This window comes from Canis lupus, chromosome 37 (genome assembly GCF_048164855.1).
Source record: "Canis lupus baileyi chromosome 37, mCanLup2.hap1, whole genome shotgun sequence".
Taxonomy (NCBI): Eukaryota; Metazoa; Chordata; class Mammalia; order Carnivora; family Canidae; genus Canis; species Canis lupus.
Window position 1 is genome coordinate 9,676,436 of NC_132874.1, and position 243,793 is coordinate 9,920,228.

Sequence of the window (243,793 nt, forward strand, 5' to 3'; positions counted from 1 at the left end):
AGAACAAAATCCAAAAAATAGCTCTCAAAAATAAAAAATAAGTAGACTAACAAAAGGGGGAAAAATCTGTAGAAATGATGGATAGCAATGTTGACAGAAAGCAACCAGGATGTAGAACAAGATGGAAAATAGAAGTAAAAAGAATAAAAAATTTGAGAATCATTCCAAGAGCCCCAAACCCCGGCTCACAGGTTTTACTAAAAGAAAGAATGGAGAAGGGACACCTGGGTGGCTCAGCTGTTGAGCATCTGCCTTTGGCTCAGAGCATGAATCCCGAGGTCCTGGGATCAAGTCCCGCATCAGGCTCCCCACAGGGAGCCTCCTTCTCCCTCTGCCTATGTCTCTGCCTCCCTCTCTGTCTCTCATGAATCAATCAATAAAATATTTTTAAAAAGTAATAGATAATAAAGCACTAAAGCACATCATCATAAATATTCCAAAAACTGTCAACGTCAGTTAAGGGTGGATTAATTTTAGACAATTATCTTCAAGGACGTTCCTTGCTGAGGATTGAGATGATGGTGTGCATGTTTTATGCAAACGCTTCCCTCTCTTATCAAAAGCTGTTAGGTTTTTCTTTCCCTTTTGACCTTTGAATTCTCCCCATATATAATAAGCCAATTTATTTATTTATTTATTTAGATAGATGATAGATAGATAGATAGATGATAGATAGATAGATAGATAGATAGATAGATAGATAGCAAGAAATTGCCAAAGATTCAGAGGATTCATTCACAGAGCAGACTTCTCAAAGCAAAGGTTTGGAGTCCTGCTGCATTTTCACATTGACTAAAGCAGAAATGAACCTCACCCAGCGATGCTTTTTAAATTCAGAACTCACTTGGAATATGAAGGTGTCTTTCTTTTTGAAAGGCTATTTTTCAAACCCTCTAATGAAAAGGCCAGGGAATATTGCTATCAATTCTTCCTTTCCTCCCCAAGCAAATAGCATTCGTCCGCCTTGAACAGATGGGGCTCTGTGTGATAAATAGCCCAGTGTTTCAGTCTGGTAGGAGATGGTACTGACATCTTGTCCCCAGTGCTTATACGCTGGGCTGGCCTGTCCCTCCACTTTCACTTCCTTCCACTAGACCAGAGCAGTGTTTAAGACTCGGGCAATAAAACGTTGTGGGGGCGAGCTCCAGGCACCCTCACATTCCAGCCATTCTTCAAGATAACGATGAGAAGGGTGAACGCCTTCTAGGAAGATTCTGGAGAAGGTGGGAGGTATTGAGGAGGGAGAGCAGAGCCCTTCCTGCCTGGTGCTGCCTTAGTGCTCTCAATATTAATAGCTCAGGCACTGACTGCCCCAGTTAATCACTATTCCCAGAGGATTCAGCTGGGTTTTCATTTACAGAGGCAGCTATAACAAAAGTGCACATGCACACACACAGGCACACACACACACACACACACACAAACACACACACAACTACTCCTACTCCTCCAATGGCTTCTGATTGGCTTCCTCAGAAACCCATGCCCTTCCCATCATCACTCTAAAGAAAGTCGATCATCTCTGAATGAGAAAAATCACCCATCTCTTAAGGAACATCAGACACAGTGTTTGCTGTTCTAATGACTTCATCTGCACTGTATGGAGCTTAGAATATGATTAACTTTGCATCAAAGTCCCCTTTGTCACGCTTCTGCAGATAAGGGCAGGCTGCCACAGCTGCCTTCCTAACCAGGAGGGATAGACTATACGACAGCAACATTCAGAAAGAGCAAATTCGTTTTGGAGCAGAGGGACAAGTTTACATTCCTAAAGCTGCAGCTCGTTCTTATGATGTTGAATATTCTTCATGGGTACTGTGGGGTGGTTCAAAATCAAGGACATTTGCATATTTCTGCATATAAACACCTTTGGGTGCACTTTCCCTTTCTGCTTCTGACTGCTCATTCATTAAAAACCCCACGTAATGAGGACTAGTTGCCAAGTGCTTAATACACATGATCTCTAAGCAGTCAATCCTCAACAAGTCTTTGCCCTCTTTCTGTCAGGCTCTGAATGCGGGGTGCTGGGGTACTTGCCTTCGGGGAACTTTCCGTCTGCTCACATAACAGGCTTCGTGAGTGTGGGATCAGAATTGCACGGGGTCTGAAGTGCATCCATTCAGGGGTGTAGGGCTCTTTAAGAAAAAGAATATGTATTTACTATGCCAAATATTTATTTTAAATGAAAATAGAAATTGCAAAAAATTGCATAGTTGTCCTCTGACACAGAAATACATGATTCAGCTTTCCCCAAACTTATTCCATGTGTTTTGCAATTATTTATTGAGTGCCTACTATGTGCCAGGCACTGTCCCAGATGCTGGGGACACAGCAGTGAATGAATGACTTGCCTACAGAGTCCTCTTTCCCCCAGAATCCCAGACAAGCCCAGTGTTTCATGACTCCACCTTGGGAAAGACTCAGCCAAATATTTCCAAGTGCCTTCCATTTCTAGCATTCTGTGAACAACAAGCAGCCATGGTCATCCTAACCTTGGACAGAGTGTCTTCGCCTATGATCTCAGCCCTGCCCAGTTCTGGAGCCTTCATGCACGAGGCACCTATTTCTACAAAATAAAGTCCCCACGTCCCATTCATTTTTGGTCTCCACCCACATTTCCAGTCTCAGCTCCTGCTGCTTCCTGGTGTGTTCAAGCCATACTAAAGTACTGCGAGTTTCCAAATGACCCAGGCTTGTGCCTCTGGGCCTTGGTGTAGTATGTGAACTCTGTAGAATGTCTTCCTTCACCTTGTATGCCTGGCAACTCTCCATTCATTTTCCACAGCAGTAAAATTCACATAACTGTTTAAAATTATACAATTAACTCTTTGAAATTATACAATTCTGGAATACTACTCAGTCATCAAAAAACGAAACCTTGTCATTTGCAATTATGTGGATGGAGCTAGAGGGTATTATGCTGAGCAAAATAACTCGATCAGAGAAAAACAATTATCATATGATTTCACTCCTGTGGAATTTAAGAAACAAAACAGAGAATCATAGGGGAAGAGAGGAAAAAATAAAACAAGACAAAATCAGAGAGGGAAACAAACTATAAGAGACCCTTAATCATAGGAAACAAACTGAGGGTCGCTGGAGGGAATGGGAGTGGGGGATGGGGTGGCTGGGTGATGGGCATTAAGGAGGGCACATGATGGAATGAGCACTGGGTGTTACATGCAACTGATGAATCACTGAACTCTACCTCTGAAACTAATAATACATTATATGTTAATTAATTTAAAAATTAAAATTAAAGTTAGACTGTATAATTCAGTGACATTTAATACACTCGCAATGTTTCACAACCATTACAGGTCACTCTCACTCCCCCACCTCTCAGCCCCTTGTAACCACTCATCATTTTCTGTCTCTATTCTGATTATTGCATATAAATGGAATCATATAACATGTGACCTTTTGTGATTGGCTTCTTTCATGTAGCATAATTTTAAGTCATCCATGCTGTCACATGTGTTAGTACTTTATTCCTTTTTGTGGCTGAATAATATTCCATTGTAATGATATACTACATTTTGTTTAGGCATTCATTAGCTTATAGAAGCTTGGGTTGTTTTCACCTTTTGACTATTAGGAATAATGCTGCTCTGTTCATTCACTTAGAGGTTTTGTAGGAAATATGTTTTCAGTTCTGTTGGGTGTATACCTAGGTGTGGAATTCCTGCAGTATATGGTAATTCTGTTTAACTTTTTTTGAGGAGTTGCCAAACTGTTTTCCATAGCTGCTACACCATTTTGTATTCTTGCCAGCAGCAAAAAGTGTTCTAATTTCTCTCTATTCTTTGTTTCTTGGCTCCAACTTCATCTTCACTGTAGAGCTCATCAAAGCATCTTTTGATTCCTCACACTGATCACTTTGTATTTATATTTCTATCTCCCACAGCTTTCCTTAGGTTAGGACAATGACTTCCTCACCTTTATATTTCCAGAATCAAGCGTGGAGTTTGGCCTTCAGTCAAAACTTGTATAAGAAATAAATGCGTGGGGCACCTGAGTGGCTCAGTCAGTAGAGCATGTGGCTCTTGATCTCGGGGTCATGAGTTCGAGTTCCATAGTGGGGATCAAGTATACTTAAAAAATAAAATAAAGGGACTCCTGGATGGCTCAGCGGTTGAGTGTCTGCCTTCGGCTCAGGGCATGATCCTGGAGTCCCGGGATCAAGTCCTATATCGGGGTCCCTGTATGGAGCCTGCTTTTCCCTCTACCTGTGTCTCTGCCTCTCTCTCTCTCTGTGTCTCTCATGAATAAATAAATAAAATCTTTTTAAAAATATATTTCTTTATGGTACCTTTTTATTTTATTTATTTTTTTAAATTTTTATTTATTTATGATAGTCACAGAGAGAGAGAGAGAGAGAGGCGCAGAGACACAGGCAGAGGGAGAAGCAGGCTCCATGCACCGGGAGCCCGATGTGGGATTCGATCCCGGGTCTCCAGGATCGCGCCCTGGGCCAGAGGCAGGCGCCAAACCGCTGTTCCACCCAGGGATCCCGTGGTACCTTTTTTAAAAGAAGATTTTATTCATTTATTCATGACAGACACACAGAGAGAGGCAGAGACATAGGCAGAGGGAGAAGCAGGCTCCTCGCAGGAAACCCGATGCAGGACTCCATCCCAAGACCCTGGGATCACAACCTGAGTTGAAGGCAAATGCTCAATCACTGAGCCACCCAGGTGCCCCTATGATTTTATCTAAGAAAGAAAGAAAGAAAGAAAGAAAGAAAGAAAGAAAGAAAGAAAGAAAGAAAGAAAGAAAGAAAGAAAGGAAGGAAGAAAGGAAGAAATGAATGAAGTGGCAGATGAAGCCTGGAATTAGTTTTTCAATGCTTGACCATTGCCTTGTATCTTCTTACTTGGGACCTGACACCTCTCCCTCATCCCTATCTTTGTTACCCAGTCTGAAAACCCAAGGGGGTTTTTGCCCTAGCCTCCTAATTAATCCTACAGTTTCCTTTTGAGACTGAAGTCTGCCTGAATTCCAGTTCCCTTGTCTGATTCCTGAAACTTTCACAGATTTATCCAGCCACCATCATCCCTCTAGACAGTGAGCCCTACATCCAAGCTTCTGGTCACTGTCTGGGATCCTACTCCAAACCACTTAGGCCACCAGGCAAGCAGACCTGTCACTTATTTAAAATCCCCATTGCAGTGGTCACACTGGCTGAAGCTTATTCTCCCAACCTCGGGTTCAGCCATCACACTGCGCTGAGCTCAAATGCCCACGACTTTTAGAACACCCTCCACGGAGCCACTAGTGCAAGGTTATCACAAAGCGCAAACCTTAGAAACTACTTAGCTGCCTTGTCTTCCATCCCATCCCATATCATGATCCCTTCTCTTCCTTCATTCCTTCTCCTCCTCCATGTCTTCCTCCTCTTCTGTCTCTTCTATCTGTTCTTCCTCTACTTCCTTTTCTCTTCTTTCTTGCTTCTATATCCCTGCATCTCTTTTTCCTCTTCACCTCCACACCCTCCACAACACTTCGTATATTTTATGATCTTGTTACAGAAGTTGTAACAATCTCTAGATCATGCCACCTTCTCTAGATCTTGACCACTAATCAGGTGAAGTCTTAATGATGATGAAAAATATCACCTGTTTCCTCTCTGTGTGTACCATTTCTAATTCTTACAGCCGCTCTCTCAGGGGCCGAGAAAGGACAGGCAACTTGCCAAAGGCTGCTTGGTTAAATCAGTGAATCTGAGATTTCAACCCATGTCTGTCTGGATACAAAAATCCAACCCTGTTACACTCAACTGCCCTGATTCCCCTGATATGGGTTCCTTTGCTATTAATACCGTAACCTTCTCAATTCCAAAGTAAAGCCAATCTTTCTCAAAGAGAATCTGCGAACAAGACTAATATCTCCCATGTGACTTTCTCATCCTCAGAACCCCCTGAATTAAGACAGAGCAGCCCTTTGCCTGTCCTGTGTGCTCTTCCTTCTTAAGTCTTACTAGCATGAATTTAAGTATTGCTGATTTGCTCATTGGCACTTTATTATAATCTTCTTTACATGTGATAGCAACATAATGAATTTTTTATTGTATGTCTTATATGTTATTTATACTGCTACTCTTGTAAATCTGGATTGTATTTTGGGGATGGATTACTTGGCTACCTACCAAAAGTCATTAAGGTATTTACATTCCTTGCTTCATTGGTACCATTACTGGGGATTGATCACAAGGAAAAAAAGCTACATATAGTGATGTTTAGAGTGGCATTAAGAGGACAATTTAAAATCAAAGACCCAAAGGTATTCTAAAACCTAGGAATTTAACAGTTGAGGATGGTCAAGTAAATTGTATATGAATGATGGGAATATTATGTAGCCATTAAAATAATAAATATGATGGTTATGTCATAACACTGAAATAAATGAAAAAACTAGAGCACAGTTCTATATCAGACTATATTAAAGCTATATGCATGTATCAATACAGATTGGAATGGATTTCACACTCATAGATGTGATATCACGACGAGTGAGATTTCCTATTTTTAAAATTAGAATTTCTTTTTTTTTAAAGATTTTATTTATTCATGAGAGACACACACACACACACACAGAGAGAGAGAGAGAGAGAGAGAGAGAGAGAGGCAGAGACACAGGCAGAGGGAGAAGCAGGGAGCCTGATCTTGGACTCGATCCCAGGTCTCCAGGATTATGCCCTGGGCCGAATGTGGTGCTAAACCACCGAGCCACCCCCGGCTGCCCTAAAGTTAGAATTTCTTTGCAACATTTAAAAACTGATGAAATGTGGATTGTCAAAGTTCTGAGGCAGTTTAAGAGGACTGGTCTTTTCATTAATACTGGAGTTCATCTATAGGTGACAATGGCTCTTCACAGTCTACTCCAGGTGAGGGCATGTCAGCCTCAGGCATCAAGCCTCGAGTGCTGGCTTGCTCAACAAACCTTATATCAAGAGTAACCTACTAGACAATTTAGTTTGGGATGAGTAAATCCCATCGACATTGGAGCATGAATGGCCAGGAAGAAAGGAATTGGGGTTGAGTTGCACATCATTTCAGCTGGAGTACTAAACCGAGATGGTCTCTATATAGGCAGGAACCTTCAAGGCAAGCCTGGTAAAAATTCAATCTCTCCCCAAACAAATTGGAGATTGTATAATTTTCTCCTCCCTAAATTCTTTCTAAGATCAACTCCACCCATGTGTTGCTAATATACATCCTCCTTTGCACAGTGAACAAGGTAGGAATTTTTAACGATGAGAGATTTAATGTCTATAACCAACACAAGGATCCAAATATTAAATGTCAATCAGAGCTGGTAAGTAGACCATTTGAAAATTCTTTTTCACGCAAATACCTCTTCAGCAATGAAATGGACATGACCAATCTAGTCCCAAAGACATTCAGAAGGAAGAGTCACCTGCAGAAGTCATCTCAGAGACATTCCACAATGATTGTGCATCCTACACGCCACAACGTGAAAGGATTTGGTCAGGCTGGAAGTCCACAGTTCTCTTGTGAAGCATTTCATGCTTGAAAACTAATAACATTATCTTGGAACTCTGAAAATGATTAATAATTGAGCTTTACCCTTCAGATAACACTTGGTTTCTCCAGGATATTAGAATCTCTGAAGATGGAAAGAGGGAGTTTTGCAGTTATATCATAGCATTAGAAATACTGAACCTTAGAAAAGGCAGAAGCGATGGATATTTGACTAACCTGAAGGGTGTGTCTATTTGTCACTGGGTGGATCGAGATGATGCATTAGTACTACTTCACCTACGGACAAAAGGGTGATCTCAGCCCCCAGGAGCAGCTCTGTACTTGGGTACACCTCTCATGAAGCTCAAGTTGAAATTATGTCTTTGCTTTATTAGTCAGGTACCAATTCTTCTTCTTTTTTTTTTTTTAAGTAGGCTCCACACCCAGTGTGGGGCTCGAATTCATGACCTTGAGTTCAAGAGTTGCATGCTCTACCGACTGAGTCAGCCAGGCATCCCTATCAGGCACTAATTATTCTTAAGACAAATATTCCATTCATCTTTGCCATGTGAGCTCTGAAGTTTGCAAGTCTCAACTTACTGACACACAGATTGATGATCTTGGACTGCATCTCAGTGGTTAAGAGGCAGGATGCTGTGCTCAACTGAGAAAAAGTGCTATTCCTAATGCACAGAAAGTGAAGCAGATGGCCAAGAGCCAAGGACCTGACATACAAGTGCAGTTACAATGTGTATGTAGGGAAAGCACCAATAAATAATTTAATGGCTGTGAGAACAAGAAGCTGTGTCAGTGCAGGTCTTCCAACAATGAGATGTCAAACTGGGATTCAATGTGCAAGGATTTGGGTGGAGAAAATGCCTGAGTAAGAGAAAATCGGGAGAAAACCAAGTAGGGCTGGGAGAACCGTCAGACCACCAAGTACATGGAAGGTGAGATGTGTCCTCGACTACCGTGCAGTCAAAGGAAGGCTTAGCAAGGCCACCTGGTAGTCTGGAAGCTAAAGTCAGCTTTGGAGAGTCTTCCCTGTGTACAGAACAGCCCGTCTAGCATCTTTGCTTCCCTCAGGCACCTACCGGGAGCAGCCCTTGGGAGTCATCACTCAGCTCACACACTTTAGTAGATTTCAGAGCACAGTAGCAGGGTCCTTGGTGAGTTACACCCCCAAAGTTGGAGGTCTGTGAAGCATAGAATAAGGGCTGTCTCAAAGCTGCCTACAAACCCAAACCCATTAATACGGAGAAAAGGGTGATTTGTGATACATATATAAATAAAGTGTATGTGGGCCACCGATGAAAGAAAACAAAATAAAAACCAAATCCATGCTTTGGAAGAAAAAAGATGAGCAGAGAAATGGTAGGAAATTTCTTATCTAACTACTACGAGAAGAGTCTACTAACATGCTAACTTGACCCACACACACATACACACACACACACACACACACACACACACACACAAAAGACACCTGAAACTGATACTATTTTGCAATAACAAAGTGAAGATCTGTTAACTAGTACAGACAAGGGCACCTGGGTGGCTCAGTGGTTGAGTGTCTGCCTTCAGCTCAGGTCATGATCCCCAGGTCCTGGGATTGAGTCCCACATCGGGCTCCTTGCAGGGATCTAGCTTCTCTCTCTACCTCTTTCCTCTGCCTCGCTCTTGTGTCTCTCATGAATAAATAAATAAAATCTTTAAGAAAAAAACGAATACAGACAATAGTTATGGTTTGGACTTTAGCCTCAACAGATGACTGGATTTTAGCAGATGTAGGGCTTTAGAATATTTTCCCCAAAGAGCAATTCATATGTTGAATATATTGCTCTGGATAGAGTTCGAATAAATTTATGCTAGAGTCTTGGATATCTGCCTGTTTATTTTTTATAAAACTTGACTAATATAATATGGACCAAAGCATCTAAGACAGATTAATAGAATCACATGAAACACACAAAAAGACCCACGTGCAAATAGAAGTTTACTACATTGTAAGAGTGGCATTTCTAACTAGTAGAATAATAAATTGATAAATTGGGTTGGAACAACTGGAAGCCATCTGGAAAAAAATAAATTTGGATTCTTACCTCATGTGTTATCCCATAATAAATTCAGGAAGGATTACAGATTTAAATATCAAAAATAAAATAAAAATAGGGGCGCCTGCAGGTTCTGTCGGTAGAGCATGCAACTCTTGATCTTGGGGTTGTGAGTTGGAGCCCCACACTGCGTGTAGAGATTACTAACAAAATCTTTTAACTTTTTAAAAAAGATTTTATTTATTTATAAATAAATATGTCTCTACCTCTCTGTGTGTGTCTTTCATGAACAAATAGATAAAATCTTTAAAAAATTAATATATAAGAGATGAATTGGGGGACATTCCTATGAAGGAAAAAAGGGAAGGGAAGCCAGAGGAGGGAGAGAGAGGCTTAGGACCAGGATCTCTGTGAAGGGGAGAAGGAAGGAAGGAGGGAGGGCTGGAAAGGGTGAGTCTCAGGCTGCAGCACGGTTATAAGGGGGTTTGGCTAGGTGATGGAGAATCCCTGAGCTAAAGAATCCCAAATTCTGCAGGAATGGGCCTTCTCTTGTACCCAAGCTGCACTCAGTCCCTGGCTCAGAGCAGGGAAGTCCACCCTGAGTGCTTGCACGGTGGCGGATTACAGAGCACAGCAATAACTACCTCTTTTGTAGCAAGAAGTCTGAGTGGTGCACTTTCAAGACCCTCACACAGGCTTTGTTAGCAAAGGTAGAGGGAAGCAGGCCTTCTCCTACATAGCTGATGGGACTGTAACTTGGGATAACCTCAATGGAAGCTAGCACCTCTCAACATTTTACATGCACAAGCCATTTGAGCCAGCAATCCCACTTCTACAAATTTTTCCTAGAGACACATCTATATTTGAGAATAGTCACTTTGGCATTGTTGGTAATAGTAAAAGATTGATAACAACCTAAATGCACACTCAATAAGGAACTAGTTAAATAAATTTTAAGATATCATATAGCAACAAAGGAGGAAGGTCTTTGGGTACAGACATGGAATAATCTTTAAGATGCCTTATTAAGTGATGGGGCAAAGTGAAGAGCAGAGCAAGTGACATGCTACAATTGAGGTTAAAAATTTTAAAGGAGGGGGAAGATGTCTGGATGGCTCAGTCAGTTGAACGACGAACTCTTGGTTTCAGCTCAGGTAGTGATTTTAGGGTTATGGGATCAAGCTCCATGTTGGCTCAGAGCAGAGTCTGCACCTGCATCCTGGCAGTGGCCAGAATAAGACTGTGACTGATGCTGATATCCCACTATTGTTAAGTCTACATGAAGTCCTGCTGACAACCTGAACTCAGTCATGGGGAAGCATTCCCCATTAGCTGCAGCCCCAAGGACAACACATCCTAAGACACGTGGGAATCCCCATGATAACACACAGCGTTGTAGGAGATCCTCCTATTACTGTGTCACATGCCAAGAAACCACCTCACTTCCAATTGGTGGGGCTTAGGAAATTTGCTTTTACTTTTCCACTAATGTAAAGACTGTAATTTGGCTCACATGTTATAAAAAATCTACCAACACTAATGATATTCCTATTACAGTTCATTGACATGGATAGGAACTACTTTAGTTACAAATTATCAAAGATACACTTTAAAAAATCCCTCTGATTGTTTTAATCTAAAAGATAATTTTGGGATTAATGTAAATAAAGTGTATCTTATATTATTTTAAACTTCTGATTATTTTGGTGAGGCTTCTGTGTTCAATACCATCATTGTGTCTGCTCGACAAAGTTCATTGAAAAACTAAATTTGATTTGCACTATGACGAATGACCTATTTCAGGTTCATTATTATTTCCATTTGCAAAAATGCTTCATTTCTTTTCTGAGAAATAAAGCATTTATAGTTTTAGAGGCTTTTTGAATTTTTATTTGTATCTATTTTTATTTTTAAACATTATAAATCAAGAGAATATTATAATAAATCCCAACATAACACTCACCTGTTTAATAATTGACATTTATTCATTTTTGCATCATCTGTTATACAGATTTCATAAAACATTTAAAAGCAAACCCCAGACATCATAATATTTACCTTCACTTATTTCAGTATGCATCTTCTTAATAGTGACATTTAGGGGTGCCTGAGTGGCTCAGTCGGTTGAGTGACCGACTCTTGATTTTGGCTCAGGTTGTGATCTCAGGGTCATGGGATCTGGCCATGTGTCAGGATCTTCTCTCTTTCCTTCCCTCTGCCCCTCCCCCCATAAGTAAATAAATCTTTTTATTATTATTTTATTATTTAAAAAAAGTGACATTTAATTACATAACCAGAATCCTATTATTGCTTCACAAAAGTAACCGTAATTCTTTAGTTATCAAATACCCAATCCATATTGAAGTTTTTCTAATTGACCCCCAAATATCTGCCTATAGTCAATCAGTTCGTTTGAATCAAGATACCGCATGCCCACATGCTATGTTTGGTCAAGTTTTGCATTAAAAGCTCTTTAAGGGAAATTTTATTGTCACTCTCCTCCTTGTCCAATATGTGAGGATATTTGACCTTTTATAATAATGATTTCATAGAGTGCGGAGGCAATACATATACATGTAGCTAGAGCCTTCTTAAGGTCAATGGATGCTTGAACTTAACTATCTCATTTGGAGAAAGTATTCCCATAGCCAGAGTGGTTCTCAATGGCCTTAACAAGTGTAGCCTTGCAATCTATTTTTGGAAACACATCTGTCCACTGCAGTATCTAACTTCCTCCACAAAAATGTGGGATTTTCTTGTTCGAAAAGGAACATTTTCAGAGCTGTATTTCTTCCACTTGTGTCAAAATTTTGTCAGTCTTTAGGAAATGCTTTCTAAGCTTACAAAGCTACATCTGCAGCAATACCTGGAAAGCAAGCCCACGAGTGGGAAACAAACCATTACTCAGTAGTGCTTCCTATGGAAACCCGAACACCCCCTAGCTCTCCCACCAAGGCACTTTCTCCCAAGAAAGATTTTGCATGTTACTGTTTTCCTTCCACCTTACCGACATTCTGGGAGACCACTACAATCAGTGGAGGCAAAGATCTATATATGTGTTTAATGAGGCCCCAGGAGGTTAGGAGTCATAACCTACCCTCGAAGATATTCGAAGGAGTAGATGGGTATTCTGAGTCTTCCAGCGAAGCAAAAGGGTCTTTTACTTCCATGAAGAAGGAAATATTTTTAAATTTACAGCTGCTTTGGGACACCTGGGTGGCTCAGTGGTTGAGCATCTGCCTTCGGCTCAGGGCGTGATCCCAGTGTCCTGGGATTGAGTCCCACAAGGGGCTCCCTGCAGGGAGCCTGCTTCCCCCTCTGCCTATGTCTCTGCCTCTCTCTCTGTGTTCTCATGCTATGTTTGGTCAAGTTTTGCATTAAAAGCTTTTTAAGGGAAATTTTATTGTCACTCTCCTCCTTGTCCAATATGTGAGGATATATAAGTAAAATCTTAAAAAAAAAAAAAAAGAAAAAAGAAAAAGAAAAAGAAAAGAAAAGAAAGGAAAACAGACCTGTGACCTAGCCAGGGGTTAACATCCAGAGAGCTGCCAACTCACACATGCCAGTGATACATCTTGGCACTTTGAGGACTCTTCTCTTGGAATTGCCTTCACTCCCATAGGAGCAAGGCGACCAGCCCTAGTTTATTTTCACTCAAACCTCCATTTTGAACCAATCAGGACGTCCCAGCTGATTCATCCATTTTATCTCTAGACTTAACCACAAGTGACTTTAAGCTCTTGATGAAAATCAAGCCCATCTTGCTGGTTTTGTTATTGCCCAGCTGTGTGACATTCGGCACGCCACCTGATGTCTCAGGTACCAATTTATGTGTCTAAGCAAAGCAATTGGATTAAATGATTCCCAAGATCTCTTTCAGCTTGAAAATCCCGGGACCAGGTGATGAATGAACGATGACCAGCCAATGTCGAAAATGCTCACAAGAATGTGCCACAGCCTCTGAAGGGAAAAAATTTAGAAACATCACAATAATCAGTGCATTTCCTTCCATGCTGATTATTTTGAAAAAAACAAAAAACAAAAAACAGAGGCCCAACTATTCAATTCATTCATCCAATGGATCTCCAAGTGAGAAGATACTAGATGTTGGGTTCTATGCCCCAGGCTCACGATATTCAGATGAGCAAGGCAAGTTTTCTACCATATTCGACAACAACAATAATAAAAATAACTTCCTTTTACAGAGTTTCTTTGATGTGCCCATCACTTTACGACTCTAATTCCCACAGTCTAGGAGAGAGACAGACTCTAATTCCAGCCCAGGAGGGAAACAATCAAACCAATGGATTATGATGCGCCATGATAATGGTAGCTAACATTTACTGAATTCTTACTATGTGAATGCATAATGCCAGTCACTTTACGTGAATGACCTTGTTTAATTCTGACAGTAAACCTATGAAGTAGTTCATTCTTGGCCACATTTTGTAGATGATGAGGCATTTGAGATTTGGGAAGTTATGTAATTTGCCCTAGGTCATAGATAGTAGATATGTAAGGTTAAATGGGGCTGCTTCTGAGGAGTAGGATAAGAGGGAAAAAAGGCTGAGGATTTATAAATTCTCTACCTATCCAATATTTGAAATATGTGAGAGTGTGTCATCATATATGCAGGCCATGAGCCAAGAAACAGACAAGTATCCTTGCAGAAGGAAGCAGGCTAGGACAGTGGGATACTCAAAGTGGCCTGGGGAAAGTAGAAATGAGCACAGCACCAAAGACAGGCATTCGGGACCCAGACTTCTCGAGACATTCATCATCTCCTTCTGTCTCATTGAGTGAATGCTCTGGGAACTTCTACCTCTGGGACAGGATGTATTATTTATGATCCATAAGTGACAAGACAGTTTAAGAGAAACTCCACCCACCAGTCCATGATTTCCAGACCATTTCTTTTTTTTTTTTTAAGATTTTATTTTAATTTATTCATTAGAGACACAGAGAGGCAGAAACATAGGCAGAGGGAGAAGCAGGCTCCCTGTGGGGATCCTGATGCAGGACTCGATCCAAGGACCCCGGGATCATGACCTGAGCCAAAGGCAGATCCTCAACCATTGAGCCACCCAGGCGTCCCTCCAGACCATTTATGTGTCATAGATTATACTTCCTTCACATACTCCCTCCGTGGCATCCCCACCTCCACCCCAACAACCAACACTTGCAGAGTATGCAGAAGTATAGAACAGCCCAGACTGGATCCCCTCTTGTTCCAGGAGCTCCTCCTTCTTACTTAGGCTGCTTTCTGTGGTTGATTAGATGTGGATCACATCTAGAAGAGGAATGGCAGGCAGGATCATAGGGACAGGAATCTGACTGAATGCTTTCACACTTGGGCACCTGGCTGGCTCAATTGGAAGAGCATGCAGTTCTTGACATTGTAGTTGTGGGTTCGAGTCCCACGTAGGGTGTAGAGATTACTTAAACACATAAACTTTTAAAAAAGTGATATAGAGAGAATTGTCATCTGTTTTTTTGTGAAATGAAAGCAAACACCTCTTCTGGAGGAACCACAGCAGCAGAATAAGCATGGTGGGAATGGGGATGTTACTACCAATCCCACCACACATGGGACCAGAAAATTTAAAGCTCCATCCAGGGGGCACCTGGATGGCTCAGCCAGTTACTCTTGGTTTCTTCGGCTCAGGTCACGATCTCAGGGTCCTGGGATCAAGTCCTGTGTCAGGCTCCCTGCTCTACAGGGAGTCTGCTTCTCCCTCATCCTCTGCCTCTTGCCCTTCCCCAGCTTGTGCGTGCATGCACATTCTCTCAAATAAATTCTCTCAAATAAAAAAATAAAGTCCCATCCACAGCTCCCCTCCCTTCTTCCCTCCCTCCTTTGTGCCCTGGACTCTCTAACCCCCACTTCATGATCTCTCTCTGTCTCTCTGTCTCTCTCTCTCTCTCTCTCTCACACACACACACACACACACACACACACTCTGTCTTTAACTGAACCTAAATTTACTTAGAAGACAAGCTATCACTTGCTGCTCAGTACTGTTGGTTAGGTGTTATCAGGAAGTAGAACAAGAAAGCCATACACAAAGTTGTCAAAGGGGGCCACTTTGCATGATGTGTTCAAAGTTCATCTAGAAAGAGAGAAGATTAAATTAAACATGCAGAGAGAGATGAAAGATCACAGGGTTAAAAGGAAATGAGACTGTAATTTGAATTCTTGACTTTCTAGACTCTGGCGACAGCCCTTCATGAGACCCGGGGTACTTAGCTCCCCAAAGAGACATGTTCTTCCAATACGCTTCTCTTTTTGTGGCAGCCAGTTTGAGTTTCTTGCAACCCAATGACTTCTGATTAAGATATTCACTTTCCCTGCTTGGCAAACTACCCCTGAGCCATTAGGATCCAGCTCAAATGTCCTCTCGAGTGTGAAGCATCCCCCAGGATGGAAATTGCTGCCTCCCACCTAACTGGTTCACACGACCATGGGAGTGTGGCCCACTTTCTAAGGCATCTGGCACTTCTTCCCTTACCCTGGAACCCCTTGTTTCTGAATCCCTAGCAATTCCCATAAGCACTTCATGTGCCAGCTGCTCAGTAAACACTTAATAAATGAGTAGATTCATTAGCAAATGGGGTGTGGGTTGCGGGGGGAGAGCTTTTCCATTTTCTATCAGTGATCTCTATAGAATTAAAACCAGATTGCTCTGGTTCCCCTATACTTACCCATACAAGTTCCAATATGAAGCCTTTGCAAAGGGTTATATTCCCTCGGAAAGGCCTATGGTTTATTGTGGGCCTCTTCTCACCTTGTTTTGTCTTGTTTTCCGCTAGTTCCATATCATTCCTGAGCCCAGGTTCAAGAACTAAGGCTATTCAACATCTGGGGATAATCTCTTTGCCCTCTCACTGTGGGTTGCAGCCAGTGTGACTTGCCAAGCTATTTCTAAGCCATTTCTAAATGCCGGTCCAGGCATGTGCTATTCCAGAATCAGCCCAGCCCTGGCCTCCTAAATGTCTGTAGGAGAGAAGAGTCAGGAATCGCTGTTTCAAAGAATGGTCAGCTGAGTTGAGACACTTGGCGAGGTCATTGTGCTTATGAGGGTGAGTTATGGGTCTATGCACCAAGAGAGACCTCAGGGGCGCCAGGATAAGTCAGTCAGTTAAGTGTCTGTTGATTTCGGCTCAGGATGGCTTCCAATCCCACCTGAAGTATAAACGTAAAGACTCCCACCCAGCCATGTCTCCCAACCTCTCTCTTCCTCACTATGGTTCCTGCTCATCCTCTACTTCAAGGGCTCCTCCATGCAGCTCGCACAGTCCATTCCCAGATCATTTTCACCTTTGGATTTCCCCCAGGGCTGACTCTCCAGCACATATCACCCCAGCAACTTTTATTGTTTTCCTGCTCCAATGTCCCTGTGGTCCTGGCGCTCCACCTAAGACTGTACTTCCACATATACTCATATCACACCTCTAGCCTTCCCTAAATAACAGCAGCAGGACGAGTAACAATCAGTTACCACTGGCTGAATGTTTCATTTGAAGATATTAATTAATTAATTAATTAAAAGAGCAGACAGAGGGACAGAGGGAGAAGGAGAGAGAGAGTAATTCCAACCAGACTCCCCGCTGATCATGGAGCTAGACATGGGGCTCCATCCCATGACCCTGAGATCGTTACCTGGGCCGCAATCAAGAGTCAGATGCTTAACCTACTGGGCCACCAGGTGTCCCTGAATGTTTCTTTTGTATGTGGGGGTCACCAAGCCAGGCATTCTACACATATTATCTCATTTCATCCTCACAACAACCTTGTGAAACAGATACTATTGTAACCACTTTACATGTAAGCCTGTGGGCTTGGATAGCCAACGTAAATACAGCAAGCAAGTTCCAGAAGTAGAAAACAGACCACACTCAGTCCCACACCAAAGTCTGCTTTTCTTACTATGCCACAGTATGGTAAGAGCCCAATATTCTCGGCAAATCCCACCTGCTACATCCTAGATCAGTTCCACAGAAAAAAACGGTTTTCTCTTGTATCTAGGATTCACCCTAGGATTCGGTGACTCTTTTGTGAAAGCTGCTTTATGCCTTAAACGGAGAAGCATAATTCCAGCAGACTGTTATTTATATTGCTTATTTTTTGTGCCAAAAAATATAGATGAATCAGGGCAAATCCATTATCACCCTTAGGAAAACGATTCACACGCATGTTCCAATTTGTATGGCTTTCACATCCCAAGGCCACCACACCCCAGGTATGTGAGCTTGAACAAGTCACTCTAAACTTTCTCTCCTAAACTTTCTCTTTATTTTTTATTGATCATTATAATGAAGGATAATGATAATTGTATAAAAATATTATTTTTAATAATAAATAGGGTTATTATGAGGATTAAATCATAGAACTTTGCTTGGTAAGTAGTCAGTATCGAATAAATGGTACTATTAACTATGGCAAAATATCAATGCTTTTTTAAAAAAATATTTTATTTATTTATTCATGAAAAACAGAGAGAGAGGCAGAGACATAGGTAGAGGGAGAAGCAGGCTTCCTGCGGGGATCCCAATGTGGGACTTGATCCCAGGACCCCAGGATCACTGCCTGAGCTGAAGGCAGATGCTCAATCACTGAGCCAACCAGACATCCCGAAATATCAATGCTTTTGTGGCAGATGGCTTGGAGCCCTTCTGTAGATGAAAGGTTTTTCTTGTCTACTGACTATTCACTAAAAACTTTTGTACTCTAAATGTGTGGAGGGTTTTCTTCTCACCAAGTAATTCTTCTATTATCAAGGGATCCCAATTGCATGTCTTACAGTTTAACTCAATTTTGACACTACCCATACATCAGATGATACAGGTAAGGGCTCAATCCTACAAGACTGTCCTTCTGGGGGTCTGGGGTGGCTCAGTCAGTTAAGCATCTGCCTTTGGCTCAGGTCATGATCCTGGAGTCTTGGGATCAAGCCCTGCATTGGGCTCCCCACTCAGCAGGGAGTCTGCTTCTTCCTCTCCCTCTGTCTCTGCTTGTGCTGCTCTTTCTCTCAAATAAATAAATAAAATCTTAAAAAAAAAAAAAGACTGCTCTCCACTACCTTAGAAACCAGTCTAGGTTGTCACCATGTTCCTATGACCCACTCCTCCATTTGATCATTTGCTTGAACAGTTCACAGAACTCAGAAAAAACAGTTTATACTTGACCTTCAGCAACACAGGTGTGAATTGCATGGGTCCATTTATATGTGGATTTTTTTGGATATGGTACAGGACTATAAATGTGTTTTCCTTATGATTTTTCTCAACAATGATTTCTTTAGCTTACTTTATTGTAAGAATATAATATATAATACATATACAAAATATGTATTAATTGACTATATGAATTATCAGTAAGGCTTCGGGTTAGCAGTGGCTATTAGCAGTTAAGTGTTTTGGGGAGTCAAAAGTTATATATGAAATTTTGACTGTGTAAGGGGTCAGCAGCCCTAATTGACCCCATTGTTCAAGGGTCAGCTGGACTTACCAGATGACTGATTGATTATAAAAGAATACACCTTAGGAACAGCCAGATGGAAGAGATGAATAGGGCAAGGTATGTGGGAAAAGATGTGGAGCTTCCATATTCTCTATGGGTGTACCACCCTACCAGCACCTCCATGTGTTCACCAATCTGGAAGCTTCCCAAACCCCATCCTTTTTTTTTTTTTTTAAAGATTTATTTACTTATTCATGAGAGACACAGACTGAGAGAGAGAGGCAGAGACATAGGCAGAGGGAGAAGCAGGCTCCTCACAGGGAGACCAATGCGAGACTCGATCCTGGATCCCGGGATCATGACCTGAACCGAAGATAGGTGCCCAACTGCTGAGCCACCCAGGTGTCCCTTTTTTTTTTTTTTTTAATGGAGGCTTCACTGTGTAGGCCTGATTGAATAAATCATTGGCCATTGGTGATTTATTCAACCTCCAGCCCCTCTCCCTTCCCCCAAGTCAGGGGTAAGAGGAAGTAGAGCTGAAAGTTCCAATCCAATCACATGGTTGGTTCCCCTGGCAACCAGTCCCATCCTGTGGCTTTTCAAAAATCACCCTAACTCACTGTTGATGCTCTGGAGCTATTCCAGGAATGAAGGACAAAACCCCTAATATTGTAAGGAAAGATGATCCTATACTCTAATCACTTTAGGTAATTACATGTTTTAGGACTTGTGAGCCACCAACCACGGATGGACACCAAAATACGTATTTATTGTATGACAACACAACACCCTTCCAGGGAGAGAATTATACCTTCCTGCCACAGTGATGTGAGGCTAGACCATGTGACTTGCTTTGTCTAGTGAAGATCAAGAAGTGATATATGCCATTTTGGAGTCAAAGCTTAAAGAGCTTTTGTGTGGTTTGCCACCTTTTCCTTTCCCTATGTCACAAATCTGGCATTATCCTGGCCAGGGGCTGTTTCATCAGCCTAGAACTCAGAATGCAAATAATAGCAGCCAAGTCACCACCAGGCTGTGATGGACGGGTCACATGAGTGAAACATAAAGCTCTGTTCTTATAACTAAGATTTGAAGGTTATTGATCATCATGATGTCACTTAGCCTCGGCTGACAGATACAGTTGTTAAACAGGATTTATAGAAAACCTCTTATTTGACAGTATTTGTCTGTTCTATCATTGCTCTTTGACCCTCTGTAGACTTGAGCCATTAGCAGTTCTTCCATCAGCCCAGTACCCACTTCTAACCAGAATACATCAGCTATTTCCAGGGTCCCCGGTATATTTATCATCAACTGCCAGTTCTTCAGAACCCATGGCGTTTCCAGTTTCTAAGGTAAAGCACGATTAACAAGCTTCTTCTAACAAAGAGCATATGCATGTAGGGGCGCCTGGGTGGCTCAGATGGTTAAGTGTCTGCCTTCAGCTCAGGTCATGATCCCAGGGTCCTCGGATGGAGCCCCGAACCTGGCTTCCAGTTCAGTGGGGAGTCTGCTTCTCCCTCTACCCTTCCCCCCACTCATGTTTTCTCTCTCCTTCTCTAAAATAAAAGTCTTTAAAAAAACCCAGCATATATATATTAAAAAAAAACAGCATATGCATACAGTGCATATACTGGCGCACACAGCAGCTGTATTAGTTAACTAAGATAGTCTTTGGGGATTGTAGAGATGGTTGAAAAGAACATCTGGGCAAGGCTGTGCCTTTGGAGAAAGGCACCCACCAGTCTTTCCATAGCTCAGCCCCAATCCAGGGTTCTTCTCAGGCTAAGCCAGCTCCCCAAAGAGCCTTTACTTCTACCAGCAGGGTCATGACCTCAACAAGCTGCCTTCCAAACCCTAAGCTTCTTTTTCCTCTGACTTTCGAGTGGGACACTGTCTGCTCGACTCTCAGAATTTTCCTTGATGTTGCTCAAGAAAAGCACTTGCATGCTTATTATCCTATTTTTATATAGGCAGGAATAAGGAAAACACCAAGCATAGGTATCTTAGAAAGTTCCAGATTCTTCTTAAGAAGATGTTATTGGTACTTTTGAGGGACTCTTAGGAGGGCTGATCAGCACTGACATACTGAGGGTTTACCCTGTTGGGGATTGTTCTAAGGACTGCTTTTCATTTCATACTGTGAAATACCCCAGACACCTAGGGAATGTGGGAGGGTCCCATGTACTGAGTCATGTTGAGTAACCTAGGCTCACTGAAGAGAGTCCTGATCCATAAATAATAGTGATTGTAGGGGATCCCTGGGTGGCTCAGCGGTTTAGCACCTGCCTTTGGCCCAGGGTGCGATCCTGGAGTCCCGGGATCGAGTGCCGCATTGGGCTTCCGGCATGGAGCCCGCTTCTCCCTCTGCCTGTGTCTCTGCCTCTCTCTCTCTCTCTGTCTATCATGAATAAGTGAATAAATAAATAAATCTTAAAAAAATAGTGATTGTGGTGGTAATATAACAACGACACTTGATGCTTATTTTACCCTTACCCTGGTCAGACCCTGGTCTAAGTGTGCCTGGCATGGCGAGGTAAGCGCCATCCTCATCACCATTTAGAGATCAGGCAATGGAAGCAAAGAGAGTATAAATGACTGGAATAAGGTCACACAGCCTGCAAGTGACAGAGCTGGAATTTGAACCTGAGTTGCAGGACCCAAAAGTGAGTGTTTTCATTTCCTTTTTCGACATGCTTATCATCTGTGCGTATCCAACCGTAAATATTACCCTTCTAAAGGGACTTATGGAAGGAAGGTGATGTTAGTAATATTTTGTGTAATTTATTGGCACTCTCCATGCTGACAGAATGGATGGATTAGTTACTGTTCATTGAGCATCTTGTCTTCTCAGTCACATTGGTGCTCTTCCCAGGCTAATTCTATCCTCACTGTAGAATCTAGGAGCAGGAATGTAGCTCAGCCTTGATAGAGCCTAGAAGGCTTTCGAAACCCCAACAGGTCTCTGGGCCCTAAGTGTCCTACACAATGGCTTCATGATTATTCTTCTTCAGAGCAGCATTCTGATCCTTCTGTAACTATGAAAAGAACAGCCAGTCTGCAGCCCTCAGGTTGACTGCTGGGAGGTGCCAGGCCCCATTCACAATGCTGTGATGAGAACTTCACAGGTATTAACTCATGTTTTCCTCATAACAACCCTGTGAAGTCAGGGCTTTTCCTATCATCAATCACCATCATCCTATTTTATGAATAAGGAAACTGAGGCCCCAAAGAGTTAGTATAGATTTTCTTGCTCAGAATGGGAAGGTTCAGAATTCCAACCAGACAGTCCAATTCCAAGGGTCACACCCTCTGTTACAACCCTTAGAGTTCAAAGCCCAGATTTCCAGGGGGAAGAACCTGATAGACTCAGCATGTGGCAGGAATAGCCAGGAATACTGGCAGGTGGGGTTATACAGTACAAATATGGCAGCTGAAGCCTAGGAGCCAAGGGGTGAGGGGAGGGGAGAAGGAACTAGGAAGGTAGAACATTGTACATCAGGCATTTACTCCAACAGGCATCTCCCATGTCCTGTGTGGTAGGAGTTCAGATTCCCCATATATGCATGAACCTATTGAAGATTAGTGGGGGTTAAACAATTAGTTCCAAGCTATGCGTTAAGTGAGACAAGATTTGAACACAGCCCATCTTATTCCTAGGCCTTACTTTATTACAACACACTTCCAGAGGAGGATGGCCAGAATAGAGGACGAGAGGTGTTACATGGCAGATTGCATTTTCCATACAGGACTGCAAATATCACCCACCCCACACGATCTTCTGAATATACTACACTTTGACATTTCCCCCATTGAGATAACAAACAGAATGATAGTCCTCACCTTGGATTTGGAAGGGCCGTGATACCAGAGGACTTCTAAGGTATGTGCTGGTGGTACTCTTGAAATGCTCACACTTGGAACCTCACCACCATGCTGTGAGCAAGCTCAAGCCTACCCAGGCAGAAAGGCCATATGGAGACAGAACCTTGAGACCACTTAGAGACAGAGTAAACGCTGGCCTGCTCAGCTGTTCCAACCCCCTCATGGTTCCTGTAGTTACCATCTGACTACAACCTTGTGATAGAATAAGAGCCAGAACTGCCCAGGTGAACCCTTCTCAAATTGTTTTGAGTTGCTAGATTTGGGGAGGATGTATTATATTATACACAACAGCAAAACCCAGAACAGCATACTCAGAGGAAGAGAAGTTTTCACACGGACACGAGAGCCATCTTCAAGTATCTGAGGGGCTGTCACATATAAGAAGACACTGACTCGGAGAGTGAAACTCTAGGAGACAGCACTCATGTCAACACTTGGGGTTTACAAAGAGGCAGATTTGATTCTTCATGGAGATCCGCTACAACTATATAATGTTGGAATAGTCACCCAGCAGTGAGCACTGTACCACCGAACATACTCAAGCACAGGGAGGACCATTTTGGGGGATGTTATAGAAGGGTCTAGAAGACCCCCAAAAGGCACTTTGTCACTCTAAAAAGATATGATTCCAAGTGAGTTAAGCCTAGACTGTCTTGAAGAATAAAACAGTTTAGTAAACCCTTCTTAGAAGAGGTGAGGACTAATCTAGACCTTTAAAGTTGGAGAAGTTTGGGAAAGGAAAGCAGAAGGAAGGACCACTCAGCAAAGAGCCACTGGGAACTGTTTAACTAGCAGCACCTTGTTAACCATTCCCCCTCTTCCCTTAAGACTTCTCATCCATTTGTGATGGGTTATGGGCCATGATTTTTCTAGATCTTTCCCTAGCCACCAGCACCCCTTTTCCTCCCCAGTCCTCACATCTCATCGATTGCTGTCATTCATTCCACTCCTTACAATATGCCCCACATCTGTTATTCCTGTTCCCCCTGCACTGTTGCTGGCTTTGTTCTGGCCATTGCCACCTGCCATTGAGATGACACAACAGCCCTGAGTCATTCCCCAGGATGCTCTGAACCTGTCAGTCTCCCGCTTCCAAACCAGAACCTTCCTTCAATTCCCATTGCCTTTAGAAGTGAAACTTAAAAAAAAAAAAAAAATTATTTGAGAGAGAACAAGTGAGCAGGAGCAGGGGGAGGCACAGAGGCAGCTCCCCGCTGAGCAGGAAACCAGACTCAGGGCTCAATCCCAGGACCCTGGGATCATGACCTGAGCAGAAGGCAGATGCTTAACTGACTGAGCCACCCAGGTGCCCCTAGAGCTGAAACTTTTTAGTCAGAAATTCCAGGCTTTCATGATGTAGCAGAGGGGAGGAGGAACACAAAATAAAAAGTACTGGGGTTGGGGGAAGAAACACTAATCTCTCTATTTGTTTCTTAGGGTCACTGTAACAGATCACCACAAACTGTATGGCATAATACAACAGATATTTATTCTCTCACGGTTTTGGAAGCTGCAAGTCCAAAATCGAGGTTAACACCTCCAAAGGCTCTAGGAAAGAATCTTTTCTTGCCTCTTTCTAGCTTCTCAGAGCTTCTGGAAATTCTTGGCAGTCCTTGGCCTATGGCTCCCATTACTTTGATCTCCACCTCCATCTTCACATGGCCATCTTCTCTGTGTGTGGGGTTCCAAAACTCCTGATTCTTTCTCTTATAAAGATACCAACCACTGGATTCAAGGCTCATCCCAGTTTGACCTTACCTTAACTTGGTTATGCCTGCAAAGGCCCTGTTTCCAACAAAGGTCACAATCACAGATTCTAGGAGTTCAGGCTTGAACAAATCTTTGGGAGGCACAATTCAACCCTCTATAATTCACACTGATGGAAACTACAGAACAATGGCTTCGCATGGGGATGGAATCCTGCTTGTGAAAAGGTTCTGGATGACTTTAGGAACAGGTGACATAATATTAAATAGGGTACTAGATCACCAGAAGGGTTTTTTTTGAGCAATGGAATAGTATGCATGATGAAAGGATTATCAGGAAAAAAATCAGTCGGGAAGCTGGATTTAGGGGAAATTATAGGAGGTAAAACTAGGAAGTTAAGAGGATGTCTGAGTAGCTGGAAGGTGAGGAGAGACGCACAGAACTAGCTGGTTGACCTCAGGAGGTTCTTAATCTTGCCTTCTTAAATTCAGCATTATATTGGAAGAGCGTAGAACAGGGTCACATAGTAGGTCCTCGGGTCACATTTGTTGGGGAGGCGAATGGGTGGACAAAGTAGGCTTTTGCTAGTAGGAATGGAAAAGAAAGAAGATGCCGCAGGCCTTTCGGAGGTGAGCTGAATTCGTGGACCCTAGAACAAGACAGAAGTGAGGTGGGGCATTATTTAAAGGCAAGCCCACGCCTGAATTGAACCTCTCACGCCACCTGCGCACACAGTGGCCTTACACCTGACTCCCGCTCTAGTTTTCCCCGCCACAGAGCGTGTCTGGAGCACGGGACGCCTCACTTTACTCCTGTCTGTGCATCTTCTCCCGCACTCTGCACACAGTGGGCCCGCAGCTCACCTTTCGGCGAACGGATGAACAACTGAATTCCCACATCTAAGCAAACTCTCAAGTATTTCCCCCAGATTCAGACTCTTGAATTTTAAACTGTCCTACACTTCAAAATGCCTGGCGCACTCTAAGCTCCCGATAAGCACTTGTTGAACCAAACCGAAGAAGTCAGATTCACCCAGTTCGGCCCCGGCAGCCAGCGAGGTCTGCATTTGGCAGGACCACCGAGCCCAGGGCTCGTACCTGAAGGACCGTCCTGGGCTCCCGGGCGCGTGGAGGGGGAGGGAGGCGAAGGGGGGAAGCGGGGCGAGGAGCACGGGCTGTTGGTGGCGGACGCCCAGGCGCCCCTCGCTTCGGGCGCCCGCTGGGACCCGAGAGCACCGCGGCGCGCGGGTGCGGGGCGCGCGGGGTGCGGGTGCGGCGCGTGGGGGATGCGGGGCGGCGCGCGTGTGCGGGTGTGCGGGGTGCGGAGGTGAGGGGCGCGGCGCACGGGGTGCGGGGGTGCGGGGCGCAGAGCACCGGGTGCGGGGCGCGCGGGGTGCGGGTGCGGCGCGTGGGGGATGCGGGGCGGCGCGGGTCCGGGTGTGCAGGGCACGCGGTGCGGAGGTGAGGGGCGCGGCGCACGGGGTGCGGGGCGCGCGGGGGGGGCGGCGCACAGGGTGCGGAGGTGCGGGGGGCGCGGGGGGGTGCGGCGCACGGGGTTCAGGGCGCGCGGGGTGTGGAGGTGCGGAGCGAGAGGGAGGCGGAGCACAGGGTGCGGGGCACGCGGGTGCGGGGCGAGCGGGGAGCGGAACATGGGGTGCGGAGGTGTGGGTCGCGCGGGGTGCGGGTGCGGATCGTGTGGGGGGCGCGGGTGCGGGGCACGCGGAGGACGGCGCAGGGGGTGCGGGGCACCGAGGTGAGGGGCGCGGCGCACGGGGTACGGGGTGTGGGGCGCAGAGCACCAGTGCGGGGCGCGCGAGGGGGCGGCGCACGGGGTACGGGGCGCGCGGGGAGCGGAGCGTGGGGTGCAGAGGTGCGGGGCGCGCGGGTGCGGGGGTGCGGAGCGCGCAGGGGGCGGCGCACGGGGTGCGGAGGTGCGGGGCACGCGGGTGCGGGGCAAGGGGGTGCGGGCGTGCAGGGGGCGGCGCACGGGGTGCGGGGTGCGGTGCGGGGCACGAGGTGCGGAGGTGAGGGGCGCGGGGTGCGGGGCGCGCGGGGTGCGGAGGTGCGGGTGCGGGGCGCGCGGGGTCCGCGATCCGGGCGCGCTCCGTGCCGCGGGTGAGGCCTGCCCGGCCGGCCCGCCCCGGAGCTCCGGGGTGCGGGAGACGGCGGCCCCGCGGGGGGCTCGGGTCCCGGCCGCCCGCCCGCCCTCCGCGCCCTCCGCGCCCTCCGCGCCCTCCGCGCCGTCCGCACCCGCGCCGCGCTCCGGGGACACCGGCCCTTCCCGGCGCTCGGGGCCCGCGGGCGGGGCGCGGAAGATGGCGGCGCGGCGGGGCCCGGGGCGGGCGCGAGCGGAGGCGGGCGGCGCGCGCGGCTGGGCCGGAGCGGCCAGAGCGGCTAGAGCGGCGCCTGGGCCCGGCGCGCGGCCGCCGCCTCCGCCTCCGCCTCCGCCTCCGCCTCCCCGCCCCGCCCCGCCCCGCCCCGCGCGCCCGCCCGCCCGCCCGCCCGCGCGCCCGCCCCTCCCCGGCCGGGCCGAGCCCCGCGTCGCGCTCCCCCGGGATGGCCCGCGCGCCTCGGCGCTGCCTGGCGGAGCTCACGGCGGAGCGGCGGCCGTGCTCGGGGGGCGCGCGGCGGCGGCGGCGGCGGCGGCGGGGCGCGTGAGGGGCGGCCCGGGGCCGCGCGGGCGCCGCCAACATGTCGGACACCAAGGTAAAAGTTGCCGTCCGGGTCCGGCCCATGAACCGGCGAGGTGAGGAGCTTTCCGCTCGTTTTTATCCGTGGTCGGGCGGAGGGCGGGGGCAACTTTGCAAAGTGCGGGGGCGGCGGGGGGCGCGGGGGCGGCGGGGGCGCGGGGGCGGCGGGGGCCGGGGGGCGCGGGGGCGCGGGGGCGCACGGCTGCCGCCTGGGTCCGGCCCCGCGCCCCCGCCCCCGCCCCCACCCCCCCTCCCCGGGGACAGCCGGGCGCCCGGGGCTGCGGGCGGGATGCTCGGCGCGCAACGGGCCTCTGCCCTCCGCTTTCAGAACTGGAGCTGAACACCAAGTGCGTGGTGGAGATGGAAGGCAACCAGACGGTCCTGCACCCGCCTCCTTCCAACACCAAACAGGGAGAAAGGTAAAGCGGGCGCGGCGAGGGCGCGGAGGAGGAGCCCACCCGCCGGCTCCTGCGAGTTGGATCCCGGAACACGGGGGGCTCCTGCCCATTGTTAGGAGGCCGCCTCCAAGTTTGTCGCACGCTCCCGGCCGAAGCTGCTGCAAGTCCAAGTTCCTCCCCTCCCGCTGCCCCCGCGCCCGCCCCCTCCCACCGCGAGCGCGGCAGCCGGGGCGCCGGGGCCGGCCGGGTGCACGCGGGGGGCGGGGGGCGGGGGGCGGTGCAGCCCTCGACGGCCAGTTCCACACTTTACAGATGAGAAAACTGAGGCCCGAGGCCGGCAAGTGACCATCCCAAGGCCTTGGTTTCGTGGAACCCAGTGCCACCCCCCCCCCCCCCCCCCAGCCACTGCACAGTTTGCTTTATTTGGCAGAATTGTTTTGGGACTTTGTACGTAAGATGGGGGGGAGCCCCCCCCATCCATCATAAAGCAGAACAGTATTGTAGGATGCGAGCTCAGGCGTGGACCATTTAAAATTATTATTTTGTTGGTGCTGGGTCGAGATAATGCCTGCATGTAATGCGCGAATTTTGATTTTCAAGGAAACAAAAGTAGTGCCCTGAGCTGTGTAGACACTGGGGGGGATGTTTAAAGGGGCTGCATTTACTAGATGGCAACATATTTGCATTTGAAAAGTGGTAACTCTTGGATCCTTATTAATTCCGCTCTCTTCCACGCAGCAGTATGGGAAAATGCCTTAAAATAATCTGAATATTTGGCATTTTTCTGGTAAGCCCCTGAGAAGAAAACGGTTGGAATTCATTCAGTATAGCAATGCAGTAGCTTGTAAAAATAGAAAAGGAGGAAAAAAAAAAAAAACAAAAAACCCGGGAGATTTGACAGAATTAATTCCTCTGGGACGTGAGGATGCGTGTGTTTCTAAAAGTCACCTGTTGATTGATGTGCTGCATTTTAGTGGTTTTTGCTCTTGGGAGATTTTTCACTGAGTATAGACTGAAGTAGGGTTTGTATATTTTACCGCTAAAGGGAGCAGCTGCGTCTGTTTTGTAATCATGCCATGTTCAGGCACGGTTTTGCTAAATTTTGGGGAAGAAGTTGTCGGGAGATAAGCCGAGGAGGTCTTGGCTTTTTGTGTTGAGGCTGGAAATTTTTATTCAGTTTGCAAACATTCTGCTACCTATAACAGATCGTCATGGTGATAGGAAATAGCTAAAGTTATATTGAAAATGATGTGTGACTAAATGCTTTTCGGTGATAGATGTATCCTTGGATAATACTTTTAGATCCATTTTAAAGATTTATAGTATTTTGGGTACGTTTGTAGTGGTGTAGTATATTTTGCGGTGCTAGTGAACTGAGTAAATTAAAAAATTTACAGATTTAATCAGATGCCCACATCAACATTTTTTCCCCCCCTAAACCTGGATATTTTTCTATTGTTTCCTCCCCAAATTCTGCTGGGTCAGATTCTTCAAGGCAGCCTGGGAAACAGGTAGAATGTTAGCTCCTGTTAATGTAGCCACTGCTTCTGTGCTCCTTGCTGGCTTGGCACCTGCTCCTTGTCACTCTTAACCGTAGGGAGTATTACTGTTAGCTACTGTTTAATGAAATGAAGCTTTGTGATTTGTGGAGGGAAACATTTAATTTTGTGGTACTTGGATGGGAACGATTTAACTGTAGAGGATTGGTTAGGAATGCTAAATAATGAGTTGATCATTTTTAGGGCCACCACTGCAGTTATGAATCAGGACATTTTAAATAAAGATTTGTAGGGTGATTTGGGGATTCATCCATCTGCTGGCTTATTGGAATAGCCCCTTATCTGAAATTGTTAAGAGCAGCATTGAAACCTAGGCGTTCTGTTGTTTCGTCCTCCTGACAGATAGGATTCTTTGGTGGATGGACCCTCTCTGTGGGATTCTGCCTGGGGACTGGTCACTCAGTTTATAGAAAACTGGAGTGGAGTCTATCCAGCAGTGCTGCTTGTAGGTTAGGATTACTGTCTTTGCAAGGATGGAGACACCAAATGCATTTTGATTTTCATTATGCAGCTTGGTTTCATATTTCTCCACCAGGTTTTCCCTTAAAGCAACAGTGCATTTAAAAATAGAAAGGAAAAAAAAAAAAATAGAAAGGATTCCTCCCTTGGGCTCTGGGTTGATTAATTACAACAGTGCTTCGTGTTTGCATTTCATTTCTATCATTTGTTTTGAGATAGAGCTCAGGGAAAGGTGGGAATATTATTTTTCTTACCTAGAAGTTCAAGGCTTGAAGTATAAGAAGTCTTTAAATAATATTGGCAAACCCGTGTCAAAGTTAGAATTATTATTTTCCTGAAAATTGCCAGAAATTGTTAATGTATTAACCACAAATAGAATTTTTTTTAAAGATTTTATTTATTCATGAGAGACACAGAATGAAAGAGAGGCAGAGACACAGGCAGAGGGCGAAGCAGGCTCCATGCAGGGAGCCTGACGTAGGACTCGATCTCGGGTCTCTAGGTCAGGCCCTGGGCCGAAGGCGGTACTAAACCGCTGAGCTACCCAGGCTGCCCACGAATAGAAATTTTAAATTAGTAAGTGAGAGTTTTCAGTTCTCCCAGTAAAAACAAGCAGGGATGTTTTGATTTCCAGGGAAAGAAACAAATAGGCTTAGCTTTCATAATGTCCCTTCCCCCACCCCCATGGAATCAAAGCCAAGACTACACGTTAAAGGCTAAAAGACCATAGAGCTTCTGAGGTTAAAGATATTTGTTTTGAAATTCTAAAATTATAATACAACACAGAGGTCCTGGTTAATACTTGAGATATATATTGATCACCATTTTGAAACATTAAGATATATATGAACATGTTTTTAAAAGTAATACTGCATTTATATCCAGGAGATATTTATGAAGTTTATATCACATGGCTCCCAGCACAGAGGATCCAAAGATCACTGTGGGCCTAGTGCCTATATCAGAGGTTCGCACCTTTGAGAGATGTGAGAAGGAAGAGGGAAAAATAGAATACAGTGAGGTAGATTATGTAGACTATACTTTTGTCATCATATGCACTATATTATTTGGAGATTACCTGTTTCCTCTTCTGTCTCCTCCTGAGGATGCACGCTCCCTGAAGGCAGGTACCTTATCCTGCTTACCTTTGTGTCCCGTGCCCTAAATAGCACATCGCAGGTGCTCAGCAAGTGTCAGCACTGAGTAGGCTCCCTAGTGTGATGAGGGTACTGAGGAGGGGCTATGGAAGTGACCCAGCCTGCAAGGAAGGTGGCATTTGTGCTAGTCATGTGGGTGCTAAGAATGTAGGTTCACTTTTTCAAGATTAGGAGAAAGTCTTCTGTCAAAGAAAGCGAAAGCATGCCTGCTGCAGATTACTTCTGGCTGGTTGTGTGTATGTGTGTGCACGCACACGCGGTGCATGGAATAGAATGCAGAATCAAGGCAAGTCAGCAGGGGGGAAGAGAATGAGAACCCCAGTTTGCCCAAATTAATGGCTTAACAACCAAAGTATGAACAGATACATAGGGTAAAGTCTTCTTTTGCACTATTACCTCCCGTTCTTCTCATCCCCTCATCTCTCCAAAAAAAATAATAATAATAATAATAATATTTTCAGACACACACAAACACACATACATGAATATATTGTTTATGTATGTTTCAACAAATGTCTTTTCTAACTTTACCCATATTTTAATACTCATTCTTTTTGTTTTTTTTACATCTAGTTTGGATGAGAGTGGTGTTTTAAAAACATGGATGGGATCCCTGGGTGGCTCAGTGGTTTGGTGCCTGCCTTCGGCCCAGGGCCTGATCCTGGGGTCCCAGGATCGAGTCCCATGTCCGGCTCCCTGCGTGGAGCCTGCTTCTCCCTCTGCCTGTGTCTCTGCCTCTCTCTCTCTCTCTCTCTCTCTGTGTCTCTCATGAATAAGTAAATAAAATCTTTAAAAAAATATATATAGATGGATGGCTTATGCATCTGATTTTTATAACTTTTAGGAAGTAAAGCTTTATCATGAAGAGAGTATAATGGAACTTGTTTCTATAGAAGTTTTTGTTCTTGTTTTATATAAGTGAATCTTTGGGTAAGCATTCAAAGCAATGTGCATGTATAACTTGGCTGGGCTAAAAGAAGAATGGGATAAATTTAGGCTCTTAGTAAAAGAGCATCAAAGTTTTAGCTACTTGCCCAATTTTTCCATACTGCAAAATGTGCCGTGTAGTGTGTAAAGTGTATCTCCGAAGGTCAGTGGTAGAAAGCTACGTTTCTTGGTTGACTGGTTGACTGTATATATATTTTTTAGTTCATGTATCGTATGTTGCAATTTTTTTTCCAAGCTGGCTTCCCCTGCTATTCCAGTGGCTTCTAGGATGGCTCCTTCTGCTTGAGTATATTTGCAGACCAGAAATTTAGAAATTAGTGAAAGTCATGTGAAATTTAAAAAATAGATCATCTAAGAATCAGTAATAATTCCACCTTATAAAATTATTTGATTTGAATTCTCTTTTGTTTCCTTGTGGTTGTTATGTTTCTTTCTAGCTCAAATATTATAGTTGGCTGTAAAAAAGCAGAGCATTTAGGTTTCATTAATATAAGAGTGATTATTCTTCATGCATGACATTAGTGGTATTTTATTTATATATATATATATATACATATTTTAAAGATTTATTTATTTATTCATGAGAGAGAGAGACCCAGGCACCCCCCATTAGTGGTATTTTAAAGAGCATTATAATGGAATATTGTCATTAGCTGTCAGTGTTTGCCATGCCTTTGTTTTAAAATAAAGGTAGAGGGACACCTGGGTGGCTCAGAGGTTGAGCATCTGTTTTCGGCTCAGGTGGTGATCCTGGGGTCCTGGGATCGAGTCCCACATAGTCTCCTCTCGAGGAGCCTGCTTCTCCCTCTGCCTGTGTCTTTGCCTCTCTCTCTGTCTCTCTTGAATAAATAAATAGAACCTTTAAAAAGTGAAAGATTTCAATCTACCTTTATATATTTTTTTAAGATTTATCTATTTATTCAAGAGAGACACACAGAGAGGCAGAGACACAGGCTCCTTGAGAGGAGCCTGATGTGGGACTCGATCCCAGGACTCCAGGATCACCACCTGAGCCGAAAACAGACCCTCAATCGCTGAGCCACCCAGGTGTCCCTGGAATCTCTTATTTTTAAAAACAAAAGTAAAACTAATTATAATGCAGTGTAGATTAGAGTAGTGATTTAAAAATCATTTTGTTCACAGTCCACAGTTAAAAATACATTTAATATCACGGACAGTGTGTGTGTGTGTGTGTGTGTGTGTGCGTGCGCACTTGAGTGAAGGTTCATGAAAATATTACTGTGTGCAGCGTATTTGTTACTTCCTATCTCTCTCTGTTCTAATTCATTTTAGAAATGATGATTGACTTACTGAATTAATTTCATAGTCCATTAATGATTTATAAATTTATAATTTGAAAAACAAGGTTAGTGGTTAAGAGGTTGGGTTCTGAATGTGTGTTTGTGGTTGCACACGTACATGTATATGTGTGTGTATGTAAAATCAGTGTATTTTAGTGGTGCCTGGGTGGCTCAGTGGGTTAAGCCCTTGCCTTTGGCTCAGGTCATGACCTCAGGGTCCTGGGATTGAGCCCCGCATGGGGCTCTCTGCTCAGCAGAAAGCCTGCTTCTCCCTCTCCCTCTGCCTGTCGCTCCCACTCCTTGTGCTCTCCCTCTGTCAAATAAATTCTTAAAAAAAATGTAAATTCAGTGTACTTCATTTTTTAAGTAATCTCTTTTGATTAATTAATATAAGGGGGCTTGAACTCATGACCCTCATGATCAAGTCTCATATTCTTCTGACTGAACCAGCCAGGTGCCCCTAGTGTACATAATTTAAAGTGTAAAGTAGATTTTATAATTTGTAAAATCTATGATAAAAAGAAGGAATCCTCTTTTTTCATTTCTTTCCTCAGAAGCAACCACATATAGCAATTTTAGCTCATCCTTTTGGAATTTTCCTCCATATTTCTAACAGGCTGGTAGTGCTAGTTTTTTTTTTTTTTAAATTTTTTTATTTGCTCTGTGTTTTCATTCTATGTCCCATCCTCCCCACCCCCAAATTCTTCCCATCCCCCATTTTCCCAAAATACTTATATGGTAATTTTGGTTGTGTCAATATTTAGTGTTTATATTACTTATGGTTATATAATATAGTCAGCTACTTACAGTTGAGCCATGTGCTCTTCTATGATTTCTTTTACAGTCATACAAAATTGTTTGTTTTCCCTGGAGTTAACTATTGTTTTTCTTTTTTCTTTTTTCCTTAATTTGCTTCGTTTTCTATGTACTTCTCCTTAATTCAACATTTAAATTTTCTGCCCCTTGCATAAATCTCCTTTCAAGACATTTAAACACATCAGGTACTCTCTTGATTTCATCTCCTTAGAGACATTTCTTCTTAAGCCTTCCAACATGCTCCTTTATGAACTGGCAGTCTTCTCTGCCTGATATAGCTGTCATCTTGGGGTTGCCTGTCACATCATTTTGAGGATTTTACCTCTCTTCTATGTGGAATCTGTTGTTTTTTTGTTTCTGTTTTCTTTCTTGGTTTACTGCCTTAATTTTGTAGAGCATATTATTTAGTAGCTTCCTTTGAAAGGGTGTTTGGAAGGTAAAGTTTTTGAAGCCAAGAAAATATCTATTCTACTACTCATCTCATTGGTAGTTTCCATGGGTATCAAATTCCATTTTTATAGACATTTGGTTGCTCTGTTGTCTTTTACTTACCTGTGTTTCTGTTGAAAAGTCCAAAGCGATTTGGGTTTTTTTCTTTCTTTTTTTTTTTTTGAATTAAAAAATTCTTTTAAATTAAAAAACATTTTCTTTAAAGACTTTATTTATTTACTTGACAGAGAGAGAGTGAATGCCTGTGTGCCCACAAGCTGGGGATAATGACAGAGGAAGAAGAAAAAGCAAGCTCCCCACTTGCTCTCTGCTTAGCAGAGAGCCTAATGTGGGGTTTGATCTCAGGACCCTGGCTGGGATCATGACCCAAGCCGAAGGGAGATAATTGACCAACTGAGTCAACCAGGTGCCCTGCTCTTTGGGTTTCTAATCTTTTAGATGTGACATGGATTTTTACTCTCTGGAATCTTGTAGAATATTCTTTTCTTCCCCATTTTTGAGAAATCACAGTAGGTCTTTCTAACCTGGAAATGTATATGCTTCTTGTCTTTTTGTTCTGCCTTCTGGGAGATTTCCTCTTATCATCCATCTTTTATGTTTAATTTTTCTTTTACTTTATCATTTTTAATTTCCAAGAGCTCTTTTTTTTTTTGGTCTCTGGCTTTTTTTTTTTTAAAGATTTTATTTATTTATTCATAGAGACACAGAGAGAGGGGGGGGGCAGAGACACAGGCAGAGGGAGAAGGAGGCTCCATGCAGAGAGCCTGACATGGGACTCGATCCAGGGTCTCCAGGATCACGGCCTGGGCTGCAGGCAGCGCTAAATCGCTGTGCCACCCGGGCTGCCCATCTGGCCTTTTTTTTTAAATTAAAAACTTTATTTATTATTTTTAAAAAATTTTATTTATTTATTCATGAGAGACACACACAGAGAGGCAGAGACACAGGCAGAGGGAGAAGCAGGCTCCATGCAGGGAGCCTGATGTGGGACTCGATCCTGGGTCTCTGGTATCACACCCTGGGCTGAAGGCGGTGCCAAACCGCTGAGCCACCTGGGCTGCCAGTAAATCCTATAATTGAAGGTAGTAGCTGCCCTAGTCAATGCTTAATTAACAGCATTCATGAAGATAATTAGCTATAGTCAGTACAAGAAACCATGTAAGTAGGAATATCCTGTTTCTGTATCACTAAAATTTTAGTTGATTTTTTTTTTGAGTTATCTTTAATTTAAAAATATCTATGTTTGTTTGGCTGGGAAATTTTTTCTACCTGATACCAAACTGGCCAGTTTATCACTGTACCCGTTAAATTGGCTGTTTTTGAAAAAATCTAGTTAGAGATAAGCAGATAACTTGGATTGTTTCTGATGTTTAACAAAATTACACAGGCCATGCACTCATATTTTTCAGGAATGAATTATATTTTTCAGAAATTTTTCAGGAATGAGTTTCCCCAAATAGGCCTTTTGAAGACATCAAGGTTTCTCAGAATTATTCAGCCACCCCCTTCTCAAATCTTCCCTCGAGCTATACTAGAGAAGGTGTTTATGCATTTAGAATTTATTTATTTACTTATTTTCTTAAAGATTTTATTTATTGATTCATGAGAGACATAGAAAGAGAGGCAGAGACACAGGCAGAGGGAGGAGAAGCAGGCGCCATGTAAGGAGCCTGATGTGGGACTCCATCCCAAGAATTCAGGATCACACCCTGAGCCAGAGGCCGCTCAATGGCTGAGCCATCCAGGTGCCCCTGCATTTAGAATTTAAAGGAGTTTGGAGAACATTACCAGCATAGGAAACAGAATAGCAGAGAAACCAACACAGAAACACCCAGAAAGATTACATTGTGCCTTGACAACGTAAGAAGTTCAGTTTATTAGCAACAGAGCTGTCAATAAAGGAAGTAAGGCTAAAATTTATATGAAAACATCTATTAGGGGCACTTGGGTGGCTCAGTTAGTTAAGCATCTCCCTTCAGCTCAGGTGATGATCCCAGGGTCCTGGGATTGAGCCCCGCATTGGGTTACTTGCTCCGGGGAGCCTGTTTCTCTCTTTACCGCTGCCTGCTGCTCCCCTGCTGTACTTTCTTTCTCTGTCAAGTAGATAAATAAAACTTAAAAAAACCAAAAAACATGTATTAAAACAATCAAGAATTGTTTTTTTTTAAAAAAATTATTCATTTATTCATGAGAGAGACACACACAGAGAGAGAGAGAGAGAGAGAGGCAGAGACACAGGCAGAGGGAGACGCAGGTTCCATTCAGGGAGCCCCATATGAGACTCTATCCCGGTTTTCCAGTATTATGCCCTGGACTGAAGGCCGCGCTAAACCACTGAGCCACCTGGGCTGCCCAAGAATTGATTTATGTGGGATTCAGGAGTTTTTTTGTTTTTATTTTTGTTTTTTGTTTTTGTTTTTTGTAAGATTTATTTATTTATTTTAGAGAGCACATATGTGTGAGCAAGGGGAAGGGCAGAGGGAGAGGGAGAATCTTCAAGCAGACTCCCTGCTGATCATGGATCCTGACAAGGGGCTCAATTACAGGATCCTGAGATCATGACCTGAGCCAAAATCAATATTTGGTCACCCAACCAACAGAGCCATCCAGGTGCCCCGGGAGCTATCTTTTCAGAGAAAATCACTCTACAAAATATTTCTGGGGTTTTAGACTTGCAAATGTAAGAAGAAAATGTGAGAAATTCCTCCTTCAGAATTAGTTTATTTGGAATTTTATCACCCAACAATTCTGTGAAAACTAAATAAACAAGTTAAGTATTCACATCTCTAAAATTTTACTTGTAAAAATGCATAATTCTTCCATTTGATTGTTGGATCTAAGGTTAAGAGGGAAAGTAGAGGGAAGATATCCTTGCAGACTCTTGGGAATTGGACAACCCATCTATGCCTCATTATTTGCTTGAGTCCTGTCTGGATTTCATGTTTCTATGAAATGAACAATTCAGTAAATCATGATAAAAGTAGTAGAACTGTTTTACCAGATTATTCTTGCAGTGGATTTTTCACATCAAAGCACAATTATATCTTTTAAAACAATTGCTTCCTCAGATACTCTAAAATTTTTTTTTCATAGGTAACTTTATGAGATGTATGGCAGAAAGACAAAGGGGTGGGGGTCATTGTCTGTCCAGACCTAACCAGTTCTTTTCCCTCTACCTTCATTTTGTCTGTGTCTAAGTAATACACAAATTTGCAGTCACAGTTTTGTGTTTTGCTTTTCTCCCATTTCTATTCTGTTATGCTGTATAATTTTCATAATTATAATTTTAATAGTTCAGTAGTCTGTTTAGTTTCATAATTTTTAACCATTTAAATGATTTTTAGACCTTAAGGTTTCTCTTAGGATTATAAATAACAGCATCTTTATGACGTTTTTTAGAATCCTTTGCTAACTGAAAGGTGTTTCTTGTCAAGCACACATGCTAACAAAGAAATTTACCTTTGAAATGGTTATGACCAGCATGAACTATTCTCTTACATTATAATGGAATTAAAAGTTGATAATTTGCAGATTTAAGTATGCTCTATAGGTCATGAGAAAAATGATTTTGTTTGGGCAGTAACAGAACCAGGAGTTCTCACTCTTGAGTGTGCATCAGAGTTTTGGAGAACTCCACCTCAATCAAAAGGTTCTGATCCAGTAGGTCTCAGATGTGGCTTGAGAATTTACATTTCTAACAAATTCCTAATGATGCTGATGCTGTTAGCTTAGGATCAGACTAGTGGTTTAGACTAGTACAGACTAGTGCTTTAGGTTGAGACAACTACTGGTTTAGACTAGTACTGTCCAATAGAATTTTCTGGGATGATGGACATGTTCTATATATCTACATCCAGTATGGTAACCACCAGCTGTATATGATAACTGAGCTCTTGGTATGTGGCTGGTGCAACCAAATAACTGAATTTTAAATTTTGCTTAATTTTCATTAATTTAAATTTAAACAGCTGCATGCTTGTGGCAGGTGGCTACCGTATTGGACAGCAGCGGTCTGGCCATGATTGCTCATTAGAATCAGCTGGGGTGCCTTAAACAGATGCCTGGGTCCTACCCTTGGAGCTTCTGGCTGAATTGGGCTGTAATACACCTTAGGTATTGAGATTTTTAAGTGCCTTTCAGATGTCCCAGTAACGATCATTGTTCAACTCATTGCCCCCAAACTTAGTGGTTTCTAAAATAACCATTTTCTTATGTTCATGGATTCTGTGGGTCAGGAATTCAGGCAGAGCAAAGCAGGTATGACGTATCTGTTCCACAAGTCTGGGACCTCATCTTTGAAGACTAGAAGTCTGAGGGTTTAGACATCTGAAGGTTTGCCTGGGTTGAGTGTCCAAGGTGGTTAACTCACATGGTTGGCAGTTGATTCTCGTGTGTAGCCAAGATTGAGAATGACTGGTCCAGTTTAATAAATCAGATTTGATAGCCCAAGTGTCACACCTTGTCCCTTGGTTGGTTTATTTTGCCACTTTGATTGTGATCATGTACTCACAACTATTAACTCTCTGAAAATTAATGTAGGAAAGCTCATAAAATTGGCCTACGTATTTACCTTATTAAGGTAATTTATGGAACTTTCATAGGACTTTCCTGTGCCAAGGGTATATATTACTGTGAACATAAAGTCTCATAAAGCTAAATAAATTCTCTCCCATTAAGAAGAAAAGAAAGAAAAAAAAATGCCTCCTACTCCCTAGCCAGGTGTGTTTAATAAAAATGCCTCTCCTGATTTGTTTTTTCTTGAATTCCGGCAGCAGGGGAAGGAATTACCTAAGTTATCTAGATGCAGAGTACTTGCCTCCTGCCTATCCTTTGCCTAGATGCTGACTTCTTGGGAAGCACGGGCTCCTCAGCTTTCGAGTGGCCTGTGGGCCACAGTTTCTGCTTATAGGGCCGGTCACGGTGCAGCCCTTCAGCTTCAGCTCCTGTACAGTCGCGGGGCCTGGGGGCCCCGTGTATATGGAGGGTCAGCATGGCGGGATGAACTGGCAGTCGAAATGCTGTCTGGTTCTGCCGCTAACTTGGCATATATCCCTGAGCTAGCCATCAGGCCTTTTCCATCTGAATTCCTACATCTGTATAATGGAGGGCTAGACAAGGTAATCTTAAAATTTTTTGAGGCCTAAGATTCAGATTTATCCCACCTGTACTTAATATGTAGCGTTGAGTCAAACAGGGTAAGTAGGTAAGATTAATAGGAGCTTTGTAACTTGCTTCTCGGAGCGTCAGGAAAACCGGGGTGGGCAGGGCTGGTGTTCTCGACAGGCTCTGTTTGCCTGCAGTAGCTGATGCAAGAATTGAAGGTGTCGAGTGAAATAAGACAGCCACTTGCTCTTGCGCTCTGAAGTCGTTACCAGCTAGCAGAGGAGCCTGGGTCCCTTACAGACATTCTCCATGCCTCCTGCCTCAGCTGGGGCAGCAGCACATATAGAGCAGTATGCGTGGGCCGGGATGGTCGATCATCTGATTTGGACTTTTCGATTAGTTTTCATCTTGTACAGTTGGGGTTTCTTGGGGAAGCAGTGTTTTTTTTTAAGCTGTTCCTTGCAGTCATGCAGCTGTTTTATGCAATAAGCGTCTATATACCGGGGTGTAGAAATGACATTACCAGAAATGTTTGCTTCAAATGTCCTTGGGCAGCTTATTTTTGTTTCTTAGGGTTCTATTAGAACCCTACCAAACTGTGATTGATCCTCATTATTTCCTGTCTTCCACTGTGGGACCAGCTCTGGTTAGTGTGTGTGTGTACGTATTTGCCCTCTGGTTTGTGCTTTCCTAACATTTCTTTTATTTTTTTTGATTATTTTTAAAATAATTTATTTATTCATGAGAGACACAGAGAGAGGCAGAGACAGAGGCGGAGGGAGAAGCAGGCTCCCTGTGGAGAACCTGATGTGGGACTCGATCCCAGGATCTGGGATCATGCCCTGAGCCAAAGGCAGACGCTCAATCACTGAGCCACCCAGGTGTCCCTCCTGGCGTTTCTTTTAAAAGCAAAGTGGAGGTATCGATTCTGGGCGGCCCTTCGGTGTCTGGTCTGTAGGTGTGATGAGCTTTGCTGCTGTAAGAAGCAGTGTGAGGAAAGCATCTGTGTGCCATTCCCTTGGCGGAAGAAGTTTGGAGTCTTTTTTTTTTTTTTTTTTTTTTTTAAGACAGGGAACAGGAAGGAAGCCTTTGAGGAAAGGGAAGCTTTACTTTTTGCTGTTAGCTCTTTGTGTTGTCTTGAAGAGACACTCCCTAGATTGTACTTCCACCACCAAGAACCACAGATATTCCTGTATCTCAAGCTGGGAGCCTCAGAGGAAAAGGGACATACAGAAGGGACACAATGGTGACACTCACAGACATTGCAGTACTAGTACCAAGTAGTTTTATCCCAAATTTTGGAAGGGCACAGTGAACACACATATAGTTTGTTGAACAGATTAATGAACCTTTTAACAGACTTACATTCTGTGGTTTAATAAAGCAAGTCTTCAGAATTGATGCTTTGTGTGCCTACCTATGTATTATCCCAGCTAAACAGAGAATGTGTAAAGATTTACAGGCTGAACCTCCAGTTGAAACTGCCCTTTTTAAATTGGATAACAAACTGTTAGGATTTTTTGTTTTGTTTTGTCATTTTGTTCTCTATCTTGAACTTCTATTTATATAGTTAATTAAAGTTTAGAATTCACTATACAAATTGTAACGGAATAGTTCCGTTACTACATTGAGAAAGATCCTTAAAATTACTTGTTTCAAGGGTAATGTTTTGAGTAAGTAGGGAGGAGCATGGTCGGGCAAGCTATCAAGATAATGGTGTTAAATTTGAGCAACCCTATCCAATTTGAAACATCTGCTTTTTTGATCTAGAGTTACAGTACAAATAGGTAGTATTAGCATGGCAACATCACTAAGTATTTTTGAAGCCTTGAAGTATTGCTGGCTTTGATAGTTAGAATAATATTCCTCTCTTGAGGATGACAGCTTAGTCTGTGCTTTTATGATGAATTATGCAGTGGAAATAATTTTCCAAAATTGCTGGTCCTGCACTGTACTCCTAAGGGACTTTTTTTTTTTTTGGTTTTGTTTTATTTTTAAGTTCTCTAGCCAGGTTATTATTTAACTAGCTTTTTCAAAGAGTGACTTCTAGCTCTCCTTGCTCATTGGTTCCCAGACTTGAGAGCCAATTTTAAAAAGAAACCGTAGAAATAAGGGCACCTGGCTGGCTGAGTTGGTAGAGCACAGGGCTCTTGATCCTCGGGGTCATGAGTTCAAACCCCATGTTGGGCAGAGAGCTTACTTAAAAAAAAAAAAAAAAACAAAACAAAAATTAGGGGCAGCCCCGGGGTGGCTCAGCGGTTTAGCACCTGCCTTTGGCCCAGAGTGGGATCCTGGAGACCCGGGATCAAGTCCCACATCAGGCTCCCTGCATGGAGCCTGCTTCTCCTCTGCCTGTGTCTCTGCCTCTCTCTCTCTCTCTCTCTCAAGAATAAATAAATAAAATCTTAAAAAAAAAGTAAATTAAAAAAATTGTGATAAAGAGCTTCTAACTTCTTTTAAATGTGCCAAGCAAGCACGCTAAAACAAAAACACTGCGTCTTGATATTTCATTTAATAAAATAAACCTCTTAACAACAGAAGGAAGGACATAATTAGCATTTAAACATGGGCTAAATTTAGTTTTGTAAAATACTCAGCACATTGTTAACTTTCTCCTTTCCTGGGAATTGATGGAAACATTACCACATGTCACCTGTAGACTGTGACATGCATTTCAATGACCCTGGTGTCTGTGATGTCTAGTAGGACATCACCTATTATATTATGATTGTGAGCATCTTTGCCACCTTTAATCCTAAAAGCCAAAGCACATACTATGAATGTTAAAGGAGTTTTGTCTTTTAAAAATTGAACAAAGTGGGGCGCTGGGGTGGCTCAGTCTTTTAAGTGTACAACTCTTGATTTTTTGGCTCAGTTAATGACCTCAGGGTGGTGGGATCAACCCCATGTAGGGCTCTGCACTCCGTGCAGAGCCTGCTTGAAATCCTCTTTCCCTGTGCCCCTTCCCCCCCCCGCTCTCTTTCTCTCAAATAAATAAATCTTTAAAAAAATTGAACAAAGCATCCTCTTTATTTGTATATATCATTGCATTTTTGGAATGGTACAGGAAACATCTTTGCTTTTGTAGTTTGGTGGGTTGAAATAAATTTATCAATCTAGGTAAAAGTTAGTTTAAACAGAGTTTAAAATTTCATAAGTATGGTAAATTACCTCATATCTGAGCCAGAGCCTTTATGCTCAAGGAAGGGAAATCTTTTATTTGCCGTCTGCAGTGTTTCTGTGGCCATTAGTTGGGTATAAACAACGAAGCATCGTGACAGAATGGTGTAGTGGCCAAGAGCCCCTTTGGGGGACTTTGGAGGCTAGTTGCTTGCATGTGAGTCACTTACTGGCCATGAAATGTTGGGCGAGTCCCTTAACCCTCATGCCTTGGTTTCCTCATTCATAAAATGGAAATAGTGAGAGTGCAGACATTGTAGGGCTTTGGGGATTAGCACCATGCTTGGCACATAGCACATGCTAACTGTAGATAATTTTATTATTTTTATTACTGTGGGACACTCAATGCTCATTGACCTGGGTTTTATTTATTTTTTTTAAAGATAGATTTATTTATTTATTTGTTTGTTTGTTTGTTTTAGGGAGGGTCAGAGGGAGAGAGTCTCAAGTGAGCTCTGTACTCAGTGGGGCTCGATCCCATGGCCTTGAGATCATGAGCTGAGCCGAAACCAAGCAGTTGGATGCTCAACCTACTAGCCACCCAGGCACTCCCAATATGGGTTTTGTTTCTAATCTTCTTACTCATTCCAAGTTTAATAAATGTTTTTTTTTTAACATTCATAAAACAGCAATTAAAGTAGGAAACTTTACCATTCCCATTCTTCTTTTAAAAAAATATTTAATTTATTTATTTAGAGTTGGAAGGAGAGGCAGAGAAGAGAGAGAACCTTAAGCAGGCTCCATGTCCAACTTGGAGCCCTGTAAGGGCTTGATCTCATGATCTGATGAGATCATGACCTGAGCTGGAATCAAGTGTCTCGGACACTTAACTGACTGAGCCACCCAGATGCCATGAAAACCTTACAGTTCTTTTAAGTATTATAACGTTTCTTGTTACTTTTGATTGAAATCTCTATACTTTTGTCTTTGCAATGATTATGGGCCTATATGTCTGTGTTCTAGTTATTGGATGCTGGTCGTTATTACCTTAGACACAGCATGATCTCAGAAAGTGTCTATTGTGCTAGACTATATTTCTATTAATTGGATGTAATGAATGGTTAGTAGATAGACTTTATTTAGTGTAGGGGATTTATAGACGGCTAGTACTCCCTAGACATAAACTGACTTCTGAGGAAATCACTCTGAAGGTACTGAAACATCGTGTTCACTAATGTTGGGTTTCTGTGCTTCCATTTTTCTTCCTTGAGGCAACCACCTGTATTATTCCAGTCCCAGGCTGGTCACGTTTGTTCCAATGGTTTATTGGAGACACGGACTCATGGCCTCTCTATTAAAAATTCAAAATAAAGAAGTGTTTTTACTTATCTGTCTGGCTCTCAGGCACCTGTTAAGTGAGTGTATTTTATCCTTGGACTTATTTATTATAATCTTCTTGGTTTGGCTTTTTTTTTTGTTTTTTTGACACTCTAAAATTTGGAAAATATATTTGAGCTGTTTCCTAGAAATACCATACAGTAGTTTACTTTGAATTTACTGGTTGTTTTCTTAAATATATATATTTTAAAGATTTATGTATTTATTTGAGAGCGAGAGCACACAAGTGGGAGGGGCAGATGGAGACAGAGGGAGAGAATCCTCAAGCAGAATCCATGCTGAGCCCTGATTCCAACCCAGGTCTCGATCTCATGACCCTGAGATCACCACCTGAGCTGAAACCAAGATTTGGATGCTTAAATGACTGAGGCACCGAGGCACCCTGTTTCTTAAAATATTTTTCCAAAAAAATGTACCATGCAAATGTGTACCATGCATATATGGTGGCCCTTTTAACAAGGGAGCAATGCACGCCCTCAGAAATTTTGATCAGGTTATCCAGTTGTTTGCAGAAATACCCCAAAACTGAAGAGGAACAAAATGAAAAGTATTGATATTCTAAATACTTTGTATGTTTACTTGAAGGAACGTGGTGTGTGCGCTTGCTTTTCTCTTTGCTCTTGGTAGGCGTAGAACATCTGAGCCATTGTCTGGGCTTGGGAAGTGGGGAGGAGTGCGGGCTGTGTTTCTCCCATTGGCCTCTCCCTCCCCTCAGGGTGCTCTCTGAGTTCCCTGCTACCACCCCTTTGCTCCACCCCTGGAAGCAAAGAACTGGATGGGGCAGAGGAAGCAGGAGGAGTGCCAGCTTCGTGATGGCGTGGACTTCTCAGCCTTTCCCCCTAAAGCCATCTCAGTGATCTGGAGCCGCAGTGGGCCAAGTGGGAAAGCACAAAGCCAGGCTCCATGTGTCTCACTCTGGAGCTGGAATGTTTTAAAGTATCTGAGGGATGTATTAGATAAGCTGCAGTTTTAAATTGGAACAAAGCCTTTTACTTGATTAGTCAGCTTGGGTGATTAAACAGCTATTAAGCAGCATGTATCAGATCCTGTCAGAAAGTATCATTCCTGGTGTGACGCTGACCACAGAGGAACGTTTTTTGTTTCAGGATTCGGAGAGAGGAGATCTAATGACAGGGTGAAAGTAAATAGATTTCAGATCAGTTACATGCTTGCAGACCTTTGCCTGATTCCATTACCAGGTTGTTTGTTTGTTTGTTTTAATTAACTTGAATGCAGTCTTTGACTTAAATGTCTGTGGATCCTGGAAAGGCTTGGCTGTGGGTGGTGGCGACCAGCATCTCCTCCCTAAACCTTTCTCTTATTTGGTGAATTCTTTCTAGGGATGTTGGTGACTGGCTTTTATGATTGTTGAACCGAAATAGGTTATACTCATTTAAAAGCATTGAATCCATTCTCCTTATCATTCTGATGCCCTTCCTCCATCCATGTGGCCACAACCTGTTGCCCTGAATAATGGGAAAAAGAAATGTTGCAGAGGGCCAGCTTGTTCACATGTGTTAGCGAAGAGGGGCTGCTGGAAATGCAAGCCAACTGGTTCTTGATCTGAGAGCCTCTGGGAGCAGTGTGGTGTAGGGTAGGGAGGGGGAGAGGGGCCTGAAAACTCTTGTAAGAATCTGAAGTAGAAATTTGTTTGTTTGTTTGTTTATTTATTTATTTATTTAAGATTTATTTATTTATTTATTTATGATAGACACAGAGAGAGAGAGAGAGAGGCAGAGACACAGGCAGAGGGAGAAGCAGGCTTCATGCCGGGGGCCTGATGCGGGACTTGATCCCTGGACTCCAGGATCGCCCCCTGGGCCAAAGGCAGGCGCCAAACCACTGAGCCACCCAGGGATTCCCCTGAAGTAGAAATTTAATCAAACCAAAGCTACCTCCCCTGGCACCTCCTTTATTGCACCAAGCCCCTGTGTAGAATGGGGCTGTTGGAGAGTACTTTTGTTTCTCGCAGGGTTTGTAGTACAGAACGCTTGCTGGCTGGAGCCTCGAAGTGTTGAGCATGATGCTTTCCTCACTGCTCGTCCCACTGGTGTCCTGGTGCCCTGGTGCCCTGGGCTTGTCCCACTGAGCCCTGGGCTCAGGCTGCCCTTCTGGGAGTGACATGAAGTTGAGAGAGGCTATAGTTTAGGCTGAATTTCAGGGCCTGTAAATTGGGGAAAAATAATAACACATTTCTAGTTTTCTAAAGAGGTCTTTTTCATGAAAGCTCTTCAGTTGCTTGTGGCTTCTCTCCTGCAGAATGTGGCCCTGTAATACAGACTTCTAATTTTACAGCGGGGTATTACATCAGCACACAGAGCCACATGGCCCTGGAGTCATAATTGTGAATGTCCCTGCATGAGCATCGTTAGCGGGGGCAGAAGGCCTGGCTGGTGTGTGGCGCTGTCTGCTCTGGGGGCTGCTTTGGGGAGGCAAGTGGAGCTCTGGGGGCTGCTGTGGAGTCCCCAAGTGGAGACTGCCTAGCATCTCATATGCTCTGACTGGGGTTGGCAGACATATGCAAGCAGGGCCCCATGCCACTTTGCACCATGTTAGCAAATGATCATTGGGGTTTGTTATCTTCAGAACTTGGAGCACTTCTCATTTTGGCCAGGCTTCAGCCACAGCACTCTTCTGGAGTTTTGGGAGGGAACATGGCATTTTATTTTTTAATTAATTGTCCAGCCTTCCTTTTCTCCATTGGCAATTGAGGAGCTCCGTGGAAGGTGGACAGGAGATCGAGCCCATATAGGAATCATATGGGTAAGCCGCCTCCGCCCTAAAGGTCAGCTGATCCCCTTAGGAGGTGGGCAGAGCTGGACAGGCATTGAAGTCTGGGAAGAGCTGTTCCAAGGCTTTTGATCCTTCTCTAGTAGTTTCTGTAGTATTTTACAGGTTTGAGGCACAGCTTACTGTGAATGTTTTGTTGTGTGCATACATGTTTAATGTGTTTACTTGTTTACTTGCTTATCTTACTACAAGCGAAATGATAGTGGTAAACTGCCCTGTATTCTTTTACTATCAGTTCATTATGGTTCTGTGAGTTCAGTCACCGAGTGCTGGGTAAATTTTCTAAACACTTGAGCAGAGGATAATAGATAATAACCAACTCCATTCCTGAAGAGTGTGTGCTTTTGGCTTATTGCCCCTTCTAGACTGAACTTGAGGTAGAGGCCTGTGTCTTCGTTATTGATTCTCCCCTCTTCATTCCCCCCCCCCCCCCCGCAGCAAGCACATGCCCTGTACGCAGTCCGTGTCCCTCTAGATGCTTTACGACTGGGTGCCATGAAAGATGTGGATATGCATTTTAGGGGAAGAGTTGTGCTTCGGTACATGAATGAATCTGTGGGTGGAATGTTTTTATTTCATCCTCAGGCTGTCACATCACTTGTGGTTCTACTGCTTCTGGTCTGGGACCTAGGAGACCTTTAATTTCTGTATTGGATTATTACATAATGATAGGCTCTGCACTGTTGTGTGGCTTTTTTGGATAATGGCAGTATGAATGTGGTTCCAGACCCTTACAACTTCAGCTCCTGTTGCCTTGGGCTGACAAGCAGAGGCTAGAGCTCTTAGTACTACTTCAGCAAAGACTGATCAGCCAAGGAGTCATGCAGACTTTGACAAAGTTCATTTTTATTTTAATTAATAAATTGGTTAATTATTAATTTTTAGATTTTATTTATTTGGCAGAGAGGGAGAGAGAGAGCACAAGCAGGGTAGTGGCTGAGGGAGAGGGAGAAGTAGACTCTGGTGAGCAGGGAGCCCAATGTGGGACTCAATCCTAGGATCCCAGGGGATCATGACCTGAGCTGAAGGCAGATGCACAACCGACTGAGCCACCCAGGTGCCCTGAAAGTTCACATTTTGAATGTCCTCTGGCTTCAACAGCGAGCTCTGTGCAGGTAACTAGTGAAAGAGAATACTGTCCTGGGCAAAATGATGACTTCTTATAGTGCCATAGCTGCTGTCTGCACGGGGCTGGTATGTGGTCCTAGACTTGGGTGGACACCTATACCACCCTGACTTAGTGAATCAGATTCTTGAGAAGTGTTGTGGAGTTTCCTACATTTGTCATGGAGAGAGGAGGGGAAGATACTGGAAAGTTGGCCACATACCTCTCTCCAGCCTCACCGGGAGTTGGGTACCTCTTAACCTGGGGACAGCTCCGTGAGTGGCAAGGGCTGCTGGCCTGCTTACTCTTCTTTCTTCTGGTGGGTAGGGGAACTTCTTATTCTACGGTTGCTGAATGGTGCTTAGATTGATGCTGCATCTTCTCACCCTCATGGCAGTTGTCATTTTTTTTTTTTTTTTTTAAATTTTGAAGCATTTATATCAAATGAATGCTCCTAGGTAAGTCTGAACCCCAGGGATTCTGAGGATTGTGGGCAACTTGCAGCATGCACACAATGTCTAGAAATGCACGTTGGAGTGGAAGTCACATGAGAATGGTGTTCTACAGGGATGGCTTTGAATCTGTTTATATTTTTAAGTAAGCCATTACAGACTTTATTAAGTCTTTATGAAGACTATACAGACTTTATTAAATAAGCCATTACAGACTTTATTTAATAAGCACCTCATTAACACGTTACTTTTGATATATCTCCCAACAGTTATGAAACATTCATGAGTCATAGCTTCATGGCTGGGTCTGGTTGGTTCAGAAATCAGAGCAGGAAGACAGAAGAAGCTCAGTGGCTAACCATTTGAGAGCAGGAGCAAACCCCCTGCATTTTTACCTGCAGGGATTGAAAGAGGAGGGGCAGCTCAAATTGTTACCAGTAGCAACAGCTGGCTGGTGGATTAGTTCCTGACTGGAGGTTACCTGGCACCTCAGCTCCTGCAACCAGCAGTCTTCCAGAAAGGCTTCGGTTAGTTTCTCTGCCTCATACAAGTTTGGTTTTCCTGTCTTTGTGCAATTAAGTATGAGATGGACTCCTGTTAGCTTTCCTTATTCAAAGCACTTGTAAATTGACAACATAGCAGACACAACAGTTCAACTTTTATTATTATTATTTATAATCCAAGTGTCTGTGTGGCTGACTTTTTAGGGACTCAGAGCTGACTTTTGCATGGCACAGGCTTTCTTCCTGCAAGGCCAGTGAGAGGCATGTATCCTTCCTTCATTTCTTTTGGAAATCTCAAGTAACCTTTTAATATAGATTTTTTTTTTCTAATTAGAAAAAGTGGTGCTCAATCATTGTTAAATAACTTAGAAAATATGGGATATTAAAGTAAAATTTTGCTCATCATTCTATGAATATCTTGATGCATTTCCCTTTTTCTGTGCATATTTCATACCCCTGGAGATGAAGAACTTATTTCTTTTTTTTTTTCTTTTTTTTTTTTTCTTTTTTTTAAGAACTTATTTCTTAAGTGAAATCACAGCAGTTGCACGCTGCCTCTTGGCTGTACCACCATCTAAAAATTGAGAGCACTCAGCCCAGCAAAGCATCAGTCCAAGTCAGAGTTCTGGCTTTTGTTTTGTTTTATGTTTCGTTATCTTCCTTCATTGCAGTTTTTCTCTCCTTAGACTACTATTCCCCTGAGAAACTGTGCTCAGTATCAAAAAGAAATAGAATGCCAAGCCAAGTTACGTGCCATTGGAATATTTGGAATTTTCATTCCCTAATTGATGAAGCAGCATCAGGAGAACTAGGTCTGCTGTGTAGGCTCCTCAGGAGTCAATCTTGGCACCTGCACTTGGTAGCGGAGTGATCCTGAGCACACTGCTTAACCTCGCTGTGCCTCAATTTCCAGCTTGTATACAATAGATAAAGCACTTAGAATAACTTGTAGCGCTTGGTAAATAATAACTGTTAACTCTTTTGATTAGTGGATTATTATTATTATTAATGCAGTAGTCAGAACCACGAGGCAGAGGGAGAATGCTGAAGTATTGTGATGCCTAATAGTGATGAAATCAACCAGACCAACGATTTTTCGAAATGATCTGATGGAAAGGATGCATGTAGTCAAGCGCATCCTCGCCTGATCTGTGTTGAAATAATCAGGCTTTGTGGTGTATTTGGATGAGCTCTGTAGCTACTTTCTATCCACACTCCTTTCTAGTGCATGCTCAAATTGTCACATCGTGACCAGTGCTCATCTTAATTGTGTTTTCTCAGCCACTCTTCAGAACTTTGAAGTGGACTTGCTCACTAGCAAAAAATGTTTCAGAATAAGGAATACTTACTGTTTCAGGATATAACTCCATTCAGTGGAAAAGAACATTAGCGACAAATTAAATGCTAATAGGTGCACTGAGGCATTTCTGATGAGTACTAAAGTTAAGTCACTTTGAAGGTGGAATTAAAGATACAGACACATTTTTTTATGAGTTGACATTGATCATTTTCCTTTTAACCGTATCTTTCTCCTACTACCTACCTATTGGAAAATTTATAGCCCCAATCTAATACTACTTCTACATGCTCCTCAAAATGTAATTATTCCTTAATTTAAAATTATGACTAAAGTTAGTGTGTTATCTGTCACCACGAAGATCAATCTCAAGTAAAACAACAAGGGTAATACCGACCGTGGTAATAAAGGTGCTGGATTAAGTCACAGGATTTAACATCACAGATGTCTTCAGTGGCTGTGCTTTGAAAGCCTCTCACTAATGAAGCACAGTTAAATTACTTTGTTTTGAGTCACTTGTAATCATTTTGTTTTCCTTCCTGCTTCTAAAAAGAGAATGGAACTTTTGACTCAGTAAAAGCAATGTGAAATTCTGTAAGAACCCGAGAACCAGCTTCTATGTCTGAACTCCGAGTTTCTCTCCAAAATTGTTGGAATAGGGGCTTAAGGAGATTTGAATCAAATAGAACAAAAGTCTTACTCTTCCCCATCTATGATTTTAAATATTTAGATACTCTTCTCAGATTGTTAAGGTTTAGATGGTTTGCATGGCTAGCCTTTCTGGAAACATTTTTTAATCACCTAATGAAATTTGCAGACGCACCATATCTAGAGATGAAATGTGACTGAAAGTAAGAACTATTAGGAAGAATTAATCAGTGGAGACATGTGAGCCACCTTTGATTTTTTTCATGCCTTTCAGAATTCTAAAAACAGTTATCTGGGATAAAATCAAGCCAACTTTGAAGCTTCACAGATGGCAGTAACCTAAGCCCATGAAGAACTTGCCAGACTAGTATCATTTTTGTCTAATTTTGCATGTTATTAACACACACAAAAAAAATCCAACCCCATAAACTTCTGGGTTTCTTTTCAAGAAAACAGCATTGGTATATAATTTGACAGAATTACACTTATATTTTCTTTTGTTCTTTTCCACTTATATTTTCACTTTTTGGTATAACTGAAATTTTCCACTATTTTTATGAATTTGATTTGCTTGTCTTTAATGATTGCATTCAGTACTTTTTATTTTTCTTTCTTTCTTTCTTTCTTTCTTTCTTTCTTTCTTTCTTTCTTTCTTTCTCTTTCTTTTCTTTTTTCTTTTCTTTTCTTTTTTTTTCTTTTTCTATGTTTGAGGTAATAGGGAATAAGGTTTCCTGGTGTCAACTTCTAAGAACCAAAGACCAGATTTATTAAAACATCTTTTTAGGCCAATGAATGATCATAGCTTCTAAAAAGGAGACACATTTTCATTTTGTGTACAATTTGAAAGTATGGGTTTTAAGTGCAGTGGCTTCACAATATGAATATCTAAAGAGACAGAAGAGTGTTACTGGAGCTGATTTTACCCCAAACTGAATAATTGGTTCCTAGATGATATTCTTTAAAATCAGCTTTAGTGAGGTATTATTTACCTACAACAAAATGCACCCAAGGCAGCAATAGTCAAAGTTGTTCATTTTGGAGTTAATGTGGAAGTTTAATAAATGTGATTGAAAATGATCCATCCTGCCTAAAGTTGCTGTTTTATGTCCTCTCTTTTTCAGGCAGGATAGATCTCTACTTGCTGGGGAGAAAGCAATCAGTATAGAAGGTGTTGAGATCCATCTTATTTTGGGGTTGTTTGCAGTGACTGCCTGTTTCTAGCCAACTTATTTTTCTTAAGAGTTTCTTTCCTGTGGGGCACCTGGGTGGCTCTATCAGTTAAGCGTCCAGCTCTTGATTTTGGCTCAGGTCGTGGTCTCAGGGTCATGAGGTCGGGCTCTGCGCTCAGAGGAGATTCTGCTTGAGATTCTCTTTCTCTCCTTCTCCCCACTATGCTCTCTTTCTCTCAAATAAGTAATAAATAAATCTTTAAGAAAAAAAAATTTCTCTCCTGCTTTCCAACTTTTAATTCCTATGTGTTCATTTGGAGAAACACATGGTATTCCAAGACTTTTCTTTTTGGTGGCAATTGAATATTTTATACTCTTTTTGCATTGCAGCCCCCAAACCTGATGTAGCTCAATTACTAAAGAGCCATTTGCAAATGTACATACAGTATATGGGTGTTTTGTATGGGTATGGCTGAGTTTTCCATGTAGGCCCTATAAACATAAATTAGAATGTCTCTAGAAGATACAGAAGTTCTCATGAAGCTTCAGGTCTCATGTCAGTTTTGCTTGTTATTGTATACCTAGCATGAAGGCTTATAGAAAACACTGAAAATGTGGTCAGACTTGTGACTTGTATATAAGTTAAACAACATAGCAATTTTTTATTTAGAAATAAATGAGAGAGACAGATCATCAGAGACTTAACTATAGGAAACAAACTGAGGGTTGCTGGAAGGGAGGGGGTGGGGGGTGAGGTAACTGGATGATGGGCATTAAGGAGAGCGTGTGATGTTATGCAATGGATGAATTACTGAACTCTACATCTGATACTAATGATATACTATATGTTAACTAATTGAATTTAAATAAAATAAGTTAAAAAAAGAAATAAATGACAAATATTAGCATTGCCCAAATAATTTTATAATTTGGTTTTTGTACATTCATGAAAATGGTGGATGAAAGTCAATTTAGTGTTCGGATGAATTGAAGAGTAGATTAGATGGAATAAATGAAATTAAAGTACAAGAATAAATTATATGCCAGGCTTGGGGCACCTGGGTGGCTCAGTTGTTTGAGCATCCATCCGACTCTTTATTTTGGCTCAGGTCAAGATCCTAGGGTCATGCAGTTGAACTCTGCATTGGGCTTTGTGCTGGGCATGGAACCTGCTTAAGATTCTCTGCCTCTGCCCCTTCCCCCTGTGCATACACACTCCCTCAAATAAATAAGTAAATAAATCTAAAAAAAAAAAAAAAGAATGAATTATATACTAGGCTTAATCAAGACTATCACATTATACATTCAAGGTGAAGAAGAAGAAATTGAGCAACATTGTCCAATTTGAAATCTAAGGATAATTGGTGGGAAAAAGTAAATTACCGTTAGAATCACCGAATTGTAGTCTTTGCATCTTAAAATTCAAATAACAGCTGTACTACATTTATAGAGAATAGTTTTTACTATTTATAGCTTGAGAACTGATGTTATAAGCAACAAACTATGTATTGAGATATTTATAGATATTTTACTTAACAATTTCAGATACTCAGAAGTCTGTTGCATCTGGTTTTCACCAGATACAGCATTAGATGCATGCTATACAGAACACCCCATGCACATGTAGGTATTATTCAAGAGCAAATTGCAAGAAACATTCCTGCTGAAAGGAATGGTGGGCCAGAGATACAAGTTTTCAGGGAGGAGTTTTTGCAAGCCACTTTAGTATCTTTTGAGGAATTTAAGTTAATTTGATGATCATCTGGAGATAGTAGAAGAAATTAATGTCGCCAAAGACAAATTACAGTTGATTAGAATAGCTGGTGATTTTTCTTTGGTAAAATCCCTCATTCTGCATAAGGTATGTTTGTAACAAGATTAATGGCTTGTAGAGGCAGGTGTCTATTCCCGTGTCAGGTTATCAGACAGAAGGCTGCTTCAGTAGGATAGTTGGTGATAGTTTTTATAGACAATTCACTACTGAAAATGTTCTCTGGATGGTTCTTGGAGGAAGACTGGCCCAGGACTCCAGAATAGCCTTTGAAAGTTTTTTGAAAAAGTGTATGAAGCCATTGAAATGGTGAGCTTCAGGAGAGTGTGAACTGGAGAAGACATCTGTCTAGCTGTTAGATACTCCTTACACATCGTGTCTTCGGATGTTGTGATAGCCCTAACATTACCTTCATTAACTGTTTCATTTAGGTAACTTGCCTCCCTCATTAGATGGTAGATTTTTTGCATATAAGATTGTGTCTTAAATTTCATGTTTCCAACTTGGCTGTTCTTAGAGTGCTAGGCACAAAGTAGGTGATGGATAAGACTTTACTAGTTAATTTAGAAAGTGAGGACCACAAGTAGGTGGTATTGACAGCTGCGTGGGTGATAGTCTCTGAAAGAGTGTGCACATGCTGGGTTTTCTGGGCTTTATTCACAACCGACCTGTTCTGAAGGGTAGTCTAGAGCAGTGGTTAAAGTCACAGACTCCAGAGCCAGTCCCAGCTTTTTCACATATTGCTGTGTGACCCTGGACAAGTTACCTGTCTTCTTCATGTCCACTTTTCTCATTTGTAAATGAAGGTAATAGTATCCATTTCAGAAGGATGTAAGGATTATATGAGTTCATATGTGAAGAGTGCGCAAGACAGTGCCTGGCACCAAACCTAATACAGCTTGCCTTGCTTGCCATCCATCCTCAAACTGCTAGACTATAAGATTTAAAGTAGTGCCTGCTTTTGAAAAAATATTGTGTTTATGATCTGGAAAATATGGCAGTCTTTTCAGGCAAACCTGTAGATGAGGATAGTAATCACTCTTAGTGGCATCATCTTTAAATATACATGACAGTGGTTGATGTGATGAATTAATTTGCATGTGCTTAAGCAATAATGTAGATATTTGAATACCAAGTTGGCATAAATTAGCTTGTACAGGTTATTGTACGGAAACAACCTGCATTGAGTTGGTATAACTCAATCCTCGGACTTTTTTTTTTTTAAGATTTTATTTATTTATTCATGAGAGACACAGAAAGAGAGGCAGAGACACAGGCAGAGGGAGAAGTAGGCTCCTTGCAGGGAGCCCATTGTGGGACTCGATCCCATCTCCAGGGCCACGCCCTGGGCTGAAGGCTGCGCTAAACCATTGAGCCACCTGGGCTCCCCTAATCTTCGGACTTTTTAAGGAGTCACAATAAATAGAGAATTGCTAGCTTACAAACCTAACACACATTTTTTTTTAAAACTAATTTGAGTAGGGTGTGGAGCCCAACGTAGGACTCAGACTCATGACCCTGAGATCAAGACCTGAGCTGATATCAAAGTCAAGACATTTAACTGACCGAGGCACCGCTAATACACATCTTCTTTGATTTAATAGACCATGACTTGTTTTTCTTAGCTCTTATCACATCCAAATAGACCAATCATTAAGAGTAGTTCCATTGGTGTACAGGAGTTAAGATACATTTCAATCTAGAAATGGCTACTTCTTGTGTTACAGGTAGGGTAGTGAATGCATGTTGCTATGTAGTGCCCAAGAAAAGCACTTTTTCAAGTATATTTGTGAAAATTATACGGTAGATTTTATTTATTGTATATATAATTTTTTTTTTTTAAGTTTTTACTTATTTATTCATGAGAACCAGAGAGAGAGAGAGGCACAGACACAGGCAGTGGAAAAAGCAGGCTCCATGCGGGGAGTCCGATGTGGGACTCGATCCCAGGACTCCAGGATCACGCCCTGGGCCGAAGGCAGGCACTCAACCGCTAAGCCACCCAGGTGTCCCTGTATATATAATTTGTTAAGTGAGGTCCAGTTTGGTGTGAGAGGGAGGAAATCCCCATGAAACTTTGCCCTGTCATTTACTCAGCCGAGTACTTCAGAAATGAAAGAAAGCAAAGTAGCTGTTCATTGAATCGATAGAATAGATTCATTGTTGTTGTGTTTAAGGAAACACAGGTGGAACCGTGGTTCTGGGTGCTAGTCCTGGCTCTGCTACTAATTGAAAGACCCTGGGCAAGTAACTTAACATCTGCAGAAACAGTCCTTGTTTGTAAATTGAAGAGGTTGGACTAGATCCTACCTAAGGCTTCTTGTAGCTCTCATGTTCAATGAGTATGAATTTAAAGAATTATGTGGAAGGCCTTGTAAAAATGTATGTAATAGGCAGGTGAGCTTTGGTCATGAACCAATATAATTCTCCTGTTGTAAAAATGTATCAAGTATAATATAAGATATAATATTGAAAAGAATGCAAAATCAGGTAATTAGAATGAAAGCTAAGGAAAATTTTCCTGTGGACATGTAAAACTATATTTTAAATTATGCTGACTCGTACTTAAAGTGGAATACTGGTAGCAGACTTAGTATAAGCTGCATTTGTTGGACAACTGTCTTTAAGGAATGAAGGGATCTCTGAATAGCTTAGGACCTCTTCCATCCCCCACAGAAGGACAGAGATGTAGTCCTTGAACCATAGGAGTTTATTACCTGTTCAAAAATGCTGATATGACTAATTGTTTAGTTTTCTAGGAATTTTTGCAATTTTAATTAAGTGATGGCTCTCACAGAGTGGCTTTTAAGATTTTTAAAAAAGATTTTACTTACTTGTTTATTTGACAGAGAGCGTGTGCAAGCAGGGGGAGAAGCAGAAGGAGAAGCAGGTTCCCCACCTAGCAGGGAGCCCGATGTGGGGCTCCATCCCAGGACCCTGGGATCATGACCTGAGCCAAAGGCAGATACTCAACTAACTGGGCCACCCAGGTGCCCTGCTTTAATTTAAAAACTTTTATTGTTACTATTTTTCCTCTTGGTTATTCAGAGAATAAATTATAAAAAACAAGTAACACCTTCCTTCCTTTTAATTTCTGAAGGGCCAGGCACTTTTGAAAGTTGGGGTGTATCCTTTGAGAAAGAAAGAGAATATGGGTGTATATTCAGGCACCTGTGTCTATGTGTATATGCATGTAATTGTATAAATATAAAATCTATGAACTGTTCTTTAGGCTGTCTTTGTTTTTTAGAAAGAGCAGAAGAGGAGGAAGAGGAGAGAGAGAGAGAGAATGAGAGAGAATCTCAAGCAGACTCTCCACTGAGCGCAGAGCCTAACATGGGGCTTGATCTCATGACCTGAGCCAAACCAAGTCAGTCACTTAACCACCTGAGCCACCCAGGCACCTTGGGCTGCTTTGTAATTTAGGATAGTGCTTTCCTTTCCCTGCACATGTGGCTACCTCATTCTTTTAAACTGTATTTCATTATACTGATTAATGGTTATTCACTCAATCCTCTAGTGAAGGATATACATGGATAATTTTTTGCTTTAACATTATTCCAGTGAGCATCATCGTATATTCATCTTTGCTTTTTTTTTTCTTTTTTTTTTCATCTTTGCTTTATAAATGTTTAATATTAAGTTTTTGAAGTAGAAGCCTACCTAGGAAGGGGACATTTAAATTTCTATTTTAATTAGATTTCTAAAATTTTATTTTTAAGTCATCTCTACACTCAACATGGGGCTTGAACTTAGAACCCTGAGATCAAGAGTTTTATGCTCTACCAACTGAGCCAGCATGGCGCTCCTAAACTTTTAAATACAAACTACCAAATTGCTTCTAGAAAAGTTGTACATAAAAATATTTTTGGAAGTCTAAAAAAAATTTTTTTTTGAGAGAAGATTTGATGAAAATGAGGCTCTATATATTTAAACAACCACTGATGAATGGATAAATAAACTGTGGCATATCCGCACAATGGAATGTCATTTGGCAATAAAAAGGAATGAAGTGCTGACGCATGCTACCACATGGATGAACCTTGAAAACATGGTACTGAGGGAGAGAAGCCAGTTATCAAGAATCATATATTGTATGATTCGGTTATATAAGATGTTCAGAACAGACACGTCCACAGAGAAAAAGAAAGCAGGTGGTTGCCTTGGCTCAGAGGTGGAGTGGGGCGGGGGGGCACGATTTGTGGAAAAATGGAAAGTGACTTGGGAATGGTTTCCTTTTGGGGTGTTGAGAACGTTCTGCAATAAATTGCGGTGATAATGGTACAATTCTATGAATATACTAAAAACCATTGAATTGTACCCTTTGAATGGGGGAGATTATCTGGTATAGGGATTATATTTTCATATAACCATTCTAAGAAAAAAAATGAAGTGGGGTAAATCACATCAGATAGACAGCTCCTTAAGAGTGGGTTCATGTGGGATCCCTGGGTGGCGCAGCGGTTTAGCGCCTGCCTTTGGCTCAGGGCGCGATCCTGGAGACCCAGGATCGAATCCCACATCAGGCTCCCGGTGCATGGAGCCTGCTTCTCCCTCTGCCTGTGTCTCTGCCTCTCTCTCTCTCTCTCTCTCTCTCTGTGTAACTATCATAAATAAATAAAAATTAAAAAAAAAAAGAGTGGGTTCATGAGATCCCAAATGTTTTATTCACAGATGATAGTATTGTATTCTTTTAAGGAATTCTTTCAAAAAATTTAAAATTAAGAAAACTTTTAAAGAGTCCTTCAGGAATTAGAGGTTTTTCCTCGTGAGTTGGTTAAGGGATATTTCTGATCCTTCAAGTATTTTTTAAAGTTTTTATTTACATTTGCTTAGGCATGATTAAAAGTATATTTAAGGATTATTAGATAAATAAAGGTAAAATCCTAAGATTGTTGCTTTGTAATTTTGTCAGATGCTCAACTGTTGAATAAATGATGCTTTTGTTAAAATTCCAATGGGGCACTCATCCAGAAACCAGTGTATAAGAAAGGAATGTGTGTTTGCGTACTTAGGTTCCATTATCTGCTGGTTCTGAAGAGTGTAAGATGGTAAATTTGACCAGTGAAATCCATAATTACAGTGCTTTATTGGGTAATCCATTAATAAGTTATTCTATAATAGCACATGTATTTGGGTAATTATATTTTAATCTTCTGTATCAGAGATAAAATTTGCACTCAGATTTGCTCAAATCCCCTCTGGTTTGTTAGAATTGAATCAGATTGCTCTCAACTCTACTTTTCCTTACATTTTAGCAGGCAGAGATTTGTAATTTTGTATTTACAGAGATCAACAGAAAAAATCAGATTCCCCCCCACACTCTGAGATTCTGCCAGATGTAATTTACATTTGAACAAGGATTTACAAAAGAACAAGGATTACGTTAAACAATTAGAGCAGTATGCTACAGACTATATCCTAGAAAAACTATTTAGGTCAATAGTTTTTGTTTTCAACAGACTCTTGCATTGTGACTGCCCAGCAAATTGGTTGTAATTAATAATTGTCTGAGTGCAAGTCTTTGTTTAGGAAGAAGGGAGCTACTAAAATAAGTTCATGACTGCATTTTGCAGGAATGTGTGATGTTAGGTAATCAGTGAATTTTATTAATATAACACCCATTTAATTATTATTTTTAAAGTCCACCAGTAGTGTGTTTATCATCTCTTAACTGTGTTTAGCTTTGGACTCTTAGTTTATCATTCTTTAGGCATAAAACCTTGTGACCCTTTTTTTTCTACCTTAAACGAAGTATTATGATGATCTCTGTAGTGCAGAGCATTTTAAACTTCGGTCAGTGAACCCCTTGAAATTAAACCTAAGATAATGTGTTTGTGGATTGCATGTGTAGTTTCCAAGGGTGAGAGTTCGTATCTTTGATCAAAATTTCAGACCTATCCACAACTCTACAAAATGAAGAACACTGACGTATATTTTATGGTTGTATTTAGAAGCATGTTTTTCTTTCTGTAACTGCTTTCCCTCCTTAGGAGACCTGCACTGACAACAAAGTACTTTTAGGGACCTGCATACAGCCAGGGTCTCCAGTTGTCGATACAGGGTCTCACATTTGTCTATACTGAAGTGCAGAAATACCTCAGCAGCTGCCCATTATTTCTCTAATCACTCAGTCATCAGAATTAAAATGTTGTGGGTGGCTTTACTTCATAGCAGGAAGGCTTTTGTGGTTATTATAATAAACATTAAGCAGAACCTTCCCCAAAGCCATTGGTCACATGCTTTGTCTCACCAGTAATTAACTTATCAATGAGCTATGGGACACTGCGTGACTTTTTTGTAAAAGATTTCTACAATGGCAAATGAGGGCATGATAAATTTTTCTGTGGAAACTGCCATTTTGACCCAGCAGAGGCTAATGTAAATTTCTAATGAGCTATGATGTATGGCAGTAGGTGGGTTTCAGCATCTCCTTTGAGATGGCATACACTCTCCTGTCATTTGTTCTTGTGTTTCCTTAAATCATGTTGTATATTGTACATTTGACTTCCGTGCTCATGTTGAATACAATATTGTAAAGCAAGGGGCTGTTCATCTATTATCTATTATAGATCATCTAGGGATCTATTAGAATGTGGATTTTGCTTTGTTTTTTAAAGAATTATTTATTTTAGAGAGAATGGGGGATCAAACGTAGGGGCAAAGGGAGAGCGGGAAAGAGACAGAATCTCAAGCAGACTCCTTGCTGAGCGTAGAGCCTGATACATGGTTTGATCCCACGGCCCTGAGATCATGACCTGAGCTGAAACCAAGAATTGGACGCTCAACTGAGTCACTCAGGTGCTGCATGGATTTTGCTTTATTTATTTTTTATTATTTTTTATTTTTTAAAGATTTTATTTATTTATTCATTAGAGACAGAGAGAGAGGCAGAGACACAGGCAGAGAGAGAAGCAGGCTCCATGCAGGGAGGGGGACTCGATCTCGGGTCTCCAGGACTATGCCCTGGGCTGAAGGTGGGCGCTAAACTGCTGAGCCATCCAGGGATCCCCTGGATTTTGGTTTAAATGAGCTAAATTCACTCTCTTGGGCAGCCCTTCTATTCTATAAAATATATTCTCAAATATGTGTCAGGTTTGGGAACAAAAACATTTCTCTTCAGTGTTCATGCAGCATAACTTACTTTGCTTTAGAAGACCTACAATGCTGAGGGAATGAATCTATTTGTGTCATTGTTTTCTGAAGTCGGGAGACATTTGGCTCTTTGTATTTCTTCTCCAACAGAAACAATATTCTTTTTAGACAGAAATGTGTAAATCTACAGCGTCCTCTCTCAAAGTGCCAGCACATTTGGTACCATAGGAAACCACTTTACTACTCAGTGACAGTTCATTTTAGCCATAACACTTTAATAATGAAGTCAAGCTTGCTCTGGTGCCTTCAGTGTTCTAGCACCTCTTGGTCTGAGGCCAGTGGTAGGGAGCAGGTAACTCAGGTATGTGATTCATTACAATTAAAAAAAATGATTTGAATAGGAAAAGGCATAAAAAGTATGTTCTCCATATCACATGGTATTTCCTATGCTGAGATTTTAGTTTCTCCTTGGGCAACTATTTTAATTTTGAAAAAAATGTGAAATTGCAAGAATAGCAGACTTCCAGATTTTAAATCTTTGCTGCATTTGCTTTACCATTATTATTAGTATGATATACTAATGCACAGTTTATTTTTTGAACAGCTTGAGAGCAGGTTGCATGTGTCACAGCCCTTTAGTCCTTAATACTTTTTAAAAATTCAATTAATTAACATATAGTGTACTGTTAGTTTCAGAGGTAGAGTGCAATGATTGACCAGTTGTGTATAATACCCAGTGCTCATTACATCATGTGCCCTCCTTAATGCCCATCAATCACCCAGTTTAGAGCTTAATACTCAAGGGCACATTTTTGACAAAAATAACAGAATTTAGGAAACTTAGCAAAATTTTGTAATTTTGAAGTTAAGGAAGAACCTGAAGCAAAACAAAGTAGTTAGGCCTAATTACTAATTGTTTAAAATTTTGCTAACATAAATTTGTTCTCTTTAGTTGATCCCTCTAAAACAGAACTATTTAAACTTCCTTTATTTACGATTTTTTGGAAACATTATAGGTGTAATAAGAGAGTCTATCATTTCTGTTTGGTTTTAGTGGTTATGAAGAACTTAGGTACCCTGTATCACCACCCACTTTGTACTTTTGAAGCTCCTTGTATAACTTTTTTTTTTTTAAGATTTTATTCATTTATTTATTTTTGAGAGAGAGAAAGTGTGAGGGGAGGAGGAACAGAGGGTGAGGGACAAGCAGCCTCTCTGCTGAGCATGGGGCTGGACATGGGGCTGGATCCCATGACCCCAAGATCACAGTCTGACCCAAAATCAAGAGTTGGAGGCTCAACTGACTAAGCCACCCAGATGCCCTTCCTTGTATGACTTTCTTAATTACATTCCTTTTCATTGGCCCAAAAGGTAATTACAGTTTTGAATTTTGTATATTTCTTTCCCTTAATTTTCTTTATAACTTAACTACATTTAATTTTATGTTTGTCTGATTTTGGTCTCTTTTGTAAATGGGATGATCCTCTTTGCACTTTTTCCTCCACTTTATTTGCCCAGCTTTTGAGGGAATAGCTTTATTAAGGTGCAATTTACATATAATACAGCTACCTATTTTAAGTGTACAGTATGATGGGATTTGGTAAATGTATACCATTGTGCAACCAGTGCTGCAGTTGACTGTTTTGACTCATTCGTCCATGTTGATCCGTGGAGCTGTGAGTTTATTCACTTTTGCTGTTGTATGGCATTCCACTGTATGGCTCTACTACAGTTTATCTTTCTGTTGATGGACATTTGGGTAGTTTCCAGGTTTGAGCTTTCATGAGCAATGCTGTTGTGCAAACTGGGATTGCTGGATGGTAGGATAGGTGCTTTTTTTTTTTTTTTTTTTTAAGATTTTATTTATTTATTTGATAGAGCACAAGTAGGGGCAGCGGGAGAGGGAGAGGGAGAAGCAGCAGGATTCCCACTGAGCAGGGAGCTGGATTGCAGGACCTGAGCTGAAGGCAGATGCTTAACTGACTGAGCCATCTAGGCACCCAAGGATAGGTGTATATTAAACTTTACTATATATATGTAAAATTGTTTTCCAAGATGGTTATATCATCATCAGTGGTATATGATAATGGTACTACTTATAGTAATAATACTACTTAATATTATCAGATTTTAGAATTTTTATCAATTTTGAGCCTGTGAAATGCTATCTCAATTGTGATTTTAATTTGCATCTCATTCATAATAAAAATTTAACATATTTTCATTTATTTATTGGTTATTAATTTGCTTTTTTTTAATTAATTTGCTTTCTTTTAAAAAGTACCTGCTCATTTTTTGCCCATTTTGCTCATCTTTTTTTGCCTTTTTCTCATTGATTCCTAGGAGTTATTTACATACTATTGACTTACTCTTTTGTCATATGCAAATATCTTTTCCCAGTTGTGATTTCTCTTCTCAATTTTTATTTCTTTTGATTATAACAAGTTCTAGTTTTAAGAATATTCAAATCTAGGAGTGCCTGGCTGGCTCAGTTAGAAGAGTATGCAACTCTTGATCTCAAGGTCATGAGTTCAAGCCCCATGTTGGGTATAGAAATTACTAAAAAAAAATGAACTTAAAAAAAATACTATAATCTCCCCTTTACCTTTATATAAGGTTAATGTTTTCTTTCTTGTTTTAAAAAGATTTTTACTATCCAAAGGTCCTAAAAGTGCTGTCTTGTGTGCTTTCATTTTAAAGTTTTGCATTTCACATTTAAATCCTGGAAATTGATTTTTTAAAATATGGTATGAGGTAGGGATTCATTTTCCCTCTATGTAGATAATCTATTGCCCCAGCACTGTTTATTGATAGCATGGCCTTTCCCGCTGATCTGTGATACTAAGTCTGTCAAATCAGTTTTTCAGATAACTGAGAGTCATTTTCTGAGCTCTTGACTCTGTGTCAGTGTTCAGCTTGTCTAGTTGAGGCAGTATCACATCCTCCACATTACTCATCACTACAGGACTAGCTTCCCTGCTGGCTTCTGCTTCACGGGTAGCTCGGTTCTTCCTATAGATTTCTGTGTAGAACTGTCTAATGATTGCATTGCATATATATAGCTCAATGTGGAAAGAACTGATTTCATAGTGCTGAATTTTCTAACCCAAGAATATGGTATAACCTTTATTTTTTTCTTTAGTAGTAGAAATTTTAAATTTAGGAAGTCTTTATAAAGTTTTTACTCAGCTTTGATTAGATTTGTAATTTGTACTTAGTTTTTTTTCATTATCATAAGTGGTCTCTTTTAAAAAGCTTTTTATTGAAGTATATAATATGTGCATTTGTATGTATAAATGTGTGCTTGGTGAATTTTGAAACCAAACACCAGAACCCAGGTCAAAAACCAGAACTTAGGGGATCCCAGGGTGGCTCAGAGGTTTAGCGCCTGCCTTTGGCCCAGGGCACGGTCCTGGGGTCCCGGGATCGAGTGAGTCCCGTGTCAGGCTCCTGGCGTGGAGCCTGCTTCTCCCTTTGCCTGTGTCTCTGCCTCTCTCTCTCTATGTCTATCATGAATAAATAAATAAAATCTTAAAAACACAACAAAACAGAACTTAGCAGCTTCCTAGAAATCCTCCTCATGTTCCCTCTGCATTACTGCCTTTCTCAGGGGCTGGCATTGTCCTAACTTCCAAAGGCGGGGGTCAGTGAGCTGTAGCATATGCTTGCTTCTGTACCTGGCTTTGTTGGCTTACTGTTGCTTTTGTTATGTCTAATTTGTTGTAGAGTGTTCATTCTTATTGACCTCGAGATGACTAGAGGGAGTCATTTTATTTACTTATTTATTTTTATTTTTTAAAGATTTTATTTACTCATGAGAGTCACAGAGAAAGGCAAAGACATAGGCAGAGGGAGAGGGAGAAGCAGGCTCCCCCTGGGGAGCCTGATGTGGGACTTGATCCCAGGACCCCAGAATCAGGACCTGAGCCAAAGGCAGATGCTCAACCCCTGAGCCACCGAGGTGCCCCTAAAGGGAGTCATTTTAAATTGCATTTTCTGAGTCTTTTTTGTGGTAGCTTCAAAATTCTGTTGGCTTTCATATATCCTGATTTTTATTGGCAGTTAACTGTGCTAAATTCTCATTAATTTTAGTATTTGTTTGCAGATTGTTTAGGACTTTGATGGTCTTATTGTTCGTAGATATTGATATTCTGGTTTTATTTTTTCCTGGCCTTTTTATTTTCATTTTTTAAAAAAGGATTTTATTTATTTATTTGTTTATTTGAAAAAGAGTGAGAGAGCAGAGGGAGAAGGATAAGCGGATTCCTTGCTGAGTGCAGAGCCTCAGTCAGGGACTGATCCTACAATCCTGAGATCGTGACCTGAGCTGCAACCAAGAGTCAGAAGTTCAACCGACTGTGCCACCCAGGTGCCCCATGCTTTCATTTCTTTTGATTGAAATAAGAAGCATAAAACAAGTCAGATGCAAAAATCATGGGATTATATATTTCATGGCTAAGTTAGGCTGGTTTTGTTTACTTTTTGGAAGTGGAATTGAACTAGAATTTCTAGTGTACTTTTTATGGCTCTGGAGTTTTGCTGCCTTCCAGTACCTGTGAAGTTTGGTAGGAATTAGACCTGGGGTACAGGTTACTTTGTCCTTTGTTCATGAGTGTGAATCTCTTTTGTGTGGTCTTGACAAGCTGTCACAATTGGTTAATCTCTGCTTGGCCTGTCTGTTCATCTTGGATATCCAAAAGATGTAGGGTAGTAATTTTTGTTCTGGTGTATATATTTGTTGTTTAATTGAATGAAATTAGGTTTGTGGGCAGCCCGGGTGGCTCAGCGGTTTAGCACCGCCTTCGGCCCAGGGCATGATCCTGGAGACCCGGGGTTGAGTCCCGCGTCGGGCTCCCTGCATGGAGCCTGCTTCTCCCTCTCTCTCTCTCTCTCTCTCTTTCTCTCATGGATAAATAAATAAAATCTTGAAAAAAAAAAAAAGAAATTAGGTTTGAGGCATATTGAACCCTGAAGGCAGTCATTCCACTCTTTTGGGTCTACATCTGAAGGACTTTAGTGTATATGCATCGGTTTGAAACTTCTCCCAAAAAGTGAGATTTTAAGAGAAAGTCAAAGTCCTAAAAAGTCTTGAATCACAAATCACCATGTGATTTCTCAGAAGATGACAGTAATAAAGACAGTGAAGCTTACTTGGGAAGTCAGGGAGTTTTTTTTTTTTAATACCCACAAATTAAAGCTGGATCAATCACCCTGTGTACTAATGTAATTATAGCCTGGGATGCCAAGTAGTGAGAAAAATCTTTAATAAGTATGTGATGATTGAGAAAGCATGTATTTCCAGCTAATGATTCTTTTGTCCGTCTATGCTGAGGATGATGCAGTAAAGTGATAAACATCAAGTTAATGTAGTTGAAGTTTTCAGAACTGTTGTCTGTTTTACCAAACTCATGGTTTTAACCAGTGCTCCCTGCCTTTCTATAACACAGTGGCTACAGTGAGTTGAGTGTCCAAGGACATCCCACTTGGATGCCCAAGAACTTCTACCTCTCCCTGCGGAGTTGTAAGCCACTAGGCATCAGTAATACTTGTTTTTAAGCTATGGAATTCAATGAATTATTATGTAAATTGATGAAGTATGAATGTAGAAAGAAACACTTTTTAAGAAAGAATCAGTGAAGGTCACTTCTCAAAGTGTGATTTCCAGATCAGCAACATCAGTACCTTCTGGGACCTTGTTAAAAATGCAGATTTCTGGGTCCCACTTTCTGAATCAGAAACTCTGGGGGAAGGGCCCAGAAATCTGTGTTTTATCATGCCCTCCAGGTGATCGTGAAGCATGTTAACATTTGAGAGCCCCTCTGCTAACAAATACTGCGGTTAAATTAAGTACAGGAAGGAGAGGATTAGAAAAGTATGGAAGGCTTCTGCACCCAATTTGTTAAAGATCTTTTAGTTCTTGATGCTCTTTAAAGAAACAGAAACCAAAAACTGATGCTGTGCCATGGTGTGGTTTACATAGAACTCCACTCAGCAGACTATTCTCAAAGATACGATCTTTGCCTAAGATCTAGATTGGTGAATGAATGAACTTTTGTATGATTTAAATGAACATAAACATGTTTAAACATACAGGTGTCAGTTTTTATGATTCCCTGATTTACTCTGCTTCCACTTACTGCCTATCTGCCACAGCTAGTCCTGTAACAGAGAAGGGCTTTGATTATCTTGATTAATCTAAGAACTGGGACTGTTAGGCCAATATGTGCTGGAAGATCCCGTCAGCCAGTGTCTGATCTGAAATACCTCATTTAATTCTTAAAACAACTTTTATGAGATGAGTACCCATTTTAGATGTGGGACAGAACTCAGATTTGAAGATTGTACAGATAATTAAACAGCACCAAAATTTAAACTAGGTGCACTGCAAGTCATTCTGCTGGCAGCATAGTCTAAGTGTCAGTGAATGGAAATATGTATGTTGATAGAGAATACCTTGCATCATTGAGTATAAAGAGAATAAGTAATTTGGTAAATACCAAATGGCTGGGGGGGGGGGGTTCTGATTCTGACCATGGGTATCCCCATGCCCTCGTTTCCAATAACGTATATAATGAATAGTGCATACACCCCTTTTTCTAAATCACGTAGAGTGAGTTTCTGCTGTTTTTCACTCTGTATTGAGAATCAAAGCAAGAAACTAAAGTATTTGTTTGCCATAATAAAGTACCACAGACTGTGTGATTTCAATAACAGAATAGAACTTTATTTCTTATAGTCCTGGAGGCTAGATGTCTGAAATTCAGGTGTGGGTAGGGTGGGTTTCCTCTGAGGCTTCTCTCTGGTTTATAGATGCCTGTTGTGTCTCTGTGTCTTCACATGGACATCCTTCTGTGCGTGTCTATGTTAAAATCTCTTCTTGTTATAAGGACACCAGTCATGTTGGGTTAGGGTCCATCCTAATGACTTCATTTTAATGTAACTGCCTCTTTAAAGACCCCATCTCCAAATCTAGTCATGTTCTGAGGTACATGGGTTGGGGACTTCAACATAGGAATTTTTTGGTGGTGGTGGGGCATAGTTAAGCCTTTAATAAGCAACTAAGGTGTTTTTAGGTAATTAGTTTCACCAGAAGGTCAAGCTGTTTGATTTGAGATTTGAATGACCTTGACTTCTCTTTCTTTAATATAATTAGACCAGAGTTCATGGAATCAGGCTATTTGAATCCAAGTGAGAGCAAATCAGCTTCTTAATGGGTTTTAGGAGAGTAATATATTGGGTAGCAGTATAGATTCCATCCTTCACAGACCAATTAAAGCTTCTTTGATGATTTAGAATCACATATGTTAATCCTAGCCAATTAAAAAGTTTGTCATAAAAAACTGCTAACTTAAGGAATTCTTGTTATAGGGGAAAAACTTGTAGGACTTGAAATGCAAATAATCTTGTTTTTACATCAAGTTAATTACGCAGCCATTACTCCCCAGCCCTGCCTTCAGCTGTATTTTCCATACGCCCCTCCTAGGAGAGCTGCTCCTGAAAAACCCATCAGTTGTGTCTGGTAAGGGGCTTTGGAAGTTCTTGCTTAATTCTGCTGGTGCGTCTTGAAAGAGGAAACCGTGATTGCAAAGACAAAGCATGTATTTCCTAGGGTGGATTTTTGATCCCTAGCTAGGTTGAGTCAGTTAAATAACTCTTTATCCTTAATGAATAATTTGCATGCCAATTCCCTGTTACTTAGTGTGGCTTCTGGACCACCAGCATAAGCATCTCCTGGAAGCTTGTTAGAAATGCAGGATCCAGGGCACCTGGGTGGCTCAGTCAGTTAGGCGTCTGCCTTCTGCTTAGGTCATGATCCTGGGGTCCTAATATTGGACCTTATATCAGGCTTCCTACTCAGGGTGGAGTCTGCTTCTCCCTCTCCTTCTGCTGCTCCCCCTGCTTATGTTCTCTCTCTCTCTCAAGTAAATAAATAAAATCTAAAACAAAACAAAAGAATCCTAGTCCCCTTCCAAGATTTAGTAGATTGAAATCTATATATGTATATGTGTGTGTGTGTGTATATATATATATTTTAAAGGCTTTATTTATTCATGAGAGACACAGAGCATGAGAGAGAGAGGCAGAGACACAGGCAGAGGGAGAAGCAGGCTCCATGCAGGGAGCCTGACGTGGGACTCGATCCCGGGTCTCCAGGATCACAACCTGGGCTGAAGGCGGCACTAAACCGCTGAGCCATTCGGGCTGCCCGAAATCTATATTTTAACAAGGTAATCAGCATATATATTCAGGTGTTTAGGAGCACTGCTCCGGATGGTGCTAGTAGCAGGACTTTAAATTTTTATTAAAAAATATTCAACAGTGCATTTCCTCTCTGTTTTTTGTTCCAGTGTTCACCCTGGTTGGTCTAGGCAGACCACTGATGACCTCTGTCTGGTTCATCCCTTACCAATTACATTTCCTCATTTACAAATGAGGATATAAGACCTTAGAGCTGAAAGACTAAAGGAATAAACCATGCAGTGTTTTGAGAAGTGTTGGGCACACTAAGTTCAGTCATGTGGGCTTTTGTTGTTATTATTATCTTTATTAATTATTACCACTACTGTCACTGCTACTATACTACAGCCAAGCCAAACAGCAGCTGCTTAGTCTAGGAGGATGCCTACTGCAGAAGTGAATAATGAATGTTACTATTACTTCATGATGAGCAGTTCTCATCAGGAATACAAATGTCACACCAACCCACCAGATAATTTTCCTGAACTTAATTTTTTTTTTTTTTTATTTTAAGTAGGTTCCACGCCCAATGTGGAGCTTGTACGCAGGACCTTGAGGTCAAGAGCTCTCTACCGACTGAGGTGCCCCAATTTTAAACCTCTTTTATTTATTTTTATTTTATTTTTTTAAGGGGTTAGTGGAAGAGAGGGAGAAGGAGGCAGAGAATCTTAAGCAAGTTCCACTCCCAATACGGAACCTGATGTGGGGTTCAATCTCACGACCCTGAGATGACCTGGGCCCAAACCAAGAGTCAGATGCTTATGCAACTGAGCTACTCAGCAACCCTTTTAAACCCCTTTTAAGCCCTCTTTGAAACAAACACAAAAATGTAACAAAATATTTGAAAGCTTAAAGGAGAAAAAATGCCCATGAGCCATCTATATATTTATTTTTTTCTTGCCTGTCCTCCATGAAGAAAGTAAAGAAGAAACTCAGGCTTTGTGTTTTAGTTTAGGAGTTCTTTGTTTAACAGAAATCACTGTGTCCCCAGCAGGAAAGCTCTTGGTTGGGAATAGTTGGGGTGTGTGTGTGTGTATTACGACTGGCAGTCTGGCAGCCTGGGCTCTGGTACTGTTTGCCATGGACGAGCCATGCTGACCTGGGCCAGGTACATATATGTGAAGTGAGATTGCAGTGGGTCATTGCTAGTGTTCTGTGATCCCACAAGTGTGTGTAGTATTCCAGGACAGCCCCTGTGAGATTTCATTTCCATTTCAAATGGTTAGACTCAGTCTCTCAAGAAGATTGTGTTCAATGATAGAGGGTTGAAAAAATAAGCTTGAGCTGGAATGGCTTTAAGGAGCTATTATAAATAAAAACAAATCAGATATAACTTAACATTTTTTTTGTTATGTTACAATGAAGTATATCATCACTGCTTTGCTGCATGTTGGATTTCAGATCTACTAAAACATCTGTTACAAAGTATGCACCAGAATGTTTTCTGTCTTCTTTGCAGGAAATATTGTTTATAGATGTCTTCTGTTGTTTTACTGTTGTTAATATGTAGCAGATGCATGGGAAGGAGGGCAGGGGAGAGGATGGTGAAAGCATCCTGGAGCACCTTAGAGTTTTTCCAAGATTTAAATTGGCTTCCCTTTGAATTTTTATTCTATTGGCACAAATAATGGAGGTCTTAAAGAAGAAGGAATTTGTGCCAACTTGCTCACATAGCAGTTGCATATATAATAGAGTTAAATGGCTCTTGTCTTTATCATCATGGGGTTTTTGACATGCAGGGCTATAAAAATTTCATGAGAGTGATTGACTACATTGAACTGGTTTTTTACAGAATGGGTAAATAAAAATTAACCGAGTATATCCCATGTGTAAAAACACTACCCTTTGTTTGCTGGGTAAGATGTAGCCTCCAAAGGAGTTAAAGAAACTTAACTTTAAGTTTCAAGATAATGATTCAAGGAAAACCTACATATGGCAAGAGGATGGAGGAAAGAGATTTTTTTCTTAAAGTATCATATTGAATCCATTACAGCTCAGAAAACTAAGATACTAGTTTCTGACATTTCAGTGATATTTAGTTGCCAAATTTCTAGGGGGGAAGATTAGTTAAAAGTTAATATTTCTTTATTCTTTGCATGAAGTTTATTTTATTTATTTATTTATTTATAAAAATTTTATTTATTCATGAGAGACACGCGCACACACACACACACACACAGAGAGAGAGAGAGAGAGAGAGGCAGAGACACAGGCAGAGGGAGAAGGAAGCTCCATGCAGGGAGCCTGATGTGAGACTCGATCCCAGGTCTCCAGGATCAGACCCTGGGCTGAAGGCAGGCGCTAAACCGCTGAGCCACCTGGGCTGCCTGCATGGTTTATTTTAGATCAAGTCACCAGCATTATGTTTCAAGGCTGTCATAATAAGCTTTATTCTTCATTAGGGGTAGACTGACAAATTTCCTCATCTTATAGGACCAGTATATATATATATACCCTCTTCATGAAGACCTCTGTGATTTCTCTTCTTCTGGGGGCCGTCTAGACTTCAGGAGCACTTCTTACCTTTCTTACTGCATTTATTGCATTTTATGTTATTTTACCATGTTTGTATGCTGGTTTCATTATCATTCTTCCTTCCACCATCATTCCTTAAACAGATTTTTGTTGAACACCTATGTGTCAACTATGTGTCAGGTGTTTTCTAATTTTTTTTTTTTTTTTAGATTTTATTTATTCATAGAGAGAGAGAGAGAGAGAGAGAGAGGCAGAGACACAGGCAGAGGGAGAACCAGGCTCCATGCAGGGAGCCTGATGTGGGACCTGATCCCCGGTCTCCAGGATCACACCCTGGGCTGAAGGCGGCACTAAACCTCTGGGCCACCCGGGCTGCCCTGTTTTCTAATTTCTAATTGGATTGTAATCTGTGTGAAAGCAGATTGTCAGTTTTTACACTGCATAACTAATAGATGAATATCGATGCTTGAGATGCTGATGACCATCTCTAGAATTCTGTAATTTCACTTATCAGAAGCCTGAGCAAGTCACAAAGTTCTTTCTACATTTTAAAGGCACCTTTGCTTCCCATAACTATGTGAAGAGACCTTTTGTCATTTTTTTCAAACAACGCAATTAGACATACTGTGTCTTCAGGGCTGTGGCATAAGCTCTTCCAAGTGATATGCGACAGTTATAAGAAGAAACATCTATAGGGGATGAAGGAGTAAAATAGAGGTCACTGCTAACATCACTAAAGTCACAATGTAATCCATATTGAGAGTATGCTTTGTTGGATTTAGGACCAGCCAGTAATAATAGCCTTGGAATTACCAGAGACTTCCAGTTGCTGTTCTCCACTATGAGTTGTTGGTGGCCAATGTTGAATTCAGACTCTATTTTCCTTTCCTCTAGAAAGTTAGAAGTTTCTAGTTGCTGGTACCCATTTTTTTTTTTTCCTGAGGGGATGCAAACCCATACATAAATCTGCTTCCTAGAAATCCCATTATGCTGGTCAAAATGGATGATATGCTTTTTAAAATGATGTGTTAATATTATTAATTTTACTTGTGATACAGGCAGTTGAGATTGTTGCATTGCTGACTTTTGGGATGTTGGTTCACTTCCCTGAGACTCATCTCTATGAACTAGGGTAATAATAGCCACATTATAGGATTACTGTGAGTAAATGAAACAATATGTGTAAAATACTCAACACTGGGTGTGGCACAGAGTGCCTGCAACGCCTTCTATTTCCTTTTTCTTACAACATTGCTTGGGACGATGGCACATCAGATGGTGTATACATTTAAGCCTCTCAAAGATAGGAGACTTGTGGAGCATGGAGGTGGGGGAGTTGAGGGGAGAGAGACAGAGACACGCCTTACTGCATTATTGCAAGTTTAGGGCAATGTTAGAAATGAATTTATCTTGTGACATCTGGGTGGCTCAGTCAGTTAAGTAACTCTTGGTTTCTACTCAGGTCATAATCTCAAGGTTGTGGGATCAGACCCTGCATCAGGCTCTGTGCTCAGCGTGGAGTCTGCTTGAGATTCTCTTTCCCTCTCTCCTACTCCTCCCTCTGCTCATGCATGTGTACACTTTCTCACTCTCCAAAATAAATAAACCTTTCTTATTTATTTATTTATTTATTTATTTATTCATTCATTCATTCATTCATTCATTTTTTAAAGATTTTATTTATTTATTCATGAGAGACACACACATAGAGAGAGAGGCAGAGACACAGGCAGAGGGAGAAGCAGGCTCCATTCAGGGAGCCCGATGTGGAACTTGATCCCGGGTCTCCAGGATCACGCCCTGGGCTGCAGGCGGCGCTAAACCGCTGTGCCACCAGGGCTGCCCAATAAATCTTTTTTTTAAAAATAAATGAGTAATTTATCTTTTTAAAAGCCTCATGTGGGCATGAGGCTTAATTTTAATTTGAGATAATTCAAATTCACTTTCCTTTGGGAGTTGCTGTGTAGTAATTCTCAACATCAGCTACATGTTAAAAATCATGTGGGTGCTTTATCTACCTATTTATTTTAATTTTATTTTATTTTCATGTGGGTGCTTTAAAAGAAATACTGTGTGCAGGCCTGAGCCCAGAGTTCTCAGCTTCTGATCACTTGGTGAGGACAATACTAGATGCAGTTCTTTCCTCAGGGCTCCAGTGAGGACCCAGCTCAGCTGCCTGTAGGATTGTCTACCCAGGTTTCTCTGTATCCCCCTCCCCCAGAGAGTTGGAGCTGCGCCAAGGGTCAGTGGTACTGAATTTCCCTCACTGAGCCCTTGGGCACTCGAGGCTTTTCTGCATCCTACTGCCTTGGGCCTCAAGCTGGCTATCCTTAGCAGGAATTTATCTGCCAAGGACAGAAGGAGGTTATGCAGGGACCATTATTTTCTCAAAAAGAATAAATGTTTCTTTAGTATCTGTGATGTGTGTTCAGGAGAGGGACCAATTTAAAAGAAAAGATTACTAAGGCATTAAAATGTTCATTGTAGAAAATTTGAGAAATATAGAAAAGCATAGACAAGAAAAAAATGTTTTTTTTTAAAGATTTTTTTTTTTTTAATTTGGGAGAGAGAGTGAGCAAGAGAGAAAGGCATAGGGAGAGGGAGAAGCAGGCTCCCCACTGAGCAAGGAGTCCTACATGGGACTCAGTCTCAGGACCCCGAGATCATGACCTGAGCTGAAGGCAGCTGCCCAACCGACTGAGCCTCCTAGCTGTCTCTATGTATATTTCAATAATACACAATCCCACCATGTTGGTCTCTTAATGCCCTTCCATCTCCTGCCAGGTAAATGGTGAAAGTAATATCCAAGTTGCTGTTACTCTTAGAGTCACAAGAAGTCTGGAGTTCCAGGTATAAAGAAACTTGCTTCAGGTATTGCAGCTAATAAGCCAGTGGAGGATCCACCTGACTGCAAGGTGGGGGGCTTCTCATCCCCGTGAGACCAATATATTTATATTTGTGTATTTCTTAAATAAAATTGGTCACATTCTATGTTACAGTGGCCATATTTATGACATGCAGTTAGCACAGGAGTATTATTTTTAGGGGTATCTGGCTGGCTCAGTTGGTAGAGCATGCTGTTCTTGATCTTGGGGTTGTGAGTTCAAGCCCCACGTTGGGAGTAGTTAACTTTAAAAAAAAGTATTATTTTTAGATGCTGCCTTTTTTTTTTTTTTTTTTATAATGACGTTACTGGGGAGTCTGTGTTTATGATATTAGAATACACTTGCCAGAATGTTTCATTTGACTTTCTGGCTGTGGAAGCGTGTGGTAAATTCAAAGTTTCTGACTTAGGAATGAGGCAGTATTGGTCGTCTCCAGTCCCTGGCAAGCAACTAGTTTAGGTTTCTCCCATAACCACCTGCAAGTGAGTGGGTGCTGCAAGTATGGGTCCTCCACTCCCACCCCCCCAGGGGCGGCGCTTTAGGATTTGGCTAAGTCCAGCACCCCTGGCCATCAGGCAGGAGTGACCAAAATATGACATCCTTTACAATTACAAAGAAAATCTGCCCTGGATTTTATAGAACTGTTTCCTCTTTTTATTCTTTTCCTCTCAAATGCTAAAAATAAATAAATAAAAATCAACCCTCAATGACACAATTTAAATGGACCTGAGTTATAAAAAGCAGCCCTCTTTGTTTATAAGAGAAAATATAACTCTCAATCTTATGTTTCCATAGTTACATTGCATTGTAATAAGATAAAAGTCCAAGTAAAGGATAGATCTGAAAGGCACCCCAGGAGCTGACGGAGATAAATGGTTATAAAGCTGCTGTGCCAGGTCTTTAGTCAGGAGCTGGGCAGGCAGGTAGAACTGGTTGAAAATTCCCATTGGATAGAAGAAAGGCATTTTTAATGCTTTGTGTTGAAGGTAAAAATGGATCAAGGAAACTCTGACTGCGGCTTCTGTGTTGGAAGTTTATATTTCACCGATACCTACAAAGACAGTGTGCTAGAGTAATTCCTTCTGGAAATATATGCAATATCCACCCCCCTCAACCCCTCCCCATGAAGGAAATCAAGTGAAATTTGTTTATTTATTTTTAAACTTTCTATTTATTTATTCATGAGAGACACAGAGAGAGGCAGACACACAGGCAGAGGGAGAAGCAGGCTCCATGCCGGGAGCCCGACGCAGGACTTGATCCTAGGACTCCAGGATCATGACCTGAGCCAAAGGCAGATGTTCAACCACTGAGCCACCCAGGTACCCTGGAGATCAGTAGACTTTGAAACCTAAATTGCTGGTTTGATCTTTTTTTTTTTTTTTTAAAGATTTTATTTATTCATGAGAGACAGAGAGAGAGAGAGGCAGAGACATAGGCAGAAGAAGAAGCAGGCTCCATGTAGGGAGCCTGACATGGGACTCCATCCCAGGCCTCCAGGATCGCGTCCTGGGCCAAAGGTAGATGCTTAACTTGCTGAGCCACCCAGAGATCCCTGGTTTGATCATTCTGATTTCTACTACTTTTTTGCTCCCATTCATTTCATTATTTTCTTTATTCCAAGTATCTTGGAGACTTCAGGCTGAGTGTGTATTTTGCTTGCCTCCAACTTTTAATTCATTTTGCTTATTTAAACTACATTAATTAAAAAAAAAAAAAAAAGAACATCGGTTACTTTGTGGGTGTTTGTAGTTGGATTACTTGAGAGGACCCAGAGTTGGGGAGGGGTGCTGAACTGGTACCTGGTAACAGAGAAGCCAGCAATGATACTTTTTATTTTATTTTATTTTATTTTTAAAAGATTTTATTTATTCATTCATGATAGAGAGGAGGGAGAGAGGGGCAGAGACACAGGCAGAGAGAGAAGCAGGCTCTATGCCGGGAGCCTGATGCGGGATTTGATCCCGGGACTCCAGGATCATGCCCTGGGCCAAAGGCAGGTGCTAAACCACTGAGCTACCCAGGGATCCCTGATACTTTTTATTTTAAAGGTTTGTTGTTGTAGTTTTTCCACAGTGAAACCAGGCAGCTGAAGCATCCAGATTGCTTTATTTTTGTTTTGTTTTCTAAACTTGATGTGATCTGGAGAAAGGGTGAAATGAAGATTTGGTATAAAAATTTCTTTTTTTTTTTTAAAGATTTATTTATTTTTATTTATTCATAAGAGAGAGAGAGAGAGAGAGAGAGAGAGAGAGAGAGGCAGAGACAGAGACACAGGCAGAGGGAGAAGCAGGCTCCATGCCGGGAACCTGATGTGGGACTCGATCCTGGGATCCCAGGACCCACCCTGGGCCAAAAGCAGACGCTAAACCGCTGAACCACACAGGGATCCCCCGGTATAAAAATTTCAAATAGTCAGGGCACCTGGGTGGCTCAGTTGGTGAAGCATCTGCCTTCGGCTCAGATCATGGTCTCAGAGTCCTGGGATCAAGTCCACATGGAGCTCCCTGCTCAGTGGGGAGTCTGCTCCTGCCCCAGCTCATGCTCTCTCTCTCTCTCTCTCAAATAAATAAAATCTTACAAAAATAATTTCAAGTAGCAATTCATAATCTCCATATAGAGAGTTGTTATGGATTGGAGACCAGCCTCTCATGTATTACCTTTAACTAGCTCCTCCTTGGTGGATCAGTGTAAATGTACCAACCGCTCTGAGTATAGTCATTGGTGTGCATTTGCACGGCTCTCAATAAACCTTAGGGATGAGCTTATGCTCGTTTCTGGAGACGGACCTAAAGTTTCATGGACTCTCTCCTGTTTGACCATATCACGGTTCGCCCTGCTGTGTTCTGTGTGATGTGCGAGAACTTCAACACCACTGAAGATGTTTTTAGAACTTGAAGCAGGATTTCGGGCAGGCCATTGTTAAGGTTCTACCATTTGTGGAGCTGTTGATCTCATTGATCGTCATTTCCTTAGAAGTCTCCTTTGTAGAAGAAGACTTGTCTAGATCACGAGAAACCCAAAGGTATTTTCTGTGTGATTAAAAAAACCACCAGTTTCCCTCTAATCAGGGGGAGGATATAATTCATTATCTGTATCATCAAGTTAAAGAGACATATTAATAAAAATAAACTAAAATAGGGGCCCCTTGGTGGCTCGTTGGTTAAGCATCTGCCTTTGGCTCAGGTCATGATCCTGGAATCCTGGGATTGAGCCCCACATCGGGCTCCCTTCTCCTCCTCCTGTGTCTCATATTAAAAAAAAAAAATCTTTAAAATATAAAATAAAATAAAATAAAATATCCAAAAGTAAAACCCCAGGTTGGAAAACCTGGTTACTGACTGAATTACTGTCTTAAGAAGAAGCATATACAGTTTCTTCTCTTCTTTTTTTTCCCTGTGATTAGTTCCAGGAAGTATCTGCTCTGAGTCAAAAGCAGGATTCTTCATCTTTTTCACATAAAATGTATTATAAGCCTGGTTTTATTTTCAGAGCCAGGTCCTGGTGGTTATAGTTCCATTCCTTCCTTCAGCTTTCTGTTCTTTGAAAACAGTCCTCCCCAGGGCCCATCCTCATTATTTTCCCACCCAGGTATTGATTGCACCTGTGTTAGCAGGGACTGCTACTGGAGATAGTTTTCCAGAGTCCTCCTTTCTTGAATTGTGTATGACATTAGGCCACAGCAGGAACAACAGCCACAGAAAAATAAGATTTTATTGAAGAGTCAAATCAAAGAGCTTTCTCTAAATGAAACTCTTAATTATGTCGCATCATCTCATGGTAGGGAGAACAGTCAAATTATGGATGGGGAAAATGTTCATGAGGAAAGGTATGTCCTGTGGTGTTTTCCTAGTTACCTGTCAGGGGAAATAATGGTGTCATCAATTTTGGTCCTGGCACGTGGATTCTCATAGTATTAAATTGCTGTTACTATTACTACAGGTGGAGTGGTTGCTTTCTAAAGAAACAAAGTCTGCCATTAAAGCAAAACAAAACAAAAACTTGAAGAAACAGCTGTTTTCATAACCCACATACACAGAATACTTCACCACACAGTTTTTGTTTTCAAGGAGGATAGCCTCTGAGTAAAGCTGTGAATTCTGTGGTGCGGCCTGGGTCTGGTGAGCCCCTCTGTCCATCCCCTGGGTCATCTCTCCTCATCCAGTCTGCTTTCCCCCTCCTGGTGTCCACTGACCGTCCACACTCCCCGCTTCCTGTGTTGAAACACAAAAATGTTGGATGATCTGATGGTCTTCCTTCAGCAGATTTCGTGCCTTACCCAGAGCTTTTATTTAAAGTGTTCCTTCTGTTTAAGACTTAACCATTAGGACTTTTACTGGTCACTTATTATGTGGCTGTTTCCTGTGCTAGGTTTCTAATGGTCTCGTAGGGTAGATGAAGTGTATCATTTTATGACAGGAGGGCCGTAAATCTCAGCCTAAGTGATTTGTTGGAAGCCATGTAGCTCAGAAATGGAGGTGCTCCCTCTTGAATCCAGATCCTCTCCTGACCTGTAGCATTGAGTCTTTCCTTGGAGCACCTTTGCCTTTGATTTCAAGTCATGGGTTGCAGAGTTGCCCTTTGAAAGGTGTTGGTGTTGTAAGCAGGATGGTGAGTAGCCTCTGCTAGGATTTAGGACTAGCATGCCCACTTAACTGATTCAGTCTGTTGTCTGCCTCTTGGTGACCCCAGGTCAGGCAGGTACATATTTCATGTTTCCTAACACATATGTTACATTTTAATGAGGTCTCCAGACCACAGCCGCCTCTTATGCTCTACTTCTTGAGTAGAGCATTCATTCCATATTACTCTTCATATTATTATTCATAGCTAGTACATATAGATAAAAATTGTTCTATGTGCTTTACGTAATCATCGTAAAGCCCTATTAATCCCATTTTCTAAATGAGGCAACCAAGGCTCAGTAGAGTTAGGTAGTTGGCTTGAGCCCCCCAGCTGGTTGGTGGTAAGACGGGCGGCAGGACGTGCAGGCTCTCGTCCACATGTAACCCCTTTCCCCACGGTGCCTTTCATCCTCTCCCTGCTCTTCCGTGTCTAGCTCTACTGGTGCAGTTTCTAACAAAGAAGAATGCAGCTGGAATGTACTCTTTTTGTCATTGAGAGGAGAGATCGCTGTTCAATAAATCCTTTACAGATGCTATAAAGTCTTATACCTGTCTGTTCTGGGGTTTCCTTGGCTGTCATCAGGGGACAGCTTTTAAAGCCATCTTCTCTAATCATGTCACTTGTAGAAGAGGAAACCGAGACCCACAAATGTTCACCAGTGTGCCCGAGGTCACCAAGCTTTTCACTTGTATAAAGGAATAATGGTATATTTGAGATACTACTATTTTACCGTGAAGTGATTTTATTTTCCCCCAGTTGAGCTTTTTGGATAACCTTGAACAAATAAAAAGCTTGACTTTTACCTCTGATTCATGTATGCTGTTGTGGTTTCCATGGGGCTGGCAATGATTTTCAAAAGGTATGGATTCCAGAGCTCGAAAAATAATTTGTCAAAGTTAAACACACCCTCCAGGGGACTTTGGTGCTACCGACTCCAGTTTTCTTCTCTCTTGGACCTCACGGATGTCCTCCTTGCTTTGATCCTCACTCTGTTATCAGAGTCACAGCCCCTGGGCCTGTATGCAGGCTTCCAGAGCTTGCATTGCTTGTCTCAAATTTGTGCAGAAGTGGTCTGCTGTGGCGGGGCAGGGGTGACACGTGCAAGATGGTTTGGGTGATTGTCCCAGTCTGTGCAGCTCAGTGGGTCAGGAAGCTCTTCGCTGGCGCCAGCATGTTGGATAGCAAAGGCAAGTGTCTAAGGAACAATTTCCTTCCCCCCCGCCCCCAAGTAGATTCATGGACAGGATGGAGAAGCTAATACAGATGTTCCCTGTGTTTTTTCCAAAGGACATCTAAAAACCTTATATAACCACTCAGAGATTTCTAGAAATGGATTTTGTTAGGTACCCACATTGCAAAGTGACTTATGTAGGCAACCGTCCATGTTTTAGTTTGGGTGACTCTGTTGTTTAATTGCATCTGTTATATGAACCATTTTGTGATACTCTTCACTGTGCCGAAGATATTCAGGCATACTATAGAGCATGTATGCAGTATTTAGGTAGTTTCCAAAATGTAAGCTTGATGCCAAATATGAATTAAATTTTTTTTTAAAAGATTGTATTTATGCATTTGAGACAGGAGAGAGAAGAGCACACACGCACAGGAGTAGAGGGGAGGAGCAGAGGGAGAGGGAGAAGCAGACTGCTAAGCAGGGAGCCCCTAGTGGGGCCCCATCCCAGGACCTGGAGATCATGACTTGAGCTGAAGGCAATCACTTAACCATCTGAGCCACTTCGGGTGCCCCTAATTTAAAATTTTATACAGTATGTACACCACGACCCCACTTTTGAATGGGGGGAAGGTATATAGGTGTGTATATAGCATATGCTAGTGGTTCTCAAACTTTGGCACATATGAGAAACATCTGGAGGGCTTGTTAAAATACAGATAGCTGGTCCCACCCATAGAATTTCTTATTCAGTAGGTCTGGGTTGGTGTCTGAGAATTTGCTTTTCTAACAGGTTATCAGATACTGATGATACTATTCTAGGGAAGAGAAGCATAGGAAAAAAGTCTGTGAGGGTAATTCAACATAATGTTAATAGCAGTTATCTCATATCTGAGTAATGGGATTATAGGGGCTCTTAATTTTTTTTTATACTTTTCTGTTGTTTTTTTTTAACTAGTGAGTATTACTATTATCAGAAAAAACAGCATTTAAAAATTCTTTTAGTTTCTAGTACTTCTATTCTCATGAACACATGTAGGTTTGTTTGTTTGTTTGTTTTTGAAGTAGGCTCTGTGTCCAAGATGAGGGCTTGAACTCATGACCCCAAGATCAAGAGCTGCATGTTTTACTGAGTGAGCCAGCCAGGCACCCCCACGCATAGTTTCTATTGTCTAATCTTATACTACTGCCATTATAAAAACAAATCTTCAAGAAATCAGTGTTTTGTGTTCCTTGTTTTTATTTTGTCCTCCCATGATGTGAGCTTTTAGAAGGGCATATTTGTCACATGGAGTTATTTCTGTCATAAATACATGGTAGGTGTTCAGTAGGTTCTCAACAATGTAATTTGTTAGAATATGAGATACTTTTATGCCACATGACTTAAGGCCCCAAGAGATCCTATATCATTAATACTAGTTGTATTTGCTATCCCTTTGGAAGAGGAAAGTCTCCTCAGAATCTCAAAGATGAGTAAAGAATTTGTCTAAGGCAACAAAATAAGTCAGGAACTAAATGGGAATCCAGCTCTCATGGCTTCAGAATTAATCAGCCAACCACCGATCCAAAAAAAACAAAAAACAAAAAACAAAAAACCACACACTTGGCACTGAACTAGCACTTTATCACATAATAGGCCCCCCTTAGCCTGGCCCTTCTAGTTTTAGGAATAATATGTACGTAACAGCAGACATGAAAATCAAAGCCTTAAGAATGTAGTGTTTTCCCATAAAAGAGTGTTGTGCATATATGCGTGTTTCATTGACATTTTAGGAAGACCTTCTTCTCATTGGAAATAAATTCAGCTGTTGGCTAGTTGAGAAAACAGGACTTAGAATCCAGAGAACTAGTTTCTAGGTCTGATTCTATAGGCAAGTTACTTAGCCCCTTGGATTAAGCTCTGGTGTGTGAAGGGGAACATCAGCCCTGTGGAGCTCTTGACAGTCACAGTGATCAAGGAGCCAGTGCTCCAAAAAGCAAGTTGGAAACATACAAAAATAAGCCCTATTAAAACTCTTAAGGCAGGGACTCCTGGGTGGCTCGGCCAGTTAAGCTTTTGACTCTTTGTTTTGGCTCAGGTTGTAATCTCAGGGTCCTGGGATTGAGCCCCACGTCAGTCTCCTTGCTCAGTGGAGAGAGTCTGCTTTTCTCTCTCTCTGCCTCTGCTCAGGCTCCCTCTTCCTTTCTTTCTCTTTTCAAATAAAATCTTTTTTAAAAAGCCTCTAAGGCAGTGTTGTGATCTGAACAGTGGAATCACTGCAATCCCTTTCTTTCCCACAACCCTGTGTGGCATCTTATGGACATTTACGTAACTCTGGTCCTTCTGCTTTGGAGAAGGTTATGGCCAAGTTTGGCGGACTCAGGTTCGTGTCTGCCCTCCATCCTACACTCTCCCACCCCCACCCCCCCCCCCCCCCCCCGCAAATTTGGCAGTAACACCTCTCTATGAACTCTGAGGTCAGACAACTTCAGGAAAAGCAGGATAGTTTCTTACCAGTGTTTTTCCTGATGACACCATACCTCCTTTCAAAGGACGGTGTCTCCAGGAAATTAAAGTAGTTACAGTCTCTATGGAAATTCATGAGTCTGTTGGATAAAAGAATGATCTCTTACCTGAGGAATTTGTCACTTCATTGTTCACTGCCTCTGTTAGGAAGGGCAGGAGGTCTCCCTTGTAAGCTCTTAAGAACTTCACAGTTCCAACTAAACTGACGCTTAATTCACCAGCTTCCAGAGTCCATACTCTGTGTGATTGATGTATATGGATGGCAGTTTCAATATAAAGTGTGGTTTTTTCCAGGGAAGGGATAACTTTGCTCTGCTTTCTAGTTCCCATGACACCTGTCCAAGGTTTGGCTCCCTGTTCATTCATTTTATCTGTCATAGGGCCAAAGATTAGTATGTTTCACAAATGGCATCATCTTTTTGAATATCACAGGGAGACTGTAATCTCATTTTTAGTTCTTTTTCTGTGACTTAAGGTTTCATGAGTCTCATGGAACAGTCCTCTTACTTGTCAGCTGTCCTTCAGCTGAGCACTGTCTTGAACCTTGATTGAGACACACCTGCAGTGCTTCCTGCCAGAGAGGAGCTCAGAAAGGTCAAACCAGCCTCCTGGAATACAGTTTTTAGCCTAAAAGGTACTTTATTGTAGTCTTTGCGAAGCAGTTAATGATTCAGAAAATTAATCTTGAGAGTCTTGTACCTTATTCTTGAAGGGCCCCTTTGTTTGTTGGAGAAATTCTTTTCTTTTGAGTTACTGCTTGTGTCATGAGCTCGTTCTGGAATGCTCACACGATCAAATTGTTTGTAATCTTGTGTTTCGCTTTTATGTTATTTAGAGTGTCTGTGATTTTTACATTGAATTCTACCTTAATGATTCCATTGTAATTTGGTCTTTCTAAACTTACCTTTAAAATATTAGTGTGACCCAAATTAGTCTGCAGTTGAAGTTTAGGGTTTGGTGTGCCCTCTTTTTTTTTTTTTTTTTTTGATAATGTCATTTTTAACATATCTTTTTGGATGGGTATCTTAGGATAATATACAACATTGAGAGGGAGGAAAAATAATTTTCTCTCTATCCTTTTGAGTTCTTGGCTGAGACCCCAGTAATAAAAGACAGATTAACAAGAGAAAAACTAACAAGCTCATTAACATGTAAACATGGAAATATACATAGAGAATGCGTAGGTGTTTCAGGTGGCCTAAGCTACTACCTTAAGTGCTGTCTTCATCTAAAAACAAAAGAAAGAGGGAGGTGCCTGGGTGGCTCAGTCAGTTAAGCATCTCACTCTTGATTTCAACTCAGGTCATGATTTCAGGGTTGTGGGATTGAGCCCCACCCATGTCCCCATGGTGGGCTCCATGCTCAGCAGGAGTCTACTTGAGATTCCCTCTGCCCCATGCCCCCCCACCAAATCTGCGCATTCACACACTGTCTCTCAAATAAATAAATAAACGTTAAAAAAAAAAAAAAGGCAATGTGTGCTTGTGTGTACATGTGTATGTCCGTTGGGCTGTTGTGGGAAGTTACCAGGAAAAGCACAGGTGTAAATGGGAGTAGGTTTATTATGCAGAATTTAAGTCCCTGCCATCCCCATTAAGAGTTTCTTGTGATTTTCTTTTTACTTTTTTTTTTTTAATGATTATTTATTTATTTGACAGAGGGAGAGAGAGAGAGAGAGAGAGTAAGCAAGCACAAGCAAGGGGAGTGAAAGAGGGAGAAGCAGGCTCCTCTCTGAGCAGGGAGCCCTAGGTGGGGCTTGATCCCAGGACCCTGAGACCATGACCTGAGCTGAAGGCAGACACTTAACTGAATGAGCCACCCAGGTGCCCCAAGTTTCTTGTGATTTTAGAGTCATCCTTCTCTTCCTGGTTCTTAAAAGTGGATATTTTCTTTACAAATGTAAATGTCCCTTAAAAGGGGATAACATGTCTGGGTTTTTTTTTTTTTAATTTTGTTTTAATATTTTATTTACATTCAATTTGCCAACATACAGTATAGCATTTGATGCTCATCTCATCACATGCCCCCCTTAGTGCCCATCACCCTGTTACCCCATCCCCTGCCCTCCCTCCTCCCCTTCTGCAGCCCTTTTTTTTTTTTCCCAGAGTTAGGAGTCTCTCATGGTTTGTCTTCCTCTCTAATTTTCCCTCAGTTTCCCTCCTTTCCCTTATAGACATGTCTGTTTTTGAGCTTCTCCTGTATCTGCTGTTTCTCAAAGTAACCCTAATGCCAAAGGGGGCATGTTTTGGGTGGTATAATCTGCTACCCTTGAACACTTATGACCTTGCTCTGAGCAGGGAAATAGAATTTCTTGTTTTGTGTTGTTCTAACATTAAGATGTCTTGGACAGCTTGATACAGAGCAGCAAAGGAAAGGTATTTATAGTGAGGCTTTTCACTACTTTGTATTCTCCTTGTAGGATAATATATATAGCAGAATAAAATGACCTCTGAATTTCCTTTTCCCTTGCTCCCTAAGTATCACTTTGGTCAGTGAAGTAGAACCAATTTGTGGCTTCTGTTCCTAAAGCACCCCTTTGGTGGCATCCTCTGATGCAGCGAGCAAGCTGGTCTTGCCAGGTGCTCATCCCTTTTTACCAAATCCCCAGGTTTTTAGTGGCCTGGACCTGCCCTCACCCCCACCTCAGTCCTCCTAAGAGTGTCCTGATTCTCTCCAGTTATCTAGTCTGACTGGTGTGAAAATGTTTCTTTGAACTTCATCTGAGACTGCTTTGGAGTACTTCAAACATTTTGGGGAATAAGAAACTCCAAGAATATGTTCACACAAAGAGCTGTAGAGAAGCACATACACACCAGAGGGTTCACTTTGGTCTATCCAGCCCGACTGTCCAAAGCCTGTTGGAGCTGAGCTGAGCTGACTTGCTTATTAGCTCACCTACCTTGGTTTCAAGCAGCCTGGGAAGTATAGACCTGGACTTTCATAGGTGATTTACAGCTTGTATACAATGCATCTCCTCACTGCACTTTTGCACGTTATCCCTGGTAGGCTGATTCTCAACTGCCTTGCTCCCAAGGCTGTCTTTCACGAATCACCTGGCTGATGATTATGTGTTGTCAAAATGTTGTCACCGCTTGCCAGCGTCTGCCTCTGGGGCGTTTGGGGCTGCGGCTCTGGAGCTGCAGGGGCTCCCACTGCGTGTTTATACTAAGACTCATCTTGCCTGGGCCAGCCTCCCCTGTGTCTTCACCATCGTGTTCCCTCTTGGAGAGAGGAGGAATCTTGCTCCCTTACTGTGTCTCAGTACCCAGTGATTATGGAAGTAGGGATTGTTTGTAATCTGATCAGATTGTTTATTGTGATGAAATATACATAACATTAAATTGACCATTTTAACCATTTTTTAAGTGTAGAGTTCAGTGGTGTTACATTCATAGCGTCATGCACCATCACTGTTTTCCATGCTCAGAACATTTTCTATCATCCCAAGCAGAAGCTCTGTACCCATTAAATAATATCTTCCTTCCATTCCCACTCCTCAGCCCTGTATTCTATTCTAGCTTCTCCTCTATTTCTTGTCTCTGTGAATTTTTTTTTTAAAAGATTGATTGATTTATTTGAGAGACAGAGAGAGAGAGCAAGCTGCCTCTTGAGAGGCAGAAGAGCGATAGTCTTAAGCAGACCTTGTGCCAAGCACAGAACCTGACTTGGGGCTCGATCCCACGACCCTGAGATCATGACCTAAGCCAAAATCAAGAGTAGGACACTTAACCAACTGCTCCTGTCTCTAGAATTTGGTGCTCTACCTCATATACATGGAATCACACAATATTTGTTCTTTTGTGTCTGGCTTATTTCATGTAGCATGATGGCTCAAGGTTTATCCATTTTATAGCATGTGTCAGAATTTTCTCTTTAAGCCTGAATCATATTCCATTGTGTGGATAGACCACATTTTGTTTACCCACTCATCTATCAGTGGACACTTAGATTACTTCCATGTTTTGGCTATGGTCAGTAATGCACATGGATGTACAAATACCTGTGTGAGTCTGATTCAATAAATGTCACTATTTGTACTGCTGTCAGTTCTTTTGTGTATACCTAGAAGTGGGATTGCTGGATTCTGATTACATTTTAAGGCACCACTTTCAGATCTGATTGTAAGGTGTCCTCCATCTGAATATATCCTGGTTTGCTTAACCATTCTCTCAATCATTACACACTTAAATTATAAGTCGTTTTTGCATCAAAGAAAGTTTATCTTCTTATTGGTCCTTTGCTTTCCCAGCAAGTGTGTAACTGGTGGTGATGTCTTCTAGCCAAGAAGCAGCTAGTGAAACTTTGTTTTAAACACCGAAAAAACCATCTAACTGTGTCTTAAGAAATGCACCAGGAAATAGATAAACAGTGGAACTCCTGGAACTTTACAAGAACTGAATTTCTTGGCAACCTCCTATTTTACCAAAAGATAAAGAATGTATTTCTTTTCACAATTAATAGAAACTTGGACATAATGACCACTTCAGTTACATGTTTGATTCTGACATTTTCATTATAAGATGAATGGTTTACACAAGGGTGCCATAAGTAGGGCTGCCTCTTCTGGTGCCTCTTCCAATCACAGTGGATTGTCCTAAGAGTTGGGTGAGGGGCAAGGTAGAAATAATTGACAACTTTAATAAAGGTAACTATTTGTATACTAAGTGGATCTTTCTTCTGATTTGCCTCTCTCCCCTTTCTTAGCCAGGTATCCTCTCCATTTATAAGTAATTTCCAGAGCAAAATGACACCAGAGTGTCTTTTACTCATATATTATAAGCCCTTCAAAGAGATAACACTGTTTGCCTTTGTCATTGTTCTTGTGGCTGGCCTATTCTTAATGATTGCAGTTAATCAGACATATTCCTTAATTAAGCATCAGGGTGACCACCTTTGTTTAAATACACTGTACACGTATGCACACACTGTTGATCACCTGCCCCTACCCATAGGAATGTGTTGTTTATGCTCTGCTAAGTACGCAGGGAATATTCTGCTTTCTCTTGTGAAACTCCCAATAGACTGTGTCTTCAACATGATGGAGAAATGGGTTATTTACTCCCTGCAGTCTTGGGATGGGTCTGCTCTGCAGAAGACACAATATAATCTCATCTGGGCACATAGCTTTCAGCATCGTCTTTATTCTGGCCTCTTGTGTATGCATCTAGACTGTCCAAGTAGGTGTCTGGTGGACATCTCAAAGTTAGCATGTATAAAAACAAAGTCCTCATTTCCCCCACCAAGCTTGCTCTTCCTTCAGCCTTCCCATTTTCACAGAAGACAGCCCAGGTTTTCCTTTTGCTCAGGTGTAAGATGTCAGTCTTCTCATTGGTTGCTCTTTTATCCCTACACCTTTCCATCAGTTAATTCGTCAGCACATCCCTCAGCTCCCACTGTCGGGTAGCTTGTTTGCCTTTCCATCCCCAAGCACACACTTTGCCTTGGTGTATACGCCCCTCCACCCTGAATATCTCTCTCTCAGTTAAATGCTGGATAGATTTGAAGCATTTGCTGTTTTTTTTTTTTTTTTTCTTTTGGAAAGTATGTTTGGAGGGCCGAGTGGTTCTCGGCCATGCTTTGATTCTAATATAGAAACCATGCGTGAAAATAATGTATTTTCTCAATGGTATATCTGTCTGTTGCCTGCTTCCTTAGATATTGTACATCAGAAGGTATAGAAGAAATCAGGCAACCAGATCTTGTAGGAACTTGCTGCTATTACTTCTGAACCAGCCAAGTGTTCACTTCATACCCACCTACAACCAGTAATAAGAGAAAAAATTGTGTGTGGAATATAATCATAATTATGCTGTGTATACTTCCATCCACACATGGGAGACTTTGCTTCTTAATAGCCTTTTTATAAGTTTCTTCTTTGTCTTGTCTTGCCCTTTCAGACCTGTCTTGCCCTTTCAGACCCCCCTCCCTTCTTCTCAGAGCATAATGCTCTCCTTCCTATAACTCTTTGCTCTGGTTCTCTGGTGTTTATAAGAGAGACAAATTTTTTCTTTGGGCAAAGAAAGATATTTAGTCCAGTATAAGCACAAGCTTTATTTAAGAGGAGCTGCCCTTGGTAGGAGGTTTGTTTATTGCTTATAGACTTTTCATTTTACCTGCCAACTCCTATTACTTGAGACTGAAAAAATCTGCAGTTTATTTATAAAAGAACTTTTATTGATTAATCCAAGGAGAAACATAAACTTTTAAATCAGACAAAAGGAGAAGAAAGCACACTGGTACATACAACTTTAAATTAACAGCATTGAGAGCATCATATGGGCCTGTAGCATAATTTATTTCACATCCAAGATTAGAAGTTATACAGAAATTTTTAAAAAGTCTGTTTTAAGCAGCTGTAACAGGTATTGTAATTAGTGGCAGGAAAACATTCCAAATCAAGTATGGGTCTTGCTGGAACCTGTGTGTGTGACTTTTCTATGCATGTCAATAAATGGCATTTCAAAAATGTAATTAGAAGTATAATCTCTGCTTATGATCTCTTTTCTTCAGTTGTCCTGCGTTGTTTTTTTTTTTCTTTTTCCAAAAGTTTCAAATAAAAATAATTTTAAAATTGTGGAATCATTCATATATATGCTTTTATATATATTTACATATATATATAAAAGATTTTATCTATTTGAGAGACAGCATGAGAGTACAAATTGGGGAGGGGGGGAGAAGGAGAAGCAGGGAGTCCAATGATGCGGAGCTCAATCCCAGGCCCCTGGGATCATAACCTGAGCCAAAGGCAGATGCTTCACCGACTGAGCCACCCAGGCACTCCTATAGAATCACAACTTAAAAGATTTTTGAGTACTTCTACATATTATTTACTGAGTCCAGGTGCAGAAGATGCTACGAGATTGAGATGTGGCCAAACCCCAGAGAGCTTGCTGGGTAAATACTGGTTGTTACAGTGCAGAGGCTTCCACTGCTTGTTTATGCCAAGACTCTTGGTCTTAAGGCTGAAGCTCCTACACTGGATGAATTTTAGGGCCAGAGTTTTGAGAGTTGTGCCTGCATTGACATCTGAGATCAGAATTGAAGACTGCTAGCAGAGCCCCAGCTCAGACGTTGGTAAAAGGGTGATTGGAGAATTGGAGGGAGATGGGACAGGGTTAAAGGCCTCTTGTATGACTCCAAGTTCAGCTTGCAGAGAGTTTGGCAGGCTGCCTTTTCTCTGTCCCTTGTTATTTATCTGAGTGGCTCTTTGCAACTTGGGTTCCTTCATTCAGCATCTATGAGAAAGGGTCACTCGTAAGTACTGTACATTGTCTTTTCACAAACACGAAGAACTCTAGAATACCAGCTGCCAAAAAAACCCACCAGAGACTCATGTCTGGCAGCCTCCAGGTCTCTGGAACAGGGAAGATGTCACGAATTTCCTGTTTTAATTGCAAAGATGTATTGAATTCCAGGGGCATTCTTGACCTGACCGTGGTTGAGGAATCTCTCCTTGTTGAAGTCGCCTGACTCATCTAGACCGTTTTCTAAATGTGATTTTTTTTTTTTTAAGGACCTGAGGAGAATCACTGATACTGTTTTATAACCAGTATATAAAACATATGTGTAACGTGTGTATAATCAATAATAAAAATGAACCTCTGCATGCCTTCCATGCAGCTAAAGAACCAAATAACCTGTATTTAAGAAGAGCAGACAGAAAAAGGAGCATTACCTTAAACCAATCTCACTTTCTTGATTTCTCATTTTCTTGATTCCTTGGCTTTTTTTTTTTTAAGTTTTACATTTAAAAATGTATGTGTCCCCAATCAATACATTGTTTAGTTTTGCCCTTATTGGGGAACTTTATATAAATGGAATCAAACTGAATATATTATCCAGGGCTTCTTTATTAATCTTTTTTTAAGATTTTAGTTATTTGTCAGAATACAGGCTGGGGTGGGGGAGCTGCAAGCAGCGGGAGAAGGAGAAGCAGGCTCCCCGCTGAGCAGGCAGTCTGATATGAAGCTGGATCCCAAGACCCAAGGATCATGACCTGAGCTGAAGGCAGCCCTGTAAGTGACTGAGCCACCCAGGCGCCCCAGGGCTTCTTTCTTTTAACATCTTGTTGCTGAGCTTCAGCTGCATTGTTGTGTATAACTGTAGTTCATGTTCTTGCACTGCTGTGAAGTATTGCATTGTGTGGATCACCACACTATCTTTCTGTTCTCCAGGGTTGTTGCTTCATTGGCATTTGGAAAACATTGTGAACCCCAAATTTAGCAAATCCACTTGCCATTTAAAGCTTCAAGGACTGACCCCTTCCTGGGCAGATCTCCTGAGTCAGGATTGGGAATTTCCTTTTTTTAAATTTTTTTTTTAAAGATTTTATTTATTTATTCATGAGAGACACACAGAGGCGGAGACACAGGCAGAGGGAGAAGCAAGCTCCTCACAGGGAACCCGATGTAGGACTTGATCCCAGAACCTGGGATCACACCCTGAGCCACTCAGGTGTCCTGGGGTTGGGAATTTCCAAGCGATTTGGTTTCACGAGTGGGAATACTGGATGTCCTCATTTTCGGAGTCCTTCTAGAGAATAGGCTGGTTTTGAGTTCTCTGGGGATTGTTAACTCTTGACCCAATTCTCCTGTGTCTGGAATGGAAGACCTGTTTCTACAGAATCTTGTGGATGAGCCCTTTCTGTGATCACCACACTCCTTTTAGGGCTCATCAGGTTTTTGGTTTTATTTTTGGGGTGTTTCTGTTTGTTCAGTTTGTTGTTTTGAGCTCTAGGTCGATTGGGGCTAGTTGGGAACTCAAATGCTTTAACTAAACCCATGCTAGTCTTTAGAACACAGGAAGACACTAAGAATATTTCTCTTTCCTGCACTTGGCTGTCCAAGGGCATTCTTCTGTCTTCCTCTCCATCCCCGCCTTGTTTCTCCTCAGTTACTGGCAGATGTCCTGTTCTATTGTCCTCCTACAGAGGAGTCATAGGAGGGGCACTCCCATTGTGGAGTTTGTAAGTACCCCTGTGGAAATGACCAAAGCTCTAAGAAAAAGCTCAGCTGGTTACGTTTATTTTCAAATTTAGAAAATTTTTCTGGAGACGTTGTTCTAAAGGGTTACTGGTGCCATTGTTGTAGTCGTATGACACTTCAAAAGTAGGTCTCTGAGTGGGTTTTTCCTCCTTCATAAAGTGTAGAGCATGACTGGGTTTCTCTATATTAGCTGGTTATTGTTACTTGAGTTCGGTACAGCTTTCCTTGGAATGTGTTCCCTTGAGCTGATGTTAATGGTTGCCACGTAGGGAGAAATGGTTCTGCACAGAGATAAAGTTAAATCACTTGCTTTGCTGCAGGACATCTTAGAGCCTTTGACACTTTGTCCTGCTTCGTGAATATTTAAATGGAGAGCAAGTAGAGGCACGAGTTCAAAAACACATTTGATTATAGAATTCCTCTCTTCCCCCGTGGATCTTGCAGTCATAATCCTTCTCTGCACACATAGGGAAAGGCATCTTTAATATATTCTCCACTGTTTGCCCTGGTCCCATCTACCTAGATGATCTCAGGATTGCTCTGGAATTTTCTGGTAGCGTAAGATATGTCTGTTAATCTTGAGTGAGGTTGGGGTACCTTTAAGGGCAGACTTATTTTTGGTTCACTTTCGATTCAGAACATGTAGGCCAAATAGTTGTGTGTGTGTATGTGTGTGTGTGAGAGAATGAGAGTAGAATGAAGTAGTTTTGTAGATTGACAGGGAGAGTAAGATCTCATGTTTTAAAAGATATTCATTTCCCTTGATACCATATTCTACAAACGTAGGAGAATAACAAAAAGGGCCCAGACCAAAATAATCTTTTTGTGAATGCCTCTGGCAGAGAAAGATTTTGTGTATAAAAATACTAATAATGAAATGGTTATTCTGGGGCACCGGGGTGGCTCAGTGGGTTAAGCATCTGCCTTCGGTTCAAGTCATGATCTCAGGGTCCTGGGATTGAGTCCAGCATCCCTGCTCCATGGGGGCCCTGCTTCTCCTTCTCCCTCTGCTTGCTGCCTCCTCTGCCTCCTGCTTGTGTTCTCTCTCTCTCTCTCTCTCTCTCAAGTAAATAAAATCTTAAAAAAAAAAAAAAAGGGTTGTTCTTCCCAATGATTGTAGAACAAGCAAGTATCTTTCCTCCCTTCTCTATCCCTCCCCTCCTTTTTTTGGTAAGTGGGGAGAAGTAAAGAGGAATGTGTGAAGGATGCTGATTCATCTTTTTTGTTTTGTTTTGTTTTGTTTTGTTTTGTTTTGTTTTAAGGTGTGTTTTATGACAGGTGTAAGGCCTGCTGTTGTGAGCATTTTGGATAGATTTCAGGTTTTGCCTTGTTGGGAGTATGTTTTCTTCTGTTGGTCACTGGTCTGTGATCCCTGGGCCTTGAACATAGAGACAGAGACTAAATGAAACTATGTGTAATTATACCTTTTCTACCAAAATACAGAAACAGAAACTGGGTAAACACAGTCCTAAACGGTTGAAAATTGGCTAGAATCTTAACCCAGCAATTTTTTTTTTCTACTGGTGGTGTTTTCCCATCCATGAGTTACAATTTTAACCTAAGTTAATTTTTCAGATAGTTGGAACTTATTCTTTCAAACGCCAGAGCTTAGCTCCTTTACCTCATCTTCCCCTCCATCTGAAGCAGAGGCCAGACGCTGCTGGGTGTGATCGTGAACATCCATTATCTTCCATGTGGTGAAAGGAGCTTGGGCTGCTTCCAGCTTCTTGTCTCTTGTCACAGTGTTGGGCTGTCAGGACGCCCTGTCGCTCCCCTCACAGCCTTGCATGTTGGCTGTCCTGTCTGCTCTGTGCTGGAAAACTAGCTAATGGAGGTGACATCGGAGGGAGTAAAGCAGCCACAGAATGATGCATCAGGAGTGGAGATGTGACTGACTCGTTGGGGCTGTCGAACATTTATTTCTAGTGCTCATAGGATTTCTTCTGGATACAGGAGGGTCGAGGACCTTGGGAAAGGGAGAGGTTCCTATTCCCACTACCGTGTAAAATGTAGTGAGCCCTCTGAAAATTTCTAATCTGTTGATTGCTTGTCCAAACTGAACATGAATCTACCTTGGCTTGGATGTTAATATAACTTTTGAAATTCTCTAATAGCCATATCTCAGGACTGGCCAAGTACTGGTAATTGTTGAAGATGGGCCTGTTCTGTTATGTTGTTATATAATGGGAAGAGGTGTGAGGTGTGTTGCTGTGTGATGTTGTTGTATTCTGTTTCCTGTCCCTTTGTGTGTGTGTTTGAAATTTTCTCCAATAAGCATTTGTGGAAACACTGCAATGTGTATAAATCCAGTTGGTTTTTTTTTTTTTTTTTGGAAGATTTTATTTGAGAGAGCGCACAAGCAGGAGGAAGGGCAGAGGGAGAAGCGGACTCCCCACTGAGCAGGGAACCCGACTGACTCAGGGCTCCATCCCAGGACCCTGAGATCATGACTTGAGTCAATTGAACCACCCGAGAGCCCCTATCTGGTTGGTATTTAAATGCCAAAGAGTAGAGTCTTTCAGGGAAATACCACCATTGTCCCAAATGTTTCTAGTAACCTGGTGATGTGAGCAAGGACTTCATATATTCATCATTTATTCACTTAACACATACTCATTCAGGCACTGGGAACATTTCAAGAAACATGATAGACAAAGCCACTATTACCAGGGATCTCGTAACTGGTAGATGTAGGGAGACAGAATTCATGAGATGGTTTAAAATGGGCAACGGAGATGTCTGAGTGACTCGGTCGGTTAAGCATCTGCCTTTGACTCGGGTCATGATTCCAGGGTCCTGGGATTGAGCCCCATATGGGCTCCCTGCTCAGTGGGAAGTTGCTTCTCTCCCTCTGCCCTTCCCCTTACTCATGCTTGTTCTTTCTTTCTCTCTCAAATAACCGATGAACACAAGCTTCCATAAGAACCTACCATACAGGGGCGCCTGGGTGGCTCAGTCGGTTGAGTCTCTGCCTTTGGCTCAGGTCGTGTCTCAGGGTCTTGGGACTGAGCACCACATCTGGCTCTCTGCTCAATGGGAGCCTGCTTCTCCCTTTGCCTCTCCCCTCTGCTCATGCACACTGTCCTCCCTCTGCTTCTGCCTGCTGCTCCACCTGCTTGTGCTTCCTCTCTTTCTCTTATTTGTCAAAGAAATAAAATCTTAAAAAAAATAAAAAATAAAATAGTTAGCATTGCTGTGAAGGCAGTAGAGCAGAGTGCTGTGGACTGAGTAACAGAGCCAAGTAAGTGGAGGTAATGCGGGGGTGCAACCACCCTGACGTGGAGGGTCAAGTGGGGAGGTGGCTGTGGGGAGGCCAAGCCAGGAGAGGTTGCTGCTTGTGCAGATGCCCTGCGATGTGAATGTACTCTTCTCTGAGTGATGCCTCTCTGCTTTAGGAAAGCAGCTCCGGAGAACACATAGTGCAGCTGGTTCATGTGACACGCGTGCTCACTGAGGCCCAGAATTGGGTATTCGCTTTTCTACTCGATACCTGCTATTTTCAGAGCTATTGAGTAACCCAATAAATAAGCCAATCAACACATCCTTATAGAGAGGACTTTGAAATTAGTGGCTAGCAAAATTAGTATACTTTTCTGGAGTAGTAAAAGTTCACAGTTTTTCATATAAAACTAGGCCATGCATTAAGCGTGGCGTAAGTGGCCTGTGGGCATCTATGCTCTTTTTTGGTAGATGGATCTGAGGTTATTTTTTATGCATGTGTGTGTTTCTTCTGTGAACATTTATTCTCTCCTGCACATTGAGCAGACTAGACAGGAGAGTGTGACCCAGCTTCTGCCCCAGGGGCACTCTTAGTGGGCCAGAGATGGGGTCTCTAGCTAGACTGGATGCTCACCTTTTGGCAGGCATGGGGGGTAGATGGTTGGGAGACCCAGGTGCAGCCCCGTTGTCAAGCTGGATGTAGACCGACACCCACAAAGTCCAAAGGTGTCCTGAGGAGAACTGATAGTGAGTAACAGGGGAGTTTGAGATTGTGGGGGGCAGGGGAGGGACAGCCTCTCTAGGGAGGTGATATTTGTGTCATGTGTGAGAAAGAACACAAAAGAACATTCCTGGCATAGAGAACAGCTTGTGTGATGGCTCCGAAGCAGGAGGGAGTTTTATGAGTACTCAATGGGCAGAAAGAGGGAAGTGACAGAGGCCATATCCTACAGACAACATTAAGGAACTTTCTATTTCTTCCAAGTACAAAGGGGGCGTCATTGTAGGATATTAAACCAGATGAATGGTAGGATATTTTATTTTATTTTATTTTATTTTATTTTATTTTATTTTTTAAATTATTTCATTTCATTTCATTTCATTTCATTTCATTTCATTTCATTTCATTTCATTTCATAGATTTATTTGAGAGAGAGAGAGAGAGAATGAATGAGCAGGAGGGGCAGAGGGGGAGAGAGAGAATCTGAAGCAGACTCTGGTGCTGAGCTCAGACCCGATGTGGGGCTTGATCCCATGACTGCGAGATCGTGACCTGAGCTGAAATCAAAGAGTTGGCTGCTTATCCGACTGAGCCACCCTGGTGCCTCAGGAAATTTATCATTCTGGTTGAAGGATAGATGTGGGGTTAAAGGAGGATACCAAAATATCAGAACTAGGTCTTAAGCCTAACTTTGCCATTTACTTGCAGTTTACTCCTCTGGGTATGGGGCTAATCAATTCTCCCTCGTGTTGTGGTGAGGATTGAGTGAATACAAGAAGGTGTTGAGAACCATGTGTAATGGACAGATGCACAGTAACATTAGTTACCTTCTCCCTGTCCCTCCTCCTCATAAAATATATGAATAAAGTATTCTGGAATCAGTGTCTGGTGGCCTTAGGGACATCACAACCAAACCCAGTGGCAGCCCCATGAAGTGATGGGTACAGTGTCCAGCTGTAGAACCTTTTGTTTTTCTGTTTGAGGTTGATCTGGCCCATTCCAGGATTGGATTAGTAATGCTGGTTTTACCATAACTCATTGCAACTGAGATGATGAGTTTAGTCTATGTAACAGATGAACAGATTTCCCCCTTTTTTTCTTCATGCCTTTTGAAGGAGAGAACTGTTGCTAATGCAGTACTGTTGTTGCTCTTTTACTCATAACTCTCAGCATTATATTAGGGAGGTGAATCTGCTAGACTTTAATCCTTTTGTTCATATCCTGGAAATCTCATTTAGACTAAAGGCATTTTCTTCACTGGTCAATTTATTTGAACTTTCCGTTGTTTTGTGTATGTGCTGCTGAAGCGAGCATTTTCCTGTTGTTTTGAATCTCCAAGTGTCACAAATAATCAATTTCCTTTATAATTTTGAGAGCATTTAGTTCTCAATAATTCCACCATAATGATGGCGATGCATTCATTAGGCCCATGGTGTGACTTTACCTAATGTGTAAAAGATATGTTTGTTTTCAACCATGTAAATAGTACCTGCAAAGAAAATGCTATTAAGTGGTATGGGAGTAATAAAAATAATCCAGAAAAAAAAATCCAGAGATGGCAGCTGTCCTGGAGGACTTTGTAGCTTGATCACAACCTTATTTTAGCAATCTGAAACTGTGAATCAGTCTCAGACTTGCCTGTAGCCAATTCTGCTCTGGGATGGTGACAGGCATTGTATACAGGGAGGTTACACATGCTATGTGGATAGGTGTTTGTTTTGGCTTAGATAAAAATAATTGTTTTTAAATAAAAAAAAAATTAAGAGCTATTTTAGGTTCATGGCAAAACTGAGAGGAAGGTAGAGATTTCCCATATACCCCTTGCCTCTGCCCCTGCATAGCCTCCCCCCAGCATCAAGGTCCTGCCCCAGGTTACAATTGATGAACCTACACTGACATGTCATAATCACCCAAAGTTTATAGTTAATATTAGGTAAGGCTCACCATTGGTGTTGTACATTATGGCTTTGGACTAATGTAGGATGATATATATCCATCAGCATATCATTCAGAATAGTGTCACTGCCCTAGAAATCCTTGCTGTGTTCATTCCTTCTCTCCCCACCCCAGCAACCCATGGCAACTACTGATCTTTTCACTGTCTCTGCAGCTTTGCCTTTTCTAGAATGTCATAGATTTGAAATCATTCACTATGTAGCCTTTTCGGATTGGATTGTTTCCCTTAGTAGTATGCATTTAAGTTTCCTCCATGACTTTTTGTGGCTTGATAGCTCATTTCTTTGTAGTGCTGGGGTTGAATATAATTTAAAATCAATGCATGGATCCTGCCTTAAATGCTTTTAGATATATATGGGCTTTAGCTTACTGTCCATGATGAAGGGTATGAAAAAAAACCCTTCATGCTTCCTAATGTAAAGAATCACATTGCCATGAATGCTCACCACTGCTATGACTTTTGTCACAAACACATTATTGCCAGGGGCTCATAAGCAGCTCCCTTGTCTGCAGTGTAGACAGGGATGAGGGATGCCATCCTGCCAGTTAGCATGCCATCCTGCCTCCTAAAACCTCTCTCGTATCAGAGATGGGAGTTACTGGAATTGCAATTTCCCTGCCTTTGTGCTTTGACCGATCCGGTGACTTTGAAATTAAGTGGTCCTGCACAGCTGTCTTACAGCGTATGTGGGCTGCTGAGACAGGAGTGCCTCGGTACCACAGCACTCAAGGTGGTGGCTCATGTAGACTCTCCAAGTCCACCAGCATCTGTTGTCAGCAATGGCAGCTATTTCTGTGGCAGATGGGAAAGATGGAGATTATAGGTACAACAAGTGGCTGAAGGTGGGAGGTTTGGGAATCTCTTGTGTAACCGTATTATCTTTAAGGGCATCATGTATATTAATTCATTTAGCCCCTGCATCCAAGGTCACATCAGTAGAAAGTGGTGGGGAAAAGAATGGGACCCCTGCTTCTGAATTCCTGCTGTTCAGGACCACCCTGGACTGGATTCATAAGGTGTCATTGTCTGTCCCACTAGGACTCTTCAGCTAATATCCCTCCTTTTATGACACTGTTGCATTAGGCATGATGTTTGGTTCTGACTCCCTAATGGTGGCAATTGAAATGATCATAAGCACTCTATCATAAGTGTATGCTCTCAAGGTGCAAGCTCACATCCATGGAGACCTAGTCTTGGAAATAAGAGATAACCAGATAGTTAAATGTATGTTTCTTCCAAGCAGAGTATTAATTGGGGTCAAATCTATTAGTAGCAGATAGACTGAGAATTAGCCTCAGGGTGACCTCACAGAGGTGCTTACTTCTTGATTTTAAGTCAAAAATTGGTGCTTTGTGCTGCCTTTTTTTTTTTTTGAAAGACTCACTGCATGATACTTTTGAAGATGCAGCAAGAAAATTGCCCAAGAGCCATGTTTTTTCTCTGCTTGGTTTTGTTTTGGCTAAGCTGGTGTGCATTCTTGCCAGCTTTTACCCGGCTGGGAATTGCAGCTATGGCGATGAGGGGCAGGAGTTGCTTCAAGTGGCCCCAAGAAGGCTCCACAGAGACGCCCCTGCACATGGGTTTCCCAGAGGCCTTGGTTCACAGCTGTAGTTGGCCGCATTTGGTTAGGAAGAACAAGTCAGGTGGGCCTTTCTTTGACCATATTAGGCAAAAGACAGGGGAGCTGTTAGTGATGATAGCGATCACATGAAATAGTGTTGTATAACTTGAACAACTTTCCATTGCTTTGTGCACCTGTTTTAATTTTGGGGATGTGTATAGACCATATGAGAGCATCATTATATTGGGTTGATAACCACTGTGGATATACTTGTGTATTCATTTCAAAGTTTGCATTTGATTGTAATCCTTTTATTTTTTCTTAAAAGATTTTTCTATTTATTTATTCATGAGAGAGACAGAGAGAGGCAGAGACATAGGCAGAGGGAGAAGCAGGTTCCCTGTGGGGAGCCTGATGTGGGACTGGATCCCAGGACCCCGGGATTACTACCTGAGCCAAAGACAGACACTGTCACTGAGCCACCTGCTGCCCCATGTAATCCTTTTTTTTTTTTTTTTTTTTTTTTTTTACCAATTGATTATATAGAAATTAAACTTTTCTCTGAAACTTCTACTTGGCTTCTGGGCAGCAATTAAAAAAAAACTTTCAAAGGACCATTTCTTTTTCCTTTTTAATTTCTAATCCATCAGGGACAGATACTTTTGTAAGTGTTGGATGAGGGATGGCATCATGGCATTTTACCTCTAAAGGAGGATGAGAATGGCCAGGAACTTGGAAAAGCTTCTTAACTCCTCCAGGACTGGCATCGTTCGTGGACTGACACCTGCCCTCAGGAGCACAGAGCTGGAGATATTTCCAGATTTGTTCAAGTAGTAATGACTAGAAAGGGAAAAACTGTGTTTTGTCACTCTGTTCTCCATACTTCTGGCCACCAAATGAGCAGGGCTTGTCCCCATGCCAACCAGTTGCCTAGTTCTCTGTGGGCACCAGCGGGATGTCCTACAATTCAATTCAGTTCTGACACCTATCTACCTGGAGTCAGTGTCAGATGTCAGGGGTCAAGGACTCAGTCCCAGGAGACTCCTCCTCCTCCATCCCCACTTCAGGTGCCAGTGTAAGTCCTGGGTTGTCCCCTGCGTTTCTGACTGACCTAAGTTCCCACAACCCCCTCCTCAGGTTTGGTAATTGGCTACAGTGGCTCAGAGAACTCAGGAAAACAGTCTATTTGCTAGGTTATCAGTTTATTATTATTATTATTATTATTATTATTATTATTATTATTATTATTTATTCAGATCTATCTCAAACAGCCAGATGCAAGAGATGACATAGGGCAAGGTGTATCTGGGAAGGGGCACACAGTCCTCGTGTCTGCTCTGGGTATGCCCCCCTCCCAGTACCTCCGTCACCTGGATGCTCTCTGAACCCCATCTGTTAGGATTTTATGAAGGTTCATTATGATTGAAGAAGGCAGGATTGATTAATCCCTGGCCATTGGCGATTGGTTTAATCTCTCACCCTCACCTCTCCTCTGGGGTTGGGGTTTTTAGAGAAGTTAGACTCCACTCGAATGACTTTAATTATGTTTATTAAAAAAGTATTTTTAGCCAACAGAGTTTTTTTTTTTTGTTTTTTTTGTTTTTTGTTTTTTAGAAGCATAGTTATAGTTACCAGTGTTATAGAGAGGTGAACCTGGTATTAGGAGAGGTTGGTGGTAACCCATTGGTTGATTGGGTCCTTTAACCAGACTTCACTGAATACAAATTATTTGTAAGCCATTTGATGCATACCAAAGGGGCTTAAGTCAGTTCCAAGTAGAGAGTCTTCACTGCAGGTCTTCCCTAAGTGAGTGCAAATGGTATGGCCTAGGTCATCTACATTACGTCTTGCTGGGTGGCAGACAATTGTAGACAACTGTGCAGAAGGAAAACAATGATTTTAAAAGTTAGAATTTTATTGTGTTATGTTTGCGCACTCTTAAGGCCTAAAATGCTTTTTGGAATCATCAGAATTTTAAAATAATACCATTAATTTATAAGACCTGAGTGGATTAGGAAACCTCCCATGGTAATTGTAAAGGCTTTGCTATTACTTTATCTCAGAAGTTTATTGCTTCTGTTATAAAGTTGATACATCTTTATTGCAGAAGCTATTTTTGACAACAACTAACAGAATGGCAGTTTTTTGGGTTTTGGTTTTTTTTGTTTCATTTTTTTACATCGCCTTGTCTTGCTCTTATTTCAGTGGACTTCGGTAGTAAACCGTAAATATTCATCCTGGCCTCTAGGGCACATCTTACATTGGTAATGCAATTCTGTTCCTTGGTACTCACTTGAAAATTTAAGTTGCCATTTTAGGAAAAGGAACCGAATCCATTTGCTCCCTGGGTTCTGTTTCTGCTGCTGACCCCTGCCAGCTTTAACAGTACTTCCATTCCAGGTCCATTAGCAAGTGGTTTGGTGAATAACCATTACTTATTAGACTGAGAACATAAGTGACAAGTTTTTAAATACGAGGTCATTTATTAATAAAGACTTTCTTAGAAATCTACCTCATTATTCCTGCGGCCACTTTGCAAGCTGTCATGGGGGTTTTACTCACCCTGTAGTTCAGGGCAGTGGTATGAGAACAGACGTCAGGTGTGATCAGCTTGATGGAGTGTGCTCCAGTGTTTGTACTAATACACCTGCTCTTGACTCTTTTCTAGAAAAAGTAATATAGTTTAGTTCTTATAAAAGTGTTCAACTTTATACATGTTTATCTAATTATTTCCAAGGGATTTTTTTTCTATTCTTTTCCTTCCTTTATGATACATGTTTTTTTAAAAAAAACAAAAAACAACTTTTTTTCCAGAAGGGATAAAATCCTGTTTTGGAAGCACCCTCACAGACACAAATCACTGTGGCTTTGGTAGGATGCATCCTTTGGGGTACACCATCACTGGAGTAAACAGAACGACAGGGCACCTTGCAGAGCCTGGGGTCCCCTCCCACCTGGAGCTGGCAACTCTGTTGCTGCCAGGTGGTCCTCAGTGCTGCCGATCCTCCCAGTCATTCTCTCCCCAGCAAGGAAGTATAAGACTCAGTACATGTTGTATTCAATTTAATGTTTAAGTTTTTTTTCTCTAAACCTCATTTCTGAGCATTGAAAATATTTTGAATATCTTGAACTTTTTTTAAAAGACCATAATGACCATCTGTGTATCTGTTAGTTATGCTCTAATAGTTATCAACATTCTTTCCTTGTTTGAAGAGTATGTTTTTAACATCATGAATTTTCTCTATCACCAAAAAAAGTGTTCTCATTCTTCACCTCTCTGTAACATTTTCCTAGATGAAATGGAGTTTGAGCTATGTTGACATTTTGCAAGTGTCATCCTGAAGGGCTAATGGTGTGTAATGTTCGCTTTGCTACCACATGTCATCCCTTCTTGGTCCTGCAGGAGTGCTCTTCTATCCCCATTTTATAGACACAGAAACTGAGGCTCAGAGGAGTTGAATAAATTTGCCCAACCTAAGATGGTCAGATGGTGGCAGAGCTATAGTTGTTTGGCTCCAAATTCTGACCCTTCACTACTATCCTATTTTACTTCCAGAAATTCCAGGGTCTCTTGGCTGGCTCAGTCGGTGGAGTGTGTGACTCTTGATCTCTGGGTTATAAATTCTAGCCCTGTATTGGTTGTAGGGATTACTTAAAAATAAAATCTTTTTTTTTTTTTTTTTTAAGATTTTATTTATTCGAGAGAGAGAGAGAGAAGAGAGAGGCAGAGACAGGCTGAGGGAGAAGTAGGCTCCCTGCAAGGAGCCCGATGTGGGACTTGATCTTGGATCCTGGGATCATGCCCTGGGCCAAAGGTAGGCTCTCAACTGCTGAGCCACCCAGGTGTCCCCCAAAAATAGAATCTTAAAAACAAAAACAAAAACAAAAACAAAACAAAGAAATTCCATGTAGTCATGCTAGAAGGATATAGTGCAAATATACCAAAAAGAAAAATTCAAACCATAAGTTTTTCCATTCCAATACAATATTAATTGTTTTTCTTTTTGAGTTTTATTGCAAATAAAAGCAGGTTAAGTGGACTGATAATTTTTAAAATGATGCAGTTCACTTGGTGATGGGCACTAAGGAGGGCACTTGATTGTATGAGCACTGGGTGTTGTACTATATGTTGGCAAATTGAATTTAAATTAAAAAAAAATAAATAAATAAAGCAGTTCTTTGTAAAGGAATATTTGGATTATTGGGATTTTATTACAAATGCATTTGGAATTAAAATTTTAAACTCACAACATACTAAACACTAAGATAATTAAAGCTGTCTTAGCCTCCATGCTTCTCATCAGATCTGCCTTAAGATCTGAGATGGAAGGACCGTGTGCACTCACTCTACAGTCCCCAGCAGTGTCTCCATCCTTGCCGTCATGGTGGGGAGGCTGGTCATGGTCGGGAGGCTGGGCGGGTGGGCCATGCCAGTCAGCAGGTCTTTTTTTTTTTTTTTTCTCTTTTAAGATTTTATTTATTTATTCATGACAGACACACAGAGAGAGAGAGAGAGAAAGAGAAAGAGAGAGAGGCAGAGACACAGGCAGAGGGAGAAGCAGGCTCCATGCAGGGAGCCCGACGTGGGACTCGATCCCCGGTCTCCAGGATCACACCCTGGGCTGCAGGCAGCACCAAACCGCTGGGCCACCAGGGCTGCCCCAGTCAGCAGGTCTAACAGATTCCTCCTTCAAAATAAATGTCTTTTGTCCTCTCCATTCTCTTGTCTTTGCAGTGGTGCCAACTTTGTGGTGATTGGTGCCCCTTCGAGTTCGTATCTCTCTGCTGACCCTGTAGATCATGTGGCCGGCCTCCCTCCCTCCCCCTTCCTAAAACACATCTGACTGTGTTATTCTCATTGCACAAACCGTCTATGGCAGTTGCTTCTGGAAAAAGTCAAAGTCAGCATGGTGTCCAGTGCTCCATGCACTTGAGTTGTTATGTATTATTTCTCTTTTTTTGCTTTCAAATACCTCTGTCCACCTGCTACTTCCTGAACATATCGTGTGCTCTCCAATTTTGTTTTGGCTGTTCCCTGCCTAAGATTTGCTCCCAGTGCATCTACATGCACTTTTTGTGGCTTTATTGATAGCCTAATCCAGAAGTGCTCAATTTTCTGCCGTCCTGAGGGAAGTGGTAGTTTGCAGCCTTCTACTGCCACTCCTTTCTTGTACACTAAAGCCATTTCTCCTTTGAGATTCTCCTATATTTTTATGAAAGGCCTTGGCACAGTCGGAGCAGTAATTGATGCCATTAACCACATGGATCATCTCTTTGAGATGGACATTTCACATTACCAGCACCTACATGGATTGCCAGCCAGTGCCCTAAGCTTACAGAGCTTTCACTGAATTCTTCCAGACTCAAGAGACGCAATACTCTAGCTGTTTGGAATGTGTGTGTTGGGGAGTAGACTTGGGGTATACAGCTAGAAACTGCCCAGATTTGAATCTAATGGCACTGCTGCCAGTTGTGTGACTTTGAGCAAGTCATGCCATTGTTGTACTTGTACCTTGGTATTTTTTTATCTGAAAAATGATAAAGAGAGCCTTACAGGGTTATCAGGTATGTTAAATGAGTTAAATTAAGTGGAAATAATAGAAACATATCTGGTACATAGTTAGAATTCAGTAAAGGGTAGCTTGTTTGTTTGTTTGTTTTTTTTTTTAAGTAAACTCTTCACCCAAGATGGGGCTTGAACGCACGACCCCAAGATCGAGTCGCATGGTGTATCAGTTAATCCCGCCAGACACCCTTGTAAGGGCCATTCCATTTCACAGGTGTGTGAAACTATGACCAAGTCAGAGTTTAGAACACCCTGAAACATTCTACTTCTGAAATACTGTATCTTGCGCATTGACTGTCACATCTTCTCTTTCCACCACACCAGCATCGTTGCCCTTTAATTTTATCCAGGCCATGAGTTTCTCATCTTTCCATTTTCTCCTAGTCTATTGTCTGCCTCCTGACTTTTCACATCCTTCTCTACTCAACCTGGGCCCTATTGGGTCATCCCGCTGAACCATATCAGCCTTTCACCCACCGCTAGGATTTGTGTTCTTGAAAAGCACCACAGTTAGCAAAGTCCATAGGTGGCAAGATCAAAGTCTTATAGGGGTAGGGGATTAAGAGAAACACAACTGAAAAATGACATTAATTATGTATCTTAAACCCAATAGATTCTAGAAGACCTGCTCTTTCATAGCAAACTAGAATACTGCTCTGATAGATAATGCTTCCCTTGAATGAATCGACTTCTTTGTGTGTTCTAAAAATTTTTCTGTAGCTTGCTGTGAGCTTTATAATCTCCTAACTTGTTTTTAAAGTTTTCAAACCAGCCTTTGTCATGGAATTTAATGTTTTTGACATTTACATTCTTCTTGTAATAGTTTGTAATAAGCCTTCTTGTAATAGGCTCTTCAAAGTGCATACGTAGCCCTTTCTGCTTTTATAATTTGTAGATGTCCTTGTTATATGTTTTAAATTTTTGGATATATTAACTTGTTCGTACGCAGGCATAAAAACTTCAAGCTGTAGTCAATAAATCCTGGTTGAAGAGGAGCCTTTCTACCCACCTATTTGACAAAACCCCAATCCTGTATCATCCTATGACCCAGCATCTCTGTTTCTGTGGCCAAATTGCTAAACTTGACAACAGAATAATCTTATAATCCTCTGGTCTTCACTTGGGATGTATGCTCTGATACTTTTTTTGCACAGACAGTTGCCCCTATTGGGATGCCATTGCTTTGCCATGTCAGACTGGTGACTCTTTTTGCCTTCTAAATTCTCCTTAGGGGTTTTCTCTTCTGAGACCCTTCCCCTCTTTTTCAACTGATCTCACCTTTTGGGGCTGTTCCTGTGCATATCACATCATATTGTAATATGTGTATATAAATTCTGTTTACTGTTTGAAAGACAACATATCTAATTTATTTTTATACTACAACAAAGTAGCACACAGTGGATGTTAAATATTTGTTGACAGAATAGAGCTTTGTTTCTATCTGTGCTGTGACACTTAATTACAGTCCACTCAGAGTCACTTATACGCATGTGTATCTGTCTCTCTCACAAAGTATTAGCCTCTTGGGATTAGAGAGCATCCCTCATTCCCCTGGATATCCCTCAAAGCACCTATATTTTGCAGCATAGGAATTGGTACTCAATAAATATTTGTTGGTTAACAGAGTACTTGGACAATTTAGGCAGCTCAGTGCTTTCTTCCCTATGTGAAAGTGGAAATGGTGATCAGGGACTTCATGAAATACATGTCCTTGGACTAATCTCCAGGAGTCCGATGTCATATATCTGTACATCTTTCAGATATAAGTTGTGGCAATCTCCAACATTAAATCAATAAAGTAGTTAACACATGGAAGAGAAATTCCTGTTTCAGAAGAAGACACTGAAAAAGAAAAAAAAAGACACTGATCCATCATGTCTCTTGTAGCATTGACTCGTGTTAGGATTCATGCACATTGAGGTCTTTGGCCATCTAACTTCTGAGTAGCTAACGATAATTGATAAGGTGCAAGAAATGGACAGAAGACTCCTTGTCCCATAAATCTTCCAATATGAGGTATGGGGAAATATCTACAGCTCTCTAGGGTTATTGTGGTGATATGCTGTTTATACTGCTTTATTTCACTTGTTTGTTAAACTTCCCATGTCTGGAGTAGCTACTAAATTAAGTACCAATTCCTCATTTCAAGACCTGGCCCAGTATAGGTCCACCTTATTTTTACAGTCCTATTTCCCTGTGTGTGTATCTCTTGTAGTCTTACCAAAATACCGTTCTGAACTTAGTTGACCTCTGAAACCTTTGAGGGTTTAACCCTTGTTAACATCCATTTGAACTTCTCAATATGAAATGCTGGTCTAGAGAAATAGCTATTTTTAAATAAGTCATTGAAAAGTCTCCATTTGCTAACAATCTCTAAAGTCCTCATTACTATTAAATGCAAGCAGTCTTGCGCCCAAATTTTGGGATTGTGGTGGTAATTGAAGAAAATCTTCACATCTGGATTATGTTTAACTCACTAATGTAAAAAATTAGTTCTGAGTTCTTGTAATGCTTTCAGTTCTGCATGACTGTGGGATTGTGGGTGGAGGTCACAGAAGTAGCATGTATGGCATGACCTCTCCTTTCAGGGAGTTTAAATTTTAAGGATACATGAGATTCAAAGATAGAATTACTGAAGGCTACAGGACTTTGTGTGTGCTTGTAAGTGCTAAGTTGTTTTGTCAACCATAGAGATCCTGGCTGTGTGTGTGTGGGGGGGGTCCTACCAGTGATGGTAAAGGCAAGGTGTTCTCAAAACAACACTCGAGAAATTGAAGTAGTTGACCTGAGCTTTGATCTATGTCTTGGAGAGTAGGAAAATTTGGTCTGGCAGACCGGGGAGACAGAAATGGCATAAAGGCATGGAAATGACAGGGGTTGTGTGTTGAATATACCTGATATCGGTGACCTTAAAGGGATCCACAGACTTGCTTATCCTGAGAGAGAAAGGCAGCTTTAGTGTTTTGTAGAATAGAGCTACCATCCATGTACAACTACTACTCTTTCTTTTTTCTTTCTTTCTTTCTTTCTTTCTTTCTTTCTTTCTTTCTTTCTTTCTTTCTTTCTTTCTTTCTTTCTTTCTCCTTTCTTCTTTCTTTCTTTCTTTCTTTTGGAAAATGGGCAGAAGTCAAAATTTCTTTTCACATGTAATAAATGTTAGGGAAAATTTTGAAATGATACACTTACTGAAAATTGTACATTTGATTTAAAAATAACTTCCTTCTTCATGGACTGTACAAAATTACAAAATGGCTCAAATAATTCCTACCAGCGTTTCTAACATCATATATTACTGTGAAACAGTTCCTGAGTAGGAAGAGATTGGAGACGTTCTAGTCCAACCCCCTCATTCTATTTTGTTTTAGTGTTTAAGTTTTGGATGTGATCCTCGGGTGACCTAGCATGCACAGGACCATAAACATCATGGCTAACATTTATTGAGGGCACTTGAGCGCCAGCGCAACGTGTACGTCCTTATTTTCTCTCCAAATCCTAGGATCTAGAAACACAACCTTGTTGGCTTCTAAAATGCCAAATTGTGTTTGCTTTATTTCTTTGGAAGACATACACACACACACACACACACACACCCCATCATAACTTATAGAGGATTACAGGATTTTTTATTTTTTTTTATTTATGATAGTCACAGAGAGAGAGAGAGAGAGAGGTAGAGACATAGGCAGAGGGAGAAGCAGGCTCCATGCACTGGGAGCCCGACGTGGGATTCGATCCCGGGTCTCCAGGATCGCGCCCTGGGCCAAAGGCAGGCGCCAAACCACTGTGCCACCCAGGGATCCTGGATTACAGGGTTTTTAAAACAGGGACTTATTTTGAAGCTGAATGAGATGGGAAGTGGAGAGTAGTGGTTGGTACACATACCTTCCTTTCTCTGAGTGTCCACAGAATGCTCCACTCTCTGATAAGTCAGCAGCCAAGTCTCTCTGTGGGTCAGTGGGGTCTGTTTGCAGGGGGATGTTCTTTATAGTTAATTGAATGTTTGCTTGGCCAAGGATGTTTCCTCTTTCTGAGCCATGCCGGGATCTGCCATAGGCTGGACCTTACTGAGAGTTAGATGAAACTCTTTGTTGAGATGACTTTACTGATAAAATCAATGAGGCCTTAATTTAAAAATATTAATATTGAGTATATTTGTGATACATGATTGATATTATTCATCCTTTTTCATATACATGTATGAAAGCTTTTATCTTTACAGTGTCATTTCATACTAATTTTTTTCAAGGGATAACATACTATAGTTAGTTATAGTATAAGTATTACTCATATTGGAAACATTTTTCTTCACGACTACCAGAGAATGTCATGTAGCCTCTGGGGGCTGGGATAGTAAATCATGGTTCTGAATTAGGATGACTTCATTGCTGGACTCTTAATTTAAATTTTAAGAAAGATTTACCAATTATGAAGTACAGTTGTAGCACATGGAGTGACTTACTTTTCCTTCTTTAGTAAGGATCTTTGTTCTAAACTAAATGATGAGTAAATTTGGATAGCATCAGGTCCATTTAGTGACTTCCCTTTTACCCATGCTTCCTAGTTTCCATTTATTCTTTTTTTTTTTTTTTTTTTTTTTAAAGAGCGGGAGAAGAGGGGAGGAGGGGCAGAGGGAAGGGGAGAGAGAGAGTCCTACACAGGCTCCTCGCCCAGCGTGGAGCCTGACATGGGGCTCAATCTCACAACCCTGAGATCATGACCTGCGCTGAAAAAAGAGTCAGATGCTTAACTGATTGAGCCATCCAGGCTCAATCAACCCCTCTATTTATTCTTCAGCAGTCCTGAGAAACAGAGAAAAAGGTAGCAGAAGCATGTTGCCATTCCCATATTATGTGCTGTCTCTCTAAGTGAAAGGTGTATATTTTTAATAATATTTATAACGCTGAAATAAGATTGGTTGCTTAAGACAAATAAAGAAAGCCACACTGGAACATCACTGAAGATAGAATAGCTTTATTGTTAGACAACTCAGGAGATAAATATACTACTGGTTACAAACCAGCATTTGTTCTTTGCTGGTGCTGCTGATCATTTATACAGTTGCGGCATAAAGGGAGCACACGAAAACTCTGGAGAGATCCCTGTGATTCCTGTTAGCACGTTCTACCCCCATTAGGTTGCTTGGCTCATTGTAGCCTTAATGTGAAATGTTTATTTTATTAACTTGGTCCATGCTGTCTCATCTGATTGCCTTATGATCTCCCAAGTCGCTTCTCTGTCCTTTGTTAAATAAAGCAGTGATTTAAATGGCTTTTAAAAAGTAAAGCAACTAAAATAAGAGAAAGTTTAGTCAAAAGTACTGTGCACAGTGTTTTTATTATTGTTGTACCTGCTCGGAACTGATGCCCTCCAGAGCAGTGTTCCACTTAAGGAAAGTTTCTTGGCAGAAATCTCCAAAGTTTATGCACAAAGCTCTGTTGCTTTGTTAGAATTAAAAGCAGTCATGCATTTTTATTCTAACATTCATAAATGTTTATCCTGTTTGAAAGGGTAGACAGAATGTTGAGACTTATTTGATGGCAGCCAGAGATACCAGTTTTTCTAGAGAGGCTTTCCCTCTAAAACCTGAAGATCGGGGCACCTGGGTGGCTCAGTGAAGCATCTGCCTTTGGCTCAGGTTATGGTCTCAGGGTCCTGGGATGGAGTCCCATGTCAGGCTCCCTGCTGAGCCTTCTCCCTCTCCCTCTGCCTGCCTCTCCCCCTGCTTGTGCTCTCACTTCTTTCTCTGTCTATGTCAAATAAATAAATAAAATCTTTTAAATAAATAAATAAAACCTGAAGATTAACAAAAATCACATTCTCATTGTGCCTGTCTGAGGTAATGACCTAAGGGATCCTTTTAGCTCAGTCATACAATTTCAAGAAGATGGTATTTCAGCATGATCATTATAGGAATGTCATAGTTTTCTTCCCCTACATTTAAAACATTCAAGTTGTCTACCTGCTTTTGGAATCAAAAAATCAATGGACATTCTTCTCTTGCTACTGAGCTCTGGGTTTTATCTAGGGCCCTCAGAGCTCCTTGCCAAGTGTTGGGCGCAAAGCTGGAGAAAGGTCACTGTGCTATTTTTGCCTCTACCTTTTGATTTTCATGCCCTCTGCCCTGGAAAATCCATTTTGTTTTTCTCCAGATTTTATTCCTCATGAAGAAGGAATAAAGCCACAGGAAAAATTCCCTCATTTCTATTTAACAGTAATTTCACGATTTATGAATGGATGATACTGGAGGTTGGTTAAAAACAACCACATCAAGAAGGTGCCGAACCACCATAGGATCGCATTATATAAAAATCATAGTTCAGCTCTTTAATTTTATATACATGGAAAACATATGCAGAGCCAGCCGGTCAGCCTACTGGCTTGTTACTCTGAAAACTGTTTGCTTTTTAGAGTTTTCCTCCAGGTGGCAATTTCAGTCATTTTTGAGATATCAACATGCAAAAGTGAAAGTTTAAAAAAGTGCGTGTGTGGCTGGTGATTGGGGGGGAAGGCATAAATTTCTTAAATTTCTCTTCAGTGTTGAAATATGTGAAAATTGTTGAGAACCATGGCTTTTATTTATTTATTTTAAAGATTTATTTAATCATTTGGTGGGGGGTGGCGGGGGAGAGGGAGAGAGAGAGAATCTCCAGCAGACTCTCCGCTGAGTGTGGAGCCAATCTCATGTCTTGATCCCGTGACCCTGAGATCATGACCTGAGCTGAAACCAAGAGTCAGACGCCTAACCAACTGTACCACCCAGGCACCCCATTGAACAAATGTAATACTTTTTCACACTCACACAAAATATAATAGGTTATCACTTCAGGCAGTGAAGTGAATTTGGCTTCTCATCTTTGTAGAGTATCTTTCAGATCATGTTATCAAGATGCTGAGTTTCCCTTATGTTTTTTCTCTTTCATTGCTTCCCTCTGATGTGGCTGCTGTGTTGACAACCCTTTCTACTTCTGCTGCTGAATTTTTGTTTCCATCATTAAGGAAACCTCCCAAGGTAAGCAGTGATGCAGAATTTGGCATGCATACTAAGTGCACAAATGTCCAGGACTTCATCCATCACAGTAACCCATGTGGAACACCTCTCCTATTGGAAGAAAAATCAGCATTCTAATTAAAACTTAAACCATGAAAAAAACTATGTGTGTAATGACATAAAATTAGAATGCTCCTCTACATTCACAAAGCACTTACATACATTATCTCATTCTTGGAATTAATGCTCTGGTCCTCAGAGCAAATCTGTCAGCTTACTGTTTCTGTTTTATTGATGATGAAATGAGGCTCAGAGAGTGAAATAGTGTGTTATTTTGCACATTGGGTAAGTGGAGAAGCTGGGACTATAGAGTATCACTACCTAGAAAATAGACCAAACTGGTGACATCATAGAATGATGATTGACTGGATGATAATCTTTTCTGTATCCTACCAAGAATAGTTAATAGGATTGGGAAAATTCTCCACTTTCAGATAGTGTTTTAGCCACCCACCAACTCTGTGTGCTCCATTGGAGTTTCTTGCCCCTTCCAGACTCCACTGACTAGAGTTGTTCTTGCTCTGGCCAGTCTTCAATGGCATGTTCACCAGTGAGTAACCCGTAAGTTAGAGGCTAGGTGGGGGAAAAAGAATATGAGAAGGAAGGGATCTGAATGACCAACTCCTGAATAATTGAAGGCTGATTTTGTTACCAGTGAGTATTTTATTGTGTACCAAAGGGACACCTAGTGCCAAAAGGAAGGAGAAGTTCAACCACTCCCTGACCAATAATGCTGGTTATAGCTTTGAGATGGAATCAAGACAGGATAACCACTCCCCCCCTCACCCCCCAACCTCCACCATTATATGGTTAGAATATAAGACATGCTGGGGAGGGTAAGGAATCTATAATAAATTTGGCTTATGTGCCTCTGGGGGTATGAAGGAAACTCTAACTTAGCTTTTAGAAATGGAAACCCACCCAAACGCTGAATGTCATCCTTTATGTTTATTGGGGGCGATAAAGGAATTGTCCTTGGCATGAAGAGTTTCAACTCCAGCAAGGAAGGTACATATGGAGCACATACTATGAGCTCTTTTAAGAAAGAGGAAATAAAAGATGTTATAGAAATGTAAGCACTGGCATCTGGCCAACTCTGAGGAATCAGACGTTCTCCTTGAGTACTTACTGATGTGGACATATAGTCCCCCAAGAGCTACAACCAAAAAAGTGTCTCTGTTACTCAGAAAAATGTGAGTTCCCCTAAGTAGTTCTTCCTTCTCTTACTGTAAGTCCTGGAGGTTTCAGAACAAACTGTCCACCTTGTGATACATTTAATTCTTGCCCCACAGAAAAAGGCAATGAGATCCTAATCAATTCCACATATGGTTCCTTAGTGAAGGAGGAGCACTAAAATTACAAAAAGGCACAAAAATACAGTTTTAAAGAATCACTAATTCTTCATACACAAAAATTTCCTTTCTACTCAGTATATAGAGCTTAGTGGTTTCCCTAAGTGTTCTATTGATAGTTCCTAAGAAGTATCATGAGATTTTCAAAATAAAATCCTTGTGAAATTACCGCTTTTATATATATACATATATACTTATATATATACACACACACACACATACATGTCGTAAGGCACCTTACGACACCTGAGAAGTATAAAGATCATCTTGAAATTAAATAAGTGACCCAATAGAGTCGTATTTTGAAAAAAGACATTAAAATAAATAAGGTCTTTTCTTGCAGAAATTGTAACATTGATAGCAAACAGGAAAGGAAAAAGTGTTTTTGATGATTACATAAAATTTTATTGATTTAGAACAATTCGATTTTTTTTGCAAATGACATATCTGATAAATCTACAAAGAACTTCTCAAACTCAATACCCAAAAAACAAATAGTCCAGGTAAGAAATGGGCAGAGGAAATGAATAGGCGTTTTTCAAAGAAGATACCCAGAAAGACATCCAGATGGCTAACAGATGCATGAAAAGATGCTCAACATCACTGATCATCAGAGAAGTACAAATCAAAACCATAATGAGATACCACCTCACACCTGTCAGAATGGCTAAATTAACAATACAAGAATAATAGATGTTGGTGAGGATGTGGAAAAAGGGGAACCCTCTTGCACTGTTGGTGGGAATGCAACTTGGTGCAGTCACTCTCGAAAACAATATGGAGGTTCCTCAAAAAGTTAAAAATAGACTACCCTATGACCCAGCAATTGCACCATTATATATTTAGCCAAATGGTAAAAAATACATATTCAGTGGGTATATGGACCCTGCTGTTTATAGCAGCATTATCAACAATAACTGAACTATGGAAAGAACCCAAGTGTCCATCAACTGATGAAAGGATAAAGAAGATGTGGTGTACATATACAACAGAATATTACCCATCATAAAGAATGAAATCTTGCCATTTGCAACAGCGTGGATGGAGCTAGAGAGTATTGCGTGAAGCAAAATAAGTCATAGAAAGATAAATACCATTTGATTTCACTCATGTGGAATTTAGGAAACAAAACAGATGAACATATGGTAAGGGGAAAAAAAGAGAGGGAAGCAAACCATAAGATACTCAGTGATAGAGAACAGAGGGTTGATGGAGGGATGTGGGTGGGGGATGGGCTAAATGGGGGATGGGCATTGAGGGCACTTGTTATAATGAGCACTGTTTTTTTTTTTTTTTTTTTTTTTTTTTATTAGAGACACACAGAGACAGACAGACAAGCAGGCAGGCAGAGGGAGAAGCAGGCTCCGTGCAGGGAGCCTTACATGGGACTTGATCCTGGGTCTCCAGGATCATGCCCTGGGCTGAAGGTGGCGCTAAACTGCTAAACCACCGGGGCTGCCCAGCACTGGGTTTTATATGTAAGAGATGAATCACTCGGGATCCCTGGGTGGCGCAGCGGTTTAGCGCCTGCCTTTGGCCCAGGGCGCGATCCTGGAGATCCGGGATCGAATCCCACGTCGGGCTCCCAGTGCATGGAGCCTGCTTCTCCCTCTGCCTATGTCTCTGCCTCTCTCTCTCTGTGTATCATAAATAAATAAAAATTTTAAAAAAACCCAAGAGATGAATCCGCCAATTCTACTCCTGAAACCAATACTATGTTATATGTTAATTACCTAGAATTTAAATAAAAATTTGGAAAGAAAAACAAAAAAAAATAAAACAATGAAATTTTGACATGAATAATTAGCAAAATACTCAAAGACTGATTGGTTCATTTTAACAAATAATTGTTCTGGGCAGGGGACAGAATGTTGTATGAATGAGACCTGATCCTAGCATTCTAATGGGGGTGGGGTAGGGAATAATTTAATATAAAATCAAGTATGTTAAAGGCCATAACAGGCAAAATTCTTGTAGAAGTCATAGGATGAAGGGTCCTATTCTGATTTCTGCAGATCTGAGGACAGCTAGGACCTAAAATTAAAAAAATATACTTGAAAGCACTGGAGAAAGACAAAATTAGTGAAGAATTACCAAATCAAGATCCAAGAGATGGTGGCAACTTAGAGAAGTGAGCCTGGTTTTGGGGGTGTATACCATTCAGATAGAGGAGCTTACAGGCAGAGTAGTGTTTCTGACAGCCTCATGGGGTCTGCAGAGCCTAAAAGGACAAAAATATTGGAGTTCAGAGTTTTACCAGAGATGGAATCCTTGGTAAACTCTTTATACTTCGGGTTGGCAGAATAGATTCAGACCCAGCCTTGGCTGGGGTATAAAGATGAAACAGAAGTAAACTAACCTTCACATGGATTTCTGTGTGGTTCTAAGTTCTTTGTGTGATCCGGGAAATCGCAAGCACTAAGATTGGATCAGAGTGAACCTAGAATGGAGGTTCCTATAGGCATCTGGCAGAAGCAAATGTTACCTGTTATCTCAAGTCTCTAAAGATTCCACAGGCCGTTCAAAAAATACAATGTCTGGCACACAAAGATAAAGAGGTACATTACAAGGCAATGTGAACAGGAAATAGCAAAAATAATAAACAGTAGAAATAGACCTACAGATGCTTCAGATGTTCACATTTTTAAGCATGAACTTTAAAATAACTCTGCTTATCATATTCGAGGTGATAAAAGATAAGACTTTAAAATGTTGGAGAGGACTAGAAATTATAAAAAGTGACAAAACAGATTTGGAAAATAACCAAGTAGAAATTTTCACCCTGACAATCCCAACCAAAATGAAGAACTTTGTGTTAGGGTTTAACAGCAGACTAGATCCAGTTGAAGAAAGAATTAAATGACTAGAAGGTAGGCTAGCAGAAATGTCAAAATGAAATGCAGAAGAGACAAGGTGCTGGGATAACTGGACATTGGCATGCACAGGAATGAATTTAGATATGGACTTTATACTCTTCATAAGAATTAACTCAATATGGATCATAAACTTAAATATAAGGTGCAAAATCGTAAAACTTCTAGAAGTTAGCATAGGAGAAATCGAAAAGATCTTGGGGTTGCTGATGACGTTTTAGATGCAACTCCAAAAGTGTGACCTGTAAAAGAAAACTTTTTGCAAAGGCACTGTGAAGAGAATGAAAAGAAAGCCAGAGATTGGGAGAAAATATTTGCAAAACATATCTTGCAAAGGACTCTTATCCAAAATATATTTTAAAACTCTGAAATTCAACAGTAAGACAATGAACTACTCAATTAAAAGATGGGCAAAAGACCTGAACAGACACCTCACCAAGGAAGGGAATCAGATAGCAAACACACACATGAAAAATGGTTAACATCATGTGTCATTAGGGAATTGTACATTAAAATGACAATGAGATGCCACTGCATACCTGTTAGAACAACTAAAATCCAGACATCTGATAATACCAAAGCTGGTGAGGATGTGGAGCAGGAGGAACTGTCATTCATTGCTGGTGAGAATGAAAAGTGGTATAGCCACTTTAGAAGGCAGATCGAAAGTTTTGTTCAATGCTAATCATCTTTTTATCGTATATCTATGTAATCATGCTTCTAGGTATTTACCCAAATGAGTTGAAAAATTTTGTCTGTACAAAAGCTATACATGAATGTTTACAGCAGCTTCACTTATAATTGCCAAAAACTCTAAACAACCAAGATGTTCTTCAGTAAATAAATGGATGAACTGAGGTATTTCCATACAGTGGAAGACTGTATAGAAGACTATATGAATTAACAAGCCATGGAAAAAAACATGAAGGAACTTGAAATGCATATTGCTAAGTGAAAGAAGCCAATCTGAAAAGGCTATATACTTTATGATTCTAACTATGTGACATTCTGGAAAAGGCTTAAACTACAGACATTATAAAAATTATGATGTACCTGGGACAGTACCCATAGCACATGGCAGCTACAGAATAACTGTTGGATGAATGAGGAAAGGAAAGAAAGAAATAGAGATCTGCTGGAGCAGAAGGATACTCACCACTTTAGCGGAAAGAAAGGTTTGAGCCCAGCTAAATTTTACTCCCTTTTACTGGGATAGAGCCACTTTGCTAACGGTTATGCCAGAGAACACTATCTACCCTGATTGCATTCTCAAGAAGATCCAAATGCCTGGCTAGTCCATAATCTGGATGCTTGTTTCTAGCCTGACCCGAAAGCACCCATTAGATCTTACAAACCTCACCAGCAACATGGATCTCTTGTCATTGATTTGGGTTATGAGGAATATTTTTTTGTATAGTTAGTTTGAGCAGTTGTTGAAATTTTGTCTAATTAAGTGATGATGGTAAATAATGATAGTTACCTACCTGCAATATGCACTGTTTCTATTATGTATAAGGATTTTGCACGTTTTACTAAGAAATGTTCTAAGGTAGAAGTACTGATTAGGAGAAGGGAGGGACTGTCATTCTGAATATTTATTTGAGTTAGCACTATTCTGACCCAACTGTTGTGCAGGAAAGGTCTCATAGTCTTTATATTCATCCCTGGTACTGTACTCTTAGAATGCTGTTTCCATTGTTACTATTAATAGTATCAGTCTTTAACTTAGTACTCACCATATACCAGATTCCCTTTAAATCCAAATTAAAATTCAGTGAAAACTTAGTTGCCTTCAAAGGAAAAAAACTCCAAAACAATCAGTGGTTGCCAGGGGGAGTGGACGTTAATTATTAATAATGTATCAGTATTGGTTATAATTGGTTATAATTATAACAAATATAACACACTAATCAAGTTATTAATAGATGAAACTGATGAGGGACACTCAAAAAAGACCAAAATAGGATCTCTGCACCATCTGCTCAGTTTTTCTCTACACCTAAAACTTCTTTCAAAATAGTCTATTAATTATGAAAAAAATAATGTAAGAAATAAAAACGATATGATCACCTCAGTGGATATAGAAAAAGAACATTTGACAAAGGTCAACACTTATTTATGATACAAACTTCAAGCTACAGAGATGCAGAAACCTCATTAATATAGTAAATGGCATCCATTAAAAATCTACAGCTGTCATCATAATTAGTGGTAAAGGACTGACCACTTTACACCTAAGATAGGGAGTAAGGCAAATATATTACTTTAGCCACTTCCATTTAGCATTGACTAGCGCTCTTTGCCAGTGCAATAAGGCAAGAAAAAGAAATAGAAGATGTTTAAATTGGAAAGGAGGAAGCAAAAGCATCTTTATTTATAACTCCAGTCACATACTTGGAAAACATTAAGAAATCTCCCAACAAGCTCCCAGAACTTATAGATGGCAAGGTGGCGGGAAAAACATCAAAATACAAATTGTATTTTTCTATACTAGCAATGAACAATTAGAAAATAAAATGTAGGGGATCCCTGGATGGCTCAGTAAACCATCCCTGGATGGTTTAGTGACTGCCTTCAGCCCAGGGCGTGATCCTGGAGTCCTGGGATCGAGTCCCACATCGGGCTCCCTGCATGGAGCCTGCTTCTCTCTCTGCCTATGTCTCTGCCTCTCTCTCTCTCTCTCTCTCTCTCTGTCTCTCATGAACAAATAAATAAAATCTTTAGAAAAGAAAAGAAAATGTAACAGAAGCCCAATAATTTACAGTAGCTTTAGAAACATTAAATACTTAGGGATGTACTTCGTGAAAAATGCACAAGACCTTTTTATTAAAGCTCCACGTATATTTGGTCATCTGATTGTAGGTGGATGTGCCAAGAGAAAAGAGCATCAGCTGTGTTCATAGAATGATAAGGCACAGAATTGGGCATGATGGGCAGTCTTAGGTGACACATCTAGAAAGAGGTTGAATGCAAATCCAGCTTTGGAAGGCCTTGATGCCGGGGTTGTTCCTTGATACCTTCAGTGTTTCTGTCTCCTGCCTGTCTTGAACAAAACAGTGGCTTAGTCAAGGCTCTGTTTCAATAGGTTAATGTGAAAGCAGAACACAGAATAAATTGTGTTTGGTTGGATGAGGGGGCAGAGCTAGAGCTAGAGATGGCATTCAATAAAATGTGCCAGGAAAGAGGTAATAAGGGCCTGCAGTGATGCAGTGCTAGGAAACTGAGAAGAGGCAGCGTCAAATTATCAGAACATCATGAAATACAGTATCCAGGACTTGGATGCTGAGAGCATATAGGAGATGATATAGCAAAGGGAGTCAGAAAGGACTCCGGAGTTTGAAACAGAGTGACTGAAAATCCAGCAGGAGGAGAAGAAAGAGCTGGTTTGGTGCAGGGAGAAGTTGATGGGTTGGATTTTAGAGTGCGTTAAACTGGGAATGATGGCAGAGCACTGATATCAATGCCTAGCGATTGTGCAAGGTTTGCAGTCTTTGCCCTGGAAAGGTCAGGTAAGTTCTTATGAGCAGGAGAAAAGAGGTAGAAGGAAGGGGGTATCTGTTATGTTGTCAAGGAACAGAAGATTAAAGGAACAGAAGACATGAGAGCTTAGAGACTAGGCCTGTGGGACTCCCCATGCTCTGGAGAATGGACACAGGAGGAAGAACCAATAAAAATTAAGGGAAACCAGATGCTCACATGTGGTCTTGCTGCTGGTAGTGGTGTCTAGGAGAATATTTAGATACTTTTTCTTTCCAAATTAGGTTTCTTTTGTTCTTCAGAGTTATTATTATTATTTTTTCTTCCTAGTGTTAAAGCAAGGAAAAGGTGAAGATATTTCTCTGGTTTTTAAAAGATCAAAATTTTTTTTTTAAATATAGCATATATATGTCCCGTGTTGGGATGGAAAGGGAAATTTATGTTTGTATAAATTGTCTTGTGCTGTGTATCTGGACTTTTCTCTTTAGCAAGTGTTACATTTTGTAAGTATGTACTCCTGAACTGAGAGACATTAATTTTAGCATAGTCCGGAGCACATACCTTTAATCCTTTCTCCAGTAGCTCTTATGCAATGTTTATAGGAGTGTGTCCTATTTCCCTTAAAAAGAAAAGCTTTTAGACAAACATGGAGACACCTGCTTTATGCCTTCTCATTAAAACAAAACAAAACAAAACAAAAAACAGGTAAAGAGGCTTTGTCTTCTAATTTTCAGTGTGTGAAAGTAGGTGTGTTTTTCCTTATCAGTGTGATTACTTTTGAGTCCAGAATATTGTCTTAGAGGTATTAATTGCTTGTTTGTTCAGCCACCTTCACATAACCTTTGGATTTTGGGAAGAGGTGGTAAAGAGGGGGAGAAGACACACATGTATGGAGAATCACTATCTAGGCCGTCACGCTTGCTCTGTTGCTGGAGGACAGGAAAATGTCCTCAATCACAGTAGCCAATAGTGTTGCCTTTAGAAAGAAGTGGATTATAGTTCTCCCTGTTGGCCCTCAGAATGTCTGGCACATTCTAGGAACCTTGGCTTCTCATGCTTTGTCATATCTGGCACAAGTGTCTTACTCTCCTGAGGAGCTGCATTGAAACACACAGAAAAACAAGTGAATTCTTCCTCCTTTTTCTGTTTTCTCCTCTCTCTCAGTATTTGTTAAACACCTTCCATGTGCCAAATGAGCACTGCAGGCCTGGAGCAACTTTCTGAACTCAGACTATTCAAACCCGCTTATTCAAAGAGGAGATTGATGCTCAGGAATGAATTTGGCCAGAACCATCCAGTGACAGAGCTTGGCTCCAATCCGAGGCCTTCTGATTGCCTGTACTTTCTATCTGTTACACCACATGGGTGTAAAGCAGCTTTTCTGTTTGTTGGGTTTTATGAACAAAATAATAGGAAGCAATAAGAAGGAAGAAATGTAAGGGATGGCTTCAGAAAAGATATTCCATCTTCAGCCATGTGTTTGGCCACAAACAGTGCTGTCCAATAGAAACATAATGTGAGCCACATATGTAATTTAAAATGTTTTCTGATGTACATTAAAAAAATAGATAAAATCAATTTTTAATGTCTTCTATTTAACCAGATGTATCCAAAATATTTATCTTCTATATTTTTTTCTCATACTAAGTCTTCGATGTCTGGTGTGCCTTCTACATGTGTAACACATCCCAGTCCTCAGCAGCCACACAGCACATTTCTGCCTTTATATCTGGGTTCACGGGTATTGACTAGTGACAGCCTAGACTTCCTGCTGTGTGATTTTTCCTAGGAATCATTTTTTTTCTTATCCATTCAAAAGTCATTTATTTCACAAATATTAATTGAGAATATTTGTGAAAAGTCTCATATGGGGAGGTGGTGGGCTTCAAGAGGTGATTAAACTCATGGTCCCTGCTCTCGAGAAATCCAAATGGAGGAAGGAAGATTAAACTTATCAGGCCTGTAGGTAACAGAAAATAGATTATGATATGGGGCACCTGGGTGGCTCAGTGGTTGAGCGTCTGCTTTTGGCTCAGGGTGTGATCCCAGCGTCCTAGGATTGAGTCTCACATCAGGCTCCCCACGGGGAGCCTGCTTTTCTCCCTCTGCCTTTGTCTCTGCCTCTCTCTGTCTCTCATGAACAAATAAATAGAATCTTTAAAAAAAAAAGAAGAAAATAGATTACGATAAACATCATTGACTATTTCAGTATTTTATGACTTCAGAGGAAGAAAGGCTTCATAACTACAAGTGGGGCTCAAGGAGGACCTTCATGTATGGGTATGGTTTCAAAAGATAGGAATATGGGATAGGAATCAAGATGTGTTTGAGGAACAGAAAAAACAAAGTAATTGATGTTAAGGGAAAATTGTTTCTCTAGTCACAACACTGATCCAGCTGTGTGACATTTCCACAATAAGTGGTTCTCTAATTCTCTTTGGACACCAACTGGATATCCTATAAGGCAGTTCAGTGTTGACACTAACTGCCTAGAGTTAGCCCAGATGGCAAGGTTAAGGGCTCAGTCCTAGACAACAGTCCTCACTTCAGGCATGGTCATCACAAGTAGTGTGTCCCCAGGTTGTCTGTACTTGCATCTGACTTTGCTACACATCAAGGCTTCTCAGGACACCCTCCTCAGGTTCAGTTTTGCTAGAATGCCTTACAAGACTCAGGGAAACATTTACTTAGGTTTGCTGGTTTATTATAAAGGGTACAGTTGAGTAGCCAGATAAAGAGGTATGTAGGGCTAGGTCTTGGAAAGGTCCCAAGCACAGAAGCTTCTGTTCCTGTGGAATTGGGGTGTGTCACCCTTCTGGCACATGGATGTATTCACCAAACCTGGAAGCTCTCTGAATCTTGTTATTTAGCAGTTTTAATGGAGGTTTTATCATGCAGGCATGATCAATTATTAACTAATCTCCAACCTGTCTCCTCTCCCCAGAGAACTGGGGGGGTGTGGGGTTGAAAGTTCCAAGCTTCTAATAAAGCTTGTTCTTTCTGGCAGCCAGCCCTCGCTGTGAAGCTATCTAGGAGTCTACCAGGAGCTGCCTCACTTAAAACAACAGAGGCTTCTATCACTAGGAAAATTGCAAGGGACTTAGAAATTCTGTGTCAGGCATAGAGGTCCTCGTATCACTTAGAAACTCCAAGAGACTTAGCTCTGTATCAGGAACCAAGGAGGAAAACCAAAAATATATTTACTACCATATCACAGTTGCCTTGGGAAATGCAAACTGGTTAGATTGTGGAGTATAAGGGAAAAGAGGTTGCGTATTAAAATATTGGGAAAGGGATCCCTGGGTGGCGCAGCGGTTTAGCGCCTGCCTTTGGCCCAGGGCGCGATCCTGGAGACCTGGGATCGAATCCCACGTCGGGCTCCCGGTGCATGGAGCCTGCTTCTCCCTCTGCCTGTGTCTCTGCCTCTCTCTCTCTCTCTCTCTCTCTCTCTGTGACTATCATAAATAAATAAAAATTAAAAAAAAAATAAAAAAAAATAAAATATTGGGAAAGAGGGCAGCAACTGGGTGCCTCAGTTCAGTTAAGTATACAACTCTTGATTTCAGCTCAGGTTTTAATCTCAGGGTCGTGAGATCAAGGCCAGTGTCGGACTCTGGGCCCAGCATGGAGTCTGCTTGAGATTCTCTGGTTCCTTCTGCCCCTCCTTACCCCACATGCACTCCCTCTCCCTCCCTCTCTCTCAAAAAATAAAATACAGTTTTAGAGTCTGCTGTCAGTCTAGTGTGAAGAATCATTTAGAATTTTTGTGTAAAATGTTACGTTGTCACACTAATCACCAGGGAAATGCAAATCAAAACCACAGTGAGATGTCACCTCACACTAGTAAGAATGGCTAAAATCTTTTGATAACACAAGGAACAAGTGTTGGCGAGGATGTGGAGAAAAAGGAACACTCTTGCACTGTTTATGGGAGTATATCCACCCTGAAAAACAGTGTGCAGGTGCCTCAAAGAGTGAAAAATAGAGCTACCCTATGATCCAGTGATTCCTACTACTGGGTATTTACCCAAAGAATACAGAAACACTAATTCAAAGGGACCTATGTACCTTGTGTTATTTTAGCGTTGTTTACAATAGCCAAATTATGCAAGGAGCCCACTTGTCCATCAATAGATGAATGGATAAAGAAGAAGTGGTGTGTGTACACACACACACACACACACACACACACACACAGTGGAACATTACCCAGCCATGAAAAAGAATGAAATCTTGTCATTTCCAACAACATGGGTGGATCTAGAGAGTATTATGCTAATTGAAATAAGTCAATCAGAGAAAGACAAGTACTACATTATTTCACTTGTATGTGGAATTTAAGAGGCAAAAGAACAAAAGCAAAAAAAGGAAACCAAAAACAGACTCTTTTTTTTTTTTTTTTTAAAGATTTATTTATTCATGAGAGACACACAGAGAGAGGCAGAGACACAGGCAGAGGGGGAAGCAGGCTCCATGCAGGGAGCCTTATGTGGGACTCTATCCGGGGGCTCCAGGATCACACCCTGGGCTATAAAGGCGGTGCTAAACCGCTGAGCCACCCGGGCTGCCCCAGACTCTTAATTGTAGAGAACAAACCAGTGGCTACAGAAGGGAGGTGGGTAGGTGGATGGATGAAACAAGTGAAGGGGATTAAGAGTAAATACACTTACTATGGTGAGCACAGAGTCATGTACAGAACTGTTGAATCCCTGTATTATGCCTCTGAAACTAATAGAACACTCTGTTACCTATGCTGGAATTAAAAAAAAAAAACTTTTAAAAAAGTTACATGATCAGAACATGCAAGAAATGGATTTGGCTGCAGGAGGTTGGATAAGTTGTCAATGGAGAATATTGGATGATAGAAGTCTTGGTTCACTTTATAATAACCACTTAGTGTATCAGTCAGCTTATATGCTATGTGATGCAGCAATAACTACCTCAAAAGTTCAATGGCTTGAAACAGCCAAGGTTTATTTCTCAGATGTTCTGTGTCAATCAGAGTCAGCTGTGGCTTTGCACCATGTGACTTCAATCCGGGCTCCAGTCCAAATGGACACCCCGTAGCTAGGATGTGCTGTTATTGTGGCAGAGGAGAAAGGAAGAGAACCATGCAGTGGTCTCTTCACTGGCTCTGAACTGGCGACATCTCTTTGTCCACATTTAATTGGCCAAAGCAAGTCACATGGCCAAGCCTGATGGTAATAGGTCAGGAATTCTATTCCTCCTACCAGAGGTGCTGCAGTCATATGGCAATAGGTCGGGATGGGGAGTCTTCTCACAGAGAGGACAGCGACTGATCCGGAATAGTAGTACAATCCACTACACTTTGTCATTCCAAGTCACGTTTGTAAAAAAAATTCCCAAGAAACAAAAAATCCTCAGAAACACGGTGCTGTGTGTTCCTTATTGAAATTTCTATAGGCTCTGCCTCTCCTCTTTTCCTTCTCCTTGGCTTTGTACAGACCCACATGTTCCCAACGGTCCTGTGTGCCTCTCTAGATGCCTAAAGATACAGCTGACCGGGAACCAGATGCATAGGCTACAGGCCCTAGGGAAAAAAGATCCATCTCCCTTCTTGTCATTGATCCATCTCCAAATCCAGAACAGTAAAAATCTACTGGACCAGGCAGGCTCTCAGGAATCTCTCCCACCTCCCCACCACCCAGCCTGGGTCATCCCCCCAGAGTGAACTATCTGCCAACCTTCCAGTTTGATCTAACTCTGCAATAAGTGTTTACAATCCCTGGGGTCTTGGAGTCCGCCCTGCCTCCTCCTCTCTGTGCTGGACCACCAGCAGGGGTGATGGACAAAGGACTGAGGTACTGGTCTGGCAATTCTAATCCAGACCCAGAGAGATTGCTCATGGTAGACAATGTCTGGGTGACTCAGATTCCATCTGGGTTTTATTATTCTTTTTTTCATTTTCAAATGAGCAACCACCATCATTTAGTAGGGACCACAGATGGGATCATGCAGCATATGCATAGACATTTGCAGTTTATCTTTTGGGCTGCTTTGGTTGATGAAGAAATACTCTTGCATTGAAAACACCTAAATCACCTTGTGAGTGTGCTGTTGGTGAAGTTCTTTGGGTAGCCAGTTTTTTGTTGTTGTTGTTTGTTTGTTTGTTTGTTTGTTTGTTTTTTGAGGTGAAGCAGTCAGCATGAAGGAACCAGAAGGAAATAACACAGATTATACATTTGTGACACCTCCACCTCTTCCCTCAGCCACCAGTGAAGCAGATTTTAGAACTGAATGATAAAGGGATTAAACATGAAAAGAATGGAGTATTGGAATGGGTGGGAATTCAGTTAGTACTGCATTGTTTATGCACTACTGGTTTTGTATGTTTACAGTATAGAATGGGAAGCTCTGTGCTCTCTTATAATATTGGTCTAGGATTTGGAGAAACCCATTCCTGCTTTCAATTTTATTGAAACTCTGGATGGTTTTCACTCCCACAGGGCTGTTAATAGTCACATGGTTCCTTCAGTCCTTTATTCAAGGCTGACCCATCCTAGTTACTTCTTCCTTTAACATCTCTGATGTGTATTCCTCTTGGTAGTAGTTGAGAGTCTCTTAGCTGAAAGTGACCAGAACTCAAGCTAGATGGACCATAAGATCAGAATGAGTCTGGGATGTCTGAACTCAAGGACAGGAAGTGTCTGGGTTTCACCGTGTCTCCCCATCTCCTGTCTCCATCCCCATGTGGGTCCCTTCATTTCTGTCTCACTACTGTCCAGCTGTGTATGCTTCTGTGGTTCATGTGACTAGAAACATGGCCTAACGTGTCCCAGATTTTACAGCTCCAGTCATTTGAGAGGAACTGGTTTGGCTTCCTTGGTCCCAAATCCAAAAATCCCAAGTCAGACACCTACTTTAGGACCAATCAACTATGGCCAACAGATATGGAACTGAGTGGTCTCCTTTGCCCCTGTGTGCCTCTCCCTGCCTTCTCCCCTGAACAATCATGTATAGAATTTATTATTTTATATGTTCCCTAAGAACATGGGAGTACCTTCTGGGAACCAAGTGGCTAGAGTGGTAGTTGGTACAATTCTCCAAAGAAAAGGTGCTGCTTCTAGAATAAATAAGGTATGTGGCTCTGAGAAAATTAAAAAAAAAAAAAATGACTTTCACTACAGCTTCTCTCTATTCCCTGCTGAGCCTGAGAATTAAAAAACTTTTACCTTCATCATGATAATTTGCTAATTGGCCTCTTTGTCTTCTTGTCTCATGCCTGTTCAGTCCATCTTCCACATTTGCTGCCACAGTGATCATTCCAAAGTGAGAACGTGGCCCTGTCATTTGCCAGGAAACTAAAGTCCAGGCTTCTCTGTAAGGTGCATGAAGTCTCCCTTGGCTGGCTCACCAGCATTTGTCACTCTTCCCTACCCACTGCTCTTGCAAACTACTCCCGTCATGCTCACCTTCTTTTCTTGTTGCTTGCCAGCTTCCCTCTTTACTTGGAATGGATTTCCTATTTGTCTTCTTAATAATGATCTATCAATGTTCAGCCCAAGCGTTGCCTTCTCTAGAAACCTGCCCTGAGCCTTGCCCCACAGTGTAACCATTCCATCTTTGTAGATCAACACTGCCTTCTACATATCACACTCTTTTCCTTTTCTTGGTTACTTCCCTCCATTGGAGTGTGAGGGCTTGACAAATGGGGGCTGTTATTTCTGTCCTAACCATCTCGGTAGATGCTTATGACAAAAAATCAGGTCTTTGAAGACCTTCCCCATTCAAACTGCTCTGTGGAGTGGCACTTACCTACAGCTTAGCTATTTCCTACAGAAGATCGTGAATTCCCTGAGATCAGGAACACTACCTTGGTCGTCTCTCGGTGCACAACAGATGCTGTTGGCTAGCAGTGAGTCTTGAGGATGCTGTGATATCTTTGCAGTTGGGCAGTATTGACTAATTTAAGATGTTGTTTGCTGTGCACATCTAGGCCAATGTAAAGAAGAGCATTAATCACATTGCAGAATGAAAGCAGTTACTTGACAGCTTTTCAAATGGAAAAGTGGTATCTTTCAGTAGAACTTGCCAGTAATAAGGGTGACTATTATGGCACTTCTTCGGTGTACAGGAGCAGGTATGCTCGAGTACGGGGCTTGGAGTTTGTGCTGGCAAAGCTGCATCTGCAAATTGCAGTGCTTTGGAAATGGTTCGGGGATCAGATAGGCTTTGGTGACCCACTGTCCTTTCCATTTCAGTCCAGCTTCTTCAAGATGAATGACATTTAACTATTCTCTTTTTATGATTCTTCACCTCTCTGACTTAGGAGAAAGAGATGAAAGGGGAAAGTGTTGAAACTTGGCACTAAAAGGATAATTTCAACATGTCGTGAAATAGAGTAAGTTTTGGGAGATGAGGGTAGGGTCTGACTCAATTCTCAGAATGGTGTAATAAAATGTGCACACACTTGACACTCATCTTTCATATTAATTGTGGCCTTTCAACTTGACAGAATTGAACATCAGCAAGCCAGTATTTATAAAACTGGAGAATGGTGGGTTTGCAAAGAGATCTCAGGCTCAGTTTCAAACTAGATAGTTGCCAGGACAGGCTGTTGATAGCAGCTGGGTCTGCAGATGTGAACAGTAGATTAATTGTGTAAAGAGAGAAGGGTGACCGTATAGAACGAGAGAAGAGAAACACACTCCTTCATGCAGAGCAAATCACATCCACACAATGGGAAGCCCTTTAGATTCTGGATTTGGAAGGTAGGAAGTAGTATGCTTTCCATTGATACTTTTGATACAGAACTTGGGAACTAAAGGAACTCTTCCACTCATGGCTGTTCGGACTTTGGTTGCCTTTTTATTTTTCTCTTTACTTGATTAAGTAAATCAAGCCATCAAACTGTCTCTTGCATCTGTACCTGTGAAAAATAAAGAAATGAGTCACAGTCCCTCACTCAAGGGAGGTCCCAGCTGGATGAGACTATAAAACACATAGGATGGTACCTGGTACAGAATAAAAACTCCACAAGTAGTTACTCTACTGCTCTCTGGGGAGAGGAGCCCATAGTGGATGCTATTAATGCTGGTCAAATTAGCTGCTGATACTGAGTTCCTGTTATACACTAAGCATTGTGTTGGTAAGTATTTCGCTTAAATTTCCACAACCCCACCTGAATGTAAAATGGGCAGTTATTTCTGTAGAAGTTGTGTTAGAGAGGTAATACTTTGGACTAAGCACAGAGGAGGGAAGTTGAGGAAACATCAGAGGAGGTGACCCTTGGGCAGTCCTTGAAAAATGAGCTTGTAGCTGAATGACCCTTGGGCAGAACTTGAAGAATGACTTGCAGCTCACTGAGCAGGGAGGTGAGGAGAGAGAGGTAGTTACAGGAAGGAAGGATTCCCTCATATGTCTACATTCTCTTTTCTTCCCTTTGCGCCCGGACTTCCTACTGTCCTTATCATGCCCAGAGGATTTCTTGGTCCTTGATAGAAATTCTGAGAACTGAAGACTTGGCTGACTCTGGACATAATAGATGAATAGGGGAGCTTACTCCTGTCTACTTGGGAAAGGGGTGGGAGTCCAGTAAACACAGCTGTGTCTGTAGGGTGACACTAGTCCTGTCACTTCCACAATTGAATGAAATCAGAGGCTTTACCAGGGTACCATTGTGGTGTCTTACATGGTGCAGTGCAGCTGAAGGATCCCACCAACCAGCATGCCCTGTTTTAAGCAGCCATCGTACATGAAAACATGAAAACACAGATTTACAAGATCATTTAATTAAAGGGTAGTTTACCAAGAAGTTGCTTTACAAAGTAAAATCTCAAATTTTTTTGTTTGTTTGGTGGAATTATGGACAATAAAGACATTAGGAAAACTAAAGTCTTGGCCTCTAAGAATTAATAATGTAGCAAAGAGAATGAATCTCTCTTTCTTGTATATGCTCCCTGCTCCCCACAAAATCTAGTTAGATAGGTAAGAAATTCAGACTAATAAGTATCCTTCAGAGGGTTTTCATAAAGAAGTAACATTTAAAACATCATTGAAAGATTTTAATTTGGAAAAATTGAAAGGGAGTGGGCTTTTACACACTGCCAAAAATCTGATATATGTGTTTAGAAATATTTCTTTTTTTAAGATTTTATTTATTTATTTGAAAGAGAGCATGAATGGTGGAGAGAGGCAGAGGGAGAAGCAGACTCCCTGCTGAGCTGGAATCATGAACTGAGCTGAAGGCAGATGCTTAACCTACTTAACCACCCAGGCACCCTTAGGAATATTTCTTTGCGTAAAATTAAATTATCTTGATAAAAGTTGGGGTTAATCACTTTCTGCCTGGAGAGGGGGTATGAAAAGTATAAAAATGATTTTGGGGGAAAAAAAGATGCTTTTTCCCCCCAAAGATAATTGTTTTATGTTGTTATTTTTAGCTGGACTATAAGTAACTAAAGTACAAACAACATGCCTAATATATATTTGAGTTCCCTATAGTACTTAAAATTGAGGGGGGGTAGCAAATAGGTATTTGTTGATTGCTTTGTGGATTAATCATTGTACAACTAGAGAGCTTATTGGTGAATGCACACAATTAGAAGGGATGAATGGAAGGTAGTTGGGATTGCAAGTTCCTGCATGTTTGGCTTTTATGGGTCAGAAAATGATTATAGATCACATTTCTTAGAACGCTGATGCCTTCTGGTTCTTCAAGGAAACACAGAAGATTCTTTATTGCATTTTTAAAAATTGAATTTTGTTGAAATGTCATCAGAGATAGGACTTTTAGATATGACCAGAATTCGGCTAATTACATCCTGCTCATAAGTCCTGGAACTATTCCTTTGCCTCAGAATATGTATCACTCAACACATTTGCCTTATTAAAAGCAGCTGCTTGTAACTTTACTAGATGTTCAGTGGTTCACAAAGATGCAAAGCTAACATTTTTAAGAGCAGTGAAGGTGGAACAGATGTGAACAGCAAGCAACAGGGAATTAAATGCTGGTAGGAGTTTTACAAGTTGCAAACTAAGAGGAAGGAGTAGGATTTTAAGATGGAGTAAAATTTTCTTAGAAACAATGAAGACAGTGGCTTTCAGATTTTAAAAGCAACTAGAGAGCATCTGTCCTTTTGACTCTTCATCTAATTGAAGGCTGTTGGAAAGTATGGGCGCTTTAACAAAAAATGCTCACCATATGGATTGGCATAGACAAAATAGCAAATTTATGCCTGGTTTCCAAATTTGCTTGCTTGCTTGCTTGCTTGCTTGCTTGCTTGCTTTATTTATTTATTTATTTATTTATTTATTTATTTATTTATTTATTTATTTATGAGTTTATTTATTTACCTATTCATGAGAGAGAGAAAGAGAGAGAGGCAGAGACACAGGCAGAGGGAGAAGCAGGCCCCACGCAGGGAGGGACCCCGGCGTGGGACTCGATCCTGGGTCCCCAGGATCAGGCCCTGGGCCAAAGGTGGCACCAAACTGCTGAGCCCCCCGGGCTACCCAAATTTACTTTATTGTTTTAGTCAGTTGTATGCATTAGGATGTCCCCCATCCCCTCACTCCAGTTCGGATGATAGTAACTTCATAATGAATAAATGAACTAAGCATTTAGGAATTCTTAACATATTTAACATATTTCTTAACATATTTCTCTAATATAATGTGATGGCTTTGAAAAAATGATTTTTCTTTTTAAATTTGAAGTGGTCATTTCTCAAGAAAATGGTTTTGTTACCTCTTTTGAAGTGTCAGTGGATTTTTGTATTGGAAAATCAAAACTTCTCAAAGGCCAAAGAAAATCATGTCCCCTTTTGTTACGAACCTCTTGTGATTAAATCATAATTAAATTTGGCCATGAAAAGAAGGATAGTTTATTTATAGGACTAATGAGATTGTAAGAGAAATGATTAGGCTACATAAAACAAATTATTTTGAATACCCTTGAAACTGTTTTAGTAACAATCATAAGAAGTAACTGTTCTAACAACAAACAATTTTTCTAATCTCTGTGTAAGCTACAAATGATACACGATGTGGCCATACTTGTTATCCACCTGAACCACAGAATAATGGAGCCAAAGTGGACTCTGCTCATCTCGTGACCAAATTTGTATTTGACCATTGAAGGGACCAAGTTTAAAAACATGGATAGAAAGTATGTGTGGGTGGCTTTGTTGGTTAAGCGTCTGACTCTTGATTTCTTCTTGGGTCACAATCTCAAGAGTTGTGGGATCAACGTTGGGCTCTGCACTCAGCGAGGAGTCTACTTGAGATATTCTCTCTCCCCCCCCAACCCTGCTGCTTGTGCATGCTTTAAAAAAAGGGAAAGAAAACATGCATATGAAAGTAATGAAATATCTAAACATATACCTTACAGTTGAACTTCTGCTTATTCTTATCAGTTCTCACATCTGTTTTGTGTTCATGTCTGTATTCCAACTCCTTTTCCTGGTATTATGTTTTTTTACTGAGAAAATGCTACATACAGTGGCTGCTCTGTATGAGACCCTGAGCCAGGCACTATGAGGTTCATGAGACCAGTCCTTGTCCATAAGGAGCTCATCGTTTAAAGTGGAAGTAAGACCCACACAGAAGAACTGAGGCATAAAATAGAACCACGTGTGAACCGTGCCACAAGAGCTACAAAGTCAGTAGAATTTCATGGAAGGAAGATCACTTGTAGCCTGTGTTAGAGGAAACAATTATAACAAGAATTTTTCTGTTACGTGCTTTGAGTTTTAGGGAAATCCTCAGGCGTCTGGACTTCAATGTTCTTAATGATAAATATTTAATGAAGTAATAATCTACACTCCATGGTTTGAGGGATGGCCATTCAAAAATGCCTACAATCAGGGGATCCCTGGGTGGCTCAGTGGTTTAGCACCGCCTTCAGCCCAGGGCGTGATCCTGGAGTCCTGGGATCGAGTCCCAAATCAGGCTCGCTGCATGGAGCCTGCTTCTCCCTCTGCCTTTGTCTCTGCCTCTCTCTCTGTGTGTCTATCATGAATGAATAAATAAAATCTTTTTTAAAAAATGCCTGTGATCAAAGGTGGTGAAATTTGAGATATGATTCGGGTCAAGGAAAGTTCAGTATTTGGTAAGTGAAAAGCAATCATATCCACCAGTACTGTCACAGGCCTTTTCTCCTCTGCAGGGTTTTCTTTGTTTTTGTTTGTTTCTTAATTTTAAAACTTTTCTGCAGAATTTTAACATTTGTCTGAATTTTAGGAGGCAAGTGCTAAAAATGAAAATTTTTAAAATCTTTCTTTTTATGAGCAAAATTGGACTTTATTAACTGCTAGAGATAGAAGTTGGCACAGAATATGTAATGATTGTTACTGAGAGGTGGACCCTCAAAATTTGGAGAGGACTTCATTTTATTTCAAGTAGCGTTACTGTGCATGTTACTCCGTGGCTTTCTTGCCCCAGGGGCAAGCAAATGGTTAAAAGTAAGTTTTTAGGTAGGAATGAAAAATCAACATATGGAGAATAAATGATTATTTCGTTATATTAGCAACGACTAAGGAATTCATTGAAACTCTGGAGGAAAACCATGACGATACATAAAAAATTGGAAAAAAGCCTCTCTTGGCTATTTAAAGCCAGGAGAGTTGAGTTGACTTAGGTCAAAAGGAAGGGAAAAATGACCTGAGAATGGAAGTTACATGTTATAAGATGCCATTAAAGGGAGATTGTGGAATCTCCTTTTCTGGAAATGTTTAAAAACAAGACGGATCATCATGTCACAGGAAAAGTATTGAAGTCAGTCCCGCCTAGAGGCAGGAAGATTAACTGTATTTCGCCTGTGTGGTCTCTTGAGTCATCGGAAGAGCCCTGAAATGCAGTAAATATCCCAACACACTCTATTGACTGAAACCACTGTTCGTTTTAACCTTGGTTACTCTAAGACCAGAGCAAATAAGTGTGTATAAGTCACAAAATTGAATTTGGATTTGAGATTGATGATGTAAGCTGTGTACATCGTATGTTCCTGAATGGGTTGTAACAGCATGAGAGTGCATTCAGTGCTGAAACTATGCAGAGCATAACTTGATCTTTTTATGATTTAGAAAGTACCTGCCTTATTGCAGTGTCTCAGTACCATTAATCATTCAGTAAATAATTATAAATAACTACTGTGAACACTGTAGGATAGAAGCATGAATTGGGTATTGGGTTCGTATCTTCAAGGAACTTAAACTACTAGTGGAGATAAACACATGCACAGATCATATACATGAAAAATGGAAAACAGATCACTAGTATAAGAGTCACACAAAAAAGGATTAAGCGGCACTATAAGATTTCAGAGAAAAGAGATAACTCCTTTGGATTTAACCAAGAAATGTTTCCTAGAAGGAAAATGTGTCTAACTAGACCTTAAGAAATAGGAAGCATTTTGACAGGTGTAAATGTAAAGGAGAACAAGACAGGTGGAATCATTCTTACCAATTCCAAGGTACAGACAAATTCAGCAGAAGTGAAGGAAGTGAGGGGGCAGGGGCTGGAAATGCCTCATTGTGGCCAGCTCAAATGCCAGGTCAAAGAGTTTGGGTTCTGTTTGCACAATGCTTACAATCCCGAGGAAATCATTAAGCACTAGAGGGTTCCTGTCTGTGGGAGGTCTATAATTTGTTGCTTGGACTGCCAGGGGAGAAGGTTGTATCAGGGAGCCCAGGAGAGTGGCTGCGGAGTCCTCTGAGCCAGAGTTTGCTAAAGGGTATGCTAAGAAACAGTATTTTCAAAGTATGTTAATACACGTCACTAAAGAAAGAGTCTCTTCACTAAAATGAATTGTAAAATAAAAAAGTTAAGTAATTAAATGGATTTTTTTGCTGGATAAACTTTCAGAGCCTTTAATATTGAGAATTGCATTGAGGATCTCAAACAGGGTAAAATGTACACCATTGCCAACACAGTTTAATCATTTTTCATGGAATAGCTCCTGAAACTACCGTTTCTTGGAGCAGACTTTGGGGAACATTGTCCTGTGCATTTGGTAATGATGGCTGGAACATGAGTGGTAGTCCTATGCATGGAAGCAATGATTGGATGAGAATCCCAATGCACTGTACGTTGGCGTTTCCCAATACATAGTGGTCATTCCATAACTACAGAAAATGCACGCAAGTGTGGGTTATTGGTTTATTAACAAGACTTGGCCCCAGATGACATGCTGAAACAGAGGGAAGGGAGTCCAAGGTGGGAATGTGGGAAGTTTGGAACTCTGGCTATAAACGGTAAGCTAGAAGAACTGATTCATGGAAAACTAGAAAGGCCGATTCAAACACAAGTTTATCACTTTCATGTTACTTGAAAAGCTGTGAAAATCCAGCCAAGGGCTTGCTTCAGCAGATGGGGGAACTGTCGACTTGGATGAGAAGTCATTGTTGTTATTTTTTTCTTTACTAAAGTGCCATTAAGAATATTTTTTTGGTTAAGAAATCTCATTTGTGTTCTGGATAAATAGCATTTTTCATATGCAAATGACTCTAACAGTAGTAGGATAACTATCAGTTGGGGACGCCTGGGTGCTTCAGAGGGTTTAGTGCCGCCTTCTGCCCAGGGCCTGATCCTGGAGACCTGGGATCCAGTTCCACATCGGGCTCCCTGCATGGAGCCTGCTTCTCCCTCTGCCTATGTCTCTGCCTGTCTCTCTCTCTGTGTTTCTCATGAATGAATAAATAAAATCTTAAAAAAAAAAAAAAAAAAGATAACTATCAGTTTAGTCCGAAAGAAGCTTTAGAAGTAACAAAACATCAAACCTATAGTGTTTTTTTTTTCCTAATCAGACAGTAACAGGAACCTTCATATATATCAACAAATCTTTTTTTTTTTCAGTCTGATTTACTCAGAGAAGTTAATTTATTTTTAATATTTTGTTCTTTCAGGTATTTGCCTTTGATTATTGCTTCTGGTCCATGGATGAATCTAATACTACAAAATATGCTGGTGAGTTGGCTCCCTCTCTTCACTTGATTTTTGGGCCTCAGGCTTCTTCTTCGTCTGTTTTCTTTATTCTGGAGTTCTGTTTTTCCCATAAAATTCACACTCATTCTTTCCAATTCTAGCATGTGGACTTTGAAGTCAACAAGATTTGATTTCAGGATCTGGCTCTGCCACTAACTTGCTAAGAAGTCATGGATGGGTTTGTTTATTTTTAAGTGTTAGGGTCTTTCCCTGCAAAGAGGGTGGTAGTATCTTCAGAGATGTTCCAACAATTAGAAATAACCGGGCACTGCCTCAAGCCAGAAATGGTAGCTGTTGTGATTATCACATGAAGAAGAGTTTTAATGTGTAATATCTTTCCTTGTTGCCAACGTTTTGGGAATGCATGCTCCGTTGATAGAAGCAAAGCACACATGGTGTTTGTTTCCAGGACCCACTCATGGCCTGAGTGTTCTGATGGTCACTGGTGATATGAACTACACATTCCACAGGGAAACATGACTTCCCGGCCCCACATTTCACTAGTGTTCCTTCCTTGAGACATTTCACCCCTTTCCCTCAAACACAGATGACTACTGATTTTATTATTTGGTGAGAATTGGCTCTTCCACGGAGTCCGTCACAATTGCTTCAGCTCAGGAGGGAAGCGTATGTGTAAGTGGAGGAAGTTTGAGTCCTACTTTTTGATTGTTCCGATTTCCTTAGATAGTCTTAATGATTGTTTTCTCCTCGTTTTGACTTAGAAGAACGTCAGCTGAATGACTGTCTCATTTGCTTTTTAAAAAGAAGAATAGTGAGGAATATGGAGATGATGCAGGTTTTACAGGACTAGCAGGCAAGAGGAAATCACTTGCTTGTAGGGAATTTTGTTTCATGACAGCCTTTTCCTTGCCGCATAAAGCAAACTCGTTGAGAAATCATTCAATTTAAAGTTTTTTAAAAAGTTAATAGTCTGGAAATAGGGCTCACGGTGGGTAAATTAGGCTTTCTTTCTAGACATCACTACTACACCTTTGGCAAATGGTATTTCATTGAAGTGAGTAAGTACTTCATAATGTTGGTTGTAATTAATTTGTCTTTTTTATTGGTATATTAGGAATTCAGACAATATATTCTACAGAGTCTAGAACAGTCTGAGTGTTTGCACAGTGTGTATTTTTGTGTTGGGTGTGTGCTTTTGGATTTAAATAAACTACAGAAGTAAAACATTTCCTACTGTAACAGAAATAAATGCCATGGCTATCCAAAGCCCACTCTTTGTTCAGCTGATGTTATTCAAGATATAGCCAGATAGATCTTCCTGATTTAGCTCTTCTTGTGCAGTTTTGAAATGCTTTCAAGGACTCTTTACCACTTGTAGAGGAAAATTTATATTCCTTGGACAACATGTAGGGTCCTTTATTATATATCCTCAGTCCATTTTCCTCACCGTCTGCTCCATGACTCCCAACCACCCATCCTGCGCCCCCTGCCCCATGCGTCATTCATCTTATATAACCCAGGGAGCTGGTAGGTCTCAAAACAGTTTTGAAGTTCTCATGAAACCCCTTCGGTGTGTGCAGCCTCAGAAAGCCCTTGAGAAATCACAAAATTAAGTGGAAAGCAAAAGAGTGTATCACCTCCAACAGGAAACATTTTAGGATAGTATTTAAACTGTCTTACAGATTTCAGGGGCTGGAGAAAACTCAAGGAGGGGCAAAATCTGGAAGGGCCGAACATATAACCTGGGAAGGCATCACAGGGGAGAAGAAACTGAAACCAGGCGTGAAAACAAAGCGTAGGTATAGTAAAAGCCAGCCAAGAGGGTTTCTATATGGGAGAACCAACATGGACTTCGATGTCAGCCCTGGGTTTAAATCTCAGGGACCCCTTCCTTGGTTCTCTTCTGTAATCTCTCTGAGCTACCGTTTCTCTTCTGTAAAATCGGAAACATGGCAATGTTCCCTGTCTTAAGTGTTGTTGTAAGGGTTAAATTGCTAACTTAGTGCGCTAATGGAAGGTGCACTGGAAGCGACACCTCATTTGGCTTTTCCATAAGCGAAGCTGCAGAAGTGGGAGTGAGCGTGCTATGTAGCACTTGCCTTAGCAGGAAGGTGTGTTGTGGGGGGAAGCAGTGGGAAGCCTTTTGTACTTGCAGTGAGGCTAGTTAATAGGAAATTCTGAAGTCTAAACTGAGTTTAGTTTAGACTGATTATTGGTTGATAATGGTGCAATACAGGAGCTGTTGCAGTGATGTGGTTAAAGTAATGTTTAAGGGTGGTTATTCTTTGTCGTGTCTTCTAGAATCATATCCTCCCTTATTGCCCACAGAGACCATTTGAGCCTTCTGCAATATATCGCTCATATCCCTGAACGTAGGACAAACTTCTTTTTTAAAAAGGTTTTATTTATTTATTTATTTGAGAGAGAGAGCACAGATGGAGGGGGAAAGGGAGACAGAGTGCCTGGTGAGCAGGGAGCCTGGCACGGGGCTCAGTCCCAGGATTCCGGGATCATGACTTGAGCGGGAGGCAGATGCTTAACCAACTGAACCACAGGCACCCAGGATAAACTTTTTTTTTTTTTTTTAAGGAGGAAATCACTTTATTAAGTACAAATAATAAAACTTACATGTGAAACTAAAGATTTCTGGAGCTCTGCCTTACAAATCAGTCTGCTCAGAAATTTTTAAAAGATAAAAATGATTTTTTTTTAAATTTTTATTTATTTATGATAGTCACACAGAGAGAGAGAGAGAGAGGCAGAGACACAGGCAGAGGGAGAAGCAGGCTCCATGCACTGGGAGCCTGACGTGGGATTCGATCCCGGGTCTCCAGGATCGCGCCCTGGGCTAAAGGCAGGCGCCAAACCACTGCGCCACCCAGGGATCCCGATAAAAATGATTTTTAAACTACTTTTAGTTTGCATGATCACATCAAATAATGCATTCCATTCATCCCTGAAATACAGCACTCTCTCGGCTCCTAGAGCAATGTCTACGTATAAAATGCGGAGAGGAATTCTCTAATTCTTCAGATTGCCCTATTATTGTACAAATCCAGTGACCACCTTAGCAAAAAGTAAGATTCTTGCTAGCTGTTGTCTCAGGTTTGTTTGCATTCATTATAAACAATCTGCCTACTAAATACATTACTGGTAGATTAGTTTATTGGTTTCATACTAACTTGATTTCCTTTCTCTTCATTAAAAAAGAAATAGCAATTCCTTCTTAATGGTGAATAGAAACGTTAAGATAGAAGCCTTCATTCTCTGATGAGAAATAGAGGAAATGTAGAAGGGGAAGCGTGGATTTCCTGAAACCGACCTATTTGTCAGGCTCAATGAATAATGGCGTCATTGATACTGATGAAGAGCTCTCAAGGCAGCTCTCAAAACTTGGGGGGCAGAGGGAAGGAGGGGTAGGGAAGAGAGAACGAATTGAAAGCACAGGGTTTGAGACGGCAGAGAGAGGCAGGAGCGCTGAGTTTCATGTGGGATGGTCAGAATGTTCTCTTTTTGTTAAAAGTGACCATGGCACCTTTCATTCTTAGGCTCTCCGACATAGAAATACACAAGTCCATAGAGGGCATAATGGCATGGCAGCAGGCTGTTGGAGTGCTGGGAGGGAGAATGTGGGGTCCTATGCCTGACTGCCCAGCTTCTAATCCTGGCCTCACCACCTTCTACTGATGTAAGGCACAGTGACCCACTGAATCTCACTGCACTTTTCTTGAGGATGATAATCATTCCCTCCTTATAGGGATGATTTGAGGACCAAGTGACCTGGTCACAGAAAATACAAAAGCCAATATTTGGCACATAGGACAATTTCACTTTATATTTATTATCGTCTTTATTGTGGTCACATTGTGGCAGTTTTGAGGATAGTAGCGTCAGCCCTGTGGAAAGAGAATGGATGGTACTGGAATTGATGAGACTTGGTTTTGCCACCAGCTGCTCACCTTTGGGGATCTGTTTCCTCATCTGTGGAAGGAGGAGCTGTGGCCTAGGATGATCTCAGATCCCCTCTGGCTCGCTGATAAAACATGAATCAGACATTTTATGCTGGCCACACAGCTGTTGCAGTGGACTTTTCAGAGGCAAGTCAAAGACTTGTTTGTTAAGCTGTTTGAATTGCATTGAATCAGGCTTTGAGATGTTTTACACTTTAACTGTATTATCTCTTATTATATATAACCTTTGGGTTAGGTAGGCATAATAATGCTTGTCTGGTGGATAATTCTGAGTCTTTAAAGCAAAAATGCTTGTGCCAGGATGAAGAAAAAAAACAAGTAACTGGCACAATTAGATACTCAAACCTTTGCATATTTCTACATAAACTCGTATCTTCCCCCACTCTTCACCCCATATGTACATGCATGTAGATGTAGATCCACGTTTGGGATAAAGTTATTATAGTGTATACTGACATAACTTGAGAGTGTCATAGGCTTTTGTAAATGGTTCAGTTACTACCAATTGTAATTAACGCCTTCTTGTTAATGAATCAGGCCATGATTTATCACTGCCTAAAAGGTGCCACGTTGGTAAATAACTGATTTCCAGCCCCCTTGGTGTCAGTTTTCATCCTAGTGGGGGAATATTTTTCACAAACCTATTTTTCTATAAATCTTGATGCCAGAAATAAAAACCAGTCTGGTGAGGCGCAGGCACCTGACTGGCTCAGCCAGTAGAGCATACGACTCTATCTCCAGGTTGTAAGTTCCAGCCCCCATGTTGGGCATAGATATTACTAAAAAAAAATAAAATATTTAAAATAAAACAAACAAAAAACCCCAAAAAAACAGTCTGGCGGTGGCATATCTGGGAATCAATGGGGACATGAACATTTCCAGGCTCAGAGCTTCTAAGCTATTGACTTAGAAATTATATAACAATTCTCACCATATGGCATATTGCTCAAACTTGCTGAAGCCATGTGTTTTCAGGCATTGTTAATGCCCTGCAGGTCAGGAGAAAGGTTATATGTCTGATTCTTGTTCTGCTAGCGTAGCTTTCTGCTGTGTGCATCCGAGCCGTGAGCTATTGCTGTGGGGAAAGCAGCCGTGTTTGATTCTGTTCCCATGATGGGACATTTTATGTGTCCAGAGGTAGAAATGATTTCTCTTTCACACTGTTTAACTGAAGCGAGAATAGTAACAAGACAAAATTTTTATGTATCAAAATTTATATTCTAAAACACTTATGAAACAGTCTGAATGCAGGATTCTTTTAGGATGCAGGATTTCTTTTTCTTTTTCTTTTATATAGTCTTTTGAAAATTGTCTTACCCCATACCAAATTTGATAATTCTTCTAGTGACTAAGCCTTCTCAGGTTGTTCCCTAAGCACCCAACTTTATTTTCTTAGAATCAGCAACTGTCTTTTTACATTTGTTAATTAAATTATGTAATTACAGAGAAGTACAATTGACATAAACCAGTGTAGGAGCAAACACAGCTGACCCTTTGTGAGAACATAACTCAGCTGGTGGGAGTCCAGAGCATGGCCTACCAGCTGGAGTGATTTAGGGCGCAGTGGTCACGCCTCTTTTTACAGATAGAAGAGAATGTCGGTGAATTCCGAAAATTGGGTAAGAGTGGAGGTCAGTTCAGAAAAAAAAATTTTTTTTTGTATCACAAGAATCTTTAATGTTTACTTTCAATTTTACTCCTGGTGGGATTGTATTTGTGTTTGGTAAAGTGTGCCAAGTGCCCACATTGAGACTGTTTCAGTTCACATCACTGCGGTCCACACAGACGTTTCCTTCCCCAGTGAGGTCATAGAGGAACCTTGACTTTTTTCTTGGTTAGGCCAGCTTTACTGATGAGAAAAACTTTTCTGAGATAAATGAGCTAAGCTAATATTGTTAGTTTTTTTTTTTTTTTTTTTTTTTTTTTAGGATTTTATTTATTCATGAGAGACAGAGAGAGAGAGAGGTAGAGACACATGCAGAGGGAGAAGCAGGCTCCATGCAGGGAGCCCGACATGGGACTTGATCCCGGGTCTCTAGGATCGTACCCTGGGCTGAAGGTGGTGCTAAACCGCTGAGCCACCAGGGCTGCCCCCCACCTTTTTTTAAAGAGAGAGAATGTGTAAATGTGTGTGAATGTATATATAAGTATGTATATATATGTGTCTGTATGTTGTGAGCGTGTGTATATTTGACTATAAGTGTGTATATGTACATGTGCTTGTGTGTGTGAATATAGGTGTGTGTAAATGGGTGTTAGTGTGTGTGTATATATGTATGGATGTGTATGTGTGTGTGCAGACTGCTCTTTTTTCTTGCCTCTACTTATAGTTTTTTAAAAATAGGTAGGCTTCATGCCCAATGTGGGGCTTGAACTCATGACCCTGAGATCAATAGTGCCATCCTCTACCAGCAGAGCCAGCCACGCACCCCTCTACTCCCATTTTTTAATCCCATCCAGCCCCCCTTCATACAGGCTTTTCTTCCCTTCATCCCCATCTGTTCTTTATTTATTGGGACCCAGAGACATCATGTAACTTAAGGGTATATAGAGCTAAATAAGAATCACAGTAGACAATATACTGGGAGCAGTAGGTCCCCAGCACTGTGCTCTTCCCTTTACTGCAGTAGGTTATTTAATTGTCAATCACCTGATCACATAGAAACGACTACTGTCCCCATTTTACAGATAAGGAAACTGCTACCAAGGAGAAAGCTGAAAAGCAGCTGTAAATGTGGGTTTTAAGCAGTGACACTTACGCATGAAGATGGCATGAATTCTCCTGCAATCCCAGGCTGTCCCATCTTCTCTGCCACCCCAAAATGTGGCTGTGTTCGGCAATTACGTTACAGTGCTCTGGCTTGGAACCTGGCCAGAAACTGTTCTAATAGCATTATGTTAGATGTTCTCCAGAGTCCCGAAGGTCTGTGTTTGGTTTGGGCTTTGTTTTAGTCTCTCCTCGTGTGCTGTAAATACTGTGCTCCCCACAGTCCAGAGGGGATGTTGGGTTTGGTGTGTTCCAGTACCTCAGAGAACATACCAGACAGAAATGAAGAGCACTTTCTCAGTAGATGCTTTATGTGAAAACTCCCTACAGAATAGCTCAAAATACATCCTCTATCAGACAGTTTTCACAGGTAAGGTGGCTCCTTTGTTTCCTCCATCCTGGGCACCAATATCTGACCCTCGCCTTGGTGAGTCAGCCACCTTACTTGCCAGCAAAAAAAGGAGCCAAGTTTCACTACCAGCTCATGACTTGTCCCAGTGCTATTGCTGGGGTGGAAACGTCCATCTGGGTGAGTCACCCCGTGCCATGCTGCAAGCAAGACTCCCAGGCACCGCAATGCTGATCACCCTTGGACGCCTCTATGGAAAATAGCCCCATGCTCTCCCTTTACCCTCATGGCCCAGTTTCTCAGGATCCTTTTACCAAGCTCATTAATGGCAAACTTCTGTAGTTGATTAAAACTTAAATCTACTGTCACCGGGTCAGTCCTTAAGGCCTTCATTTTTAAAAATCTGAACTCTGTAGTTTTTGGTCATTGAGCTTAAACCAGGTTTAACTTTACTACATGGGGTAGTTTCTCAGTTGCCCTATTTGGGAGAGGGATTTGCTGAAGCCTGGTCCAGGTTAGGCATTTCTCCCCACTGCATGGATGTGTGGAGAAGACCTGTCTGGTCTTGCACTTGTCCAGGTGCTCTGATTTGGACCTGGGCCACCTGCCAAGCCCAGACTCCTCAAAATCGCTGTGGCTGTCAGCCCTGCTTTGAGGTGGAAAAACATCCTCACAAACAAGCAGGCCTAGGAGTTCCACATCACAAATAGGAGCTCTTTTTTTTTTTTTTCACTCCAAACTCCAAAGAGAAAAGACAGGAAAGAAAGAATCAGGAGATTCCGTCTACACTGATAGAAAATATCTGTCGTGTTGAAATCTTGAATGCTTTTCCATGTTCCTGCCTTAGAAAAATGAGAAATATTCCATGCATATGTCTTGTCTAGCCTCCTAATTGCCATACTTATTGTTTTATTCGGCCATGATCTATATGTGACTGCCTTGTTTAATGCAGATTGTAAATATGACAAGGGTTATGCCCTCCCATTTGGTTCTCCCATTTCTAAGAACGTAGCTCACTGTAACTGACCCTGTGCCTCTTTGGTAGTCAGGTGTTAGGCATATGAATGGTGTGTGCATTTTTCTCTTCGACTCTAGTTGGTCTTCTGTGCTTTGCTATCAGGACCCTTCTATAGAGAGGGGATTACCTTGGTTACTCGGTTCCCAATGCACACATGTGACAGCTTTGATCACAACTGTGATCCCCAGTAGGGACAAATTATGCATAATTGTGGAGACTCAGATCTGTATTATATATGTGACTTAGGGTTGAGTGGGTCAGGTGTATAACCTTGGTTGCAGAAGTTCCAAATAGGAGTCTTCTCTGCTGTTGTGATACTGTGTTACAGATTGCTATGAGCATGCCTGTGTTTTAAGACTTGTCCATATCATTATAGGAGGTTTTAAGCATAAACCCCACAGAGGAAATTGACATCTTCTTGATCATGGCTGTTAACAACTGAGGGAGGTTTGCCCTGAGGATACCCTGCACCAGGCACGTGGAGCTGACATCTGTAAAAGGGCCACCTCCTTTCTGGCATTGGTCCTGCTGAAAAGCCACAAGCCTCTTGGGTTTAACAGTACTGTGGCTTTGCTCAGTTTGTCTGGGATAGTCACAAATACTCGTAGATCCTCCTGCTTCCCACAGGACTTCTGAACTTTCCCATATGGGCTGGTGTGCATTCCCCTAGACAGAGCTTTGTTCTATTTGAGGGTGAGGTATGGTCAGGAGACCTGTAGGTCAAAATATTGTGTCTTTTATGGATTCCCGGATTCCCACCATCCAGCATCAACACTCCTGTTTTTTGTGTAGTGAGCTTCAAAAAGCAGTTGGCAAGTCGGTTTTTTCTTTTTTTTTTTTCCTGTGCTGAAAAAGGGGACGTCTGTGTTTAAAGGATGGAAAGAACAAAGTAGGAAACCTTCAGTCTTTTGGATCAACCAGACTCTCCTTAACAGACTGTTCTTTGATATTTAATATTCTCTCTCTATCACAATTAACTATAGCCTTCATTTGTGTTTGATGGAGAACTGATTATGTTGAGGAAGACAGGAGGCTGTATAGAGTCCACAGTGCATGGCTTTGGTTGACAGTTGTTTCCTACCAGACCAGTCATGCCCTTGAAAGTTACCAGACCGAAGCATTGATCAAATATAACCACAGCCCAGGAGTCATACAGCTCAAAAGTTAGTAGATTAGAAAAATAAAGGGGAATCTATAGGGTATGTTTCTATCCATAGTTTTATTGATAGGATATATTATGTTTTTATCCCCTATACCCTACTGAGATAATGTTAGAAAAGTAAATATTTTTCCTCCACTGGACAGTATAAGTTGACCTATCCTGTCCCAAATAATACCTTTCTTTTTTCCTCTCCTCGTATGTCCCAATGTAACACACATACACACACACATGCACAGACACACATGTACTCCTAACACACACATCCATATGCCACAGCATACATGCATATACATATATATCCCTATACATGCCCCCACACAACCCAATACACATGCACCACACATACACCCCCAGTACACACACATATACACATATACCCAACACACATATAACCCCATATATACCCAACACACACATACCCCAATACATACAAAACATAACACCCCACCACCATATACTGGCTCTCTCTCTTTCTCTCTTTCCTGTATTAGAATACTCCACCATTATATTTGGTCAGTAGAATTTTAAAAGTGAGAACTAGGGGATCTAGAGAAACAGCAGTAGGTGATTCCTTTAAAAAAATTTTTTTTTAAAGATTTTATTTATTTATTCAAGAGAGACACGGAGAGAGAGAGGCAGAGACACAGGCAGAGGGAGAAGCAGGCTCCACACAGGGAGCCCGATGTGGGACTCGATCCCAGGTCTCCAGGATCATGCCCTGGGCTGAAGGCAGCCCTAAACCACTGAGCCACCCGGGCTGCCCTTAAAATTTTTTTTTCTAAGAATAGCTGTCTTTTCTTTTATCTTTGAAATTGGATTACCTGACAGATAAGTTGCAAAGATAAAGGAACTACTTTAAGAAAAAATAATTCTGTTTACCTCCTTCTTTATGGCAAAATTAATTATAGTTGATTAAATATTTAAGGGAAGATACTGATAATGGATATTAACTAAAATATATTCTAGATTGTGGCCAGGCACTGTGGTAAGCTCTTTACCTGTCTTGCCTTGTTAAAAAAATCATACCAGCAACCCAGTAAGGTAGTAGTTATTATTCGTATTTACTGATGAAGAAACCCAGAACTTGACCAAGGTCACAGCTGGTAAGGAGCAGAGTTCAGGTTTGAAAATAAAACTGTAAAAAAACAAAACCAAAAACAACAGAACTAGAAGAAAAGACAGATGAATCCCTATATAATTTGTGGTAATAACAATACAAAAAGATTTTGGAAGCATAACATAGACTGAGGGAAAAAATCACAAAGGAAAAGATTAAAGATTTGAATATGGACAACCAAAAGCTTTTGTATGACAAAACCAATATGAGACTAAAAAGTAAATGACAGAGTAGGAAGCAGTATTTACAAAGTATAATAGATCAAAGGTTAATATCCTTAATATATGATGAACATTTTGGGGGTGCCTGGCTGCCTCAGTCCAGAGAGCACATGACTCTTGATCTCGGGATTATGAGTTTGAGCCCCATATTGTGTCTAGAGATTACTTATATAAATAAATAAATCTTTTAAAATATATATGTATATAATACAAATATGTATAATACTATTATATATGTATATATGATGAGCATTTTTAAGTAAAGAAATCAATGACTAAACCAATTTATTTGTAAAAAGAAACATAGGACCCAAATAATCAGTTCACTAAAGAATAAGTACAATGTGGACAATCAACAAAGGAAAGGAAAATTTGAGTTTAGACAAAAAGAATGATAATAGCTGTGTTGTTGAGGGTACATTGCTAGAGGACATAGTAATTTGGATTTTTGGAGTTTTTCTTGGTAAAGAAAATAGAAAAGTGCTCGGAGATAAATATGTAAGGATAAATATTGTAAAGAAAAAGGAAATAATCTAAATATCCATAATAGGGAACCGATTGCATCACTTAAGCACACAATGGAAAGCTAAGCAGCTATGAAAAAATATTAATGTTGACATAACTTTGTAGGGGTGGCAAAGTGTTCATTATTTCTTGTCTTAAAAGAGAATAAATTTCCCGTGAGACATGAAGCCATAGTGATAAAATGTATTGAAGTCTCTCTAGAATCCAATCTTGCATAGAATTGTAAAGATACATGAACTTAACGGTAGTTCTTTTTGTTCATCCTTTTATAAATTGTGCTTCAAGATAGTTTAGTTAAGGATGGAAAGGAGATGAATTCTTTCCACAAATACAGTAAAATTGTTCTCTACTTTTTCTTATTCTATTTTGTATTTCCCAGAATGTGTTCCTTTCCTACTTATAACTAAAACTTCATTAAATATAATAAATCTGAAATGTGTTCTGTCAAGCATAACTGTAAGTATCTAAGAAAACTTGACTTTTTGAAGAGCATATGCCTATATATAATTATATATAATGGAAATCAGAGAGACTAGTTTGTTTTTTTCTGTCTCATATATTTTGTTTGAATGTCCAGGAGGTTACTATGGGTGCCAGGGAAAGCATAATCTGTAATTTTTATCAAAATTATTCAGTTAGTAGATACATATTATGTTAACACCTCTATTCACATCTATCCCTGGTGCCTTTTTTAACCAAGGATACTGTAGTCTTTAGAGGCTCATTAAAATTTCAAAAAGAGTCATACTTGATCAAGTATAAACTCTAAAGCAATTGAATCTTTTTTTTTTAAAGATTTTTATTTTTAAGTTTTTTTCTATACCCAACGTGGGACTTGAACTCAAAACCCCAAGATCAAGAGTTGCATGCTTCACCGACTGAGCCAACCAGGTACCCCAGATGTTTCTTTTTAAGTTCAACAAACAGTATTTTGATGCCTCAGCACTCACTAATGAGGAATGCCCCCCCCCAATTAAATATTCTTTCATCTGAGGACAGCTTTGTCAACATAGGAATAACTCAGGAAATCAAAGTGCCTACTGTGTGCCAGGGACTCTGCTAAGATGAAAAAGAACCCATTTTCAAAGGAGCTCACAGGATGCCTGGGCATCCAACTCTTGATTTCGGTTTAGGTCATGATCTCAGGGTTGTGAGATCCAGCCCCGCATTGGGCTCCATGCTAAGTGTGGAACCTGCTGGAGAGTCTCTCTCTTTTCCTCTCCCTCTGCCCCTTCCCCTGCATGTGTGAACTCTTTCAAATGAACAAATAAGTAAAATCTTAAAAAAAAAAAAAAAAAAAGAAACTCACAATCCAGTGGTAGAGGATAAATAGAAAAAAATAGGGTACTGTAAGTTCTAGAGTTTATTAAAACAAAAACAAAAACTAAACAAAACCATGGAGACCAGAGGTAGGAGTAACTGATTCCTGGTGTCGTGTAATGTGAGTCACCAATGGTGGATGAGCATCTGCTTTAACGTTCAAGAGTCAGTACAAACAGACCCGGGACCTGCCACTCACTATTGGTATGATCTTGAGCAAATGACTCCCTTCTAGAGCCCAGCCTCCTTACAGATCTCAATCCATACCTACTGGCCCTGGGGACTGCAGGGTTCAATGATACAAAATATGTAGAGTGCATTTGCTAATTGGGCAGTTGATAAAAATTAATTCCCTTCTTTTTAGTCGCATAAATAATAAAAGTATACAAATGTCAAAGGTTAATTTCATATCCTCTTTAGTATTTGTAGCAATTTAGACATAGGTAAAACCAGTTTATTCATGTATTTTTATATCCTGGAGAATTCTTTAATCATTTGGTTTATTTTTTGTGCAATGTTAGTATACAAATCCTGGATTATTTGCGGTTTTTTTTTTTTTCACTTGACATTGTCATAAACCTATTTTTTTTTCATAAACCTATTTCATTTAGCTTTGTAGCATTCATTCTTGGTGTTTTTGACCAGTGATCTTTAGTTTAAAAATCCATTTGTACCAAGGAAAAGAAAACATTGTGATTTGCTTCTAAAAGAATATGGAGTAGTGCCTGGGTGGCTCAGTTGGTTGAGCATCTCACTCTTGGTTTTGATACTCAGGGTAGTGAGATCGAGCCTTGCATTGGGCTCCACTCTTAGCAGGGAGTCTGCTTGGAGAGTCTCTCCCTCTGCCTTTCCCTCTACTCACTTTCTCTCTCTCTTTTTCAAATAAATCTTTAAAAAAAAGAACATAGAAAAAATAATTCTTCATACTTCCATCCTACTTAGCTTCAGGAGCAGAAGCTAGAAGTATTGCATCTCACTACCTAACACAGGAAGAGAAAGGTTCCTAACTAAGTGGCCACAGGCCCTTGCATGGCCATGGTCAGCTGACCACAGTGCTCCCTGCAGTTGAGTCCTTCAATCAACTCAAGTGCTTATTTTTTTTTTTTTTCTCTCTCTCTTTTTTTTTTCCAAGTTACTAAATATGAGTTGAAATCATGAATTACGGGCAGGATGTTTGACCTGACCAAGTCTTAAAGCATCTTGTCTCCACCCTCACCCCCTTCCTGAGAGGCTGGTTGACCAGAGCCTGCGCGTGGCACTTGGGTCTGGCTGAGGACCATGGTCGATTCTCACAAGCCTAAGCACAGGCTGTGTTTAACTCCCTATATTCTACACTGCAGGGCTCTGCTCCAGATTTAAGGCCTGCTTTTTGGCATGGGGAAGTACACGGAATAAGGAAGATCCTTTGAGGAAACATATGAGAAAAAATATTGATGTAGTGGATTATAATTTTGACATTATCTTACTATTTTTCAGAATGCATTTATGTTTGTGCACACACACATCTTTAACTAGTCCTCACAACAAACCTGTATATTTGGGAGTGATTATACCCTTTTAAAAAATCACATATTACACTAACACGTTTTGAATACCTTTTAGGTAGCAGGCTCTATGCTGCTATATGAAGTCAGAATTAGAGAAATAAGGTTATATAAATCTGATATTTTTCTTCTAATTTATTTTTTAATTTTAGTGCTTATCACTTGGTCTGTCTCGGCATAAGTATTTTACATTAAATGTATATATGTATATGTATTTGAATGTGACTTTTGTCAGACTCAGCAATGTTTGTTTTTTTTTAAGCAATGTTTTTGAATTTTAGCATTGTTTACACACGCAAGTGTGTTCTATTTGGGGTTAGTTTTTACATGGTAGGTGATATTCTAACATACAAAGTAGTCACATGGTATAAGGGAAAAGAGGGAAACTGAGTGGGGAAAAATTAGAAAGGAAGACAAACTATGAGAGACTCCTAACTCTGGGAACAAACAAAGGGTTGCAGGAAGGGTGGAGGATAGGGAGGTGGGGTAACTGGTGACAGGCACTAAGGAGGGCACTTGAGATGAGCACTGGGTGTTTTCTTGGTTTGTTTGTTTTTTGTTTTTTTTAGCACTGGGTGTTTAATATTGGCAAATTGAATTTAAATAAAATATTTTTATTTTATTTTTTTATTTTTTTAAAGGGTTTTATTTATTAATGAGAGATACAGAGAGAGAGAAAGAGCGGCAGAGACACAGGCAGATGGGGAGAAGCAGGCTCCACGCAGGGAGCCCGACGTGGGACTCAAACCTGGGTCTCCAGGATCAGGCCCTGGGCTGAAGGCGGCGCTAAACCGCTGAGCCACACGGGCTGCCTTAAATAAAATATTTTTAAAAATAAAAAGTAGGGATCCCTGGGTGGCGCAGCGGTTTAGCGCCTGCCTTTGGCCCAGGGCACGATCCTGGAGACCCGGGATCGAATCCCACGTCAGGCTCCCGGTGCATGGAGCCTGCTTCTCCCTCTGCCTGTGTCTCTGCCTCTCTCTCTCTCTCTCTCTGTGTAACTATCATAATTAATTAATTAATTAATTAATTAATTAAAAAGTAAATGGAAAAATGCAAAGTAATCACATTTTTCTTCTCTACTCCCTTACGAATGGGCATTTAACTTGAATCCAACTTAGAGAATCAAAATAATGCTGCCATGAGCATTCTGTTACAGGAGTCCCTTGTGAAAGTGTCTCTAGGGTAGGTGCCTCATAGTGGGTCAGAGTATAGACATATTCTCTCTTATAGGTTCTGTCAGGTTTTCTTAGAGTGTGCAGCCCAGCAGCAGATTATAAAAATACCCATATTTCCTCAGTCCAGCTATATTGTTGCCAAAATTTTATTTTTTGCCAGCTTCTAATGGTTGAAGACATCATTTGTTTTGCGTTTACACATTTTTAAGAATCCCATTGTGTAGCCAGATGTCCAAGTGTAACAAGAGACTGCTAAAATCAGATCCAACTTTGCATAAAGGAGGAAGTACACCTGAAAGCTTGTGTTATGTTTCAGTATTTCTGAATCTAAAAGGATTTGTGTAAGATAAAAAGGTTCAGTGGACTCATTTTTTCAACAAACATTTATTAAATATTTTGTGCTAGGTCCTAGGATTACAAAGATAAATTATAGTCTCTGACATCAATCAAGAGGTTCTCGGTCCAATGGAGGGGAGAGGGAATACAGTGGTTTTGGCAAATACTGTAATCATGAATGTTTGGGACTATGAGAGCACAGAGGAAGAAGAATATCATTTTAATTCTCTTAATGATGGGAGAGTGAATGTTAGTCACGAATTTCAGAGGATAGTGCTACCTTAACTGTTTAAAAAGATTTTCACGCCTGGGGCGGCTGGGTGGCTCGGTTGGGTGTCTGACTCTTGATCTCAGCTGGGTCTTGATCTCAGGGTTGTGAGTTTGGACCCTGTGTTGGGTGTGGAGACTAAAAAAAAAAAAAGAAAAAGTTTTTCACACCTTTACTCTTCAGTCGGATGCTACTGGCTCTATAGTACATGACTGAAAACTCCCAAGAGCTGCAGTAAGCTGTAGACAGGCTCACAGAAGAGAACTTGTCCCCAAACTTACCATGGGAACACAGGTGAGAGGTGCCTGTGCTCTACACATCACCTCCACCTGCAATGAACAGTTTCTCAGCACTTGGCATGCATTTAGCACTGTGCTAGGTGCTTACCCATCCCAAGATGCATCTGAGAAGGTTCATCAGAATCCAGATGAGGAGATAAGACTATGTAGGTTTAATGATATTTTAATAACAGCTCATGAGAAGAAGCTAAACAGAATTTATTTATTTATTTATTTTTTTATTAATTTTTTTTATTTATTTATGATAGAGAGAGAGAGAGAGAGGCAGAGACACAGGCAGAGGGAGAAGCAGGCTCCATGCACCGGGAGCCCGACGTGGGATTCGATCCCGGGTCTCCAGGATCGCGCCCTGGGCCAAAGGCAGGCGCCAAACCGCTGCGCCACCCAGGGATCCCGAAGCTAAACAGAATTTAAACCATGCTTCTGTATGGCCCACTGACCATGGAAAGGAAACTTTAATGCCTAGAGAAATGTCTGGGAGAGAAGGAACGGGTGGAATCATGAACTGATCTAGGAACTGAGCTCTTAGTACATAGCCCTGCATGTAGTAAGCAAGCAGTACACTTTTTAACATCTTTTTGGATTGAGAGAGCGTTGTTAATAACTGAGACTCGGTTATTAATCCAAGTATGTCAAGAAAAATCATTCTTTGCTTTTGTAAGTTTTTTATTTTTTGTTTTGTTTTTTTAGGTCAAGAAGTGGTTTTCAAGTGCCTTGGGGAAGGAATTCTTGAAAAAGCCTTTCAAGGGTATAATGCTTGTATTTTTGCATATGGACAGACAGGTAAGTGGCTGCTTTTAGTTATAGTCAATGATATTAAATACGCATGTCTTAAGGTCTAGAAATAGAAAACACTAGCAAAGTGACGGAAACATGCTTCTGACTTTGTGGGTTTAACTGAGTTAGATGATCAAAAGTAACCCTCTTTTTGAAGGTTCAACAATTTTTGATAATTGAGTAATTGAGCCAAAGCTAGTTTCAAATTATTGTCATTTCCTAAATTATAGTTTTAACCTGCATTTGAACTAGAAAATAATTACCAGTTTCTCAGTGTCAAGGTTATAGTGAAAAGCTATAGAACAACTCTTTGTATCATCCTGTGGAATGAAGGACCTTCCCTGGGATACAAGAGTGTTGATAGATTATTAAACCAAGACTGTGGAACAGGTGCATGGAACATGCAGAACAGAAGCTCACTATGGGGTTAGCCCTTAACACTGTCTCAGCAAGAAAGTTAAAATAAGTCATAGCAATACTGCCTGTTGTCCCATCACAGGACAGCTCTGAGATTCAGACAAGAGAATGCATATCAAAGCATTTTCACAAACATAATATATTTTGGGGGTAAAGTACAGTCAGTGTGACTTGATATGACTTGATAATGTATAGTTGATATTTGCTATACACACCTCAGGTTTGCACATCTATAGTGGTTGTATTTGTAGGCATCTCTCTGTCCAGCTGGAATTGGTGAACATTATAGAAAGAAGAGTAGCTTGGTTGTCCACGGGCATGGGCGTGAGGGCTGAGTTTGCCACTTGTGCTCTGTGACCCTGGTGGATGAATGTAGAAAATGTATAATGTGGAAGCATTATGTTTCACTCCCTCTGTTGTCCTTCCTTTCTGCTTGCTTTTCTTCAGGTTCGGGAAAATCCTTCTCCATGATGGGCAGTGCTGAGCAACTGGGCCTTATTCCAAGGCTCTGCTGTGCTTTATTTAAAAGGATCTCTCTAGAGCAGAATGAGTCACAGACCTTCAAAGTCGAAGTATCCTATATGGAAATTTATAATGAGAAAGTTCGAGATCTTTTAGATCCCAAAGGGTAAGTTAGTGGTTGAAATTAAGCCTTGTCACGGGAGTAATAATTGTAAATGATCCTTACATTAAAGCTGCAAGGGAGTAGATTTATTTGGTCACTGCTCCGACTTAAGTGCATTCACTGAGAAATCGTCTGCTTCTCAGAGCCTGCTGGTAGACCCAGTACATGTAGTTTATCCTATACTCGTGTATAAAGTTGCTTATGCATGCCATTTAAAAAGATGTTTTTACTATCGGTATTATTTTTGCTACCATGGCTTGTTCATAAAAACTAAGTTAACAATGACATAGTGGTCCTCCAATTTGTGTTGGAAAGGAGCAAGTCTAAATTGGAAGGAACTGCTTCAAGGATTGAAACAACCCAGCCTAGAAAGCCATTCTCTTCCTGGGCCATGCACTGGAATCATGGTTGGGGGGCTTTTTAAGGATATGCTGGCCTGAGCCCCACCCATAGAGCCCATGATTCAGTGGACCAAGGGGGAATCCCAAATGTGGGTATTTTTTAAAAACTAGGTGATAAAAACCACGTAAGTTTGATTCACAGAGAGAGAAGGCCATTTACATTTTTTCTTTAATTAAAATTTTTTTGCTGGTTTAAAAATAATACATACTCTTGGAAAATTTAGAAAATAGGCAGAGTATAAGAAGAAATAAAAATGACCTATAGTCCCACACTCAAAAATAACCATTGTTAATACTTTGGTCCATTTTGATCCTGTGTTTCAAGTCTGTCGGGGGTGTGTGTGTGTGTTGAGGTCATTCTCTAAATACAATTCCATATCCTGAATTATTTATAAAAACTTTTAGCAGCTGTGTAATCCAGGGTATCATCATAACACCAGAACTGTAGGTGACAAGGAATGAAGAAATCATGGGAAATGTTTATATTGACTTTAAAGTTATTAACTATTTGCATATGAAAGAACATTTATAATACATGTAAGATAAAAAAAATAATAAAATTGACTGTTCTACTTACCATTTGGCTTAATAAATGGAACATGACTAATATTTTTAAAGCCTTGATATGATTCTCTTGAATTCCATTCCATTCTCTACCCCTCCCCAAGGTAGCCACAATTATGAATTTTATATTTCTCATTATCTTTATCCTCCTTAGAGTTCACACATAATTTTGCACAATTTTAAACTTTGTGTAAGTGACATCATAGTATATATGTCCTTTGTTGACTTGCTCTTTTTCTCTTGATGAGACATTCATTCTGATAGATGAAGTAATAATGCATTTGTTTTTACTGCTCTTTAGTGTTTTATTGTATGATGATAGTCTGTCTCATCTCTTGTCACTTGTGTGGTTTCCACTTTTTACTGCTTCAGCACTGCTCTGAGTATTCTTGCACACTTCTCTTGCTGTGCAATTGTAGGAGTTTCTAGGGAATACATCTAGGGTGGACTTGTGGGCAAAAAGATACTGAATCTTTGCCTTTATGGGGTGCTCCAGAATAGCATTAAAGAATCTCTGGTTGTGCAAGCTGAGCGGAGTGAAGTTTCAGATCCATGTGCATCCTGCTAGCTTTTTTGAAGATGTGCATTTGATCTGCCCCTATTGAGAGTACACAGAATTACTCATTGTTACATTGAATTCTTCATCTGTAAAGGTAGTAAAACCTATTTTATAGATTGCTATAAGAATAAATGGGATAACTAAAAAGTTCTTAGGGAACAATGCCACAACTTTGGGAAGTACTCAGTAAGTCTTAGCCCCCTTTTTCCACACTTGAGTGATGCCAAACATTGACACTTGATTTGAAAGGTGATTGATATCCGAGGCAATGAAAAAGGTGACAAATGCAATATGCTCATGTTATATATAGATCTGCTTTAAAAAAAAAAAAAAAAAAAAAAAAAAGATCTGCTTTTAATCCTAAGTATCTATGATGAGCTTTAAATGGGTCCCAAACCAGGTTTGCCATTTAAAAATTCAAAAAAGTCTTAAAGTCTTCACCAGCAGAGCCAATTCTAAATATAGGATAAATGTCAGTAACTGCAAACAACTGCTGTACTGCTCTATCACTTGCTGTATAAAATTGTCAGCATAAAAGCACCATAAATCAATGGAGCCTTTAAAAAACAAATGAAAACACTTTAATACTGTTCATTACTTGATCAGAACGTTAAGACATGACTTACTAAAACTGCGAATGTGCTTATGTATGAACGAATCTTAAGGTTAAATTCCATTCTGGCATGTTCTTTGCTTTGTTTTCTTGCTTGCTTTCTTCTGTTTCTTTTTCCTCCTTTGTAAAACTGAAGTTCATCTACTAAAGCAGGCATGTTAGCCTAACCTCATATTCTGTGTGCTAGCTGTTTAGTTTGGGAGTAGAGATAGAATTTTTAAAATAGTAAGTTACTTTAAATAGAAACCAGAGTATAAAAGACATTCCTCATAAGGAATGCTGTTTTCCTAATCCAAATAAAGTAGCTTTTAGAATATTTTTTGATCATTTAAAAAATTGCAGTCTTCGTTTCTGAGTAGTTAAAAAAAAGGGAAAGCTTCCCAGTTGGGTCTGATTCATTCATTCCTTTTTCCTTCCTCCCAAAGGAATAGGCAGTCTCTTAAAGTTCGAGAGCATAAAGTTTTGGGACCATATGTAGATGGTTTATCCCAGCTGGCTGTCACTAGTTTTGAGGTAAGTGTCATTTTGAAAAAGTCACTAAAAAGCTGGCAGTAAATCAAAACGTTTAAGTGATGTCAAATGCATTTGTGAATGCTTTGTAGCATATTGGTACCTTGCATGGTCTCAGAAACCCAGTAGCAACAACTCCCACTGGGGAAAAAAGGGCTTCTGCCTGCGTGGTTATGAAGGCATCACGGTGTGGCCGAGAGGCTCAGCAGTGTGACTGCTGAATACTTTCTTTCATACCGCCTTGTTGAAACTCTCCTCCAGAGTTGTCAGTGATGTCCTTCTAAAGAAACCTGGACACATACAAGCAGTGTTGGGTAATTCATTCATTCCCGTCCCTCTGACAGGGTCCCCTGTGCTCATTCCTATTACTCTTTACTCTTCCTCGTTCTATTTTTCTGAATTGTTTCTCTCACCATTGACTGACTGGCTCTCCTTTTCCTACTCCCTTTTAAGTCTTCCTACACCTCAACTTGATGTTTGTTTTTTTGTAAAGATTTTATTTATTTATTCATGAGAGACACACAGAGAGAGGCAGAGACACAGGCAGAGGGAGAGGCAGGCTCCTCGCAGGGAGCCCGACATGGGACTCGATCCCTGGATGCCCTGGGCCAAAGGCTCAAATACTGAGCCACCCAGGTGTCCCTCGACTTGATGTTTTACCCTGACTTCTATGGTTACTGCTTTGGAAACCCACTAAAACCAGCTGCTCTGTGTTGCTGAGGAATGCTGACAGAAGAGGGAGCAAAGGCATCCTGTGCCTCGTTCTGCTGTCCAGGCCTTGTGGCCGTCCCATCATTCCCTCAGACTCAGAGTGATGAAAATTAATCTGAGCTAACTCCCTCCAGCCATTTAGAGGAGGACATTTTTAGTATTGCTCAAAAGAGAAATAGAGTGTAGCCATCATTTTAAAAGCACCTAGATTCTGAAATGGATGGAAACCTCTCTGGTGTAAAGCCGCTAAAAGTCAGCACCTTTGCTCAGGTGCGTGGTTCAGAGCTCTGCGTGTTGGGGGCAGTGTTCATCTCACCCTGTCACTTATTAGGAAGAGCCAAGGAGGGATCCCTGGGTGGCGCAGCGGTTTAGCGCCTGCCTTTGGCCCGGGGGCGCGATCCTGGAGACCTAGGATCGAATCCCACGTCGGGCTCCCTGCATGGAGCCTGCTTCTCCCTCTGCCTATGTCTCTGCCTCTCTCTCTCTCTCTCTGTGTGACTATCATAAATAAATAAAATCTTTAAAAAAAAAAAAAAAAGGAAGAGCCAAGGAGCTTGTGATTCGTATCCCCGCTCTTCCTTTTACTGGATATGGGAGAAATTACTTGAGCCCCATGAATGTCAGTGTTCTGTGGGTCACATCAGGAGAATACTTCTTTGATAAAGTTCATGCATCTAACATTGTGTAAGAAAAAGCCCGTGGTGGCAGGTGTTCAAAGGCAGGTGTGCAAAGATGAGTAAGGAGCATTCCCTGTCCTTGGAGAGCCACAGTGTTGGAGGAGGGGGCATATAATATACAAGCAGTAGAGGATGCCTGGGTGACTCAGCGGTTTGGCGCCTGCCTTTGGCCCAGGGTGTGATCCTGGAGTCCTGGGATCGAGTCCCACATCGGGCTCCCTACATGGAGCCTGCTTCTCCTTCTGCCTGTGTCTCTGCCTCTCCCTCTCTCTCTGTCTCATGAATAAATAAATAAAATCTTTAAAGATAAAAAACAAGCAGTAGATAGCTCTGCAGTCATTAAGCACAGGAGACTTAGAATAACATAAGGTTACTACCATTAACTGAGTATCTGGAGTGCTCCAGAAATATTAGCTCTTTTCTCTCCTAGGAACTTGCAAAGGGAAAAAAAGCTGCTAAGCAGAGAAAGGGGACAGTTGCGGGATGGCCAGAATGGTGGTTGGGGGGAAGCATTTCCTATTCTAGCAATCGGTGAGAGATGTGGAGGCTCACCCTGCGCTCCAGGGAAGGCAGTCAGGGAGCAGGTTCTTACAGAGGAGCGGTGCCAGGTGCGTCCCAGGGATTGTAATTACCACGTACACCTGGTGGGCAGGACTGCATTCCTGTGTTTGGGCTTATAATGTGTTCCTTCTGCTTTGCCTCTAGGATATTGAGTCATTGATGTCTGAGGGAAATAAGTCTCGGACAGTAGCTGCAACCAACATGAATGAGGAAAGCAGCCGCTCCCATGCTGTGTTCAACATCATAATCACGCAGACACTTTATGACCTGCAATCAGGGGTGAGGGACTCGGAGAGCCTCTGGTGGCAGTGAAAGAATGCAAAAATCCTGCAGAAGTGAAGGGTTCATGGCTGGATTTGGTTGCTGAGAATTTTATGCTGGCTTTGCAACTTATTAAATAAGCTACTTTACTTAAATCTCTCTGTTTATTAGGTCCTCCTTTTTACATAACTTCAAAAAAAAAATTGGATTTCTTGTGTAAACTCCCTAGAGAGCATGGTGATGTCACTATACAGCTTTTAACATGTAACCTTTCACTCTGAAATTCTCCTAAAAACTGAGTCTACCTCATAGCCATTAAGGGCTATTAAAGAGGAAACCACAACATTTAGCCTAAAGAACACTTTTTCAAAAGAACAGGGACTTGACCTGAATAAACAGGAATCCTCAAGTATTGGCGTTTCCTCAAAGCACAGAAAATCTCCTGCTTTCTGACTATATCCTGGAAAGCTGAGTGTGCCTGCCCCCCAGCTACAAAACAAACGCTACATTCACACGCCAGTTCAAATCTGACTGATGGGGTGGGTGCCTGGCTTGCTCAGTTAGAGGAGCATGTGGCTCTTAATCTCGGGGTTGTGAGTTTGAGCCCCACACTGGTGTAGAGCTGACTTAAATAAATAAAACTTTAAGAAAGTAAAAATTAAAAAAAAATAAATTTGACCATGAAATGGCAAGTCCACTAGTTCCTCGCCTGCCCAGGCTGTGCTCAGTTACTGCGTGGACATCTTTGGAGACGTGTACATTTGCACTCATGTGTGCTGTTTCTCTCTTGTTTCCTGCACCCAGAACTCAGGAGAGAAGGTCAGTAAGGTCAGCCTGGTGGACCTGGCAGGTAGCGAAAGAGTGTCCAAAACAGGAGCCGCAGGAGAGCGACTCAAGGAAGGCAGCAACATTAACAAGTAAGGTGCCTGGTGGGGCTCAGCTTCATACCCAGCTTCTTGTGTGCTGGGGGGGTGGGGGAGGGGGGGTTGTGATGCTAGAAAGGATCAGATGGTCCTGGTGGCGGGTGCTTCCGAGTCCATGGAGCTTTCGTAACCTGAGTTGAAGACCAAGGGCCCTGCCTCTACTGAAATGCATGCAGTTTATTTGAGTGAAGCTACGCACTGCAGCCCTGTGTAAACAGTGCACAGTGTATCATCATATCTACTGTAGTCTTAGGTAAATGCACATCACAATCTTGTCAATCAAATCATATCTTAAATTAACCCGAGGAGCTGACTCTGAAAAGAAAACCTGTTTTGAGTCCTTTTATACAGTGAATACTGTTTAAACACCAGTGCCTAACAAGATTTAACAGTTGCTTAATAACTGCTATATCGAAATCTTTTTTGCTTTGGGAACCTGCAGTGTGCCCAGGGACATCCTATGGGATGAAAGAGAGCAGGGTGGTGCGGGATGCATAGGAGGTTGCCAGGTAGAAAAAGGAGATGCAGGCCTTCAGCACAGAGGGTGTAGCCAGTGCACGGGCAAGTGAAGGGCTTGTTCTTTTCAGTAATGTAGTAATCCCAGGATGGTTCCTGCTGTGTGAGAGGAAGTATTTGCTTTCCAGCCCAAGAGGGAGCAGAGTTTGTGTGTAGGAGCAGAGTTTGTTTGTAAGAGTGTGCACTCAAGTCAGACTGCCAGAGTTTTGTCCTTCCCTTCACCTCTCTGTGCTTTTTATCCTCCGTAAATGGGGATCATAATAGTCACTGCTTCACAGAATTGTCCGAGCTTAAATGCCCAGAATGTGCTTTGAACAATGCCTGGCACGTACTGTGCACTGAATCAATATTAATTGCTGTAGCTAATATTTTTATAATCTGTACAAATAGCATAATCATTATCATTATTCCAAGTTCAGCAGAAAATAGTTTCGTTTGTACTTGTAACATGTTTCTGTTGAGACATAATAGCTTGGGGTTTCGTTTAGGACAGAGGGTGACAAGAGGTAATCTACACAGGAACATGTTTGTGCAGCTTGCATTTTAAAATGATGCTAGTACATTATAATTTTAGTGTCCTGAAGTTTAAAATTAGAAGTAAAACATCACCGCCTCTATCAGCTGGACACAGTGGCACTCACTGCAGAGACTGCTGCTTTAGGGAGTTAATCTTCCAGTCATTCTGTCTCCTGCTCTCACAACAAAGGGTTTTGCTGTATTTCATGACCAAGCACTATAGGAGCCCAGGCAGGCACTGCAACTCCGCAGGCCATAGGGAGCTCAAGGGCGGGGATGGGAAAGCAGAAGTGGGGGTAGGAGGAAGCAGGTAAAGATTGCCACCTCTCCGAGAAATTTGTTGACTGGTGCTAAGCCATGCCAGCCCTTTGCCTTCTGGCTGGACTTGTAGGGAAACACCGGAAGTTCTGTGCTGGGAATTTGTAAGAATTGAGAGTATGGCTGGCTTTGATGTGTAATGATCACTAACTTCTGCTGATCTCTCACTGTGTTTTGGGTGCTGTTCTCAATGCTCCATATGTAATAATAACTCATCTGAGCCTCACATCAGCAATGGGAAGGGGGTCTGTTATCCCTGCTTTACAAATGCAGAAACCAAGGCAGGGAGTGGTTAGATAAGTTGGCCCAGGTCTCGAGGCAGTAAGTGTGGAGCTGGATGTGGTTGCAGGCAGTCCAGCTCCAGAGCCCTGTGTTGTTGTACCTGGGGTGACCATGTATTTTGTTTGCCTGTAAGAGTCCTAGTCGATATGTTTGTCCCAGAGTAAACATTAATAGTGCCCTCTTAAATTTGGGCACTGAATTATGTAGTGTCCCAAACTGGACTACCCCAAAGCTACATAACATGATTTAGAATCCCCAGTGACTGACTCTCTTCCATAATGGCTTATTGGATTGAATCAAATTCTCTTAGCGTCCTGCTCTCTTTCCTTATTTATATACGAGCTCTTTCACAAATGGATGTGTGCATTCCCATCTACTAGTCGGTGAGATCTGGTCTTCATTTGTAGGATTCTTTATAGTTATCAGCGAGCACTTTCATAGGCATGAATTCATGTGAGGCTCCCAATGGGTATTTTTATCTCTGTTTATAGATGAGAAAACTAATGGTTGGAGACATTTAAGTAATAGGAATAAAAGCCAAGCAGACATATATTAAGTCTCTGCTATGTGTCTGGCACTGCATTAGATGCTGGGGATGCAAAGGAAATTTAGATATTCTTGTAGACACTACTGCCTCCCTGCCTCCGCTGCCAAATACATCCTGATCCTCATCCCCAAAACTTGTGCACTTGTGCAATCCTCATCCCCAAAACTTGCAAGGCAGAGGACAAGGCAGATGTGATTAATTTAAAATTTTGAGAGGAGATTATCCAGGTAAATCAGATATAAAAAATAAAGCTCCTTAAAAGTGACAGAGGTTGGAGGGCCCGAGAAAATCTTTACCTTCCATTTCTTGTTTGAAGGTGAAGGAGGGGACCGGGACCATGAGCCAAGGAATGCAGGCAGCCTGTCAGAGCTGGAGCAAGCAAGGCAAGAGCCTGTCCCCTCCAGCCTCCAGAAGGAGCACAGCCCTGCTGACAGTTTTTTAGCCCAGTGAGACATATCTGGACTTCTGGACTTCCAAAACTATAAGATAATAGCTCTGTGTTGTTTTAAGCCGCAGGGTTTGTGGTTATTTGTTACAGCATGATTGCTGCCCTTGAGCACATGGTTTAGGACAATAGGAGGTCGCTTCATTTGAACAAATGAAGAAGGATTTTTTTTTTTTTTTTGACCAGACAAAACTGAGGAATGCTGCATAAGCTGACAGTTAAGCATGGAACTATTTTTTTTATGACACCTTTGCCAGTCTGTGGATGTTTGTTAGTTGGTCTTATGCTTTTCCCAAAAAAACTGGCTCAGAAGGAGTAGAGCTGCCTCTGATCCTTTTCCACTGTAATTCAGTCCAGGGCTGTTGTCTTTTACCCTACACACCTCTCTGATCTCCTTGGGTATGTGCATATATGCCCCATGAGCCCACTCCGGACCCAGGTGTCCAGCAAGTGTCATCTAGGTTCTCACCGTGGTCATTGGCACAAATGGGACATCCTCTCGCCATTACATAGTACCCTGAGGTCTGAATAGCTGCCTTAGAGACCTTCATGGAAATTGGCCCTCTATCCCTTTCCTGCCATTCCAAAATCCAGAATGCGCTGAAAACCAAGTGCTTTTCTTTTTTTCTTCACAGCTTGCATGTTGGTAGAGCCTCACCTGAACTCTTACAAGGCTGTCTCTAGTCTTTATCTGCATTTATAGTCTTTGTTGATTCCTCTAGCATGTCCATTCGTGAGTTTAGCTGTAGAAATATAAATGGATCTTATTATGGGCTGCTGCCCCAAATCTGCCCGTGGTCATGTACAGTGTATGCATGTATATAAACCCAAACCCTAATCCTCCTACCTCCTGCATTGCAATAATGGTTTAATAAACACTTTGTGAAACAAATCGTAAGTACATACGCACACATCTAAAACTGTGCTTGGAGGATAAAGCAAGTTTGAATTTGTGCAAAAAGGATTAAATATTTCTGTCTTCTGGAAAGTTATTTTGTATTTTGCTTTCTATTAAAATGTTAGGGTTTGGGTTTGTATACACGTATACATTATACAGAGGTGTGGAGTGGTGCTCTTTTGATCCATTTAGCCAATATGTGTTGAGCACTAACCAGGCATAAGAACACAGGACAGAGTAGATGGGACCCTGGCCTGGGGAAAGTCAAGATCCAATGGGAAAGTATTACTCCATCAAGTGCCATGGCAGCTTGCCCAGAAGGTGCAGTGGGAACACGGTGACAAAACAGCTGGAAGGTTCGGGGAGGGCTTCCCAGAGGAGATGTGGAATTTCTTCATTACAGAAACTAGCTGCGTGACCTTTCTGTGCCTCAGTTTTGTGAGCTGTAAAACCTGGATGAGGAAACAGCCCTGTGAGCAGGGCTGCTCTGGGGATTAAATTAGTTACTATTTGTAAGTGCTGCTTAGAACCATGCCCAGCATGTAGTAAGCTCTGTGTAAGTGTGTACTAACAAAGTAAAATAAATAATAAATTGAAAGGGCTGCCTGATGGCCCCACAAATGGCTTTTTAAGCCTTAAAATCAGTGCCCCATCGAGTGCTAAAATTAAAGAAATCTCTGACATGTTTCCTAAGCTTTCTCTCGGCCTCCTATTTGGGCTTCTTTTGATGGAACATTAGTAATCCTCTTAAGCAGACCTGTCAGGGACTTCACACACACATTAGTGTCTGCTTAATGGGCTATGGATTTAGGAGCTTCATCTCTCCGTAAGCTTTTAAGAGCTTTAAAGCACAACATTATTCCTTCATTTGAAGAGCGAAGGCACCATGGGGCCGCACCACCGTGGCCTGTTGAGGGCGTGGGAGGAATAAGGTCTGTAGACCATCCTCACAGGGGAATACATCTGAAAACCCAGTCTGTCCCTCCACCTGTCTGTTGAGAGTGAAGTGAGGAAGTCTGTCCCCGCTACTGGAGTCCAGCGGGCAAGCTTCTCCAAGTGGTCGTTCAGAGCATGGGATGCTTGCTAAAACCCCTGGGAATGTCATTGAAAAAGGTTCCATCTTTCTCAGCAGTGGCCCATTACTAAGTGCAAGCAGTGTTCTTCCAGCATTCCCAGTCTCAGTTCCGTTAAAATCATTGTGGTTGATAATAAAGTATATACTATACGTTTCCCCAAATGGGTTCTAAACATTTGTTCTGGGGACATGAATATATGTTTTTCTTAGAAGTCTGTCAAATAATTTACATGACAATATAGTAAATTGTAAGCCTAGTATTTCTAATGTGTCATGCGAGTCAATCCTCTTTTTTTTTTCTTGAGTACTTCCCCTGACTCTTAATCATTTCTATCTGGAAATCTCACTTAAACGGGTTTTTGCCTTCCTAACGAAACATGAACTTGTACCTGGGTAGAGTACAAATGGCCTGATTCTGTCCATCATTCAAGGGCTGGTGGGGGTCCTTATCACTTTACCACTTATGCATTGTAGGGGCCAAGTATGTGGGGGAAAAGAATCTGAATAAGCATCTTTGCATTTAACTTGAGAGACCCACAAAGGACAGAGCAAAAATCTCCTTGGGAGGCAGTAGCCACATGTTTTGGGGCACAGTGACATTGTGACTTCAGTGTTTCTCAAAGCGTTTTTGGGAAATACTAGTTCATGAAGTGGCTCTGGGAGAAAAAGGATCCTTGGACCAATAATTTTGAGAAAGGCTGTTTTAAAAGCCTCCCTTTGGAGATTCACGAATCTCATATAACATCAGCTTATTCCCGAAACTTATTTGATGACAAAATTCTAAGTATAACATCTATTAAAATCTCCAGAACAAGTATCCAAAAGAATTGATTTTTTGAAAATGTTAGTGTATACTTTATTTTACCATGGCACTTGAAACAGAGGTGAAACTGGGAATGGTACTTGTTAGATGCACTTTACTGGATTTGAATGACTTGCATCGGCCACTGGAAACTGCTGTGGGTGGGGTGGGGGTGAGGCCTATCCTGCAGGATCACAGCTTGCTCTCCTCTCCTGCCATGGATGGGATGGTCTTAGCCCTTATTTTGCCACACATACTCTTTGCATTTCTCCTTTACCCGTTAAGAGTGGAGACCTACAGGAGAAAAGTACTAACTCAAGTCCAACTAATTCTTCATCATCTTTCAACTAATTCTTTAAAAGAGAAGGATTGATTGCATTCTCCTCTAAGCAACAGCCATAGTGATGACCAAATGATGGATTTCTTTTCCTCGCTTAACAAGAAATGCAGAGGCACTTCTGCTAGAACACCCCAAAAATGCTGTCAGGCACCCAGCTCGATGAACCTTAATGTGTTCATGTTGTCCTCATGACCTCAAGATGACTCTGTCATTCCAGGCATTGTATCCTTATCTGTGCTCCACACAAGAGGAGGAAAGGAAGGGCAAAGGACCACTGGCTTCTGGCTTATGTCTACTGCATATGGACGTTTTCTACAAGAACAATAGTTTTCTTGGAAGCCCCACTCATTAATGTCACCCTAGATCTTATTGGCCAGAACTGTGTTTCATGGCTTCCCAGAGCTGCAGAGGACTCTGAAAAGTGGAGTTTTGAGGCCGAAGTAAGCTTCCCAGCAAAATCAGGGTTCTTTTAGCAAGTAGGAAGGACAAAAGGGATATTGGACCAACATCCACAGAGAGTACCAAAGCCATCATTGAATTAGTCCTCTTTAGAAAGATATCCATGTTCTATTCTTTCGTGTATTCTAAACTCAGTTTTACTCAGCAGAGATATTGATTGTTATCTGTTAGCCAGGCACGGTAATGATATGATATAGAATGGTCTCTGCTCTCAAAACAATCATGTATACAGGGAACTCTAGCAAAGTTTAATAACTACTGCACTTATGACTTTAGAAAAAGATCATTAGAAAAATAGGTAAAATAGGGGCAGACCGGGTGGCTCAGCGGTTTAGCACTGCCTTTGGTCCAGGGCCTGATCCTGGAGCCCCGGGATCGAGTCCCGTGTCGGGCTCACTGCATGGAGCCTGCTTCTCCCTCTACCTGTCTCTCTCTCTCTCTCTCTCTCTCTGTGTCTCATGAAAAAATAAATAAAATCTTTAAAGAAAAAAGAAAAATAGGTAAAATAATATATTTGAAATATGTCCTAGGGAATACAAGTAACTCACATCATATCATATCCACTCCTAAGGGAAGGACTCTGGTGGTTAGGGTTTCAAGGGAAACTATGCAGGTTGGAGGAAGGTGTAGAAAAGGAAATTAAAAAAAACCAACCTGAATTATGACCATGTTTTTCTCATTGATTGTATTTATTGAAGCTGCTTCTATTTTGGTTTTGGTCCTCCTTTTTTTATTTACTTCTTATCTCAAATTCTCCACTGTTATAGTTAATAGGTAGATTTTAAAACTTCTATCATAAACCATGGCTCTCAGGTCATAAATCCCCTAGTCTAATCCTTCTGTACTCAGCCTCTCCCCATTTACTGTGTGCCCACTGCCCCGATCCAAGAACTCATGGAAACGTTAGGAGTTTCCTTACTATGTCCACCTCCCTTAGGTTCAGGGAATGGTAGAATTAGAAAGATTCTGGGGCAATTTTTTCAGCCCCTAAAAATTAGGAAACATCCCCACCCTGTCCTAGAAACCATGTGCTGCCCCCTTGCTTCCAGCATGAGAAGACAGCACTAGCAGGATCTACAATTTGATTTCATTATATTCTTAAGCTCCCTAAGAATAAAATTACTATTAAAATACATAAGCCCATTTTTCAGTTTTTTTTTTAAAGATTTTATTTATTTGATGGAAAGAGAGAGGGGAATGAGAGAGAAAGAACACAAGCAGGGGGAGAGGGAGAAGCAGGCTCACCACCCAGGAGGGAGCCTGATGTGGGGCTCCTAGGATCATGACGTAAGCTGAATGCAGACACTTAACTGACTGAGCCCCCAGGCACCCCTGTTCAGTTTTCACACATTGAAGGCTCATAGTTTTTGAGACTCCACAAGCCCGGGGATCATTGCTCCCAGGTAGAAGGTAGCAGAAGCGGTGGTGTGTTCCCCTGGTCATTGGGTGACCTGGTTACCTCTCCCCCATCATGGAGTTCCCTCACCCCCAAGGAGACAGTAGGTTGATAGAGCCCTTGTTTTTTTTTTTGTTTTTGTTTTTGTTTTTTGGGTTTTAAAAAAGATTATTTATTCATGAGAGATAGAGAGAGGCGGAGGCACAGGCAGAGGGAGAAGCAGGCTCTATGCAGGGAGCCCAATGTGGGACTCGATCACGGGTTTCCAGGATCACACCCTGGGCCAAAGGCAGATGCTAAACCACTGAGCCACACAGGGATTCCTCCCCCCCTTTTAAATATTTTATTTATTCATGAGAGAGAGAGAGAATAGTTTTTTTTAGGGTTTCTGATATATATCTTGATGATACCCACCATTTCTTATTTTTCCCCCTGAATTTATTTAAGTAAGCTCTATGCCCAATGTGGGCTTGAACTCATGACCCTGAGATCAAGAGTAGCATGATCTACTACTGACTGAACCAGCTAGCCACCCCCAGAGCCCTTGTTTTGAATGTGTGCCCACTGTCAGGTAAAAGGCTTCTACTAGTGATAAGCTTCCCTAACTGGGTAAGGTACAGAGCAAAGTAAACACACAATGGAGTCACATGATCATCCTGCCCCACCCCACCCCACCCCATCCCTCTGCTGAGGCAGCTCCCTTGCTGTCCACGCTGATGGGACTCAGGACTCGAAGTGTGCATCTGGTGCCCTGGGCAGTGATGAGGGTGTTTCCCTTTCCCTTTTTCCCTCAAAGCACTTGTTTGATTTTTTGTGTCCTTGTTTAGGAGTGCCAGGAACTTTCCCTTTTTATTCCTGATACTATCAAATTACAAAATAGAGGTTGCCACAGGATAGTCAGATTTTGTCCCAGTGGTGAAAAATATGTGACAACCCCAAACACCAAAAGGTGTCACATATTTTTCACCACATTGGGCATAGTAGCCCTCCATGTGCACTTGAGAATGGCCAGTATTGACCTTGAAATCACTGCGCTCTTTATAATCTGTGTGGATTAAAGCAATTTCTACTGTATTTCAATATTAAAAACTGATACAGTTCAAATAATGGTTTTCAACTGAAAATTTTATTTCAATAGTTGCAAAATATGAAAGATGCCTTAGCCTTCTATTCCATATTAAAGCAGAAATGTGGTTTCACTTTTTATTAAATTCTTGTTTTCTTCTATTTCATATATATCACATGCTATTTTGTTTCTTTTTAAATTTAATTTATTGTATACTCTTTAATTCCCATCCCCTAGTTAACCCATCCCCCCTTAACCATCAGTTCTCCAGGGTTAAGAGTTGTTTCTTGGTTTGTCTTTTTTCCTTTGTCCATTTTGTTCCACATATGAATGAAATGATATGATCCTCCTCTTTCTCAGACTGACTTATTTCACTTAGCATTATATTCTCTAGCTCTGTCCATGTTGTTGCAAGTGGCAGGATTTCATTCTTTTTTATGGCAAATATTCCACCAAATATATATATATATATCCTCTTTATTCATTCATCTGTTGATGAACACTTGGGCTGCTTCCATAATTTGGCTATTATAAATGACTCTGCAGTGAACATAGGAGTGCATGTATCCCTTTGAATTAATATTTTTGTATTTTTGGAATAAATATCCACTAGTGTGATTACTGGATGGTAGGGTAGTTCTGTTTTTAATTTTTTTGAGGAACCTCCATACTGTTTCCGCAGCAGCTACACCACTTAGCATTCCTACCAACCATGCGTGAGGGTTCCTTTTTCTCAGTATCTTCACCAACTTGATGTTTAGTTATTCTAACAGGTACGAGGTAGTATCTCATTGTAGTTTTGATTTACATTTCCTTGATAATGAGGGATGTTGAGCATCTTTTCATGTGTCTGTTGGCCATTTGTGTGTCTTTGGAGAAATGTCTTTTCATGTCATCTGCCCATTTTTTAATTGGATTATTTGGGGGTATTGAGTTGTATCAGTTCTTTATACACTTTGGATACTAACCCTTTATTGGATATGCCATTTGCAGATATCTTTTCCCATTCAGTATGCTGCCTTTTAGTTTTGTTGATTGTTTCTTTTGCTGTGCAGAAACCTTATTTTGAGGTAGTCCCAATAGTTTACTTTTGCCATTTTCTTTCTTGTTACCTTGGGAGGAGTGATGGAGTGATTGAACTTGAATTTTTTTTTTTTAACATCTATATTGAGAAATAGACATATACTGTATTCACATACACATACTTTATCGTTTTAAAATTTGCGATTCAGGGGGTCCCTGGGTCGTTCCCGGCATGGAGCCTGCTTCTCCCTCCTCCTGTGTCTCTGCCTCTCTCTCTCTCTCTCTCTATGTCTATCATAAATAAATAAATAAATCTTTAAAAAAATTTGCTATTCAGTAGCTTTATTATTTTCAGAGTTGTATAACTATCATCACAATCTAACTTGAAAACATTTTCATCATTCTCAAAGAAACCTTGTGTCCAAGTCATTACCCATTTATACCTCCCCCAGCCCTGGACAACCACTACCTAATCTCTACAGATTCACCTGTTCTGGGTATTTCATATAAATGGAGCCAATATGTGGCTGTATTAGTTTTCTAGTGTTACCATGACAGGTTACCACAAACTGGGCAGCTTACAATAATAGAAAATTATATTCTGGAGGTCAGAAATCTAAAATCAAGGAATTGGCAGGGTTTGTTCCTTCTTGGGGCTCAGAGGGAAAATCTGTTTCATACCTCTCTCCTACTTTCTATAGACTGGTCGCTGCAGCTACTTGACCTTCCTTGGTCAAGGTCAGGTCATCTAACCTTCCTTTAGATGCATTGCTCCCACCTTTGCCTCTATTTTTACATGACCCTTCCCCTGTTCCCTGTATGTCTTCACATGGCCATCTTATAAGGCACCAGTTGTTGGATTACAGCCCTCCCTAAGCCAATATGATCTTGTCTTAACTAATTACATCTGCAGAGACCCTAGTTCCAAATAAGTATTCATCTGAGGTTCTGGTGAACATGAATTTTGGGCAGACACTGTTCAATCCAGGACACTGGCCTTTGGTGTTTGGCTTTTTTCACTTAGTGTAATTTTTCAAAATTCACCCATGTTGTAACATGTATCAGAATCTTCTCTTATGGCTGAATAATATTCCCTTGTGAGGACATACCATGTTTTATTCATCCCTTCATTATTCTGGCTGTTGTAAATAATACTGCTATGAAAATTCATGTATAAGTTTTTATGTGAGTATGTGTTTTTATTTTGGGGGGCGTGGATTTAACTTTTGTTTTGTTTTTTAGATTTCTTTCTTTCTTTCTATCTATCTATCTATCTATCTATCTATCTATCTATCTATCTATCTATCTATCTATCTAAGAGAGAGGCAGAGACACAGGCAGAGAGAGAAGCAGGCTCCATGCAGGGAGCCTGACATGGGACTCCATCCTGGTTCTCCAGGATCAGGCCATGAGCTGAAGATGGCACTAAACCGCTGAGCCACTGGGGCTGCCCTGGATTTAACTTTTGAATCTGTCAATTAGAGTGCAAATATTCACATCACTTTGCAGGAATGGCTGTTATTAAAATTCTGGCTCATTTTTCTGCCTCTTGAGTTTGCTTTATATTTCAGTGACTTTTCAAACGACTCACCTTTAAGCAATTATGTTTTGTGAGAAACATGCTTTCTTTCAACTCATTTAATGGAAGTCTGTTGTTAGAAAGTTATCTAGTCTTAGTCTTTCATGCTTAAACTCTGGTCACTTGCTGATTTGTTTTGATTTGCTGATTTGGTGTGTTTTGATTTCTCTTTTTTGTTTTTATAAATAAGTAATAACATTTCATTTTTTAACCATTCACAAAGCATTTTCTCTTTGTGATGTCTGGTAAGCTTGCACTCCTGGGAAATCTCCCGAGGCTGCTCTTTTCTGGCTGCTAAACTTGGGATCCAGTTGATTTACTTTTAAAGGCACACTTGGTACTTATCTGTGACACAGGAGGAGGTCTTCATCCCTCAAATCCACAGATCTGTTGTTTCTATGGTAATCTTTTCTCTGGGTGCAGAGAACGTACATTAACTACCAAGGAATAGCCCAGTGGTTCTTAAACTCCAGCCTGCACCAGAATCACCTGGAGGGCTGGTAAAAGCACAGGGTGCTGGGGCCCACTACAGGTGTCTGAGTCAGTAGGTCTGGGTTGTGGTGGGGCCTGAGAATGTACATTTGTAACAAGATCTGAAGTCATGCTGCTGGCCCTAGCCCCACGTGTTGAGAATCATGGGCCTAGATAACTAAATACATGTATCACTTTGGGTATTGTTCAACTAGGGCTTCTTAAAATTTCATATGCCTGTGAATCACCTGAAAATATCTTTAACTGGTTCCGACCCAGTAGGCCTGGGGAGGCTTCCAAGAGTCTGGATTTCTAACCAGCTTTCCAAGATGCCAGTGCTGCTTTTTGTAGCAGGTGTTGAAAGAGTAGCCATATGCTGTCCTCTGCATGGGTAGGTCTTTGTTATGTACAGCTGTAAAAACTCCACATTGAGTTGTGAAATAAGCTTGCCAGCTTTAACAAACAAGCTTTTACCTTGTGTCGTGTAGGGAAAGGTTCTCTTCAAGTTATGTGGTTATCACGGAATACAAAATGAGAGGCCCGATAGTCCAAATTAGCCCCAAAGAGTAAATGGTTCAGACTTTTCACGTCACATTTGGAGTAAATTAAAATTCTCTGGAGTGACCTTTTAAATATATGTTTCTAGGTTCTGAAAGGTTGGTCTCATAGGTCCTATGATTAAACAGAATAGACTCTTACAGGGATTCTGAATTAATTCTTTCAAATGAATGGAGTTACTTTTTTTTTTCTTTTTCTCAGGTTCTTGACAAATTAACATAGACTCAGTGGTATCAACTTTAGGGCCTTGTTCTGCATATTTTATACTTGTTCCCTGGAATGATCACGATTTAGGGAAACAATATAAATATTCCATAAAGCTAAGTTAAAAATGTTTTTCTTTTGGCAGATCACTTACAACCTTGGGGTTGGTTATATCATCGCTGGCTGACCAGGCAGCTGGCAAGGGTAAAAACAAATTTGTGCCTTATCGAGACTCAGTCCTCACTTGGCTTCTTAAGGTAATTCATTGTTCTTGTGTTCCTTTCCAACTAAAACCTGGCTGTTTCAGAGCTGGCAGCTGAAAGGTGTGTGCAAAGCTAACCAAATACACAACAGCCCCCTGACAGTACTCCAGTACTGTTATCCTAATTCTTAGGAATGTAGAATGAAAACTCATTTCTATTGCCTTTTTTTTTTAACCCCCAAGGTCCTGCTGTTTGACAGGCATTATTGTTGTTACTATAGGGAAACCACATCTCGTCATAAAATTATTTGCAAAATACAAGCCCATTTCCACAACATGTTTTCTTCTTTATAGAAAATATCCTACATCCGCGTTTTTAGCTTTCATCCTAGATGTTGTGCACAGAATGGGGCTCATTGCCTAAGATGCTACTGGAAATATTTTGTAGGACAACTTGGGAGGCAACAGCCAGACCTCTATGATAGCCACCATCAGCCCAGCAGCAGACAACTATGAAGAGACGCTCTCCACCTTACGCTATGCGGATCGAGCCAAGAGGATCGTGAATCATGCCATTGTGAACGAGGACCCCAACGCCAAAGTCATCCGGGAACTACGCGAGGAAGTAGAAAAACTGAAGGGGCAGCTCTCACAGGCTGAGGTGAGATCATCCTGGAGTCCCCTGTTTCTGAAGTCCCTGGCTTATGGTCGCCGAGTAGGAACCCATATCGTTACCTGCAGTTTTAGGTTGTCTGGATGCCATTCTGCATTGCTGTGTTGATTGGCATCTTCTGCATACTAAGCGTGGTGAGGCCAACATGAATAATACCAGCCTTCTGTCCTAGGAACTCAGCCTCCAGCTGAGGAAGCAGACAATTAAGAGTCAATGGTCACTGTATTGCTTAAATGTTTGCTGTAGTAAATCAGTTGGCCGTTGGCCATGGATCTCCTCCAATGTGAAATCCGAAGAACCAAATGTGTTGTTTTTATTTTATTTTTTATTTTTTCAAGATTTATATATTCATTTTATAGAAAGATAGCAAGTAGGGGGAGCAACAGAGGGAGAGGGAGAGAGAATCCCAAGCAGACTCTCCGCTGAGCTCAGAGCCCGACATGGGACTTGATCCCAGGACCCTGAGATCATGACCTGAGCTGAAATCAAGAGTCCAGACTGAGCCCCCCAGGAACCCCCCCAATGAGTTGTTTTTATTAACATTGTAAACTGTGTGCCCATAGGCATTGCAGTTTTCAGAGAAATTCGTTATGTATCATTTCTTCCTGGAGTCAGGGAAGACAAACATTAGCAACAATTCAGAAATCTCCTTTTATTTTTTTCATATATTTCAGCTTCTGGCAGGAAACAAAATTGGTCATCTCTCATTGTTACCATCTTTCCTTGGCTTTACCCAGCTTGAATAATCACACCTTCTTCTAAGTAACTGTTGCTTTTTTGCAAGCTGCTGGGTGAGGCACTGTCTCATTTGAAATAGGTAATAGGACTGAAATGAAGGCCAACTACCTTAGCTTAAGTCACATGCTTGTCCATGTCACTTGGGTGTGTACCTTGGGCTGCTAAGGTCACATTCATTCATACCACTCTCTTCTGACCCCTCTTCCCTCTTTAGTTAGGAGAGTATTAAGCTGTTGGGGAGGAAGGGTAATAGATATTAATTTTTGAGTGCTTGTGTACCAGCCTATCTATCAATCTATCAATGTATCTAATCAGAAAGGTAATCAGTAAGAGATTGAGACAGACAGACTAGAGTCAAAAGCCAGGGATCTGAAGGGTCTCTTCATTGGTAATGGTGAAGTTACATTGTAACAACATGTTTACATGTCTCTTCTTCCAGCCAAGGGCTTCTGAAGTGCAGAAAGCCTTGTTTAATAATTATTTTCATCCCTAACTTCTAGTGCAACATTGATACTGGAAAGCACCACTTAGCATAATGCCTGGCAGCATTGTAAGTGCTCAATAAACATTGCTATGTTTGTTATCATGATTATAATCATTCCAGTGCATCAAGCATAGCCTTTTATTGATGCCAGGAAGGGTAGCAAAACACCTGAGAATGAAAATTCTGATAAACTTTGAAGAGATTTGTGATCCTAGGAGGAGGGTGCAGTGGCTCTTGGAATTCGTGTATCGGTGGATGAGCTTGTCTTCTTGTCTCTGAATTGTCTCTGAATTGAATCTTGTCTCAAGATCCTCTTGTCTCTGAATCTGCATTTCCACTGGGACCATGTAATCCAGGCCAGATGGCCAGAACCATGACCATGCCTGGACAAAGGGAACAGAGGGGAGCCACAGGAGGTTCACCAAGATAGAGTTTTCATGGGTGTCCCTTTGTACCCAGCACTGAATGTCACTCTCAGCCTCTGTGAGACTCTGACACCTCAAGGAGAGTTCACATCATCGCCACTTGGACTTCTTGTCCAAGTCTGCCATCTTTCCTGTTCCTTTCCTTATTCTTAGAGGCTCCTGTTGCTCTGGGATGTCAAAGCATGTTGTTGCCAAGTAAAAGCCCCAGAAAATTTTAAGATGCATATATATATCTGTATTTAGACCCCTTAGTTATTCTCACTGAGCAAACTCAGAGGGAAATTGCTACCATTTTACCCAGAGGTCCTGTTTTCCAAGAGAGTGATAAATATACCAAGTTTATTACTACCATCAACAAGAAAACTAGTTTTAACATCTGAAACCAAGGATGTACTTACTATGTATTGGCAAATTGAATTTAAATGAAAAACAAAACAAAAAAAGAAAAGTAGTTTTAAATTATCCAGAGTCAAATTTTAAAATGAATATTTACCTCTCCTGGTAGGTTATCACTGGGGTGTGTTTATTGGTGATGTGTATTGATCTCCTTCTTACTGAAAAAGAAATCTGCTTATCTTTTTTTTTCTACACTTCTGTTTTGACAATTAACTAGCATTTTTTAGGTCTTTAAACATGAAAGATGCCTAGCTGGTAGAGCATGGGACCCTTAATCTCAGGGTTGTGAGTTTAAGCCACATGTTGGGCATGGAGCCTACTTGAAAAAAAAAAAAAAAAAAGGTCTTTAAATATGAAAGGAAAAAATGAAAAAAAAAAAAAAACCTCTGTAATGATTTGTAACAGTTTAATTCAGGGCACTGGTGTTCATTTTCTCCTTTAAAGAGTAGCAGTTATGTATTCTTACATTTCTTTTGATTAATAAAGATCTAAAACCCACCCTGACAGTGTATGACTTAATTGCTTCCAACAGACGGTTGCTAGCCATGTATGAAGGACCGTAAGGGATTGTTTTATAAATAATGGTGGGAAAAGTTAGAAAATCAGATATCTCTGGTTTCATTTTAAAGGCTATGAAGGCCCCTGAACTGAAAGAAAAGCTTGAGGAGTCTGAAAAGCTGATCAAAGAGCTGACGGTGACTTGGGAAGAGAAGCTGAGGAAAACAGAAGAAATCGCACAGGTAGCTTGATCATTTAAGCCTAAAATCTTGTGATTCTTTTTTATTTGCTGTCTTTCTGTGTAGCCACTTATCATCCTCAACAAGTCATTTAAGGACCTCTTTCGGCTAATTGAGACCTCAAAGATCAGTGTTAGAGGCTGATTCATTGTCTTTATTTTATTTTATTTTATTTTATTTTATTTATTTTATTTTATTTTATATATTATATTATATTATATTATATTATATTATATTATATTATATTATATTATATTATATTATATTATTTTAGACACAGAGAGCACAGAAGCAGGGGGAGGGGCAGGGGGAGACGCAGACTCCCTGCTGAGCAGGGAGCCTGACCCGGGGCTCCATCACAAGACCCTGGGATCATGACCTGAGCTGAAGGCAGTTGCTTAACTGACTGAGCCACTCAGGTGCCCCAACTTCCTTGTCTTTATCAGCAACCATTTGGTCCACTTGTTTGCTAGATGTGCTGAAGAGCGCTGAGTTGTAACAGGCATGATATACAGGAAAACATTGAATCTTTCCTGATTTTCCATTTCATGATTTTGGATCACCTGGCAAAGCATGCCACCTGACCAGCAGAGCATTTACAACCCACATCATAGTTTTTTTTTTTTTTCAGTGTATTTGATTCTCTGGGCTTGTGAGAAAATGCTACATGAACTTTTCTTGAGATGTAATATAAGGCAAAGACTAATGCTGCATTTATGTGTAAGTGTGTGTGTTTTATGAATCTACACAATGCATTTTGTGAACATTTTAATCTCACTGACCACTTGGTAAAAAGTAGACCATCCCAGTTAGGTAGCTTGAAAGCAGTAACTGGGACCTAGTCAAGCCTTCTGCTTATATGTTTCTTGTATTATTCACACACACATACACACACAGACACACTCACACACCCATACACACATGCCCCTCACTCCCTATCTCTTGCACACTGCTTTGTGCTGCTTCACAGCATTTATCACCATTGGAAATTCTGTATTTTATGTGTCTGTTGTTTCATAGTCTGTTTCTTTCTACTAGAATATAACTTTTCACAAAAGAAGAGACTTGTTTACTGTTGTATTCCTCACCCTAGATCAGTACCAAAGACTTATTAAAATATTTCATGAATGAATGAATGAATTCAAGGCCCCTGAGTAAGGAACGAACCTGCTCTTACAGCCCCATCTCTCCCATCACTTTCCCACGTTTACTAGGGTTCTTGGCACCTGAAATCACGCAGTATGCAGTCTTTACTTTCCTATCCCCTTCTGTCAGAACACCCTGCTCTTACCTTACTACTGCCCCGTTTCTTCCTTATAGAGAAAGAAGACATTCTTCTTATGCTTCAAGAAACGTCTCAAGTGTATTTTTTTTTTAAGATTTTATTTATTTATTCATGAGAAGCAGACAGAGTCAAAGACATAGGCAGAGGCAGAAGCAGGCTCGGAGCCTGATGCAGGACTCGATCCTGGGACTGGGATCATGCCTGAGCCAAAGGCAGACACTCAACCGCTGAGCCACCCAGGTGCCTCCTCAAGTGTATTCTTTTCCTGAAGCCTTTCCTGGTCTCCGAACCCACCTGATTTCCATCCTCGGAAGCTCCGTAGTACATTGTTCCTCTCCAGTAGCGCAGGGCTCTTCTCTTCTGATTTAGATATGTCGTAATCCCTTCTACTAGACTGTAAACCCCTTAACAGGAAGATGGTGTCTGGTTCACCCTGTAGCATCCTGATAACACTGACAAAAAATGTCACACATGTTAAATGCTCAGTAAACTTGGTGGTAATGTGTCATTTCATTGGCATTGTCCCCAGAAATAGTGACTTAAACTTTCCATGGATACCTCATGTGGATAGAGTAACAAATAGAGTCCCCTGTTTTTGTCTGTGTTTGTGCCCAGGAGAGACAACGACAACTTGAAAGTATGGGCATTTCCCTGGAGACATCGGGTATCAAAGTGGGGGATGACAAGTGCTACTTAGTCAACCTGAACGCAGACCCTGCTCTCAACGAACTTCTGGTTTATTATTTAAAGGTAGGAGAGCATATAAATAGATAGTTGCAATCCTGATTCATTCACATTCAACTCCTATTGGAATCTGGGTGCCCATACCCATGATTTTGTTTTTTGTATCCAGCTTATTAGCACTCATTAAAAGTAAGAGGATAGATACTGCAGTGTGGTTACCATTGAGAGTGAAAACCTCCCCTCTGGCAACCATCAGTTTGTTGTTTGTATTTATGGGTCTGTTTCTGCTTTTTCTTTGTTTGCTTCTTTGTTTGTTTTTTTTTTTTTTTTTAAGATTCCACATAAAGCGAAATATGTGGTATTTATCTTTCTCTGTCAGGCCACACTTTTGGAAATGCTGGCATATTTTGTTAAGTGAAATAAGACATTTGTTTGAAGTAGGCACCTGATAGACACTGATAAGGGGCACCCCAAAAGATATAAGACACTTCTAATATGTGCACACATGCACACACAATTCCTGAGGTGTAGTGATATATATACAAATACATGGCAGTATTTAAATAACTCTCAAGGATTAGAGACCAGAGGACCTGAAGGCTGCTTATCTAACTGTCCACACACCTAAATCTCTAAATGCAGAGGTATTACCTGCTTGACAAAAGTTAAATAGATGCCTAGATAAGGATTATGATCTGCCTTGAACGAATATAAAAATGCAATGGAAAATAAGCTGGAATTGAAGAAAGGAGCCCCAGTTTTCCCTTATCCTTTTTATTCTACTTTTTCCAAAGACCTAAATATGGTGCAAATAGCCCTTGACATAGTGAGAGTCCACTAATGAACTTAAGGTCTGTTCGTTATGACGTGATTAAGGCATAAGGAATTTTGTCCAAAATCCTAATATTGAAAGACCAGGCCTTTCTATTGAATGGGGAAATACTCCTATTGTGGTGACTCAATGATTTTTAGAGCAATAGAAAACACAAAGGGATGAGCAGTGGACCACTTCATGGGAGTGATAGTCCTCATATGCCTAAGGTTTGAGGTATCCACAGGCTTCAGGACTCTATCTAATATTGGTATTCAGAACTCAACTACTTCTGTCATTTAATTTTTATTTTTTTTTAAGATTTCATTTATTTGAGAGCCAGAGAGAGAGAGCATAAGGAGAGAGAATAGTTAGAGGGAGGAGGAAAAGCAGGGAGCCTGATGCGGGGCTCCATCCAAGGACCCTGAAATTATGACCTGAGCCGAAGTCAGACATTTAACTAATAACCAAGCTACCCAGGCACTCATTTTTATCATTTTAAGTTATATATTTGAAAATACCATTTTCCATGAAACTACTGTTTAGTGGTTCTTGAATTTATATAGCTATTTTCAAAGCATTTTCAATGTCAATTCAGGTGAAAGAATCCCACAAAGTATATCAAATTGATGGTATTATCCTTGTTTTTCAAAATAAATAGAGAAAGAGAGACCAAGGCTTGCTTATAGCCATGTAAATAGTAAGCTGTCAAGTTAACATGGGAACTCAAAATAGTCTACTGTCAAGTCTGATTCCCTTATATTGTAAAACAATATCTTTTTGCTTTTTAAATAATCTTTTCATTTTTCTTTTAAGATTTTATTTATGGGCTACCCCAATGGCTTAGTGGTTTAGCACCACCTTCGGCCCAGGGCGTGATCCTGGAGACCCAGGTTCGAGTCCCACATCGGGCTCCTTGCATGGAGCCTGCTTCCCCCTCTGCCTGTGTCTCTGCCTCTTTCTCAATCTCTCTCCTTCTCTATTTATTCGTGAGAGACACAGAGAGATAGAGAGGCAGAGACACAGGCAGAGAGAGAAGCAGGCTCCATGCAAGGAGCCCGATGTGGAACTCAATCCTGAGACTCGGGATTATGCCCTGAGCCAAAGGCAGACGTTCAACCACTGAGCCACCCAGCCATCCCTGTAAAACAATATCTAATCACTGTTGGTTGGTGGTTTTTTTTTTTTTTTTTTTTTTCCATAGCGTTTAAACATTTTAAAAATGCAGTGTCTTACGGTAAGCTTTGGACTTACAATGCTCCAGGTATCATGCATGTCCCGTCTGGTTAATTTAATACTATCATGCAGATGGTCTTGAGTTATTCGTATTGATTGTGATAAATTTGTGTTGAGTTACTTGTAAGTGTAGTTTTTTTTTCCCTTTCATTCCCGATCTGTTACCAGGACCATACCAGGGTGGGTGCAGATACCTCGCAGGACATCCAGCTGTTTGGGATAGGAATTCAGCCCGAACACTGTGAGATAGATATTGCATCTGATGGCGACGTTACTCTTACTCCAAAAGAAAATGCACGGTAAGAGAAGTAAAGGCCCACTTCACATATCTGTGAGCCTGATTTTCAGAAGGAGTAGACTGCCCCATTTCTATCTGTCACCTCAGTTATATCAAAGGTAGGACTTCACTGGGTTCTTGGGGATAGTCTTTCCCATTGTAGGGAGCTGTATAGCAACACTGAGAGCACCAGCTCGGGGGTGGCTGGTTCTGCCTGGACAGCCTGGGCTATCTTAGGTAAGATCCTGCATCTAAACTTCAGTTTCCTCAGGTGAATCATAATAGTAGGCAAAACAGAAATCACTTGTTAAATGCCTGACACGTACAAATATTGAATAAAGTTAGTTGTTACCCAGTATAATTCATTGTATAGAAAGCAGTTAGACGCATCCATTGTATGAAAAATTCCTAAACCACGCTATAATATGTAGAAATTTGAAAACTGACAGGATAGTATATTTAATTTTGAGTTTCTATTAAATGCTGTCTTGAACTGTTACACAATCAAGTATAAAGTTTATATGAAGTCCTATAACAGTATTTATTAACACACCAATATCGTGACCAGAATACTCATTTTTTTTCTTTTAAAGATTTTATTTATTCATGAGAGACACAGAGAGGGGGTGGGGGTGGGGCAGAGACACAGGCAGAGGGAGAAGCTGGCTCCATGCAGGGAGCCTGATGTGGGACTCGAACCTGGGTCTCCAGGATCATGCCGTGGACTGAAGGTGGCACTAAACCCCTGAGCCACCCGGGCTGCCCCAGAATACTCATATTTATCAGGAAAACCTTACACTCATTTCCAATTATTCTATTAATATTGGCCATATCAATTTCTAAGTGATGACAAACTGAGACTAACAATAATGGCATACATGAGTCATGAAAGTTTATAGGTCTTATGTTAGTTACAGTGATATCATTGTTGAGATATTTAATGGCAAAAGGATGCTATTCCTTAGTTTTTAACTTATTCTAAGTTTAGGTAACTGTTTGCCTTATGCTGTGTTCCCCTATATTTGAAACTCTGGATTTTTTTAATATTATGCTTTTTAATTGACAAAATTATATATAAAGTGTACAGTATAGTGTACAATATGATTGGATCATACTCTTTTAACACCATATCTCAAAATAACTTTATTTTATTTTATTTTTTTAAGATTTTATTTATTTATTCATGAGAGAGACAGAGACAGAGAGGCACAGACACAGGAAGAGGGAGAAGCAGGCTCTATGCAGGGAGCCTGACACGGGACCCAATCCCAGGTCTCCAGGATCACACCCCAGGCCAAAGGCAGCGCTAAACCCCTAAGCCACCCAGGCTGCCCTAAAAATAACTTTAATCAGCAAATTTCCTCCATTTCCAGTTCCAGTGGCACAGTTTTTTATTCTGTTCTTTGTCTTTCCTCACCTTGCTCAATCTCCTCCTTTCCTGCCCTGGGGCAGTGGTGCATTCATACAGTATTCTTTGTTACAGGCTCTGTGCAGGGAATGCCCAAGTATAGGGACTCAAAGCCTGGTGGAGGAGAATGAGTAGAAACAACAGTGATTATACAAGAAGATAAGTGCTTTTTCCTGCAGATCTGATCACTATGGAAATGTGTGGGGTTGCAGGACTGGAGATAGGGAGATCTGTTAGGATATTATTATGATATTGTCATGGGAACACAGCAAGTGGCAGAAGAAGTGAAGAACAAAATGTATTGGAGAATTATTTGAGGCAGCCAGGTTTAGTGGTGTGCTTGGGGACAGGATGGGGAGTCAGTTAGTAAAAGGGTGAAGTCAGCAATGGTTACAAGGTTCTGTCTTAGGAGACTAGATGAACAGTAGAGATCCTAAACTGAAGGAAGGAGTTACAAGAGGAAGGACAGGCTTTGAGGATGATGGGTAATGAGTGGTAATGGATTCACATTGAGATCCTGTGAATTTGAGTATCCTTGGGGTATTAGTGTGAATGTATCCAGTTGGACATTGGATTTGGGGATGTAGAGTTACATTCATGGTATAAAATCGGCCACTAGTGTTGTTGCCTGTATTAAAAGTGGATCCAGAGTGTGTAGTGGAAGAAGTAAACCAATGTTTCGAGGATGGTCTGAGGAGCCTGGAGACAAGGGATTCAGAGAGGCAAAGATACAATGATGGAATCCGGGGGAAGAAACGAATTTTAAGGAAGAAGAAGTCAAAGTAGAGGTTAAAAAGCTTCTGTTGGATATAGCAGTTAGGGAGACACTAGCAATCTTGGGATATTTAAGAGCCAGGTAGATGTAGGTATAGAAGGAAAAAATGCAAAGAAGAGAGAATGGGGGAGTGGCGAAGTTGAACTGAGAATCATGGTTGTGAAGATGGATATGGGATTGGAGACAGAGCAAGAGAAGGACATAGGTTTAAGGGATAATCACTGTGTCTTCAAATCTGTCTTCAAATCCACTTATTCTCTCTTTAGGCATGTCTTACCTACCACTTAACCGTTGCATTGAGTTTTTAATTTCAATGTCTCTGTCTTTCATTTGCAGAAGTTTAGAACATCTTTTTTGTTGTTGTCGTTGGGCTTGGTCTGTATTGGTACAGTCTTGTTTGTACTGCACTGTGTGCCTTCAATAATTATATTTTTACTTATTTTGGTCTGTATTTGAAACACTCTCTCTGAATTTGTTGGGGTTTCAGTCGGACTGTCACATCCGCTGGTAACTTTGCTTCCCTAGAGCAGCATGTGATTCCTTAAGTGTGCTCATCTCCAGCAGGAGGTTATCTGTAGGCGTCTTGTGGCCTGGATGAGGGAACATAAATTCCTGCAGAGACATTTTGTATTTGCTTCTTAACAAGTACCACAGGCATATGTCCAGCTAGAAATAAATTTTTATGCTAATTTCTTGGCTTGGATACATTACCAAGCCAGGCAATTTCCATAACTTTTTCTTTATATTATTGTAATAACAGCATACTATAAATGCCAAAGTGATGTTTTCTATGTGTGTTCAGAAGTAGGTGTGTGTGTGTGCATGCGTGTGTCTGCATGCACACACACACCTATATAAGGGTCCCTTCAAAATAGATATGATCACAAAAGTTAACAATAAACAAAAAAGCAAAGTGTATTATATTCCTCTCTATTTGCTCTGGAACTATTTTTTGTTTTATTCTAGAATAATACTGCCCAATAGAACTTTCTGAGATAATGGGAAGGTTCTAGATATGCCAAGACCATTTCAGTAGCCACTAGTGAGTTGGTGTTTAGGGGTATCAAAATGTAGCCAATGAAAAAAAGAACTGAATTTTTAAAATATAATTTAGAGTTTAAAATAATAAAGGACACTGATGGACACATTTTTCTTCATCACTGCTATTCCTAGATGTTTGATTATAGCTACATTAGATATGTCTAGATATCCATCTATCTATATATTAGATTATTAGATAGATTATTTAGATACCTTAATAAACTGGGAAGGTATTTTCCTTGAAAACTGACTAATCAATGTTTAGTTTTTAGGTAGAAGAGGTGAGTATTCTGTTAAAAATTTTCCCTTCAAAAAAACAACTTTTCATCATCCTTTTGGCAAAAATACTTATATTTTTTAGACATACATATATATTCTGATCTCATTTTCCAGTTTTTGCAGATGAATAATTCAGTCCATAATTCCAAATAGATGGATACAGACCTTTGGAGCTTGAGTTAGCATTGAAAGTCATTTTCATCAGCAAGAATAAAGGGAGCATGTTAGTGTAAAATATACACACCAAAGTTTTATCGTGTTCATGTATGATAGATTAAAAACATTTGAGATGGTATTTCCAGGGTATTTTTCTCAATAAAAATTTACTCCCTAGACTTGAAATATTACTATAAAGGTGGGTTTGTTTTCATAGGTGACTTCTTATTCTATAACTCTGAGCTAGAGAGTCCTGTAAAGATTAGGAGCCAGATAATGAGATTCTGCAAGAAAAGTAACTTACTAAAAAAAAAAAAGAAAGAAAAAAAAAAAGGAAAAAAAAAGTAACTTACTGAAAAACTAAAACTCAGAATAGTCAACATTATTTTTTTCCATCAAACTCCACCTGACAGTCCTTTAGCAAATTAAACTTTAATTTTTTCATACCAGCAAAATCTTTTTTTTTTAAATGAAGGAAACATTTATAAGAAGACTAAAATTGACATTAAAAATTCTGGAAGACTTTTCCTCTTCCCTAAGAAAAGTCGCAGGGGCCAGGTTTTGACTATGTTAAAGTTGATGAGATCAGTTGATGAGATCTCCTGATTGGCAGGAAACCCTATGACTCTGTTACAGTGAGTTACAGCCCCTTGTCACTAGTTAGCTGTAACAAAGCTGAAACGTAGGGAAGCTGCAGTCTTGAAAAGTGAGCTCCAAATGTCCACTGGACAGAGCTGGGACTTCAGGATTTGTTTGAGGCAAATGCCGGATGCATAGGCCAACACAAACCCAGAGACACGGCACCTGCCATTGACGGTGTGACGCATGCTGTATGACAAAGACTGTTGTTTCCTCGTGTCCTTTTGTTTGTCGTGTTTTTACAATGTGTTTGATAGGTATTTAGGCTTTAAACCTGGTATTCTTTTTATGTTTTCCCAAGTTTTTATTATGGAAAACTTCAAATATATGACATAGAAAGAAGAATATAATGAACTTCCATATATCCATCATTCAGCTTCAAAAATGAACACCCCACAGACAATTTTGTTTTTATTTATATGCCCTCCCCATCTCCTTCTCCCTACGGCCCCTCTGGGTTATTCTAAAGCAAATTCCAGACATTATAACTTTGTGTCTATAAATATCTCAGCTTCTATCTCTAAAAGACAAGTATTCTTGTCTCCCCACCCCGCCCCCATGTTGAAGATGAGCTCCGCCTCTCCATCCCCAGGCTAGATAACCTGGAGCTGGCCTCCTGGCCGCCTGTTGGCCCAGTGCCCAGTCCAGCAACTTCATGCAAATAAGCTCTGCCCCCTGCCCACCAGCAGGACCTGTTGGCCTGAGGAGATCCTGGGCCCTCCCCCTGGCCGGCTGGGCCACCAGCTTCCCTCCTCTGACTCTGGGGGAGTCCACATCCACTCCAGGGGGGTGTCATCTCCCCAGTCCTCTCTCACACACCTCCTTTGCTGAATTAAAGTTTGTAAGTAAATGGTTTTAAAGAAAAAAAAATACCATCACACCTAAAATAATTACAGATCCTCCCTTACTAATATTCATATATTGAGCTGGTGTTCAGATTTCCCCAATTGTATCATAAATGTTCCTTTTCAGTTCTTTCTTGAAATCAGGATCAAATAAGATTCAACCATTGTCATTGGCTGTTATATCTCTTTTGGCATACAGGTCTCTCCTCCCTCCATTCCTCCCTGTCTCCCCACCTCATCCTTGCATTTTATTTGCTGAAGATACCGGTTTGTTTCCCACAGTCAACATTTTGCTCATTTCCACCACCTTCTGCATTTCCCTAAATCGGCATTTAGATGTGAAAACTTGATCAGGTTTGGCTCATATTTGGACAGGAGTATTCCATAGGCATTCTTGTGTCCACCTCCATCAGGAGCACATCACGTCAAGTTGTCTTAGGGATATTGGCAGCCCTTGATCATCATTGCTTAGATCACCTCTTTTAATAGTGGTTTTAAAGCTGCTTTTCCTTCTTTAGGGATTAGGAGAATACATCTGTTAGAAGAAACTTCCCCATTTATCTCTTTGGCTACTAGGGCTGGGTTTTGTCCTTTTTCCGATTGAGCTGACATATTCCACGGTATTCCTTCAGGTCCTGTGTAAATGGCACCCTTGTCTGCAGTACCACCCAGCTGTGGCACGGCGATCGAATCCTGTGGGGAAATAACCACTTTTTTAGGTAACATCTTTGTGCTTCCTAATATTTTCATTTATTTTTTTCCTGTTACCGGAGTATAAAACAAGTCAATTTTCTCTTAATGATGGAAAACCCCACAGAATTAATTTACCTAAGAGGAAACGGCGAGATTGGTTGAAAGACTTTGAAAAGGAGACAGGCCCACCAGACCATGACCTGGACGCAGCCAGTGAAGCTTCCTCAGAACCAGACTATAACTATGAATTTGCGCAGATGGAAGTTATCATGAAAACCCTGAATAGTAATGGTAAGAGCTTACGTCCAGATTCCTCTGTCTTGGGTAATTCCTGTCTCACACAGTTCAATGAGGGATGCCCTTGCGTGAAGTGGAAGTGTCCTTCTGAAATTTAGACACATCAAATTGCTAGGTTTTTTTTTTTTTTTAAATGATTTTCTTCATTTGTGAGACAGAGCATGAGCAGGAAGGAGGGATAGAAGGAAAAACAGACTCCCACTGAGCAGGAAGCCAATGGGGGCTTGATCCCAGGACCCCAACATCATGACCTGAGCTGAAGGCAGGTGCTTAACCAACTGAGCCACCCAGGTGCCCCCCCATTCAGCGATTCTTTGAATACCAACCTTGAACCACGGAGGACCTCTGGAAGCCTCTGTCTGATGGTGCAGAGACAGCATCACGTTTTCCCAGTGGGGCTCTCCCCTGAAACATTTACTTTCTGAATGCTATCTTTGGGTAAGCCTATCTGAGAAGAACATGAGCGTGGCTGGAGAATGTCAATCAGATCTCTGGCATATCAAATTGAGGATTTCATTGCAAGAATAAAGACTTTGACCTTTTTTATCTCTTTGGATTTTTAGCCCCAAGGACCCCCTCTTTTCAATTATAAAAAGGAAGTATAAAGAAAAGGCTAGATTGATAAAAACAGGTGTGATGTATTAATAGGAAGATTATAGAACAAGAGTAGAAAAGAACATCTGTGAGATTAGGGCTGCACATTAGCTGCCAGGGCTTTGGACACTGCACCGCAGGCCGGACCACAGCTAGAAATCAGAACTCCATCCGCTCTGCTACTGGCTCACCAGTTGGGCAGAATTCCAAAAGGCATTCCAGAGTGATGTTCAGACATCAAAATCACTTTCATGGGCCCTTTTCCGACATGCCTAAGCAACAAGTCTCCTGTGAGTAATTTTGGATGGATACAGGGTGTGACAGGAGGGCGTGGGCACCAACTCCAGGTGCGGGAACACCCGATGGAAGAGCATTACGTCTTTTACCTGAGATTACAGAATTCTAGAGGTCTCCATTGCCCAACTGCAAAGCATCCCAATGGTAATTTAATCGTCTCTTGTCCCACATCACAGATTTCTAATTTTATTCAATCACTATGTTCTTATCATATTTATATGAAAGCCCTGACTAACCGAGGAGTAGTTAGTATCTGTTAATTCCTCCAATCCTCTTAGCCAAACCAATTAGTCACCGGTGGCCTGACTCATGGTATTAACACAAGTTATCCATTTGTATTCCACATCAAGCCTTGTTCCCCAGTGTTGATTTTTTTCTATTTAAAAGCAGCGTTTCCCCCTCCCAACTCTTTACCCAGTTCCCCATGTAAGTGGGGCTTCCCTTGGAGGCATGCAGACGTGCTCTTACTCAGTGCCGAAATGCCAGTGGCCTGGTGGTGTTCATGGAATTCACCTCTACTGCTAGGTGGCTTCCCGATAATAAGCCTGTCTGCCTGGTGGTCGTCCCCCTGGTGGTCCTATTTGAAGATTCTCTTCCCTCTCCTGTGGTTTCAGACGAAGCTCCTCCACAAACACTGGGATAAAGGTTTTAACTGATTGGTGTTAGCATGGGGGAGCTTGAGTGGTTTTTAGCAGGGCTGCTGACCGATGCTTATGCCTCATGCTTTGGCAAAATGTAACTAACACAATGGGGAAGAAGCTGAAGTTTTCTGCCTGTCCGAAGCACTCTATTCTTTTTTTTAAAGATTTTATTTATTTATTCACGAGAGACACAGAGAGAGAATGCAGAGAGAGAGGCAGAGGGAGAGCAGGCTCCTTGCAGAGAGCCCGATGCGGGACTCAACCCCAGGACTCTGGGATCACACCCTGAGCCGAAAGCAGATGCTCAGTCACGGAGCCACCCAGAGGTTCCCAAACCACTCTATTCCTGGTTGAGGAATGCACCCTTTTAAATTATGACCCCCTCCCTCCCCCATGTCCCAGCTCCATTGACATCCCATTGGTTACAATCTAATCTAGTAGCTGGTTTTACCCTCTATTTCCAACAGCATACAAGTGTCACTGGTATCATTGCTCCTGTTAATAATGGCTGGCTGACCCATGTCAGCTCAGCGGTTCAAGGCATTGTACTTGCAGATAGTGACTATCCTTCATGCCAGTAATAGGCTAGAATGATGTATTTTCAAATCTCTAAATAATGATCTAAAACCCAAGTCACTGGAATTAAGAGTGAAGCAGACCTAGTATCTGTGGACGATAATGTGTTCTTCTCAAAGGTTCAGAAGAAGAATTAGGCACTCATCTGTTGTCATAGAGTCAGTGGTAGCTTTATTTTTTTTAAATATTTTATTTATTTATTCATGAAAGACCCAGAGAGAGGCAGAGACACAGGCAGAGGGAGAAGCAGGCTCCAGGGAGGGAGCCCGACGTGGGACTTGATCTGAGACTGCAGATCACGTCCTGAGCCAGGGGCAGGTGCTCAACCGCTGAGCCACCCAGGTGTCCCCAGTGGTAGTTTTAAAGTTAAGAGCAATTAAAAGGGCTGATGACAAGTCATTGAGCTTATTCTATCTGGGATTAAAGCTGTGTTTTTCCCCCTCCCCCAAAGGATCTGCTTCCCTTCAATTTAGTGATTGGGCACCTAGGTGTGAACGAATACTGATTGTTTATCACATCAGTACCTTCCAGCCTTTACTACTGGCACCCTCTCTTTTTCCCTTCTCGGGGCAGCTAAATAAGTGTAAGCACCTTACATGAATTACATACCAGATAAAAGGATAAACTAATGAAGAGAGAACATGCTATGCCATAATAAACATGATCCTTTCTCTCTTCCTAAAACACCTACCTTTTTGGTATCTCGGCCTTAGGCTCCAGACGCTGAGTTTTAAAACCCCTCATTCAAGAGGAGGAAAATGATAGGGAGAAAAATAAACTGTAGACAGTTTTTTGATGGTTGATTGGTTGGTTGAAAATAGGCTAAATGGTCTTTGGTTTCTGTCGTAGGCCATTATCATGGAGTCAGACTGACCTGCCGATTAGGGTGATCTATTTAAAAAATATGCTATAGAGTGATAAAGGCTTGAACCTGGCTAATTGCAAAGATGATATCAAATATATCTAAGAGAATGACTTGTGTTGAAATCAGAGGTTGAAAAAAGGAAAGATAGACAGACATGGAGAAAGAAACCTTAGTCCCTGTATCTCTGCCCAGGCTCTGGGTCGTGTGGTCTGTCCCAGTTCCCTAGGGCAGGGCTTACTTGGCTATACTGTGGCAAACTGAGGGGAGGGATACTTTGGCTCCTTCTTCTATATCTCTTAGTGGTTTGTGGCCACTGATGAAGCCTGGTGAATAGTTATGTCATGGCACCTGCTAAAGCACTTTTTTAAAAAATTTATTTATTTATTTATTTATGATAGTCACACAGAGAGAGAAAGAGAGAGAGAGGCAGAGACACAGGCAGAGGGAGAAGCAGGCTCCATGCACCGGGAGCCCGACATGGGACTCGATCCCGAGTCTCCGGGATCACGCCCTGGGCCAAAGGCAGGCGCCAAACTGCTGCGCCACCCAGGGATCCCCTGCCAAAGCACTTTAAAGCAACCTTGGTCACATTGCCTCTGCATCAGCATGGAACCTTGGGGTGAAATCCTCTCAGCCATTTGGGATCATGTGTGTGTTTCTACACACCACTGACTAGCAAGCAGGAATAAGGATTAAATGTCCTATCCAGTGTCTTTTAGCAAATATGTTAGAATATTAATTTTATAAATGGTATGTTTTCCAATTTTCTCTCTCTGGAAAAGATTTATGAAAACTAAGGTAGGGCTCTTGAAAACCAGGCTCCATGGAAGTATAAATGGATGGCAAAGACCCTGTCCTTCCTTTTTCAAACCTAGAGCCTAAAAGAGAAAAATTACGTACTGTTTGAGAAATGCATTTTTAAAAAATACTGAGACAACTTTTCTTCTCTAGTCTTATGTATAAAATTCCTTCAGACTCCTTCACCATATTATTCATATATTTTTCATAAATTTACAGGACAAGGTCAGGAGTTCTAATGCTTTGGAGTACGTAGATGTCTTACTCTACGGAAAAAGTCTTCCCTCTCATGGTCTATCTTTAAGAGTTTGGTATTTTTTAAGAGTTCATTTTCCATCAGATTTTCAGGTAATATATTTTAGGGACTCTGTTAGGACTCTATGAAGAAAACTATTTCTGCTTTGAAAAAAATGCTGAATTTTAGAATTTTATATCTGTAAAGAATTGCAGTATTCTTTAAAAATACTCTTTAACAGAGTACTAATTCTGAGCCAAACATTGGAAATAAGAATTCACTCTCCGTTTATTACTAAACTAATGTCCTACCCCTGTTAGCTCTGATAGTTAGCTCTGATCTGAGTCCAGAACCTAGCTCTGTCACTCATTAGCTCTGTGATCTTAGGTCAGCATCTTCAAAATGGGAATATATCCACCCTCAGGTCTGTTGCAAGACTTTCATGAGATGATGCATGTAAAGGCTGTAGTGCCTCTACCTGACTTATAGCCAGCAGCTAGTCGAATTCTTATTGCCATGTGGTTGTCATTTTTTATTAAAACAACTCACCTGTACTCTATATAGATATCTAGTGATTTTTTAAAATTACTTTCTACTTTTTGTTTTGTATAATTTAACCTTATTTTTTTAAGCTAACATACTATCTCTTTCTCTTACTGCTTACATAGATGATGAGTATAATTTGCATAGTTATTTCACAAAATGATAGATAGGGCCTAATGGAAAAGTCAGTCAGGAAACATAATCAGGTGATACAAAAATCCATCTTGTCATCTTTATTTCTAATTCTTATCCTGGAAATTAAACTGAGAGTCAGTGTGTGGGAATACAGCACGAAAAGCACCATTTGAACAGGCAAAGGTACGAACGAACTCAAGGCCAGTCTGAGAATACGAATGCATCTCCTCCCCATCTCGTGTGCTTCAAGGAGATAGTTACGATGATGGTGGTTTTCTTATTTGCCATCCAGATAGTCTGACACAATTGCTTCTCTACAGTCTACTCATGTAGGGATGTCAATAATTTTCTCCTGGGATATATGGTCAGCGCTTTCATTCTCCAGAACACGTAGGTCAGTGGTCATTGCCAAGCTAATGTCCAGCCACGGGCGGTGGCCACTACCTACACCACAGCCACTGCTGGCCTTGGGCATGACCCCTTTGAACAACATATTTCTATACTTTTTTTTTTTAAGATTTTATTTATTTATTCATGAGAAACACACAGAGGCAGAGACACAGGTAGAAGGAGAAGCAGGTTCCCTGCAGGAAGCCTGATGTGGGACTCAATCCCTGGACCCCGGGATCATGACCTGAGCTGAAGGCAGACCCTCAACCTCGGAGCCACCCACACATCCCTGTATTTCTATATTTGTTCACCACATATATGTTGGTGATCTCTGGATCTGCAAAAGCAAAAAGTCATAAATGGCCTTTTGTTTTTGCAAGTGAATTCATCCCTTCCTCCTCCCCCTTTTTTCTGCTTTCTGTTTTCTTTTTTCAAGTTAAATTGCCTTCTTGGATTTCAACATCTAAGAAATCATATATTCAGTATTTCCAAACATGTGCTGTGATCTATACATTCCCTCCCACATAATAGAAATTCAGGAGTAATAAGATTTGTGGTTAAAATCAGAAATATCAAAACCCTTTGCCATATACTAAAACTGTTGCTAAACGGGCATAGAAAATGACTACCATAAAATTGAAATCTTGTGTGGCTCTTTGAGGCTGTCTTAGAGTTCATGAAGCTTTCCTCGATGGATAGGAGCCCATCCCCTCTACCGTCTGCTTATAGTGAATTACTGATCCATCTACACATAAGGATGAGCTCGCCAAATTGAAGAAACACAGTAGATGTGGGGAATATTTACATGTAGGACACTTATCTGAAATGTTAATAAAAAGGCAGCTGGGAAGATTTCATCTGGCAGGGCCCCTGGGCCACTCAGAGAAAGCATCTTCAAAGGCTAAATTCTGAGCAGGGAGACAATTGTTGCTGGAAGAAGCACAGCGGGCTGCCCTGTCGTAGCCACCGTGGAAGACACTTGCCTTGTCTCTTGGCCCACCAGACCCAGTGCAAAATGTGGTTCAGGTCCTGGAGAGACAGTACCTGGAAGAAAAGAGGAGCGCCCTGGAGGAGCAGCGGCTCATGTATGAGCGGGAACTGGAACAGCTCCGCCAGCAGCTGTCCCCGGAGCGACAGCCCCAGAGCAGCGGCCCCGACCGCCTGGCCTACAGCAGCCAGACGGCTCAGCAGAAGGTGACCCAGTGGGCAGAGGAGAGGTAAGAATGGGACCCACGCCATCAGGGCCTTGGGGCTTTGGGGGGGGGCATGGAAAAGGGGCATCACCCTAGCAAGGAGACAAGTCCCATATCTGGATCATTAGCAATTGCCTTTCCTTTTCAGGGATACTGTCCGTCCTCAGTCTGTTTACTATCACTGGTTAAAGACCACTCCTCCCCCTGCTTACCTTTCAGTAAAAATAGCACTAAGTTAGAATACCATCAATAGGTATTGAAATAGAGAAAGTTTGAATATTCCTTTAGCATGAAAGGATTTCTCAGTTTTATTTTTTTGAGATGTTATTTATTTATTCATGAAAGACACACAGAGGCAGAGACACAGGCAGAGGGAGAAGCAGGCTCTCTGCAGGGAGCCCGACGTAGGACTCAATCCCAGGACCCCAGGATCACGCTTTGAGCCAAAGGCAGACAGACGCTCAACCGCTGAGCCACCCAGGTGTCCCGCATTTCTCAGTTTTAAATTTCTCTTTGGAGTCTCTTTAAATACAACTATAATATTAAAAAATATATTCAATGTGAATTTTCAGAATTTATGATTTAAGTATTTATCTCAGGACTGAGGTAGTAGTGGGAGGAACATCAGCCATGAGGACAGTAAGTCACACTCTTGGGTTCTCTTGTGTTCTTAACGGCAGTCTAGGCACAGTGCTCATGTAGCACTCCCAACAGCCCTCTGCCCCAGGGACAGTTATGTCTGTCCTGTAGACCGGGCACTCATTCTATGTATCTTCCTCAGTCACCTACCTGGTCCATGAAAAGGCCAGCATTTGAACCCAGATCTCTTCAGTCCCCTTACTGATCCCCACACTGTTAGAATAATAATAGCAGTAACCAAAGTAGCACCTGCCGTTTACAGAGCCTTCCTCACGTGCCAGGCACTGAGTGCTTTACGTGTATTCATCTACTCTTCACACCTGCTACTGTATTTGATCATTTGCACCCCATTTCATGCATGAGGAAACAGGCTGAGAGGTTGAATGGTTCCCCCAAAGTCATTTAGCCAGCACGTTGGAGCAGCAGGATCAAAGCCATGGCCATCGGAGTCCGGGGCCGGTATCCTAATCTTGCAGTCACACTGCAGCTCTCTCACAAGCAATGAGACACTTAAGCCTGAGCCACATCCAGGAAGGTGAGCCCCTAGAGAAGAGGGAAGAGGAGGAGCCTGACCCTGCACAACAGGCTAGCAATAGTAATGCACTTGATGGTCTGTTCTGAATTAGAAGAACGCATTGCGTTTTCCCCAGGAACCTGCCTGCTCATCTGTCTGGATACTGAAGTATGAAGATTTATCCTACATGTAACACTTTACTCTGTATCTTTTACTGTGCAAAAGAAACCCAGGTTGTCAGTGCTTCTTCTGAGGAGCTGTCTTCTCTGCCTTTACTGTGAGCTGGTGGCTTTCCTTCCTCTAAGCAACAGCAGGCTTGAAAGTCATTGTTGTGATCAGACCCACTGGTACCTTTCTGTTTCTTCCCCCTAATTGCTTCAATGTCCTGAAGACTGTGAAAGACAAAAAAGATGCAACAGAAAAGGTGGATTGTTTTTAATGATAGTATTTTTCAGTCGGGCGTTATAACTTTTTTTTTTTTTTTTACTTACCTTAATTCCAAATTGATTTTCTTGGAGGCTCAAGGTCTTAAAAAAAAAGAAAAAAAAGGAGAGTAACATGGATGATATTTTGGGGATGTCACTCAAGGGGAGGAGAATGGTCACAATATTGATTTCACCTGAATCACTGGATAAAATTAAGATGTCATTAATGGTGGGTAGTTATTATTAGGAGCTGAGACTCTTAACCTAAATAAATGTTGATGGCTTGTGAAATATTGAGGGACTCATACCCAAATAAATGTTGGGGGTCTGAAATCAAGTATCTTTAAGAGCTAGTGAGAATGTCAAAGAAAACCAGAGATGTGGTTTATTCTTCCTGGATAATCACAGTGTAGTATAGAGCAAGATACAAATAGATGAAAAGTACACCGTAACAGTAAATTAAAAACCAGTTTTGTCTGGCAAAAGAAAGTGTTGCGGTTCCATAATTATCCCTTTGTCATTTATCCCTGATCTGAAAAATAACTTCCAGGGGCAGGGAACCAGCTTCAGTCATTAACATGTCCCCAGTGCCTAGCATGATGGTGTCTTTGGTAGGTGCTTTGGGAATATTTATTGTGTGAGGTTATGGAAGTGATGAATGAGTATGTGCCTGGGCAGGGAGCACTGTGAGGTTAGTACATGGTTAGCAGACAGTGGGACCCCGTGCAGTGGAGCCTTTCTCCAGCTGGTTCGTGGAGAAGGAAGGATTTCAGGCAAGGCTGTAAGGTGGCAACTGGACAGATAGACAGGAGGTGGGAGATATTTTGAATGGAGCAGGTTGTCACAAACAAATGGGAAGCCATGGAGAAGAGGAAGATGTGCTTGGGGGATTACACAAGAGCTGTTCTTCTGTTCGATCTAAAAGGTGACTTACAGAGGAGGAGGGAAAGCTACTCCAAAGCTCTTCTGAAGGGTGAAGAGGAGGTTTTTAACTCAGGACTGATGTGCAATGGGCAAGGATTTATGTGTCTGTTGGTAGGAAAGAGGAGAACCCAGGGACAGTGAGGTTATCGGGAGGGTGTGAGGGGAAGGGACTGTGAAAACAATACAGAGAGAGATTTAGGAGATATTTCAAAAGAAAAATTAACAAGGCTCTTTTTCTGGATGTTGTGGAGAAAAGACTGAGCTGGCTAGAAGAATTCAAATCCGGGTAACTGAAAAAAAAAAAAAAGATAATATCACTCAGAAAAACCAGGCAGGTGAGATCCATGTGTCACATATCTTAGGTTAACTTTATATTAACATCTTTGCAGGGTGCCTCCTGTGTCACTTCTAAGGTGATGAGAAAGGAGTAGAGATGGGGCGTTCCAAGCTCATCTTTGTCCTATTAAGGGAGGGCAGGAGGTCTATAAATGGGAGAGAAGAGAAGCTAGGTAAGGCTAGAGAAACAGTCTGTTGGCCCGGGTTACCATTGAGCACAAATCCACATGTGGAAATCAGAAGCTCTCTTCTTTCAGAAGAAAGAAGGTAGTGGGTAGTTTGAGGGTATCCCACAGTGGGCCGTGCACTTGGCCGAGAATTAGGTATAATGATAAAAAAGACATAGTTCTCACCCTGGGGTGCCTGCAGCTCCATAGAGGAGACAGGCATTAGCCATATAATTATTACAAATAAATGAGAGATTATAACTAGGACAAATGCTGTGGTGCTGGGAGACCATTTAATAGGGTTTTGACCTATTCAGTGTCAGAACAATAGAGAAGGTCTCACAAGGAACTGCTTTTGTGCAGAGTTGAAAAAGTTGAATCTCTGGTGCTACTGAAGTCCCCATTTTTTGCCTTTTACCAACTGAAGCAATTGTGTGGAACACTGTCTACTTCTGGACTCCAGATTTCTCTCCCCGGCCCTGCTCTCCTGTCCCCACCCCCAAAAGCACACAATAAGTCGTAATCAGTTCTTATCCTGAAAGAATTCCTTTTTTGTTTTTGGGGGGCAGCATAATGTCAAAATCTAGCCATTTTCAAATGTTAGAGGGTTTGTTTTTTTTTTTTTAAGATTTTATTCATGAGAGACAGAAAGAGAGAGAGAGAGGCAGAGACACAGGCAGAGGGAGAAGCAGGCTCCATGCAGGGAGCCCAGTGCGGGACTCGATCCCGGGTCTCTAGGAACATGCCCTGGGCAGAAGGCAGGTGCTAAACCGCTGAACCATACAGGGATCTCCAGTTAGAGGGTTTAAAGTATGGTTTTTAGTTAAGTCCCTCCACATATTTGCTCTTTGTGGGTGATACCAGCAGAGAGCCTGCAGTATGCTGGTGGGAGGAGAGAAACATGAACAAGTGTTGATGTTGACAAAAACCAGTTAAAAAATATTGCCTGGAAGGAGTTTTCTACCACTTTCTAATAACATGACTCACTTAGAAACAGGATCAGTTTCCTTTTCTTTTAGATTTTCTCATTTCCTTTGCTGCTACCCCACAGGGATGAGCTCTTCCGTCAAAGCCTGGCAAAACTTCGCGAGCAGCTCGTGAAAGCAAATACCTTGGTAAGGGAGGCCAACTTCTTAGCTGAGGAAATGAGCAAACTCACTGACTACCAAGTGACCCTGCAGATCCCTGCTGCAAACCTCAGTGCCAACAGAAAGGTAAGAGTGTTTTTAAAGAAAAGAGAGCAAAACATACAACAGTATATTCTCCAAGATAGAATATAAACCTGATATCCAAAGAATATCCATGAGGAGATCTTGATGTGAGCCAGAGTATTTATACTTTTTAAGATTTCCTCTCTTAATATAATATTGTATGCCAACAATAGTAAAAAGTTAAAAAAAAAACTTCAATAGTTAAAGTTAAAAAAAAAAAAAAAGATTTCCTCTATAGAATCCCCCCTCAAGTATACATGCTCTTAGATGTGTTAAAACTAGAAATAGATCTAAGTTCGGGGCACCTGGGTGGCTCAGTGGTTGAGCGTCTACCTTTGGCTCAGGTCGTGATCCTGGGGTCCTGGGATCGAGTCTCCCATCCGGCTTCCCACAGGGAGCCTGTTTCTCCCTCTGCCTATATCTCTGCCTCTCTTTCTGTGTCTCTCATGAATAAATAAAATCTTCTTAAAAATTGAGTAATTCCTCTTGCTTTTCTTTTTCCTATAAATGTTCCCTTCTGGAATGGGAGCTAAGTATAAGTTTTGTTACAGTCTTATTTTTAAGAGTGGATTCTACAAGAAAGGAAGACTTGTAGAATACCTTTCTTTTGTACACAGAACGGCCCTTTGCAGTCATTGGGAAGTTTACCATCATTTCAATTTGAGGAATTTTTTCTTTAAAGAGAAATGTCGAAAGAAAATAATCTTTCATCCATTTATATTTCCCTCCAGCAAGCAAGCAAGAAATGAGTCAGGGAGTATTCCATTAATCTTTCTGTATTTTAGTCCTTTGGCCAAGCAGTTCTTTGAGAAATTGATGTTAAATCCAGTCATAGAAGTGTTCATAAAGATTATGTACTTTTTGTCCAAGGATGCCCATCATAATGGCCTTTAGAGTAGCAAAAATTCAAAATAGTCATGATGTTGAACAATATAATAATTTGTCAGATGAGTGGTATATCCATATGATAGATTTCTATGTTTCCATTAAAGATCATGTCTGTGAGGGGCGCCTGGGTGCTCAGTCAGTTAAGCATCTGACTTTGACTCAGATCATGATCCCAGGGTCCTGGGATCAAGCCCCACATCAGGCTCCCTGCTCGGGGGTGGGGATGGGGGTGGGGGGTGAGGGGAGGGTCTGCTTCTCCCTCTGCACCACCCCCCCGCTTGCACGTGCTCTCTTTCTCTCAAATGAATAAATAAAATCTTCTTAAAAGGAAAAAAATGTCTATGAGGAATATTTAACAACACAAGATGATCATAATATAAAAACTGTAGAGAAGAGATTTATAGTTTGGTTCTAGTGATAAAAATAAAAAGCATGTGCATAGGTCTACACAGAAGATTTCATTAATCTTTCTGCAGTTGAGTTGAAAATAATCCAGAATATTCCCTAGAATTTTCTGTGTGGTAGAATTTCATCTTCCTGTATGCACGAGGCGTCTTTTTCCAGCTTGCTACTTGACGATAACCTACATTGCTCAAACAACCCAAAAAGTCACAATAAGGTTTCTCTGGTTTGTTGTTTGTTTTTTGTTTTCCTTCACTCTGCAGAGAGGAGCGATTGTGAGTGAGCCAGCTATTCAGGTGAGGAGGAAAGGAAAGAGCACCCAAGTTTGGACCATTGAGAAGCTGGAGAATAAATTAATTGACATGAGAGATCTTTATCAAGAATGGAAGGAAAAAATCCCTGAGGTAAAAGAGACAAAATGTAAAGGAGATTTGACCATGTTGAAAGCACAGAGTGTAAGTGATACCACCATCCAAACGCGTGCGCGCGCGCACACACACACACACACACGGTGGGAAGTATATGCAGTCATGCTTTGGACGTGCATTTCAGAGAAGTAACATAGAAGTGACCCTGAGAGGGGTCCTGAATCGGATCGGTCATAAAGCCTGTGACTCCCACATGAACAGGAGCTAAATAAAGAGAACACACAACATATTCTTGTTTGTCAGGGGTTTTTGCTGCATTTCAGGTGAACTGGAATAGAACAAAGTGAATCTGTGAACAAATAGAATCAAAGTGATCTGTTTGGTCAGTGTTGTAAAACATCCATGTGGATGGAATCGGCTTGGATTCTGTATTCATTCATGCTCTCCCAGTTGTGATCATGGCACGAGAGATTACAAAGAAGAATCTTAGAAAACACAATCCATTTCTGGGGATATTGGTAATGGAAAAGAAGCCTCGGTGAAGGAAAAATGAGGCAGAGCACAGGGAATGGAGTGAAAAAGACTGCACGTGGAGTGTGAGAGGGAAGAAAGGAAGGAACTATGGAGGAGCTCTCCACGAGGACATCCCTCTTGGAGGGATAGCCCCCCAGCTGTCAAGCCCCTCCCACAGGCTGCTTTTGTTTTATTTATGCGACGATTGCGATTTTACTTCTTTTTAATTTCTTTAGATAAATGCTTTCTTTTTTTTAATGTAAATGCTTTCTTTTTAAAAACATTCTTAAGGGCTAGTTTTAAATAATATTATCCAAGTTGATGTTTTGTTTCCTACTCATCTTCCTCCCTGCCCACCCTACCCATCAGGCAAAGCGTCTCTATGGGAAACGAGGTGACCCTTTCTATGAAGCCCAAGAGAATCACAACCTGATTGGCGTGGCTAACGTGTTCTTGGAGTGTCTCTTCTATGATGTGAAACTTCAGTATGCAGTTCCTATCATCAGCCAGCAGGGGGAGGTAAGGACAAGCCAGCCTTGGAAGAAACCATTGATTGTGTCGTGTGTGTGTGTGTGTAAGAATCCAATTTAAATTCTGCTTGAGGTCCATCAGGAAACTACAGTGAATAGTCAGGGTCACATTCATTCTTCTCTGTTCATATCAACAGAAACTACCAAAACTAAATCATGGTTTCTTAAGAATATAAGATTAAAATCACATAAGATGATTATAACATTTTTTTTATTTATGGTTCACGGGTTTTTTCCTTTGTTTCAGTCAAATTAGAAATCTTTTGGAAACCAGATTCAGCTCTGTCCCCATGTTCCTCTGCCTTCATCTCTTACACTTGTTAATGTACTCAAATTCTTTGCCGGCTCCCATGTAGTCTTCACAAGATATAACTGGGAGCATTATCTTTAAATCTAAGATATTCAAGGAAAACAAGCTTAACTCCTTTTTTAAAAAGCAGAAGAAAACAAAACACCTCACACTTCAGTTATTTACATGCATTGGCCTTATGTGGGCCTAAGACGTTTTAGAAGATATTCAGGTTCAAACTTTTTTATTTTTATCCATTTCATCAACTGATGTTTTTATTTTAAATTTAGTGACGTCTGTAGTCTTCAGTTTGCCCTTTCATAACATATAGAGCTGAAATACTTAGCTATTTTTTGTGATCCTTAGGGTAGGCCGCAAGTAGGATACCATTCTGGCCAAAGTGAACCAGAAAACAGAGCCCAGGTTCCCAGCTATGGTGTGGAAGTATACAGCTCACATTCTGTGTGGCAACCCCCCTGGGGACATGCTGCTCCAGAAGACCAGTGGGCTAGAGTTGCTTTGTCCCACGTGAAAAATGGGCAAAACTCCTGTGGCAAAGGAATTCAGGGTTTTTTTTTTTTTTTAATGATTTTTAAATTTTTACTTAAATTCAGTTAATTAACTTAATGTATTATTGGTTTCAGAAGTAGAAGTCAGTAATTCACCAGTATTCCATAACACCCAGTGCTCAGTCCATTATGTGTCCCGCCAAATGCCCCGCCATCATCCAGTTACCTCATCCCTCACCACATCCCCTTCAGCAACCTTCAGTGTGATTCCTATGATTGAGAGTCTCTTATGATTTGTGTTCTCTCTGATTTTGTCTTTTATTTTTTCCTCCCTTCCCTATGATCCTCTGCTTTGTTTCTTAAATTCTACATGAGTGAAATTGTATATATGTCTTTCTCTGGTTGACTTGTTTCACTGAGCATAACACCCTCTAGTTCTATCTACATTAATGCAAATAGCAAGATTTCTTTTCTTTTGATGGCTAATATTCCATTGTGTGTGTGTGTGTATAATATTATATATATAATATATATACACGAATCTTCTTCCATTATATATATATAATACATACACTATATATATATTATACATACACATATTATATTCATATATAATATGTATATATATATGAATCAAATCTATTCATTTGTCGATGGACATCTGTGCTCTTTCTGTAGTTTGGCTATTATGGACATTGCTGCTATAAACATTGGGGTGCAGATGTCCCTTCGTTTCATCACATTTGTATTTTTGGGGTAAATACCTACTAGTACAATTGCTGGTTCATAGGGTAGCTCTATTTTCAACTTCTTGTGGAACCTCCATACTGATTTCCCAAGTGGCCGCACCAGCTTGCATTCCCACCAACATGTAAGAGGTTCCCTTTTCTCTGCATCCTTGCCAACATCTATCATTTCCTGACTTGTGAATTTTAGCCTTTCTCTCAGTCAGGTGTTCTTAAGCTAGGGTCTGGGTGGCGCTTTGAGTGTTCCATTCATCCCTCTGAAATTATTTTAAAAATGTATCTGACTCTCAAAAACATTGAAAAAGAGCTTGAAAATGATTATTTTCAAACTGATTTCTCCTGTTCCCCTCTTCCCCCTCCTCTAACTGATTCCTCCATATTGGTCTCGCTCATCCAGTACCACTGACCAATTTCTCAGGTCTGTGCTGCCAATGCCAGTTGCTATGTGAAAGTTGGGTCTAACCTGCCTTTAAAAATGAGGCTTACTATTTAAGATGACACAGCACTGTCAAAATATGTGTCACCTTTACAGCTCTAGCCATTGCAACCCTAACCTGTGGCTGAAAGATAACTTGGCCAGTTACAGCTTAGGGAATGCCAACTGCAGGATAATTCTTGTCCCTTAATTCATTTCTATGCAACCAGCTATAAGAGAGACAGCACTAAACTATGCCTATCCAGAGGACCACCAGAATATGGAGGATATTTTAAGTCTTTGAGGGAGGCAAACTGTTTTAAAGGAACGGATTCCTTATAACTTGTTATCTTTGTACTTGTCAATCCTCCTGGGATAGGTCTCATTCCCTAGGGGAGCCTGCCATCACCCTGCTCCCTCCTCCCCATTGAGTTACATACCTATTCTCTGCTCCCAAGAGAGTGGACACTCCCATGAGCCTGCTATGTCTTCCCATTTACTTTTTTTTATTTTTTAAGATTTAATTTATTTATTCATGAGAGAGATACAGAAAGAGAGGCAGAGACATAGGCAGAGGGAGAAGCAGGCTCCCCACAGGGAGCCTGATGTGGGACTTGATCCCAGGACCCTGGGACCACGACCTGAGCCAAAGACAGATGCTCATCCACTGAGCCACACAGGTGCCCCTCGGTTTACTGTTATAAGTGCAGAACTTAGTGTAGTTCCTGGCACACAGCTGATTCCTGGATCACTTTATCGCATAACAACCCGCACAAATCTCTGGACTAGTTGTCTTGGTATTCCCATGAGGCAAGTATTTGATCAGAGGAGTTAAACGAATGAATATATGAATGTGGAAAACAGACAACTTCAAGTAGAATATGATAGCTGGGTGTGCTCAGTTCTTGGGCTGCCTGGAAAGAAGGACGGGAACAAGGCTGATTCCAGAAGGCAAGTGGCAGAGAAGCAAATGGCTCCAAGTCAGACAGGGTGATTGCAGGGGCAGGTGAGGGGATGGACTGGCCACAGAAAGGGTGAGTTCCCCATCGTCAGAAATGGCCCAGCAGGAGCCCCAGGGCTGCTCCCTGGGAGTGTAGTAGAATGCTCTCTGTCTTAGGTCAGACTCCACAGGATGCCTATCAATGCCCAGACACTCTGGTCCCCACCTCAGGTTGCAGGGCGCCTCCATGTGGAAGTGATGCGAGTGACAGGGGCTGTCCCAGAGCGCGTGGTGGAGGACGACTCCTCGGAGAACTCCAGCGAAGGCGGGAGCCTTGAAGTCGTGGACAGCAGCGGGGAGGTCATTCACCGAGTCAGGAAGCTGACCTGCCGGGTGAGAGGACGAGATGGGTAGGCGCCCATGAATGACCCTGTTCATCCAAAGCAGTTCTACAGAAAATCTTAGAGGAGATTTTCTTAGGGCATAGTAAACATTAAACAGTCTGATCTTAAGTACAACGGTGGGCAGGACTCTTTCCAGAAGTAGAGCACACTTCCTGAGGCCAGTTGATGAAATTTTAAAAGCCCTTGTGCATTTAGCATGCAGGGAGTGTATATTGTTCAGTGAATCAGGCTTTTCCAGCAAGGGTTGCATCTGTGTCAGAAACTCAGTCACTAGGAAAATTTAAGAGGATGTGTGCCTTTGTTGCCAGGTCCTCATGCTATCGTCATGGTTCTGGTACAGACCTGTTATTGGCAGAAACCTTCGTGTGCCAGATATTTTTCAGATGTCAAGTGGATAACTGATTTCTGTATTTCCTCACTGACTCTTAAGTTTAAAATACTTGAAGTAAGAATGTATACTTTAATGTTATCTTTCTTTCTTTTTTTTTCTTTAAAGATTTTTTTATTTATTCATGAGAGACCCAGAGAGAGAGGCAGAGATACAGACAGAGGGAGAGAAGCAGGCTCCTCGAAGGGAGCCCCATTCGGGACTTGATCCCAGCCCCCAAGACCATGCCCTGAGCCAAAGGCAGATGCTCAACTCCTGAGCCACCCAGGCATCCCTAATGTTTTTTTTTTTTTTTTAAAGATTATTTATTTATTTATTCATGAGACACAGAGAGAGAGGGAGAGAGAGGCAGAGACACAGGCAGAGGGAGAAGCAGGCTCCACGCAGGGAGCCGGACACAGGACCCGATCCCGGGTCTCCAGGATCACGCCGCAGGCCAAAGGCAGGCGCCAAACCGCTGAGCCACCCAGGGATTCCCCCCTAACGTTTTCTTTACGGGAATTATAGTGCATGTTTTTTTTATTGTTGTTATTTTATATCTCTTTAGGTAAAAATTAAAGAGGCAACTGGGCTGCCCTTAAACCTCTCAAATTTTGTCTTCTGTCAATACACATTCTGGGACCAGTGTGAATCTACAGTGGCTGCCCCGGTGGTGGATCCTGAGGTGAATTCCCCTCAGACCAGGGACGCCCAGTACACCGTGACCTTCTCTCACTGTAAGGTACGGGCACCCTTACAGAATGAGCTGCGCGGGAGGCAACCCGGGTGCCATTCAGAGCTCTTCTTATAACTTAGAAGTCTCCTCCTAAGAATGTTTAAGGAATGTAATATGTGTGTTGGACTTTTTAACCTCAAAATGTTCTTCAGTACAAATTCAAATGGGAAGTATTTAAAATAGAGTCTGAAAGACCTCTACCTGAAGTCTTATGCCCGAGAGGTGGAATGGCCAGTGACAGTTTGTACACCTTTAGATAAACTTTCTATGCCCTACAACTTTTATGTGTGTTGTCAATACATGTTCACACACAAATGGGCATAGATACAGTCTCTTACCATCTTGAATGCGTAACTTTTAAAGTTTTTATTTATTCATGAGAGACACACAGTGAGAGAGACAGAGACATAGGCAGAGGGAGAAGCAAGCTCCCTGTGGGGAGCCTGACGCAGGACTCAATCCCAGGACCCTGGGATCACAACCTGAGCCAAAGGTAGATGCTTAACTGCTGAGCCACCCAGGCTTCCCACATGTATAACTTCTTGCAAAAGTTTTTTACCAAAAATGTCACATTATTTGTATTGTAGAATTATGCCTTTTAATATATGTGAACCTTTTTTCATTCTTTTGAATGTGGTATAGCATTTCAGGCATAGCATTCTGATGTGCCATATGAGGTTTTAAGGAAAATGTAAATGAACAAGGCGAATTTCTGGTGACTGCTGGTTGTCCCTGTCTTGTGGCTATACGCTCCCCTTCCTGACTTTCACGTCAGACTCCCCATGGGTTGTTTCTGACAGACAGATGCTACCTTCTGTGTAATTTTGGTTTTCCTTGTACAATCCTTCACAGATACTCCAAACCCCTTCCTTTGGAAATGGTGCTTTTTCTTTCTGGCTCTACACATACCAAATTTCACATAGGTAAAGACTGTCAAGTCTTTCTTTTTCTGAAAACAAATAGTCCAGTTTTTTTTTCTTTCGCTTATATTCACCAAGTTTGTTTCTCAAAATCCGTATTATTTTTTTGTTATTGTTGTCTGGATACTCTGAAATATTCCCCATCTTTCTTTGGATCCACAAAGCTGTTCTTGTAGAAGGATGAAGTCTGAATTTTAAGTACATTCTAGTTAACAACTGGTTTGATAAACACTAGTCGCAGAGTCCTTGGATTCACTGCATGACCCTGGGTTTTTTCCATCAATAAATGTGTAGATTGTATTAAGTGATCATTAGTTTGTTTTCCTTCTAAAATTCTGGCTCTGTCTCCAAACTAAATAGACAAGAAGGTAAGTAGTAGCATGTTCAATCAGTATAGCACAGGTCTTTCCAGAAGCCACAGAGTTGTCTTCCCCAGAGATTCCAGTAAGATGCTGCTGGAAAGAAGCTCGGTGTGGCCCCTCGCCTGCCGCTTCATTCAGTGTGATTTCCATACTTTTCAGTCCATGCAGCATTCACTTCCTCACACTCCTCTGTCTGCTTTTTATGATGAGCTGGAGTGGGAGACTTTCAGAGTAAGAGCACAGAATCATGAAGTTAATCATAGGAAATTTAATTCTATTTTCAGTCTCCCAAGCCAGAGCAAGGAGCAATCAGACATTCTTTTTTTTTTTTTTTTTCTTTAAATGATGTGCTGATTAGTTTATAGCCGTGGGAGTTCTGAGTGGTCCTGCAGAACCAAGAATGCAGATTCCCTTCTGCACCCCACAGGCACTGGAATGTGGGACAGGACACATTCCTCAGTGTCCACATTGATTGAAGAAAGAAGTCCATTAAATCATTTCTTCCTCACTAGTATGAAGAGCTGGTATTTTGGGGTTTGTTTTTTTTCTTTTTTAAAGATTTCATCTGTTTATTCATGAAAGACACAGAGACACAGGGAGAGGGAGAAGCAGGCTTCCTGTGGGGAGCCGGATGTGGGACTCCATCCCAGGACCCCAAGATCACGACCTGAGCAAAAGGCAGACGCTCAACCACTGAGCCACCCGGTTGCCCTTGTTCCGGGTCTTTAACACAGCACAGGTGGTTTTCCAGTTGGGATTCTGCAGACTAACAGCCTCCAAAGTGAATCTCTATACAATCAAAAGGTAACACGGAAATTTCACAGATTGCTCTGTGAGTGATTCTTGCCGTTCTTCCCTTGCTCCCGCTTATCCCAGGACTACGTGGTGACCGTAACAGAAGAGCTCCTGGAGTTCCTGTCTGACGGAGCCCTGGCGATTGAGGTGTGGGGCCACCGCTGTGCTGGGAATGGCAGCTCCATGTGGGAAGTTGACTCTCTTCATGCAAAGACGAGAACGTTGCATGACAGGTTCGTACTTGGCTGGGCTGGATGCAGGGTCACAACTGGCACCAGGACAAAGGCTAAGGGGAGGAGTCCCCAGACCTGTCTCCTCCTTTGGGAAATGGGAAGGATAAAAGGAACTAGCAGGCATGGAAGACATTCAATGGCGAAAGGAAGGTCTTTTCAACAAACAGGACTAAAACAACTGCATATCTCCCTATAGACAAAACCTACTTTGATCTTGGCCTTCATGATACACAAAGCTTATTTTGAGATGGATCAGAACCTTCAATGTGAAAGATAAAACTGTAAAGCTTACAGAAAAAAAAAAAAAAACAGAATATTTTCCCTTTTTTTCTCCCTTTTTTTGAACAACATTTATACTCCATACCCAGCTACCAAGGAGTACCTGTTGTGCTGTGGGTAGTGGCTATGGATGCCAGGCCTCTCTGGCTTCCCACCCTCTATTCCATGATGGGGGTGGTGGTCAGAGAGGCTTTGGGGGCCACGGTGCTCACGTGGTGAGACACAGACTTCTTAGGGCCAGTCTCATCATGTGGGTCCCTGGGAAGCACAATCTTCACTTTGAGGCCCAGCTCACTCCATCTGAGCTGCACATGGCACACTGCAGTGTCACATAGCAGTTGACAGGGTCCCCATGGAGAGTCAGCAGGCCATCCACAAACTTCATGGATATAGCCCTCTGCCCTGGGAGTTTCCTAGATACCACAACCTCACTGTTCTTTGGCCCCACTCTCCATGATGGACCATGGCACAGCATTGCAGGCCCTCCACACAGCAAGGCCTCCTGGGAGCTGGTCATGCAGAGACTCTGCCTGGGTCATAGCACACAGACTTCCCATGGCCACCCTTCCAGCATAAAGCTCTCCCCTGCCCTCAGGAAAGCCAAATCTCTGCTGAACCACTGCAGTCAATTCTCAGATCCACCAGCCCTTTTTGCCAAAAATATCATGCATCCTGGTGGCCAAGATAATAATTTTTGTTCTGGTTGTGTAACTTGCACCTCAACTCCAGAGTAGCCATCTTCAGCCAGTTCCTGAATGAGAAACTCGTTCAATTCAGCTTTGAAGGTGCCTTGGGCCCCAACTCCCTCTTCTTGGAAATTTGCCCCACCATATTGCCCCGCAAGAGACCTTCTTATAAAGTTGATCCTCTGTCTCTTCTGTGATCCAGCAATCCACTTCTAAGTATCTCCGCAAGAAAAATGAAAACATAAGTCTGTAAATAGACTTGTTCACAAATGTTCTTGGCAGTTCTTTTTGTAATATCCCCAAACTGCCAACAACCCAAAGGTGTGAGAACGTTTGATAAGCCAATTGTACCACTAGTCACGTAATAGAATATTACTCAGCTCTAATAACAAGGAAAAGGACTATAGCTCCCCATTTGAATGAATCGCAAAAACATGATGCTAAACCAAAGAAGCCAGACCTAAAAGAGCGTACTATCATTCCCTTTCTGTGAATTTCTAGAACAAGCAGAACTAATCTCTGGTTATATGGCTGCTGTGGGATGCTGTGGATATTGAATGGGAAGGCCATGAGCAAACTTTCAGAGGCACATGGTGGGGGTCCTTACAGAGGTGTGTGCATTTTCACAATTCATCAAACTCTGTGCTTGATATCTGGACATTTCACTGAATAAAAGTTATATACCTCAATAAAATAAATACAAAAGATGTATACCATCTGGTTGTTTTGAGAGGTAGATAAGAAAATCTACAGGACACACATAGCATGATGCCCAGCCCATAGTAAGTGCCCAGTGGATAGCGGTTCATTCTTACTTCTCATAATGTCCCTGGACGGTGACACTTGTTCATTGGAATGTGTTTTCACAGGTGGAATGAGGTAACACGAAGAATAGAAATGTGGATCTCCATATTGGAGTTGAATGAGCTAGGGGAGTACTCTGCGGTGGAGCTTCACCAGGCAAAAGATGTTAATACGGGAGGCATCTTTCAACTCAGACAGGTACTGGGCTTGCTTTTGCTTGTTGGGTGTTTCCTTTGGGTCCCACGCTTACACACACTTTTTGGGAGTTCCCCAATTATGTGCCTCTGTATTCCCTGATTCTCTTCCCTTTCTTTACCCTCTTCCCACACTCTGCCATTCCCATTCCTGGCGCTCATTGGTGCATCATGCCCCCTGCCCCACCCCCACCTCTACAGGGTCATTCCCGGAGGGTGCAGGTCACTGTGAAACCTGTACAGCATTCAGGGACCCTGCCACTCATGGTCGAGGCCATCTTGTCTGTCTCCATTGGCTGCGTCACCGCCAGGTCCACCAAACTGCAAAGAGGGCTGGACAGTTACCAGGTAAGACGAACAGATTTGGAATAGTATGTACGAGGCTTGGCTAATGCAAAGTTAAGGCAGCAGTGATCTTGATAGAGACTTTTGGGGAATATGACAACTCCTTTTCTTGACCTTGTATCTGCACCTCTCCCTTCAAATTTCCATTTATTGCTTTTTTACTGGATTTTAAATACTATACCAGCTTAGTGTCCAGTAATAATAATTGTATTTGTAAACATACATATGAATGCTATGTTCCTCATTTACTTTACATAGATTTCATTTTCTGTCTGGCTCCAGTTATGTTGGATATTTAAGGCCACTTGTTAACTGGCCTGGTCCACTTTTATTAATACAAAATTGCCCCCATACACTGGCATAATTAAGCAGGTCTTTGAAAGCCTTTCTTTCTTCTTTCTTTCTTTCTTTCTTTCTTTCTTTCTTTCTTTCTTTCTTTCTTTCTTTCTCTCTCTCTCTCTCTCTCTCTCTCTTTCTTTCTTTCTTTCTTTCTTTCTTTCTTTCTTTCTTTCTTTCTTTCTTCTTTCTTTCTTTTTTAATCAGAAGTTGTCCTCACGATCATTTTTGCCCATTAAATCCTTTTTTACTAATTCTTCTGTTCTCATTTTTAAAAATTGACCGTGATAGGGCACCTGGCTGGCCCAGTTGGAGGAACATGGGACTCTTGATCTGGGGGTTGTGAGTTTGAGCCCCATGTCGGGTATAGAGATTATTTTTTAAATAAATAAACAAGTATTTTTTTTTTTAATAAAGAAGTATTTGTAAAAAGTAAAAGATGAAAGGATCTAAGAATTGATCTTCATATTACCAGTCACAGCTCTTTATCACTCTGTGAGAATAAACTTTAAGATTAGGAACTTGTGGGGATCCCTGGGTGGCTCAGTGGTTTAGCGCCTGCCTTCCGCCCAGGGCATGATCCTGGAGTCCCGGGATTAAGTCTCACATCGGGCTTCATGCATGGAGCCTGCTTCTCCCTCTGCCTGTGTCTCTGCCTCTCTCTCTCTCTTTCTCTCTCTCTGTCTCTCATGAATAAATAAATAAAATAAAATCTTAAAAAAAAAAAAAAAAGATTAGGAACTTGTCTGCAGTGGCCAGGAAGAAGGCATGTACTTTTGCTTAGTCCCTGGTTTACTGTCAGGTATGAATTAGGGACTGGGAAAATCAGCCCATTGAATTCTGGCTCCCTCACTGCACATGAGAGAGAGAGCTCTCCCTGCTGTGACAGGAGGAAATGTTTCTTTGTGGAGTCTGCATGGAAGCTCAGCCCGTCTTGAGAATGATTCATCTTCTGTCTCAGTTTCCTTGGGCTCCCTGGCATTCAGGCAAAGACAGCATTCAGGCAGAGACCGCTCTGAAAGCAAGAAGGAGCATTGGCTTGGCCTATGAGGCCTTAAGAAGGCATAATTTTGTCAAATACCGCCTTCTCTGTCTCAGGCCAAAATCGCCCCTGGTTCCCAGAGCCAGGGAGAGTATGAAGGAAGGTATAGGACAGTCTGCTATTTTAGGGCAGCCTTCTCACCCAGATTTTTCCTCATGTGTAGGGTAGGAAATTGGGTTGTATGGATTCTCATCCCAGCTGAGTCCCTCACTCGGCCTTCAACTTTGGGGGTGGCTGCAGGGCCTGGTAGAAAGGTCGCCAGCCTGGAACCAGGGGGCCTGGATTCTCTTTTTTTTTTTTTTTAAGATTTTATTTATTTATTCACGAGAGACACAGAGAGAAAGGCAGAGACATAGGCAGAGGGAGAAGCAGGCTCTCTGCAGGGAGCCCAATGTGGGACTCAATCTCAGGACCTTGGGATCCTGCCCTGAGCTGAAGGCGGATACTCAACCACTGAGCCACCCAGGCACCCCAGGACCTGGATTCTCAAGTGTAGCACAGCCTTCCTGGTTACCTTGTTGGGATCATGCAAACCTCGAATTCCCCTTCTCTCTTCTCCAGAATGATGAAGTAAGCTGAATAATTCCCTGAGATCCCAGTCTATACTAAAATTTTGTGGCTTAATAAATCTCTAATCTTAGATAAAACTTTGAATTTGCCTCCTTAATCATGACCTATGAAACAGGTATCATCAGCTGACTACATATTCCCATTTTAGGAACCTTACAAAGATTGATTATATGCACTTTTAAAACCACTCTCCTCCTGAGTTAAAACTGATTTTTGAGGGGATCCCTGGGTGGCTCAGCGGTTTAGCACCTGCCTTTGGCCCAGGGCGCGATCCTGGAGTCCCGGGATCGAGTCCCGCATCGGGCTCCCGGCGTGGAGCCTGCTTCTCCCTCTGCTTGTGTCTCTGCCTCTCTCTCTCTCTCTCTCTTTCTCTGTCTATTGTGAATAAATAAATAAAAATCTTAAAAAAAACTGATTTTTGTCAAAATTTGAGCATTACTTCAATATTAGGTATGCATTTAATAAGTTAGTTATTCAAATGATAGTAGTGGTTTCCAAACTAAAACAAAAGTTCATATTTGAAATCTATGCAGAGAGTAAGTTTCACTGTATTTTTAAAGCACTTTTTAAAAAAGCAGTATATTTTGAAGTATATTTACGTATGAGAGTAATGTAATTATATTTTTAAAGCATTTGGGGGAAAAAAACAGTTTGTCTTTTTACTCCTAGACCATTTCACTGCATGTTTGAGTATTACCCCTCCAATAACCATATAAAAAAAAGACGATTGTTATGTGGGCCAGCATTCCTTTTGAATAGAACTCGCCACTGTATAGATGGTTATTCCCTACAAATAGGAGTTCCTCTATTCTTATGTCTGAGGAAAATAGTCCCAACTAAATCCTTTTATTTTCAACATGGTGATTTTGTTTTGCCAAATGTTTTTGTCAAAATGGTTATTTTATTACAGTTATTGCAAACTCTTGCCATGGGTTTAAGACAGTTCTGATTTTTCTCAACTGATTGGTGTGATGCTAGTATAACCAGTAGTGGATAACAGTAGGTCCATATATTCAACATGGCGGGCTGTGATCTTGTGGCAGTAGTACAAGGCACCACCTTGTCTGTGAATAGCCTGAGGCTCCCAGTGGGCTTTCACTTGTGATGATTTCCTCCTTGCATGTGCTATAGTGCAGAGAGGAGGACGCCAAGTGGAGAGACTCACAACCTGGCTTCCAGTCCTGACTCTACCACCACTGTGTGATCATTTAATTCTCCAGGAGCCCTGGCTTGCCTCATGGCTAAGCTAAGACGTTGAACAATAGAGTCTAGTTTTGCCATTTTGTCTAAATCCATTCCAAATCTCAGATAGCCCACCCAGGAATGCATACCCACCCTTCACATAACAATAGGGTAAGGCCTGGCCCAATGATGTTGATTCCTAGTCCCATCTAAGAGAGTTCTTGTTTTATAAATGACTGTTTTCTTTATTAAAAACATAATGAAACAAAACTCAAACTCAAATTCTTAATTATAGACAAGTGAATTAAATCCACTAAGCCTTTCTCACAATTCACTTAAATGTTTTATTATACTGGTGTTATGTGGTTATGTGTGCTGTCCATTATAATGTGAGTGTTACGCTTAAAGAATTATTTGTGTGCTGTTTGAGAAACAAAATGCATGTCCTTTGTGTTTATTTTTTTCCTACCAGAGAGATGATGAGGATGGTGATGATATGGATAGTTATCAGGTATCACTGCTGCTGTCATTCTGTGGCATGGGGCACAGCTACTGCTAATTGCCAGCATCTGCAAAGCAGAGGGCAGGGAGGAGGAAGGAGGACCATCGAGGAAGAATACGCAATTTTTCCCTCGCTCTGGACTTGCTTTAAACATAATCGGGGATACGATACTCTTTCTGTAGATTTCTCTGTCCATTCAAAATTTGTGATCAAATACTGCACTGCTGCTGTGTCATCTTGAATTACCTTGTAAAGACTTTCTTCTTTTTTTTTTTTGTAAAGACTTTCTAAGCAAGACCATTATTGCTGTATTAAAGTAATGATTTTAAAAATCGTGCAACTATCCATCCATAATCCTTAAGTAGAATTCTATGCAAAACTGCGCTTAGCTCCTCAGCCAAGAGAGTAGTATTGTTCTAATACGCTGTTTTAGTTTAAAAGTCTCTTGCTGGATAGGAAATTGAAAACATTTCATGCACGTTGCTTAGCTGTGGTTAGCCAGTTTCCTTCTCGCATTAGGACCAAGCTTAATTATCCGTAACTTGGAGAATTTAAATCTCAGCTTTTTCTTTTGGGAAATTTAGAAAAAAAAATGCAACTGCAAACTTGTATCTAGTCAGCACTGGCTGGCCTGCTGCCATGGAATGTGGAATAAAAGGAACAGGCAAGGCAGCAAATCCGGGTGAAGTGTTCTGGGTTCCGTCCCCAGGCTTTGTAATGATTCTCCAGTTTTCCCAGGGTGCTTTCCTGCCTGGAAACCGTGGGTACGTTGTAGATAAAACCTCAGAAGTCCTCCGCTGTCTGCTCTTGATGTCTTCAGGGTTAGACTGGAATTAGGCAAGTCAGAGAGCGTTTTGAGTAGAATTGATGGGTTTCTTTCCCTCATACCTTTACTAAGAAAGAAAACAAACAAAAACTTCAGGGGAAATGCCAGTCTCCCCTTGGATCTCAGCAATGCCATTAACTAACGTCCTGCTGCTGTGTGTGCGCTTCCTGCCGCGTGGTTCACGGTGAAGTCCCAACAGCTGCTTCTGGGAGTTCTTAAAGCATGGCTGACTGCATGTTGGGTGTTTGCATGGGTGACTTTTGGTGAGCCTTATGGTAGAGGTTGGAGGTAAAATCTTTACAGCAAGTTTGAAAGGTTCTCTGCTGATCTATTCTTTGCATTTTAGAAAATACATGTTTTCAGGCCATTGAACGATAAACTATAAAATGCCTGTGTTTTTGTGTTTTGGGTTTTTTTTTCCATTCCATTTGCTTTTCCATGGTTTGGGCTCTGTTCATGATGTCCTTCTGCTTGGAATCACACATCCTTCAAATGAATAGCTCAATTTAAATACACACACACACACGATGTAAGAATCATCCCAACAGCTGGCGTAGTTTGAGCTTCTCTTACTTTTAAGTATAATTATCCTTTTGGAAATCCAGGGGCTCTGATTTCTGAGTAATGGGTTCCTCAATCAGCATGCTGTGTTTCTGAGGTCTCTGCTTTCTTGCATATTAATCACACAGCAATGTTCAATGGCCTTTCCTAATGAAAACCCTCCTGATCAATGTAAACATCTTTGTAAAAAAAAAAAAAAATAGTCGTCTGTGTATTCTACAGGAAAATGTTTTCCCTCCCTGATGTCAGGAAGAAGACTTAAACTGTGTGAGAGAGAGGTGGTCTGATGCACTCATCAAACGACGAGAATACTTAGATGAACAGATTAAAAAAGTCAGCAATAAAAAAGGTATGTGAGGGGCACCTGGGTGGCTCAGGGGTTGAGCATCTGCCTTTGGCTCAGGTCGTGATCCTGGGGTCCTGGGATCAAGTCTCACGTTGGGCTCCCTGCAGGGAACCTACTTCTCCCTCTGCCTATGTCTCTGCTTCTCTCTGTGTGTCTCTCATGAATAAATAAATTAAATCTTTAAAAAAAATTTTTTAAAAGCTATGTGGAATTAAACTCCCTCCTGGGAGTAGCCCTTTCACTCCTAGACAGTGGTGGCAGGTTTTCTTCCCTCAGTTGGACAATAACATATGAGTGTTTTGACCATCTTAGTAACAATTACAGATAGTAGCAAACCCTTTTGTACAGTGTGGGATCTGAAAGTAATAAGTATTCATGAGCCTGTCCTGTGAACTGTGACATTAAACATTAAACTTCCATTTAGTTGTGATGAATGCAAATGCAGTATCTCTGGGTTTTGATCTCATTATAAGGCATTCCAGGCCCAGAACCAGAGGCTGACAGCAGCTGGGGGGAGGTCCCTTCTGAAACCACAGCACTTGCAGGTCAGCGCCTGGCTCCTGTTGGGCGGCAGCCATGCACTCAGTGCGGGTGAGTCTGAAGCTGGCCTGCAGCTCCCACGGCCACTCAACTCTAGGGATGCAGTTTGCTTCTGCTGGCAGCAGCTGCTAGAGTTCCAGGGTAGAGCTGTGTTCTTAGAACCCTTAGTCTCTCATCCTATGATCCATTCATTGTGGTTGGTTCTGCACCAAAGGACACGTTATGAATGTTAATCTGTTCTAGGTAGAAGTTAGCACAGGGGTCCCCCTCAGTAAATCCCTGTGGCTCAGCGTTCTTGGTGTCAGTTTGTGGATGTGCTCAGCTTTGCTCATGGAAACTCACTTTGACGCTACCCAGATAGCTCCAGGGTTTAACTATGAATCAGACAGTTTGCAAACATGTTAAATAAAATCTCTTCTGTCAGGAGCATAAAAGGCAAAGTTAGTTTTACAGAATATGGTATGTGGTGTGTTTTAAACCTCTGTAAAGCGGTGTATACTCATAAAGCAAGGCAATATTCATCATTTCATTGGATCTTTCCAACAAGTGTGTAAAGTAGACATGACTTGTATTGTCCCTGTTTGACTACTAGGAAGCCCGGACTCGTCTGTTGAGTAACTTCCCCAAGAGTATAGAACCAGGAAAAATAACCTGTGTTCTCCTCCCTGTCCCAGTGCTCTTTCCGTGTCCTTTCCTTGAAAGTCCATTGAGTGTCCTAGACTCACCAACCTTGTCTGGGTGCTCAGGCTGGAACATCGAAGCCTCATCTCCTTTTTTTAAACATCATGGATGTTTGAGCCACTTGGGGATGTCACCAAGTGAAAACCTATTTGTTTTATTTAAAATTTGGAAATTGTCTTTTCCCCCATATTGCTGCTCATCCAGTCATTTTGTCCTGCAGAGAAGACGGAGGACGACATGGAGCGGGAAGCCCGGCTTGTGGAGCAGTGGGTGGGGCTCACTGAGGAAAGAAACGCTGTGCTGGTGCCTGCGCCGGGCAGCGGGGTCCCTGGGGCGCCTGCCCACTGGTGAGTGTCCTTTTGCCTACGCAGGCTGGACAGGATGGTGCGGATGGCCTGTGCTGGTGTCCTGCGAGTGACTTTCCAGGACTGTCACAGTATATGCTAAGTGCCATGAGCTGCGAGGGGAGGGGCCACCCAGCTCTTGTGCAGCTGACTTGCTCTCCCAGGAAGCCAGCGAGCATCTATTTGTTACTATTTGTCCAGGAAGTAAATACCACACGTCTCAGTTTCTCCACATGAGCAGCTTGGACAGTTTTCTGATCTCCAGAAATTCTCTTATGTTGGCCTGAAAGAAGGCTGTTTCCAGAATCCACGTGAAGAGGGGAGAAAACATATTTTCTTATGAGCCCTCATCCCTGCTCAGTTTGGTCATAACATAGAGTCCGCTCTTGAGCACTAAATAACCATGGCCAGTCAAGTGATTGATCGGTCCATCCCGATGCAGATCAGAAACAGCATGGTCCCCTAGGCTCTGGACTCAAATAGATCTGGATTTAGTTTCCAGCTGTAGCTCTGTAAGTGTTAAATGTTAACTTCTCTGAGGCTTTAGTCTTAATCTATGAATGGAGCTCCATTTTTGGTACTATTTTAAGGATTAGAGATATTGTATTAAAAACACCTTGCCCATGATCCTCATTTGTTAAGTGGTGACTACTCTTGCTGCATCTGATTCTCATTCTTATTGTAAGAATATATCCTAGGACGCCTGATGGCTCAGTGGTTGAGTGTCTGCCTTTGGCTCAGGTTGTGATCATGGGATCAAGTCCTGCATCAGGATCCCTGCAGGGAGCCTGCTTCTCCTTCAGCCTGTGTCTCTGCCTCTTTTTCTGTGTCTCTCATGAATAAATAAATAACATCTTAAAAAATATACATATGTCCTAGGCATTTAGGAGAAATCCGATTCCTTTTGAACAGAGAATGTACATGCCCAGATAATCTCTTTAGGTTAGGCATAGAAACATCAGCGGTGTTATTTGTGTCTATAACAATAAAGGGAAGTATAACGGATTTGATGGTATTATGAAACCAGAAAATCTGAATTTGCTGGCACTAAATTTGTAATCTGATGTTTCTCCCTGCAGATTGTCCCGCTGTCCTGGAATCCTGCAGGGCACACATGCAGTCTGTCTGCCAGCCACGTGTTGCAGACAGCCACCTCATTCCCTGAGGCCCTGTCTAGACCGTCTGTCTCCTTACCCCAGTCACTTTCATTTGAGTCATTTCCAAACTTTAGATTGTCTCAACTGTTTGTAAGATGTGGAGTCCTCAGTCCTGTCCCTAGGTATTCTGATTCACAAGAGAAAGGATGGGTTCAGGACTTTTCATTTTCAGAGTCCCCACCCCCACCTCCCAGGTGTCTCAGATGCACACAGGCCAGTTTTTGATAAAACACTGCTTTGGTCTTTTCATACACAACCCTTCCTCCTTTGATAGGCCTTTTGTCCTCTCCTCAGTGTTGTCTTCTTGTTTACTTTCTCTGGGTTCTGATCGTGTCCCCTGTCTCCAGTATTAACAGCATCCCTTCCCTTTTTCTCCCTCACTAGAACTATTTCTAGAAAGCCATTAAATAATCTATGTTTCACTTAGTTACATCTGATTCACATAACTGGTAGTTTTTTGTGGAAGTCACATAATTCTCATGATATGTATTTACAGGGATGTCAAGAAATGTGCAAATATTTCATGAATAGAATTACTGCCTCCACAGTGGTTCTCTTCTATGCCTCTATGTTTGATTAACATGATGTAACACACATATTTTGTGATGATTAAATTTTGTTATTAAATTTAGGGTCCCACCACCTGGAATGGAAACCCACATACCAGTTCTCTTCCTTGATTTGAACGGTAAGCAGACCCCAGGTTCCAGGGGCCCTCACATTTCATTTAGGTTTGTAATCTCTTCAGACCACCTGATTGTGATTCCTTAAATTACTTCTCTAGTCACTCATGTGCTGTATCTAGGTGACATTTATAGTGCAAGCAAATGTATAAACCTTGACGTGTAGCATCACTAGGGAGAGAGAAGTGGATATTTAATCTTAAAAAGAGAGTTCTGAGAGTTAAGGAACTATACACACACACACACACACACACACACAAACATTAAAACAGTTATGGTTGGGAGACTTAACGGACAGAGGTTCTGAAACTTCAGGCTTTGCAAGGGCCTAGGAATCTGCATTTCTGACTAGTGTCGTTTGCTCCCCACCCCCCCATAGTGCTGATGCCAGAACGTGATTACAGCATAAACCCTCTCTTAAAAGTGGTTCTTTACTATAGCAATGGGATTGAGCCTGCGTGAACCAAGAATGATGGTTCTCAATGGATTTTAGCGGTAAAATCCATTTTCAAAATGAAGTCTTAAATGGAACCCTCTATGTAGAATACAAAGGCAGAATTGCCAAGTGGGGAGATGGGTGGGCTCAGGCAGGCTCATCTGCCTGGCCCCTGGTATCTCAAAACACAGCCTGGAATTCTGTTATTTGGAGGGAAGACCAGCCAATGACTTTGGCTCTTCATTGGCAGAATTGTTTAAAAGCCTAAAAGCAGAATGTGTGCCTCGTGAAGTGGTGGGTTTCCTGTTATTGAAGGAATAAGAGCAAATGTTGGATGACCACTTACAGATATTTGTGATGGTTCCATCCCATATGGCGTAGGGCATTGGGGGAAGATGATTTTTGCATTTCTCCCAAGGGCTTAGAACTTTGATTCTAAATTGATTATTTAGCTTTACAAATGTCTAACCATGTGTAACTTATGTAAGTAGGACACAAGCCTAACACCAAGTTACCACAAGGAATTGACCTTAAAAAGCAGTAAAGTGTCAGCTGTGTTTTTGTGGGGAAAATATTTGCTCCTGGACTACGTATGGAATATATTTGTCCATGTTATTGGAGATTCACAGGGTACCTTTTTGGCTCTCATAGTTGTTTCTATAAAGAAAAAACCTATCTTGAATATCAGAATCTGTATTTCAACTGTGGTATCAGGAAGGAAAGAAAAACATGAAATGCATTACACGTAAACTTCATCTGTGAAAAGCAGATTTAAAAATTTTCAGTGCTTGCTTTAAAAAATGACTTCTCCTCCCACTTGTCTTTCTGTGCCATGGACTTGGTCAGCGGATGACCTCAGTGCCAATGAGCAACTCGTGGGCCCCCACGCATCGGGCGTGAACTCCATCCTGCCCAAGGAGCATGGCAGCCAGTTCTTCTACTTGCCCATCATAAAGCACAGTGATGAGGAGGTACTTGACCACTAAGGTTCCGTTCATGGGCTTCAGATTAGTGCACATGCCTACAGGCCTGTCTTCTAATTGAAGTGTTGTGATCTGCTTTGGGGGAAAGGGTTGGAAACATTAAGAAGTTGGGTGTGTGTTGTCACACAGAAAAAGTGAGGAGATGTATGATTCCGCCGGGTTGCATTTCTCTTCTCACTCTCACATGCGATGTCAAAGTGCTGCCCCTGAGCCGTGTCTTTTCCCTGTCCCCAACCCTTCTCCTGTTCTTAGGTTTCAGCCACAGCCTCCTGGGACTCCTCAGTGCATGATTCCGTTCACCTGAATAGGGTCACGCCGCAGAACGAAAGGATTTACCTAATAGTGAAAACCACGGTCCAGCTCAGCCACCCGGCTGCTATGGAGTTAGTATTACGAAAACGGATTGCAGCCAATATTTACAACAAACAGGTAGTAACGGGGCCTGATTCTGCTCTTGTGCATGTGAGCTCGAAGTGTCTTCCTTCCCTCTATCACAAAGTCGAGTTTTGTGGTGTTGATAGAGTGGATATGCAACACATAAGCCAAGTTACAGTCTTATCCTCATGCTCCCAGGTAATGGGGCATGAGGATAGCATAGGCAAATGTCACCCACCAAAGGGCTTTTCCTCCTTGGCTGACTTGAGACCCATAATCCTAGGAGGCAGTAGACTGTGACATTTCAATATTTGAGAAAGGTTACATGCCAAGTCCAAGCAGGTTAGTGACAAAACAGGACAAGGAGCAGGCTCTAAACAAATCCCTGCTGCTTCCCCAGATCCCATCCCAGAGGTGCTCTTGGCAAAATTGACCCTCTCGTTTTTTTTCTGTGCGAGGATACATTGATTAAACCCTATCAAGATTATGGGGCATCTGAGTGGCATAATTGATGGAGTGTCCAATTCTCGATTTTGGCTCACATCATGATCTCAGGGTTGTGAGATTGAGCCCATATCAGGCTCTGCGCTCCATGTGGAGTCTGCTTGAAAGTCTTTCTCCTGGGGGATCCCTGGGTGGCTCAGCAGTTTGGCGCCTGCCTTCAGCCCAGGGCGTGATCCTGGAGTCCTAGGATCAAGTCCCGCATCCAGTCTCCCTGCATGGAGCTTGCTTCTCCCACTGCCTATGTCTCTGCCTCTTTCTCTGTGTGTTTCTCATGAATAAATAAATAAAATCTTAAATAAAAAAAAGAGAGAGAGAGAGAGGTTCTTTCTTCTTTTTCCTCTATCCCTCCTGCTTCTGCTCTGTCTCTCTCTAAAATAAATAGGGATGCATGGGTGGCTCAGTTGGTTAAGCACCTGCCTTCAGCTCAGGTCATGATCTCAGGGTCCTGGGATTGAGCCCTATGTTGGGCTCCCTGCTCGGCAGGGAGCCTGCTTCTCCCTCACCCTCTGCCCCTCCCCCTGCTTGTGCTCTCTTTCTCTTTTTCTCTTAAATAAGGAAATAAATAAAATGTTTAAAAATTAATAAATTTTTAAAAATAAATCCTATCAAGATCCAAAGGAAGGCTGCCAATAAGAGAAAAGCAACCCCCCAAAAATCCTGAATCAGCTGCAAATTTGTAATCTAATCCCCAAATAACAGCTGGAATCTGTTGTCCTTTAGGGTCAGAGATGAGGATTTTTCAGCTCAGTTTTTCTGAGTATTGTATGTGTATCAAAAACATAGTATTTGTTAATGCTTCTACAATTTGTAAAATGCCAAATAACTTACATGTTTCACATTGCTTAATCCAGCTTTCCTTTCCTACCAGAGTTTCACCCAGAGTCTGAAGAGGAGAATATCATTGAAAAATATATTTTATTCCTGTGGTGTGACCTATGAAATAGTATCTAATATACCAAAGGTAAAAAATATTTTTTTTCTTAAAAATATTTCTTAAAAATATTCTTTCTTAAAATATCAAAATAGTATTAGAGAATGTGTTCATTTCTTAGAACTTCTAAATTGTTTTCTCACCACAATTTGGATAAAAATATTGTTCATGTAAAAGTATTGTAATTGCAAAAACAAAAACAAAGTATAGTAATTGCTTTCTCATCCCTTCAGGCAACAGAGGAGATTGAGGACCGGGAAACCCTGGCTCTCATGGCAGCAAGGAGCGAAAATGAAGGCACTTCAGATGGAGAGACCTACATAGAGAAATACACACGTGGTGTGCTGCAGGTGGAGAACATTCTGAGTCTTGAACGGCTCCGGCAGGCAAGTGACAGCAGTATCTGGAGCAGGGGGCCAGAGCACCAGCCTTCCTCCCAAATGGACCAAGATGAATTCATGTACCAAATGCCTTCCCGGTGCATCCATCAGAGGAGGATAACTTGAGTAACATTCTTCCTAGACAGAGTGGTTACTGTGACAAAATAGTAGCAAAAATGAAAATAATGTCTACATTCTATTGAATACCTTCTACTTTTGCTCTCCGTGCCCAAGTAATTTAGATGTGTTCTTTCCTTTAATCTTCTAGATTGCCCTATGAAGGAGATAAACACTGTTAGAATCCCCTTTTGTAAATTAGAAAATTATGGCCAGCGGAGGTGCACTGCCTTGCCCATGGGTACACAGCTAAGAGGTGGTACCAAGTCAGCTGTAAACCAGGAAGGTTCGACCCAAGAGCCCCCATGATAGCCATGTGCTATTAGTGTTTTCCTAATTTGGGGGGGTCTGGGTTACCTTCTGCAGCAATAGTAGGACATTTAGGTGAAACTAACCCACTAGGTAGTGGAATTCTGAGACACGAACTGTCAACAGTAGAAGCAGCAGCTGAAGTTTGTAGAAAATGCATTTTTAGGAACAAGAGGACTAAGATTGGCATCTGTCAGAAAAATCTTCCTTTAGTGGAAGTCCCACTGAAACGGCTATGCGAATAAAACACAAACAGCATCAAAGTTAATGATAGTTTTGCAAAGGATACATATAGTTAGGGGTGTTTCTTCTACATTTTCTCTGTCTACCCCTGTAAAAATTCCACAACATAAATGTCTTTAGTTCAGCAGTTTTCCTGGTCTTGTAGAAAGTGTTTTTGGTAGATGAAGGCAAAAGAGGTAAGTGGGTACAATAAGATTCTAGCTTTTGTGAATATGGGAGGGAGTGTGGGATTGAAATGATGTGTATTCCTGTATGTTCTAACCTTCCACAATAAACATATTATTTGTCATCAGAGGGGGGGAAAATAAATGCTCTTTTGACATTTACAGGCAGTCACGGTCAAAGAAGCACTGTCCACCAAAGCCCGGCACCTGCGGAGGAGTCTCAGCACGCCAAATGTTCATAATGTGAGCACACCCTGCCGAGGGTCTGTTGCTTCTGTGACATGTCTCAGGGCTTGGGGTGTGGCATGTGAGGGCCCTGGGGCCAGGGTTCACTGGTGTGGGCATCCCGTATTGCCAAGCCTCTCCCCTCTCCTAGGGAGGCACACGCGAGAGTGTGCTTATGGTCACATGCCTGAGTTTTTAGTGGAATCTTCCAGATTTCTCTTCAGAAAGTTATGTCCTTGGTAGAAGTTTCTTGAGACACAAATTGAACGTAGTTGGTTTAAGGGTGGTCAAGTCAGCTAAAAATCCTGGCTATCATTTTCTTAAAGAGAGGAGGTGGGATGCCTGGGTGGCTCAGCAGTTAAGCATCTGCCTTTGGCTCAGGGTGTGATCCTGGAGTACCGGGATCGAGTCCCACATCGGGCTCCCTGCATGGAGCCTGCTTCTCCCTCTGCCTATGTCTCTGCCTCTCTCTCTGTGTCTCTTGTGAATAAATAAAATCCTTTTTAAAAAAAAAGAAGGGAGGAGGAATTCCATAATTTTTAGAGATTCACAGAGAAGTATTTATGGATAAAATTTTTTAAGTCAAAAAACAAAATCAGAATAAAAAATTTTAAAGGATAATAAAAACTAGAGCAGAATTATAATATATTCAAAGAAGGAAATAATAAAGATTAGAACAGAGGTGTATGAAATAGAAAACCAATGATAGAATCAACAAAGCTGAGAAGCAGGCTTTTTGAAAAGACTGGTCAGGGCAGCCCTGGTGGCGCAGTGGTTTAGCGCCGCCTGCAGCCTGGGGTGTGATCCTGGAGACCCGGGATCGAGTCCCACATCGGGCTTCCTGCATGGAGCCTGCTTCTCCCTCTGCCTGTGTCTCTGCCTCTCTCTCGCTCTCTCTGACTGAATAAATAAATCTTTAAGAAAAAAAAAAAAAGACTGGTCAAATGGACTGACTTAACATTAATTGCAGAAGGAAAGAAAATATTGGGATAATATAATTCCAATATTGGCAATAAAAAGAGACATATCACTAGAGAGGACAGAGATTTAGACAGGATAAAAGCAAACCTGAAGGTTATATCAGTAAATGTAAAAGCTTCAACAAAATAGAATTTTCCTACAAAAAACAAATCATATAAGAAAGAGAAAGCCTGAATGCAACTATCACCATAAATAAAGCCTAAACTCAAGGAAAAAGACTGTTCAGTCATGGGAACACACAGTATCAAAGAAAAATTGGCACATCGCCCTAACAGATCTATAAATTCCCAACATGATTTCTCATAGAATTTCATAAGCTGACCCCAGAATCGCTATGGAAGAGAGTGTTGCAGGTGCACACAACTTTCTCTACAGCACAGAGATTCCAGGCCTTAATATGCACTCTAAAGCTTCTCATAGAAATGTGAGATGGGGGCACCTGGCTGGCTGACTCAATCGGTAGAGCATGTGACCCTTGGTCTCAGGGTTATGAGTTCAAGGCCCATGTTGGATCTAGAGATTACTTAAAATAAATAAACTTAGGGGCACCTCTGTGGCTGTGGTTGAGCTTCTGCCTTCGGCTCAGGTCATGATCTCAGGGCCCTGGGATCCAGCCCCACATCAGGCTCCCTGCTCAGTGAGGAACCTACTTCTCCCTCTCCCTTTGCCACTACCCCCACTTGTGCTCTCTGGCTCTATCTCTCTGTCAAATAAATAAATCTTTTAAAAAATAATAAACGTAGAAAAGAAATAAACATAGGATGTATTTAAAACTACTGAAATGGTATATATGTCAATAATTGTGGGATACAGCTAGAGTGATACTTAGGGATAGTAACAATAATTTATTTCATCAGAGTGTGTAATAGAGAAAAAGTAGCAGTGGGCTAGATATCTACCTAGAATAGAACAAGTAAATTATGAGACTAATGAAAAAGACCATTCATATATGGTAAGATACCACTTATTTAATTATAAAAAGATGCAAAATATATGTTACATGTGCCTATATATTTATATATAATATGTGCATATATTTTTATATATAAATCAATTTTTATGTATATATGGTAACTGTACAAAGCCTGTATGGGAATAATCAACCCCAGATTTAGTACAGTTGTTACTCATGAGGATTGCAGAAAGGAGGTTGAGAAGGTCATACAGGCTTCAACTGTAAAACTGGCATTACATTTCCATATTTCTATGTAATTTATGTTAAGTACATCAACCACATTGATAAAACCATGGATCTCTTACAGGTCTCCTCCAGTCGACCAGACCTTTCAGGCTTTGATGAAGATGATAAGGTGTGTACCAGTAGTGTGGGCATGGCTAGGTTACTAGCAGAATCAAAGTCTGAAAAGTTAGGGTATCTTGGTCTTTTTAAAATCTCAGGACTTCCATCTTAATCTGATGTGGATCTTTGTCTCCACGTGTCCATTTCCAAGTACAAAGACTTGATGTGGAATTGCTTTGTACTTAGTGTCAATGTTGTACCTTAGCATATTTTCCATACCCAGATAGTCCTACACAGAGCTGAATATCTGTGTGTTTATGGGTCTACCTCAATGATTTAAGAAAGTATTATATCTACCATTGCAAAATCAAAATTATTGCAACTAGGTATGTTAGGGATTTAAAATTAAGGATGTTGTGCAACATGACCTTGCTCAGCAAATATTTCTTGGAGCATATATTATATTTAATTTATTATGCTGGGGACTGAGTGATTCAAAGAGTAGAATCAACAATTGTATCCAGAAGTTTAAAATCTAGTCTTTAGATAAGGCAGGCGACTCCAGAGAAATATGAAGATGAAATAAGCTTATGATACACAAATGGAGTTTTCCTTCTTTACTATACCAGTATCGTATGGCAGTTTGATACTTTTAAATCTTGGGCTTATGTAGAGTGACCATACCCTCTGGTTTGCCTGGGCAGTCCTAGCGTGTGCCTGCTACCAAAGCGAAAATTATTAATGGAATCTATTCACTCCAAAAAGTGTTTTCATTGTGGTCTCTCAATTATCTGGCCACCCTAGATACACACCAAATTTATCAATGTCACTCCCTTTGTGGGGGAAGGGAGGAAAGTGGATGGGACCTCTGGGCTTCAGAAGGGGATTTCACTCCACTTGTAATGAGTTTATTAAACCTTGGACAAATATAATATTAACTCTTGACCTATATCTTGAGTAGGACACTATTTGGCATATTATTCAGCCGCTCATACTTTTCTATGTTTAAAATATTCTATTAATAAAAACAAAGAAGAGTACATACTGCCATTAAAAAACGGGAAAAAACTGAAATCTGGACTTCATTTCTCACTTTAACAGGACTTAATTACAGCTAACCCATATCTTTACCTTGTAGGGTTGGCTAGAGAACCAATTAGACATGTCTGACTACAGCTCCAGCTATCAAGATATAGCCTGTTATGGAACTTTACCCAGGGATTCGCCTCGAAGGAGTAAAGAAAGTAGTGGTGAGATTTTTTTTCTCTGAGTTCTTTGTTTATAATTTCTTAGGAAAAGCATGAGGGGCAAATTCTTTTACGGGTTGGATTTAATAAAATAGGAACCTGAAATTTTAATAGACTGGATGATTCTAAACTATCTTCTTGAAGAGAATGTATCATGTTCGCTTATGTGATTTCCTTTTGCTTTAGATCCGGTGTATCATCCAGATAATAATAATAATAATAGGCCTTTTGTGTATCACTTCAGAATTTTCAAATCGGTTTTCCCACATCATTTCCTGAATTTGAAGTCCCTTTTGAGACGCAAATCTTACATATTATGATCAGACTTCATTCTTTACCAAAAGAATATATACCTGCATAATGCTTTTGTACTCAAAAGATTTTTTAGAATTTTTTTATTCCTAAAATGGTTTCAAAAATGATACCAGAAATGAATTTGATCACTGACAGCATTATTACCTAACTATATAATCTCCCAGTGCCCTGAAAGGAACAGCATTCTCTGAAAACATAAATCAGCTCTGTCACCTTATACACCTTATACATTACCTACTAAGTGACATCATATACCAGTGAATTAGGAAGAAAACACAAAGGAGGGACAGAGGTCCCTAGAAGTAAGAAATGAGTAAAAGCAGGAAAGCAGAATTGTTCTTTCTTAGTCATATGGAGCAGCAGGGTGACTTGAAGAAAAATGAGGCTTGTAAGAAAATTTATACAGTATCCATTCATTGAATATTTATTGAGCCTCTTCTTGCTATAAGCAGTGAAAGATACAAAAAGATCTAGATCCTAAGATTGAACTATGGAATGACTAAGTGCCCAAGTGCCTAGAAGGGTAGTAGACTCTGGGCATTCAGAGCAACATGAGATCAGCATGAGTTGAAATCAGTGTAGTAGGCAGCGCTTAAGGGGGATCTTGAAAAGAAAGTAGATAATTCAGTGTCTCCTTTCTTCGATGCTGCCCAGGCCTTTGCTGACTTCTTGTGACTGATAGATATGTCTCCACCGCTGCCCCAAGTCTGTTTTAATCCTTAGCCAGATCTTAGCCCGTTGATTTCTTTGCCATTGCGGATATTCCCGTGGCAAGATGGTTACCAGGCTTCCTGTGCATCTGTCAATCCATGCCTGTTTGTCTCTCCAGGTTGTACATCAGAGAACCCCCACGCCTTAACAGTCAGTCCTTTTAAAGCATTCTCTCCCCAGCCACCAAAGTTTTTCAAACCCTTAATGCCTGTAAAAGAAGAGCATAAGAAAAGGATAGCTCTGGAAGCGAGGCCGCTCCTAAGCCAAGAGGTAAGTGCTGCTCGTCTTGTACTGTGTAGAACAGAGCAGAATCATGCTGCCTGTGGCATGGTGACAACGCACCTTAACAAATCGAATGCTGCCCGTAGATGTGTGTGGGTCATGCAGGTTCCTGGTGGGATTTCTTGCGTGGTGGTCTTGCTGTTATTTTCTGTTTGTTTATGGCTTTTCAGAGTTTTGTTTGTGTGGTTTTTTTTTTAATCTTCAGTGAGAAAAGAGACGTTCCCCAGGTGTTTTGAAAATATGACAGGCTTTATTTATTTATGTATTTATTTGTTTTACATGGCTAAAACCAACTATGCTATCTGCCATAGAGCGTGTGTAGTCTCGTCAGACTCCATCAGTGGTTTAACCGCAGCCTGCCAAATTACACTACTCACACAGGATAGAAGTGTTTGCCTTGCTTTTCTAACTGGCACGTACTTAACTGTGTATTTCGGCTGTCGGCGTCTTCTGTATGTGATGCATCTGTGTGTCTTAACCTTTGCAGAGCATGCCTTCACCTCAGGCACATAACCTTGGCTGCATTGTGCCCTCAGGAAGCAATGGCAACAGCATGCCAGTAGAGCACAATAGCAAACGTGAGAAGAAGATTGTAAGTTCTGGAACCGTTTCTGTCATCTTGCCTGGTGGTGGGGTTAAGGCCTCTTTCACAGACAATCATCCAAATCCTTTAGAAGACATTAAGAAAACGTACTGGGCCTTTACTTTAAAAAATAAAAAATGTAATCACCGGTAATGAGATATTGCATGACTACGGCCGTGACCTGTGATTTTTTTCTAAGTGTTCATTCTGTTTTATCTTTTTGCTCGGTAGCAACTTGCTTAGGGAAAGGGGAGAAGACACTCTTACTTGTTCTAGTCTTTAAAAAGTGTAACAAAGAGATCACTCTAACTGATTCATCATCTTTCTAATGTGCCTATGCATATTGCCCAGATTCTGAAGTTAATCTACCTAGAGGAGTTGCACTTACTTGGAGTGAGTAATCATGCACTTAGCTGTGGGTGTTTTTGAAAGCTCCTTCTGCACTGCCTGATGGCCTGGACAAGCTTATTCCTTAGCTTGTAGCCCCGCTACGAGCCTGTGGTGCCCCCACCATGCGCCTAGCATCTCAGGTAGCCTGTTCCTTCTTTGCTGGCAAAATAGGTCCTGCCTCCCCTTCTGTCTGTCTTGCTTTTTGATATGGCCACAGGTAGGTGGAAACTCTGCCTGTTGAAACGTCATTTCCCAGCACTTGGTTTTCAAATTACAGATTTGAAAATAGTTTCTTTAATATGCTGAATACCAGGCACTTTGGATCATAAATGATAGCTCAGTTAAATGAAAGCAAAACTAAACAAAAACAAAAACAAAAAACCACTATTTTCTGGCCCAGAAACAGATTTCTCATTTTGTGTCTCAGCTTTCACCTTCCTGTGGCTTCGTAGGCTTTGAGACAGTGAAGCAGCCCTGAGCAAGACAGAGCTGCTGGATGTTGGTATCTGTGCGTGGTCTGATCTGTGGGCAGCGCGTGGGAGGTTTCCTCTCCCGGCTGCACCGTGGCACACCCGGCCCATAGACTGGTTGGTGTGAGGTCCTCTAGCAGTTCTAAAATGCACTTCCCCTGCATACTGTGTGAACCTAGCAGGAGCTTAACCCGGCTGTGCAGTCGGCCACCCAGCTGCGTGCATGAAGTGCTAGCACATCTTCAGAAATGCCCCTCCCATCCTGCCTGTCCCCTGAGGACAAAAGAAAAGGCACCCTTTCCCCCTCACCTCTGTCCCTTTCCCCAGCATCTCTCTGTTTTCCTGGCTCCTCCATCCCAAGCCCCAAGATAGTTCCTGCTGGAGAAGAGGGTGAACGTCAGCAGCTGCCCCTACATCTCTGAATCCTGATGAATGGCTCCATCACTTACTTGACTTCTCCATGCTTATTAATTAGCAAGGCTGCAGCGTGGGCTCAGAAGGCCAAGGGGCTAGTTTGTTACCCTTTCAAACTCACTGGCTGATTGGATCTGTGTTGGTTGATGTGGAACCTACCACCCTGATGCATGGGTATTAAATTTAAACCTCTAGTAACAGTATAATTTGGGAGGGGGCACTGGGTGGCTCAGTCGGATGGGCATCTGCCTTCGGCTCAGGTCACGATCCCAGGGTCCTGCTTAGTGGTGAGCCTGCTTCTCCCCCCCCCCCCATTCATTCTCCTCTCTCTTTTTTTCTCCCTCAAATAAATAAAATATGTTTTTAAAAAAGCAGAATACATTTTGGTAGAACATACTACCAAGAGACTGCTAGATGACCTTTCTGGTTCTGCCCAGTAGATGGCTTCACTGTTGACAGAGTTTGCCTCATTGTTTTCTTTACTTTCCTTGTAATATTTTTAAATAAAACCCATCTCAGAACTTTTTAGCTAGCAGAGGGTAGGTTGGAACCAGCTTCTCGTAACTCAGCAACTCTCAGCAGCAGTTAGGCTCTATGTGATCAAACACACCTTGAAGGCCACTGAGCAGCATTTGACGGTACAATCTTGCCTGAATCTTGAGAGATCTACCTCGACTCTCCTTAGAAATCTAGCTCAAGGGATGCCTGGGTGCGGTTGCGCATCTGCCTTTGGTTCAGGGTGTGATCCTGGGGTCCCGGGATCGAGTCCCGCATCAGGCTTCCTGCAGTGAACCTGCTTCTCCCTCTGCCTATGTCTCTGCCTCTCTCTCTGTGTCTCTCATGAATAAGTAAATAAAATCTTTAAGAAAAAAAATAATAAATCTGGCTCAAGACAACAACATCTTTTAAAAAAGAGAAAGGGGTACTTGGCTGGCTGTGTGGGCTGGCTCGATCCCAGGACCCCAGGATCAAGGGGCACACAGACGGTAGTGTGACTCTTGATCTCAGGGTCATGAGTTCCAGCCCCAGTTGGGTGTAGAAAGTGCTTAAGTAAATAAAACTTAATGTTTTTTTTCAATAAGAGAAAGAAGTCTGGGACACCTGGGTGGCTCAGCAGTTGAGTGTCTGCCTTTGGCTCAGGGCTGATCCTGGAGTCCAGAGGTCGAGTCCTGCATCGGGCTCCCTGCATGGAGCCTGCTTCTCCCTCTGCCTGCGTCTCTGCCTCTCTCTGTGTCTCTCATGAATAAATAAAATCTTTAAAAAAAAAGAGAGAGAGAGAAATCTCAGTATTCTTCATCTTCGAACCTATTTAACTGATTTATTTCAGATAGCATTTTCAGGATGTTTTGATAGATTTTAAGGATATCAGTTGCTTGATCTGAGGTTCTGATTGTCTTTGGGAAGCTTTCATTTTATTTCTCCTCTTACAAATGGACATACTGTTTTATCCCTTTGTTCCCCCATTCACTCTCCTTCCTTTTCCATTCTTGAAGAATCATAGTGTGAATCAGTGGTTTGGTCTGATCCAGGGAGGTTGAAGTAATTTTTTATAATTTCACATAAAATATATAGCTAACCTTAATTTTTAAAGCAGGGCTTATTGTTTTATCAGTTTGGGAAGATACATAAATGTGCCTCATGTCTTGTTTGAGTAAGATAAAGACAACAATATGCCTTTGGAGTCCATCTTTTTTTTTTTTTTTTTTTTTTTTTTTTAAGTCATGAAGCAGAAGAGTAGAAAGTAAATCACTTCTCCCTCTTCTTGGGTCTTGCATAGACAGCATATGGTTTATTTCTCCTCTTTTTTTTTAAGGTTTATTTATTTATTTATTTATTCATGATAGACACAGAGATTGAGAGAGAGGCAGAGACACAGGAGGAGGGAGAAGCAGGCTCCATGCCGGGAGCCTGACGTGGGACTCGATCCCGGGACTCCAGGATCGCGCCCCGGGCCAAAGGCAGGCGCTAAACTGCTGAGCCACCCAAGGATCCCTTTTTCTCCATTTTTTAAAAGATTTTTTAATTTATTCATTTGAGAGAGAGAGCAAGCAAGAGCACGAGGTGGGGTGCAGAGGGAGAGGGAGGATCAGACTCCCCGAAGTGCAGAGAGCCCAATGTGCGGCTCAATCCCAGGACCCCAGGATCATGACCTAAACTGGAGGCAGATGCTTAACTGACTGAGCCACCCCGACTCCCTGGTTTATTTCTCCATTTTACAGAAAAAGAAACAAGGGACTTGATGAGTGGCTCACCCAAGGTCTCACAGTTGGTGAGAACAAAGGCCCCATCCCTCAGCAGAATTGGGCTGGCCCCAGTGACTCCAGGTGCTCCCCCAAATAGTGCAGTTTCAATTGCCCTGCTGCTGCTGTTTCCAAAAAGCTGCCGGCCTCTTAGCACCATGGACAGAAGTACTGGGGCCCTAGGCTGATACAGTCCTTCCGAAAAGAAACCGTCTCCCTCCTGGACAGCACAGACCCCATTCCAGTGGAAGTGAAATGACTTTAATCAAGTGAAACTTCTTGCAAGGAGTCACTGCTTTTATGGGGGTTTGATCCCTTCTTAAAATCAAGCTGTTTTGTCTATACGTAAATATCAGTTGCATAAACTGAATTGCAAAAATCAAATCATGAGGACTGTAGCTATAGAGAGGCTTGAGAACTTGACTCCATGCTTCACTTTTAGGTAGGGTTTTAGTCTTTCTTGTCCCTAAGACATTGTAGGAAGGTGCTAACCTTCATCTCCTTTAAGACAAAATGATAAATATTTCTGGAGTAGGAAGTCTATCTAACCAGATTCCTTTAAGGTACAGTTTAAGCCAATTAAGTCCTCTTTGTCCCTTGAAGGCAACAACTTGATAAACTTTCAGTCTGCTTACATGTTGGGAAATGTTTCATCTCGGTTTTCATGTTTCTGGAAGTACTTGTCCCTAGTCCTCTAGCCTCTTTCTTTGAGTCATTCCCTCCAACAGTCCTATCCTAAGTGCACAACTATGTACTGATCCCTAATTGAACTTAATGTCTTGGGGGTTTTTGTCAATGCTTCAGTTTTACTAAGCTCATTCTGATGCTTTAGGAATAATGTTTTTATCTTCACAAGTTTGATAAATGTGCACCTGTTTCTATACAGTAAGCTCATGATTGAATATTTCATTCAGCAAAATTATATTTTAGGATGACAGGTCTTTCCTCAGGCTTTAGAAGAAAAAACTGCAGGCATAAAAAGGAGCTTCAGATTACTAATTCTTATATTCAGATTTAGTTTTCCTTGCAACAACTAACTTTTCAGTAATTAATTGCATCAAAGACTCCTGGGCTTGGGAAATTATATTTCTTTGCCAGCTTAAAACAGAAGGAAATACAAGGCAAGGCACCTGGCTGGCTCAGTTGGGAGAGCATGCAACTCTGACTCTAGATTACAAGGTCGTGAGTTTGAGCCCCACGTTGAACATGGAGCATACTTTAAAAGGAATAGAAGGAAATACAAGGATACAAACACTAGAAATTCAATTTTGAGTCTAAATATATCAAGTAGAGAATCTAGAAAATACAGGCAAAAACTACTGATTCGATCTGTCCAATCTTTGCTCCTTTCCAACTATTCCCTCAACCCCCTTTTTTTGACAGTGGTAGTTAATGTAGAATGTAGCTAAAAGTAAGATGGCAAGATTAGAGTTGCTAAAAATTTTGTTTTGCTAACTTCCAGAATTTTTATCACTGATACTTGATATTCACCTTTGATTAATAGCCATGGAATTAAGACAACTGATGCTTTTACGTAATGTATATTCAACTTATTTCAAAACCTAAGGAGCACTGAAGAGTATTAAGGTATTGATTTAGGTAGTTAACATCTTATGCAAAAGAAATTACTATAAAATTCAGTAGATGAAATTTATGTTCATTTGTCAACTGCCATCTGCCATGTCCTTTGAGTATGCTCTTCTTCCCCTTCCCCATCCTCTCTCTCCGTCTCTCCTCAATCTCTTCAAATGATACTTGAATGAATAGGGTTAGTGCATTGGTTCTAGGTCTTTACAGTCTGTCTGCTTTTGTACCAAATAAAATTTCCATCCACCAAGATTCCATGGTCCAAGATTGTGCTAAGAGCCAGGGCTTAAAGTCATAACTGCATGAAGGCAGGGACTGTGCCTGTTTTTGCTCAACACTGGTATTCTCAGGTCTTAGGACAATGGCTGGCATAGAGTGGATGCCTGATGAATACTCACTAAATGTCATGTTTTAAGAGAAAAAGAATATTTGCAGTGTCATCAGATGCTTATGAGGCTAATTAAAATGACTAAGTAGTAATATCTTTTTTTTTTCTTTTTAAGTATGCTCAACATCCAAAGTGGGGCTCAGACTCCCGACCCCAAGATCAAAAGCCACATGCTCTACTGACTGAGCCAGCAGGCACCATTTATCATTTACTTTTATTTGAACATAAAACATCCATATGTTTTATATTGTTTTCCACCAAATACAAAAGAATCATTGATTTAGAGACAGGCTGGGGAGCCGAGAATACCCACTTCTGCATATTTATCAGTGTTTACAAACAGAATTCTAAAGCTATTTGATGAAGGAGATTTTCAGTGAAATCTTAGTACCTTTCTCACCTGGCCAAATCCTCCATCCATGTTTCTCCAAACCCCTAGAAAGTGTTCATTGTAAGGCTATTAGTATGTTATAGCCTTACAGTGTTTAATATAACACTGGGAACGAGTTTGAAATGGTGTTCTTTTGCCACTGTTGAGGTCCTGATTTTACTGCCCTCTCTCCCCATAAAATAGTTCTGAAACCTTCAAAGCACTCGCTTACCTGCATGTGGCTTCCCAAAGTGAGGATTGTAAGGACAGGTGAAGCAACGGCTTTTCTCTGCCTCCAGCTGCCCCTTCCTCATTCAATTACAAAAGGGGAAAACATCACAACTGAAAGCTAATCAGTAATTAAAATTAATTGAAAGTCTCCTGCACTTCAACCAGCAAAGGAAGCATTTCCAATTAGCCCTGAGTGAGCACAGAAGAGAGAAATCTCCGTATTAGGTGATAATGGGTTTATGCTCACAGACCTCTGAGAATAGTGTACTTGTATGTGCCATAGGTGACAGCATCTAACCAACATGGGGAGGGGGGAGTGGGGGGGGGATGAGAGAGAGAAGAAGAAAGGAAGGAAGAGAGAGAGAGAGAAAAAAAAAAAAGGAAGAAAGGAAGGCAGGCAGGCCCACTAAACATGTGACTGTGAATGTCTTTAATAGGACTATATTGAAACTTGGCTCAACAGTGAAGTCGCCATAAGGAGCTAATGAGTGACTTTTCCTTCCTTACTATATAGGACTCTGAGGAGGAGGAAAATGATCTGGAAGCTCTTAACAGGAAGCTGATAAGTTCACAGCCTTACGTACCCGTGGAGTTCGCCGACTTCAGTGTTTACAATGCCAGCTTGGAGAATAGGGAGTGGTTTTCTTCTAAAGCGGATCTGGTGAACTCAAGGGTCTTGGAGAAAGAAGTGTCCCGTAGCCCTACCACCAGCAGTATCACCAGCGGCTACTTTTCCCACAGTGCATCCAATGCCACCTTGTCCGACATGGCAGTCCCTTCTAGTGACAGCTCCGACCAGCTAGCAACGCAGACCAAGGACACAGACCCCAGTGAGCATTGCGGACCGTCCCTTGTGCACGACTCCCGACCGTCCTCAAACAAAGAGTTGACTGAAGTCGAAAGAGGCTTGGTAAAAGAGAAGATCGCTCTGGTGCCACTCAAGGAAAACAGTGCCTTAGCCAAAGGGAGCCCATCACCCCAAAGCATCCCTGAGAAAAACTCCAAAGTCCTCTGTAGGACCAGCTCCTGTTCAGAACAAGACGCCTGCTCCAGCAGAAATGGCCAACCAGCCAGAGAATTTTACCCCAGGGAAGTGACCGTGGAACACACCACAAACATCCTGGAGGACCATTCTTTCACAGAGTTTATGGGTGTATCCGACGGGAAAGATTTTGATGGTTTGACAGATTCTTCTACTGGGGAGCTTTCAAGTAGAAGGAACCTGCCAAGTAAAATGGACAAGAAGAGTATCTCAGACGGGCCTCGGGACCCTGCCCAGCTGCATTCCTCGGCAGAGAATGACCAGGTAATAAATTCCAGAGGCTGTCCTCTATGTTCTGTACCATTGGTGAGCACGGCTGATTGTGTACACAAACCCCCAGAGGCGTTTCACCGCATGACTTAGTGGGAGAGATTTCCTCAGATGCTGCTGACAGGCCAGGTGAGCCCCCTGGGTAGCGAGCTCACCTCACATCACTGCCCAGCCGGCTCTCTCTGGCTGTGCACCTGCTTGCACTGTGTCAGAGTAGAATTATAGATTATCTAGGGCCGGTGGTGTTTCCATCTTTTTTTTTTCCCCAAGATTTTATTCATGAGAGAGGCAGAGCCATAGGCAGAGGGAGAAGCAGGCTCCCTGTGGGGAGCCCGATGCAGGACTCAATCCCAGGACCCCGGGGATCACGCCCTGAGCCAAAGGCAGACACTCAACCGCTGAGCCACCCAGGTGCCCTAACCACTGGTGGCGTTTCTGACTGGCTTATGGGTCGATGCTGAATAAGGATCATTCAACCTCACATTCATTCCCTGAGAAGTTTAAATACAGGCTGTCCCAAGGCATTCAGATAGAATCTGCCTTATGTCATCAAATCTGTAATTTCTCTAATTCTTAGACTAAACCATTATTTGATGCATCATTACCAAAAAACAAACAAACAAAACAAAAAGCTTCCAGTTAAAATGCATCACACCAGTAATTGTTGGACACATTCCAATTTCAGACACATTAAAATGGGGTATCAGGGGGGTCAGGGAGGAGGGAGGCATACATCGTAGAATTGTTTTTAAAAAAAAAAAAAGTCATTTGGTGCCCAGAGCAGTTGAAATATGGGTTTTGGAAGGTACCATGTTGGTTTATTATAATGTTTTATTTTATTTTATTTTATAAATATTTATTTACTTATGAGAGAGACAGAGAGAGGGAGAGAAGCAGAGACACAGGCAGAGGGAGAAGCAGGCTCCATGCAAGGAGTCCGATATGGGACTCGATCCTGGGACTCCAGGATCACTTCCTGGGCCTAAGGCAGGCGCTAAACCACTGAGCCACACAGGGATCCCAATATTTCATTTTATATTATAGTTCAACAGCTTAATTTTTTAGTTTGATTCCTAAACTAAAAGAACAATATCGGGGATCCCTGGGTGGCGCAGCAGTTTAGCGCCTGCCTTTGGCCCAGGGCGTGATCCTGGAGACCCGGGATCGAATCCCACGTCAGGCTCCCGGTTCATGGAGCCTGCTTCTCCCTCTGCCTGTGTCTCTGCCTCTCTCTGTCTCTCTCTCTGTGTGACTATCATAAATAAATAAAAATTAAAAAAAAAAAAGAACAATATGAGTATTTGCTAAGAGTACGAAGGAAGAGAGGAAATTGTGTAAATAAGAGATGCTCTGCTGTCCGTTTAGAGTCCGTGTTCTGGTCCCCCACCCCGACGGCAGCAGTGGGAGGGGGACAGGGTACCAGAACGCAGCAAAACCAGGCTCGGACAGAACTAGAAAGGTAATCTAGGAAGACGATCGATCAATCGATGGTGGTGCCATTCAGTCTCTGCTTTGTTGAGGAAATTATTCCGGTTTGGTGGCTCCCCCCACCCCACAAGCTTTACTCCCTTAAGATTTCAGGGTGTGGTCACTTATGCAGCTTACGCCTCAATAAACTGCAAAAACCCAAATGATGATTTCTTAGAATTAAAAAAAAAAAAAAAGACCCCCACCCCCCAATGTAAGACAAAAAATAAAGTCACTCCTTATTGTTCTTGCAAACAAAACATTCGTTTCAAAGTCTTCGGCATCCTCCACTACTCCAGGCAAAATCCGCACTGCTGGTCCACCTCAGCCCGCAGGCCCCCCTCCAAGAAGTCCTTGGGGCTGACTCTACCCTCAGACAGTGCCTCTCAAACCTAAATGTGCAGCAGACCCACTGGGCGGTATGGAGGATGCCTCTTTAAAATTCAAAACCCCAGGAGTCACCTGGCGTTCTGCTTCAGTGCAGGGGGAGCAGGGGCCTCGGGGTTTCCCAGCGCCCTCTGCTGCAGTGACAGGGTGTCTGAGGGCCACATGGGGGAGAGGCAACAGTCCCTCCTCTGTTCCATTGCTTGGATTATTTAGAACCAACGAACAGGAACCCCACCTTTTGTTTTCAGACACTCCAGAATAGTGTGTTCCTGCCAAAGATTCTGCTTTCAACGTGGAATTTAACAACAGTATTTGTGGTATCAGGGTAATGTGGGATTGTGATGAATCTTCTTTTTCTTTTTCTTTTTTTTAAAGATTTTATTTATTTATTCATGAGAAACACAGACACAGACACAGGCAGAGGGAGAAGCAGACTCCATGCAGGGAGCCTGATGTGGGACCCGATCCCGGTCTCCAGGATCATGCCCTGGGCTGAAGGCAGGCACTAAGCCTCTGAGCTACCTAGGAATCCCCAATCTTTTTCCTTTAAAATAAAAATTGTTTTAATATTTTTGTTCTAACATGATTTGGTTTTATTTATTTATTTTTTTATTTTATTATATTTTTTTACGATTTGGTTTTAGAAACTTGCAGTAACCAGTTTGTACTTTAACTTTGGGTCTTGCTGTTGTTACTTTTCCTAGAAGCCTCACCTCGGGGCTGGGTTTCTCCCTCGCACAGTGTAAATCCTAGAACTGGATTCTATAGTCTGTTGGATCCCATGGGTCCCTTCAGGGAGAGCCCCTCCTTGTGTGTGTGTTGGAGTCGGGAGTGAAGGAGGATCAAGACCTTGAACTCACCGGCCTCTGCTTGAACCTACTAGGGCAGCACGACCACTCGGTGAAAGGCGGCAGCAGGCGCTTCTCGCAGGCCATGGCATCTTCGCTCCGGTTGCCTTGTGAAAGCACCAGCCCCATCTTTGCAACATGCTGCGGCCCAGCCGGGACCTCAGAGCAGCGTGGAGAAGCCATGTGCTCCATGGGCCACCTCCTTTCTCCTCCCGAGCTGGGAGAGGCAGCACTTTGTCACTCGGGTAAATCGGCAGCCTCTGCTTTTTTTTTTTTTCCAGAAAGCCAGAGAAAACCGAAAACCCTGGATTGAATTCAGTGGCAGTATTTTTGTTTGCACTTGACTACTACACACACCCACTGTGTAGAATCCTCCACAGATTCAAACAGACTTTATTCTTGTACAATTAATTTTAATCAGTTCTTACTGTAGAATCTGGAGTCAATGCTTTTTTTTTTATAAATAATATATATGATGTATATGAAATGTATATCTATAGAATGTTCAGAGACAGACAAGACTGCACATGAAAATGCAGATAAAAGTGGTTTGTAGAAAATCATAAGGTACTGGACTTGGTTACAGAGCAACTTAGGTAATCTCTGATACGTGAGCAGATGAAAAAGATTCGATTGCCTAAGAATGAGGTTGCAGAGCCCTCTTTGCAGAAAAGGTTACAGAACGCTGTTCTTTACAACCAAAGAACTTAACATAAGACTGAACGTTTTTGCTGTCCACTCTTATTGTTATGTGTACATATGTGTCCTGACTGCAAGTTTGGTGCCATACTCCTCCTGGCTACCAGGCCACGTGTAGCCGTTCTCTATCCTGTCTCATAAGCACACTGAAAAAGCTCACAGCTCTATTCCCTGGTCTTCCACCTGGCCCACCGCCTGCTGACGTGACATTGTATTGTAACTCTCGACAATGCCTGGGGCTCTAACTCCAGCCTTCCTTATCCCTTGGTTTGGCCTGGCCAGGCAGGTGGGACGCAGAGAGCAGTATTACTTATTGTAAGCAAACAGGAGGACGAGTCTGGAGTTGGGTTTGGGGAGGGGAGAGGGTGTTGTTTTTTTTTTTGTTTGTTTGGTTTTTTTTTTTTTTGGTCTTTTTGTGGTTTTTTGTTTTGGATTGGTAGGTTTCATTGTGTGGTTTTGCTGTCGTTCTTTTACTTTAAATTCTGGAAAACGCTGGGGAGATGGGATGAGCTACAAAGTTCACAGGTGCCCGCTTCACCATGACCGCAGCAGATGATTGGAGTACAGAGGACACTGCTGTCCACATCTTCGTTTGCAAAGTCCTCCTGCTAACGGGGACGTCAAGGGATTATGTGTGTGGACATTTTTACAAAAGTACTTTATGCACCTATTCTGTAGATGCCTGTAAAGTTGGTGTGGATGTACAGCAATAAATACATTGTGGGAGAGAGAGAATGTGTACAGCCTGCTGTACCTTTTTCTTGAAGTTCTTAGCATCAGTAAAGGAGTAAGATTTTGGGAGACTTTAATGAAAAGCTGCTGTTCATGATTTTGTGTATAGTGAGCCGACTGTAGTGTTTTACTATTGTCTGTTTTAAAAAAGAAAAACTGTAATTTATATGCTCTTTCAACTTTATTGTATTTAATTGGTACAGATTATGTGTGTGTGTGTGTGTGTGCGCGCGCATGTGTTAGAATACAGACTGTCTAATTCGGATTTTAAAACATCAGTTGTTTGTCTTTAATAACTCTGCCACTAGCTGCAGATCTAATCTCCCATGTTCATACGTACATGTGGGTCCTCGTAGCCTGAACCAAAATTATCCAATATGAATAAGCCAATATTCATTGGGAGTTTACTGTGTTCTAGGCACCGTTCCCAACATTTGATATTTATCACAGCAGTGGGTGCCATGGGTGCCGCTGTTATTACGTGTTTACTGCTGGAAAACCAAGAGAGAGAGGTGGGGGGAGCGGGAGGGTGGCAGGCTTGCATCAGTCTCCCCTCCGTGTCGTGTCGTGTCGGGTGAGAACAGGCCTCTGAAGGAAGGACAGAAGGCCTTCAGAGTGCAGAAGGGCTGGCCCGAATCTCACACTTTCCAAACCAATCAATGCGACATCCACAGCAGACAGGACAAGGTGTGTCTTCCATGTTCACAGAGCACAGAGCAGTGTCCTGCCACCCGACACACAGTGGGAGAGGTTTATCTTAAAATGGTAGCACACAGCATTTTCAGAAAAATTGAAGTTGTTCATGGTAGCCAGCCTTTCTTAAAAAACAAAACAAAACAAAACATATATATATTTATATATATGTATATATATAAACATTTTTTTTATTTGAGGGAAAGAAAATATGCCTGCACACAAATGAGGGGGAGGGACAGAGGCAGAGAGGGAAGCAGACTCCTGCTGAGCAGGGAGCCCTAAGCAGGGCTCAATCCCAGGACCCTGAGATCATGACCCGAGCTGAAGGCCTGAGCCACCCCGGTGCCCCTGTAGTAGCCTTCCTGAAGACGTCAAGAATTAGACCCACGTAGCCTACTCTGGACAGAAGAGTATCTTACATAGACTTCCAGGCAAAAGTAGAGAGCAGGGAAAATCCGAAGTTATTTGAATTCCATAGCATAGGACTGAGGGAGGAAAACAGCCGTTTAATATTTAAATAAATGATGGGTACAAATAGAATCAGGACAAACTGAGCAAATCATCATTCCTTGCACTAGCATGAGATCAGTGGTAGTTGGTCATCGACTTTGTCAGCATGACCCGGGGAGAGGAAACTGGTGTTAGCATATCGGATAGTCACATACAGGCATGTGTTTAACAGCTTATTGCCAAAGTACAGTATTACTAGTGGCCTCACATTTGTTTACAGTTATTTGGACACACATTTTATCATAACAAAAATTTAGCCTTGTGTTTCTAGGGCACCAACTTACAGGAAGAAGGATTTCATAAAAATACCTTTAGAGTTAAGTAAGAGGAAAATAATACTATCACTTATCCTGCTCTCATCGATACTTATTTTGAAAATTGCAATATTGAAGTTTTTGAACAGTTTGGGGAAGAATAAAAAAGACAACTAATGACCTGATTACATTCTTTATTTCTAAAAAGTAAAGCTTTCTGATCATGTCATTAAGGAGTCCTGAAAGAAGATGTAATTGAATAAGTGTTCTTGCTTTTCTGGAACAAAAAGAGCCTAAAACAGAAAAGGATGCTACCTGCTTGTCGTCTGTTTCTAATCGCCTGAGATGAGGGGAAAGATAATTGTAGGTTCGAGAGCCACTTAACAGTCCTCCCCCCGCCCCCCACCAGATACAGTGAATTAACTTAAGTTGAAGAAAACATTAGTCTTTATCTTTCTGATGTTCTGGAACACACACTCACCTCTGTGCCTGCTTGGAAGAACAAGTGATTTTTTTCCCATCTGTGAGGCTCACTGGGTGCCCCTGTCATTGCACACGGTTCTTAGACGACTGCAGCTCCAGAAGATGCTTTGGGTGTCCCAGTACCCATTATGTGAGCCCAGTTGGCAGCAACCACCATCTTGGAGCTTACTGTAGGTTTTCTCTGAGCCAGATTGTGCCCAAGAAAGGTACTCTTGAATCCTTATGGGACCTTACTCACAGCTACTAGAACAATGAATGTTCTACAAAGAAAAAGCTAAGTTTTCAAATTGGAGTCTCTGGAAGAAAATCAGCTTGAAGAGGGAAAACAAAACGATCCAGTTTGGTTTTAGAGCAGTAGAAACCAATTCAACCCTTTCACAATACCTAAAACACCCATAACTACTTAGATTTTAAAACTGGAACACATGGGTGTTTTTTAACAACCTCAAACCATTATTTTGGGCCTTCAGTCTCCTAAATAGCTGCCTGAACCAAACCACATACAGATGTCCTTACATTTCTTGGTTATAGTTTGTCTTTGCTGAGTCTAGCATGGGCTTTTGAGGATGGCACAGGAGAATCGATGTATTTTTCTTTGACTAAAAATCCAAGCCAGAAGCTACCCCTTCATGTAATTGATTAGTTACCTTGTACTGTTCACCAGGTACAGGATAATCTGGTCAACCACAAAGAAGCCAAGCTCCTTGAAAATACCAGAGTTAAAATACTAGCCAGGGCAACTGTCAGGAAAGGAGCATTTCACCAAGAATGAGGCTGTAAGATCTAGCCTCAGTATCACTTGCATTCAAGACTGTCCTTTCCTTTTTTTTTTTTTTTAGATTTTATTTACTTAGTCATGAGAGACATAGAGATGCAGAGACACAGGCAGAGGGAGAAGCAGGCTCCTTGCAGGGAGCCTGATGGCGGGACTCGATCGCAGCATCCTGGAATCACACCCTCAGCCAAAGGCAGATGCTCAACCACTGAGCCACCCAGGCATCCCTCACTCGAGACCATATATCTTCATGATGATAATGCCAATTTCCCACATTTTCCCCTTCTCCTTTTATATGTAGAGGCATATATTTGTGAGAGAGCTAGAGTAGTAGTTATCTGTTGCTGCAAAATGAAGTACCCTTAAACTCAGCAGCTTAAAACAACCATAACCATCTCATGCCATTTCTGTGGATCCAGAATTCAGGAGTGGGCAGTTCTTGGTAGTTCTGGCTGCAATTGCTCAGAAGTGGTGGTCAAGACATAGAGCTGCAGTCACCTGAAAGCTTGGTTGGGCTGAAGGACCCACTTTGAGGGTGACCTACACAGCCAGCAAGCTGGCGCTTCCTCGCCACAGAGACCCCTTCGTGCTGCTTGAGTGTTCTCATAACATGGTGGCTTCCTGGTCAGTGGTCCTGGAGGGCAAACAGGAGCCCCATTGCCTTTTATGACCTAGACTCGGAAGTCACACTCTGTCCCTTCCATCATTTTTTAAAAATTTTTTATTTATTTATGATAGTCACACAGAGAGAGAGAGAGGCAGAGACACAGGCAGAGGGAGAAGCAGGCTCCATGCAGGGAGCCCGACGTGGGATTCGATCCTGGGTCTCCAGGATTGCGCCCTGGGCCAAAGGCAGGTGCCAAACCGCTGCGCCACCCAGGGATCCCCCTTCCATCATTCTAGTCATTAAAGTGAGGCACTAGAACAGCCCCACTGGGAGAAGGAAATTATGGCTCTTCCCTTTGAAAAGAGGAATGTCTAAGAATTTGTAGACCTATTTGTACGCGTCCATAACTAGTTAGGGGTTACGTAGCTGAGGTCTGCAGCCAAAGCAAACCTAACCAGAACTTAAGAATGAGTGTGGGAATTAACTCTTATTTATATAAGCAGGAAGGTCAAAAGGAAAGCCACAGTTTCATGAAATAAAAAGATACTGAGAAAAAAGTGAAAATTCGAGGATCATTTGAATGTGTGAGTTATAGCCAATAATCAAACTGCACCAATATTCCTGGCAGAGGGAAACACGTGGTCAGAAACTAGTAATTACGTTTCTATTGATAGTTATGTTTTCACAATTGATTCTTTTCAGATCTGCTTCATTAGAGGCACAAACACATGAATATATTCGATGGCTTTCCTCAAAATAGGAAATGAATCCTAGGAAATTCAAGCAGATCTCATTAAGGCCGGTACTGGTGATGATTAGCTTCAGAAATAAGGCTGCCAACCAAAGAGTTGATAGGATTTTTTTTTTTCTGAAGATGCTGACAATGGTAGGATTATTTTATTAAGATGTGATACACATCCAAATGTTTGGATAGAAGCAAGAGGGGTTCAAAGCTCTTAAAGCTCATGAAATGAAGCTTTAAGATTTACTTAGAGTGAACACAAGCAGGAGGGACAGAGGGAGAGGGAGAGGGAGGCTCGGGCCGAGGCGCTGCGCCAGAGCCCAGCCCGGGGCTCCATGTCCCCGCCCTGAGGTCACGACCCGAGCTGAAGCTGAAACCAAGGGTCGGGCGCCTAATGGGCTGCGCCTCCCGGCGTCCCTGGACCTGAAACGCTAAACCCAAAACTGGGCAACTGGAAAAAGAAATGTAAAGCGCAGGGACGTGGGGGGCGGAGCTACCGTGGAGGAGGAGGAGGCCCGTGGGCTGGCGGCTGGACGGGCCCGTCGTTCTGAACTCCCGGGAGCCCACCTGAGGCCCCACAGCACCGACTGCAACTAGAGGGAGCGCCGGGCCGCGTCACGGGAGGTAGGAGGCGGGAGACGTGGATGGAGGGTGCTGGGGGGGGGGGGCGCTTCCCCAGCGCCGCCGACCGCGAAGGCACTTTCGGGGGGCTCTGCGCCGGCGGGGCCCGGGCCGTGGAGCCCAGCTCGGGGCGGGCTGGCCGGGAGCCCCGGGGAGCCGCAGGCGGAGGCGGACGGCACGCCCTGAGGCTGGCGGGAGGCGCCCCGGGAGACCCTGCTCTTCTGGGAGCACACCTGGGAGCCGCGCTGCCTCTAGGGTGAAGGAGCGCCAGGTGCCAGGGACGCCTGGCTGCTGACTCCCGTCCTTTGCTCCCAAGCCCGTGCTCCTGCGCCCTGCTGGGTGGGCCCCGCGTTAAGCCCGGTGAGGCGACGCCCTCCCGCGGAAGCGCCCCACGGGTCCCGCCACCCCAGGTCCCGAGAGCGGGTCGGGAAGCTCAGCCTGGCCGGGGTGCAGCCCCGAGGCCCCGCGCTGCTCCGGAGACGCAAGCAGCCCCACACAGTGTGAAACCTGGTCGGAAAAAGCCCCTCGGATGCACGAGGAGAAGTTCTTCCTCCTCTGGGAGGGCTTCCCTGAGCGCAGCGAGCGTCAACTCCCCTCCGCAGGGACCGAAGAGCCGCCCGGTGCCGCTCCGCCCCCTCCCCCACCCCCGAACCAGCGACTTCAGGATAGAGCACGCCCCGGCCTGCTGCCGCCGTCCTCGGGGAAGTGTGCCTGAGAACCGCCCCCCTCCCCGGGAAGACCGGGACTAGCACCCATCGCACCACATCGACGGACCAGAAGGTTCTGCAAAGCCTCAGCTCGAGTGGCGACATGAGGCCTCTCTGCAGTCCGGAGCACACCACCCCGGCCAAGGTCCAAAGGCTCCTCGCTGCAGGCGAGGACAGGCTGCCGAGGACTGACCCGAGGGCTAGAGCAGCCTCAGCGCAGCAG

The 243,793-nt window shown here is 41.6% G+C and overlaps 1 protein-coding gene and 1 pseudogene across 10 annotated transcripts; one reads left to right on the top strand and one right to left on the bottom strand.

Annotated features, from left to right (window-relative positions):
* Positions 1-27,221: 27,221 nt before the first annotated feature.
* On the top strand, positions 27,222-238,448 carry KIF13A (kinesin family member 13A). 10 transcript variants are annotated; one of them, XM_072814303.1, is made up of 41 exons: positions 27,222-27,335; positions 27,608-27,698; positions 111,727-111,739; positions 135,347-135,407; positions 152,152-152,244; positions 153,103-153,283; positions 155,843-155,930; positions 158,021-158,155; positions 158,942-159,054; positions 171,701-171,812; positions 172,206-172,418; positions 175,103-175,213; positions 177,111-177,245; positions 179,395-179,525; positions 185,279-185,365; positions 185,464-185,630; positions 187,053-187,172; positions 191,714-191,927; positions 195,960-196,122; positions 197,673-197,813; positions 198,660-198,809; positions 201,951-202,112; positions 203,059-203,232; positions 205,385-205,536; positions 207,371-207,503; positions 207,701-207,847; positions 211,447-211,485; positions 213,113-213,212; positions 214,651-214,777; positions 216,564-216,619; positions 217,897-218,021; positions 218,286-218,462; positions 219,781-219,873; positions 220,077-220,233; positions 221,226-221,299; positions 223,525-223,572; positions 224,641-224,752; positions 225,894-226,045; positions 226,545-226,649; positions 233,245-234,036; positions 236,780-238,448. In XM_072814303.1, exons 1-41 carry the CDS (start codon positions 27,281-27,283, stop codon positions 236,798-236,800), a joined length of 5,520 nt encoding a protein of 1,839 aa, XP_072670404.1. In that variant the 5' UTR covers positions 27,222-27,280; the 3' UTR covers positions 236,801-238,448. The 10 variants fall into 10 exon arrangements, with proteins under 10 accessions (XP_072670404.1, XP_072670406.1, XP_072670408.1 ...); XM_072814305.1 differs by lacking the exon at positions 226,545-226,649 and adding an exon at positions 226,992-227,033; XM_072814307.1 differs by lacking the exon at positions 226,545-226,649.
* Positions 205,888-206,646, bottom strand: LOC140626056 (small ribosomal subunit protein uS3-like; annotated as a pseudogene).
* Positions 238,449-243,793: the final 5,345 nt, after the last annotated feature.

Excerpts from the sequence above, each read along its gene's own strand:
- KIF13A (XM_072814303.1), top strand. The coding sequence starts at position 27,281 with ATGTCGGACACCAAGGTAAAAGTTGCCGTCCGGGTCCGGCCCATGAAC. Across the intron at positions 211,486-213,112 it reads ATGATATGGATAGTTATCAG|GAAGAAGACTTAAACTGTGT; the intron begins GTATCACTGCTG and ends CCCTGATGTCAG. Across the intron at positions 223,573-224,640 it reads GCTTTGATGAAGATGATAAG|GGTTGGCTAGAGAACCAATT; the intron begins GTGTGTACCAGT and ends TTTACCTTGTAG.